Source organism: Lepeophtheirus salmonis, chromosome 5 (assembly GCF_016086655.4).
Source record: "Lepeophtheirus salmonis chromosome 5, UVic_Lsal_1.4, whole genome shotgun sequence".
Taxonomy (NCBI): Eukaryota; Metazoa; Arthropoda; class Copepoda; order Siphonostomatoida; family Caligidae; genus Lepeophtheirus; species Lepeophtheirus salmonis.
The window spans coordinates 36,051,221-36,339,578 of record NC_052135.2 but is presented as its reverse complement, the minus strand read 5'-3'; the positions used below and the strand labels follow the sequence as shown (position 1 = coordinate 36,339,578).

At 28.5% G+C, this 288,358-nt stretch overlaps 1 protein-coding gene across 1 annotated transcript; it reads left to right on the top strand.

Moving 5' to 3' along the window:
* The first annotated feature begins 68,010 nt into the window (after positions 1-68,010).
* LOC121118659 (protein turtle) lies at positions 68,011-280,312 on the top strand. Its single transcript, XM_040713250.2, has 12 exons — positions 68,011-68,388; positions 151,327-151,480; positions 175,062-175,291; positions 196,806-196,922; positions 234,984-235,187; positions 235,344-235,795; positions 235,853-236,012; positions 236,065-236,358; positions 247,465-247,770; positions 250,970-251,278; positions 279,619-279,764; positions 279,829-280,312. Exons 1-12 carry the CDS (start codon positions 68,301-68,303, stop codon positions 280,159-280,161), a joined length of 2,793 nt encoding a protein of 930 aa, XP_040569184.2. The 5' UTR covers positions 68,011-68,300; the 3' UTR covers positions 280,162-280,312.
* The last annotated feature ends 8,046 nt before the right edge of the window (positions 280,313-288,358 follow it).

The window sequence follows — 288,358 nt, the reverse complement described above, 5'->3', positions numbered from 1 at the left end:
GATTCCTTGTCAGGAAATGAGAAATAGGAAAGAATACAATATTTATATAATACTAAATTAAAATGGAGATTGTAATTATTATTTCTGCGTAATATACATCCTGGAAACTGAAGGGTTCTAATAAATGAAATATTTTTTTCGATTCAGAGATGAAGCAGAGTGAGCTGACTTAAAAACAAAAGAACTTCAGAATTTTAATGAAGGAACAGTGGATTAACGATAAAAAATCTTTCTCTTCCTCACTTGGACTTTAAGATGTTAAAAAATATATATAGGGATCCACAGTGATTAAAAGGTTGGGAGACATTGCTCTAGATTATGGTTAACATTCCCGGGTATCACACTCAATTCCAGAAATATGACTATAAAGCTCATAATATTCCGATCTATGTAAATGAAATATTGAGGTCCATATATATGTATGAAGTAAAAAAAATAAAAAAATGGTGAATTTCTTAGTACTTATTTTGGGATTATTTTTCGTGGGCACTCAACAATACAGTAATTAAAAGGATTTATGGAATATTAAATACATTGAAGCGATGAAAATTATATATTGCTTATTCATTTTTCCATATACAGTCAAACCTTGTCAAATAGACTTTTTTTTATACCGTGTCACCGTACATAGCGGCCATATCTAGTTTTCAAATTTAGAATTGTTAAAAAATATTAAGCCTGTTTAAGAGGGCACCTACACTAAGCTGTCATTTTTTCCATTTCTATTGCACGACCGCTTAATTCAGGGTTGACTGCATATACCTCATTAATACTCGTAGGTTTATACATAAATAATATTTTATTTTCAAACCTTATCTTGGTTTTGCAAATATAAAGTTGAGAATACAAAAGCAATGCTCATTTGAATAAAAGACAATTTCTTTTTGAAAGAGATTCCTTCTAATGGTTTGTTTTTGAGAGGGATATTTTTGGTTTTTTTTAAATGTCCGTGTAATAAATATCAAGTTTCACTCTCTTTTACTTGGGTAAAATATCAAAATAATTTTTTATTTCTTATACTTCATGCCCATTTACTAAAGATTACACAACTATGGAGTTGTAAATGTATCTTCTTACTTTTTATCATAGGTCATCAAAGCAGAGTAGATAATGATAATTAATCAATTACTATGAAATTTTAAGGTTGTGTCAAGCTAATTATATCATAAGTATTTATATTTTGTCAGTTATAATTAGGGATGGACATCAAGCGAGTGCGTGTAGAAAGCAGGAGCGAGACCTATGGTACAGTTGATTTAATTACGGGGTTGGAGAATATAATATCACGTGATTCTACTATATTTCAAATTACACTAGAACAGTTAACATAAAAAGTACTCTAAATTTCCAAATTCAAGTAAACTTGACATATTTCGTGAAACTAATAAAATAACTTTCATATTTCTAAATTAATCTATTGACATTGAGATCTCTAAATTTCTTCCCTTAAAGTCATGAATATAACATTTTATACAATGAGTAATCAAAAACTAATTGCTAACTCTTAAAAATAAAATCTGTTTTCATCCTATACGCTAAAAATACTTAAAATTATCTTAAATATATTCCCCATCTACACGTTCGAATCCATGGAGCATACCCAATTGTTTAGCCTAGGAAACGGATGTTAGACAAATATCTTGCCTACCATTTGAAGGTAAGACCTCCTTTGAGACCATTCAGGCAATTATTCTTCCTTGTTCGTAAATCCAAATACACCTTAACTTGCAACTGCGAAAATCAGCGCTTGTATTTTGATGAGACAAAAATACGAAAACTCTTCAAATATGTTCTCCAAGAGATAGGACGAAAGCCAGATAGAGGAAATCGAAAAAGCTACTTCTAACTTGATCATTCATCTCAAAAGAGCATATTCGACTCCTTCTTTGCAAAGATTGCAACATTGAAGGGATCCATTAACGATGAATAGGGGATTTCAATATTTCAGATATAATTATTATTTAATTTATTTGAATAAGTACGCAGTATGGTTTATATAAAAACATTACATTTTACAAAGTATGACGTCTTTATAGTTACATTAAAATAGTAAACATTCTTAAGATAATTTATTAAAGCATTATACGGTATGCTTATAATAGTAGGTTAAATAAGTATGGGTAACTTACATTAATTATAACTAGAAGTCATTAGCAGAGAATCAGACAAATTTAAAAGGACAAATGATGCAATATAGAAGTTATAAAAAAAAATAAAACAAATAGATTAAACAAATTATTAGTGACACTATACATATACAAAAATAAATGAGACATCTTTATACAGAAATAAGTTTACTTATTAGCAGAATAGAATATGCATTAGTAATATCGACAAAACTATCGAGAAGAGAGAGACACATTATCTTTAGGAGTCTAGAATTATCTTCTACTCGTTTTCCAATGACAAAAGAGTCACACATGTATTAAAGAAATCAAGGGTCCAGGTTATATAGGTAATTATATATATATATTATGCATCACACACTCCACCTTATTAATGGAATTGTGATTGAGATAAGTTATTTCTGCGTAATATACATCATGAAAACTGAAGGGCTCTAATAAATGAAATATTTTTTTCGATTCAGAGATGAAGCAGAGTAAGTTGACTTAAGAAAAAAAAGAACTTCAGAATTTCAATGAAGGAACAGTGGATTGACGATAAGAAATCTTTCTTTTCCTCACTTGGACTTTCTGTGGATTTTTCTGTCTTTTTATGGAACTCATTAGTTCTTATACCAGTATACAATTAATATATTGAAGATTTGGAGGAATTTAAGTATTTTGAAAATTTGAAGGACATTATTTACGAGGTCAGAAGTCACTATTACAGACCTTGAAAGGGAAGGGGCATCTGCACAATGAACGATCCTTCCATTAATTAAGATGAGATCTATCGAGCGAGGCACCCAGAGACGAGATCCCTAGAACAGAACATGAAGAGAGGATCAAAAGGCGTATTGGTAAAATATTAAAATGGAAATATATAAACACCAAGGAGAAGTGGATAGATGAAAAATCCAATCAAATGTAATCCAGGGGAAGGGGAACTTTTTTAAGGAATTTGACTAACAAAATTAATTATGTTCAATATCACTACGTGAAGCGGAAAACTATAGTCTTTATGAGAGGGAGATGTTGAACAAGAAATATTAATAAATAATGAAGAAAAAAGAAACGCAGCAAGTGTTTTCTTTTTCTAATCTCAAAACAGTAATTTATTTGACCAAACAGCTCATCTTTAGTTATAATATCAAACTGTAAAAAAGATATATATTAGACATATCTCGTATTCCATATTATACATTATTGGAAACAGTTAAAACCATTATGCGGATTTACCTATATTATGAGTTTAATTATATAAAAAAATATTTTAACAATACAACAATTTAAAAACGATAAAACTGTGTAATTTTTTCTCCGGGGGGGTATTGTCAAAAAAAAAAAGTCAATATAATGCAGAGTTTTAATGTTTTGACTCGTACTGATCCATGTTTTGAGGATTTATAAGATTTTATGAAACAAATATAATTTTTTTATTTAAATGATCACATAAGTGAAAATACAATCATTTTTAGTCAAACTTATATTAAGCAGTCAGTGAACGGAGACTGAAAAAGGGAATGCTTAGTGCCTCTTAAACCAGCTCACTACTTTATAACAATTAAAAAGTTGGAAATAGGGGATAAAATAATACATACAATAGAATTGACGTCTGAGCAATAATGGGAGAACATTTATTTTCTAATAGAGAGGGAGGAATAGACATAAATGTGGGGAAATTATGCGTTGATGTGTATTATACATATTTTATTTATTAACTCGTCGAGAGAGAGCCCATAAGTCTATTGCCGGTCACTCCTTCTTTGTTTTTACTCAAGTATAACATATTTATTTGTAATGTTTACAGTCTATGTAAGGGAAAAAAAGTGAGCATTGTAAGGTGGTTATATTTTATATAGTAATAATTTGTATGGCCACTGTCCCTCTAAGCATTATCCCGCTCAAAGAATCCTAAGTGCGCTCCCGCTCAGTTAATAATTATGTGAGCGCTCTTTCCCTCGTTTTTTTTAATGAAAAAATAAAACTGAAAGATCTAAAATTATATTTAATAAAATGATTAGTCCAATGTTGTAACTATTATATATTTGATTTATTGACAAAAGTATTTTTTTTTCCAAAATATATGAGCTCCAAAAAAATTCATAGGTAAGATGGAGTAATTCTACTACCCTAATGTTTACTTATACTTAATCAATTAAAAGAAGATTAAAAAAATATTTCCTTGATATACGTTTTTTAAAGAAGATGCTTTCTTATATAGAAAACCCTTGAATTTGTTTATCAACAAATTAGAGGTAACGTGGAGATCCAAAGCTTGTAGTAGCATTTAATTAAAATTTTATTCATGTCATTTTTTTTTACGAGTTTCATTTCATCACAAAGGGATACCTGAAACAAAATTAAACAACTTTTGTTTTCTTTTTATGTCTCCAAGTGTAAAATAGTTGGAGCAACAAGAAAGAAAAAAAAAAAAAAGGCAACGAATGAGCAAAGTTCTCAGCTCCGGTATCAGTTCCAAGTGGCTGCAGACACTGTTTTCATGTTTATTCGGACTGTTTCTAATATCAAAACGTCCATTACAGTCCCTTACACTCAAGAAGAAGCAAAACTTCTGCAGCATCAATATGACTGATATCTGGCCTGTATCCATTTAAAAAATTCTCCAACCATATCCTCAAAGCGCTGAAATTTTCATTTTTTGCCGTCTTGGAGCAGAATAACTTCTCATATAAATTTAGATTTGCTCAAAGCAGCCATCATAACAACGCGCTACATCATAAACACACCTATCATAGCCAAGAGCTGCCAATCCGTTCTCCGGCTTATCTAGACTGTTATTGATTGTAAAAGAGGACATAAAAAATATAGCTAAATATATTATTTTAATATATCAAGAAATGGTTTTGAGTGGTCTTTTTGGGATTCTGTAAAAATTACGTTTTTGTAGTCACACTACTTCAAGTTTTGGGTCCCCACTTTGTACACATTTTCACTCCATGAATTTAATGGAACAATGAGTGAGGAAGTCCAATTTAGACTAAGCAAGTACATATAAAGAGGTTGAATTATAAATGTAAACGCGTAGAAATATATAGGCTATTAGTTGTCAAAATTTAAAGGGTTTCTCAAAACTGGTTAGACTTTCTTTTTGTATTCATTAATTATACATGTATCTTCATAGTTATATATCAGTACCATATTAAAGCTTATATAAAATTTATAATTTATATAAAAGTATATCTATTAAAAACTAAAGAATTTCATTTTTTTAAATTAAACCTGACTACTTGAATCATTTCTAAAAAGAAAAAACAAGGTACATAAACAGGACTTTTAAATTTAAAAAATAAATACCATAAATTCTTATTGACTTTAATTAATCAAGTCTTAGTGTACGTAAGGGTATAAAACAAATTATGAATTCGGGTTCTTTTCTATTGTTATTATGAAAGGATGTTTGCTCTTTGTTGGATTTCCCCTCCTTTTTATGGTACATCACAATATATACCTCCCATATAAAAAAAATTAGAAAAAAGCTCAAATTAGTACTTTATTTATAACTTATTAATCAAGATATCACTGCCAAAAAAAAGTTATAAGTATATTGTTTTTTTTCTTTGTACAACAATGAAAAGAGATAAAATATTATTGGTATACCTTTGAATAAGAAAGTTGTTGACATGTTATTGTTCATCACCTAGCAGCTCCGTGAAATACAGGGGTTTTCAAATGGTAGGAGAGCGAGCCCCTTCTCCCCCCAAGATAATAAATATATAGTGGTATCGAGTGTATTATATCGGGCCTTATATAGGACAGACGGCTGCAAGTTCTGTCCTACATATCAGTCCTAAATCTTATAAAGTTTGATGAATGATGACGTCAATCAGCTTTATTTCTTCTTTTTTTGAACGGTTATAGTATTGACAATCCTATGGACCATCAGTCTCCAAGACCAATTTGACCTATCCCAAGACTGGTCCGAATAAATAAGGACCGACAAAACACTAGTTATGACTATCGTCTCGCTTATCAAAAGTTGTAAAATTAATGATTATGCTGTCACTAATATGAAACTGCCCCCTCCCCCCTTGAATTTCATTTGATACCCTTGACCCCCATCTCACAAGCAGCACAACAATGGTGAAATGTTATTCTTCATTTTTTCCTACATTTAGAATTAACCCTTTACTGGTTTTGGGTCCCCTTGAAGAATTAAAACGATCTCCCCCAAAAAAAAAATAAGGAAAAACATAACACAGTTTGAAAATCCCTAATAGAATAACATATATTAATTGAAATTCGAAATTTACATTTTATATTTACATATCTCAAAATTAGCCTAATGACATTTATTAAGAAATGGGTAAATGTTTCAAATGAACACAAAAGTAAGCAAGGATGATTTTTTTCTAAAAAATGATTTCAGATAATTTTTCATTAGTGTTCTTCAACTAATTTGTATCCTTATTAAAAAATATTATCCTGATTATTTTATCAGCGGCACAATAAATTCCTCATAACTGTAATAGCTACTTTGGCTGAAAGGCCATATAAATTGAACTCAAATAAAGTATCACTAAATCAAATGAGGGAGAATGCTGTTGGAACTCCCTCGAGGTGGGAAGTGGAGGTTTGACTAGTAAGGGTAGAAGGAAAACATCCTTCTCTCCAAATTTTGTTTTAAAAGTATGAAATGCGTTTTAAAATATACTTTAAATAATAATTTTAATGTTTTTTAAAGATGACATGTCTTTTATTGAAAAAAAGGTCATCAGAGGTTCATTGGGGGATTTAAGTATAATGGATCATCCCAAAACTTTTTTTTTTTAAGCCCAACATTTTTTTGCATTGTAAACTGTTTTTATAAGCACTACTGGGGGGCGTTGGAAGACACTACAGAGAGACTCGCCAAGAAGGATTGGCTTATTGTCACTTCTCCATCATATGAGTAGTTTCTAAAAATAGTGACCTTAGCTTGTTTTTTTTTGTATTTTGCTTCTTGAAGGAATGGAGTAAAAAAATGACTTCAACTCTTTTTAAACCTTTTCTTCAACCTATAATTTTTTTATATTCTCCTTCTATTTCAATAAAAATTATGCATGATTATTCCAGATCTCTAGATTCCCATGTTTAAGGTAATGATGATAATTGAAACATTTAAAACGAAGTATCACAACAAAGACTATGTGATCATTATTTGAACAAGGTAGTGGTCCTAGATATTCTTTTTTTTGTACGCTAGGAACGTTGAATATTATTCCATAACTAACTACTCAGCCTACATGAATTACTGAGCAAAGTAAATTTTATGAAGGGAAGAAAAAGTTGCATGCAGCATAAGGAAAAATGAAAAAAATAAATCATATAGTGTCATAATATGGGTTATCATAAAAAAACGACATCTTGTGCCTGGAAAATTTTATTAAGGCAAACATGTATGTACTCAAAGTAACAGGCCTTCTTTGTTTTAATGCTTTAAATTTACTAAGATTTCTAAATGTTTATATATATATATTTTTGAGAACCTCTGTTCTAGACTGTTAGTGCCATTCGATCCTCAATTTGTTAGAGAAATTTAACGATAGGGTCCATAATGCACAGATAATAGGTCAATGAAATATTGGGATATTTATAATTATGAAGGGGAAAAGCTCAATTGAGAACTGTTCATTTTTTAAGTTTACTCATTTTTTTCTACCATTAATTTTTTATTGATTTATGGTATATTATAAAACATACATATACCAAAAATTCTGAGCAATTGCGTAATATGTAAATAATTAAACAATATAGTTTATATTGGTTTCTCCGAGATATAATTTCCACTAATTTTCGTAAAATCGCTTTGTAAAAATACAAATAGTAAACAATTACGACAAATATTTATTAAAATGTCTCAAAGCCATTTTTTATTACGTCAAGTCAATAGGAACTACCTGAAGTCCTTCCCTACAAAATTCCGTGACTCACATCCTAATTAAGATAAGATTACGAGATATACATAAATTATTATTTTCTGGTTCCCGTGATAAATTTAATAAATACAATTTTACATCTTTGATTTTAGAGGTGGGAGAAAAAGTCAGTAGCCAGGCCCAAATATGAGAATGCCTTTATTTCTCAATTAGGGAACTCTAACTGTTTTCACTGGCGTAACAGATTTTACATAAAATTTACTTAAGGCAGGGGGTTGGCTGGAAAGGCTGTAGACTTTCCCTAAATTTTATGGAATTTTTACTTTTTACGAGAATTTTTTTTCCAAAAAATTTAAATCTTGAAATTTATTTTCCAAAGATTTAATTTTTGAAATTTTTATCAGAAAAATTTAAATTTCTGTGAGTAGCAATTGTTATTGGATTTATTTTATTTGGTATATATGTATATGTGAACGTATGTAGAAGTGTCTTCTTTTGCTCTGGTGTCAAAATATCTTATCTTTGGACATAAACGGAATTCTGAAGGACTTTTCGTATCGTTGGACACGTGAGATTTTTCTTTCTTCGTCAATTTTATGTAGTGAAACCTCCGAGGACAGAAAATAGGAGCAATACAGTGTCAAAATCCATAATCTTTATTAAGTGATGATGATTTCTACACATTATTTGTAGAGAGTGTTATAGTTTGTAAAATCTTTGTTAAAGAAAATGTACAAACACAAAGCGGTTTTTAAAATTCGACGTTCTGTGTGATAAAAATCAAGGGATGTGATTTTTGTCTGAAATAATCGCATGCGTAAATAAAATACAAATAAATATATGTTATTAGCAAGAATAGTAAATAATTTGCAGCTTAGCAGTCATGACGTTTTATTTATTTAGCTGCATGAAAAATCAAGGAAATAAACACAAATCCCACTCTGCATGAATTACTAGGATGTTAATCCTCAGCTCTACTCTGAGTCAAACAAAGATTTATCCTTTATACTTTATAACTAGAAAGGAATGCGGGAGAACAATAAAAATAATAGGTCCAATATTACTAAAGAGAGTGACAAGATTATTGTTGACAGAGGGAAGGAATCAGAATGTCCAAAGGAGGATACTTACGTCTTTTCCGATTTTGCTAATCCTCCACCTACAGAGAAGCCATGTCAGGATTCAAATATATCCGAGGATGAACACCCGAACATAACTAATGATGTACATGAGACTCTGAGCCTCTTTCCCGATTCAGGAGTGGGTGGAGGGTAAGTAAGAAAATTGCCAGACATTGGAACTCCCAAAAACCCTCTTAGCACTATATCAAAAAGAAACATACTACAGCCCCGATCTAGATCTGGATCAAGCTCAAAAAGAACTGTATCATGTTCCCAACCGTCACCCAGTAAGTCAATTACAAAACAACAAAAGAAAGAATGAATTTATCCTTCTTATCACTGAATGTCAACTCATTACAAAGTCTGAGTCAAAAATACGACTTAGCGAGACTAATAGAGTATGTTCAATTACCAAAGATTGTAATTCTATGTGATACCAGATGTAACTTGGAGAACCACTTCTCTATCCCCCATGGATCTAGGTCCTTTTCGTCCTTCAACAAAAAGAATCCTCATCCAAAGCGTGGAGTAAGTTTGCTCATAAAAGCGCATCTAAATCCCAAAGTCCAGTTCCAGTGTGCTGAAGGTAACATAATAAAAGTAAATTATCTCTACCAAGACTCAACTTTGGATGTAATTGGTTTATGTGGACCAATTACTTATGATCCAAAATTTTTACCAAGGCCAGTTATTACCAATTATTTTCCACAGACCTACAATAATAGGAGGCGATTTCAATGTGAAGCTTAAAATGAGTAGAGAAACAACTAGGAAGTCAGAAAAAACTCCCATCCTCAGTGTACAAAGATATTGTCCTCGATAATATATTCCATTGGTTATACAGACGTTGGCCGAGAAATGAAGAATCATAGACATACCTTATTCTCAATAGGAAAAAACTCTGCTCCAGTGTCATCACAAATCGACTTGTTTTTGATAAAAGGATTGTCGAAGGATTCAATTATCTCATATGACGTATTGGATACTAAATTATTAGACCATAAAACTATCTAGCTGATATTAAATTCCCAGTTGAAAGAGTTAAGGCGTAAGAGTCCGTGGATTCTTAATTCAAGCATAGTAAACGACCCCGAAGTTAATGAAGCGATAGTATATATAATTCTACAAACACATTACATGGTAAAAAATGAAAGATACCCTTTTCTGCAGGTTGAATCAATGCTACAAAAAATCAAAGGAGTTTGTAGGCAATAAGGAGCTATTATGGCAGTTAAGAAGCACGAGTATTTAAACGAATTGGAATCAATCTCAAATACCATATTTTCAGAAGAAGAAAAGAAATCTAAATTAGACAAGATTTATAGAGAAGATAATCTGAAATCCAGAACCAAATTTAAAATTAGTCAAATATACGATTTATCACACTCTAGATTGCAGTGTATGAGACAATACAGATCGAGAAACAAAACAAAAAATTTAAAATTAATTGACGGCAACAGCCTGATATTGGACGACCCAAAATATATATGTGAAGAAATCCAAAAGTTTTACTCTAAACTATACTCTTGTTAAGATTGTCAAAATGATAAAAAGTGCTCAAGATGCGAAACAAATACGGCTTCGTTTTGTGAAAACCTGATGGTTGAACCAAATGATAAGTTCAAGATATCAGAAGTGGACAAAGATAAGACCGAAATGCATCTATCATTTTCGAAAATTGAAGACGCTATTCTTAAAAACGCTAAACAGAATAAATCTCCAGGGCCTTCAGGCATCACCTTTGAGTTTTATAAGAAATAAGTGAAATATCTTCTCACTTTTTATGAAAAAGCTTTAGCCGTTGGTTTCTTTCCTGATTTTGCTTCTGAAGGCAGAATGGTCTTGATCTTAAAAGATAATAAGGATTTTAGATATTTTGAGAACTATAGACTTTTAACCATGCAAAACTGTCTTTATGAATCTATTCATATGTAATTGCAAACAGATTCAATAATATCACTAACACCTACATCCATCCTTTTTCCAATATGGTTTTCGAAAGGGTAAACGGATGACCAACATCCCCTTTCAGTAAAAACGATACTTGAATCACGGAATGACACGACAATAATGGCCATTGATCTTGCCAAAGCTTTTGACTCTCTATCACACGAACACATCGTTCGTTCTCTATATGGGAAAGGATTTGGTGACTTTATGATAAGCATGGTTGGTGCAATTCTAGCAGGTTCCCGTACTATAGTCATATTTGGAAACCAAGAGACATTCTTATAGAACAAAAGGGGAGTCCGACCCCATATCTACAATTCCCTTCAATATCGGCATTGATGGAATTCCACAAGAAATTCATCGACACAGTCAAATTGTTGGTATCTGATCGATTCCTAATAAACCTCGGTTTCTATGTTACGCTATGTATGGGAGTCCCTTCGACGCCATTAACTTAATTAAAATAGCCTTAACTCTTCTCCAAGGATTTGCCATTTCCTCATGATTAAAAATGATTCCAGAGAAAAGAAATATTTTGAGGCTCTACAAAAATCTAATACAAAAAGGCTAGCCATATTTCCGAATCTCTACAGAAATCAAACTCCTAGAGTCTTGGGTTGGGGCAAATGGATGCCATAACAACAACACAGAGATTCTTAAGACTATTGAAAAATCTTGCACCCTCTTCAGGAACTTGAATCTGAACATTTGGGACAACATCATAGCATGGAACACCTATGTTGTTCCTAGAGTGATACATCTGTTAAGAGTAACACCATTCACTGAGAAAACCTTTCAAAAATAACTCTTATTAGAGATTCTTTATGGATAATCCTTGCGCAGGTTAACAAAAGGTATTGCAAACTTTGTAATGCTTCTCTAACTGAATGGGAAATTTATGTAGAGCAAGCACTCATGCAGAAATACATGCTGAATTTTCACTCGGATAGGAAATTCAATTCGTGAGCGACTTAGCTTCCCAGAAGTAAGAACTCTCTCAGCTGAGATTGCCGCGGACGTCGATTTTTTAGCCTCCGCATAGACAAGATGGCTAAGCAATACTTCAAAACTATTCTTGGGCTTTATAAAGTTGTACAAAGACCTTTATACCTTTCACAATGAGAACCTCAAGTGCTACCACTCAAAAAATTCGAAGTTTAAGTACCGACTTCTTTCTAGAACTTTGGAAGTAGGAGGAAAAAATTTTCGCGACCAAAGAAGTCAGTGTATCTTCTGCAAGATGGAAAGTGAAACCACAGAGCATCTTTTTTTTGGAATTGTCCTTATCTAAAGATACTATATAACGGAATCTTTTTTATTAAATTTAATTTTTGAAGTTTTTGTGAATAGATATAGATTTTGGAAATTTATTTCAATTTTTTGTCCAAAAAATTCCAAGAACCAAGCCTGTCCCCACCGCCAAAAAATAAAATAATTATACTATAATAACTATTATTGTAGTACCACATAGGTATAGGTAATTTTCTCTTTTTTATTTTATAGAATGCAATGTTAAATTTAAGCATTATAAATCCCAACGTTTATTCTACTACTACATGTATTTCTTATTTACGTTCTAGATTTGATATTGGGCTTTTCTTTTTAAGTATGTAGATAGGCATTTACCTATCTGCATATATAATATTATAATTTAAGCCGTATATTCAAATTATATTTAAAGTTATTTTTCCAATGTCATATACACATTTTAATTTAATATGATAGTCAGCAAATATGCTAATACATAAATTTAGTTATTATGATCTAAAAGAAATTGGAATTAATGTTGGTAAGATGCAAATAAAACAATAAAAATAATTCATTTTTGATATTTTAAGCCTCTGTTAGTGAATTGGGATATTATACCCCCATTGATAAAAATGTTGGTATATTTAGAATTTTTAATCGAGGTACAGTGAATTCAATTAACTATTTTGCTTAAAAGTCGTTCTTATTATTTTAATTTTGATTCTTCTGATTTTTCTTTTTTCATTGTGAGTAAATGTAAATTGTTGCTATTTTTATGTATACTACACGCAATCTTATCAAAGCTGATGGCTAAATATTTGATTGGCAAAAGTCGCATAAACTAATGAATATTTTATAGAAAGAATAATAATAATGGTATTTGCTGACTTTGTATTTATTGCTGGTTCACGAGACGAATTGAAATCTACTTACGAGAACTGGAAAGGGTGCTACTCCAATTCTGAAAGCAATCTGGATTAAAGATCAACCTTTCAAAGACACAAGTCTTTACATCAATGAAAATGAACTGATTGAGGAGTTTTCCTTTTATTCATAAGTTGACTCTGCATCACTGTTGGGTCTTATATTTCCCACCAAAGTGAAGGAGAAGCATTATACGAAAACGGGGATAAAATGTTAAACATAATTACCAAAGCAGTCAAGGGGGTTTAGTCCATTTAGTATAAACAAACTTGATAAAATATACATATGGAACCAAAAAGTTCTACCAAAAAATGTACATCTTTTGTAATATTCCCCTTTCAATGAAAGCATTTGCAATATAATCACGGCAAATAGAGAGCAGTTTCTACGGGAAGGACGAAGGAAGTATATTTCCAAAACGAAATTTGATTGTTTCAACCTCAAAGGGGGGGGCACTTGTCGACTTTTTTTTTTTTTTTTTTTTTTTTTTTTTTTTTTGGAGAACCTTGAACATAAGCTGGATCAAAAGGATCTGTACAAGTAGATATTTTTGGGCGATATTAATTAAGTCAAAGTACAAAGAAACCAGAAGAAGCTATTTCAAGGAAAACATATTTAAAGGTCCTTTAAATTTTTTTCAAGTGAAGAAAAAGTTTAGTTGGTACTGGAAAAGAATGTTTCAAGAGTAGTAAAAAAGCTTTTTGTGTAAGTTAGCAAGATCATAGGCCATGAAGAACCCCTGAACTATAACTCCAGGCTGGATATAAGGAATGAATACTATTCGCTCCTCAATATTAGGACCCCTGAATAACTCTGGCCTTGGATTTAACGAGAGTTGGCCTTCCAAACTTTATAAATCACAGAAGGACTACTAGGCGTTTTGGACCAACAGTTCCTTTTTTTATAGCTTTTGAGACAATAAAAGATAAACGAATAAGAATGGAACTACTAGGTCGAGGAGAAAGTTCAGCGGAAGAGCAGGTAACCAAAGGGTTGGACATACTATGTCTTCTCAAGATTGATTTGCATACAAGAATACTAAATGAACACCCTTTTACTTGATCAAATCAAAAATGGATCAGTTACAGAATTGCTATCTCATCAATTTATACGAATAAGTGTAATTACAGGGATGAGAGTATGAACTACACATTCTTTAACGAGAAAACAGAAACGTCAGCTCATATTTTCTACGAGTGTAATAGGGTTAGTCCTAGGGTAAGGATGCGTGAGGTAAAACTAGAAGTATCGTTGTCAGAAACTGATTGGGTAGTGGCCACCGATCCTAGTCTTCCCAGGGTTTTTAAGGTGGAGACCATCATCAGTAAAGTGCAGGTTATAATATATATTTGCTGATGTATCAAGAAACCTTTACCAACAAATATGGAAGTTGTAATAGAGAAAGAACTTGACGTTTTAGTTAATTTTTCCGACAATGGTCGTTAATTCAGACTTTTGGGTACTTGTATTAAAGAAAAAAAGTTGGGATTTCTATTTTCGTTTTTCCTATTGTTGTTTTTTCTTTAACCCATATCAGATATGCTTAAGGACTGGGTGATATTCAGTTAGAGTGTTTCTTTATTTTTATTTGTCAGAATTATAAATAAAGGTATGCCTATTGGGATTAAAAAAAGATACAGAAGTTAATATTTAAAACTTTGAACAGCCCCTAAGGAATTCCAGTGTTGAAGATATCGGGGGAGAAAGACAGAAAATTTGCCAAACTCTGCAGTCAGCATCAATAAGTATTTGAAGGTCTTGATGAGAGGACAGGAGAAGGGAACGAGGAGCAAAAAACATGTTAGCACTATAGATGATAACATAATATTCGAAAGGAAGTACACCAATACATACTGGAGAAGATTGAACCCCTACGTCGTTAGAGAAAACAATAGTGAAATAGTAAAAATAAGCCAAATGCACCCCATTTATATAGTTTATATTGCGAGAGAAGGATTTTGAATTGACACGTCCAAATTAATTGACATTGGAGAACATGTACCATTTAGACCCAAATTCACAAGGAAAAATAAAACAGAAAGAGTGTAACGGAAAAACAAACAACGCCATCATAGATTACATAGAGTGTACTATTACAAAAATGAAAAATAATTTAAAATTCAAATAAGAAATATTGTAAACATCCTCGATCCTCAAATATTATAAAAATATCTGGAATAGTTCGTCAAAAAGGTAATCAAAATCGAAGGAGCTCCGAGATCACAATACATACAAAAACTTATATATGAAGATAAAGATCTTCAGAAAATTGCAAACAAAGAATTTCTTACTGGAAAAAGTTAGGATCTTGAAATAATAGCTGAAAGAAAACTTGCAAGCCCTCCAATATACATATGTACCAATAGATAATAGGATATTTAAACTGGAATACTACAACCAAACAAACCATTGTTCAAACTGCTTTTAGTTTGAAAAATATTAAAAGAGATTGCAAGAATCAAAATGTGGCCACAAAATATTAAAGAGGCTGGCATAAATTAAGACAGAAAGATTAAATGAAGATGGAAGCTGACCATTTGTTACAGAGAAAACAGTGAATAAGAAAGATGATATCATAATTTTGGAAGAAAGTAATGCTGTTTGTGCAGAATGCGAAGAAGTAGAAGAAGATATGGATGCTCTGGAAAAGGAAGAATCTGATATTACTGTTGTACAAAAAATCGAAAACAACATTAACAAATTAGAATTAAACAAGTAACAAGCCAAATTATGCCTAGAATACATAAGAGAGTAGAAAATGAAGGAAAAACGGACAAAAAATCGGGATAAAAACATAAAAATGTTAGGAAAACACCAATTCTGAAAACAGACAATCACCTTCCCATGGGAGGTGTGGACTTGATTGAACTTAATCCCTTACTAAACTTAAGGAATGAGATGAAAAGAAATGAGGAAGTAGGAAAACAAATAGTGTATGAGTGAGCAGAAATGAATATAAGTGTTCAGTCTGTGAACAGCTTGGGGAATGTTTACAAATTACAAAATGAATAATTTAAGAATATTGAGTGTAAATATTAATGTCATTTCGGATTTCAGTGAACGAAAAAAGATTTTACGAGTATAGAGAGTATCCTTAACTATACTGACATAGTCGCCTGCTATGATATCAGGATCATGATTAACTCAGACTATGCATATTTTACCAAATATATATTATTTATTTTACTAAAGCATGCAAAGACAAGGGGAATTACCCATATCGAGGGATTACCCTACTCGTACACAAAGGGCTGACTTCAAGGAAGTTGGAGAAACATAGGACGGAAATATGATAGAGGTGAGGATTAATATCTTTGGTTACAGTACTGTTGTAAAATCAGTATGTATATGCACCCTCGGGAAAATCATTTAAAAATATCGTAAAAAAAGTAACACCTAAAGATAACAACTCAAATATATTATTGGGTAATTTAATGTTTCCAGAGTGGGAAAAGAGGAAACACAAAGCTATGCCAAAACCCACGCAAAACGGATGCCTTTGAAGCCTGAATTCAAAACAACAGTATTATAGACATTGGAAAAGTTTGAAGTAATTAAGACCATACCTATATTTAGAACAGAAACTGACAACAACGGAGAAATAGGATGTATGCTAAAAAACTTAAAAGTAATTAAAAGTGGTGGTATACCTGATCACAAATTTCTACTTACAAATATTACAGAAACAAAAAGGAAAACGTATTGACGACACTGGAAAATGAACGACGAATTACTAAAATCATCAGAGGTCTGTTAAAGAATAGAGAAAATGTTGCAATAAATACATGAGGAGATGGATGAAGGCAAGGAAATATCTTAGCAATTAAAAAAATGTACATAAAAAGAAAATATATACTCACAAAGGAAGGGAGAAGAAAGGCGAAAGAAAAAAAGATCATACACAGAAAAAATTATTGAACTACTACAGTCAGGAGATGAGAGCTCAGAAACCTAAATACGAGACAATATGGAGAAAGAAACAATGTCATAATCTTTGTTAACAAGGAAAATTAATCGAAATATTAATAAAAAAACATCAACATAAACTATCTCCATCGAGGCAAAAAACAAAACAAAAAAAACAACAACAACAACTTGTATGTCAATGTATTTATTATCCACAAATAATACCTTAAAATTTCTTAAAAGTTGGTAGTATAAAAGTTTGAAAAGCACTACGTTATAGTCTTAAAAAAATATATTAGAAAAATACTTTTATTTATAATCAATAATATTAATTTTCCTCATACTAACATCAACTTAAGAGTCTTATCGATTTTTTTTTTGTGATTTCTCCTTAATTTGACATTTAATAATTGATTTTTATTAGTTCAATTAGAAAAAAAAGTTGCGTTCGTAAATCGAAGTGGGTTTTTAAATGCTATTTTACAAATTAGTAAATATATTTATTATTATTTTTCCATTAATTGGCCGGATGGAGTTGCACTATTGAAGTATAAGTAAACATAATAATATTGTAATTACTTTATCTGACTTTGGAATAGTCTTATAAGGGATTACAGATAACGTAGATTCCCTTTTCTAGGTGAGACTGTGATTCAAATATACTTACATTGAGTTCAAGAGTGTAATTTCTCGCAAACGCGTTGTCAGATGAATCAAAGGATAGCATAAACAAAATTTGCTTAACATATTCACAGCTTTTTTGTCACATAGTTATATAATAAACCCCTCTTTCATTTTTAATTTTATTAAAAAAATTGCTAATTTGTAAAAAATTGTCAAAAACCAACTTTAGAAGTTCATTACAAAAAAATTGCCATAAACAAGATTACTAATAATACAGTCAATTATTATTTGACAAAATTTCAAATGGGTGTAGTTTGCCCATTTGTGAGTTTACTCCAAAAAACGAAAATGTGATATGCACGTTCACAGTTTTTATTAAAATAGAGATAGATTAAATGCCTAATAAAAACTGAACAACTATTCTAAATAGATTCAGTATAGTTCTTATGATGTATAGTGTCAGGCTTTATGACCAAAGGTTCTACAGACTGCCACAACTTGCCTATTATTGAACTGGATAAATTTATTTGCTATTAACACAACACTACAGTCGTTTTTAATTAGTATTTTAATTATTAATTAAATGTAATGGAATATTTTTCCTTACGTTGCTGGGAAGCTATCACTATCATTCAATAAATAATAAACTAATAGTATAAGTTAATTATAAAAAAAGATTAACAATCATGTAATTTTAGACCTTTTTTCTTTTTGGAGGATAAAAAGTTGAGAGTTGCAATGTATGTGCCATTGTTTCAATTTTATATGATTCTGGTATGAACTATTACAAGCTAGAAAGGTTTTTACAAAATTAACTTTGTATTCTTTGACGAATTATCGTCCTACAATTTCCGAATTATCAGTCACTTATTGGCAGATATTAACAATAAATTTTGGCATTAGACATCTATTTGAAAGATCGGGATCAAATTAATTCTCATGCAACAAATGGAGTGGGGTGGGGGAGGGGGTAAACCATAGTTAATATTCTTGTGGATCTCATCAAATCACATAAATTCGAACACACAGTCGATAACTGCCCCAAATATATAGGTTATCAATAAATAAGAAAAATTGACAAAAACTCATTTCTTGATTTTTTAAGTAACGTTATTAAATGTTGGAATATTTTTTTGTTTCAATAGTTTAACACTCAAACCAAATGAATAATATTCTCTCTATTTTTGACCAAAAAATAATTCTTTTTTATTCCCCCAATTTCTTTTTTTTTTTTTGGGGGGGGGGTCATAATGATTTAATATTTTATGTGAATTGCATTCCCCTCTTAGAAATATAATGATTATTATTGACGTAACATCTGCTTTGTTAGAAGAGCATAAGTAAATAATCTTTCCATGAGTTAAATCATTATCTTTTAATATTAATATATACATAAATGTAAAAATGGGCATTTAATCTCTTTAAACCTCTTTTCATTCTTTTTGTAGGAAAGGAAGAAACAAAGAGTGAGGGAAAAAAATAAAATTGGAATCTTTAAAGATGTAATAAATTCTTTTGATGTTTTATTATTTTCCCTTCTTTTAAAGAATTATTCATGGGTATTATTCTTATTTTTATCATTATTTTATGCTCATGTTGTAGCTTTAGTCTTGCTTACAGCCTCTTATACCTGTGCTATTTATTCGTGTAGAGTGTGGGGAACCAAGACTTGCAAGAGCATTTAATTATTGACATTATTATTAATTACAAGGTTTTATTACAAACCAAACGACAGCTGAAGAAAAATGTTTTTTTGTATCCTATGTCTCTAAGTTTCGAAATGTCGTTGCAACAACAAAAAAGACAATATCGTCGACATGGCGATATCTTCATTGCCAAAAAGGTTACATAAACCATTAGAATCTCCATCAACATCAAGAAGTTCATTGAATACCGTTGTTCTGATGGTAATCTAATCAAGGTCTGATGTAGGGTATCAAGCTTTCTGTTTGATGTAATTGGGGTATACGGGCCAAATTGTGACGATCGTGTTTTTTTTAACGTAAAACTTTCAACTGTTATTTCACCTGTACCAACCATAATGAGTGGAGATTTTAATATAAAACTTAAATATGGTCGAGATTCTATTCAGCGTACAAGGAATCATCATCCTTGAGCTACGGCGTCCCTCTCTTTTATTTTAAAGACCCACGGGTTGTATACCTGTGCTAACTTAGTAAAATATTTTAGTCATACTTTTTTCCTAAGGATAGACTTTCCAGACCTGTCTTCTTGAGAATTTATCTTTTTTTCTTTAACTATTATCCAACAGACAAATGAAAGTCGTACAAAGTGAAAAACACTAAAATATATGATCATAGTGGTTTATTTATTGAAATGAGCCCCATTTCAAAGAAAGTAAGAAGTAGAGGTCTTTGGAAGCTTAATTTTTTACTACTCGATGAGATTGATGGATTGATGTGAATGATAGAATAATTGAGAAAATTGAAAATGCACAATTAAGTGTTGAGAATGGGTGTGACGTTTTCACTGAATTGAAAAAAAAATGTTTATCCAAATAAAAGGTGTTTGTCGACATGCATGTGCAAGACGTGCCGAGAAAAGAAGCAGACAACTGAAATAAATCGAAAATTTATATATAAATAAAATTAGTAACTGAAAATGTTAAAGAATATATGCTGTGCCAACTTCATTGAGAAGCATAACTTTTTCATAGAGTTAAATTGAAAATAACGGGCATCGATGATTTATCAAAATCAAGATTACAATGGTTACAGTTAAAAAAGAAAAATAACCTTTATAAGAACTTATCAATCATACTTAAAAATGGTATGGAATCGAATGATCCTGAATTATTTTGCATGGAGATGTGGTATTTTTACTCCAATATCTATCATTGTATCGACTGCAAACATACATCAAAATGTATGAGATGCAATTTAAGAAATGCTTCTGTCTGTGAAGACCTCAGATGCAGTTATGATAAAGAACTTTCACTAACAAATGAAGATAACAACATAGTTGAGGGTCATCTTTCAATAGTAGAAACTATATATGCTATTAATAAAAATGGAAAATTAAATAAAGTTCCCGGTCCATCGGGTTTTACCTTTGAATATTATAAGAAACATATGTCCTTATATTGGGACTCCGGTCACATTTGACACCTCACGATTAAACATTTCTATGTTGTTCCCGGCGCGACAATGTTCCTCTGCTGTAAATTTAATTTTATTTATATCTTGAGCAGTTGTCGCCATGATGCCCAAAACTTCACGAAAGTTTGTTGATATAACAACCTTTTTACCGGCAAAAAAGAAACGCCGTCAGACAGCTAAATTTTAATACAGAAACACCTATTCGATCTTAACACCCTTTATACTTATATGAATATATTATAATTCAAAATTTAGCTGTTGCAAGTGTCCTCTTAATATAATTGTTGAAAAAATATTGTATCAATAGTTAAATTCATACATAAACGAGACAAAAAGGAGACTTTCCTGGTGAAAGTCGATAAAAAGAGTTGAATAAAGTATGATCGAAAATGCATGCAGATTTTGTATGTGTTGAACAGTCTGAATAGTATTTTTTATATTCCAATGTTGTTATCATTATTCTATAATTATTGAATGAAGGACATTTAACAAGTAGGAAAGGTTACAGTTGCATTATAAATGACATGCCGTTATGTAAAAATAAAGGGAACCAAAAATGAAGGTGGTAATCCCGACAATTTGAAGACCTTTTTTGGAGGAAATGAGCTTATTTGTCATGGTGGTTTATTATATCAGCTGCAAAAGGTCGTAAGAAGGGATTAAATAAACACAAATCCCACTCTTTATATAGCAAGGTTAGAACTACTCCGATATATACTCAATTCTACTCTAAGTACAACATAGACTTAAATACAATTTTAATTCCCAAACAAAATTTCATTGTTACTATCTGTCTTTCATATCCACACGTACTAGTTATTACTTTACACTTAGACTTTCCCTTTACAAAAATTAAAGAAATAAAGATAACAGCTTTATAAAGTAAGAAAATCATGTTTAAGCTGGCAATAGAGTCAATCTTGTACGCGTCGTGGGGCATAATACAGCTCTATGAATGATGCAGAGTAACACTCAGAACATATTGGGAAGTTAAAAGTTTAAATTCGAGCAAGAGACCAATTTTTTTCAATAGGATTTATGTTTATTTTCATATTCTTATAGCTACTTATAACAATATTATATAACGTCATGAAGGCTTAGATACTCATCTCACAAATTATTTTCAAATTGTCAGAGTTACACTATTATTTTTCGGTTTCACTTTTTTAACATGCCAAAAATGCTTTGAATTTATAATTTTATCGATTAATTATACTTACACGCTAAAATGTAGGTTTTCAATGATTGCGTGTTCAAATGTCATGTCAATATAATTTTAAAAGTTAAACTCTCGATATGTTGACTGATGGATGAGACCGGAGGAGATCACATCTTAATATGTAATGCACTACGACTTATTCTTGTAATTACCATGAATCAAGATAGTATTTTTTTTTTGTACCTTCAGATATACTTGTATGATCCAATTGAATGAGAGATACCAAAATATATATACCGGGTCATACAAAATGGATGCACCACTACTATAGATTAATTTTTCGAGATATTGTGATTGTAATTCGTATTCTTTCGATGTTTCACGTGACAGCTTACTTTTTTAAGCTTTCCAATATAGTCAGTGTAAAGTGTTTGTGTACACAAAAATGGAAGAAAAAATATACCAGATTGCTGCTTTGATTTGCACCTGCCACAACACAGCTGAAATTGTCAAGATTGTTGGGATCAAGAGGCACACCGTCTACAGGGTCAGAAAGCTCATGAAAGAGAAAAAAATTCTTAAAATCGTGCCCAGTTGTGGAAGGCCGGCCAAACTGATCCCAGAAGTGGCTAAAAAGGCGTTTAAGTCCAAGCCCACCATCTCCATGGCCAAATTTGCCAGAAAAATGTCAGCGGCTCCTCCACCGTTTACAGGGTGATCAAGGACGCCGGGGGAGAGTCCAAAAGTTACATGGAAAGACCTTTAATGACTCGACAGCAACAAGATGTCAGTTTGGAGTGGACCAAGCGTCTATAAAACAACTTCATGTATCATGGCAACCGTGTGATATTCTTCTTGGATGAAAAGACATTCAATTTCGATCTCGTCTTCAAAAAGCAGAACATTTGCGGTGTTTTCTTAGAAGACACTTCTGAAGACCTCCGCCAAGACCTCTAAGACGGGTGGGTGGATGCCCCATCCTGCTGGAATACGTAGGATGCCTTGTCTTCTACTTGGAGATGTTGAAGACCAAGGTACTCCCGTAATCCTGATGATCACCAAAAAGTTGGGTAAAGTGTTCCACGTCTTCTAGCAAGATGAGGGCACCCGCTAGTCAGCCAATGTTGTGCATGCCTGGATAGAAAAGAACATGGAGTTTACGCCAAGAACTTCAGGCCTCCCTAGAGCACCAACCTGAATCCTTTGGATTACTCTATCTGGTGGAAGTCAAGTCCAAGGCCTGCAGATTACGCCACAGCAATGTCACCGACCTGAAGTCCTCCGTGGAGAAGGAGTGGAAGCCCATGAGAAGGGACTACATTGCCAAAGTGTGCTCCACCTTCCGTGACCGCTTGAAGGTCGTCATTGAGAGCAATGGAGGTAAATCTTATAAATAGTATATGGTCATTGTGTGCTTAATATATGTATTTGAGTAATCGATCACGTCTAACTTGAAGCAAAAGTTTGCTTACGTTGATTAGTGGTACATCTATTTTCCGGGACCTGGTATAGTCAAAGATCCCTTCAAGCCCAATGTGAAACGAGAACACAAATTGAGAGATTCACATCCATATTTCGGAATTGTCGTTGAAAGAGATCAAGTGTAATGGGTTTGTTGAGATACCACCAATTCCATAGACTCGGTTCGTTGATGATTTTGGATATAGTACCTTAATTAATTGATTCAACTCTTTACATATTCTAATTTTCTTGCTCCTAACTGTGTTCTGTAGAAAAGTAGAAGAAAAGTAGGAACAGACTTACGGTACATTCAACTCCCTCACGCATCAAATCAATCTTATCAATAATTAATAAAAGGGATCACGTTTATATCTGTGCATATAACTCTGTCTCGGGAAGGAATACAACGGATCCACCTCTCTTAATGGTGTATTACCCAATCAATGCTATATATTAGAACTAATTAATGAATTAAGAACTCAAAATAATTCGTTTATGAAGGGTTTATTATAATATGTATTAAATTAATTTACTAATAAAACTATAAATTTTTACAATATGAAAACAATCACTAATCATTGTATCAATGAGAAACTGAATGTAGCAATAACGGAGTGGCAAATTTCAATTTATTAGTTCCTTAATCCTGTAGGAGCTCAGCGCCCTTGTTTATTCTTAAAACATTAGAGTCATAGTTATAGATGTAGTCAATTGACTTTCTTGCTTAAATAAGTCGAGCCAAATTGAACATGAATCTTCCAAGTTAGTGAATGAAGCCTTTCTCAACAAAGAGGATAAATTGGATTTTTTAGAACGATAATACAAAGATGTCTAAAGGAGATGGTGTAGTAATTAATAATTAATATTGATAAATGAAACCAAAGAATGTAAAAGGCTATAACATCGACATAACCTATTGGAAAACAAATGATAACTCTTGAATGTTGAAGTATATAACAGATTTAGACTTCGAGACAATTTCGCCTCATAATTAATCCAACTTATAATCAGGATAATATTTTATTATCATAAAAAAGTCTCTGAAATATAGGATCGTTTTAGAAATGAGTATTCTGCTTTCTGGAGTTGACAATAGGAGCAAACAAGACACGACAATTATAGCACATAATTGCAAATTATTGGTCGAGGGTCTATGATTCGAAGTGATGCAACTCAGCCTCTGAAAGACTCCATACATACTTGTCTAGAGCTAGAATCTGAGTATAGATTTAACAGTGAATCAGAAATTGGAGGGATCCATGGAATAAATAGAATCATATCGCAGAACGGAGTCCATTATATTCCTTCCCAAGACGGAGTAGGAAACATAGATCCTTTATAAATTATATTAATATGACAAAAGTAGGAGGGAGTATTTCCTTTTTCTAATTTCTTCTTCTAATTTATGAATCGTGTCTCTGTTCCTCCCTCTATTTGTTGTCATAAAATAATATGAGATCCTTCATTTCAAGGATTACCAAATAATCAGGGATTCCCCTACGTACAAGAGTAGGTACATTGTGTTTTGAATTTTATCTACCTAAGAGATAAATATTCGAACAGCATTTGCACTCCCATGTATATTTTTCACCTATATTTTTGTTATTTCATGGTGTTTGAAACTAAGAACTTGATTCGAATAACGTCCGAAATTAAATTTTTTGATTTGAAACTTGTCTGAATTTATAAATTTTGGGCATTTTTTGATAGTGTTTATAAATCTTTGATAAACTTTTTATTCGATTTTATAATGAAAATATTTTGATTCAGAAATTTCTGTATCAAAATTAATTCAACAAGTTTGCATGTAGGAATCCATAGTGAATTCAATGACTCAACCAACCACCTCAAGTTTCAATCTGGAACTGAACCTGGCACAGGCCTTGATGATGAAATACAGTCCATGTTGGGCACCACCTCGCAAATGGAAGGCTGCAAGGAGTCAATAGTAGTATATGCCCGTTTGTTGAATTATATCTCCAAGACGGCTTACAGATCTGGCGAGCTAGGATGCCTTCTTTTCCTTCGCTCAAAACATAAAGGTTCTAAAAATGAAATAAATCTACTTCGAATATCCTGATTTGGACAAACTGCACCAATTTAAAATTTTAATACGATATCAGATATGTTAACATCAATTTAAGCTCTCTAGTATTATTATCGATGGAGTTATTTGCGTCCTTTGGTTTGCACCTGGTACGGAGACAAAATATTAATGATTTGTATTTTTATTATAATGTTTTATCATAGAAATTTCTTTACAAAGCTTGTCTCTATATTGACTCAATCAGTCATGATGGCAGCATTTGTTTTGTATCAGACTCCTGAAAGCTTCTTCTGAGGTGCCTAAAATATCAATATGCAGGGGGAATCATCGGGCTATGGGGAGGCCATAAGCTATTCTTTTCAAGCTGATTTTTCTCCTGGTAACACGCTTTATTCGCTCCAATGGCATCAAACGCTTAAGATGACTTCTCTTGTAACTATTAAGGTTTAAGTTTTTCTTGACCCAGTGGTATATACTGGTCTGGCTGCTGTCAAATTCATGAGCAAAGCCATTGTTGGTCATTTTGCCTGATCTACCTTCAATGGTGCCTTTAACTTCATCGACCAATTCTTTTGATATGGAAGATTTTGGTGTGCCTTTTGCAGTCACCCGGTACACTGTAGAGTGATTACTGCCCAACATATCTCTAATGGTGATTTTTCATGCAGGGATAGCTTCAGAATTGCAGCTCTGCCTTGCTTCGTATTTTTGGTTATGCCTCTCTTATTTATCGGTTGACTTTGCTAATTTTTGGTTGACATTTTTTTTTTCAACAATTGCTTACAATAAGGTATGGGGTTAAACATCGAAATAAAACAAAGGTGCGCCATTTAAAAAAAGTATTACATTTGGACGAAAGAGCGTATATAACCATTTGATTATTAAAACTTAATCTTTTATTTAAATATTTTGAGAAAATGCAAAAGTATATATAACTCTAATGCCAGGAATAAATTGATTTTTATCTAGCATAATCACTTCTTATCATTGAATTTTAAAAAGAGGGCAAAGGGGAAAAGTCTTTTTTATAATATAAAAAGCAAACTCTTTATATGAATAAATATTTATTATTCATATGAATAAGAGTAAAAATTAAAATAATAATATTTTCTAAACAATGAAAAAATAATGCAAAGAAAAAAAAAGTGAAAAATGATCTTACAAATAGAAAAAGAAAATATTGTACATATTATAATAATTTAAACTTGTTGAACAATAGAAATGAAATATTTATAAACATATATGTCCATTTGTAGGTTTTATCTAGATTTATACATTACCAGCGAAGATTATGTATAATTTTGTGTAAGATATAGGTCTTAATATGTACAGACACCTAATATACATATTAGGTTGGTATATTTTTCTACTTTCTTGGGTATATCAATAACGACTAGTATGGAAAAGTTGGAATGCTGTAAGCTTTAAAAAATGCTTAATTTAATTGTTCTACAATGTATTTTTTGGTAGCACATCTTAGTAATGAAATTTTTAAATTTATTTATATCTTGCCTATCACAAATGGCTAAAAATTATTTATCCTGACAAAAATAATAAAAATATTCTTTTGTTTAATTCAAATTTTCTTAAACTATAAAAGTATTTATGGGTGTATTTTCTAAAATCACACTATGGAGCAAAAATGAGAGATAATAACGAAAGGAAATTTTGATCCATGTATTTCGTGCATCTTTTTTTCTCATAATTTCTAAAATTTATTCTCCCTTTTTTTGTTACATAGTGTTACTTTAGAAAGTAACCAAATACAGAGTGCGACAAGAAAATTTTCTGCGTCATTAAAATTATTTTCTTGTACAAATTAATTCTTCTTGTCACATCTCAAGCAATGTTCCGATACATGTGTTGTTTTTATTGGACATTGTTTTGGTTTGATAAAAATCGGACAAAAAATGAGTGAACAGGAATAAAAAAGGCTAAGGTGTCTTCTCGACAAGGATGTTGATGCAAAAATCATTTCAGAAATTGTTGGTGTGTCCGTGAGGACAGGTTGGAACATCAGGGTGACCAAGGAGAATGGGAAATGAGCTAAAAAGAAGGTAGTAAGTAGAAGAAATGGTTTGAAGCGATATGAAATATTTCTCAAGTCCCCAAAGGCCATGATCAAGGAAGATCCAACAGCATCCATGCACCGCTTGGATGACAAGTTCAACATGGACACGATTACCATCAGGAGGACAGTTCATGATGAGCTCGGCCTTGAAATCTTTGTCAGGACTCCAAGACATCTCCTCACAGAGGCTTGAGAGATGCAAAAAAACCCATAAATTACTTGAAGAGTTATCCGTTGAAGGTGAAGATAAGAAGATATTCTCAGTTGACCAGGTTTTGAACGACAGAAACGACAGATATATAGCAACATCACTTGAGGAAGTCTCGGATGCATCCCACCCAAACAATGACCCCTGATGGGAAGAAAAAGGATCCCTTCTTCTTCAAGTCCAATAAGAAAATCGTGGCTGAGGCCTACTACAGGGCCCTGAGGTTAAAATCTTGCACTGGCTGAAGGGCTATCTATCGAGAGAACAACCATGTGTGGAAACAAGACGGTGCCCCCATCCATACGACCTTGAAGACACAGAAATTCTGGAAGGAACACTTTGCAGACTTCTGGGCAATACCTTCTGGCCCTCTTCCAGTCCTTATCTAAATCCTCTCGAATTCAGAGTGTGGAACGTATTAGAGAGCAAGGTTAACAGGACATCATATAGAAATGTGCAGAAGCTCAAGACCAACATCAAGAAGTAAGGTGCTAATATGTCCGTCGATTATATTGCTGGTACTTATGCCAAGTTCAGACATCGTGTGGTGGGTGTGATAGAGGCTGGATGCGGTCATATTGAATAATTTTGCCAAGATTGATTGATAAAAGTTTTTTAAGAACATGTTTCATTATACTTTTCTGATAAAAAGTTATTGAGGTTTTGAATTTGAAAAGACTAAGGAAATTTTTTTATTACTACTTTACATGTATTTGCCAAGTGCCCTTTAGTGTCTTTTTTAATTGAATTTGTTTCTCTAAATAGTGATGGGAAAGACATTAATACCTTAGAGGCTACAATTTCGTAAGGCTTGCCTACAATGCAAAAACAAAAAATGCGGAAAATCGGGCAATACATTTCACTCTTTTGAATACCAAAGCCCTTATTGGCAATAAATTGGTATGTGAAGAACCAATTATTAGAGAAAACCTAAGACCAATAGTTTTTTCCGCTGTATGAATAATGAAAAACGGAAACTTCTTGATCTTTGAAAATTTCCCTGTCACACTCTGTCAATTAAATAAAAAATATCAATGTTCCAATGCAAAATAAAGAATATTGTTTTATTTTGGCTTTTATTCTTCGTGTCGTCTTACGCACAAAATTAACCCGTTTTCAACATTAACCGACAAAAATTCTCTATAGTGATAATTTTAAGACTAGAAAATTTCTTTACTTTCGTAAAAAGACCTCAACATTAGGAAAAGTAAAAGACTATCATTTTATATCTTTTAATTTTTGCTATAAATGACTTTTGTATAAATATTGTCTTACGAGTCATTTGAACTCAGTTAGTATAAGTGATATTTTATGTTATAGAAAAACTAGATAACAAATAAGCATAATGAAATATTGAATAATAATATTGCTTAAACTAAATATGACTTCTTTATGTATAAATTGGTTTAGAAAAAGTACGCAGTAATTGAAGAAAAAGTAGATTTATGCTAAAAAGATATATAAACGCAATATGTTTGTGCATGAACGTTACCCAAAACGATCCAAAAAATACAAAAATATGCATATATATTAGTGTAATACCACATAGTTTCAAAATAAGTAAGATTTTGAGCGAAGTAATGTTTTTGGTGATGATAAAATACATTTATATTAAGGTTCTTAATCATAAATAATTTATGTAAAGATCAAGAATTCTATATCAAAAATTCGTCCCGGATTTATTTATCTTCCAAGGATGAATAGATTTTTTTCATGAAAGTTGAAAAACCACCGCCCTAATATATATTAATAAATAAATACTATAAATTTAATACACGGAGAATTGAATTTAAAAATATACATATAATCGCATTTAATGGCAATTAATATAAATTAAATGCTATATAATTAAAGTAAATAGTTTCAGTAAGATGTTGTTATACCATACATGGGCATATCAATACTTTCACACTAAGTACGTACATAACAAAGATGTTCATAGGAAGCTATTTCACGCTTTTAGTTCTGAGATTAAATGTATATTTATCATGAGATACATTTAGAAAAAAAACAATAACACTATATTATATACAAATAGTGGGCTGACGTCGCTCTCACAGAAGGCAGGGTTGTTCTAACCATAGCCAAAGGGCCAAAAAATTATTTACATTTACTTCATTTATTGACCATATAAGTTGGATAAATTGATCTCCAGAGATTAAGGAAATAAAGTCGATATCTTTTCTTGGAAAAATATGTGGTACTCGATATTTGTCTCTTTTTAGTTAACTTTCTAAACAAATAACTTATGTTTGCAAGGAAAATACCATTATTTTCTTTAAAATATGTTGATTTTTTAACTTTTTCTTTTTACAAGGTTTTTAAATAAACACTTGTGTCAATAATAAATTTCCACTCTTTCCTTAAAAATATATATAATTTTTTTTAATTCATACTTTTTTCTTTATCAAATATCTTTTTTTAAGCATACTTTAAACTATTATTTTAATTATAATTCTACTCAATAGATCCTGTAGAGGTACCATTGTTATATTTTATATTTATTAAAATGCTACATTTAATTGATAATTTAAAATAAAGGTGGTTTACCACATCTAACACGCGCAGTACAAGTATTGTAATTTTCAAACCTCAACAAATATCCATTTAAAAATGACGAGATTTTGGGATTTAAAGCGTATATTGTCTGTAACTGGGAAAATGCAATATATATATTCCCCTAGAACAAGAAACATTTTATATCAAAAACTTTTATATTTGAAAAATAAAGTTGTTGAGGTTTGAAAATTATAATATGCAAAGTTCTTATATATAAACTGTTTATACATGATAAATGTGGTAACCCACATTCAGACTGTGATTACTAAAAGATTTAGAAAATATGTTTACTCCCCATTGGCAAAATCTCTTTATGAAAAATATATATTGAACAAACTCTTCTTTTTTAATGTTCCTTTAATTGGTTGGATGGAGTTGCACTGATTAAGTATAAATAACCATAATAGTATAAAAATTACTCCATCTAACCTAGGAATCTTTTGGTGAAATCCATATACATATAGCATATTTTTTTCTCTAGTAATCACCATGGGGCAAACGTATACACATCAAGTTCAAGACAATAACTCCCAAGCGTGCTGTCCATGAGCTATGGCGATTTCATATTCTCTTTGTTTTTATTTATGTCCCTCAAAATATCTCTAGAATGCATTTAACTATGGAAAATTATTGTCATTTATTTAATATTTGGGAGAGAGAATGCAGCTTGCTAGTAATCATTCAATTAGTTAATGAGTAACTTCCTTTGTAATGAATTACCTAATTATCCCAAACTATCATTTTCTTCTTTTTACCTTCATACCTACGTATAATTTAATCAAATACCAAATATAAAAGGCCAAAACTACATTGATTATTATTTAAGTCGCAAACGACACACAAAAACTAAATATTTGTACAATGTTAGTATGTATTTTAAAAATAATAATTCAATTTCTGTTGAATTAAGCATTTCTTTATCTTTTTATTGTATGATTCACTTTTTTATTGAGAGAAAGTTTTTCAATAATTTTTTTCTTTTAAAGTTTTGCAAACAACACCTAAATAATGTATTTTTTCCTCTTTATTTTTGCGTTGTACAATCATACATATTCAAGTATAAATATAGCCCATTTATACCCCAAAGACGTATGAAAATTTTAAGAAAAATAATACATAATAAAAGTTTTTGCCATAAATATAGGAAAAGTCCATTATTTTGTTTGTGTTTCTTTTTTCAAAAATTCATTTTTTTCCAAATAAACCCTACAAGTAAAACCCAAAAGGGAAAAGCTCAAATCATTATAGATGATATATTTGGAACTATTAGACCAAATATAGTTAACCAATATTTGGACTAACTTTTGAGCAATGAAGCCTCTCATTAAACTATATTTTGGTTTTTTAATTTCCTTATTAAGTCCAGCGTTTATATATAAAAAGACACCAGTGTTTGCTAAAAAAAATTGCATACTATAACCCAATAGGTAGTATATATTTTCACTGCATTAATCAACCTTTCCTTTATTAAAAACAATGATTTCAAATAGTTGTAAGCATGTCACTTACAAATTTACCTTCAATATTTGGACTATTCCTTATTTGGTATTAAAGGGATTCAAAGCATAGCAACATATAAATATATCTAACTCAGTAAATTAATATTCTAATTAGTGAAACACACCTGATAAAATAATTCAATGTAGTTCTTTTATGGAACTTGGACACAGCTGTGACATGTGTTATCATGTATGTATACTTCAAATCCTTGATGCTCTATTTAAGAGTGTGTCTTAAAGAGATCTATGTAATAAAACTTTTTCCATCAAAAACAATAACCTAAAGAAAGGAGGACAAAAATCTATTTAAAATAGGTCGATGTATTATTCAACATGGGGACATATGTGATTTATTTTTATTTTCATGTTATACACTTAATATTACATGTACATCATGAAATATATTTTCAAAGATACGATGAAATTAATTTTGATGCATTAATAGTAGTGTGAAATTTAAAAAAAATCTATTTTGCTAACAGGTTGGACAAAAAAATAAAGTTCATCAAATAACATTATTTCCTCATAGATTCAGAAATTGATGTTGATTTCATTAGAAAGCATTGTGTAGTGGCTTATCACAAATAGTTAACATATAGGTATTGAGTACACATATACAAATATTTATACTATGCATTCGACGTTTTTCTTAATTATTTATAATAGTCAAAAATATGTTCATATTTTTGATGATAATATTCTACACATTTATTTGTTCACTGATATATATATGAAATATCATAATAAGAAGAAATGGAAGTCTTTTCAGGCAATATATAATTTTCTTGAATTGTAAATTCTAAACAAAACTTTCATAATGTAAAAGAAACAACATAAGAAAACAATCAAAAAATGATATTGTAGCTCTCAAAGTTAGTTTACATGCTGAACAAAGACCGCGTAATTAATATTTGTTCAAGGTAGTGTACTTAGCGACAATTGATTGTTCTCTAGGAGCATTGAATATTACTTCATAGCTAACAACGCGGCTTCCATAAATTCACCATTTAATATAATTAACAAGGTAAATTCTGAAGAAAAGATTGTATACGACATAAGGGGTATGACAAGGCGTCAGAAAAATTCTGACACAGCTTTTTTGAATCGATCGCCACATGTTAAGTCTATCGTAGCATTCATCATATATTAGTAGGTGATAAATTGTAGGTTATCCAGCTTATTTGCTTCCAACTCCTATGTAAGCCATTTCCATCTACCTTTGTAATATAACATGAGCATGATGAAGGAATACATAGATTTAGAGTAGTCTATCACATAGGTAGATGTAGAGTACAAAAGTCTACCTATATCAGAATTAAATATCAAAAAGATAATTGGATCAGTGTATTAACTTATACTATCTATTTTCAAATTTCTGACGTACTAGTTTATAGTTATTTCTGTCGTTTGACAAAATTATGTTACTTTTTATGAGAATATTCATATTTGTCGGTATCATGTCTTGTTAAGCATTAAATGATTATTTGTCTAGTGCAAGGTGACCATTGTTGTTTTGCTTTTTAAAAGAAAAATTCCCGAAGTTGTTATTAATTATCCTTTTATTATTGAAAAGAAAACATGTTAGTAAAATTTATCAGTAGGGCACGAAAGACAAAGAGTAACACTGGGGATTTTTTGCGGAGCTTTAAGTGTAAATATATGAAGTGAAATGTTTGTTTATTCCCTTCTTTTATAGATGTTTGTAGCTAATCTAAGGAAATTTTATAATAGCTGAGCTGCACTCCTCCAAAATAAATTTTCAAATGGTCAAGGTGACCAGATTAATTTTTGATTTTATATTTTAACATACTGGTAGATAGTATTATTTTGATATATGGAAATGTCTGTATACTATAATCCTAAAGATAATATACATAAAGGGTATAATCAGAGCAAAGGCAAGGAAATTTTTTTAAAGCCGAAAGTTACTTCACTAAAACAATGGAAAATATAGTTTTTTATACATCAACCACTCAAGAAGATATTTTATAAAATCCTCCTTTACTCATATGAAAGCTCAAGATCCCTAAATCAAATATAAAATACAGTGAGGAATACAAAAATATTTGATCAACTAAGAGGGTGTCACCTTCTTTTTCACATCATCACATCACATCATGTTTTTTATCTTTTTGCATATAATGCATATGAAAAATTGATCTGTAAGGATCAAAGTGATGGATTGAAAAAAAAAAAAAAAATGTTTCCCTCATTCTAAACCTCTTAACATCTTCATTTTTAAAGATGGAGTAATTGAGATGTGAAGATTATTATACACAAAATTCTTTGAATTAGTCTGTTTTAAAATTATAGATGTTGTAACGTGTCCAATAAATGTAAAAACTCATCCTAAGAATATATATCTACCCCATTTACAAAAAAAAAAAAAAAAAAAAAAAAAAAAAAAAAAAAATACATAACCATGCAAATGTAGATAAATTTGTAATTTGATTCATGATAAGATATAAAGTTTTAATTAAAATTGTCAGCCTTCATCAAATAATTTGGTCCCTTTTTGAAACTCCTTCCTTCCAATTTTCTTTTATGTTAATTAATTCTTCTTGATGGATATTTTCTTCTTCTTCGTTGTCTGCTTTCCTTTACCACGATTATGACAACTTTTTTTTATTCATAGAGCAATTTGAATAGCAGTTCTATTTACGTTACAAAATTAAAATATAAATAAATATGCGCAATGTTTCACACTACCGAAGGGAAAGTTTTTTTAGTTATTTTACCTTTAGGTAGTACATATTATCTGAAAGGGTCAAACAGCTTATACATACAGATGAAAGCAAATTAAATCGCATATATGTAATACATATTTTATATAATGTAAATTTTAGTTTGTTCATATAAGTTTTTTCTATTTTTTTTCTTCCAGTAAGCATTTATAAAATATCAAACATCTACATTCTTTATCCACTGTTGTTATATGTATCTACTCTTTTTTTCTATTTAGTACTTAGTAATTTCTTAATCATTCGTTACTTCCCATTAAATTCAAACGAAAGTTCACTGGGTATTTTACCATCCAACATTTACAACATTAATATGGTCATTATAACAAAATAAAACTTAATTTGCTCTTAGAAGTGGTAACATAAAAGGATACTACGACGACCATCAATGAGCTAACAGTGAATACTTTTTACTACTATAGTTTATACCATGATCTCTTAAACCTTTTAACCCCGAAACAAGGTGGTTCATTTTTTATTGAAAAAGGTTAAATCCCAAAGATTTATATCAACATCCATACCAAAATCTTATCATGGACAAATTTGATACTTTTGACACTTATTTTGATGTTATGTGCATAATAACGATGACCCAGGATTTGTTAATACAACTACTTTACCTTAAATAACTCACAGACCAACAATTATGAGTCGTGACATACGACTTATACCTGGTAAAGATTTTTACAGCCAGACAGAAACCCTCATCCCTCTGCAACTGCATGTTTTTCTTCTTTTGTAAATTCCCTTGTTTTTTATGATACTGCGGACATAACAAATGATTACAGTAACACCTTTTCCTCGACCGATAAGATATCTAGAACTGTGTCCGCTCGAAAAGATATTTTTATATTAAAGGTTTTCCAGAGGGTGTTACTTAAATTATATCAAGTAATTGATACAAAACTCTTTGATCATAGAGCTTTTTATATTCATATGGATATGTTTCTCGGTAAAAAGGTTAAAAATAAAAGTCCATGGGAACTGAATTCAACCTTACTAAATCAATTTGAAATCTACAGTAACATCATTGACATAATCAAATAATCAAAACAGCAAAATGTGGGGACGTTTTCACTAAAGTTCAACATATGCTTGAACAAATAAAAAGAATATTGATGCAAGTTGGAGCCGGACGGGTCGGAGAACGACATAGAAGTATTCATATCCTCGAAATTATTCAAAATGAATATATAACTGAATAAAAAATAAAATATAAACTAAAACAATTGTACCGAAAGGCTGACTTATTCAATAAAGTAAAACTAAAAATGAATAGTTTTGATGATTTTTATAAATCAAGATTTCAATGCTCTATCATTAAAAAGAAAAACAATTTCAATATGTCAATTTAAAAAAAATACGAGAGAGATGACTGAGGACCCTTCCGTTATCAACGAAGAAATAAGTTAATTTTATTTTAATTTTGATTATTGTACATTACTAAACACTTGTGCAAGATATAGTGTTCAAAATGCCAACTTTGTTGTAAACCTAAGTTGCAATAAAGATCAAAACTTGGACAATATTGCAAATGAAACATATGTGACTGAAAAATATAAAGTAATATGAACATAAATGTAATAAAGATATAATAAAAAAATCAGGCACCAGCACCCTTTAGTTTAACCTTTGATAATACATGAATGACTTTGCTCCCATTTTGTTAAGTTTTCTTGAACAGGTATTGCCATCTAGATACTTCCCTAACTTTGCATTCGACAAGAACATTGTTTGAATTCAAAAAATATTATGAAAACCCAAATACCTAATGAATTAACGTCCACTTACAATCTTCTCACTCATTTTTTGTTCCTGACAACATATTAAATTAGGTTTTACTCAAAAAAGTGCTCGGTTCGTCAAAAATAAAACAATAGACAACATTAGTCTTACCATACCAACTCTTTTCGAATTAGACAAAAATATGACATTTTTGGCAATTGACATTACTAAAGCATCATAGAGTTTATAGAAATGGTTTTAGTGATATTGTTATTCGTAAGGTACAAAGTTGAGAGCTTCTTTTTTGAACTAAAGAAAAACCCAAACTTATCCCTAAAAAGACAATATAATTTCAGTAAATATGGAAGACTTTCAGTCATCAATATTTCGTGCGTTTGGAAAACCCTTAATCTTTATTAGATCGGATAAGTTTGGTCCCGTCCTCATTTCAGAAAATTTCTAATAACGCAGAATGTTGATTACTTTACGAATCCTTGTACTGGACTGACAAAAATTTTGAAGAAACTCAACTATGTATTCAATAAGAATAGATTTACTTTGTGAAAGCTCGAAAGAAGTCATCAAAAACTGTGAAAAGTGAGGCTGATCCCGACTTTTACAAATCAAATTGCACAAAGCTATTATTGCTCCATATTGCTCCGTGGGTTAAATAATGTAAAGCGCCCAATTGTTTCCTTCACAATAAGAATTTCAATAGTGTCGGTGTCCTTACTTAGAAAGTGCTCTCTAACTCCAACTCTGACTCTTAATGTATTTATTGTTTAGTCTAATATAATTAAATTAATCCTACAAAAAAAGGACGAGAGAAAAAAAAATCATGTTCAGTTTACCAACTAGAAAAAGCTGCTCCTGATATTCGGGAAAAGTTTTATACATCTTTACTTATACATGTGTTTTCTCTTTGTTTATTTTTTATATCTTTATAATCATTGACATTAAGGATAAATTGAAGGGGAATAAAAGAAAAATGGATATCAGTTTAAATATATTAGGTAGTTCAATTTATAATTCATCTAAAAGGTTATTATATATTGTATAATACCGTCTGCCGGATATCTTATTCATATGAGTAGCTAATGTATGACTACTTATATATTATTATACTTCTACGTAGGACTACGAAGCACTAACTTAAAACTACTCATAAGTAAGAAGTTTTTTTTCCCTCGTTTTCATACTCAGGTTTTTTCTTTTTCTTTTAACGAATAAATTTAGCACCTTTCCACTATATATACTCTTAATATAAATTATGACTTTTCTCTTGGGTTGAAATAAATAAATACGAGGTTACTACAACTTTTTTTTTTTTGTATATAAGCTTGTATTTATATATTAGAAACTACAATATATTGCCTACAAAGCGTAATTATTGTATATTTAATACATATTTATATACACGCAAGTGTATATAGGGACTAAGGTTCACCCACTTCCCAAGAAATTGTTGTTAGTGAGATTTCGAGAAACTAATTTTTAAATTTTGGGATTCCTGGAAATTCCAAGGATGAGATAGTAACTAATAAATATTTTAAAATTGAAATTTTTTTTTAAATTTGGTTTGTAAGAATAAAAATTTTTTTTTGTACTAGTTTGGAAAGATTTAAAATAATATGTCTCTATTTTTCATGAAATACCATTTATTGGTTTGATTTATTTGCTTTTTACTTTGGCATCACTTAATGTTCACTTTATTTCAAGTAAATCTTCAATATACTCTCAATTCTTAATTGAAAGTATATTGATTTCTCCTACTAAAGGTACCTTATACATGGCGCAGTAAGATATCTTGCTTATTTATAATGCATGGCAATTAGTCTGTAGATGTAGTAGTGGGATGGAAGTGATTTCATTCTAGATTCGGGATTCTAAAGTTTTTTTTATGAAATACACTCAGTCATAATTATGTGTTAAAGTAGCCAAAGATAAATATTGCTAAAAAAATGGTTGGAGTTAATATTTTATAAATATAAACTAATAGCAATTTAGCTCGACTTAGCTTTATACAAAAAAGTTAATTGTTTCCATTTAAAATATTAAAAACCAAAACAATTTTTTTCAAATTGAATTTTTTTAAATTCTCTGAAGTCGAATAACTTAACAAATAATAATATTAGATAAATTTTATTGGTTTATTTACATAATCAACTAAAAATCCACAGTTAAAAAAATAGGCTTTTAATTACATTTTTTAATATTTATACCTCTAAAACATCGGTTTAGTCAGTGGATGGGCAATTTGGGACGTCACTTATTTGATGATTTTAAATACTACAATTTTAAATGTGCAATATCATTAAGAAACAAATAAATACTTTTCTGTACTATAGAATATGTTTTTTTACCCTTAAAAAATGTTTAAAATTACTGTATTATAAAGAAGTGTTAAGTCCCAAGAAATTCCGGGAGATAAATTCTAATACCAATATGAATTTGATAATCATATTTGTCTCCAAAAATGCACTTATTAAGTACATAAGTATTACATCAAAATATATTAAATTTTCAACAATATGAATAGATTTTGTTTCAATAATGGTTTTCAATATTTTATGTATAACTATTATACTTATGTAGAACCATGGGACTAACCAAAATATGAAAGCAACACCAAAAATACAAATACACAGACCTATATTAGGCTGGCTCTTATTGTTTACTTAAGGAATCCGTGTTTTTATTTTCCTACTCTAACCCCCTCAATGGGTCCTAATAGTGAATATATGTTCCTCTGCCAATCATTGTAGCAATTGCTCGACATTCAAAAATAAAACTTTGCTTTTAAAATTTTGACTAAAATTGTCAATTTCTCGACATACGCTCATTTTTTTTTTTTTTTTTTTTTTTTTTGAAAACCCAAATGAAACTTATAATGAACTCCATTCAATGTTAATTAGGGTAATTTTTTTTTTTTTTTGCATTGTGCACTTTTATTATGAAGGGCGAACCTAGATAGGAAAACAACATTTTTTTGCCAAAATTTATTTTTATTCATCAATATACTCTCCTTTTAGAACGATACAATCATACTAACGTTTCTCTAGCTTTTTGATACCACGAGTGTAGAACGATTTATCGAGACCTTAAAAATATGATTCAGTTTCGACAATCACTTCATCATCTGAGCCAAATACCTTTTCAAGGAGCATCTCCTTGAGTTCTGCGAAGATTCACTAGTCGCTGGGGGCCAGATTTGGAGAATACGGTGGGTGCAGTAGCAATTCTAAACCAAATTTGACTAATTTGCGGCTGTTTTTATGGACTTGTGAAACAGTGCTTGGTGAAAGAACACCTTTTTTTCTTCAAATGAGGTCTTTTCAGGGTAATATCAGCCTTCAAACGATCGAAAAAACTGATGTAATAGCAAAATCTCACCCTAAAATCAAATTGAGTTCATGATGTATTTTGTACATATTCTGTTACTTTGACCTCTCAAAATTTTACGGTCTCTTACTGTGACCAAATATAATCTTCGTACCAAGTTTAATTACCATCGATTTCTAACTTTTGCCTGGTGACTAACAAACAAACTAACTAGCAAACAAATAGAGTCAAAAACATAAACTTTGTTGCCGAGGTAAAAATAATATTGACATTAGATATTTATTAATGAAAATAACATTATTATTTCTGAATATTTAATATTATTTTGTCAATATTGAAGTTTAAATTATATTTAAAAATACTTGAATTGATTTTATCTAAAACTATTCTAGTCTATTAACAATTTCTGAAATTGAAACGTTCAGGAAGCTACATATGTATATAATTAATTTAGGATTTAGTTTTTTAAGATTTATAGCAATATAATAACTTTTCTAAAAATCAATTTGTTGGAATAAAACAAACAAAGGATAGTAATCCTTTTGCTTCTAGTCTGGCTGAAAGTAACACACAATGTCTTAAATTTAAAAATAAGTATTTAATATTTATTGGCTAAATGCAAATTAGGATAACTTACCTTTGTTTAATTGTAAATTATCAGAAATATTTTATTTCTGAACTCATAAATATTCTTTGGATCTTCATATTATATTATTTTATAGATTTGTTTTTAGCTCCTACTACTTATGAAAAAATTAGGGTATAGGTTAAAATTTTGCACATACGTCATAGTTTATATTTCTATCTCAAAATGGTAGGCTCATCCACTAAAACTATGTAACAGCATTTTCGTCCATCGGGTAAAACCAACTTAGATTATTGTTATTTAAGATATAGAACACCAAATGACCAAAAAAAAATTCAATCGAAGTAAGTTTAACCTTCAAACCTTATGTTTAAAAATCATGTTTTTAGAGCATAATTTTGATTCGGATCCATATTTCGAATTAAAATAACTATATACATAAAAATTAAAGGTACTTTCAATTGATATCTACATTCAAGCATTTGAAATATAAAATACAGTTCTGGCAAAATGTGTCTAATCGCACAAAATAGAATATTTGAAAGTTAATACTTTTTGCATTTTTTTTTCAATTGATTATTAGCATTGACCAACTACAGAAAAACTACACATTGAAAAGAATAACAATAAAAAGTTCGATTTTGAATAATTTAAAAAAAATGTTATTTTGGAAAAAGCTTTAAAGGCTAGAGCCATTAAGGGTTGAAGGATTTCATAGTCACTTTCGTGAAATACGGCATCTAACAACAAAAATAAATGTGTTTTTTAGCCAGTGGTTGTTCTAAGACTTTAATTTTGTTCCATAGTGGATAGTTATACTTAATTTACTCTTAGTGACCTCCTTTTTCTAAAATGTATCAAAAAAAGTCTCAAAAATAGAAAGAAAGTTTCATAATGATTGTACAAATTAAAAGTTTTGAAAATCATAATCGATATAATCATAGTCCATATGCAGAATAAACCAAGTTTAGGTGTTTTAATACCCAGGGAATTTTTCATTTTTGTTTTTCTTTAAACAAATTTTAATTGAGAGGGTCAAGAGAGATTGTACTCTGAATAAAAAGATGGCATATCTAATTGGCATACTATTTTATTTTATACTTGTATATAAGCTGATAAGGTAATTACTCATTGGCGATTCTGCAAAGGTATTAAAAATGTTGGTCTTTTCAAAATAAATCCAGGCCAGTTATTTGAATTGAACAATTTGCATCAATATATATTTTCAATGTATAAAAATCAAATTAAAAAATTCCTTTAGAATATTATAAATAGAAGCGATTAGCTGGTTTCATTAATCCCACTAACAAAACTTTGGTGCTAAATTGAAATTGGTTTAAATATATTAAATATTCTGTTATTTCGTGTTTTGGCACATTTATTTTCGATAGGTAGTCATGTTCCTCACTATTTCAACGCATGATATTAATTGACTGTATTTTTAAGAAAACTTTAAAATCTCACCTGTAGAATCAAACCATTTTCAATTCGCTAATAACTTTTATTGCCACAGATTTAAAAAAAAGACATTATCTTGCTGTTGAATTCAAATATTGATGATAAATACATTTTAGCTGGGAACTCATTTGTATGTACTCAAAAACTTTATTTAGAATCGTAAAAAAGGGAAGTGAACTTCTTTTATTTTATTACTGTGATTTTTTTTGTAAACTTATTCCTCTTAGTTTTTTACTAAAAAACTTTATCAGAGAGAGCTGTTTTACATATCAGGATATCCTCCTCACTTCAAAAAATAAAAAAATCTATATTGACGGACGTCTTATGTTACTGGCTTAAAAATGTTACATACAATATTTTCTTCTTAATATTAATCAAACTAATTAAATTATTATTTTCTAAATGTAAATACCTTTTTTCTGTGTTCAATTCTTATTATTTATATATTATTTTTGAGGTTAACCGTAACGAGTTGATGTTTGAATTGAAAAGTGAGAGAGAGGTAGAAAAAGGTGAAACATTTTTAATATGAGGGTTTGCCATGTATTTAGATAATTTCTTTAACGGAATAATTTAATTTAGAAAGATGGAAATTTATAGGAAGAAAATAACAAGACCTGTTCCTATCAAATTTAGTTCTTTTTCATAAATAATATATTAAATAAAGGCCTAATTTCATATTGAATTATTTTTTATACAATTATCTGTCAAAGAAATCAGTTAAGTAGCTAATGCACTCCATGTTGATGTGCTTACATATAAAAACATGATAAGAATATAGTTATTTCCGGGCTTTAAATGTCAACAATTGATTGTATATCATTTTTCGAAATCTCAATCTCAAATTGTCTCAAAATATCTTTTAATTTCCTTCGAACAATTAAATATAAGATGAATATAACGGGATATTTAAATGGTTAAAAGAGAATAAAACAACAACTAAGAAGTGCATATGTATCATATTTGATATATGCATTTTGGATTTCTCGACTTGTACTATTCAAAAAAATTTTTGACCAAATTACTTCATTAATACAATTGTAAATTTATACACAATTGATCATAAAACCAAAAAAAAGTATGAACTTATTAAAAATTACCTTTCATTGTTACAAACTTGTTACCTCATCAAAGAAACATGTTTTATTTTGGAAAATCACAAATCAAATTTTAGAGGTGTTATATAATTTTTTCTTTATAATTATCTGATAAAAAAGTCTGTTAATTAGTGTGAATTCAAAAATTATAATTTTTTATCTATAACTCAAAATTATCGATTAGTTAAATATCACAATTTGTTGGTTTTAATTGATTTTTGACAGTTTTGTTCTTAAAATTCTAATTTTTTTAAATCCGAAAATTCGGTTCTCACATGAACCAAGTGGGGATTATAGGGTTAATAAAATAACTAAAAGTATTGGTACTTTATGTTTAGGGCTATATCACTCAAGCGGATAAATATCATGAACTACATAATGGTAATTTAGGAAAAACATATCCTGAAAACGCCAATGGGAATGATGATTATCATATGGACTATTGTTCTACGAGTAACTATTTTTTTTAACATATGCAACGAAACGTAATTGTAAATGATAAATGGTCTCAAACGGGAGCTATTTAAAAAAAAAAAAGACATGAATCCCTCATAATTAAACCAATTTATCCAGAAGAAGCTCTAAAGTATGGGTACCAAATAACATCGATGATTTCAGAAGTATGCAAAACATCAATTTAATTTTAAAGTTTGGTCTTGGCAAACAGAATAATATAATTATTAATAAATCAAACCTATAGAAATATTATTTTAATGAATATTGAAGGAATAAAGGAAACAGTATTTCACCAATTGTAGTTGGTAAAAGAAATTGCAAGGACGATAACGTCAAGGTGGAAAAGTGCATGAATTTAAGACGCTATGATGTAAATTCAAAAATAGCAATATTCGATATTGCTATGATCAAATAAATATTGGCCTTTAAAAAAAAAAAAATTCCTACTCGTATCCATCTATTTTAAGCACACTTGCCTCTTTCACTTTAAATTGTAAAATGCTGTTAACCTAAATACATATAATATTATAGAAAAAGCGATAAGTCAATTACTCATTTTGCCTTCCATATTAATATTTTAAAAGTATTTTTTGTCTAAATATATAAAGTTGTTTTTAAAATTCGAAAACTTATTTTAAAAACTATATAGTTTATGAAGCAAACTCTTGAACAATTATAAAATCAAACAATTTAGCTCAGTTTTATTCCATAAGTTTTTTTTACTACATTGAATGCATATACAGAATTATATGTCATACAAATATTAAATATTTAGACTTCTTAGTGATTATAAGATAATTGCAGTTAACATTTATATGACATCTCTATGATTAAAAATATGAAGCAGATCTTTTACCATCTCCAAACTATTTTCTAATATATTTAAATAAAAAATACTACATATTAGATGTAATTCAAACTATAGTACTCAAGGGAACATTAATATCAAAACGATGAGTTATCAGTTTTTTCCTTCTCTCTGATTGACTTAAAACTGTCAACTGCAGATTGTTTACCCTTTTGAGCATATTCAATATATCCAATTCAACTCATTCACCAAATTTGAAAAGTGATAGAAATAAAGATTTTGTAAAATTAAGATTAAATAAGTAATATATGTTTTAATAACTATATCAGACATTTTATGACTCAATATGGAATTTGAGTTTTTTTGCTTTATAATCGATATATCTAGCTAAAAAAAAATCATTTTTATCACGAGTAATTGGGTATTTTTCAGCATTTCATATTCTTATCTTTGATTGCACATTGAATCTTTGTTGTGTAATCTTTTTTTATGGTCTTTTAATTCAAGTAAAAGCTTTAAAACCAATGCTCAACTCAACATAACTTTTTCTTTAGGGTTTGAAATATAGGAATAGTCTTTCCCCTGCATATTAGAAATAACAAAAAGGAAAAATATTTGATGGACTTTATTTAAATATATTTTAGAAACTTTGACTTTTAGACGGGCATTTATATTTCGTTTTTGTTTTAATTATTATCATCATTACCTTTCATTTTATAGTTTTTTATACGTATTACGTATATTGGTAATATATTTTATTCAATTTTTAAATTTTATAATTCAATTTAGCTCACGTAATCTGTACCTCAACATATTCATTATTATACATTTAAATTTGACTCTAAAGTTAAATAGTCTTACTCAGCACTCATTTCCATTTATTACCACAAGTTTTTCTTCCTTTCACAAATTTACTGTGTTAATTAATAAATAGAGGCTGACAGCTATTTATAAAGTAATGTTCAACAAAAATGTGTGGCGAAGAATATTATTTTGTACAAGTACTTATCATATAGTCTTTTCTTTTTACGCTTGGTTTACAGCTTTTGTTCGAACAATCAGCTGTGCTTCATTCTGTTGAGAGGTATTAAACAACTTTCAACTATCAATTTCTACAATTTTATTTAGAGTTGGTCGACATGTTCGATTAATTAATTAGACCATATGTAGATACAATTTTGATTTTGAAGTGAAAGTTTTGCAGCTTGTATGGTGTAATGGCTCTCTTTATAGAAGAATGAACAAAAAATTAACTAGAGGGATAAAAACTAACTAATTGTTTATTCTTTATCATATCGAAATGTGGATTTATTTCAATCACTCAACTTTCTTTAATTATTGAATTAGTAAGTGTTCACATATCAATGGACCACCTGGTTGTACAAACATTTTTATTTCCTTAAAATCCATCATCAGGTTAACATTTGAAGGATATTGTCTCAATTCAAAATATTCGATTAATAATTAAGGTAAAAAAGTGTTTACAATGAATTCTATGATTAATTTATTCATCTATATTTTTTATGATAGCAGCTTAAGTTAACAAAATATTTAAATTATTTGTCTTATAAAATATTTTATTTAGTTGTTTATAGTATGAAAGGAATTTTTTAGTTGTCTGTGGTTGATTTTTTGTTATTTGATATAAATTTATGAGTATTATTTTTTTAATGGAAAAATATAACCCTAAAGAGATTTTGCATAATTATTGCTTATTGATTATTTAATCTATATATATTTAGTTTTTTATCTAAGGTTGGGTAAATTTCAATTATATTATCCATGGACTATCTAATACTCTTTATATTATTATTAGGGGGGGTGATAATTTATGATATTGAACAAATTAAATCTTAGCCCAACTTTTCTTATGATCACATATCTTGGGTATTGTGATAATAATAAAAAAAATCGGTCCACTTACACCTAATATTACTTTTTCAACAATGATTGTGTGTTTTATAACCTATTTTCAAATTAATAAGAATAAACTCGCAAATGTTGTGATCATTAAACCCTTTTTATATTGGAAGCAATAGTTTTATAAATATTTTAATCTAATAAAGTATAGTTTTATGGTCATATGAAAGGGTAACATTTCCCAAATGTTATTTTAAAGCGTTCCATTTATAAAAATATCTATTTATTCGACCTTTTGTTGTGTATTAATGAAGAAGTTATGTTTATAAAGTTTCAGTCTTCAAAGGGATTTTGGGGATTTCAATAGTCATTTGAAAATTACTTTTTTTTTTCAAAATTCTCTATCAGTAAAAGGATTTCGAGGTATCAGTTTTCAAGTTATCATGCTGAATTTCAAAAGTTTCCTCAAAATTCCTTCCCTTAATTCATACAGAATAAATTTATTATAATTTTTCATTTTGAAGAAAAAAAATTGTAGCCCAACGAACTCATTCGGATACTCAAACGATCAGAAACACTTTACCGACCTTTAAATTGAATATTATAAGTATCAGAGCTTATTCTATAATTTTATTGAAAGGGGCTGAAGTAATAGAAATTAATGGTATGTAGAATGTTAAAGTCAAATGAACATATAGTTGGCCAATCAATGATAAAAAAAACTGCTTTTGAAGTAAGAGGATTAATTAATTTTGTATAAAAATTATTAAATATTGCTGAAGGGTATATATGTATTAATTCATTTCTCAAGTTGCATCCATATTAAATTTGGGTTAACATATACAATGCATATAGATAGACGGTGAGAAATTCCCTTCCATAGTATATTACAATGAATTCTGACTTATTTACCCTAATTTAAAAAAAAATAAAAGAATCTTTATTTATCTTTGCAAGAAAATACCTCAAAATTAATAGTTTTGTAAAATATAAACTTGGGGTATGATTTGTCATGTTAATTGTAACTTTTCTTACATCACAATAAAGGAAATTGTATTTAATGATGCTCTCATTATTTTGTCTAAGAAATCATTTAATACATTTTAGAGCTTATTTTGGTTAGATATGATTAAATCCAAAGACATATGTACTCTGTTGATAGAACCCTTCCTTTAGTTTGAGCAGAACAATGAATTTAACTATTCTTTTTGAATTAGATGAAATTCTAGGTGGGAAATATTTAGGATATCTCAAGGATTTATTGTTTCCAAACAGATAACATTCCTTTATTTTCTGTTTAATTTATTACGTCAAACATTTGTGGATGTTGGTAATCGTAGGAAAGATAATAATAAATAGACGTATAACAATATAAGGACCACTATAAGATAAACTTAAAGAAAACCGACACTTTTAAATAATAATGGATACAGGAATTTTTGTGGTATGGCCATAGTTTGAGAGAAATGATGAAATATAAATTAAAGATCCATAATCACGGCAAAATGTTAAATATATACAACAAATTTATTTTTCAAATTCATATGAATTAATTCCATGAATTATAGTTAAATAATTGTAGATACTTTACAAATTGAAAAAAGTGAGAAGTAAAAAAAAGCGAGAAGGAAATTAAAGTAAAATTTTATTAATTGAGGATTTTATAAAGGGGTGTAAATTCAAATTTCTTTTTAATAAAGTTGGCTCTTGCATCCAAAATTTAGAAATAATATTGAATTTATGTACCCCCCTGAAAAAGAAACTACTTATATCCTACTAAATATTATAGAACTAAAAATAATTATTTCATTGGTAGGTAAATATATTTTCATAGTTCATGAGATATAATGTTGTAAATCCAACCTTAAAATTCCAACTAGTTATTTAGTTTTATTTTAGTATTTATTTTTAAGGTTGTGTATAATGTTTCGAAATTTTATTCATTTTAATTAGGTTACGGTGTTATATTTAATAAAAAATGTAGAATTATCTAAACTAAAGGTAAATCATAATCTATTATATATATATATATTTAAATTTTGAAGTATAGCACAATCTATTTCAAATATTTCCCTACTTTCAAGTAAATAGCAAGTCAGGAATTTTGTATAAAAAAAATAGATAAAAATAAGACAATATAATATGTAAAAGAAACACTACTCATTTGTAAAATATAAAAAGACAATTTATTTTCTCCACCCCCAACTTCCTATGAACAGAATTGATACCTGGTTAGTAACTCTATACAAATATATTATCTAATTTCATATATAAAAAAAATGTCATAAATGACTGCAACTAACATGCCTGTCAGATGCAGATGCACAACAGAGACAGTCCTATATATTGAAGGATGGATGGCGCAAGGCACAAATTCCAATTTCCATAGGAATAAGGATAATAACTGAGGCTGGGATGGGTTTTAGGGCGAGTGGGGCCTTGATCTGTGGTTTTTTCTTTTTTTTTTTCTTGGAAATTTTAATTGAATTACAAATTCAACTTTCTAAGAAAGTAAAATCCGTTGGGCATTTGTAAATTCTTTATTTCCTTTGAATGTATAATGTGTAGTCTGTTAAAATTTAGAATTTTTGCAGAAAATATATTTCTCATTTTTTTAAAGATTGATCTTTTTTTTCCAATCAAGCCAGGCCATAATGCAGCTGCATATATGAAGGTTTTCTTGGAGTAGGCTATAAAAATTATGGTGTTACGTCAATAGTAAGTTTAGTGGAGCTTTGTTTGATATTATGCTGTTTTTAAATACGTCAGTAATTCATAGAATATTTCTCTAAGGATACCGTTTACTCCGGAAATCCTACATTTAATCATTTCATAATATAAGTTTTATCTATTATATAATCCAGCAGAAATTAAACTTTTCATTAATAATTTTTTTTGTTTTGGGTTGGATCTGAATTGAAATTTAAAAAACAAACCCTGCACTATTAGTCATTAATATTATTGTTAAAAGAAAGAAAATGAAAACTTAGAACTAAAGGGTATAAAAAGAAGTGCTTAGATTTCACAGTATTTTTTATCTATTATAATACTAAAACATACTCGTATCTTCTACTTAAACTTATACTATTAGTTATATATCAAAAAATGGATAACTTTTTTTAGTTCATTTTAAAACTCCATATAGAGAAGTTTGTTAACAAACTTTTATTTTGTTTTATTCTGCCAGGAGATTCAATATAAGCTATATTTTGTCTTATTTGATCAATCATAATTATTACATTTATATATGATATGATGTGATGTGAATGTAGGCACGGTTATAACACGTACTATCTCAATGTATACTTACTTACATTATATATTAATGTGTTTTTTTAAATATATATATAACATGTAAATCAAATTGCATTTATAAATAAATTAATATCATTTTGATTTAATGCACGTAATATGTATATTAGACTGTACCATATGACATTAATGTGGAGTTCGGTATAGCCAAATATGTGTTATTTTGAATTTCATTTCTTTAAACAATAAATAACCATCAGACGTCCGAAAAAAGGGTCCTTCATGAACGCGTTTTGATTTGAACATCTGTTTTTTTATTATTAATAGATACTACGTATTACGCGCATGTATTTTGATGTTTATCTTCATTTATATTACTCAAATCTCATTTTTTTGAAACCAAATGTGAAATACATTATTAATAAAATTACTTTTGTTATTCATTTATGGCAAATAAATACAAATTCATAATTTTTTTCTACATTAACTGTCAAATAAACTCTTAAAAATTAGACATTTTATTTATTATTCTTTAATTTCTATTGTTAATTTCTTTTTATTTAAGCAAATTTTTCTTTTTATATTCTATAAGTTTGATATTCTTCATTTAATATAAGTGCTTTATTCCTCTTTTTTTTCGATAAACTTTCAAAAAAGAAATTATGAAACTATAATTGCTTTAAACTATTTTTTTGCTTCATTCATACGGATAATTAAACGCAATTTTAATTTTGCTCCAATATTGTCCACAGGTTTCATGGCGATACTTTATACTTTTTTAGACAGTTCATCATTTAATTTTTTCATGTTCTGAATAAATTGTATTTGACGTAATGTACATGACGTTAATATGTGCCATAGCGGTAATTTATAGGTGTAAAGTTCACACACTATTTGAACAAGTATTTGAACCAAACGGTTCTCTGTTACTGGCACTCTGAGTATGTTCTACTATTTTTCCTACCCAGTTATAAGCAAGAAGATAGACAATTTGGGATATCATATGTGTTAAAATCAAATTCAATTTCTTTTTGGATGCAAGAACATATTTCAAGCACTCTAGAAAAAATAATTTTTAATTTTGTGGCCCAACCACCCGTCCCAACACATAAATAAGTTTCATTTTTTAAGTTATTTTGGCAAATTTCAGAGAAGTTTCAATTTTTAAATTACCTTGTTGGGTTTCAAAAGTTTCATAAAAGTTCCTTTCCTCAAATTATCATCAGATTGTAATCCCTATTTTTCATTTTGAAAAAAAAAAAAAAAAAAAAAAAAAAAAATGGGAGCCCTACGAAATACTTCGGATACACCAACGATTAGAACCACTTTAATTTCCCCCGATTAGCAATATCCACAAATGTTTGATATAAAAAATAAGTACTTAATATAAAGAAACCTGGAACTATTTGAATACAATAAATCTATGAGATATACTAGATATTTCTCAACAAGCCAGTCCTTCAATTAATTCAAAAGTAATTGCTCTTCTCAAACTAATCGAATGATTCCATAGACAGAGGACATATGTCTTTGGATTTGAAGATTTTGATATGATTAAAAATTGATGAATATCATATCTAACCTAAAGAGTTCAGATATGATTTCTTTGACAAAGTAATGAGAGCATCAATTAATACAATTTCAAAGATCCATGATGGTGATTGCCATACGAAGTTGAAATTATAATATTTTGTCAACTTTTGTATTGATATTATTATCTTTTTCCTGGCCATTAAAAAATGAATAAAAATCAGCAAGAACCAATTAATCATTCTAAATCATGATCCCATTAATAAAGAAAGTTAACCAATCGATGATTTGGTTTGAAATTTAGGACATCCCTTGATCTTGTTAATGCTGCTATTTTCCTCAAAATGCACGGCTATTTGTATACGGATTCTTTGGATATCGGATGTTTATTTAAATACCCCTTTACCCAAGTGTACAATTTTTCATAATTATATATTTTTTAAATTCCTAAACTATATTTAAATTTATTATTCTATTACCAGGAACAAAACAATCATTAAATAATTGAGAAATGATTATGTACATGTTATAAAATTCTATAACACACTTTAAATGAAAATATACATTACATTTTTCACACAAAAACTAACTTTTTACAGTACAAAATTTACATCTCTTACCATTGTCATCTTTATTTACAAGATCAAGTGGTCAATGGGGTTATTTCTGACAATATTTTTAATTGACATAAGACTTTTTTTTTGTAAGTATATTCCTTGAGAATAGTGTGCGCAAATTTTTTATAGCCAAAACGAATAGGTTTTCTTCGGATCAACTGTTGGGCGTGATGTTTTCTATATATTGAACCATACTTGCGTCTTCTGCTGAATATTTAGGCGTCTAAATCATGAAAGAGTGGCCTCTGTGTTGCTGTAGTGTCGGACTTTTTGGCTTGGTTCCCGGACTTTATGGAGACAGCGGACTATTGGGAGACATCAGATTTTTTAGATAGAACAACTAGTTCAAAATCATCGTCATATCAGCTTGCTCGATGAATTTATTGGTTCCAGTGACGTTTTCTCCTTGTAACTTGTTTGCCCTGATACTATGAGAGTTCTCATCCTCTATCCACAGCTCCTTCTTTGAAATGATTGAAAGTCAACTCTGCTTCATTTCCTACTCGAAGAAAACTAGTCCATTACGAGTCCTTCAGTATCCTTGATGTATATAACGCAGAAATCACTCATCTCTATTATATTTATATCAATTCCATTTATAACTTGGACTTTGTTATATACAGTCTATACGGGTAATTATAAAGCTTGGATACTTCAATCTCACGCCTGATTTCTTTATTACTATTGAGTCTCTTTCGTCATTAGAAAACAAGTGCAAGATAATTCTAGACTCATAATGATAATGTGCTTCTCTTTTTTTGATATTTTTGCATCTTGCATATTTTATTTTGATATGAAATATAAATGGTTATTTTGAACTTGAGAGTTCCACAATAAGAAATAGTTCCCATGTGAAATACCCTGTGAGAAACAAAGAGTTTCCTTTCTCATCCACAGCTCCATCGTTGAAACTCTTGAATCCTGTTCCGTCTAAAGTCGACTTTTTCTTTCATCTCTTATTCTGAGTAAAGTATTTCATTTTTAAGAATCCTTCAATTTTCTTGATTTAGATAATGCAGAAATCCCTTGGAAAAAGTAGAATCTCAGACTCTCAATGAATATGTACTCTTTTTTCTCGATACTTTTGTCTGTAATACATGTTATATTTTGCGCTATCTTCATAAATAGATTTTGCGAATTTTTGAGACCTAAGTGATAACAAATTAATAGTGACCTCTTAACTTATGTTGACTTGCAATTTTGGAACTTAGTTAGTCTTAATCGTTTTTTCAAAAAAAAAAAACTTAATTTGTTATCACTATATTGGATTATTAGATATAGGATCTCGACGCTAATAAAGATTATTAAAAATATTTCCCATAACAGTTCTAATACTTAATTATTTGTTATTTTAAAATGCTCATTAATGAAATTAATACAGATAGTATAATAATCATTAATATAAACGTTCAAAATTAAAAGCTAACTATTTATATTTCATCCTGCTTTTTTCTGATTTATATCTATATTATTAGGAAAATGTATTATTATTTTAAAATATGAGTAAAACAATTTTTATAGATTTAATCCGTTATTTTAACGAAGCAGAATGAAAGCTCAAAATTTAGAAGATAATTTTAATGGAACTTGCACCATGAGAATTCCACTTTTTTTACCAGAGTGTAAAATACTCTACTATTAGCCTCATTTATGAGATTTTTGCTTGATATATTAAAACATTGAAAACCAACATGACCAATATAATTACCAAAATAATATGTTTTTTTTTACTCTTCAGCCCAATAGAATGATAGGAATCTCCCGTTTCTAATAAATTGACAAATAGCTTTGTCTTGGATTTGTCGAGTTTTCTCGCTGAGAATATCCTATTGTAAAGCTGACTAGTATTAAATGTATTAAAATATAATAATAAATCTGAAGCCCTATAACACTATCTTGATAAGTTTCGATGAGATCTCGATCTTTGCCAGAAAATTCAAACACCATGAGTTATTGATTTCTCAGAAATCAAAATGGTTTGCAATCTTTAATTTTAAAAAACTTAATGATGGAAAAGGCTAAATATCCGGATGTATAAAACAATAAATTGGCTTGAGATTTTATTTTTCCATACTAAAATTAGAATTAGAAGAACTGAAAATAAATTCATGAATTTTGAACAATTGGATCAGTACTTTTTCGTTTTTATTTTCACACTCACGTTTATCATTCGATTTTCATTTAATATTCTTAAGTTTCTAATTGTTTAATTTAACGTATGTAATAGGAGGTGACCGTTTTTCGGTAATTTAATTTTCTGTTATGTATTGATGAAAAATATATATTTGAAAAAGTTTAGTCTTCGTTGCCGTTTTTGAACCTCTATTTATTTAAAAATAATATATTTTTAATAGAAACTATATATATTTATAGAAGGATTTAGAACTTTCAATTTTAAAGTTATGTTACTGAATTTCAAAAGTTTCATTAAGATTCCTTTGTAAAATACAATAAATTCTGGCATATTTAAAAGCAACTTCTCTTTTAAAAAAAGTGTTATTTATTATTAGAAGTATATCGCTCAATATTAACTAAAATGTTCAAGGCGAATCCCCGTCACACAGAATTATTTTATGGATACAATATCATCAATTAGTTTAGCTGTTGAAACAACTGTTTCATTATAAGCTATATAACCACTCTTATATAATATATAAAAGTCATAATGTCCTTCCAAGACAATACCCTCAATATAATTGATTTAGTATCTCACACAAATTTTGTGACCCTCTTCTCTTAGAAACACATACAGCTCCTGTTCTACTACACCTATCACGCCTGAGAAGAAAGGATCGATGAACGTAGGAAATATATAAATTTATTTACTTTAGAATTTGTATTGTGTTACTATTTGATTCAATATATATACCTAATTTGTAATAATAAAAAGATACCGCTTAAAAATCCGATACAGCTTAATCAATTATAACAATAACAAAAAAAATCAACAAATTAGGAATATCATAGTCAGAAGTCACCTTGATGGGGAAACTTTGGGAATTTAATCTCATGGGGAAGTTTCAGAAAACTTGTGGACACCTGAGATAGTGTGAAGGTCCTTATGATTAAGTTCCACAGTTCTTATTGCTGGGATTGTTATGGTCAGTTTGACATGAGGGCCTAAAAAAGGTAGAAACAAAACATTATTATATCCACACCAGTTGAAGTTCATTAAAAGAAACTCTGTTTGAGAGCAGTTCATAGCAAGGCATCTTCGGATGGAGACGAATCCTAATGGAATATGAAACACAGGATAGAAATTCACTCGAGGAAAACTTGCTTTTGAACTTTTCAATTTGATCAGAAACTTACTAACATGTTCACAACTCATCTGTTGGCAATGCATGCTACTCGCATAGGTATGCAGTAAACATGATCATTCATCCATCCATCCATCCAAGGAACTCTTGACGAGTTGACCTCGATCTAGGGATTGGTGAGGTGACTAAGCAAAATAAGTGGGCTTCTCTTCTATCCGTGATACCCCTACCACATGACAACTGCTCCGATTTATAAAAATGAATCTGTCAAAATCGTTGATTTGAATTGAACAAAACAATTTCAAATTATTGTATTATTGTTTTGCTTCTTTTATCTTTCTTTCTTCCTGCAGCTAGATTCGCCTAAACGACAACTTTCAAGGATGTATTTAGAGCGTCCTTGCTCCTTTAGATTAGCCTAATTCTTCCTTTAAAAAAAAGTTCCGGTTAGAATACCAATCTTATCAATATTTTTAGGATCAGTATAAAATGATTTGATTGGTTGTACCCATAAATTCCGGCTACCTTCGAATTCTGTATTGTCTATAAAATGAATATATTTAAAATCTTTAAAAATCCATCTCGACCAATATTATTGGCTAAAATATGAAGAACAGCTTCAGATCAATATATTTTCCTATCCGGGGTATAAAAATGGCCACCATGAAAAAACAAATAGCTCATCTTATGTCAAATCCAAGATGGTGTTGTGTTAAATAGCGTAACTATTACTTTCAAGAATGATGAGATCTCTCAGGTTCTGGTCAAAGAAAAACAAAAATACTCTTATGGATTCTCCAATGAGAGGGATGTTTCTTCGATGTTGAAAGATGTAGGGATAAGAAAATATGTTCCTTTTTTTCTTCCAATTTAAATCTCATTCATTTCTTTTGTGTTTTTTTGTATTATTAATCATTCCTCTTCATTGTTATCACTGTGACGAAGAAAATAGGGAGCTGAGAGAATACCCCTTTAGGGACTGTATAAACCCCTATCGTCGTCTTCACAATTGTCAGAGTCCTGATTTGACCCATCATTTTTAAGGAATTCAAAATTTATTTCCTCCACATTGACATCTTATAGAATGTCTAGCAAATCCAACATCTCATCGGCTGTTAAACTTTAATTGAGATGATCAAAGCAAAAATTTAGGTGCTCATTGTTATAAAAAATTATTTGAGTAATATCATTCTTTATGGACTATGGGGTATTACTATATTCATCGTACTTTATTGTACAAAAAAATAAAAATATATATATTATTATGTATTAATGTAATTTTTTTACACTAATTGAGTGATATACATTCTGTCGTTAGGGATGCAGCTTTTTAAAATAGTTACTTATGATATTTATATAAAAAAACCTAAATGACTTACTTTTCACCCTTGACCACGCAATTACAAAAAAAAAACTGACTGATAATTAAAAATCATATTCATCCAATCATGGATTTGCTAAACATATGGAATGCTTACGCAAGGAAAAAAGAAAAAAAAAATGAGTACAGGATGAGTCTATAATATTTTTTATTCTATGATCCCTTCCTTAAAGAAAAAATATGGAAAAATGATTGAGGCGGTTTCGGCTGCTTAGGCATATAGAAGGATAAGGAACTTACTCATCATTGGAAATTTGAGTTTAGTTTGAAAGAAACAGAAAGTTTATAATTATTGATATTGTCACTCTCAATTAGTAACTTAAAAGTTAAAATACTTTAAGTAAAGCCCTTGATTATAAGTATATCAGCTTAGGATCTTGGCAATGTAGTGGAGTAATAATTGTCATTAATTATTATATCATCCCATGCAATCAAGCTAAAGTATTTATTAAATAAATAATTATTACATTGACATTAGCTTTATTAGAGTTTTCTTTTTATTTGGAATTTCAGTCCTTTGTACTGTTATTTTGTTTTCATCACTCATCATGCCCAACCAATGTTGTGTTCCTAAGTGTGGTTCTGGATACCATAGTCCATCCAACTCCTTCATTTTACTCCATATATTCCCTCAAGATGAATTCTCAAAAGGTGCCTGGCTAAGATCAATTCTACAGCAATCTAAAAAAATGCCTAGGCACCTTCTAAGTATTCAAGGGTGTGCTCACTCCACTTTGAAGAGGAGGATTTCGTGAGTGAGAGTGCTGACAAACGGAGAGAGTTTGGGAAACACAAGTTACCAAGCAACCAACTTGGGATGTTTTATTTGAAGCCTTCAGAAGTTCCATGTATATTGCCAAATCTTCCGAAATATCTGTCGACGCACAAGTATAAAAGATCAACCTCCAAAGTCACTTCATCTCCTAGGATATCAAATGAGAAAGTAGTTATCATTCAAGTATAGGAAGGTTTTCTTGAAAGCGATACTATTAAGGACTTAATGAATTTATGCATGAAAATTGATAATGAAACACTTCCAGGTAATGTTTATTACAAAAGTAAGAGACTTTATTCAGTTTTACTGCTTATCTGAACCGTCTGAAGATTTTATTGAGCTCGATTTTACAATTAATGTTAAAGTTGATCTATCGTTCGTCTTGTATCTCAATAATCACAATGTATGTTCCAAGCTTGAACAATTAAAATTGGGAGAATTACCTTGATAAGCAATCTTAGAAATATTCTTACGTATATGAAAAGTATTCATTCTCCCCCTAATCATGATAGTATTAACCACATTCTCAATGGCATTGATAATCTTATTAAAAATGCATCATCCGAGCTTGATTCTTATTAGATGAAAAAGCTAATCTTTATTAGTGAGTAACTTGCCTAAATGAACTCCCCTAAATAACAGAAGTGTTACTCACCTGGATTTTTTGCAACATTTCTTTTATGGCACAACACCAGTCCTGCACTGTAACGTAAAATGTCAGCAGATAGTATAATTCTACCTTCTTCAAGCCATCTTAAAAAATTATCTTCTGCATTCTCAATTAATGTTGGTTTTTCCTCCTCGACCATGGATTATCTGTCTACAAGACTTAAATTATTGACAAAAAGTTAAAAGAAAGTAGTACTCTTGGCAGACAAACTATATACTGCTCAATGAGTAGAGTATTTAGGTGGAAAAATAACTGGGCAAGAAGGGAACAAGGCAACTAAGACTTTACTTGTGTTCACGATCAATAAATTTTTAGTATAATGCAAATTTGTTTACGTTCTTTCGAAGGATGATTTATACAATATTCGCTAATGACTCTTCAACAATAACTTTCATTAGCTCTTTTACCAGAAGATATTCATATGTCTCTAAAATGGGATATTATGAAGTGTATTTAATTATGACCAATGGACTCATGTGGGACAGTAAAAAAACAAAAATGTGAGCATTCTATATGTTTAGAATTCCGTACAACGTACTCAGAAACCACGTGGACACTTATTTTCTATTTAATAAAACAAATTACGAAGTAATGATAAAATATTTCATTGGGTATTTAAATGCCCCTTTGTCATTAATGTGTTAATAATTTAAATATAAAATTTATTCTAAATAAGTCAGAATTCCTTGTATTGCTCTATGAAATGGGGTTTCTGACCACATATATATGTACATTGTACACCTTCCATCATAATTAATCTTGATGCAAATTGGAAAATGATTTTCTTATAGCTACATCAATCCAAAAATATCTAAAATATAAATTACGAATATCAAAAATACTTGTTGGGGTATTTGTATGGAAGTTTGATACTTTTCAGTAAAATTGACTTATTTTTCTACTATATTAATTTTTATTTTTTTCTCTTATTTCATAAACAGTTTCTCTGATTATCCGTTGTCAAACTATGTGTACATTTGTTTTTGGCACTCCACATAAGAGTAATTTCTATTACTTTAGACACTTACAATAAAATTTAGGGTTGATCTTATTTGATTCGATTTGGAGGTTTTGATCTTTGAGTGTACAAAGTATTCTGTTGGCTATATTTTTTTTTTGCAAAATGAAATATAAGAATTTCATTCTTATGTATATAAAAATAGGCCAAATTTATTTTGCAGAGTGCTTAAAAGATGCTTTTGTTATGCTAAAATGTATTACTCTCATTTTTATGAATTAACACCGCCCGTAATATAACAGAGTTTTGTGTTTGTCTTTGAGGTTAAAAATTCCATCACAAACGGAATATTTTTTATTTATTGATTGATATTATTTTTGTTTTTTTATTAATAGATTTAAATAGTGGGGAAAGATTTTAATCCAAAAGCATTCTTCTATATAATAAATAATCTATGTATTTTTTTAAATAAAGAAATGGATATTTACTAACAAATTGATTAACGAAAACCCAGTGGTATAATGGAAGGATAATTTAAATAGATTTCCAATTTTTCCTTGTTAGCTTCACGATACCTCGCAATTACAGGTAGGTATGTATGTATCAAGTAAAATAATTTTTTCAACAGCTGGGGTTACTATGACTTCTATTTGGTCTTATTTATTACCAGAAAATGTAGACAAGCTCATCTTTAAGTAAAAAAATAATAATTTCATGAATGATCTGTATCTATATAATAGAGTTTGTTTGTGTTCTTTATGAGTGCCGACACTGACGGACCAAGGAGGCTGAAATTTTGCAGGAGTGCCTCTTTTGAACTTGGTCAGGATGAAACAGAAGTGCTGATTTGAGCGGGGTAATGCAAGGGGAGCTTATTCCATACCTAAAACACAAAAATTGTTTTTTAGAGCTCAAGGAGACTAACATTGAATTAAAAATCAAAAAATGATCGCCGTCTCAAACAAAAACTATACGAATAAAATCGTTTTCTGAATTTATTCATAATCAAAAAAGTTATGGGTAATTAAGAAATCGGTGAAAATAGTAGTTTCATTTTTTTTTTTTTTTTAATGTGCAGAAAATGAATTTTCAAAGAAATATTGCATTCGTAGATAAAATATATAGTGTCTAGAAACCTATCTCTATATTCGTTTGAATATAAATGTGACAAATAAAAATTGATTTTTAGCTGAAATATCTGTCATTTTCTGAGTAATTTTTCGATTTTTTTCATTACTTTGTTTTTTCACTACGGTCAGTTTTCAATTTTTAAGAAGTAATGCCAAAAAACAATACACTTTGGAAAGAGATTACAAACCGTAGCATTGTACTATTACAATATTTTCAATTTTATGAACATTACATAGTTTTTGCAATATTTGCAAAAATAAATTAATTATCGATGTTTTTGTTTTCATGGGACATTATTCTTTATAACTTTTTGGTTTTGCAAGTACGAACAAAATATTTGCAGGTTTGTGATTCTCTTTACAATGCCAACAAATGCTATTTAATACTTGTTTTGTGTTCTTTTTTTTTAATTTTCGATTTTGCAATTTTTACAAAATAAAAGATGGACTTTTAATTTAAATAATTTTTCATGTATATATATTGTTATGTTATTTGAAGTTTATAGCCAAATTTTTTTCCTAATTAGTAATAATTCATTTCATATAATATACAGGCGCAATATAATAATGCTTGCCCGCATTAAAGGGATCCAAACATGAAGAAGAAATCACATTGACCATTGTCAATATAATTTCCGGCTCCTTTCCTTAGCCGACCCAACTACAAGTAATCCTATGCTATTATTTAATATGGGAAATGTCTAAATAAATATTCCCCCTCCCCCCATCCTCGATGCTTTTAAATTGTGTTTTTATATTCATATTCATATTGTTCATTTCAATTTACTTTGTCACAACAATATTTTCACGACATCAACATTATCATACATTGTGCTATTTTTTGTTTGCTGTTGAGGATTTTATTTTTCATAACGACAAGCTTCTTGAAATGAATAACAATTTACCTTTCAGTTATTTTTCTTCATTTTTATAAGTTAATTCTTTTATGATTAAAAAAAGCTGAGTCTATGTATTATGGAGTCAAAAAAGGTATATTATAGCATTTTGATTTTTATTTTATTTTATTAAATTATATTAATAGTTTATAATTTGTTGTATTTCTTGCTCTGTCATTAATACTAATTTTGATAAAACTATCAATTGAATTAATATAATAATTATTAAATATTTAAAAAAATAATAATTAGCAGTTGGCTACAAGAAATAATACAGAAGACTGGCTACCATATATTTTTTCTTTTTCTGTGGTGGAAGTTGAGGTTGGGAAAAAAACAAAAACAGGTTGTGCTTCAATTCCTTATTAGTTAGCTATCTGAAAGTTGATATAATAAATTTCATCTTGTCCAATAGCGATTCTGTTCCTATAGGTAAAGTGAATATAGTTCTACGTTTGGGAAGGGTAATTTAATTGGCTACCTGCTGTGTTTGTTATGTTACTAATATTTTTTTATACCGTTTTTGGCACTTAAATAAAAATGTCATAAAGCAAAAAGAGCTTTTTTGTCCACTCGAAACTTATACTGTCAAAAAAGGAAATAGCAAATTTAAGAAAAACTTATGGTAGCTATATGAAAGTTTATCATGCCAAAGTATATGATTCTAAGTGAAGATGTATCAATACTTTTATGAGTTCATAAATACATAGAGAGAGCTTCTCTGATTTAGAAAGAGTAAATTGACAAACACAGGTGAAGAGATATAGATTGGATTTTTGGTTGACTGGACCAAATTTGAAAAAAAAAGTATATGGTAGTTTTCAATATTTATTTCTTTTAATTAAGAAAAATTATTAAAATGACGTCTAAGAATTTCTAAGTACTAGTTCTAATACGGATCAAATATTGTATCATTTATCATGAGTCAGAACTCCGATCTAATATAGTACTAGTATACTTGGAAACATACCTATCTAAAATATATTTTTGAGTGGCAAATGCAATAAAGATTTGATTCCTACATTGTATTCATAAACTTACTTGTTGATGATATATTATAGGAAAGGAAAACAATGAGCTGAATAAATATTATTAAAGTTGTTGAAATATTTTAGATGTTAAATAATTCAATCTGAAGGATTTTTTTAAAATTTATAACTACTTTTTTTTGCTAATTATATTCATAAAAGCAAGTTCAAAAATTGCGTGTCTGGTATTTTTAACGTAGTGTAACGACATTTTGTACTTTTTTTTTGACATAATTTCTCTATCTTATACGTTATATTAGAAAAATAAAAAAATGTATCTAGGAGTACTAAAATTATCTCCTAGTTATTCTACAAAATATCATTTCGATAAAATGGCGGCGTTATTAAATTGAATCTTGTTTGGGCAATAATTCTGAGTCTCTTTTTCTAAGGTGTACCTTTTGTAAGATTCATACTTAGTTCTAAAGTAATAATCAAGAAATATTTGTACAAATTTAGAAACTTAAAATTCGTAAAATAATTCAAACTTTCGTTTTTAACGGGTTAAATACGTTTTAGAATACTTAATTTTATTTTACCATTCAATTTGGGTTTGTATTACCATAGTTGTATATTTCATGCATTTGGAATTTTTTAGATGTTAGAAAATTAATTATTTTTTGATATTCAATAGTTTTTTTGTATGCTTAGCAAAAGTTATACCAAAATATGATTGTCTGAAATATAATTACCTCTTCTATTTAATAAGATAACGCCATTGTTGAAAAGTCAAATGATTGGAAATGTCTTCTATAAAGTTTTATACCGGATTCTTCTAGTTACATATATGTTAATATTACAACTAAATTAGGTCTTAGAAACTCCCATCACTACATCCTCTATTTAATTTGATCAATACAAAACAAATAGTAAAAAAACCAATATTATTTATTGACAAAAACTGTCTTGCAGTGACAGTGTAAAAAAATTTAATGGGTAAAAAAGTTGATTTCCCTCCCCCCATACATTTTTCATTTCAGCATTATTAAAAGGGAGTATTAGGAGTAGAGATGAATATTTTATAGTACCTGAAATTAAAATATATATAAAAAAAACCTTATATTGCTTCTTGAAGTATTGGATGATATAATATTTATTCATACCGAGTGGTCCATTAAATCTTATCACTTTGAATTTTAAATTTCAACCAGACATAATTTATTAATTAACAAAATAGAATTTCAACAAAACTAATGGTATAAATAGATTTGTGTCTGAGTTTTCTTAATAATTAATGTAGCTACAATGCTTAGATGTCTTTTGAGCAGCAGGAGAAGGCCTGGCAACCGCATTTGATGTTGTTCTCAGTTATGGGGTCCCAAGGATGGCTAACAGTGGCTTTGAATGCCCTGGTGTTTGGACGAAGGGCACTGTATATATGCATATATGTTGGTATGTTATTTGAAGTTTATATTAAATTAATATATTCATAATAATACTGCTAAGGTTACAAAAGCCAATAATAATATGTTTTTTTTTTGGGGGGCGGGGAGTGATTGGACTTTGTGGATTACCTTACTTAAACGAATTGATATAGTGTGAAGAATCCAAGATAATTAGAATTATCACCATCTTTTTTGACAACAACAAAACATTAATATTATAATTATTAATATATGTAGTATATTCTGAATACTTTTTTAATTTTCTTAATTAATTTTACTATTTTCAATTTGATTTCCCTTTCCCTCCTTGGCCGGGCAACAACAACTAAATCTTTACTAATGATTTATTTTAGATAAAAGAAGACAAACATTCCACCTAGTGAGTTTAAGCCACGGCAAACTCTCCGGAAGACAAATTTTTCCAAAGTGAGCTTCTCTGACACTGGAAAATATTTTGTCAATAATTTTAGTTTTTTTGACGTAAAAGTTGTCTACTAGTGATTTTCCAACTGTCAATATTTGGAAAAAAAACTTAAGATAGATGAGAACAGATTTTGCAAAAAGTATCTTAAACAAAAAAAAAAAAGATAAAAATTCCATTAGTTATTGTTCTTTAATTACATTGATAGTTCCTTTTCTTTTAGAATCAGAAAAGGACTAATCTATAAGCCAAAGAAGCGAAACTATAACAGGGTGATCCTTTTTTCCAAATGTAGTTGGCTACACAGTAATTTCTGTCTACTAACGGAACTGAAGTTGATATAAAAATTACTTTAAAGCTGACTATAAAAATTCATCTTTTTAATTGACATTGTAAATTATGCGAAAGAACGACAAAAATGCATTTGTCACAAAAAAAATGATAAGTTTATATTATCTGTTGATCTTAAAAGCGATCACTGGGAAAGGGAAAAGTTTTTATGTAACTACATAAATATTTTCAAGATAAAAGGCTCGTTTTGCCGCGGAGATACCCAGGTGCTTAATTGCTGCCTGAGGGGAAGAAGTAAAAGTTTAAAAGTTTAAGAAGCACTTCCATAAGTAGTACCCTGGAGTTACTTAAATATATATATTACAGAAATTACGGGGCATTGGATTAGGAGATCTTTCTAATATGAAATAATTACTGAATTGATTTTAGTCATTTCTATCGTGGCTACAATAGGAAATAGTAAATAAATGAATAATTTATACCTTTTAGTGAGACTCAACAATCTACTAAAACTCGATCATTAACCTTTATATTTCTTCAACTGGACATATTTTAAATCATGTACTTATTGCAATTTTTTGTATGAAGAAAAATTTGTGTTATACGTGAACTTTTTCACTACTAAACCACGTAGCATGGGAGAAAGTATTTTTTAATTTCCACTTTTTACTAATTATTTTTAGTAGGGTTAGGACAATAAAAACATTTTATTTATCTTTAATTATTTAAAATAATGTATGTCGGACAAAAACTTTTAAAATTTAATATTAATGGGGTATTTACTTAATTTTAAATTCGGTTATTTCAATATAGTAAAATTTCAATAATCAGACCCTGAACAATATTTATTCAACAAACTTTTTAATCGCATGTTTGTATAATAAGTTGGGCAAAAGTTATAAGTCTAGGTTTCAAATCAAATACTTACGGTCCACTCCCTCCTATGAAACGTTATTTGTCTATATTATGGCAATATATTGGAATAATATGGGCAAACTTATCATCAACTAAAAAATTCTCATTTACTTCAATAGAGAGTTTTTTATAATCTATTATAAAAATATAAATAAAAAAAACGTGAAGAAAATATACTGCACTATATGGGAAGTCAGAATTTTTTTATTTTTGCATTATGCAAAATATGTTTTATGTGGAGACCTCCTGTATTCTATTGATGCTAAATCTTTGCTATGCTATATTCTGAATGAACAATATATACACTTTTTATTCAATGCCATTATAAAAAAACGCCGAATAAAAAGAAAAAAATATTCACTAGGTATCAATGAACACTGAATAGCATAATCAAATAAAACATTTTTTTAATATGGAAGTGTGAACATTACTTTGAACCCGGAAATAATAATAAACATTAAATCATTTCAACTTACAACAAATAACAGAACAAAAATTTTCAAGATTAGAGCAACGTGAATTTAGACAAAGAATAACTAGTAATTAAGATGGAAAAGTTATTAGAACCTTTTAGAATACCATGAAATCAATAACTCCTCTAACGCTTAAACAAACTATCTATAACTTTTCAAGTAATTCAGGAGAATTTTTTTAAGTATATTCACGTGTTTTTTTTTTCAACTTTAATTTTGTTTAAAACATGAGAAAATTATGCAAAGAGATTTATCTTCAAATCAACTGCAAAACATACTTAATAATATTATAAAATTTCAATAGTTGGTTAATTCATTTTTTTGCTAAAAATATTACTAGTTTATGATTGTAATATTAGTTTAAGATTTAAAATAAAATTTTTAGTTTTGAATCCAACTCTAAGCTAATGATTTGCTCACTTCTTGCCTAACTTTTAAAGCTTCAAAAGTGTCTTGTTTAAAAAAATTGTTGACAATTTTGGACTGTTACTTGATTGTAAAATTTTTCGAAATTCAAAATGAGATTTAAGCAGTATATAAACAGCTCTCTTGAAGATAATTTACAAAGTTTCACTTGTAGCATGCAATGGAATGCAATGTTATCATTGAGATCTTTTTTGAGGTACATCGCTTCATTGAAATATTTTTTAAATTCTCTTGATCACTTCATCAAGATGGATTGTAAAATGATCTCATCTTTATGACCTTTTCAGCATTTAATAGCATCTAAAATGTCAGACAAAATGTTTTTAATCTAACCTAGTGCATAAAAATATGTTTCAAAGTGTAGAAATATACTACACATTCAATATAATTACAGGGAATATAAGAGGCAATACATTTGCAGTTTACTGGTGGTTTTAGAATTATTGGCAATTATCAACTCGATAATTGCCTCAAATAAACACTATTACTTATGCATCAAAATTTAAAAGTAATCTTTCGGAGAAATACCTAAAACATGGAATAATTATAGGATCAAATATTTTTGAAAGTGTTAAAACTGGGTGTAGTAGCAAACTTTTCCTTTTTCGCAAATTTTCTCAGAGTAAGTTTAATATAAAAACGTCCAAATTTAATACAACATAAATAAACAAGCTACAAATAATATTAAAAAAAAATACATATAAAATATTTTATAAAAATAAAATTTTATAAATAAAAAAACTATTTTTTAAATATTTTTAAAGATTATCCATTATTTGTAGTTCTTTTTCATCGTACATTTGAAAGCGACTTGTAAAAATTTCAAATTGTATCCTTAGCTAGAGACAGTCACAACACTTAAACAATTGAGTTTGAGTCAGAAATTAAGATAAATTAAGGTATGGCTTATAGATCACTTATTAGGATTAAAAATTATAAATGTAAGCTATAACTCTGTGTTCATGCACTGAAAATTTAGTACCACCTATATTCTAGGCCTTTTATTTTTTTCACTTATTCTGAATTCTAATGAGATGTAATAATTGGTTAAAAAATAGGGAAATTTAAAAAAATTAAAGGAAGTTGCAAGAATTACTGCTGCTGCTTTTTTTCTGCTGAGCGTTACAATAACTCCAATTTCTCCTCAATAAATAAGTTTTAATAAAATTATTCCAACTGATAGTTAAAAAATCAATAAATTAAATGATATAATTACAGAAGTGAGAAAACAAACTTCATTATTACAAAAATATAGTTTCTACAAAAAAAAAAAATACTCTTCAAAATTAGGAAACATGACATAATGATTGAATTTTTTCCACAAAAATTAACATCATATAATACAATTATAATATACAGTACTGGGATGTTTTGCCCCTTGGTTTTTAGCCCTGGGAACTTTTGCCATCATATACATATTGTGGGAAAAATACTTATTATCACTTATAATTATTTATAAATAGGTCTGATACTTTTATGCTATGATTTATAAATTAGGGCAATTGTTCCCATGGTAAAATTCCTAGGTTGAAAATTCATGGGACAAATCTTCTAGCGACCGTAATGTACATTTTGTGATTATAACTTATTTGATGATGCATTGGAATCATCTGTCCTCACTGTCCTCACGCAGCACTTGATTATAAAATAAGGACTCTGCAAGGAGGAGATTTTTCATAACTTAATAAATATTAAAAAATAGATTGTTTGATTTAAATTTTTTTTTTTCTAAAAATACAATAATCAAAAAAAAAAAAAAATAAAGATGGATAAAGACCCTTTGCTGTTAGTGAACTGGAATATTACACACTTCCACATTTATGAAACTACTTCTTATTCCTTTGAATCTACATTTTGTCGACCATACTCTTTGGTATGCTCCAGAAATATTAAATCTGATTATATGCTATTCTTTACTCATCTGGATAGTGCCTTTTTTATGGTTTATTCGAAAACGTAGGAATTTTTGATAGAATGTAAATAAATGTAATCTATTAGTTTGCTTAAAAGTCATTCTTTTGTTTTTCCTTTGATTTTTTTTTTTTCAATACTAAGACTTAGGCGTAAAGTGGTCGCTTCAAATCAATAATATTTGAGCTATTACTTAAAATAATACATGCAAACTCATCAAAAAATGATGGGTACTAGTTTTATTTCCAATATTCTTATACAGTATTGAATATTTATGATAACATTTATCAAAAATATAAATTTAATGTTGTTATAACAAATATTCGGATATCTTTTTAAAACCCAAAATTACGTGCTTTTAAGATAATTTCAAAATAAATATTCTTTCTTACTCAATATTTTTTATAGATACATTTATTTTTGGCATTTTCATAGATATTTACATGAGCAAAACGGAGAGAGTAGTTTTAAATATGATATAATATTTAAATGATGTCATTATTATTTACTGTAGTCTAATTAAATACGTTTTATTTCAAGACTCTCCGGTCTTCTCTATATTTGTACTATTTCCCCCGCTGACTGCTTTTCCTTTTTTCCTCTTCATACCGGATTTTTTAATAACCAAACACGCTTTCTAAAAGGGAGTAAGAAGAGACACTCAGAATTTTTTTTCCGCTTATAGAGGGAGCACGCAGATTCACTATGCATTTTCAAATGTATATTATTATTTGATTCAGTTGATACTTTGACGTTACTTTTATAATACATATCTATGAACAAGTAAAGGGTTCGTTCTTATAAAAAAGTAGTTAGTGATCATATACATATCAGAGAAAAGTACTCATATCAGGCAGGAAGTGATGTGAACACCATACAATTATTGTATTTTTCTGCCAAAAAAGCAGAATAGACAATATTTTTTTGTTAAAAAAATATAAAAAAAAAGAGGTTTTTTTGAAAAACCTTTCTTTCTAATAAATATAAACATATCTTCTACTTAGATATATTTATATATTAAATATATCATGTTTGAACTTTGTTTGACATTTTTATTGCTCTTTTCTTCTCCGACATTTGCTTTTATATCAAATAATAATAATAGTAACAATAAAGGTAAGAACAGAAAAAAATAATTCTGCGATTTATGTTTCTAAATATAATATAAAATCTATTATATATTGCTATTGTAATAATATATTTTTTCATCTATATAACAACTTCTTTATTTATAAATAAATATATATCTTTAACTTTTTTCATTTTTCTATATTATGTTATATGTTTATACTCATGAGTATAAAATCCATATATGAATTTTAGATACAAAAATTCTTTTATTAATGATAGAAAGAAAGAAAATAGATGAAGAAGCCTTAGAATTGATTCGTTATATTAAAAGAAAGGAAAAATAAACCCTTTTTTGACATATTTTATTTCACTTTTCTATTATAAAGTTGAACTCTTTTGTTTCAACGTCGTTGTTATTTTACCTAGAACTTGTTGATTGAATTAGAATTGTATGATATAAAAATGTGTTGTTGTTTTTTTTTGTAAAAATGTTGCATCTCATTTAAGTGCATTAATTCAATTGTCTTCAGATTTTATCTTCTGTTTTACATATTATATATAAATTTTTTCGACACATGCAAACTAACTTTTCTAGGAATTGTAGAACTTGAAATAAACTACTGTTTATTCCATTTGATTCTTCATTTTAAACAGTTTACACTAGCCAAAGGAAAATCTAATGTGCGATAAGTATTGTCGCCAAACGTTTCAGGAAATTCATTGATATAAAATGTTGGAAGGGGTTTGAAGACTTAAGCCTCAATAAAAAAAAGTAATTTTGTGAAATAAATATCATTTTTTTTAAGCATAAAAAATGTTCTTAGTGGACACATATTAAGGAATAGTTTACAGTTATAGCCTCTAATATTTCTGAAGCATCCCAGGATGCAAATTACATCTTATTTCAATGACGAAGACTACTAATTAATTTCATGAAAAATTCATGACAACTTGGAAATTATCTAAATATTTTCATATTTTTTAAATAACCTTACGTTCTTACGTAACTTTGTTTAGAGCGTATAATTTGGCTAGCACAGAAATTTAACTATTTTATATATATATAATAATTATGTAAAACTATATAATTTTTTCATCCAGAAGGAAAGCTCAGAAATTTGGTGGTCAATTTCTTTATGAAGTAACAGTGTAACTAATACTGATTCCAAAATTAATTTTGTGTTGAATTGTTTTACAGTCATCAGTACTTTATTACTGTTGTAGAACCGGGATATTAAACAACATTATAACTATTAATTTATGTTATCCTTTTATTTTGATCTATTAAAATTAGTTATTTATTACGTATTTACGAGTAATATAGTTGTAGGCATTTGAACTTTTTAATGTTATACAGAGTATATTTTATCAAAAGAAACTTTCAATAAAGATTCGGTAGTAACACCATAAATAATATTTCAACCATCCATTATCTTTATTAGAAACGAGTAATGAAGAAATCTTCATCTAAAATACATTATCTCATTGCTTAGTTTGTACAAGTTACAACTTGAAAACAAAGATACGTATGCATATATGTAGGAAGACGATATTTTTAGTGACTTAATACAATACATATAAACATAAATAGGATTAAACTACTTGGCTTCCGCATGCAATGAAATTTCGTTAAATAAAATTTATAACCTTTTTCTACCAATGAATGCAAATATCTCGATTCCAAATCTCTTGCGATTTTTTGTTTTCTTTATAAATAGATAGATATGATTATGATGGAAAATTTCAAACTACAAAAATAATATTTTATATTTATATGATAAAGGATGGCTGTTATTATGTACTATCATGCTCATGACGATTGCAAAAAAAAAAGTATTTTTTTTTTGCAATTAATATAAATAATAGTGGAGTGATTTTTCAAAAAAACAACATATTACTTTTAAAAAAAGTAATTATGATGTAATTTAATATATCTGCTCTATCTTGGATATGAAAAGCAGACATATAAAATTATTAATAAATTACTTAAATTAATTGAGGTTAAGTGAACAGTATGGCAGTACACTGATATCTCCTAAATTACTTCCATCTCTTATTTTTATTATCTTAAAGTATATTTATATATATATTACAAAACGATGAAGTGAAACGCTTTTCACCACATGACCCATATATTGTTAGAATATTTCATTTCGAAACTTTTATGTCTACAAAAAATATTATCAAAATCAATTATATGACACCTAAAAACGGTTTGTCTATGGTTATTCTTTTAAGTATTATTCAGGTATAAATCGTGTATACAGTACCTACATTTTAACAATTTATATAAATGTTTATGCATACAGCAATCCTTCGGGATAGAAACAATTTTGGAGTTCATTTGATATATCATTTTATCATGTATCAACTTTTTATGTCAGCTGAAATTGTATTAGGATTATTTTTAAAAATTAAAAAAATATTTAAAAAGGATTGTTAATAACTTTTATTTTGTATTTATTCTGAAATTTAAAAAAAAAATATAATTCACAAACGGATTTCGGAAATTAGGGAATGAATGTTGAAATGTTATACCTACCTATTAGGGTTTCTCATTTCACAGAAAATTGTGTTCATAGTTGAATCCCAGGAAATATTTTTTTTTTAAATTGCTGGTTCTAGGTAAATATCAAGATCCCGTTAGTAAATAATACTTACAATAAAATAAGTGTTTTTTTACATTTTTTTGTATATCTAGAATGAATACATTTTTGGTTAGTTCTATCTACTTTAATTTTCTTCATTTTATCATTATCAATAGTAATAACTAAATTGATTTTTTTAGAGCCTGTAGGTACCATTTTTATAATTTTTAATTTGATATGACTTGCAACCAGAAATTGGAATAGTAAGCGACGAAAAAAAAAACACTTTTTGGTGAAGTTGTGGGTTTTATAATTGTCAAATATATAGGGTTGAGCAGCAAAACGTGAACTCGAGAGGTTACTCTAGATTTACTTTAATATTTTTGTAAATCTAATAATAAAAAAAAAACATTTAAAGAAGGCCTTAGAAAACTTCACATTTGGTTGTGTAGTTTTGTTGGTTTCCCTCTCAAAAGTATCCCAGAAAGCAAAGCCCAGCGCCTTCAAATCTGGTGATGATCCTCTACAAGCTAGACAGGAACGTCGGATCATTCCTTAAATTGTGCCCTCCACTTCCTGCTTTCCTGGAGATGTTATCTCTATCATTTTCCCTCTTGACCACCTTGAAAACCAGGCTCTTAGAGTACTTCACAATGTTCATAGTACTCGCCACCTTAACTTCAGCATCTAAGACATCTTGAATGTGCAGATTTTTGGTTTCTTGCTCTCTCATGATTACGTAATGATGAAACGCTTATTAAAGTTTGTTTATGTACATAATATAGCAGAACCAGAATGTCAAAATAATCACTAGACCTTCCTATATTAAAGAAAAATTGACATCAATTTTCTGTCACGTTTTTATGTCCAACCCGAACTGTGGACTAAGTCAACTCACTATTCATATATAATTATATAAAACTTATGTTATGAAATGATTAAATTAGAGGCTCCAGGGGTATGGAGAGAACCATACTACATATTATACAAAAAATCTTCCCCCCCTCCTTCCTTCAAGATACCAACAGTATGTGGAATGAATTGTGTTCGTATCTTGAAGGATCACTGTACAAGGAAAATAATTAATTAAATACATAACGTTAGTGTCGAAAAAAAAAATACAAAGTTTGACAATTTATTTTCGTCTACCTACATATTTCGACCAAGTTGAAAAATAATTCTAAATAAAATGTTAGAAAGTTTTTTCCTTGCTCTTTTTATATTCTTAATATTACTTTTTGAAAAAATAGAAAAAATACTCGAGGCTTTTGACCGACACATAAAGTATGTACATATATAAATATTCCATATATATTGAATGTAGGTTTTAATTATATTCGTCAATAAAAAAACATTGACGTTTCTTTATGATGACTTCTCTTCGTCATCTATAAAGGATTACTTTCGTTATCTAATTACATGGCTTCCTTACAAAAATGTAAAAGGATTCATTTTGTGAAGAATAAGTATAAAGTTCAAAGTATCAATGCTTTTATACAAATTTGTAAATTATTTATTGTATACAAAAACTACAACATTCTGTACTCCACCCAAAAAATAATAAGACTACAATAGAAAATTTTTATTCCGAAAGGCAACTTGATACACATTTCCCATTCAATAATTTCAATGATTACCTTTTGTACATAATTTTGCAAAGAGTGGATACATTTATGAATAAATACAATATTATTAATAAGTTTTATTGGTTCCATTATTGGTACGGAATTTTTTGGCACTTAATCTATCAATTTTTAATCTGATTAGCTCAAATTAAATTGCAGCTTAACAACGGCTAAAGTTATAAAGAAGGGGTAACAAACTATTTCAAAAGTCATTAATCATCATAAATCCATTAAGGAAAGCGGTTCAAGCTCTTCACAATGAATTAAATACACAGACGCAAATTAAACGATGTCTTGTTGACTTGATAAGTCGTTGTCGGGAATATAAGATACGGAAGCTTTGTGAGACTAGTAGCTGTGATGACAAGCCAAGGAGAAGTTGTCCATAGTTATAAAAAGTTATAAAATAAAAGACCCGGAAGAACTTCAAGATTTTCCGATTAAGAATCTATGGGAATTTTGCAGCCATCATTGCAAGGATTTGTCTCAAGTTACTTGACAATTAAATCTTTTTAAACTCCGTAACGGTTAAAAACTCACCGACGCAAAAGAATGGAGAGGTCCAAGAAATATTTGGAAATTTGTACGAGGTAGCTCTGCATCGTCTTTAATTGACGAGAAAAAATGGCATATGTTTCATAAATTTAACCACCAAAATGTTTTAATTTCGGTTGAAACTTCTCAAAAAATCACCTTGGACAAATAAGTAATTACATTTCGTATCAACCGCCAATCTTTAATGGTCTGGGCTGGAGTTTCTTTCTCTGGCGATGCACCTATTTTTGGTTTTCTACTGGAAGGTCGTCGTATGAAACAGGAAGACTACATTTCAAAAATTGTGGAAACTGTTACACTTTCATTGTGTAAAAAAATAATCCTCAGATATCAAGAAAAACTGTAGAAACAAAAAATGATGGTAAAAAAAAAAAAGACATAGAAAGAGACAGGCGTAGAAGAAAAGAAGGAAGAAACAGAAAGAAGGGGAGAGATATTGTAAAAGAAACGGAAAATGAGGTTACATTTCAGTCAAAATCAGGCTCTTGATAACCTTAAAAGCCCCCAAAAATGTATCAAAGGAATAGGCTTGGTTAATGTTTATTTTATATGTCGTCTTACTAAATTTGAGACAGCACTGTTCGTCCATTTTGGAATCCATTTGTTATAATACTAAAAAAATACATTTTAACATATATAAAATATTATTTATATTTTGAAGGGGAAGGGGGCTTAAGAAACTTTTATAGGCTCCCCCCCCCCAAAGAGTCTGGCAATGCCACTGTTACCAGCATAAGCTTTATATAAATAATCCATCCATTTTTATAAATGTACATGAAAAGGCCTGATATATTTATGACAAGTGTTTTTTTTTTTTAATTTTTATTCTACCAATACTTATATTAAAGTTAATTAGAGTGATAGAAAAATAAGCCCTTTTAGTAAGGCTAATATAATTTATGATATGACATAAACATATCAGAACACCCTTACTTTCAGTCACCAAAAAAATAACCCAATATATATTTTGGTTATTAGTTATTAACGTAAAAAGTTTCAAAATCCTGGCAAGAGTAAATCAAAAAAAGTACATATACATTTGTAACTTGAATAATATTAGTACTCTTATTAATCATTCATTTTTTTTTCTTTATATATAAACGTTTTAGGAATTACTGATAACTATGTTAAGTTAATATGTTCTTTGTCACCAGATATGTCGTTTGTTAAAATTATTATATTTTTAATACATGATGTAAAGAGCAATTTATAGCCTTATTGAGATTTAGACGTTGTTCACATTTTCCGTAATTATACACCTATTTACATTTTTTTTAATGTTCCCTTAATTGGTCAGATGGAGTTCCACTGATTAAGTATAAGTATCCATTATACCTAGTATAACAATTACTCCATCTTACCTAGGATTTGTGTTTGAAGTCCATATTTAGTATATTTCCTTCTCTAGGAACAGCCCAGAGGCACACCTATGCACATTGAGTTTAAAAGATTAATTGATATTGAACGTGCTGTCCATTGAGCTACGTCGTACCCTTATCTACATTGTTTAAGTATATATTGGAGGTGTCAGAAATCAGGTGCTTTGTAAACTTGGCCTGAATCATAAGAATAATCAATAACCAAAAAACTTAAATATTCTAGCAAGGGAGAAAAAACGGATCACACGCAAGACGTTGTTGATATTGAGCCTAGCTACTTTTTTTATTAGGCTGTATTTGTCTTGGATATGTCATTTCGAATTAGAATGTATATATATAATTTTATAGAAATTCTGGGTGATAATTTTTTCGGTTTTGGAATGGAATTTGCAGCATATTTAACAGATTAATCAAAATAATTTATAAGTAGAGATAGATGCTATTATAACTAGTTGAAAGATACAAATGTAACATATACTCATTTTTAGAGAAACAACTCTAACATGATTTATGTTAACGAGATGACGAATATATTCGTCCACTTGTTAAAAAAATCCAACTTAAATATAAGCTCAAATAGTTTCCATTTCTTTATCAACGCATATAAAAACCCTACATAATTCATTTAATATTATTTTTCATAAAAAAAATTCAATTTTGAGACGAAAATGTTGACTTATACATACACAACAAAAATACATATATGAAATTCTTAAGTAAATAACTAATGCATTACAAATCTTTTTACAAATGGATGAGTCATCAATCTTTATTTTGAGGTTATAAAAAATGGGATTACTTAATATGTTTACTTAAATTTATGAAAATCCCTACATTATTTATGAGTACAAAAACTTCTTTGTTTTATTATTTAATAATAAAAAAACACAAAATATTATTTCTTCAAAATGATTATTTTATCCACCACAAATAAGAGTTGACCACTATTTTTATTTTACACATTAACCAAATACCTTTTTGATTATACATACACCATGATAAACTTAATCATATGTAAATATTTTGCTAGTTTTTTTATGAATTAACTCTTAAGATGTCCCAAAAGTACTCAATTTTATAGATTTTATTACAAAAAATATACGGTTATAAAGGCTGCAACCCTTTGTATCAGGATTAACTAAAAACAAACTTTATGTATCTAAGATCTGAATGATCTTCTTAAAATGTATTTTAAAGGCGATAACATCCTAACAACTTTACTAAGTTAAGTTGTGATAACTTATTTAAAATATTAAAAAATATTTATTTATATTAAACCAATTATTTTGCTGCAATAAAGTGAACATTCTTTGTAATACGTGTTTAGTCAAATGTGTAAAAAATAAACCACGGAAATAAAACATATTTTTGACATGATAATAATTACATCATTTATCTATATATTTTTTTGTTTGTAAATATCATTTTAAATGCTCAAAACATTTGTGAGAAAATAAAACATTGAGAGACAATGAATTCTTATTTTCAAATATTTCTAAGTTTAGAATTTAAACTAGTTATAATTTTTTTTTTTGATATTACTTTTACGAATTTAGGGAATCATGTCAAATCAGTTTTGATGAGAATGTGTCTATTATATAAAATAATAGCTGCAATATTATTATTTTGTAGTTACTGATGTATGCGTCAGTCCTTACATTAAATAAAAGAAGAATTCAAAAAACGACTTTTAAATAAAAAAGTAAATTATATTCACATAACTCCATTTAAAAAATGCTAAATATACTAATAAGTCCTAAACAGGACATTGTCAAGATAAAAAAGTAATTATATAAGACATGATGATTTAGGAACATACTAAAAAGTTTTGGCAATAGAAAGTAGATTAAAAGAAATATCAAGTACTTTCATAAATTTAAGTGTTTAAAATATTTCCGTTTACTACGGAGGGTGAAGGGAAAATTTGGTATTCATAATGTAAGTTTTCCCCCTTTATACGAGTATATATAATGAGTAGTGTATCTTTTATGTAATATATTATTTTATTAAGAAAAAATCTGATTTATTGACTTGCTAAAGTCACATTAACGCTAAATAACGTTGTTTAAAAATGCTAGACTATAGTTTACTATTTGCATATAGCATGCAATATGTCACCAAAATGTTTGTTCAGATTATTAAATTTCATTACTTAGGTATTTAAGGTCAATTTTTGAAATTTTATACCCTTGTATATACAAAATACAGCCGTTGAGTTTTGTAATATTGAGAAGCTTTTATAAGGAGATAAGTATTTTTACCAGCATTAATTTATTCCAGTACTAAAATAATAACCATACATCTACAATAAAAGCATCAAACATATGAAAAAATAATATATGAGATATAACTACAATCAATCAAATGATGAGATGTGTGAAATTTTTTGTTCAAAGTTCAAAAAATGTTCTTGCAATGCTTAAAATATATGCACCAATTAAGCATTTTCTTTGCCTTGATTGCCGGTCCCGATGGGTTTCGGGTACAAGTTGCAACTTAATCACAGATAATTATATTTTCTAACTTTCTCTATTGCATTATAAAAGGGACATCTTGCGCAAAAAAAATAATAAAAATATGACAAAAATCATATAATGAAGTTAACGGGCGTGTTCCGCTACTTTGTTTAATAGCTTTTTTTTTCTTAACTCTATTGCCAGTGCATCATAAATTGTCCGTAGTGTTTTATATTTGTATACAAGATATGGCAATGATTATTTCTTTTCTTACAAAATTAACAAAGCGTATCATTATCTATAAAAAAAAAGATGACACTTTTAGGGTTCTAGTAATTAAACGGTAAGAAATCCATTTATGATAGAGAATTAAGTAACTAGGAATACTCAAAAGAACAAATTACTTTATCGTATGTCAAATATTTAGCTGAAGAACTTATTTAACAATTAGTGACCATATCCAATCAAGAAAGTCGACTTATTAATGATAAGTCTTGTAAATTAATTAGTACACCTTGTAGGGAATTATTGGTTTCCTGATTAAAAATATACGTAGATAAAAATTGTAGTATATGAAGGGATTGAATGATGTTTATAATCCATAATTCATTTATTATATTTTCTGTGATGCAACCAATTATAACCACTAGTGGTTCAATGCTGTTACACAGTCTTTTTGTTTTTACTAACAAACAATAGTAAAATGAAAATTCAATTCATAGCATAATCCCGCTATCTTAAAGATCTTAAAAATGGAAAATATTTTATTTATATTTAGCTTATTCATGTTAAAATTCCAAACTAAAACAATTTTCTATAAACTAAAATAATAGGTAAATTTCCATTGTAAAATCTCCTAATATACAACATTTATGTTGTTTCTGTCCATTTGATGTAAATACAATCAAATTTGCACCCCTTTTGACACTGTTGAAAATGCAACAAATTATTGACCATGCAAAAATACTGATTTTGGTAAATATAAAGTATTTTTTTCAAATTTTTCGACTATGTGGTTTATTTATGGTCATTGTCATTGGCAACTTCTCAAGTTCCTTATTCAACCATAATGACGATTAAACATACATACTAAGATTAATTTGTTCATCCTCTTCCTAATTCCCTTTTCAATTTGTATTTAATACACGTTCTCCATTTTTCTGTTATTACAATATTTTGTTTTTGGATATTTATTATTTTAATGCATTTTCAAACAGATAACTCATACCTTATAAAAAATTTGAGACATGGGAGTCGATCTTGTTCAATAAAAAATCAACTTATTTAAAAAAAATCAAACTTGCCCTCCAGATCCCAGGAATCTGGTCTGATCAAAATTAAACATAGTTTTCGTACGTATATTATATCTAAAGTCTGTATTTGTCTCTGTTTTTGAAATAAATGCACTTTTATCATTTTTTGTCTATGCAAGATATACATCACACACATACACAAATACAGTATCTTAATTATATAAAATAATAAAATATTAAAGTCTAATACTTCCTTAATTTTCTGAATGTACTTAAAACATTGTTTTCAGGAGCAGTGACGGAGGGAGACAACTTTCACAAATGAGGCCATTTATAAATTTTAGCACTACTATTTTGCATATTTAATTTTTTTTAAAACTTCGTTAGGGAATTTTTTGTATTTTCAAGAATATAAATTCCGGATCTTTTTTTCATTTAACGACTGATTTAAAATCTTGGGTTTTCGGAAATTTTATTTTAACTTTTAGTTTAACAAAATATATCCTATCAAAGATGAGGGCATAAGCCTTGTAGACCCCATGATCACTCCACAATCATTTGTATTAAATTGTTTATGGTTTTATATCTCTTTCATAAATTATCTAATTCCACTACTCTATGAAACTGAAAGAAAATAAAATAAAACATATAAATAGGAGTCTAAATATTTGTAAGTTTCCTATTTTATAAGAAACTTTTACAACTTTTTTCCAATTGAAGAAACTTTTGTTTGTAAACAAAAAATAATTTTATGTATTTTTTTTCATAATAAGTCTATTTTATGATAAATTTATTCAAATTGTAAAATTTTACACTCAAAAAAGTTTTGACTAATTATAATAGTTTTATATATATATATATATAGATTTATTTATTGAGAACATAATTTTGAAGAAGACGGACTTGACTCAACTAACACAATAAAATAAAGATGTTTAAAGCATCAGTAACATTAAATCGATTTCTTTCTAATTGGACACCTCTTCAGAAATAATAATTATATAACAAAATTTGTAAATTCCCAAGCTTTAAACTAAAATTTAAAACTAGGAATATATTAAATAATATATAAGAGTACATTAATCATAAAATATCTTAATATTTTCCGTGTGCTGGATTGCAAACTCACATTAATTCATAATTATATTATAAAGGAAGTGGTTTTTTTTTGGAAACTAAACTGTTTTACAGTAAATTTCAATTACTCAAATTTAATGTCCACTCATTCCAGTGGGTGCTTTTGACTGAAATTGCTTGATCCACCATTTTTCTTGAATCAAAAGCATCTGTATCATATCAGCATTGGATAGGATTGGTCAAACTTGTTCTAGCACCTTTACTTTCTTATTGGATTTCTTATGTCCTCCTGAATTGAAGTGTTCTCTATTGGCTTCCAAACATTTATTGATATATTTTATGTGATCACTTAACCGATCTTTCAATCTTCTTTTGGGTTGGCCAAGATATTGCTTTGATCATTTCGTACAACAGATCACATAAACCAAATGTGTGGAAATGCAATTAATTGCAAAAGACAGTTTCTGTGTAAAATCTGATGGCGATGATTTGATAACCGAGCCTAGTTTTATATATGAACCGGTTCTACAACCATTTTCTAGACACTTTTTCATACACACATCATTGAGACTTCGTTTCGACCTATTTGGAGTCTTATGAAAAACTTTTGCATTACAAAGTAGATCCTTGAGCTTTTTCTTTTTGCTTGTAGGCAAACATTGCTGGCCTTATTTCAATTTTGTGATCCAGAGCTATTGCTCTCCAATGACGGTGACGCACTGATTAAATTTTGCTGGCAAGAAATGTTCATTGCAAGATTCAAAATAGTTATGAAAATCAGAGGGGGATATACCTCCACCTTTATCTGCCACTTTGATGATCAATTGTCCGTTCTTTTGAAGTTTTAATTAGTTTGAACAATTATGTTGATCAATTTTATTCGGTCGTACAATTATGAATTATAAGCAAATACTCTGTGTTACTCTTCGTTCTTTATTAACGAATGCACTTTATAACTGTTAGATATTCACATCTCAAGAATGAGGCATTGAATATCATAGCTTTGTAAAATACAAAAAAAAAACAGTTTGACGATACAACTACAAAAAAAACTTGTATAATAGAAATACCTTTGAATTTACAACTTTATCCACTACCATTTAATGAAAAAACCTTTTTCTAATTGTTTCATCTATTGCCATTTAATTTTATTTGAAGTAAAATTAAACTACAGTATTATTCATTAAATGCCAAAATACAAAACTCTATTTAATATGTATGTATACCCATTAGTAAAACAATTTAGTTCTTTCCATGAATTTAAATGAATTTTATGCAAGAAAAAAAAAAAAATGAAAGTATCATTATGTGACTTAACTTAAATTATATGGATAAAAACACGAACAATTAATCCTTGAAAAAAGTACAGAAAAAGTTTTGTAAAATATTTTATCCATAGTAAAGGTTATTCATGAATTGAGAACTTATAAAATACGTGGTGTAAAAATAACAACTTTAGTATAAATATATAATAATATGGAACATGAGATTAAGTTAAGGAAGAAATATTCAATTTGACAGAATTGGTTGACGTTATTTTTTTATTTCTTCCTTCCTTTTGCTCCGAAATGATTTTTTTCACCCGGGGGAATCTTTTAATATATATGTATAAATTATAGCATATTTTTATGTTACTTACATAAAAATATAGAGCTAAAATATCCGTATACATACATGTGTATTATATACTACGTATTTATGTATATACATATATGCTAATATGCTCCTGTAACCTCAATATCCAATTTTATAAAGGTGTAGTACATATTATGTATATAGGGTTTTAAAATAATCATGTCAATTTTAAATTAAACGAAGCTCTAAAGTACGTTGAAGGAATGAGTCTTCTATAAAGAATTGGCCTGTCTTTGATTTCTCCTACATTAACTCATATGGTAAAAAAAATATTTTACGAGCCTGAACTTTTGTTTGACCCAAAATTAATTTCCTTTGAATTACAAAGATGTTATAAAGCTACTCAAATATGAATACCAAAATGGTTGATAGAGGATGATAAATACAACAAAAAATATATAATAATTTGTGAAGGGGTTAACAGACTCTACTTAAACAATCAAGCCGTACAAAAGTAAACAAAAGTTATTAATTTAATGACTCTACGTTTCATTTAAAAAAAAATGTTCAATGAACGGGATACTCTAACCAATTAAATGATGTTCTCAATAATGGATCAACTTTTGCATCCAATTTTGCCGATTCTTTGATTTTTTTTAGGATTGCAGAAATTGTAGAGGTAAAAATTAGGGAGACATTTGAGTTAGCCAGTTCTTCGTGCATAAAGGTTATGATAACTTTTAAGAATGAGAGATATTCTCCGCCCAGGATGTTAAATATTATTTTTGAATTTAAAATTATTACAAAATCATTAGACGTGTTAAACTTCTTTTATTTCCATTTCCAAAACAATGTCGACACAGTCATTTCATTTCCCGAATAAGTAGGAAACTTCAATATAATTATTGTATTATGAGGATAATATAATTTGTTCTCCAGAGGGGTTCTCAATGAACGTCTACTCGAATTTTATTGATGTAGTCATTCCTTATCTTTTAAAGATTTAACGCTCTATGAAATAGTTTGAACAACTAACTTAATCACAGAAGACAAAAGGTAAAATGTATTGATCCAAAAGAAGGCAGATGAGACTAATTATAGCCATTGGAGAGCAATTAAAGATGTCAATTAAATATATAGGAGTCCTTCTACAGTATTGGGGAAACAAATTGAACTTATTATCTACACAAAAATTGGAAATGAACAAACATGATTTTTGTAGCATAGAAAGGCTTTTGATGTCTCGCACAATATTCAAGCTGGAATCGATAAAGTGAAACAGTTGAAGAGGTTTGGAGCGATAATATTTCACATAAACGAACTCTTAGAGCTGTCAAAAAGTGTATCTCTAAAAGTTTTTCAGCCCCATATGTACCTTGTTATACAGCGGCACTTCAACAACTCAATGGATGGGCTAGAGGGAAATTCAACCATCTTTAAAAAAAGGAAATATCGTAAAAGATGCAGATCAGCTTTACTTCTATTTATAACTGCAATACAATAACTCGGTATAGGGATTATAAAGTCGAACATAAGTCTGTGGTCAATTTTTTTTACAATTGGCTTGTTTGACGACTATGTCAATAGAACTGTAGAATTGAATTGTGCGTCTCAGCTAATTGCAAGAATACAAGTATTACTGAATAAATCATTATACGAGGCGTACCTTGCAATTACAAACTTTTACAGACTGTATTAAATATGTCAGGCTTGCAAGGACTATGGAAAACTGTATAATAACGGCTTTCATGTGTTTTCTAGACTGTCATGTTATTTCCTACTGTAAATATTCTTTTTTTATAAGTAGAATAGTTATGATACGAAAGATAAGATTAAATGAACACAATCGTGTGATCAATGCCTTAAGGAGTTAAAATAACCATTTTGATGAATTATTATTATGATGAACTAAATAAAATTAATCCTCAAAAAATAGTTTAACTCTTTAAAGCATCCATTACACGATTCTTTTAATTCAACCCCCTCTTTTAATTCATAACTATTCTAAGCAAAAATTAAATTTTTATTTACCAATTAAGGGTGAAAAAATTTAACTAAAATAAGATTATTCTATATACTGGTACTTATCAAAACACTAAAAAAGGTCGAATTGACGTTCAGGTCAAAATAATTAACAAAATACTTTTGATGAGCTTTAATCTAATTAACAATTAAGATTTAAGTTGTGGTTGTTCTTTTTGATGCATTATTATAACTAATTGATAAGAAAAAAATAATTACTCAAATCAACAAATAAATAAATATGGAATTGAAATGTTTTTATGATGAATTTGGTATATTAGGTTAACAGAAAATTCTGAGGCAGTTTTTAAAATTAATCTAACATTCCCCTAGTGCTTAAATATACATATTTATTGAAACACATTTAATAATAACCTAATTGATTATCATTTTTTAGTTCTATTTAACACACAAAAATCTGCCGCTTTGTGCAAAAATTTACTTTTACTAACCCCCTCTAAAAGTATACCATTCAGCTCTTACTTAGTCAGCTGACATTAAATTTATTTTTGATTAAGTTTCTTTTAAAATATATAAAATTGCCCTGTTAATATGAACAGAGTGTGACTGGCAATTTTTCAGCATGATGATGAAGATTTTTTTTTTTGCACTAATTAAGGCTTCAGGTGAAATATCAAGCAATATTCCGATCCATGTGTGGTTTTTTGTGCGCATTCTTTTGATTGGATCAAAATTGTACGAAAAAAAGTGAATATAAATCACAATAGCAAAGGGTTTCGGATATTCTCGATGCAGATGTTGATCCAAAAGGAATTTCAGACATGGTTGATGGGATTGTAAGGACAGTCTCGAAAATCAGGGTGGCCAAGGAGAATAGGAAATGATTCCAAAGGAATGAAAAAAGTGGAGGAAATAGATTGAAGAGATATTATACATTTTTCAAGTCCCTGGAGGCTAAGATCAAGGAAGATTCTACATCATCAAAGCACAGCTTGGCTGACGAGCTCAACGTGGACGAGATCATCATCAGGAGGGCAGTTCATGATGCCCTCGGCCTTAAGAGCTGTGTGAGTACTCCTACGCATCTCCTTTCCCACATGAAGAAGACCTTAATGCTTGTGAGTTGCAAAAAAGTTCTTAATTACTTTAATAGTTATCCATCGACTTTGAAGATCTTTTCAGACAAGAGGATCTCCAAAGTCTACCAGGTTTTTGAACCTCAGAAACGACAGATTTATAGTAGCATCATCAGAGGAAATCCAGGGCACCTTCAGGACAAAACCTCCTAGCAAAACAATGTGCTTGGAAGTCGTGGCCTCTGATGGTAAAAAAATTGATTCTTTCTTATTCAGGGTACCAATGAGAAAATCGGGGGTGAGTGCTATTATAAGGTCCTCAGGTGGAAAATATTACCTAGCTGAAGGCTATCTATCCTGAGATCAACTATTTGTAGACGCAAGACGATGCCCCCACCCATACGGCCTTGAAGACACATACCTTCTGCAAGGATCACTTTGCTGACTTCTGTGTTAAGACCTTCTTGCCCTCTTCCAGTACTTATCTCAATTCTCTCGACTTCAGTGTGTGGAGCCTCTTAAAGAGCAAGGTTGGGAAGACATCACACAGAAATATGTAGTATCTTAAAGCCAGCAGCAAGAAGCAATAGGCCAACACGTCTACCGATTATATTGTGGCAAACCAGCACATAGTCCCAACCTCGTGTGGAGGGTGTGGCAGACCTTGGAGTCGGCCATATTGAATAATTATTGCCAAGATTGATCACTATAAGTTTTTCAATAAAATTTTTCATTATTCTATTCTAATAAAAAGTTGTTAATGTTTTGTTTTTACTTCTTGATGCAGGAAAATTTCCCTTTTGCACTCTGTAGATAAACTTTTTTAAATAATTATTCACATTTTGTTATCATGAATTAACCTTTGTAAAGTATTTCAAAATTCCTCTCTCACAATATGTGCAAGGAACAAAGAAAATTGCCTTTAAAATTTATTCTTTGATTATATAAATGTAGATAAATATAAATTTTGTAACGACATAAAATTAACTCCGTGAAATGAATATATTTCATTGTAAGACTTATCAATATGAAGCTTTCAAAAGACGTGATCATCATAACCCTTCTTCTTAGACATTCACATATGATTTGAATCTCAATAAGAAAGGGAAATTATTTATTGGAAAATAAAAATATCCTTTTTTTAAGAATTTATTTTTTTTAAATAAAAGAAAAAAAATTTTAACTAGAAAAATTATTCCTAACGTTTGTTAAAATATTATCAACAATATATGTATAAAAAAATGTGTCTCTAATAGTTTTTTCCAAATAACGCAATATCCCTTTGAGTCAAAATTCAATCAGTTCAGGTTTTTTAAATATTGAAACTAGTTCTTATTTTATTAATTTATTTTTTCAATTCAAGGCCCTTATATCTAATAAATCAATTATGTACATTTGATAATAAAAATTTCAAACAGTCCAGATATATTTGTAAAGTCAACTAATCGGACTGTTTGGGATATTACTGTATATGCTAAAGGCAATCGATATATATCTGTAATAGTATACAAAATACTAATTCACTTTCTCTTAAGAACAGTTATGCTACTATAAAATATTATTTGATAGTAATGTCCAAAGGTATCATAAGGATCCAGTTTCAAGCTAAACAAAAGTACAACTCTCACTTAGAACAACACCTCAAGAAGTAATTTAGAAATTTCAGAATAACTTAAAAAGGTGTTTGGTTGCAATAATTTTGTTTTAAATTCACATAGTAGAATCATGTCTAAATATGTAGGCTCAATAATAAAAATAAAATTTTTTTTTTATGACTCGACAGTCAAAGAAGAAATGCTTATGTAAATTTATTATCTCTAAAAATATCAAATACTCAGATAATTTAAGTCAAGAATAATTAAAAAAGAAGTGTTTTTTTTTTAAATTACACATAAAAATATCTACATTTAATATGGATTAGATATGATGATATGGAGATTACTTGTCATTTATTTGATTTATTATATTTTTTAGGTGGAAGTTTTACTTCTCCATAGGTTTCTTGCTCCTGAAATAATATTAGTGGGTTTAACATCATTTATACCATTTTATTCTAAATGAGGTTTCTTAGTACGCTATTTATCATTTGCATTTTCACCGGACTTTTTACACTTTTTAACGAGATTTGATATTTTTGTAGCAGGCGTATCTTTACCAAAATTTGATTGGTTAAAATGGTCTATAACATTTTATCATAGAAAATACAATATTTTAAGTATAAAATATTTTTCAAATAAAAAATATATTTTACAAAATATTTTGATTGGTAAAAACCATGTCAGTTTTTACTTCTTACTCTTATAATTTTTTTAAAGTAGCATAACTTTCTATGTCAGAACATTTTTTGCTGATTGTTTTCGTAGAAAAAAATATCTACTTTATTCATCAAATATTTATATCTGCAAATACATATATAAGATCTCAAATGATTAAATATCTGATAATTAAACAAATCGGCTTAAGCTTACATTTTCATAAATTTATGACAATTAGTTTTTCTATTCCTAAATTATAAAAATTAGTTTTTCAGCTCCAAACTCATAAAAATTTAAAACTAATATTAAAATGTAGGCAAAAAAAAATTATATAGTAATTAAAAATTTCGATCTACCTTGTTTAAATGATCTCCCATTCAAGAGTAGGTGAACAAAAATGACTTTTTCACACTTTATTTTCTTTAACATCATCACACAATGATCTTGAAAGTTCAAATTTTCATATAAGCTTGAATTTGGGGTTGTAATAAATTTTGAAAATACTACATTGACACTTTACATAGAATTAAGCTTCCGGGTTGAATATTTTATTTGTAATTGGTTATGTATATATTTTTATGATCCTTATATAACTTACTGTAACATATTTCCTGTATTTCAAAAATTTTAATGTTAATTTTAATAATGAAAAAAACTAAAAAAAAAAAGGGTTTATAAATTTCTTTCCCACCACTTATTAATTGAAAACGTATTTCTTACTATACTTTTTAAAATTACTTTTTTTAATAAAACCATTCTACAGTTTTTTAATTGGAATGTCAACTTACTACATACTAGTACTACTAATCATTTAATGGGTCATCTATAAAGGAACGAAGATGTCATCAAAATAATTAAAAATAATATAAAACAGAGGATAAAAAGATAAAGAGCGGATGAGTGAGAAAGAATAAAAAATAAAATAAATAAAAAATAGTCAAAATTTAATTAAAATAAAATAAACACATTTTATTTATTATTTCTTTCCTTCACATTTACGTCCGCCCATTTTCCCAATCCAAGCCGTGCTTCTTATTCCATGAATCATCTGAGAACACAGACCGCTATAATTCTTTTTCTCAATACTGTCATGGATACCCTTTCCCCTACATCGAATTGAGAGGATACTCACATTTAATCTGTTTATTTTCTACAATTTCAGTGCAGCCTTGACGTCGATATGAGTCAAAGACGTCTAGCTTCACACCGAACTCTGCACAAATAAATCTCTTTCAAAACCTCCTGAAGAACATGAATCTCTTAAAACTAGTACAATTTGTGTCTATTTGTCTCGATTTATTACCACTAGGAAGAGCTGATTTTTCCATTTTTAAAAAGATGAGAAGGTGGACATCCGATACTGGAATCATTTCTTTCCGAAGTTCATGAATGGATTCAGCATATTTGTTTTGACTACGTATTCTCAAGTTTTCCGTAGAGATCTGTCGAAGTTTTTGGCCTCCTCTGCTGCTATTTTGTAAAAATGCAAAGTTTTTTCACTTGACAAAATTCAACTTTTAATATCAATATTTCTAAAGAATTCCAAGGCAATGGTCGATAGAATGAACGGACCATATGGGAGATCATATTTCGGTTTGGTTCTTTATAATAATCTCTTAAGGGTAAAAAAATATCTCACACGAACTGTCCCACTGAGGTTAATTCTGAAGATTAATAGACTTCTTCAGCATTAACTAAAAAAGCATTATAATTTATGGGTTCGTTTGGACTCCGATGAGGAAGGATTGAAGATATCATAGAGGACCAGGATCTACCTATGTCAGCCAAGAGACATCTAATTTCTTGAATGACGTCAGCTGCATGAAGACTCTTTCACTGAATATGGCAGGTTTTTGTTGAGTGAGTTGGATGTTTATTCTTGACAACCAGAAATCTTTACTTAGTCTGAAATGTCTGTACTGAGAGAAATATATTTTGGGTATTTAAAAAAAGAAACCAAAAATCAACATGGTAATCCAGACATTTGAAAAGGTTTTGAGGAGAACAGCTTAGCTGTCATGTCGTTCCATTAGATCAGTTGCACGCAGCTGTGACGTACGGGAGGAGGAGAAGGAAATAAATAAGGACATAGACAATAATTTCTTCGATGCTCATCTTGATTTCTACTGAGTCCAACAAAGGTTTACAATTATAACTCTACAACATATCTTCAAAGTTACTTTTTGAGCTTTTATGACCACATACAAATGTTCAATTATACTTTGAATATAACTTAATGTAGTGGAAAAGGAAGGTCATTCAAGAGGAGTTGAATAATAATGACATTAGCTCCTTATAAAAATATTTACTCTTCATATTACTAACTCCAATAAAAAAACCGCCGAGCTAAGAAATAATCCCAATTTTCATCCCTTAACATGTCTTATCCCTATTCATTTTGGTCAAGGGTGTGTAAAAGAGTCAACCCATCTAAGGTACAGGCTTTTTGATCAATTATATTTCATAATTGACATGTCACCTATTTTTTTAAAGTTTCTTTAGGTGTACCTATACATAAAGAAATCAATTTTTTAGTGCTCCCATTTTTTTGGAATTGGTCATCTAAAGAATGAAATTTGTACTTTTCCGCTCTTGTCATTATTACTTAACTTCTGAGTAATAAACTTTTTTCCTTCTTCATTCTATTTTATTAAAGACACGATTGAACGCTTGTATGTGCCTATAAAAGACATACTTTACATTAAGGATTTGTTGCGGAGTTATAACTATAAGTCCTTGTTGGACTCAGAGTAGAATAGTCTTATTTATCTTCTTGTCTCTTTCCTCTCTCATGACAGCTGATAGTAGCTGATTTAATGAAACTTCATAATAGCTAAGCTGTTCTCCTTCAAAACATTCTTCAGATTATAAGGCTGTATCCTGTTGATTTTCGGTTTCTTTTTTTTTAATTTACCCAAAATTTACTAGATTTTTATCACTACATATAAATATACATACATTGAAGGCATTGTACCTATTTACTGTGAATATAATTGGCAAAAATCATAAGAGCGAATATACATCATTACTTATGTATATAATAGTATTTCTTATTTTTTTTTGTTCGTTTGAATCAACAAATTCAATATAATATGTACATTTAGTTTTCTTTTAGCGTGATCTATAAATAAGTATATTCCTTATAATATAGTATAAAAAACCGTGGCTTTATCAATAGTATGGCAGATTCTAATTAATTAGAGTATATCATGGCCATTTGGATCGATTATTATGTCACATATAACTGTCAGTTTTTCTCAAAATAAAATGATCTCCAATATACTCGTAACGGAACAAGTCGCGATGACATTTTGTAAATCAACTCACGTCAAAATTCAGTCTCAAAGAAATATTTTATTGCTTTGCTCAATCTTTCTTTCATGCAAGTGAAAGAAAAAAGTCCCAAAATTAACTAATAGTTAGCCAATTAATCCATTCTTCTTAATTGTTGAAGTATATATTTAATCAAATATAATGTATTATCAATATCAAAGACATAAAAAAAATGATTAAGAGTTGTTGATGATGTAACGTGTTGTAAATAGCCAGATTTGCTAATATTGAGAAAGTTTTTACAGCAAACCATTACATTTTTTCTCTAAAAGTAAGTAATTTTTTTTACAACTTCATCATATTTACCCAATAAAAAATATTTGAGAAAGGCTTTCTCAATGTGTGTCTTTAATTTTTGTTTATGGTTTCAATATATAAATAAAGCAAAGTTAATATGGATGTTTGCAGCTGCCTTATTTTTGAGTGTCAGTTCTTGTTCAGTGTGTTCTATTGAAAATAAGTGCAGAAATGGAATAATATATCTAGGGTTGTTAAACATATTTAATTTTTAGCGTGGGAGTTTTGTTGTTTGCGGCAACTTGAACAGAATGACTAATAAGTCTTACGACACCAACTTACCTTAATATTTATTCCAGACAGGGGTATATTTTTTAATCATATTAGTTGCGTATGACTCTTGCAAGCTCCATCTTTGTCTGTTGTTAAACTTTTTTTTTTAAAACGACCCTTTTTTGACCCTCTACCAATGAAAATATGATCCAAAGTGCGTCATCATTTTGCTTCGTTTGGAAGGGAAGTGCTGTAGGACTATTACTAAGAACATAAAGACCTCAATGTGTCCAAGTCATTGGTCAACTACACGATCAAGTAGTACAATGATTAAGGGGGGATGACGAAAATATGCCCTAGATTGGTCACCCGAGGTCCATGAGGATACCCAGGTTGATAGAGGCAACCAGGTTGTAGATAACTGCAAAAAAGTGTTTCACACAAAAGATGGCTCATGAGGCTTGGTGGATCTTGAGAAACCATACGTTGGTTGACAAGGAAGAACTTGAGGATTAAACTTTATCATCTACAAAAGTAGCAGCTTCTCAGCGAGGACAACAAGCAGATCCAACAAAGGTGGTTCTGAAATTTCTCAATTCCTGTACGCACGTTTCAATCATTTGGACTGAGGATTATATCTTCACCAGGAAGATGGCTTATAACAGACACAACGATCGGGTGCTAGATTGGAGCATCGATACATTCCCTTGAACGAGTGCAGCGTGTTAAAGGGCCAAAAACCTACTTCCTTGATGGTCAGGTGGGCGTCACCTCCTACAGGATTAAGCCACCATTGATATTCATTCCTGAGCGTGTGATGATCTAACAATATGTTTATCAAGACATGTTACAGGCCCAAGTACTTCCATGGATCCAGTAATAGTATTAGGAATGGTCTTACTACTTCCAGCAGACAGTGCACTCTTAGATCCTACAAAGTGTGTGAAAGAGTGGTAACAAAACTCTTTCGAGTATTACGGAGCAAAAACATGTGACCCCCAAGTTCCCCAGATCTCAACACTATGGATTTATCCATATATTCCATTCTCAAAAGGGGGTTTGCATGCTTCCTACTGCAGCTCGACGGCTTGAAGGCGCCGTAGTGTCTGCAGGGGACAACATGGCGGAGGAGACCATACCTACAGCGTGTAAAGCAGTGTATGTGTTATAAATTTGGACTCATTTTGAAGGAAATTTTATAATGATTATAAAGATTTAAGAAGATATTTGAAAATATATATTAATGTACCTTCTTGGCTTTTGATGTTTTCTAATGATTTATGGATCACCCTGTATTTTTTTAAGCGGTTAAAAATTATCTTTATTATTTTGATGTTGAGAAGGCAGCCTCTTAGTATTTATAAGTTTGTGTACTCATGAAACAAGAAGAGTGACACTGAGAATTTGTTGGGGCTTTTTCTTTTATATAAATAAAAAAATTTATATCATGAAAGCAAAGCTTCTATTTTTGTAGAGGTTTGATCACTCTGAGCAATGCCGTCTACTACTGTAGATCAATATCGTAAATTAATAAAAACAGAAATTTCCTTTTTGGCCATGATTTGATTTTTTGTTTTAGTACAGTATTTACTGTAGAGATGCCCTAAATATAAGCCACCATTTACAAGGGTTTCAGAAGTCCTAAATACGCTAACTATCAGTCATTAAAAAACGTACAAAATTATACAACGACCTCCAGAAGCTATCATCTTGACAACTATCATTATAAAGTACCTAAATTTACTTATTCAATGAATAACTTTAAGGATCTTTCATGAACGAGAATTGTTTGCTCTTATTCTTATAAAAATTAGATCCTTAAAGTTCGAGATTATGATCATTGCTTGATATTGATAATGCCGTTACATATCAAGAGTCGTTCTATGGAATGACTTTTGGATGATATAATGTTGGTACTTCTGTATCCTTTTTTTAATTCAAGAAAGATAAAACGTTAGTTCGCAGCATTGTCAGTCCCAAACAGTTCCATATATATCCAAGTCAATAATAAGCCAGACTGCATATTTATTATGAATTATTTGATTTATTAGCCATTTGTTCGAAACTATACAATTTACCGAATGAGAGGAAGATTAGCAAGGATGTGGTGGTCAATTGATACGGAGAACATTGTGAACTTTAAGTTCTTTTATTACTTTAAAACGTATAATGTAATAAATAACTCTTTTTTTTTTGTTTTTGATTTAGAATGTTATGTGTGCATGAACTTCCTTTTTTAAGTTCAAATATTTACTTTTTCCCCCTACAAAAATAATAAAAATCGTATAGATGTGTGTGTGTGTGAGCTGAAAGAAGAGGATGTTCCATATATTTTTGTAAAAAATATATTATATTGATGATCTACATTAATATTTAGAATGTAGAATTTTAAATAACATTCAGCAATATGGAATCTAATCAATATATTATGTCTAATATCCTCATATTCACTGGTGATAGAGCTTTTAATCAAGGTTATCCGATAACTTCCAAAGTTTTTCTATTTTTATTGATCAATAGCTCTGATTACCAACTTTTTGTCTCCAACGAAACTTTTTTCTTAATGCAGACAACCGAAGGGGCTATTACCAATGAGTAATACTGCGGCTTTTGTAGAGTAAAAATACAAACAGAGTGGGGACTTAAAACTCGCAGTTTAAACATAATTTTATCCCGTTATTTTTATTTACAATACATAACTAAATGACAGTTTAAACAAGAATAATCAAGTTTTATTTCTTTTCTATATCTGTAATTGAAAAAATGTTGGAGCAACAACAAAAAAGTCTGTTTTTAACCCCTAATAACTATTTTAATATATTAAACTAATTATTTTCATTCATAAATCTTTAATTGCTGTAATTATATCTAAAAATATATTAAAAAACCAAAAAATAAAAACAATTGATGAACATGTTTATAGATATTTGGAAAAGACGTGTAGCCATTGAATTGTAAATGACAAAATTGAACGACTTAGAAATAAATTACTATTGAAAAAAAAAAATCAATTTGAAAACCGCAATAAACAAGAAATTGTTGTAATATACATATATATATATAAATATATTGTACATTTTCTCACATTTATATTAAGTTTTATATGACTCAATCTCTGTTTTTCAGCTCATTTTATTTATTACTTTTTCCCCCAAGTTTTTTATTTATTTATTAACTTTTTTCTCAGAATATATAACCAGAGCTTTTATTTATTTATTTACAACTAATCTCATTTCAAATATAAATAATATATATGTCAAATAAAAAGACAGCATGGATTTTTTTTATCAATTTCGTAAAAAAATTGACATCACAATCTATAAATCATCAAAAGTTCCTTAAGGTATAAATCAAATCCCTACACTAAATTTTTGAATAAGCAATGAGCTACTTCTTTTCCTTTATCTTGAGTATAACTTACAATTTCTTCCTTTTAAAATGGCAAATTTATTTACAATATCCAATTTTCAGAATAATTACCTATTACTTGATGTTATTAATTCATTTTTGATGTGTTTTAACTACGCATTAATCATACATTTACGAGTAATACAACTGTGAGTTTTGAAAAATTTAAAATGTGCCACTGAATACTTTTAGTTAGCAATTGTCAGGAAAGTCTAAAATTATATCATTAATAATAATATATCAACCATTCATTGATCATTGAATTACTGCATTATACTCATCACAACTACTATAAAATTTTCATTTAAAACTATTCATCATATTTCTGGTTTGTAACATGTTCAGTTTGTTTATATCTTTCCATTAACAACTTTTGTATAATATAAATAAATAAATATATATATATGAATATGGCTCATATGGAGTTGCAGTAGCATTTGATTACAATTTAATCCCAGTTATATTTAGTTACGTGGTTTCATTAGGCAACAAAATGGATGCTGAAACAAATATTGTCTGTATGTCTAAAAAATGTGGGAGAAACAACAGAATTTGCAATGTGTATGCTATCTCCTCCGTACCAATGTCAGTACCGACAAGACTGCAGATAACGTTGTTACCTCCATCCAGAATGTCTGCTCCATCAAAAAGACGCTTCAAGCCCCATTCAGCCAAGAAGAAACAAAAATGTTGGACCAACAATGTGGCTGCTTTCGGGTCTGCCTCTACGTGGCTCTCTATCAGACCTGACCTCAGCATCCTAGACCTTGCAGTTTGGTACATTTGTAGACGAATGTCTACTGCATCTTACGTTCAAATTTGAATTTGCTTGAAAAGCTGTCATAATGACAACTTGTATGCCATGAACACGGTCTTCTTCGCCTCTAATCAGTTCGTAAACGTTTTGAGCCTGTAATTACTTGTGAAGTTGGATAAAATATATAGCTATATATGGTATTTCAACATGTGACTAATTGGTTTTGAGTTGTCGTTCCTTCATTCCATAAAAATTACATTTTTGTAAGTTGGTCATGTTACTGCAACTTTTGGATCCACAATCTGCACATGTAGAGTTGTTAAAACTATGCTATAGAACTAGTGCAATACTTTTTATAGTTTCAGATTAAGCTGTCTTTTTTTTTCTAAAGCTGTTATAACTTTTTTTTAATTCTTAAAGGGATTACTTCTGAGATTTAAGTTCCAAGGAAGAGTTACGAAAGAAAGTATCAATCATGATTTGTTTAGGAGTTATTTATTAGGTTATGTCCTAATTGAACATTAGGTAAAATTGAGAATCGACATCGGAGTAAATCATTCATGTATCGTTGCATATGGAGTTTTTGGAGATAATTTAATGAAACGTCATGACAGTTAAGCTGGTCTCCTGGTAAATATTCTTCAAATTTATAGGATAAGCATGTCACTCTTGGGATTTTATATTGGCTGGTCATATTTTATATAACTCCATGCCATTGTCATACTAAATAATAAAAATACTCGTCTCTCAGTAAATAAGTTATTAAATTGTAAATGAATAATAACAAGGGTTTCAGTAAATGAGTCCATTAGAGAGAAAGCAGAAATTTGATTTTATGTATAACAACACTACTACATATGTACATTAAATAAATCTAGAAGGATCAAAGAAGCTAGTCAAAAAATAAAAGTTATATATATAAGCCCTTTTAGGCACTTCTCCATCAAAATAAATAAATAACAATAATCACTCACAAACATACAAAGATGTACATTAGAGTGGTTTGATTTTCAACTTTTTTCGAATATTTATTACGGTCATTGCGGAAAAGTTGTCATATGATATGAAACTTATAATTTTTTTTATAATTTTATACTAAAATTCTTCTATAGCACAATTAGTAGAGAGAAAAAAGTTACAGAAATTAGATGATCCAGGTAAAAATGCATCATTTTTTTTACATTTTCAGAACATATCGATCGAAATAATTTCATGTTATTTTCTCTTTTTGCTCCACAGGGTTGCTTTAAAAACAACAACTTTATAACTTTTTTATACAGGATAGAATAATGTCTATCATAATTGGAGATCCAATGACATCTGAACACATACCATATCAATAATGAATGAACGTTGAATATTTGAAATTCATTAATATTTCGATGCGCTGTATGCATAAACAATTAGTTACATTAAAAAAAACTTAGTTCTCTAGCCTAAATATAAGTCGAGAAAGTAACACTTGAATGTGATCAACGAATTTCCCTTTACGCACTCCAAGCAGTTGCACGTCTCCACGACCACTGTCTACGTCGTCAACAAGTCCAAAACGTTGGAAAGGAAGAAGGGCTCTTTCAAGAAGGCTAAACTGTTAACAAAGGGGATAAAGAAAGCAGCCCAGGCTAATCCTCTCAAGTTTATGAGGCCCCATGCGAGAGATTTCAGGATTTCGTATCAGATTGTTCAGAAAAATATCATAAAAATGTGCAGAAAGAGCATTGCAAGAGTGGAAAGGCCACTTTTCACACTAGCTATGAAAGAAACTCATCTCTTCTAATAAAAGACTATTTTGAATGAGTCTTTTAAACTATTTTTTGTTAAATTTTGACACACTATAGCCCTCATATCAAACCTTCGATCACACCTTTTGGGTGCATGTCCAAGGGAAGGTCTGCAGTGCCCGTTGTACAAATACAAAGGCCCTCAAAGCAGCTTTCAGCCAGTACTGGGACAGCATGACAGAGGACTACATCCACAGTGGATACCAGGACTTCCGTTGCCTGCTGGAAGACATAATTACCACTACATTAATGATGAAGAGAGCCCAGAAACACATCTATTTGTAGTATTAATTTTGTTGAAATTCTTTTGATCATCAATAAATTAAATTTTCTTAAAGTTTAAAATTCAGTGTTTAGTTTTAATGGAACACTTGGGAATTAATTCATGAAAAATAATGATTATTACTGTATTTAATATTTATAGACCGAAAAAATTACTATGGTCTCCTTTCAAACATAAAACTAGATGTGCAACTTAAAGTTGACCCTGTAGAAAATGCAATTTTGCATATATAATTTTCATACGATATGACAACTTTTCCGAACTAGCTGTAAATGAAATGGGAAAAAAAGGAGAAAAACAAATCACCCTAATACACATATTATTATATGATATATTACTGAATACAACAAAAATATGGCAGTGTAAATCTTTAATGCAATCAAATCAACCAACCAACCCACCCATAGAACGATTATTTAATTAACTTTGTCAAGGAATAAAAAAAACTAAAAAACTAATAATAACAACGACAACAATAACAATAACTATAAAGTGATGTTGTATTTATTATTGAAAAACGATATATTGAACTTTTGTAGAGAAACAAAAAGAACACAAATGTTTATATGGGATAAACAATTTCCCATTTATATCTTATACATATTCAAACCTATTTAAAAAAGAAGTAAAAAAAGAATTTTATATGTCCATGTACTATGTAGATATGGAAAAAGTGAATTATACTCTGAGTCCAAGAACGATTTACAATTATTACTCCGCCACATATTCTCAAAAATGTGTTCCATCTTTTATTCATCATATTTCGAATATAATTGAATCTTTGTAGAAATGGATGTTGACTACTCCGGAACGTAAGAATAATGACAACTTCTGAGGAAAAGAAAATTTAACATCACAGAAATTACATCATTAAATATAAGTATTTATTTAAGGTCTCTTGTTCGATGTCCTTGTTTACTATTGGTAGCCAAACACTGACCAAGGTTTAAAAAAAAGAAGGAAATTTGAATTTCGCGCTCTTTTAGTAATTGCTACCTGAAAATAACTTTTGTATTTACAAAAGCTGTCTTTACTATTTTTGAAGAGAGAACAATAAGTTTAAACTAATCACAAGTGTGCGAAAGACGAAGAGTAATTCTAATGATTTGTTCTGGAGTTGCAAAAGTAAAGCCTTATTGGACTCCAATATAAAGTAAAATTGGTGATCGTTAATTTTGTAATTCTTGCAGAGATCATTGCCAGATAGGGAGTAGGGTTTGTTACTATTATCTCATAGTGGCTGACAGCTAATTTAATGAAACCCCATGAGAGCTAAGCTGCTCTCCTCCAAAAAATTCGTAAATTGTTTAGGGGAAAACATTCATTTTTGGTTTCTTCTTTTTTTCTTTTTTCACAGACTGGGGTTTCAAATTATTTGAATCACTGGTAGTGACGCATTTATAACCATACAATACTATATTCATAACAATATTATCTCATAGATTATTGGCCTGCCAATGATCTATCTCTCCTCCAAATTTCATTCTGCCTAATGAAGTATTGTACTCAATTAAAAACCATTATGCTTCTTAAAATTTTTTCAACAAATCCTGGACAAAAATCTGACGAACGCACTTGTAAGTGCGTGTGAATTGACTTGTAGTTTTTATAGTGATCCCTTATCTCTGTCAGCAGATATATCGCCTACAAACTTGCCAACATATACTTTTATTTTTTATTTACACTCACAAGTAAAATAAATAGCCTGAGTTTATGTACAAAAATATAAACCTTTTTCCAATACAAGTTATTTGTTTTTAATTTAAAAGCCATTATTTGATTAATTAAAAAAAAAAAATTGGGAAAATCGGTCGTTTTTGTATTTATATTAGCCTCCTACATATCATGTGAACCGTCAGCATCCAAAAAAGCTAAAATCATTTTAACCTAAATTGTTTCTAGATTATAATTGTATTCTTCAACTAATTATCGACCAATTCTATCAAAAAATAATTCTGATTTATTTTATGGATTAGCACTTAGAGTGTCACAAATTTAACATCGAATGAATTAGAAATGGAAAGGTTATGTGATTGTAAACGAAAATCGGGATCAAATTAAGTCTCATAAATAAATGAAGGCTTTAAAACTATAGGTCAGTTCTTGGTTATCCCAACCCTTCCCAGAAATTCGAATATTTAACAATTATTTGACCATACTATTTTACGTTACACAAATATATGACTGTATTTTATACAATTTCAAATCTGGAATTTGTACTTTTCTTGATTTTTGTACTAGATTTTTTTTGTTAGCCAATCAGATATGTCAACAAATATGCTTCAATATTTAACTCCTTTTAGATTAATAAGCAATCTGCAACGTCTTTGAAAATTATTTATAGTATTCATTATCATTAGAAAACATTTATGTGAAACTAATAGAAATCCTATTAAATATATTTTATAGGAAGTATTAATGAAAGGATTTATACATATATTACACATAAGCAAACATACCCCATGCATATTTTAGTAAACACTGAAAATTGTTTTTCAAACTTTATTACGAATTAGTTCGTGAGGAAAGTGAGGAAAAAATTATATTTATTTCCAGTGAATTTTTTACTAGAATGGGCATTATTTTTCTATTCAATACGGCCTTTTTCAACCTCAATGACGGCATCAACTCTCTTCCTGAAGGACGCACACACTTTATAAACAATAGGTCACCCCATGTGTCCTTCATAGCAGATTCCAAAGTTCTTACAGACCCCTTGATCTTTGACTAGATGGAATAATCCATAGGATTAAAATCAGGGGTAGCTGGGAGGCCGGATGTTCCTGGACATATTCAAAAGAAGCTTGGCTCTATAAAACCTTTTCTCCTTTGGGGCCGTCGTAATAAGATGTTTCTTCCTCATTCCTCTTAATTATTTAAAGATTCTTCATAGCATAAAATCGCTCACATTCTTCTGGATATTGTTCCTTGCGTTTCAAATTTGCTTTTTAATACCATACACGGCCGTCCAGATGATCTTGAGGTCAATGACAATCTTGGTTGGGTCTTGCCGCACGAGCATTTCCAGAACAAGAATTCTTTTGGTTTCCATTTTGTCATATGTGAAGATAAAGTCAATATTTAAAAATAAAAACAATGGCAAATGATTATTAGAATAGAACCCAATATCATTTTTCTAAAAATTGCTATAAAAGAACAATATGTGAGCATTTCATTAAGTGTAAACTGAAATATGACGCATGGGATAAATGTATATAGTTTACTAAGAGACAAAAAAAGAATAATAAAGAAACCCAATTTTTTATGGAAGGGATTCAACTTGTTAAAAATAAGAAGTACTAATTACCTTCTAGGAATATAAAAATTCCTTTTTGAAGTCAACACTATACAAATACGTTTGTATTTATTTTAAAACAATTCTTATAATAAATATAAAATATCGATTTTTTGTGAAGTAGAAACTTACTTTCGTTTTCTAAAAGAGGCTTAATTAGAGTATGGTTTATGGTTGTAATTAGTATACTTATATGTGCATATACTTACATAATACATATATTATGTAAGTGTATATTGAAACAAATGACTTGATACTTGCTTTTATATAAAGCGTAGAATTGATCCTGCATTCCTGATTAACCAAGACATAAATTAATGGTTTTTCAACAAGAACTATCTAATTACTTATGTTTGTAAGGCTTTCTCAGAAATCCAAACTATAAGTAATCAGAATCTGAGGTTAATTTCTTTTGATATTTGGTATACATATCTCATATTCATTTGGAAAAATCAAAATTTGAATTCAGTCACTATTAAACTTCATATGAACAATAATTTTATGCCAAACAAATTATGGAACAACGGAGGTGAATGGACACGCGATATAGAGATGATTATTGTCTTGAACTCTATGTGCGTACGTGCACATCCCGTCGTTCCTAGAGAAGAAAACATGCATTATTTACTGGGTCGTTAAGGCAAATCCGGAATATCTTTAGCTGCATCCTCAACAATAAGGCAAGCATGTATAGGTTGGAAATTTTATTTTTAAGTTCTAATAATACAAAAAAAATAAAAATAATTGTATTTGTATACCATTTTTGCCAATCGTTGACTCGATACGATGCCTTTACCATGTCCATGGGGGACACTTAGTCCAGTACTTGATGATGGATGCCTTCAAGGAGTCAATGCTGTTGTGTAAATTGGATCAGACCTTCCTCCTTAACTCCCCCTAAAATAAGTAATTTATGGAATTTATATAGGGGCAGTAGAAGCGACAGGTGTTGGGGTGTCATAATGACACCTTCCCTTCTTTAAACTTGTTTTGGGTCATGCAGGCCTAGTAGAAGGCCTGAGTCTAGTAGAAACAGGAACTCGACACCATTGACCTCATATATCATCCAAGGTATCACTTGGTCAGACAGGAGTTCATAGTACCTGTTGGAACCCACCTCTGATGTTGTTCCTCCAGGTCTCCTACATCGCAAATACTTGTTTGAATTAAAAGTTAAACGACTAAATTAAAATTAAGGCCTTACCTCTCACTTTAAAATAGAAATAACCAAGTTAAAGCCTTTCCTTATTGTTCAAGATATAGCTCAAGATAGTCTAGATTTAACTGAACAATATGGACTTCAAATAAGATTCTTAGTTCAGATGTAGAAAATTTGATACTTTAATGTTAACTTATTCTTAATCCATGCAACTTTATCTGACCAATAAAGGAACAAAAAACAAAAAGACAAGTTTCATTGGTTATATCGGTCAAACTAACCACTGTATTCAATTGATAGACATTACATGAACAGAGGTTAGAAATCATATTCACAAACTGAGTCTGACCAAAAAATCGAGTTCAGCTCAATTTCCATGATTTTGTTATTAACCAAACCCTATTGGTCAAATGAAATTGCATCAATTACGTATAAGAGACCATTTTTATACCTTAAATAATTCATCCCACATAAAAAATTAAAGTCAATATAAATAATATGGACAGTAAAAAGAAATTTATTATTTTTAATGGATCTTTTTTTCCTATAATGTATTTTTTTAATGTTCCGTTAAAAGGTATAATAGAGTTTTCACTAATTAAGTAAATTTAAGTATTATTGTATTACAATTACTCCATCTGATCTATCTAGGAATCTTCTTTGAAGTCAGTATACACAATGTATATTTTCTTTTCTAGGAACGACCGGGTCGCAAACCTACTCATATTCAGTTCAAGAGGCCATTTAGCTACAGCATTCCTTTTTCTCCAATATTGTTTATCTCCTTGGAAAACAAAAAAGTTCTTAAATAATGTCAGCCTTGACGATTTCTATTTTTTTATTCACATTTTTGACGATTTGCCTCGCATCATTAACATCTTAATTAACGAAACAAAATCGACAGAACCAAACTAACTCATAAATTGGTTGTATCGGGACCATAAACACTAATCATATTTCTAGCTACTTCCTTGTGTTTTCTTTTTTATCGAAGAAAAACTGTAAAATATGGTGTATACGCACTAAAACAATACTGCATCAAATAAATCAAAAATTACCAGACCATTTTTTTAAGGATATACTTTCTTTGTTACACCATCTAGGTTAAACCAATCACACTTATTTAACGCAGGATACACAATATAGTCATCCATCAGGAAAATTAAATTTACTACACTGATTATTTATTATATGTATATTTCTTATTTTCTTCTTCTATTCGCGATACCGTGTATCGAATTCAAACACATTGATTTCAGGAGAATAATATATCCCATGTGTATTGTCTACTGAGCTACACCACTCCATCAAGCTTTTATTTTCTAAAACTCGAATATTTAAAATAACACCAAATGTATATTATTATTCAAATATTAAAATTAATATCTATTTATAGTTCTTATTATTTCCTAAAAAGATATAGGGACATTTTTTTTCTTGGGCTTTATAGCATATATGCAATAGTAAAACCTTACAATTACTGTGTGTTCTTCATTCTTTTGGCAGAACGATGACAAATAACTTATTAATTTTCATCTTTGTTACGTAGGCTCTTCTTATCATTCTAGTCAAATATATCTCTGCCACTATTCGTTGTAATAAAAACAATTATGCGAGAAGCTGTGTAAAAATGTTTTAAAAATGATTGAGTGAACAATAACAAATGGATTAGTAACCTACGACTCCATTTATAACACTTTCGTTCAACAAGGTATTTCTGCTTATATCCACATTTGTTTGGAATGAAACATACAGGTTCCAATGGTACTTTTAGAGTTAAGTAGTATAATTTGACTTTTATAAAAATAAAAGGTAATAATATTCATCAAAAATATATACTTTTGTTTCAAAATAATATATGTGAAAAAACAACAAAGTATATACGTATCTCAGTTTTTCTTAAATAAAATGACTGCATTAGGAAGATACCAGTAACGCAGACATACGTAAATAAAAACGAATCATTAAGTATCTGACTAACGGGACCTCAATTAACTTTTATTAATAATACAAAACCGAAAGAAGGACATACAATTAAAATTTAAATGATTCATTATAAAACATAGCAATATAAGTCCAAATCCCTGATTGGGACTCAACGTTCTCAGGCTCAGACTGCTTTTGAACTTTGGTGCTCCATTAAAACCCTAGTACAAGTGATAAAAAATATGAGTTCATTTTGCCAATAATACATTTTGTTCAACAATATCCAAATTAGCGTCAAAATATGATTCGTGACTTGAAAGCAAACTGATATTTTTACTGAACTTGCTCACATCCTAAGTTCAAATTGAATTATCTATTTTGTATACTTTAGAATAGAACGAACCAATTATATATACAAAAAAATTCTTACTATAAGGATATCGATAAATGACTGGGAAAACAATGTGTACAATTTATTTAGAAACTGGACAGATACAATTTTCCTAAAGATATTATAACAAAAATTGAACTCATTCAACAACAAAAAAAAGGTTACCCCTTACAAAAATTTATTTTCATTAAAAGAAATATAGAATTTCAATAGTTTCAACAAAATTTATCTTTTTATAATAGGTAAAGAAGAAGGAATAAAAAAAACTAGCAAAAAAATAAATAAACAGTTTCTAAATTATTACTTTAAAGAAAAATAAAATAAAATAAAGAACCCTCATATTAAGATTTAAGGTATTAAAAACTTTAATATTTAAAAAAAAGTTAGATGTAGAAAATGTAGTTAAAGGGTAAGATTTATTAAAATATATTTTGAAAAAAAACTTTCATTTACTTACAATGGTACAAAAAAGCAAAGAAATAAATTTAAGCTGACGCTAAGCACTTACTTATGGGTCTTATATTTATGAGCAAATATAGGGCAAATTTATAATTATATTCTATATCAAAGGCTATGATCACGAGTCAAAGCATCTCAAAAATGATAGTTGAACAGATTGATAATAATTTAAGATCCAACCTGCTCTAATATCCACCTGTTTTAAGCATGTTAGCGTACTAAACGACCATTTCCAGTTGTCAATTTTAGAATTTTTACAAAATAAGAAACCTGGTTTAAGCGTTCACCTGCACTAAGTAGCCAATTTTCAGCTCCCTGATGCCTGACAGCTTAATACAAGTTTGTCTGTATTTCAGAAATAGTGTAATATTGGTAAACATTAGTGTTGCAATTCAGTCCAAGATGGCTATAATATTTTGTGGATCGATCTTATGATGTCTTTAGACCGACATTTAGAACGATATCGTTTTAATTAAAAAAGATCTTCATCATTCTCAAATAAAGGTTTGGGCGAGAAAGATATTGTTTTCAACTACTATTGATGACATCGATACTGTGAACTGTTTTAAGCCTATTTTCGAATAAAATATTCTTCGAAATTGATGTAAAAAGAATTCCTTCATAGCCAAATTATACAAAATCGATTTCAAATCGATTCTCAAGACAGGAATATACGGTGCAACTTGGTGTAATGACTACCTGCTTTGAGCGTGTCACCGCACTATATAAGTATCCATATTCCATTTTCAAATTTAAAATTGTTAAAATATCGAAAACTTGTATGAAGAAGTTATAAGCATAAAGGGGTTACTTTTTCATTTTCTCTTGTCTGAGGTTTGAAATAGCTAATATTGGTGAATATTATTATGCCAATTGAGTCAAAGATGTTTATATCACATTGTCGATCATTATTACGTCTTTAGACAAATATTTTGAAGAAAATTAATTTTAATCGGTTGTATTAAAAAAATTGTCTCGATCATTCTCATATGAAGCTCTGGTCGAGACAGATGTTGTTTTAATAAACTACTGATGACATCAACTATTTATTTGAATGATAAACATTGCTTCAATGACAGCATACAAAATGTTGCAGTGAGTCATTACAATGTGAAATTTATAAAAGCTGTTTGTGAACCATGACATTACTGTCCATTTTCGACCAAAATATTGGTCAAAATTGATTTTAAAGGAATTAATTACATTACTGAATGATAACATTTAACAATGTAAGCTCAGCGACGCTCTTCAGAGGTGTTTGCCCTTCACCAAGAATAGAGGAGGTGGCTCTCGACGAGCTTAAATTATCACAAATAAAGATTCAATTCCTTTAATTCAATGACAATATTGTGGACGCGATTTGTTTGATTTTTTATTTCTTAATGTTTGTCTATTCAGTTTTTGTGTTTCTTAGAATTATCATTAGCAGTTAGTTGTGTTCCTTTTTCTTTTTCTTTTTCTTCTTATCCTTCCAAATACAATTATTACATACGTACGTACGTGCACGCATACATGTGGGAGGAGGGGGAAGATGGAAAGGGAAAAACAGGGGAAACCAATCGTGCGTACATAAAAAGTCAGAAAAAGTTAACGTAGGCCAGTAATATACTTAAATCTTAGATGAATTTATTTCTATTTAAAAAATTGTTTCATAACTTCAAATGTTGATTAGTTCGTAATAATAAAAAAATGTGATAAGTTAAAAAAAAAAAAAAAAAAAATACAAATGTCAAATATATCCGAATTCAATATAAAAAACAAAAAAAAAATACAACATTTAACAATGTTATCATTAATTTTTTTTCTATTGTATATATATTATAAACAGACAATACAAATGTATAATTAGGAACAATTAAAGGTAAAAATGCATTTCAAAAGAGTTTATAGTCAGCATATATGATATTAAAATAAGAGTTAAATACAAAAGAGTAAATTAGTAAAAACTTATTCTTGTAAATAATGAGTTAATATTATTAATTTTATGATTGCCTTGATATATTAAAATTATTTTATACTAATGAGAAACTAATTAAATGAAATTATGTTTAAATTCTTTGATTCATTACCATCTTCTGTTTGCAAAGAATTAAACATTTTTGTTTTACAATAATTATATTACAAATAGAAAATCAGTCGAAGTTATATATAAAAGAAGTTTTTGATTTTTAGCCAAATTATAATTATGATAGTAAATTTCCTTGCAAACTCATAACGATTTGGCCTTTTTATTAAAAACGTGCAATGAAAAATGTTATTACGATTCACATAGTTTTAAACAAAAAGTTAAGAATCACTTCCACACCCTGAATACTTATAAAGGCTACTTTTACCACGAAACAAAACAATCTGAACGACACAAAATATACAGTCTCTCTTGTCAAAATAAAGTAATTTTTCAAATTAGCGTTAGTCATGTTTTTTCAGCAATTATATTGGTTAAAACTTTTGTCTGGGCAGTAAGGATGAACTCAAACGATTTTTATACAATTCTTTTTTTTTGTCTGATAAAAATTAAAATCTTATTTTCTCAATCCAATCTTTTTTATTATGTCGGTACATATATCCGTAGGGTTTGCATTATTAGTTGTTTGTTTTTTTACAGAAAAAAATGTTAAGCTTCTTTCGGTGTGATTTGCGATTTTCTACGGGAAAAAAAATGAAAAGAAAAAATGAAAATGAATTAAAATCTTCCCCTATGACTTAATTTATTGCATGTTTTGTGATACTAATAATGAAGCAATTAAAAAACTCTGCAAAGTTTGATTTGTTTTCAAAATGTAGTAATTTTTTGAAATAAATGAAATAAATTTTAGAAAAATAAACAAATAATCAAAAATTTATATAGAATTTTCCTTAAATCGTAGTTTTCTTTCAATGGTAGAAAATCAAAACTGGAAAATAATGGTTTCCTTTTTATCAAACCTATTTGATAAACATTTTACATCTTTAAATTCATTTCGATAATATTACTCAAAAAGTTTAGTTAAAAAACAAACTAAATTTTTTAAAATGGTGATAATCTATAAAATATGAAAGAGAGATTGTGGGGCGTCAATTTTCAATATTTTTAAAAAAAGAAATGCCACAAAACGGTACATTTTAGACATAAAATAGGAGATATTTTGTAACATAATTTTTGCTATATTTGCAAAAATTAATCCGTTATCGAGGTTTATTTTTTCAACAACTTTATTCTTCATAACTTTTTTGTTTTTGCAAGTACGAAAAAAATATTTGTAGGTTTGTGTTTCTTTTACAATTCCAATAAATTCTATACACTTTTTTTTGCAAAGTTAGTGCAGAAAGCTATTTGCTATTTACTTTGCGAATTTCGATTTCGATTTTTTTTTTTTTGGAAGTAAATGGAAAAAGGACTTCTCATCTAGACAATTTTTTAGATGCAAATATGTTGGTATGTTATTTGAAATTTATAATACCTTATTTAAAAAAAAAATCATAATACTAATACTAAGGTTACAAGAGTCAATAATAAGAGTATTTTTTTTTTTTTTTTTTTTTTGGGGGGTTGCTATGATGAGACGTTGTAAATTATCTTACTCAACCGGATAGATATTGGCTGAAGAATTCAAGAGAATTATAATTATTATCAGGATTTTTTTAAGACAACGACGAAACATTCATGACTATGATTATTAGTATATTGAAGTATTTTCTGAATATTTTTTTAATTTTCTTAATTAATTTGACCATTTTCAATGATATTTCCCTCTCCCTCCTTAGCCTGAGCAACGCCGGGTAATCCTTAGCTAGTGTAACATAAATGAAAGTATCGAAATTTGTATTGTTAACGTTGTATATAAAACGTGCACTCTTTATGCCTTTCCTTTTTTGATCAATCATTTCTTCTGTTTTTCTATTAGTGGAGCAGTTAGGAAATGAAAGATATAATTTAATTCATAAAATCCTTTAATGAATCTCTTAAGGGATTTTTTAATAATTAATAAGGAAAAATAAATAAAGCAACACAAAAAATGACATTAAAAAGCTCTTAGTTGGTCAATATAAAGAAAGGGAAGATTTCGTGCTCCATTTACAGTGTATTTCTAGGTTTGATTTGTTAATTAGGACATTAGGTAAAGAAAGACAAGTGATTGCTGACATTATCCCTTGGTAAAAATGTTACAAATTGAAAACTTTTAATAACATATGCTAGTTTAACTCAGATATGGATAAAATTTTTATACAAATCAAAAGCCTCTGCTGAGAAACTGATTGAATTTGAAAAACAAGTGACAAAGTTCACTCAATTTCTTTTTTTTTTTAAATATCCAGATTTAACTTGTATCATTAAGTTCAAACTTGTCTGAAATACTGTCAATCCTATTATGTTTAATTGTTTGGATGTAAGATTCATTTGCGATGATTGTAGAGGAATTTGGTTTTAGCCCTTTTTTATAGTACATTTTAGTCAGTTGTCTGAAGAGCTTAGACGAGTTTTTTTGTTGAAAATTTCTAGTAAAAATATTAACATACCCTTTTATTCTTAAAATACACTCGTGTTAAATATAAACGTTATCTGACGGTTTGTGTGAATTCAAAAACTTTGACAACTTTTAAAAAATTGTTGAAAGAAAACTATTTATGGTACACAAAAATATATCTTTTGTGTAAATGTAACTAAAAAGCTCTTCTTTTATGTTGATATAATTTCTAAAATTTAGCTCGTAAAGGAGTTTTCTATGATCCAAAGAATATGCAAGTTCACGAATTCTCACATTATTTTATTTTATGAATATATATATATAACATATAATGTTTGAAATCATGGTTAAAAAGCCTCAAGATTTGTATTTATTTAATGTATTCATCATTCAAATTTTGTGCAACGCACGTTAATAACAAATAAATCAACTCTGCTCTCCCAAAAAACTATAGTTTTTTAGTAAGAATTGAATTCATTTATCAAAATACATTTATTTATAGATAAACAAATAAATGATAATAAAACAAAATAAGCAAAGCAAATCATCAGGCTTCTAATGTTATTAACTCACATCTGGAAAGATTCCAAAAGAAAAAGTAAAGGAGAAAGAACAAAAATGTCAGAGACAACAGTTAATTTACATATTTATTCACTTAATATAATACTATATATAAAATATAAAAAGTATTCTACCAACTACACAACCTGATTTAATCAAGTTTATTCACATACTTTTTCTTGACACACATATTTATTAGAGTTACTAATTTCCTGATGGATTCTCTTTGAGCAAGATCCCTTTAATACTGTGAAGTTGTAGGTTTTTTTTTTTAAATAGCCTGCCCTACCCATATATTCTTTTTATTTTATTTTTATAATTACCATTAAACTGTGTTATTTTTTTTTACTCTGCTTCTCTAGTTTTTTTGAATTTTGTAAATTTATCTGACGTGCAAAAAAAAATTATTTATTAGTAAGTGATAAAAAATCTTAATTTTGGACGATTACCCTATTTTTCATAATAGGGTAATCGTCCATTATTTCTTAATGGTACGCATTATTTATAAATGAATAGGAAGTGTCCTGTTTTTCTCCTATCAAGGATCTCTGAACTAAGTTGAAAAATATACGCGCAGATTTGCACTGAACACACATTTGTTGACATAGCCAAGATCTTTGGAGCTCATATGAACACTGCCAAACACATTAAACAAAATTTTAAGGCACTTGGACCTTTCAAACAGACAGGAGCATTGAAAAATCCCGAACGACCTATACCGAGGGCAAGACCAAGGAGATAAAATTCATTGTTCAATTTATTCCTTCGACTAATATAATGAAATTTGGATTAAAAAATAAACTTGCATAGAAAACTTTGAGGGACTTAGTAAAAAAAAATTAAGATGTACGGAATCAAATTGTTGACTACCTTTTAATAACAGAAACAAGTTGTAAGACGCCAGTGGATTTTAAACTTTCTCAAGAATCAGTAAGCTTCGAAGATAATTGTATTTAGTGATGAGAAGAGGTTTGTCGTTGATAGTGTCTTCAATTCTCATACGGACTAGTAACTATATGCACGGGCCAAGGGTATTCCTCCATTATTAGGGTATATAGCAAAGGCGAAACAACATACCAGAGTCATGATGTTAGGTTATGTTGCCTCTTATTGAAAAAATTTCCTTCTCATATTAATTGAAAAAATTGTAAATGCATTCACATAAAAAAATCTATTCATCCAAAAGTAATTCTACTCCAAAGTCCTACCTCTGACGAAAGCAACTTTCAACACGGTTCAACCCAACTAGATGAAGAAACTGAATTTCAAGAGCCCGAAGTCCTTCATTGCAAAGGAACGGAACAGCATTCTGAAGAGTATATACGAAAAGTATGCAAGGCATTTAGGCCGAGATTGGAGCCTTTTATTGCTGCAACAAGAAGTTTGAACTTTTTTTTTTTTGATATTAAATCAATAAATAAAAAACATCAAAAAAATATTCCCTTAATTTGGCAAATCTTTTTTCAAGAGCTTGAAATTTGAATCCTATTTATCACTCACAAACATTATAACTCAAACGTTTTATGTTTAAATGAATTAAACTTATATTATTAAATATTTAAATGAGAGATTTCTTTGAAATACTCGTAGGTGTAAAACTAAAAAAAAGATAATTCACTTGCACTTCCAGAGGAGTCTATAAGATTTTGTTTAAGGAAGTAGCACCCCTCCCGACTACTAATTCATCGATGTTAATGATTTTGTCTCATAAAATAAAATTTGTTAGGATCTATTTTTCACGAGAAATTGTTTTTAAATGGGATCCCATTATTGAATGATAAATAATGTGTATTTTAAGTAGGTACTTTTAAATTTTAAGAAACATAACTTAATTTTTAGTCATATTTTATTATTTTTTATCTAAATTTTTAATAATAATTAGGAATAGTGTGTGGGTTGCTTAATAGAGCCTGCCAGACCAGATTTTTTGAATTCCGTAACGTATTTCGACCTGCACAGAAATTAATTAATAGTAATTGATGAAAAAGCTAATTTTTATTTAAATACATTTAACTTAATGAAACTTATACCCTGAAATTGTTTCTAAGTGAGAGATTTCCCAAGAATTTCTTGTAGGTGTAAAACTTTAGAGAACTTGGAAAATGAGGTCACATAGTTTTCATCTTAATTATAAAAGGAAAGAAAAAGAAAAATACTAACATGACTTTTTTTTTTCAAATAAAATATTTATTTTAAATAATTTTTAATAAGGTTTTATGTACATAAATCGAAATCGCATTTATTAAGGTAATGCATAATAAAAAATAAATATTTAAATAAAAATGACCAAAAATAAATTTAAAAAAATAATTTTATATAAGCTAAATCCATTTTTATAAATATAATGACAATACTGAAATATACTTCATGACATGTATAATAAGTACACCAGAGTGGACTTTAAATATTTTACTTTTATTTGTCTGACCTTTCATTTTGTTTTGTTTTTCATAATAAGACTTTGTTGAGCATAATATCTTTGATTTAAATGGTCACCCTTGCTTCTTACTGTTTTATCCTATATTGAAATTAGTATAAAAGTATAAGAACCAATATATTTGGGTATTTAAAACCTATTGGGAGGTTGAGAGAATGAAAATAAAGTATTGCTGTTTTTAACTATACAATAAGAATCAGTCTCATATTCAATGTTGGCATGCATACATCTCAAACCCCCCCCCTAAAAAATCAATAAGAGTTTAAGAACGACATTCACAATGCAACTGGAATAATTAAAAAAACAAAAAAAACCTCAAACTAGCTAATATTTAAAATTTCGATTACCTTAAAAATGTGTTTTCTAAGTCTTTCAATGATGTTTTTAAGTTGAGTGTTCTATGTAATAAGTTTCTGGTCCCTTTCACACATCATTCCACAAATATGATACTTTCATAGAGAGTACTGCATATTTTGCTACAACATCAATAAAAATCACTCTCAACCCTGGAAGATTAATACAAAATTCGTTTCAAACAAATGCTGATATGTCAATAAATTAGAGTTAACCCAGGTGGAGATTAATATAAAATTCACGTATTTTAGTCAAAATTGAATTATTTCTATATTTCACAAGGTTGCATAACAAAATTTAATCATTCTATTTTTTATCATTTTGATATTTATATGTTTATTTCTAATATTACATAAGATAATTAGTATTAAGAACATAATTATGGTTATCAAGCAAATATATACTTACTACCATGCAATAATTACAAGGAATATACTCTAATTGAATATTTGCAAAAAACATCAAATAAGCTTCAATTTTTAATTTTTTCTATAATTTTTCTATTCGTTTTGTTAGATTTCGCTAATTTGGTAAAAGATCTGACAAAACTAACGCTGGTATAAGTTGTGCTAAATTCTACCATTCCGTAATTCATACATTTATTACCTACTTTTAGTTATATATCCTGAGATATTTCGTCTTCTTGAACCTCAGAAGCCTAAATAATATTAATTCCAAATACATCAAAACAGGAATTATTTTTAGATCATCATTTGATTGATATATAATATGACCTGCCTGTAAGTAAAAATAAAAGAAACCAAAAAATGAACGTGGTAATCCTCACTATTGAAAAACGGCTTGAAAGAAGAATAGTTTGGTTGTCATGAAGTTTTATTAGATTAACTGCAAGTAGCCGTGAGATAAAGGAAATAAACAAAAATTTCACTCCGTTTATATCAAGGAAATATGCAAGAATTATGTCAATGTAGATCTTCAATTTTACTCTGAACCCAAGAAGCTCTTACACTTAATGCTCGCCAACTAATCCTCATTATTACTCTTCGTATTTCCTGATCACATTTACACGTGGTTGATTTTGATTTAATTTCTTCAATAATTAAAAAATAAAGATAACAACAATGGAAAATATAAAAAAACACTGCAAACAAGGTCATATTTTGAACAACTCAAAACATCATCTTGTAAGAAGAGTGCTTCTTCCAAAGTAGAAGCCTTAAGCTTTTTAAAACTATGTGCAATGCCTAATATAGGAAAGATGCTTACTGATAAGGAAGAAATATATTCAAGAGATCTCAAAGAGATATTTATTATAACAGCTGTTTAACATTAATGATCTGAATATCAATGTCATAATTATATTTACACTTGACATACAGTTTCCTTACAACTAAAATAAAATACATAATCTAACAAAATTATGGAGAAGGTATAATTTGGTTGACTTATGCGTCAAAAGTTTTATAGCCAATAATACTATTTCATCACTTGAAACGCATGTCCTTTCCTGAATTATATTATTATGAAATCGTGATAATTTAAATTTTTAGATTGCAAGTTACGTAAAGATATTTATGAATACACTATACTTAAATGTGATAACTATATTTTTTATTTGTAAAGAAGAATAAAGTAATGAAGTTCACGGGAGTTTCATAATGAAAACACTTTTAAAAAGCTGTTGTAAATTTAGCTTAAATCTACTTATTTACATAGGAATGCAAAATGTACACATAATTTTTTTATTGAAGGCCTATCAATTGCAAATGAATTGATTTATGTTTACATTAAAGTGGCATTTTTTTTTCTACTCAAATTTTGGAAATGGTTACTTATCAAATGCTGTTGCTAAGTATAAAATATAACCTACAAAGTTTTGGTTCAATAATAAAATACTTGTAAATTCCACAAAATAATTGAAATTGTGAGCTTTTATATTCTGTCTTATGCGTCTCTTATTATCTCTTATCTCTAACTTTTTAGCTTTAACTTCAAATACTACCATTCTTGTATAAAAAACCCAAAGTAAAGCACATTCTTGAACTAATACTTTACAGTAAGAAAAAATTAATGCAAAAATCTTCTTGTAGTAAAAAGAAATTCAATATTTTTAATTGATTTTTCGTTTTTCCTATTAATTTTTATATCCTTGGCAATCAAATCAGTGCTCTCACGACGATTTGACTCAACAACTCCCACTTTATTATTCAAATTTTCTATAATTGCCCTTCCTGAGCGATGTGCATCTTTTAAATCAAAATTACAGGAACGAATTGACGAAACCAAAACTGAGCGTGATTGACTGTTACAGTATCAGGATCATTCATAGTTTCAGCTGGTTGACTAGCGTTTTGCCTTTATCCAAGACAAAAACAGACAAACATGGCATATCTCAGTGCTGATGTCCATTTTTGACGTGTGTTAAAACAATAACGAGTCAAATAATAAAAAAAATGTTGGAGAAATTTTTTATACGCAGTCTTATCTCTTCAACAACCCTTAGAATAAAGTTATTTCACTAATATAACACAAAATACACAATATTGAAGCTATCGAACTGAAAAATAATGGATTTTTTATAATAACCCTTTTTTTAATGAGGAAGATCTTACAGAAAATTTGAAACAAAAATGAAATAATTGGGTATAAATGTAAAAATAATTATTTTAACTTTTAAGCATTCCATTCAATTATAGAACATCTTAAATTTGTTTGAAATATACTAAATTTATTATATAATCATATTTTATTACGTAACAAGTATTCTAACCTATACAATATTCATTTTCAACTGTACTTTTAAAATAAAACCCCTAAAAAGCCGCCCTAGTGTAAATGTCAAAAGCTACATCCTTAAAGTTTTTCCTCTCGTTAATGATTAAATTTCAATATGTAGAAATGAGGCAGCCTAATAAATATGTAAACATGTTTACCATAGCAATATTTTTTTAATTTACATTTGGTATATATGAATAAATAATATTCTCTGAAAATTAATTATAATTTTCCTCATTAAAATACATTACAATATTTAAATAAATAAAAAAAGTTAAAAGAAACTTTTACTCTGCCATCGGCAAATCAAATTTTATGTACTTTATAATTCAACTCTTTTCTTCACTGAATCATCTCTTATCAAAAAGTTTTTACAATTTTTTTTTTTGCAGATAAATATAAAAAAAAAATACAAAAAAATCATTTTAGAGAAGAAAAAATAATAAACTATTGACGTTGTGTTTCAGTTTGCTATAATATAAAGTATTCAGAATGTATATTACTTTAATGGAGCTGTTCAAATGATAAACTATTGCACTTTTTCTACTTTTTTCAATTTGCATTAATGAAATAATGTTGTTTCAAATTAGCAATTTTTTTATTGGTATAATTAATGTATGTACACTATTTATTTAAAAAAAAATTATATTATATTGTGAGTACGAAAACCCCATTATTTTTAAAAAACAAACAAATAAGCAAACATAAATAATCATTTTGAAATTTTTATCAATCAATTTTAAACTTACCTTGACAAAAAAAAGTATTAGAATATGACATAAATGATTGATGTACAAGGAAACTTGATAGCCTTTTCTTATATGATTGATTTACTCAGATGAGGACAAAACACGGATTATTATTTTGTTAGATTTTAACGCCCTTTATGTGATTAATTTGGACTGAATATGATTTGCTGTACTATAAAATTATTCATTTTAAATTTAGATTTTTATATTCATATTAAAGCATTTAAGTAAATTTGAAAGAAACAAATAAAAATAATGTGTTTTCGAGTAATATAGTTAATATATTTTTGATGGAGTACAATTTGGTCTATATTTTCTTATTTTTTAAAGTGTTTTACAGTTTAAAAACCTTATATAATTAATTGAGAACTCTTTTATTAATACAAATCATTTCCAAGGAAGCTATCTTCACACAAGAATAAAAATAAACTTTATTTTAGAAAGTTCCAAATTAACATTATTTATTTTATCAGATGAAATAATTAAATATATATTCATCTTATTAAAAAAAAAGCCTGCGTATTTTAAATTTAACTCAATGAAATTAATCTAAAATTAATATATAATTGGCAATTGCTTTTAATTTTATTTTTTTGGTTTAGCTAATATTGGCTTATAGTAAGGATAACAGCTTTGAATTACTGAAAAGACTACCTAAAAAGAAAAAAAACTTTTCAAAATTTCAAAATTTAATTATAACTCTAGTTCTTAGTCATCAAATAATAAAACTCATATTTATTCAAAAAACATATAAATAGCATTTAACCAAAATAATTATGTTTCTTAGATTTGGGTGTTTTTTTAGTATTAATGATGTATTATATTTGAGTATTTCAAATTCTTGTGTGTGTAACTACATATAAGTTAATTATTAAGTGACATTTTAAAAACTCCAATTAAAAAGCACAAAACTATTAGGGTTTTCTATGAAGAAAAAATTAATCATATAAAATAAGTGTTTTAACTAATATTTCAATAAATCATGTACGAAAAATAATTTTCAGCTCTCTTTGTACAATATCTTTGTTACAGTGTACATAATGTATGTATGAAATCTTTCTCTGTAAATAACAGGGGTATCATATATTATTTTCTTTGCATTCAACATAGAATTATTAATTATGATCCCATAGCTAATAGCTGATTAACATGCAACATGATACAAAAGAAGTAAGATAAATAAGTAATTTATATAACATCATTACTTATTTTTTCGTTTCCCTTTTCACGCTAAAAGTAAGAAGAAAACAATTTCTTTGATTATCACTAAAAAAAAAGTATCAAACATTATGGAGAAAAAGAACATAATAATACAACATATTCACAGTTGCTAAACTTTGTATTTGGTAATGTTCATGTTAGTAATACCAAACATGACTCTGACTATAATAAAAAATGTACAGGCCATTAAATAATTTTTTGCTTTTCTTTTTTTTCACTCTACAAAAATATATGTAAATATTGATATAAGGATTAAATCTTATAGTTTTTCCAGAGCGAATATTTGAAAGATAAAGTAAATAATATATGTTACACGAAGAGTACTTTTACTATCTTATAATATACAAATATCTACTTTGAAGACTTATAACATTGTGTATTCAACAATGATTTGAATTGTTTTTGTCAATCTCTTCACATTAGGATATCTAAAGTGATTAGAGTAAAGTCATTTTGATAATATGTCTTCCCATTCGATTTTCTAATATTTTTAAATGAAGAATTGATGAATGATGTTAAATATACAAGTATTATAGTTGTACTTGGATATATACACATTTGAAGCGGTCAACTATACAGTAAAACCTGTATTAAGGGGTCATTCAAGGGTATTTGAAAAATACATGAAATGCTCAAAAAAGATGATTGTTAGACCTAGTTTTGACTGTATACTAATTGTTTTTTTCAAACTAGTACTGGCAGTTCTACTACCTTATCAAAAAATTGGCCTGCAGATGCTATTTTCTTTCAAATTTCGGAACACATATCCCACTTTCAATAAATTTGTGCTTTATAAAAATAAATGTAAAAAAAAATTATTCCTTATTTTTGTTTTATGTTGTAAAGTTTTATTGTTAACTTCTCCTATTAAATTTCATAGAAACTTTTTGGTACGTCATATTAAAAATAGATGGATAAAATTATTTAGGGTAAATGTTCGCCCTTGAAGAGATACTATGAAACAAATGGGAAAACATTACTAATGAGTGTAATTACAATAAGTACAAATATGAAATTCTTAATAATCTAAAAAATATGACTTAACTGCGCATGAGATTTTTTTAAAGTCGGTAATCTATTATTTTGCCGAAAGCTGTTATCTGTATGCTTTAATTCTTGACGAGAGAAGATTTATACATAATGTATTCATGAAATACGGAGGGTAATACTTTTTATTTGATGTGAACTGATAGATATAAGTCTTTCTTGGACTGTGAGTAGGATTGAGGGACAAAATCAGTGTAATTCTTATTCTTGCTAATTATGGAGATTGATTTATATGTATTGTTTATTTCTGTGCCTTCTTATAGCTGCTTCAAACTAATTTAATAACACGGATGCTCTATAACTTACAACTCTATTGGAGGTGATATACCATAAAACTTACACTTCCAAGAAGATAACTATAAAGAAATTGAGATTTCCTATCAAGTAGAAATCAATACACACAAAACTTTCTATTGTTTTAAACAATGTATGTAGATACGTATCTGCATTACTAAATATATTTAAATCCACAATAATTATCGATGAGTGAAGTATCTAATAAATTGATCAAAATTTTGTCAATAATTCGGGGCTCAATATGAAAACCCCAAGATTGGATAATTACTTCATTTGTTTTTAAAAATTAGTATTGGATTCGAGTAAAAAAAATGAGTTCAAATTTTTGAATTATTGTTTATATCGAATTTGTATTAGGACAATATATCAATTTTCGAGTTAAGTCAAGTTTTAATTTTTAAGAAATTTCAATTTCTTATGTTATTCTTTATTTTTATACACTAACTCTCCTTTTAATAAATAAAGCGTCTGAAGATTTTTACTATCTATAGAGTGATCCTAATTAGAAACTTGTGTAAAATATATTTTTTATCTTGAAATACTTCTTGTACCCATGTGAAAAATGCAGATTCTAAATTCAGATGCTGTTATATCTCTTGATTGAGTTTGATCCTTTGTTGAATGAAAATAAGTTGAAACTTTAGATCCTCACATTCAGTAGCCTAAACCATAATTTTTGTGGGTTTCTGGCGCTGATGGCGGGTCCTTCCTGCTGTGGGTATTAAATTTATGTACTTTTCAATTAAACGGTCATTTTAAGAATTACACGTAGATTGGACGGTGGAATATTTCTTATCACTGATTAGGAGATTTGTGAGCGTACCATTTTAATGCAGTTCTGTAGAATCTTTGTTTTTTTTCATGCTATTTTGTTGTGTATTTGGTGCTATGAGAGGACGCTTCCACAAACGATACACATACATTTTAAAGTCATTAATGGTAATTTTGGATACCCTGGTCAATAAATACTAAATATTTTCCCGATTCTCATTGACGTTGTATCTGTTTTCTTAGAATTGACTGCCAGACGGTGTCAATCACTTTGAAAGTATATTTTTGAACTTTGGTGGTCCAGATCAAGGTCTATCACCACTTCCATTTATTTCTTTATGACATTTAATTATTCTCAGAACAAAACACGCCTTATATCTAAATTTGTGAGAGATTTCACAATTTCATAATTTGGCATACCTGTGTCGTGTAAATATATTGACACGTGGTTTCCATTTTTCAGAAAAAAATTATACGTGGAATGACAACTTATTAGTTTTTTATGTTTTTTTTCACAATAGGTTTCTAAAAGTTAACAGAAGTTAAATATCATCCGTTTCTGATTACCAAATAGAAAAAGCTGTTCCTGCAATCTAAGATATGTTTTATACATTTTTAGTTATAAGAAAATACATTTATATACATGGATTGGAATTTGTGACCATTTACCTTCTTTGATAGCTGGTTGTAGCTAATGTAATAAAGTTAAATTATCATGACACCTAAGCTGCTCTCCTTTCAGACATTCATTAAATTTGCAGCATTACGATGTCATTTATTTTACAAACCGAAAATGCTGGAATTTACATTTCTATATAAGATGTCACATAATAAAACAATATAATTTATTTTTAGTGCATCGGCCCATGCTTAAGATGTGTACTTTAAAAAATCAAATAAAAGAGACATATTTAACAGTACAATAATTATTTTCGTATTAATGTATAACTCAAATATTTAATACTATTTAAATAGATATTTCCTGCCACGATATTTGCATTGAGGTTTTATAGTAATTTTTTAGTTACTTAATTATTATTTGTCATTGAAACTTATACAAGTATGTACAAATGATCCAATCAACTTCTTCTTATTCATTGCATAAATAAAAATATGTAGTTCTTTCGAAGAAAAAAGCTTCTTGCTAATAAGTTTACTTTTCTTTTTTGAAACAGATAGACTAAATTTTTTTTTATCTGCAGGAATCTAATTATTGCAAATTATATGTACATATGTATGCACTAGAAGGAGTAGCGTATTATTAGATATGTGTATGTAATACTGGGTAATTGAGTTTTCTTTCCTTTTAGAGAGGAGAAAAAATACTTAGACTTTATTCAATATGCACTATTAAACACATACGTTTGGTCATAAGTGCCTTTTCGAATATTTTATATATTAAAAAACTTTTTGCTCCCTAATGATGCAAATAATAATTAATTAATTTAAGAAGAGTTTTATAGTTTTTAGTGTGGAAAAGATGGGAAAATTTATTTTTTCTTTCTTATCCAATGAATAATTTTTTCTATTAAATATATACTGAAAGAGGTGTGCCCTGGACATTATGACATTAAAATTTATTCTGAACTCTTCTGCGCCATAAAAAAGAAAAATTAAGATTGTAAATTGTTAAGAATTACTCTTGTTGTATTTTTATTTATCTTTGCACACTTTTTTTTAAAGAATATCAGGTTTAGAGAAGATAAAATATTGAAGTGCCAATTATTGAACTGTCGTTCACTCCATTGTCATATTATGATCCAAAATCCTTTGTCTCTTTTATTTCATTTTTTACTAAAGCTTATAATCTATAAAGTAAACGCGAATGTTTGTGTAGGTGTGTGTATTTGTCAGGGAATCACGTCCAACCCAAAGAAAGTTTTTCAGGTTCAAAAAATGGTTTGCCTAAATTATTTTTTATCCTTTTCAAAAAACTATTTCATATAAAGCAAAGCAAAAAGAATGTAAAATTTATGAAGGATTCCTACTGTATCTATGTTGTTATGTAGCCTTTCATACTTTTTTTTAAAACGGGATTTTAAAATTTAGAGAAGAAAAAAAAAAGAAAGAACCTAGAACAAAGGGGTTTGACAAAAATATGAAAGATGAGTGAACGAGAGTTCAACTTGAATATATTTTCTTCTCTAAATGTATAATGAATCTATTATAAAAAAAGTGTGCTAATTATTTTTTTACTTTCATATAAAGCAGAAAAGTTCAAAATTAAATTTTAATTTCTTATTGTCCGGGTAACGAAGAGCAAACCTATTTTAGTTTCATTAAAAAAAATGTAAAAAAATACATACTTACATTCAGCAAGAATAATTATAAGAGTTTTACGGTCATTATTTTTTTGTTAAATATGAAGTAGTCATTTCTTTGTCAAATGATTATTTCTAGAAAATATATATTTTAAGGCTGCCATGGCCTTTAAGATCTATAAAGGTCTGTCTCTGGATCCTTAAGAAGCTAAATTTAAATTTCAACCCTTAGAAATTAGAAACCCTTTTGGGGTTGTCCGTGATTCCATGACACCCAGACATTGCATTTAATATTGAAGATCAATTGAGATTTGGTTCTCGGCTGTTTTTTATTCAGCTCGGTCGTAACTTTGTCCTTGTAAACATACTTAGGTTAGAGAACTGGGTAAAAAATAAACCCTGTGAATAAAATGTATTTAGTTAGATGATAAACTGCTGAACGAATACAAATTACGTCATTTAAATTTTGTATGTTTTTATAAACTAATCCATCCTTTTTACATTTTTTCACATAAATTAAATGCTAAAAATACTTATATGAATATAGGACATTGGGAAAAAATCAATCCTTATATTTAAATAATATTAACAATATAAGTTTGGGGTTTCAACAAAACATAATTTGTTATTCTTTGTATGAAAAACACGAACTCTTAATTTTAATAAAAAAATATGTAATGTATTTTTACGAGGTGCTTTTTTTGGTATTCTGACCCATCTCTTTTCCATGAGGTTGCTTGTATTATATAGAATAAAAGCTAAAATAATACATTTTTGTTGCTACTGTTGTACGCATCAGGTATTCGATATAAAAAAAGAGTCCAAGAAATCAAAAGGGAAAACAAAGGTTCCACTTTCAAGTAAAATGGTTAGTTAAACGCACTAAACCTCGATTACAAATGATTAAATATATTAATATATCCTATACAAGTATATTATCAAGATAAACAATGAGTTGCATATAATCAGTTTTAATGTTTATGTGAGTCAACACACATACAAAACACTTGATCCTATGGTATGACGTCATTGCTGGTAATGTTTTGAATTTGGAAATGCACATGGCGTCATTAAAACCACATCAATAGAAATGTGTTGTATTTTACATTAGAAAGATCAAGACTAAGTTTTCCTTTGATCCTATTTAGATCATTTTATCAAATGGAAAAAATTTAGATTGATTTTTTTCAAAAATTTATATTTCATTATTAACAGTTCACATAATTATTTTAAAAATAGTCTAACTACAACATAAAGATTTAGAAATTTAAATATATGACAGAGGATTATTAAAAAATAATTCAACCATCTGATTAAAAAAAAAAAAAAAAAAAAAAAAAAAAAACTGGTATAAAAAAACGGCGCATGTAAAGAATGTTTTCTTTAAATGCATTCAGTTTGGTCAAAAAAAGTTATAACAGTTACGGACCGGTTTTTGATTTTCCAACCAAACCTCTACACGGATAAGTTTATTCTATACAAACAAGGAAAATCAAATAGTTAAAAAAATCTTACATCTAAATTATTTAAAATCTGTAAAAAGATCCTCTAAATAAATAATGAAAATCAAATTTCATTCTTTGATTTGTTTCACTTTGTATTTATGGAAATGTCTATAAATTACTTAACAAAAACACAATTGGGCCGATTAAAGTGTCACAACTTAGAAAAAAAATATTCCTTACATTTTGGTATTTCATTCCTCAATTAAATTTGCAATTACAGCAAAAACTATATCAGTAAATATGTCCTTTTATTTGTAAGATATGATCTAGTATATACATACAAGGCTAAATTTTGTTATTATTATTTTTTATTTGACCATACAATAAAATTCAATAACGTATTAGGACCCCCACCTAAAAAATATTTTTTATTCATTTTCTGCTATAATAATTTTATGAGTCTTATATATGTACCATTTGATACCCTTAGTATGTACTAAGGGGGTAACTTAATACTATTTTATGAGTTATTCTTCTTATGTATATAAATATATGTTCTAGTATTAATAATACAGTTGGATGAATGTTGAATTATTTATTAGTTATCTATTTTCTTTCAAAACAAACATATTTTCTTATGCAAAAAACCGTGATTATTTATTTTCCACAATAATATATATACATATATAATTTTATAAATAAGTTTTTCGTTAATATTATACCTATACCGTTTATTATCGGGGTAACAGTTATTATTTACCCATTTTAACACACAAAGTATTGAAGTCCAGGAACCTGGGTAAATAAGAAAACAAGTTAATTAACTATTAATTATTTATTTAAGACCAAAGAACACTTTTTAGTAATATATCCTTCCTCAGAATTGATGGCGAGCTCTTGGTAGTGGCGGAAGCTACTGCAGATCCTCTTGATGTACTCGACCTCGTGGAGATCCAGGCCTTATTGATGGAGGTCTTCATGGTGGATTTACTGTTGTGGTTTACTGCCTTCACCTGGAGAGTGTCTGAGATCCTCTCCGACCTTCAAAGGCATACATACAATTTCTATTGTCTTTCTTCGGGTTCAATTGTGCTCCCAGATAGTCTTCTAGGGATATCCTTCACGGAGGGACGCTGCGATTTCAATCCTCTTCTCGTACTGTTTGCTCATGGTGGTGACTAGGACAACGTTTTTCTTAGCAATTGACACCTATATCTAATACCTATCTAATAATGGTTAGCCCAATATCATTATTAGTAGTACTATTAAGCAGTCTTTTTTATTACAGAATTCTACCCAAAAAGACAAAATAAATTCCTTTTTACTCAAATTAGTATTTTGTACAGTATAATTATTGATTATTCAATTAGTTTTGTAAGATCAAAGTAAATACAACGGATTTTTTCAATAACCCTACGTCTTCAACCCCTAACATGAATACTGTTCTTTAATTTTTCTAAACTTCAACACTAAAAAAAAATAATACCTATTGGTATAAGATTCGTAATGGGTCTACAGAAAATATTCCGTAGTTTTGAGATATGGACTATTTTAAAAACATATAGTGTTACGGCACTACAAGGATTTTTTGCCCTCAAAGCTCTTTACGGTTCTTAAGGGAATATTTGTAAGCTCATATATCTCACTGTGGGGTATTTTGTCTTTCTTGATTACCAAAATGATTATGATGGTAAATCTGCGTTCAATGAATTAAAATAAAATCTAGTCCTTTATATACCCGTGCCATCATGACAAACTATGTATTCTGATATGGTTAAAACCCTTCGCTTTTTTAACGATATTGTTTGCAAATCGATCTCAATCCAATTCTTTTGCAATCGAAGATAAATCCTTTTAATTAATCTCAAATAAATTGTCACTCCAAAAAAGTCTTATAATTAACATAATCATAATAAGATTAATAAGTTTCATCTTTCATTTTGAAAAATTAGATTTATTGCTATCTCTCCAAAGGATTAATTCTTACCTTAAGTTGTTGAATGTGTTTATAAATATTAGTAAATAGAAAGATTAATTCCATTTATTTTAATAAATTGATATCAGAATCCTTAATGTGTAATTAATAGACATCAAGTTAGTGTGATAATATCCCCTTCTCATTGTAAAAATTAACTGCTTGAGAAAAACTAAGCCTAAAAACGAATCTACGATAAAGAAGTATGAAAATAAAAAATTACAATTGATAAGATAAAGCATTTATCTATGTTGTGTTCTGTTCAAAATCAAAAACCGCAAGTATTGAGAATAAGACAAGAACAAGAATTTAAGAAATCAAGAAAAAGATATAGCCAAATAAAGTCCAATATCTTTGATTTTCAAAAAAAGAATAGGACTGTAACAGGTGGTCCATTGACATTTGAACTCTTAATAATTCCATAATTAATTAAGGTTGAGTGATTGAAATTATTGCATATTTCAACATATTAAAGCACAAACAATTAGTTAAGAAACTAAAAAAAAACAAAAAAACTGAGTTCTCTAGATTCCGTACAAGTAAATAAAATGACACTTGAACGTGATGCACCAATTTCTATTTGCACATTCCAAGTAGTTGTCCGTCTTCAGTAGCACTGTCTTCTCCATCAGCAAGTCTGAAACGTTGGAAAGGCAGTAGGGCTCTATCAAACTTAATACAGAAGAGTTAAAGGAAACAACCTAGGCCAATCCTCTCAAGTAAAGGAGGGCCAATTCAAGATATCTTGGAATTTCACACCAGACTGTGCTGAGAGCTATCAAAAAAGTGTTTGGAAGGAGTCTTGATAATGTGGGGAGACCACTTTTTGACACCAGTAATAAAAGAAAACCATCTTATTCGTTGCAAAATAAATCTAAATTAATCTTTTGAGTTCTTTATTGACCCTTTTGACCCTCCTACATCCTTGATGCCAACTCCCCTAATAACATGTCAAGAGGTAGGCCTGTAGTATCCTTCATCCTAGCAGCAAGACCCTCTTGGCCACTTTCAGCCAAAAATGCCAAAAAGAGGAGTACATCTGCAAAGGGTGCCTGGCATTCTTCCGCTGCCTGGAAGCCATCATAGCTGCAAAGGGTGGCTACATAAATGATTAAGAGAGCTCAGACACACATCTATTTATAATATTAATTTTCTTGAAATTCTACTGTTAATGAATAAATAATAACTTGTTGAAGTTTAAAATTCAAAGTGTTTAGATTTTAATGAACAACGGGTTATTACATTCATAGGTATGTGCAATTGAAAACTAAAGATTTTGAATCTATAATTTCTCAATAAGTTTAATTTAGGAAAGTAGGGGAGCTATATTAATTAAACTTTGTACAACTTTTGACACATATGTTAGTATTTCTAATCTTCAATGTAGCTTTTAGTTTAGTTTGCCTAATTGCCTCAGTCAAGTTCTGGATCTCTGTTGGTGTATGTTTCACTCGAAGTTTTGCATTAATTTCGATAATTTTGTCTCAATGAGAGGCTATTTTTTGATTTATTGTGATAACTCCTTAGGAGGGGTGTGTCAATACACAAAGTTTGTGATATGATGGGAGGAATTATACATTCATTTCATATGATGTTTTTTATTTTACCTTTCATAAGAGTCCAGATTTCAATTACAGACACGATATAACCTTGTCGAGTACAGATGGGAATCACTGTTTAAAGTTAAAAAAAATATATATATGACTACATTTTAATAAAATCCTAATTATTATTGATAAAATATGTTGTTTGCTAAGTAACATAAGAAATTAGAAAATGTGTAGAAGTAGCTTTCAAAATAGTTATTTTTAGTTAAATTGCGGTCTTTGCTATATTATTTCATATTTTTTACTTTCTCAACTCACAAAACAAATAACGAACAATTTCTACAAAATAAGCTGTGAAGTACATATATCCATTTTCAAAATAAATCAAGGGAAACCCGCATATTATGTGGGTATATACATAATAAAGAACTAAGAACTGTATAATGTCTATTTCATGCTCAATAACTTTTTCTCCTTTATTTAAAAAAAAAAATGACTACTCAGAGTATCGACGACCATAATATAATCTCCTTTATCAATTTTATGTGTATAGATATATAATATAAAAAAAGTTATTGTATATAATTAAATGTTTTTTATTTTATATATATGCAAAATAATAAAACATAGATAACATATAAATAAAAATATTTTAAAACTTAAATTTTTTATAACCATGTACGTACCCTGATCAAATCAATCAATTTTTCAAAATATTTAATTTAATTTTGTCAACAAATTTCAATAATAAAGAAAAAAAGTATGTATAAATATTTAATTTAGATATATAAAGTTTTTTTTGTATAACTTTATCTATACTTAGATGTTTTACTTTTATAGATATATACTGTACTTTATAGTTTATGCATATTTATGTAAAGATATTTTCTATTCCATGTCATGAATTAAAAAAGTTTATGAGTGTTTCTCAATATAATTTAAGTTATCTATGTATATGAATGTGTACAAATTTATGTTATAGGTTTTTTCTGCATTTGAATGTGTTGCAACTGTTATATCCATGCAGATATGTATGTTAGATTTTAAAAGTTGGTTTCTTTAATATCCTGAATCTAATTAAATGCTTTATCATATACATACCTCTCCTTCTAAAATGTAACACAATTTGGAAAATGTAATTCATAAATAGAATTAAAAGACACCTTATTTAGACATTTAATCAAGAACGCCGCTTTTGTACTTAATAATAAGTTCAATCCTGGTACATTACTATGTACATACAATAATTATTTTCAAAGCTCAGCTCCAGGTTGGGTCAAGCAGTGATGGCCACGGCTTTCAGTTGGTCCTTTGTTGTATTTGGACTCCTGAGTACTTCCCCTTCAAGTCCCCAAAAATACTAAATTCTTATTATATTTTTTTTTGTTTCAATTTTCTTTAGACAATTGTTTGCAAAAATTTAGATAGGGCTAAACATCGAAATATAACAAATATGAACAAAGGATAACCATTTAAATTTTTTTTGCATTTTAGACAGTATTATAACGTCCCACTATGAAAAAACCCTTGAAACAATTTTCAATCGCATTTTTGATAAACTTAGTTTGTTAAATTAGGATGATATAGTAACTAACTGAAATCATTAATTATCAGGTTTTATTTGATATATACAACATAAATAAAGCAAGCAAGATAATCACAAGGAATGAAAAAATAACTGACATTAGTGTTCTAGTATGCACCAGCAAAAACGAAATTTTATCTTCCAATGACACTCTAATCCCAAACATAACCCCAGAGGATGAGTGCTTGGTCTAGATGTCAGTTCTAATGTTGCTGCTGGTATTGTCTAAGCAAACCACCAGGTAATTTTCATCATCTTTTCATCAGAAACAAAAATTCTGACTTACAAGGTCTTTAAAGTCATTCAGAAGTATTTAACCAAGCTCTTTATGTAGTTTTCCTGTTCCTATAAATAGAGATTTCTCTCAAACCTCTTGACTAATTTTTCTCTATCCCTTTTTACCGCCCTTACCAAATGTGAAAAGGTCCCTACCTTCTTCCTCTAGGTTTACTTGTTAAACTTCATACCCGGGTTCTTATCAATAAGCTTCTTTACCTCCTTGGGACTTAAGTTGGTTCATCACTGCAGTAAGTCTTCTCTAAAGGTTATTTTTAAATTACTAAATTTTTATCTACTCGACACATAGTGGCTTTACTAACTTTTAGGTGTTCTGGATAACAGAGGTAGTTTTGCTAGTACGCACTGAAACAGAAATTGAAGTTGTTTTTTTTTTCCATCAGTTAGTATGTGGAACTTTTTAATTTAACTCACTAAAATGATCAAAAATGAGATTGAAATCTTTAAAAAAAAATTGGCTTTCCGTATGTCGATGGTTAACACAAAAACGAGTATAAAAAAATTCTTCAATGTTTGTTTACTTCATATATACAGCCAAATACTTCATGGACATATTTGGTCAATAAAGGGTTATATTTTCAAACTTTTAGGAACAGTTGTGATACTCAAGATGGCGAACTATTCGATTTATGAGACTTAATTAGACAATTTTTTTAATTTTAAAATGAATCCTTTCAAATAAATTATATCATGTTTTTATATCCAAATATTCAATTTTACATTTGCATGTTTAAATTAATAAAAAGTAGCTAAAACCCATTATATTGAACTAAGAACAAGTAAAACAAAACAAATGAACTTGTAATATAAGAGGCGTTTTTATTTCCTAAAAGGAATTATGTTGAGTCTTTTTAAAAACTTTCCTTTTCCAATCCATATTAGGAAAGTTTGATCCAGTAAAGTCCATAACTTTATGTATATTTTTCATTTTATTCATCATAAGGTATGCGGTAAAATGATATGTCAACACTTTTATATTTTTCATTAGCCCAATCTTCTTAGTTACCTTTATCAGCTTCCCATGCTGGTTCCATCCCCTCGATCATTTTTCTTCATTTGGGGTTGGGCTACAGCCCCTCCAACTGTCCACTTCCTGTGGATACCCTTGCATTGTAACAATTCATTTGTGTTACTCTTATTGGAATTTGTAGCAAGCTTAATTTATTAATAGAAATTGAGAATAATTCGTCAAAAATACGAATGTAATTTAGACTCAATTTAATTATATCTTGCCTATATGATTAGGTGTGATTTTTTTATAACTTAATGAACTAAATGAGTTGAATTTGTATTTATGCCCATATTTAAGCAACCCCAGCAATCATTTCGTTTGTATATAGGAAGGTATCTGCAAGTAGAAAGCAAAGTTTTTTTGGCTACACAATAGAATATTAGTACAGCGTTTTAATAGCAATATGATATTAATTTTTAGCAATTAATTAAAAAATAAATGCTATAAATATCTACTATATTTTAGTATTTGAAGGTTTAGTATCATATGACATTACATTTGTTGCACAAATAACTAGGTTTCTTTACAATAAAAAAACTTTCTAAATTTAATCATTTTTCAAGCATCGTTTTAACAATTTATTAGTAGATACTAATAAACAACCATTTAAAAACTCGGAATATATATTTTTTCAGTATTGATAAATTGAATATTTGTTAAAATAATTATAATTAAAAACATTCATAAGGTTGTTTACTTACTTTGCATACAATATGATCAATAGTTGTATGTATTACACCAAATTATTAGTAACATTTATAGCAAAAATCTAAAGAAATAGATGCCTGAAATCGTCAAATAGTTGTTTCCGTTTTGTCAATAAAGTAACTATTCTTCATTTAATGGTAAATAATTATTATCATTTGTAATTATTTCCTTTCTCCCCACTAATACAATAAAACTTTCTGACAGGATTACTATATCATTTTACATTTCTATTAATTTTACAAACTGGCTTGTCGTATTTTTTACATGTCTTTATAGAGTTATTGTAAATATGACATTAGACAAATGGATATAGCGCCAAGTCATATTTTAACAACTCGAATAATATGTATGTTGTCTTCCATTTGGTTGGACATAAGGATTAAATGTATTAATTATTGTCAATTTATACATAATTGGTCCCCTTCCATCTGAACAATTCTGTAAAGATAAACAAAGAATACCTAAATTCATTGTACAAATTGAAAAAAAGTGTGGAAAAAAGAAAGAAAATATTATTATATATTGTTGTAAAGTAAATTTCATTATAAATCTACAATTTTATAATGTAAATTATTAAAAATTCTATGGATTTTTACAAATTTTGAACAAAGATGACTTAATTTTGAGTAACCTGTTTTCCAACATAGTTCGTACAGTTATTGGTATATGTTGTACCAACTGTGCAATTATGTATAGCGAGGAAGAATATAACCCTTTTTATATTTTAATAATGGGCAGTTAACTCCTTGCACAAAGTAACACATTAGCTAAAAGTTTTCTTTAATAAACTAAATGAACCTTCAATCTTTTTTTTCTTGTTTTACAGGATACGCATATATAAAGGTTTTTATATTTATATAACCAATAAGAGTATTAAATCATTAATAAAAAATGTTATAAATGAAATCCTTCATATAATGAATCCTTTAAAGGCAATCAAGAACTTTTTGTTTCCTTACACAAGGTTTATTAAAGAATTTTAACTTTTCTTTATCCCCACATTATGATAAACCATGCAGTAAAATTACGATGAAAAATCCTAAACAAAGTTTGTAAAGTTAAATTAATGTCTTTAAGTTTTTTCCTCTCTTCTTTCTTATTTTCTTATATTTTGTACGTATAATATATATACATGTAATGTATAACATTTCCTTAAAAAGTTTAATTTTTTTAAATAAAACTTCAAACAGTGGAGAATTGCAAATTAAATAATTATGAAAAAAATGATGGTTTTTGTATCTCAATGTGGTATTGACTTTTTGAAACTTACAAACGATATAAAAAACTCTTCATTATATTTCCTATAGTTAAATGGAAACTGTTGATTTCAACTTTTTTTTTTATTAAGTTGGTACCAATGTCTACAACAATATCAGCCATTTTACACTTTTAGGTTGTTTTTTACAGATGAAAAAGTTAAACACCTTTTGCCAAGTTCACCAATTTTGTATTACAGAAAAAATAAATTGAAAATAAATAAAATTTTAGTAAAGATTCTATAAATACTTATAAGAGTGGTAATTCTGTAGATTTTATTATTATTTTTTGAAGAATCAGCACAATTTCAAAGATTATAAACATCGATTGAATATTTTTTTCTTCTATATTTTTTCAACAGCAGAAACTGTCTGATTAAAATTTAAGCAAATGTATTATTAGGTGGCCCACGAGATGATCTCTTCACCTTTTTTTGGTTAAACCCCAAAAACTATAGAAGCCCCCTGTTGTAGATTAATGATGTTTCGTTTTTTTGTTGATATCCAACAATTAATTCTAGACTATTGGAGTAACCGTGCATTCTGCTTAGCTTGTTAAATATAATTATTTTTATAAATAAACGTACTATCTATTGGAGTTGGAGTGTTTATTAAACCACAGGAGAAGATTCACGTTAAGATTTGAAGAGACAATAACGAAGGATTAATAATGAAAAATAAATAAATAAAAACTGAGAAGAATTGATTTTCTCATATTTTAGCATTTGAATTATTTATTCATAAATTATTAGTACTATTGAAAATAGTGAAATAAACACTTAATAATAGTAACACTTTTTTGTGGAATTTAAGAAGTTGAATAAAATAAAAATTGAGTATTTTAAAATACAAATTCATTTGTAATAGTTGAAATTACATATATAGATGTAATGCATTTTACTCTATATCTACCTACTTTGAGAATTTGTTTTCGTCTAAGGCAATATATATGCACATATTGCTCGGTTTTTGTGCACTTTTTTTTTTTCTTCATTTCAAATAAGTTTATAGTTATTGCTTATACATCTAATGATTGATATATGCAGTACATAAATGTATGTCCTTTTGATCACTGTACTGATAACAACCTTTCCAATTTACACCAAACAGCTACAGTAAAATACATATGTACATAGAGTTGTACCAAATATGACTTAAACACTTGTGATATTGTTTAGTCGTGGTAATCTAAAGAGTGTTTTATGCTACAAAACAGTTAAAATTATAATTTCATTCTCGAAGTCAGAACAAGTGAGTGTCCTCATGAAAGATGGAAAATAACCATGATGATTTGTTGGGCGTTCAAGTGTAAGTCCTTATTGTTCTTCGAAGTTGAATTAAGGACCAAATCCGTACTAACTGATGCCAATCTACATTGTCCTTGCTGGATACAGAGTGGGAATATAACAAATATATTTCCTCTTATAGCTTCTTGCAGCAAATTTAAGAAAACTTAATGCCAGCTGAACTGTTCTTCTCTCAAACATTCTTCAAATGATTGAGGGTTACCTTATCATTATAATGTTTCTTGTTTTACATACCTGAAATGCTAAGAATATACAATTCCACATATAAACCTAAAAGTAATAATCATACAGATGCATAAGACGAAAAAATGGGATGTGTTCGCATATATTCATATATCGTTCTTAGATAGAAAAAAATCGATATCATATTGGAAGAAAAAAATATAATATATAAAAGTGCATGTATATTGATATAATTTTTCTTAATCACAATTGAAAATGGTTTGCAGTGTTTTGAACCATTTGTTCATAATTAATTTTTATAACATATATTGAAAATTTCCAATATAATATATATTAGTATTACACATTCCATTCTAAAAAAGTTCTTATTTTATAATGAGAGACAAAAAAATTCTAATTTACTTAAAGATTTTATTTTCTTTTTTAGTTAAAAACTATTATTTTTTTATTATATAATTTATTTATTCAAATTACAATTTACTCCTACCCAGACAACAAGAAGTTTCATATCTGCTGACCGAGATCATTATCAACTAATTTCCTCCTTAGTCGCAGCAATGTGTGTTTTTTAGAGTGTGAACAAAAAGTTATAGGCGGCCTTATGGCAATATTGAATTAAGACTTTTGTTAGCATCAGCTGTTTTTAAATGATTTTGAACGGGAGAAAATAATTTATTACCTAACACCTTCTACTTTTTAAGCATAATTAAAAAAAGGCAAAATATTACAATTATATTTGAACATATGTATTAGTATTTTATTACTCAATTTAAAAAAAATAACACCATGAGTCGGGAAGGGGGGGGGCGATAAATTTATCGGAGAGAAATCATGGTGATACTTCGCTAGCATAGAAATGTTTTATGTATTTTGTAGTCTGCTATTTGTCCCCTTGTCTGACTTTTGATAAATAAACGGAGTAAAAAGTTTATCTATTTATTATTGTTCCTTTAATTGGTCAGATGGAGTTACATTGATTAAGTATGAGTTAACATTATAGTATTATATTTACTCCAACTGAACTAGGACTTTTGTGTGAAATATATTTCTTTCTCTAGGAATGACTGGGACGTAAACCTACGCACATTGAGTTCAAGAGAATTAGTTCTTCCGACCGCGTTCTCCTTAAGCTACGTTGATTGCAGTAATAAGTAATACACATTCGTGGTTCATTTCTAAGGAGACAGATAAACAACTTCTTCATGATCCTTCGTCATATATATATATTGGCAAACTTATTATTTATATGAATAAATTTTGTCTATCTTAAACAAATGCTTAGCTATGCTTTCAATGAAATATTAATAAGCAATATTATAATATAGTATTGATTAAAATAAGGATTTTAATAATATGAATATATCTTTCCCAGTTATTTGAAAAATTGTAGAGAAACAATATAACAATGAGTGTCTAGGAGTACCTAAGAGATGAATAGCACTTGGTGTGGTTGACTTATTTGGCTAACTACTAGAGGATTTTGGGCCTTTTTTCGGTTTCTTTTTGAATGAAAGGTTGTATGATACAATACAGTTTGCAACCCAAAAGATGTCAACAGAACGACAATCTATTCAAGAATAAACAAATTGTTCTTTTTTTTTTCAAAAAATCTTATTTTTTCCTACCTTTCCACTATCCTAACTAATATGATAGTGTTTTATAAATAGAGAGTAATAAAAAAAAAGTTCATATTTTGCTCCTACTAAAACGTACACAATTACAATTTCATGTGAATAAAAACTTGCCCTCTCAGTTTTTCTTGCTAGGAAATCAAGTCTTAATGAATTTGATGTAATGACTTCAAAGTCAAGAATTATCTCTAAGAATATAAGAAAAGAAAATTAAAGCAAAATTATAGTCTAGTTAACAGTATTAATGACTTTTAATATCTAAAAAACGTATCCCTTGTAGTAGTGTTAAATGCATTCTTTCCTCACAAAAAAAATGTAATCGATCTACAAATGAAATGTTGTAATATCTCTATTATAATTAAATCATTGTTTATAAACATAATGAAATATAAATAAATAGTTCAACTCTTCTGATAGGTGAAAGGATTTTATGTAAGGTAGTCCTTTATTCTTTGTTAAGTGAAAAATCCAAAAATTGGGGTTTGAAATGAATTTTGTTTCTCTTAAATAACGAATAATCACTTATTCTTGGCAAAAGTGGTTGATGTATAGAGTGGCCACATCTTCACTCTATAACAAATAAATCCCTTCCTTCTATTGTTGTATAGGGGAGAGGTAGAATTTCTTCAAAAGATAATCCTTATAATTGTTGTGGTAGTGACAGAAAGACAGTGCATATTTAGATCTACTTTAGGTTTGTCTAATTGTCTCATCGCTACCGAACCATTGTATCATCTTTCTTTCCATATAAAACATGTCTGGTTATCGTCCAAGGGATCATATATGCCTCTAGAGTAAATGGAGCCCCTTTATGGTAGAGATTGAAAGCGTTGTCTCTCGCGTTATACTCGAGTCAGTTGTCGACCAAGGCACTCGCTTTGATTCTTTTTCAGTTTATCTAAAGTAGTGGTAATGGAAGAGCTTCGATTTCAACTATATTCCAATTGAAATCACCTCTTTTTCATTTTATTATATATGTATTTATTCGGCTACTGTTGTTTTAAGTATTTTTATAGTGTCAGTTTAATTTTGAGTATTAATCATAAAAAAACTCTTATACTAATGAAAAAAAAATTACAATATACAATTGATGTAAATGCATTAAATTCTTAGTATTTATGTTATTATTAAATATGATTCTATAAGAGCAACTATTGTCTAACTGAATGACATCAATAGTATTGAATGTATTTATGTACATATACTAAGTTTTCCGAGAATAAGAAACTCTCAAGTTATCCTACAGAGAGTTTTATATTTCATTTATATTACTTACAATTTACATATCTATAATATACCTAACCCATTAAATAGTTGTAAATATAATGAAAATCATGTTTAAGTGCTCTTTTATAATCCACAGATCCTCTAAGGTATGTTGAATGCAACATATACCTACGCTTAAATACAGAGGAAGTAATACAGTTGAAACATGATTGCTCTTTTTCAACCACTTGTTAATAGTCATTATCTCTGATACAGCTGTTTTAATGGGATTGTTCTGAATCTTCTCCCTGTAGAAGGAGTATAGTTTTAAATTCACTCTAAAGTCTTAATTTTTTTTAAATATGAGACTAAACCTGTATTTTTTTTGTCTCACTTAAGTTTATAATAGTATTATTTTTTCTACACTATGTTCTTATTTTTTTTTAGTGGAGGGGGAGAGAAGATAAGGTATTAGTATTTTATTTACTTTAACTCTTTCTAATGTGTAACGAATAATTGAGAATATGGGACATCCTTAATTACTAGAACATTGATAATTATATAAATACATTTTCTTTTTTTCAAATTCTTTTAAAAGTATGTCCAACAAATTTAGATCTCAAAATTATTTTTTTGAAGTGTGAACAATTATTGTTCAACTTTGTTATATTGATTGGTTTTTGTGACAAAATATATTACATGATAATTAGCAACTAATATTTAAAGACCAGGAATAATCACGTAGAATATTTATTTCTTCATGAGGGGAATATAAATACAGTGATTTATAGAATAAAGGGGGAAAGTCTGCGTTATGTGTTACTTCATTCCTTCAAGCTGCATGCCTGAATATTCCAAGTGTCTAAAATTTCATGTATTTTATAAAGGCTACTAAGAAAAATTCCCTCTTATTTACTATAAGCCTTTATTACTTTTATTCAAATCCTAATACCCGATACTTCCCTCGGATGCTTAGCCGCCAAAACATTCAAGTTGACATTTTAACCCTATAACTTTATTTGCCTTTTATAGGTTTATATATGATACTTGAAAGGGTAACCCAGCATTGCTCGGCTCAAGGAGAGAGTAGGGAATCAAATTTTCAATATTATTTATTGTTATTGTTTAGACCCATTCTGTGTGTGCGAGTATTATAATAATATGATGTATATATATCTGTAAATAAATAATACAGTTTTTTTTGTGTGTCCTTTATGGATGCTCACACTGTTGGACCATCTAATATGCTGAAATTTTTTCATCTTTTGAACCTGGTCAGGCTAAATCGAGAGTTCCGATTTTTTTTTTTTTTTTTTTTTTTTTTGGGGGGGTCATTTAAGGAGGCTTATTCTATACCCAAACATTTTTTGGAGCTCAAGAAGACTAGATAGGGAGTTGAGTTATAAAAAAATAGTGACTGGCATTTTAAAAAACAACCATACGAATAAAAACGTTTTCTACATTTATTCAAAATCCAAATCTGAACGGCATCGTTTTGTAGGATTTCTTCTTCAAAATTGAAAATGGACTTTTGATGAAAAAACTGAGAAAAAAATCAAAATTATGCAAAAAATGACATATACTTTTTAATTAAATATCAATTTTTATACGTCAAGTTTATATGCAAACAAATTTATAGCACATTCCTCAAAACTTTATAATATCTTCGAATAGAATATTCCATTGAAGATCCTTTTTTTGCAACTCCAAGAAAAAAAGAACGTTCATCTTTGTATTGTTTTTGTTAATAACTTTTTTTATTTTAAATTACTTTTTGAAAATATTTTTCTTCTTATAGTTGTCTTTTGAGACACTAATTGTGTGGACACTCATAAAGGGCACTCACAAACACAAAATCTACGATGTATATACAGATTATAGGCAAATTAAAAAACTTTTTACCACTATATTTAATATCTTTGAATTAATAATCTAAAATTGTGGTTTGAAAAAATAAATCCTTTATTTTATAGATTGTAAAGAATATATTACATAAAAATTATTTTTTATACACAAAATATGGCATGTCATAAATAATCTTCCATCTGCATTTCTTACATTCATCCCTGGATTTTACTAAATTTATAAGAATACATATTAAAATTATTCCAAACCCGCTTAATTAATTCCAGAACTAGTTTATAACTCAAAAACCAATAAAGTACCGTCCCCCAAAAAATTGATAGAAATTTATCATAAATTAGGAATTTACTAAAAAGGTGGACCCTAAATATGAAACCATAGAAGTAAAATAGATCAAGTCCGTACGCTGAGCAAAATACAATAACATTGTGGAAGCCGAAAGTAAGATGACAAAATAGAGGAAAATATACTTATTTTTATATCAATCACTTCTAATCTTCTAGGGAATCAACATACACCTATATAAAAACTGAAATGCTCCTAAAAAGATAAAATCAAATGTAAAATATATTGAGGATCGACACAAAAATATTTGAAGGGTACTCTATGTTGCTAATATATCTATTGAGTAATACTATAATTTGAATTTGATGGTCAACTTTTTCTTCACATTATCACTGCATAATTTGTATCCTATGTATTAAACACACAAGATTTTAGGAGGTATGTGCAAAGTACGCATGCAAGTAGGATGAGGGGGGAAATTTTGAAAATAATCATTAATAAAATACGCACTTTATTAATTACCAAATGAAAAATAGATGAAGTGTGGCTCAAAAAATGTAACAAACTTGTGTAAATACTTGCAAACATGACCCTTTCAAAGAATATTTCAGTGTTATGTGATGAATAAACGCCCAAGGAAGTAATAAGGGTTAAATTACTCAGAATAAAATTTATTTTGTTAATACATTAGTTTATATGTACCTTATGTATTAGAAAATAAAACTTTAATCATACCTTTAATGTATTATGCAAATTTTTCTCAAAAAAAAGTCAAAAAAATCTAGTAGTTAGCCAAATAAGTCAATCAAACCAATTGCTATTTTATATGTTATTTATTCTCAGACTATTACTGTCATATTTTTTCTTCACAATCTTAAAAATGAAATACATAGTATTTTATTCGATACTGTGTTATAATATTGCTTAGTAATATTTTATCAAAAGAGAAGTCATACATTTATACATATGTGTATGATACCCAAAAATTATTCATAGAAACAATCAAAAGAACAATATATATGTATATTATAAAAACGACGAGAGATCAACATGAATTTGTATTCCTGTTGATCGGAAACGGTTCATAATTATAGAATAATTTTTTACTTATTGTATTTATGAAAAAGAATAAATTATGAAATAGCCATGAGGTATAAAGGGAGAAGATGGAATCGACAGTTGACAGAAAAACACATATGCTATTTTTATGTTAACGCGGTAATGCCTTGTTATTTTTTAATAAATTTTGAAATTGTTTGTTAAAGGAATAATTACATAATTGCTATTATGTATTTTTTATATGATCATGGCAAAAAATTGTAATCCATAAATATATAATAGATTGACTTTATCCGTGGTTTCATAAAAAATGACATCTTGTGTACCAAAAAAGACACAAGGAGTTTACATAGCTAATCAAAAGTGTTATGCAGTTTCTTTTATAGCTTTGGATAAATGAGTTTGATAACTTTAATATCCTCTTCTTTTCAAAAAAAATAAACTTTCTTTCAACTTTATTGTAAAAATGTTTCTGTGCCCACGAATAAATTATGAAATTTTGTTAGCAATTTATATTAAATCTTCGTAAAAGGTTAAATAAGTGTTATTAATTCTAAAAAAGTAAAATTTAGTTTAATTTATATTATAGTTACGTTAATACAAAATTTTGCTTATTAAAGTAATTGTTTTTGTAAGTAAAATTTAGGTTTTTTAATATTGCCCTTAATTCGGTTTTGTATCTGAGAGTTCGTTAATACTTTATTTAATATGTTAAAATTATGCTTCATGGAATACACCTTATGAATTGAGTAAAGAGGAGTTTATATGTATTATTAATATATTATTTTTATTTTTTTTTTGGGGGAATAAATTTTAAAGAAAACAAAAACAAACATGAAACACATATACTATATGATTTAAACTAATAGTAAGAATCTGTATTAGGATCAAAAACAGGTTAAGCCTTAAAAATACTATAGTTTTTAATTATGTTCAAAATACAAAACACTGCTTATATGTAAAGTTTCAAATCCTTCCAACCACTTGTGTATAGTATTTTCCACCTTTAAGATGATAGTATGGCACCTTTTGAATACAATATTGTAATTTGCAAAAGTATTGTACTATCAACACTTTAAAATAATGGCTAAAATATTTCATTAATAACTTTTCTTTCGTATCCTATATATGGATCACGTATATCCATACCGTATCAAATTAATTATTAAGATATTCAAGTCATAAATATTCAAAAAGACCTCAAGTTGGGGGGGTATAATATACATATATATTTTCAATATTCTTTATGTTTAAATAGCTTTCATTGTAGAAATAGATTCAAATGATGCAACGCTAAATATGATAATTTTTGCTGTTTTTCTCCTATAAAAAAATTAGATATTTATCCATCAATCTATAGGGGTTTTACTTCAAACGAAAAAAGAGAGACACTGTCCTGGTCGAACCCTACTCATGAGTCATGGATTTTTGATAATAAGGTATACTAATTTTAGAGTAAAAAATTCTTAGCATTTTCTTGTGTGAAGGATTTTTTCGAGTTGTCAATCTGAGCATGCGTTTTTTAGGTGTTATTCTTCAATTCTTGAGAAGAGAACACCCAAGTATAATGTTACCATGAGTATGAATGTATATAAATGATAGAAGGTGACACCTATAATTTCTTTAAGTATTACCAGTCCTTGTAGGACCTTGAGTATAATCAATGATCATCTTTGGAGTGACTACAGTATATGTCTTTACTAGATACAAGTGGTACTTTTGTTTATTTTTTTCCCATATGCCAGCTTATCTGCTTTCATCAATTTTTTTTCAAATTTACAGGGTTACTATGTAAATTTTTAGGATTTACCCTTAATTTTACAATAGAGAATTGTATTACCCATGAATTAATATTTACATACAAAAGACAAATACATTTTAATTGGCTCTTTAGAATTTTCAGTCTGTAGTAGGTTGAAATATTTAATCTGCAGAAATGAATATCAGCTAAGGCAAGTGAAAAAAATAAAGATACTGTCATACCTTGAGACTGGGTGGTCAATTGAAGTCTAAATACATACTAATTCAGTAATTAATAAAGGGTGGGGGATTAAAATTAATTAATATTTCAATATATTAAAGGATAAATAATTAGTTATATAAAAAGATAAATTTAAGCTCTCTATCTTAAGCATAAGTCGAGAAAATGGAACTTGAACTTGATCGACGAATTTCCATTTGTGCAATCCAACCAGTTGGTCGTCTCATAGAACACCGTCTACACCATCAACAAGTATGTTACGTACGAGAGGTAGAAAGGGTCTGTTAAAAAGGACAACATCCACCTGAAGGAGCTAAAAAAATCCAGCCCAGGTCAATCCCCACATGTCCTTGAGGGCCTATGCAAGAGATTTCGGATTTCAAACATGACTGTCGAAATATCAATAAAAAGTGAGTGGAAATAACCTTATGAGGACGGAGAGGCCACTTTTGGCACCAGCATTAAGAGAAACACAATTTCTCCGTTGCAAGACTCTTTTGAATTCTTTTTTGTCAATTTTGTTCACCTACAGACCTTACACCGACCCACTTGACTACTCCATGGGATGCATGTCGAGGGGAAGGCGTGCAGTATCCGTGATCCAAACACCGAATCCCTTAATTCCCTGTCATCCAACACTTGGGCGCAATGACAGACGACTACATGTCCAGCAGGTGCCAGGCCTTCTGCCACCACCTGGAAGCTATCATTACCGCTAAGGAGGGCTACATTAATGATTGAGAGAGCGCAGACACACATCTAATAATATTTATAATTTTGTTGAAATTCTATTGTTAATTAATAAATTATATCTTGTTGAAAGTTAAAATTCAAAGTATTTAGATTTTAATGAACCACTCTATATAGGAGTACACAACTAGTAAATTTTTATTAAGATACAGACTGTTCAATAGTTGGCGATGGAACACAATATTTAGTGTTCAATTTAAATTTTAAATTTTTTCGAAAATGAAGAATAGTAGACCACAAATTATAATACATCTATTTGACCCCACCTTATCTTGACATACGTAGGGAGTTTAACAATATTTTATTTCAGACCAATCATAGAGTCTACCTATTCAATTTATGGTAATAAAAAATAAAATAACTGCAAAGTATTTTTAGTTTATATAATACAAATTCAATTTTGAAATATAATAATTTGCACCTAATACTTTTATTTAAACTATTTATCCATTGCATTTGTCACCCCCTATAAGCAATTGCAAGCGATTTCATAAAATTATTTTCTCCTAATTTGCTATAAGTGTTCAATATTTAGGCTCATAAAACTGTCATCCAACTTCGCTAATAAAATTTAGCTTATACACTTATCCTCTTTAATTTCTACAATAATCATTATAAGATGCAGCGTTATTAAATGTTTATTAGAGTAGGTATTTTTGAGGGGTTTGATCATTTTTTTTCGATTTTTGTTAAAGTATTATCGGAAAAAGCTGTATATAGATATAAAAATTATATTGTGTAAAATATTAGCTGGAGAGAGTGGGTTTTAGAGGTTTGCCTTTATATATACGTTTTTATAATGTCAATTTTTACATATCATTCACTTTTTTTTTTGAGAATGACAAACTATGATAAAAACAAGATTAACTACATTATTTTTATGAAGAATAATTATTTTTGAAAAGTTTCCAACCTCAAAATTAGGATAAAAGCACCCGTAAATAAAAGCTAGACAAATCTATGTAGCATCTGTTGAAAGTTACTCACCAAAGTGTAAGTAATTTCGGACGCACAGTCGTTTGAGACAGTTGACGTAATGGACAAAATCGATCATCAAGCTGTCATTATTTTTGTTTTTCAAATTGTAACCTTTAAATAGATGAAAAAAGAGCATACATATAAAAGTATTTTGTAGTAAAATTTGACTCGTCTAAGCCAATCCAACTCAGAGTAATTGAGCAAAAACCAAAATTGTCTCGTGAATATTATATTACAAAGAAAAATGCCAAGTACTATTTGGACAGCTTACACTTTACAGGGGTAAGAGCATTGCTAGGAGAAGTGTGTAAATTTACAAAGATACTGTTTAAAAAAAAAGTATTTTATATTTTGTTAGGATGGTAATTTTTTAGAACACACTTATAATTAATTATAAGTTATTGATGATAATGAGTAGCTATTATTTGGGAAAAAATTGGAATATTATTGTTTGGCTCTTGATGCATAAAGATGAAAATAACAAAAAAGTTTACTTAAATAGAACGAAAACTTGACTATTTAATCGAAATAAATAAAAAGTACTATCAATTTTAAAAACTTTGATTTTCGACTCACACTAATGTACATTTACACTGCAAAATACATCTATTATCTTATATTATAGAAAGAAAGAAAGAATAAGTATAAAATCCCATTACATCATTCAATAACATATATATTTTTGGATGGTAATGTACGGAATATCAGCAAAGTTTTATCTAACTATCTTCATACGTATAACCTAAATGTGCACATAAGTTGCATTGCTTAATCCATCATCTATTCGTTTACTTTTTAATTTTGGCAATATAAAAAAAACAACATATGTTTAAACATTAAGTGTATTTATATTTTTTTTAAAGATTGTTTTATAGCAGACTTTGAATTATTTTAATATTATCATATTTAATTCAGACTATTGCCAATCAAAAATCTACAGTACTTTTCAGCTATAACTGGTTGTTCGGTGCTTTAAGTGTTCATTTTGGCTTGTCAAAATTCACACAAAAAAACTCTTATTGATGAAAATGTATTTTTGACTATGATGCATTCCTACTTCAGACTGCAACACACTTTAAACTAGCCCTTTTATTTAAAGGAAAATATTTTTTTTTTATTTACATAGGTTTTAAAAACTATGGTACCATAAAATAACAACTCAACCTTTGCCAAAAATTAAGTATTAAAAAATATAATATTTTATATTTAAAAATTTATAAATTATTCTAACCATCTATGTTTAATTTCTATTCTCTGGCTGACAAAGAAATAGTTATTTAAAACAACAAGATCGATTTGATCCTCCTTTAATAAACTGTAATAATATACAAATTAATAAAAATGTTTGATGTTTCTTTTAATCTACATTCTATCGACAATACATATAATTATACTCCTGGAAAATTAAATTACATTATATGCTATTCTTAATTTACCCTTAAATGCCTCGTATAAGATTAAATTGTATATTTAGTAGTTTGATTTGGTGAATTTAATTAACTGTTTTACTCAAAATTCCTTCTTTGTATTTGCTTTTTGATTTCTTGGATTCTTCGTTTTTCAATATAAGGACTGATGAAAACAACGAGAGCTTCAAAATTATAATATTGAAGCTATTGTTTTGAGTAACAGTACTCACCTCATCAAAAAAAAAAGTTATATTTTGTTAAAACACCAAACTTGTGTTGCTAAGATTGTTTTTAAATAATAATTTATTATTTGTCGATGCCTTATATTCATACAAGTATGTTTAGAATTTAAAGGATATTTACAATTGCAAAATGTATGGAATAGTTAAGAAAATGACCCAAAAATTAAATAACAATCAACTTATTATCATATCATTAAGTTTTTTGTTTCTTTTTAATTAGCTCACTAACTACGTTATAGAAAAGTTGTTTACAACAGAATGCTTATGGGAATAGAGGTTCCCAAAATTGATTCCTTAGCTATTTGATGGGGAAAAAATCCAATCAATTTTCCTTCTTTTCCAATTAATTAGGGGATAATGAGTGAATAAATATAATGAGATATGCAATTTTGTAATAATATCTTAAAAAATAAAGTTATTTTCATGTACAATGTTTAGGTATATAAAATGTAGCTATACGCTTCATTAAAAAAATACATTGCGTTTATTTATGTTTTTATCATATAATTTGGGATAATTTTAATATATATTTTTAGAAAAAGAATGAGAAATACAAAAAATGACCTTTTTTTTAATTAAAAAATCAACAATTTATTGTATGTGAATATTTTACTATATATGTATTTCTTGTCGATAAATGTACATTTCATTTAGTAAGGATGGTGCAAAATGTTATTTAACCAAACATTTTTTTAGTATGACACATAGAATCGTTTCAAATGTGTAGATATTTAATAATATATACAGCCCGAAAATATACACGCTTTTTGATGATTAAATTATATAATTTGAACATATAATATTTCTCCGTTTTCTACTACTTAAGCTTAATTTTGAATTATGATGTAATAATTTGCTATTTTAATATTATATAGATATACATATATGTATCTGCTATTCATTTTTAAAGACTTTATTAAATCTGAAGTTTGTAAATAACATATGTGTACAAAATTATTATTCATTTTTACGATAATTTATTTTGTTTTTTTTAAGAACATTAAACTATAAACAGTGTAGATACTTTCAAGTGTTACAAATTTTATTTATTTCAATTTTTCAAGAGTAAAATATAAACAAGAGGTTTTGTGAAGAGATTTATTTAACAAAATTAATTAAAAATAGTGCTTGACAAAACTTTTATTTTATTTTTGAGCAATAAGAGGCCTAAATCTTTTGCAGAACTTGACTATATTGTCAGACTTGAGCTTTGCCCATTCTTTCTTGATGGAAGCCTCTATATACTGGACACTCCTATGAAGAGTTGTTCATACCTTCTCCTCTATACGCACATGGATAGAGTAGCCAAAAATCATCTGAAGAGAAGGGTGTCCAAATTTTGAAACCCCAAAAGTCTTGAATATTATCTTTCAGGATTGCCTGGTTTTAGTGGCGCAATTATATGGAGCTCTGTCTTGAGGGAAACTAAAGTTGTCCCTCAAGTTTTTTCTTGCACAAGATGAAACTTTTTTTTAGAAGTTTGATGTAAGAATTAAGCACTCACTTTTTCCACAAACATGGGAGGGCAGACTCCGCTAGTCTCAAGAAAATGATTCCAGCTCGATTTTCTGTTCTAAAGACATGTCTCACTATAGCAAAGATATTGTCTGAATGTTGGCTGTGATGTAACGGGTTTTCTGCTTATTCAAAGTGGAGTCCACGGTGAAATATTTTGCATCCAAAATAGCAAATCTTTGCATGACTTTTTGTTGGCTTTGAGTAAATTTAGAATCTTCTTTTCTCGTTCCAACCGTCTCAGCTTCCTCTGATCAGAGATAATAAGTCTTGTTGTCCTCCTTCGTGATTTTGTATCAATGTCATTCTGGATTGAAAATTATAAAATTTGTACCTATAGATAAGATCACCCCTGTTTATATATGTTGAAATTTGATTTGATCAAGTTGATCAATTCTCCTTTTTCTTATTATTATAATTAATTTAGAATATAATCAGTAGATATTTGAACATTAAATACTTTACATTGGTAGCCCCGACTTGATTCGAAAAATGCCCTGAAAGCAAACTTCACCACCTGTGTCTCCCCAAAAACAAGCATGGTCAATTTAAATGGAAAAGGTGAATTAAGCAATGAACGTTAAGAACTCCGCCTTCCTATGTTCTGTTCTTCGGATATTGAGAACGGGGTTCGGAAAATTGAACTTAATTTTGCGTTGAGGGGGATTTGTTATAACAAAGTAAAATACAGTCTTATGGTGTCAGCATTGCCGGGTGAGGTTTTCAATATTATTCCTATTAGTAAGGAAAATCTCACTGATGAGGGAGCCAAGAAATCCATATTAGTCCGATATGGGCTACCATCTTCTGCAAGAATAAAAAGAATAGTCGACATGATCTTCTCGAGCATGGGGGTCAAAGATGAGGTTGAATGTCTTCTGGATAAGGAATACCAAAAGGAATCACGTGAAAGTTTGATTAAAGAAGCACGAATAAGGAATGCTCCGAGGGAATAACATAGATATTTGAGAGCACAATCAACACTTACAACTAAGAATTTAGCAGATATGAGTACGGCTACGAAGGAAGTCACTCACACTTCCATTTCTACTTAGGATCCATCTTTTTCTCCAAATATCGCACATTTGATTAAGGGGAGACCTACTGGAGCTTTTTCGAAGTCCTCATCATCTGAAAAAATTGAAAAAAGTCTGTATTATCATTCAAAATTTGGATTGAATGCAACTGCATGCTCTGGTCCTGATTGTAATTTTAATTCATTGATTCATAAAAACTAAACTGTCCTCGGGTGCACGGGACCGTGGCATTAAATAAACCTTCAAATTTCTTATTAATGAAAGACAATAGAAATGAAATTAATTTTCTTGTTGATACAGATGCCCACGTATCCGTCATATCCCCGACAAATTGTAAAGATTTCATTCGTCTAAAAATGCCACTTATATTCGATTATGGAGGAAATTTAGTAGAAGTTCCAGGTACTAAAACTCTAAGGGTACAAATAAAAAAATCTAGGAACTTTCCAACGGAAATTTATTGTTGTATCAAGAGGCTGTCCCATTTTAGGGGCAGTTTTTCTTCATTTTTACCAGATTAATATTGACCTATTAAACTAGAAAATGTATCTTAATGATCCATGGGTGATTTCAGAATTATCAGTTATCAGAAGCCCAATGGGTTCAATCTCAATACCCTGAAGTTTTCGATGAGAATTTTTTTTCTAAATCTTACACATCCCATGGAGTTGAGCATACATCGTAACTTAAGGCCCTCCCTGCATTGGAAGCTGGATGGTGTGAAACTCAACTTTGTTAAAAACGAAATTGATGGACTTCTGGAGAAGGGAATAATTCGTCCATCTTCTTCAAACTTTTCATCAGCGATTCATGTAGTACATAAACCCAAATGAGGCTGGTGAATGTGTGGTTATTATTGTCAATAAAATAATATGACATATCTAGATCGATATCCTCTTTCAAATTTAAATAATTTTTTGGACAACCTATAAGGGATGAAATTTTGTAGTAAAATGGACTTGCACAAAGCTTTCTATCAAATACCCATGAGTGAATACTCCATCAGTAAAACAGCTATCAAAGGCCATTTGGGATGTATGAGTACATTATAATGTCGTTTAGTGGTAAAAACGCTGCCCAGACATTCCAAACAACTCATCAATTCTGTTTCGAGGGGAATTAAAAATATCTTCGTGTATCTTGATGATATATTGATTGCTTTTCGGACAAGGGATGCACATTGGCAGTCCATAAATTTTGTTTAGTTGCAGCTTAAAACTTCCAGCTGAGTACTTGGTAGGGATGTTTTTTCCAGTTTTAGAGAAAAAATTTAAATTCATATGAAATAATGAATGTAAAAGAGCTTTTCAAGGTATAAAACACAGATTATCCTCAAGGACTTAAATTTCATTCCGGGACAACTACTAACCTTTATCCCTTACAATAAATGTGTCTGATATTGGAATGGGAGCCGTTCTGGAACAGAAAGTGAATGGGTGCTGGCACCACTAGCATTTTGGTCTAGACTATTATCTGAAACGCAAAAGAAATATTTAACTTTTCATAGGGAATTATTTAGTATTATGGAAAGCATTAATTATTTTCTGTGGGCATTGAATGGACAAAATTTTAGAGTATTCACAGATCATAAGCCTTTACTCTCGGCAATAGACATTCCAAATACCTCCATGAATCCATGGCAATTTCATACATTTGCATATGTAGCAGAGATTAATTGCAAGATTGAACATTTTTCAGGAAAATTAAACCACACCGCAGATATTCTTTGGAGAAATGTCAACAACATCAAATTAAGTCCCATTTTTCTTCAAGATCTCAATGACGATCAAAGACTCCATGAACCTCAATTGTTAAGTTTTAAAGTTAAACCTTATAATAAGTGTGTTTCAGAAAATTAACTTGCAGGCTTCGGCAACAAAGACTTATTTCGCGTCGTAGTGTTCTTTCCAGAACTTCACCGACGAATTATTAATTCAAGCCACATGGATAATCATCCAGGATTCAAAGATACTTTAAGAAGGGTAACACTTTTCTACACTTTGCCTAAATTACGTTCTGATATTAAAAAAATTACTGAAGAATACATCCCATGTCAACAAACACAGCCTTTTAGAACATCCAAGCCCAATTCCTCTTTCGATCCACCATCAGCAAAACTTGCCTTCATCCACATTGAAATAACTGGCCCGTTTACACCCGTCAAATGACAGTGATATGCCCTGATTATAATGAATCGGTATACGAGGTGGCCGGAAGTGATCCCAAATCCAAATATCACCTCTAGTACAGTGGATGGAGCTTTCTTGGAGTGTTGGATGTCAAGATTTTGAGTACATGCCATCATTGTGTCAGACAGGGGGACGGAATTCGCAAGGCTATTTGGACGTGTTTTTGCAGGTAACTTAGAAATGCGAATAGAACGACCACATCATATCATCCTGAATCAAACAGGCTGATTGAACAGTTCCACAGATCCCTAAAAACAGGGCTATTTGTACGGATATTAGAAGAGAAAGAAAATTAGATGAATGCTCTGCCTGTTGTTTTGTGGAAACTGAGAAATTCAGTAAATTTGGATCAAGGATCTAAATATTTGCCTTTCCAGTTACTTACTTGTAGCTCGGAATCTTTGGCTTCAGGCTTCTATTTAAAATTCGATTGCTATTCAGAAGATGCAGATGTCGATGTGGGACGATGGAGAAAGTAGTTCACGTTCCCCGACGATTAACCGATAGAGAAACGTTCGACAATCGTCTTAGCATGGCTAACTTAGTTTTTGTTAAAACTAAGCCAATCAGAAAATTTCTCTCTCCAACCTTTTTGGGTCCTTTTCAAATCCTTGGAAAATACAATCGTTATTTTAAATTGTACTTGGGTACCAAAGTGGACAATGTCTCTAAATATGAACTCCGTTCTGCTTTTGGAATCGCCAGGATGCTACCAAAATCTCCAAATGTGACGTATACAAGAGTAGAATAGATCCGTGGATTAAGGGATTGCGGTTTGAGGAGATCACATCTCATTATGTAAGCCACAAAAACTTTTTATGTCTCTCGGCTTTTGTCCACAGATTGACTCCAAGCTCCCCCCGGAATGCTTTATAAAAGATTAACTCAAAATCTACTCCAGTTTGTTTCCTTATTATTAAAAGAGAATGTATTACTTTGAAGGAAACCATATAGTGTACTCCACATTCTTAGGTTCTCAACTCACATACTCAACTTATCCAAAAAAAAATGAATAAAACCTCTAAAATTGACTGAAATATTTTAATAAAAAAAATGGGTTTTATATATATAGTATTAATATTTTGAAACATTTCTTGATTTTTGAAAGATTGAAAACGTTTTAATTCACCAGATATCCTTTGTTTTAAATTTTCATAGACAATTTTTGCTACTTTTAAGTGCAATTTACAGGAGATTATATGGTTTAATAAGAACAATTGCATGAATATAAATTGGAAAAATATTTATTGCAAGAATATTCGCTTACTTTTGTGTTAACAGCCCATAGATCAAAGTTTAATTTTTAATGTTTCTTTATTGATCAGATGGAGTTTCACTGATTAAGTATAAGTAAATATTACAGTATTACATTTGCTCCATTTTCCTAGGAATCATCTTTTAAGTCTATATACATTCACATTATGTATATTTCCTTCTCTAGGAATGACCGGGGCACAAGCCGAGCTTGTTGACCCTTGAGCAACGTCGTTTCATTTCTCAAATTTTATATTAGCTAGTTTTTTGTAGGATTTATTTTCATACTTCAACTATTTTTCTGAATGTTGATAGGTTCAACTCTAATGATTGCCTTGTAAATAGAGAATATTACATGGTATTAAATTAGGTGTATATAATATGAAGTAGTGCATATTCTAACTGTGGAACGTAATTGGCTAGGTACCAATTAATTTCGAATCTTTTTTCATCTTATTATTGGAGAAAAAGTTGAGAAATACATTAAATATTGCTATTTGATAAATTTACATAACATATGAGAAGAATGAATATACTTCATTGTAAATTGAATAGAAATTATGAACTCAATTAATAGGGGCAAAGCAAATAAGGAATAAGAAAAATTAATTTATTCTTAAATGCAGTCCAAACATACAACTATTGTCTACAAATTTTTGGCTTCCTTTCAATGATGCATACTTTTTTTTTTAAAAAAGGTACATAAATCTTCTTTTTTATACAACTTTAATGAACAAATTTTAGTATATTCATTTATAAATATTATTTTAAATACCATTCATTATGATGAGACCATTTACATTATATGTACATATAATATTTCCATACCTGTATGAAATTTGTTAAAAATTAATATTGTTTTATTCATCAAAAAAGTCTTTTTTTAAACTCCATAACACGGAATGTATCTAAGGTCACCATGGGTTTAACAAAAGAAAACCGTTTTTCTTTATTTATTTGAAGAAATTTAGCCTCCATAACACTGCTGAAGCAAATATTTACTTTGAATGGAATTTTTTTCCTTCAAAAAAGCAATATAAAATTAATATACGAAATTGTTTTTGATCCATTGATTTAGGAATATCAAAAGTAGTGTCACATTTAACACATTAACTCACATACTAAATTACAGATTGTAATGAAATTTTGACAGCTGTTTTTTAAAGTTTGGTGCTTACTGAAAATTGGGTAAATTAAAAAAAGTACTATTTTTATGTGAAGCCCTGGAATTTTCAGCTCATGTGTTATTTAATATTTTTAGTAGTTTTAGAATTCTCGATTTGACATCTTTATGGCTTCAATATTTTAAAGATGCAATTTTAAATATATAATAAATTGATAGTATAGCAGAAAATAGTTTAGCTATTGCTTATTTATGAACACATTTTAGTGTTGCACACCGTTTTCTTTATCAAAAAAGTGTTACAACCACCCGGTTTAAAAAAATATAAATATAACTTTAGAGGTGTTAAATGGAAAAATTCATTATTTTTTGTAGTCATTACCAAGAGTATTCCTTTGAATAAATCTAAATTATCCAAAAAAAAGAAAAGTTTTGATAATTTAAAAGTATTAAACACTCACATTTTCGTTTTTAATTAATTCGAATAAAAAAGTTATTAATTTTGAACTGAAAATATTCAATTGTAATCAATTATTTAATACAGGGATATATTTTTGTTCTTACTTATTCACAAGGATTCTAATTTTAAAGGGTTTGAAGATTTAAACCACGTATTAATCTTGGTAATATTAGAGTAATTAAAAGTGATTTAAATTCTTTCTTTTTTTCTGTAGTTTTAAGCTTCTTAGTATGTTTTTTATCATGCATATTATTTTAATCACTTGTAACCTTTCAAAAAAAGATTAAAATGTTAAACTATGCAGCAATACTGTTCATTTACATTCGTATTTATATGAAAAAAATTAAATGTTGTGTTTGATGTAACTTCTCTTCTTCATTTAAACTACTATTTGTTTATTTAACACCAAATTAGCCATTATTTACTCTTAGTTTTTAAAAAATATTTAAATTGGTATGTATGTTATTCAGAATTTATACCAAAAAAAAATAATAAATCAAACACAAGAGCAACAATAACGCCACAAAAAAAAAAAAAAATAACATTGAAAAAAAGAAATATAAAGGTTCATTTATTTGATTATGATCTACACGCACTTTAAATAAATAAACAACAATCCTTTTTTAAACAAAACAAAGCAAAAAATTGTGCAATCTATAAAATTTTAATAAATTATTTTTCAGGTAAAATAAAAGAAGATATGGATAAAATAAAACGCGTCACAACTGTGGAAGGAGGTCGTGTCGATTTACCCTGTGATATAACAACTCCTGCTATAGGTGATAGTGTTTATTTAGTCCTTTGGTATAGAAAAGACTCTGGGACACCTATTTATAGGTAAGGAAATAAATTAACCTGATGTAGTTATGTTATAAATTGGCCAATGGTACACAGTCAAAGGCATGCTCTGAGTGTAAAATAAAACATGTAAAAAAATCAAACTGTACTAATATATTTTATTAAAGTGGTGAAAAATTTTATAATCTTCGTAATGATCAGTTTATTAAAATGTACAATAGGATTTACGAGACAAATTTTATAATGCTGCATAACAAATACTCAATACAGTCAAGTGTGCTCCAAAGCTTTAAACCAAGACAGCGTGATTAATAATTGTCCAAATAAATTTGACTACACGACAACTCTTCTATGTGTCTAGGACATTCAAAATATTTGTATATTACTTAAAAGGATTGATTTTATCAAGTGGTACACATTTTGTAATTTTCAATTTTTCAGGAGTAAAATTTAAACGAAAAATTTTGTGAGGACATTTTTTTTTACAAATTCTTCGGAAAATAAAGCTTGGCACAACTTTTATTCAATATATAAGATCTTACCTCTAACAATTGCCTCAATGCGAGGCCGAAATCCTTTGCAGACCATGACTATGTAATAGGACTCGATCCTGGTCCACTTCTTCTTGATGGAAGCCTTTAGTGATTGGACACTCTTGTGAGGAGTAACTCACCCCCTCTCCTCCAGACTCATCTAGGTAGGGTAGTCCAAAGGGCTCACATTTGGAGAGGAGAGTGACCAATTGTTGAGGGCCAAAAGTCGGGAAAATTTTTCCCCAAATTTTTGTTGGCCTTGAGAAAATTTCGAAACTTCTTTCCTCTTTCCAACAGTCTCAGTTTGCTTTCTTCAAAAGGAAGATGTCTATTTGTCCTATCTGCGATTTTGCACAAATGTTATTCTTGACTGTAAATAATAAAATGTGTACCACTAGATAAGATCAACTCTGTATATTTAAGTATGTAACAGGGATTGGCTGTCATTATACGAGTATGCCATTTACTTCAGTTATACAAGCATTTGGTAAAATTTGCAAATTTAATCCCTTTTTTTGCAAAAATACAATATTATAAAATTTAAAACATTTTCTGTTCGAAAAACATTTAAAATTTTCAAAAATATGTTTTCATAGTCAATTTAATGTTGTTAAGCCACATATGTGTATAAATATTCAATTGGCCTTTCCATAGAATACAACATGTCCAAAAATTGATGGTGGTATTAAAAATATCCGTTTCATAGTAAAAAAAAATTTTTTTGTTGGAATAAAATTTAATTTGCCTGATAGGCAGCATTTTATTTTGCTGATGCAATAATTTTCGATAATTGCATCATACATCAGTATAAAAGTGATCAGAAAACACCACAGGATGTTAGTTGAAATTCAATATCCGAAATGGGGAGAGAGCACTCTTTGGAGACCAGGGGCTAGGCATTTAGCATAATAAAGGGCGGATCAAGCTAGAGAGACGTTACTTAAAGGTTACAAATTCATCTCAGGACCATGAGAATTGGTGTAAGGAAAGGAAGGATGGAAAAATCCTTGCAAATCAAAAGGGTCGTGGAAGGAAGAAAAAAATTAGTACAGTTCCCAAAAGGGTGATTTCAAAATCTTTCACTAAAGGAAGGCAATCCACAAGGAAACTTAGAGTAAGATTGCCTTTAAAGAGCTATCCAATATCCAAGTAATCTATCCATAACAACCTGAGGGACTCCTTGTACTTTGCCATACAAACCTCGTTTGCACTCCAAACTTTCAAAAGCCTAAAGGAAGGCCTGGCTTCAATTCTGTCGTGAGCGGAAACACTGGACTGCAGATGACTGGAAATGTATCTTCTTCAGTGATGCAAGTCTATTTGAGCATGCCTAAAATCTTCCAAACGGATCGGGTTTGGGCAAGAGATAAGGAGATGTGTAACCCACTCCAACTAAGAAATTTCCTCTGAAAACTCAGGCTTTGGCCGTTAATAGCCACCAGGTAGTGTCAGATCTTCACCTGGTTCCACAAAACTGAACTGTGACGACATAGTAACCCGTAACGAAGATCCTCAGCAAGTCTCTGATATCAACTTTGTCTCGTACTGAAAAAAAATAAATCTCCTTTGAAGAGGAAAATGTTGTCCGACACATCAAGAGCCATTTTCCAGCAGGATGGTGCCCTTGCTCATCACTCCAAAAAGGCAAAAAAAAGTGGTGTTTAGACAACTTGGATTCTTTCTGGGGCAAAGGCACATGGCCTGCCCATAGTCCTGATTTGTCTACCATTGAAAATTTGTGAGGCTTGGTCCAGAGGGAACTCAATGAAAATGCGCTTGCAACTTCAGAGGATGAATTAAGAAAAAAACAAAAAAAAACAGACAAAATATTGGGAAATTTTTTTTCCAGATACTTTGAATAATCTGTAAGAAGGGATGCCAAAACGCATAAAAAATATATTAAGCTTAAAGGTCGTCATATTGGGAAGTAAATAAAGTTTTTCTCCGCAAAAAAAATCACTTGTTGAGGTTATTTCATGTTTGTTTTTTTTAAACCACCATCAATTTTTGGACATACTGTATACCTATGTTTTTTGTTAAAGTGGAATTGATAGACCATCTCCCTCTCTATGAGTATGAACGCACATGCGTAGAACAATTGTTATTATAAATTCATAACTTTCTGAATAATCATACATAATGGGCATTTAATATTTATGCATGCACGTATACAAAGATTTTTTTATGATTAGAGATCTGGTTTTGGAAATATAGTCATACATAGAAATGTATGTACAATGTAGATTACTGTGGCTCTAAAAGGCTTCTTTTTATTTTAACAAAAAGTAGTGATTTCATATTCCCAAAACGTTTCTTTTTGACATAAAAAAAATATTAGAAATATCTAATACAAAATTTAGACACAGCCTCAATTAGTTAATATTATTATTCATAGAAACATATTAATAAGATATAGGTAAAAATTGCTTACTTCTTAATAGCTTAGGATTACTCTAAAATTACTCCACTTAACTGAAGTCAACAATTTTCAGAATAATACTCCACATATAGTTTTTGAAAAACTAACTTGAATAATCAAAACTCTAAATATTCTATAATAGACTAATGACGTCTCTAGTTGTTTTTATATTTGTATGACATAATTTCATTCAAATTTATCTTTCATATATTTGTCAAAATATTTAAAAATAAGTTTAATACAAGTGTTTTTTGACTGATTGGTTGAGAAACATGACCTAAGTGGTAGGTATTTCGAGTAATGACTGATAAATAATGATAAATGTGACATACTAATCATGTATAACCAAAATTATTTCAGCCTCAACAGTTAGAGTAAAGTTCAGTTCTATCAGATATAATAATATATTATAACTTTAGACGTTAAGCAGTCAAGTGTGAAACCACGTAACCCATTGTGTTATAGAAGAAAGACATATTTATATGACGGCTCTCTATATCAGTGACTACCATATTATGAGTAATTTAAATAAACTACTTTAGGAGAAATGGTGTGTTCATTACTCATTAGCAGAGGTGTATAAAATATGTCCTAAAAATTAGGAGCAGTCTTTACGATACGGCTATCTAAACAAACTTTTTATTTTCAAAAGCTGTCATCATTATTATTTAGTTATTGAGAATGACACATCCAAGAATAAAGAAATAAGTAGTACTTGTAAAAGACAGAGAGTAACATTAAGGCCACCACATTAATTTTTCGTTTTTATAACTTTAAACCACATTTATGCTTTATTAACTCAAAACATACTCATAAAAAGTTTAAGATCGCAAGCAATATTAATAAATATTAACTCATGAAAATATTCAATTGGTACTTTTAATGAGGAGTGATACAAAAAATATGTCCAGCCGGTATGTAAAAATAAAAGCAAACAAGAATTAAGGAGGTAATATTGACAATTTAAAGAATGTTTGAAAGGAGAGAAACTTAGATGCCTCAACTGTAAAAAAACCCTTAGAGCAATTAAAGTGTCATAAATCCTACTTTGTAAATATTATGGGCAAATTAGGCGGAATTACTGCAATGTCGATCCTCAGTTGTACTCCGAGTTGAGCAAGAGCTTACACTTATAACTCCCAAGCAACCCTTCATTGTTACTGTATGTCGTCAGCACACGGACTAGTTCTATTTTTATACTTGCTTGTTCTGTTTTTAAAAATTGAATAATTACGATGGCAGCTTTAGAAATTACAATAGACTGTTCCGATTGACAAACTTAAAAAGGCCCTTCCCTATATGGAATAAATTTTATACAAATTTTACTTGTAATGTACGTACCAATCAATAGAGGGTGTAGCAAATGCGAGTGTGCAAGCAAAAAATACTTAATGGAAATGTACATTCTGTTGCCTTTACCATTTAATAAAAAAATACGAAAAATCGATCTTCATTCGTGATTGTTCTTTGTAGCATTCAACATCCATGTATTGATATACTTATACAAAAATGTGTGTTGGAAAACATATTTTTTTAATCAAATTTGTATACAAATATGAATAATCTACTTTATTGTCCTTACATTTTTTTGGTATAAATCCATTCTTATTATGTTATTATTTTAATTTTTTACTCAACAAACATGTAAAAACTCTCATATGTAATTATTTACTCTCAAAAGCGAAAAAAAAGAAGTTTTTAGAGTCCTACTTACATGGCATTTATATTCATTTCATTATGATTAATAACTTTGAAAAATACAGTCATGTTGTTATTTTTTACTACATTGTACAAACAAAAAGATCAAATAAATGACAAAAATGCTTTTCAATCGTTAATAATGTACAAGCCACTTGAACATACAATTATTTTCATAATATCTCTGTTGTGCATATTTTTAAAAGTAATATAAATAGGTACGAAAAAATTAGGGAAATTAGGGAAAATAAACCTAATTTGTAAGAAAATGAGAAAGTTTTAATTTTGTATACTTTATTTATACATACAACACACAATTTAAAATACATATTTGAGTAAACTAGAGGCTTTTTATTCAAATTTGTTGGACAAGTTAAGATAAGCCTGTCGGAGGAAGAAGAGCACTGCTCAATGAGTTACCATTCATTTTATTGAAGCCCCACTTATTGAGCTCTATATAACTCCATAATACTCATATTTAAAAAAAATATGTTTATGGAAGGGTTATATACAATATCATTGGCTTTTTGTTGTTACTACTGAAAAAGATAATACTTATTTTTGAAAAAAGAACATATAGGTATAAAGTGGTTACTGGTGGGTGGAAGACGAAAATTAACTTTGATGATTTTTTGAAAAGTTAAAATTGAAAGTCCTTGTCGGACTCGGAGTAAAATTGAGGATTGCCATCGGAGTAATTCCTACATATTCCATTCCTCAATATCTATAGAGATTAGTGTTAATTTTCTTTCATCAATAGCTCAGAGCAGGATAGAGGATATTACTCATCACCGATAGCAATCAAATCGGTGGCCATTAATTCACACCTTTCTGAAATATTTGGGTATTGTCATAAAACACAATTTATGCAAATTATCTTAACATCATACATATATTTCAATTTAAGCAAGTAGTGCTTATTTTTGCCCATTTTTTTATTATTACTAAATAATTTTAACGTCCCGGATGAATGCACTCATAGCCAGAACTTCGTCTGCGACTCACTTGTTGAGTATATTTGGCTTGTAACCGGGTATTTGATATGAGAAACTTACATTGGTCCCAATATGTCTAATATATCAATTTCTCATTCTTTTGTATGTTATGACTATCAATTGTAGCTACTTTAAATGCTATTTGTGGCGTCTCCAAACGGGCCATCACAATAATTTGCTATTATAAATGCATGATAAATCGTCGAAGTATAGGGGTGTTATCCAAATTCAATCGTAAGATAAATCATTTCAGCTGGCTTTTATTTTAATAGGTCACCTTGTTCATTTGTATATCAATACCTGTGTGACCCACAATTAGAGTCCTTTAAAAAGAAATTAATTACTCATAGATTATATTTTAGGAAAGATTTTTAATCATTAATATTTATTGACTGATTTAATATTGTCCTACAACTCAACAACATCTCATTTAAAGTACTTGCCTTTCTTCTTAACAACTAGGTGTAAACACATCGTCACTGACATGCACCTGGTACGCTCAAAAACCTTTCGGAATTTTTGCCTCTGCGGCTACTATTATATAGTATTTGCTCAACTTGTATACTACAATGGCTTTTCCCTCGGCCATACCCTACTTACAAGCCAAGAGGGTACAAATTGGGCGAAGAGGGAGGATAAAAGTACTCTAAATTATATTTTATAACTCCTGTACTAATATTTTTATGACAAGTCCTTGTCGCTACATATATGATTTTGGGAACGAAACCTCTAGACACAGTACTAATAATTTAATAACTTTAAAGTCAATAAGGCTAGAATTCTGAGTCACCCTGTCATTGTAACTTTATTCTTTTTGAATAAAAAAAGTAAATTAAATAGTTTTGTCTGTATGTATATACAGATATTTACATTAAATTAAGTCCTGAATAATATTAATAATAGTTAATGATGATACTAGCAACAATTAAGTGAAAATATGTTTGCTCAATTCTTTCAAAGTTTGTTCATCAAAAATTTCTTCAAGCGGTTTTGCTTTTTCTTCTTCTTCCTTATGAAATATGGAACTATTAATTACTTCTTTTTTTAGCACTGGATAAAAACGTTATTGAGGAGGTATGGTATGATTCCCCTCAACGAGTAGTATACATCATACACACATAAAAAACATGATTACATAAAGTAGAAATAATTTTCGTGTAGTAAAGAAAGGGGAAAATAACTTGGGAGAATATGAAGAAGAAAGTTTAAAAAAATAGTAAAACTTAAAGAAAAGTTTTTTTTTTTGCTTCCTTTCTTATTCTTCAGAGAAAGATAAAAAACGTTAGGTGAAAACAAAAAAAAATTAAATACACAGTGTTATCTGCCGTTTCTGAAGAGTTTTATACAAAGATTTTTATCTGTCCGTTAATTGAATATTAATTTTTTTTATTTTTATTTGCAAATAAAGGAGCATTAAATATAATATTTGCAAATAATGAATGAATGAACAACTGTTTATAAATAAAATCCAAGTACTGTATATCAAGACTACAGTTTAATCAATTTTCTCTTGTGATTTAGTTTCTCAGAGAATACAGTAACTTTCAATTTTCGTATTATTGTGTGTTAATTCTTTATAACTATTCGCTATATAATAACTTGAGTCATGATACACAATTTGTATTTTGTCAACAACTATAAAATATAATATAATTATTGTTGTAGAAAATTTACTGAAACTAGAAACCTAAAAATGACATAATAATTAAGGATGAAAATTGTCTGTATTTTGAAGATGTTAAAAAAGGAAAAAAAAAACAATAAGATGATAGTCCTGACTATTTGAAGAATGTTTTGGATGTTTTAGATCAACTAAAATCAGCTTTTACAAGAATATTGATAAGAAATACTGTGATGTCGATCCTCAATTCCACTCTGAGTCCAACAGTATTTTACAATTATAACTCTGCAACAAGTCCTCAAGGTTACTTTCCGTCTTCTATGAGCACAAAGGAATATTCAATTAGTTTTTTTTTAATATAATTTAATGTAGTAGGAAAAGAAGATCACTACTCAGGAGAGAAACTCTAATGACAATAGTTAGGCCAGTCTAAAAATACATACAATTTACATCAGCAATGATAATCATGACAATTTGAAAAATACTTTAAAAGAGAGCAGCTTAGGTGTCATGGCGTTTCATTAGACTAGCTACATATCAGAGAAAGAAGATGAATACAAATTCAACTCCGTACCTAAGAAAAGAATATGCGAACTTACACTTATAAATCCATAAAAAATCCTAAGCATTACCCCACATGATCACACACTCTATTGACTACTTCATACATATATTTTGCTTCTTCAATAATTAAACAGCTTAGGACAAAGTGTTTGGATTAATAACAGCAAAAAAATAATGCAAGTGTTTTAAGTCATATTTTCGAGAGCTATAAATATAATAATCTCCATACTTTTGGCTATCACAACAATTTAAATCAATTCAAAAACACAAATATGCACAATGAGCATACTAGGAATCAATACAAAAGCTAGCTTCGTTGATTTCTTCCAAGACTCTGTTTGGATATATAATATATATTATTTTTCTGTTATATCTATTCACAAACGTGCAAATGGATCATCTCTTCAATGTAGCAAAAATTCCTAGTCACAATTATAGAATAATAATATAATACAATATATGCTTAAAAGGCCATTTTGGTGACAAATCAAGAATAATTATGAATAAATAAAGACTCTTATAAGGGCATTCATATTTAGGCAGTCCGTAAATAAAATTGAATTTTTCTTTGTTTCAGATAGTTTTTGGTTTGACAAACCCGTATAGGAAATTTCTATCTTTTTAGTGCTATAGTATTTCTACCTTCATAGGTATAACATATTTTCATAATTTGCTTCATTATTGAAGTAGTCTTACTGATAAAATCTTTGTATGAAAAAAAAGTTGTTTGTCTGAGGAATTTCATTCTATTTGTAGCACGTGAATTTCATAATAAGCTCGTAGCTAAAAAGTTATTTTCCTTTTAATTGTTCACACAAAAACATGAAATATGACTTACACTGAAGTCTAAAAATAATATACATGCCTCTATATGTAAGAGAGGATCCATTTGCACATTTTTTGGCAGAAAAAAACATTGAAGCTTATGCATATTTATGTGTACTATACAAATGTTGATTATATTTACTTGACCATGTGATGTTTCACATAAAATATTTAAATTATGATCAGATTACACTTTTCAAAGTGCTCTTATGAAATGAATACATGGTTTTATGTTTTAGAAGTAGGCAATTTTCAATGAGGTAAAAATAACCCAAGTTTACAAAAATACACTTTTATACGTACAAAAGTTTTGCTTTTTAAGTGGTAGGGCGCAATTTTATTAAGATTTTAATTCACCGTCTGCCACTTTCTTGGGGTTTTTATGTATTTTACCCTACTTTTTAGTTAAATATTTAATAATATATTTATTTTTAAATTCAACTTTTTAATAAAAGATTATTTAAGAAATAAAATGTTCTAACAATCAAGCAAATCAATACAATTAAATATTAGGATATTACACATAAGGAGAGAACACGACATTCGTGTATTAATATACATAAATAAGGAGGGTACTAACGCATCGATTCTTTGTAAAAATGGAGCCATTTGTCTCAGAGATTATAGAATGAATTTCTAAAAATCACGTCATTCACCTAAAATTAAATCTCTACTATAACATTTTTTGGAATTAAAAAAACAAACCAAACCATAGCCCCTCCAGCCCTCTCTTTAAAGTCGCCCCTGATTTTTTTTATTATATAAGAAACGAAAAAAAACAAAAAACGACTCTTAACAAAAATAAAAGTTTGGACATTCTTTTATTTGCTCTTTTTCTTGAAGTTTGATCATTATTGAATATATAGGTATAGCTTTTATATATAAAAATTAAATTCTCTTCTATTCTTGTAGTGTTTTATCAAACAGTAATAACAAAAATGGTATTACTAAGTAAAGAAAAGTTTTTTGAAAAAAGAATAAAGGAAAGTTAGTCTGTTATTTTCTTTGTTTGTGTTTGTCCTATAATTAATTAATTAGTTAATAAGATTCTATTATTAAAATTATATTGTTATAATAAAGTTGAAGAGGAAGCACTATTAATCTTCTGTTTCTGATTATTTAAAATATACAAACAAAACATTGAAAACAAAAAAGGAAAATTGTTATAATTAAAAGGCTTTCACTAGGTGACATATTTTTTTTTTTCCTCTTCCCTCCCCCCTTCATAGATTAGGACATTCATTCACATATCATGTTATCCATGTTGGGAAAAAGTCTTGCAAATTTTTCGTTATAAATACATGTGTGATTTTCTCTCATTCCCTTATATGTATATAAGTAACTAGGGGAGCTGATCGCATATTTGCTCAAAAATAATTTCACTCGAGAACGACAAATTTAATACAACATTCTGAAATGTGCTTGCTATTTTTTTAATACAGTGTGTGTAACCGAAATCTGAAAAAAGTTAGTACAAAAATATTTGATCATATATTTCAAGAACAATAAGAGAAAGAAACTTTAAATTTTATTTGACAAATCATCATATAATTAAGATATAATTTATTTTATATGATTCCGATTAGCTACTTCAGCATATTCTTAATGGGACCTAAAGACAGAGCAGTACCTTTTCATGGTCGGCCTCATCCATTTTGTCCCAGACTGCAATGATTGAAGCCACATTCTTGCAAGAAAATCGACAGGTTTCCTTCTCCACAATGCTTCATATGGTGGAATCCGATGGATCCAGATCTAATGATAATATGAACCACATGGATGGATCCCAAAAATCTTTTTAAGCCAAGCTTTAGACTTTAAGGATTCAAGTTGATCACCCCAGTTGGTTGACAATTTTCTTGTCCTTTATTTTCCAGTGGGGAAATATATAAACATTGTTTCGTTTTGCTTTACTCATGATGCACAGTGTGCAATTTTACTATTGATATTTGGAATCGGTTTTTTCTTGGGAACCCTAAGTCATACAGCTTTAAAAACCAGTTTATCGGATTTATTAGACAATTTTGTATAAGTTATATTTAAAAAGCGTTGAAAATGTCTTCTGAGTACGAACGTTGTGGAGCGATCATTGTCGTCCTCCATGCAGGCCGTACTCTCAGAGAGATTATTGACTTTCTCAAGTTGTCCTCTGCCACCGTGTACAGAGTTGCAAAGGAGCGGGGGCGTCTTGGGATGGAATTAACAAGTGGGCTTACAACAATTTGGCTTCACTGAGAGCCTCAATTATTGAGACTGTGAACAATACGAATAAAATTCACCTGATCAAGGCGTGCAGCAGGTTCCGCAACAGGTTGGAGGGCGTGGTTGAGGCTGAGGGTGGTTGGATTGAATCATTAGGATCATGGAGGGGCCTTAAGTTTGTATAAATGTATTCGTAAATATCTCCATAAATTTAAGAAATAAAAAGGTTTATGTCTTGGTCTCTAAAGTTCTTAATTGTAAAACTGCCCAATGTTAATTAAAACAGTGTATTTAAAAAGGTGATCGCCTTTTTTTTCTTCATAAAATCTTAAGCCTTGGAAGAAACTTCAAATTTGTAGCTCTACTCCTTACTGTCCATTTTAGACTTTAATATTTCTTCAGAAATACTTTTGATTAAAAACCTATTTTAGAAATGAGATTTGCAACTTGTAAATGTTGTAAATGTCACGGACGGTTGCAACTTTAAAAAAAAATTAAGCTTGAGTTAGAAATTAAGAAAATACGATTACATAACATTTTTTATAGAATAAAAGACTATATTTTTCAAGGGTGTTAAGTTAATAATATTCATTGTATTACAATAGATTATAATATATACTATATGTAGATCACTGATCAGTTTTAGGGATCTGAAATATTATGTGTTTGTGCGCTTGTACTCTCATATAGTCGCCTTCAAGACCTTGCCCTGGTTAAATAAATGATATGTTGTAATAAAGTGAAAATACAGGATGCGATAACATAACTTTATTATTTATTGTGCGTGGTAATGATACTTTTGAAGTAGTAGCGAGATGACGTTGTTATTATGTGGATAAAATTCTAATTTTTTCTTTCAAATACAATTAGTTGGCATTCTACCTTAGAATAAGGTCCCCTTGCCGTCTAAATAAATATAACCAAAAAAGAGTTTAACATAATATGTTAGCAGATTTTTCTAATAGCAATTTAGCTCTATTTTTTTTTTTTTTTGTGCCATATACTATAATCAGTCAATTACTTCGATTTCTAAAATACCTTAAAGACAATTTTTCAATTCATTTTCAAAATTTGATATATGCAAAATTCTTTGAACGCAATTAACTCTACAAATAATTAAGTTGGAATACTTAAATTGAAGTTATCCGATCCATGGTCATACAAATGATTTTTGTAAAGTTATATCAACTAATAGCAAAGTATTCAATAACTCAAACGATACCGCATACATTAAAAAAAGAAAACTGCTACATTTGTATATAAGTATTGCTCCTCCCAAAAAATAAATTTTATTAAAAATCGCCTAAAAAATATATAAAATTATTTATTTCTTAGTAATCTCTAGTAATAAATACGATTACCGTATATATTTTGCAGCTACAGCTTTTTGGATGCTACAGAAAAAGAGTATTTTGTAACTGTCCCTGATCTACCCTATATCGTCCATAGAAGGCTGAATAAGAAAGAGAGATATATAGCGGGGGGAATCATAATAATAAATTCAAGGAGATGTGTCAAAAACAGTCAAAACTTACTTTATTCTTTCTTTCTTTGCCTCCTCATTTCCACACGGCGAGGACAAGAAATTATCATTTAAACCATTCACTCTCACCACGCACACAATAGATGGAACATGACATTCTAAAGGGAAGGGGGGAGGGAGGGAATATTATTATTTAGATATAGAAATGCTTTCTCTCCAGAATTTACTCTGTAAGTACATAGTTATCCATTCGTAATTCATAATTGATATAAATATAACATTGTTAAGGGGCATTATTCCATGTTGCTGCAATGATATAAATGGTTCTCTGACAAAGACATCCCATAGGACACAAATCCTTTTTAAAAACTTTAGTAAACTTTTTAAGTGTTTCTTTTAGGTCGTGTACACTCTAAATTCCCCGTGGCCCATTCAGAGTTGGGCAACAATACGTGGACTGTAAATTAATGTTTATTTTATCATTAATATAGGAAGGCTTAGTTTTTTTTTTTGACATTCTGGTTTACCTATCTTTTATGCATAAAAAACTATAATAAACATTTTATCATGTCGTCATCATGAGTGAGCAAAAAGCCAAAAAGTAACGTATTTCAGATTCTTGAGGTGGCAAGAATTATGATATATTAAGTATTCCAGGAGCCTAGTTTTCAAGGCGGCCAAGATAATAATGGAGAAGATTTTTCCAGGAAAGTAAGAAGTAGAAGTCGCAATTTCAAGAGAGATTTAGAGTTCCTTCCCATCATAGAGAAGAAGATCAAGGCAAATAAAGTTATAGATTTTTTTTTTAAGTATTTATAAAGCAACATCTCCAGTCGAAGTTTCGCTGCCAAACCCTGTATTTCATTCCTAAACATTTATTAAGAAATTATAAATTCATTAAGTTAGTAACTAAACTCAATTTTGCAATCTTTTATGTTTAACTAATGAGTCTACTATGTAGAAATATGTCTCGACTAGATTTCAACAAAAATAAGAGCACTTTTTTAAATTAACTGAATAAAAAATATGGTAAATTAAATATTAAAAAATCTTACTCCAATTTTAATTTGAATGTTAACTAATTAAGTTTGAAGGGGGGGGGAGTTCACACAACGACGGGAACCGAATATAAACACAAAACCTTTATCAAAATATGAATTATTCTTTTTTCAAATAAGGCAAAACGATGACAATGACTTTATAAAAGAAATGTTTTCTTATAAGATTAGCGATTTCTAAGATGATGAGTAAGTATCGGGGGAGAGGGAAAAAAATAAATTGAGCTTTAGTAAATACGACCTTCTGGTATGTTTAAAAAACCCATAAATAATTATGGTAGTCATAGCAAAAATTACTCCCCTACAAATTTTATGTGTCAACTTTGTTACTACAAAAAATATGGCGATAATTTAACCCTACACTCATCGTTATGGGAACTCACCTTAAAAATAAATAAATAAATAGATCTTTTTTTTCAAATTCCAATTAGGTGAAACTAGTGAATATTTTTTCAAAAATCTTGTATTTAGTTAATTCATAATTTGAGCTTCATGTAGTTATATAATTCATTAAATTAAACGTTAAATACATACTGAATAATTGCATGGTTTAAAGTTTTAACGATTTATAATTTACTAATGCATTAGTAACGAATGATTGTTAAATGTTTCGATCATATAACATTCATTCACAAACGTGGGAGGGAGATGGAGATCGCCCTATGCACTATTAAATACAAATTATTGTCATTCACTAAGTGTAATCTTATCAAATTAGACTTAAATTAGGAAAAAATTGATTGCCACAATGAAAAGATAGATTTAATTCGTAAGACTATAATGGGATTCGATTAATTCTAAAATTCTAATAAATTGAATATCTTTGGAAATGGGAACTTATCTCACAAATGTATAACCAAAGCTTAAAAATGTTCGAAAAATTTGAATGTCTGTTAAATTTGATTGTTTTTTACTCATTAAATGAAACTTTTCTGATAAAGCCATCAAAATCTGTGAGGATTGAGTGATGTACATTTTCGAAGTTTACATAAAAAAGTTAAATGAAATGTTATAGAAGTATAGTATATATTGAAGTATCTTATTGTATAGTTACATGTGTACAAAATGATCAGAGTTTACCAATTATGAAATCCCATTTGATAAGCGCATATTCATATTTACAAATACTAACATTGAAATCTATGTTAATAAATGAAAATAATTATATGATTGCGTTTACAATAGAACAATCCCAACTTCTAAAATATATATAACTGGTAGTGATCGATAAAATGCATGGATTTATAAAGATTCTGCATTCAAGAAGTACAAATGCTTTTTTTAAGTGCAATCCGCAATTTGCATGAAAGGAGCATCATTCATAGTTTTTTAAACAAAAAATGCAGATTATGATTAAATAGGTACATATTGCATTAGTATACATTTCATTACTCTATAAATATATATAAAGTAACAGATGCAACAAAAAATAGAAGGGAAACACATTGTTCATTTATAATTTTTATATTCCTTTACAAAAGCTGTTCAATTTCATCTAAGGACAAAATTAATTTACAGTAAAGGCTCTAATAAAACAAATTTCTTGAGACAATAGAAATAGGAAAAAGCCCTCGTCATAAAAAAATAGTCAGCATACAAGGGCTTAAGTACATATATGGCGAATTAACAAAGAAAAAAAATTTCAATAAAAATATTTACCAATTGTTTTTTAAATCAAAAACTCTCTGGTCCTAATTTTCTCATTAACATTATTTAATCTGTCAGGTTTATGGCTTCCTTTATCTTTGGTTTATTTAGAAAACAACTAGGCTATATTTTTTACAAATCTAACAAGAATTATTCTAATATTTTGTATGTATATAACTATAAATTTCACTTGGATACAAAACTCTGCCTTTTCTTATAAAAATTATTAATTCTTCCCTTAAAAGTGTCTAATTTTTGTTTTCTTACTCCCTCCATTTTTAAAAGACTTCCATTGCACCTGCTATTTATTAAAAATATGTATATTAAGCTAATAACCAAAATATATCCAACGAACCCTTTCAACATTTTTAAGCAAAATTAGTAGTTTAAAATTTTTAAGATTAATACATTTTGATTAAACCAAAATAATAAATCAGGAAGATAAAGAACTAAAGAATATTAATCAATATAAATTAAAGTTAAATTAATTTGGTGATGCAGTTGCCAAGTTTTTGAGGCCTTTCCAACTTTCCGAAAAAACCTTTTTTGTTTTTCTTCTTTGATGAATATGTACCTACTACATTATATTATTATCTTACACTTCTACCGTATGTATGCTCAGTACATAATAAATATTTTTAACTCGTCTTCTTTGTAAAATATTTGCATAATTTTGTCGTTATAGTTTCTTTGTTCTTTAGTTGTTTCATCTTTTTTTTAGATTAAAACATTACTAAAAATTTGTAAAAAAATCAATGAGGAAAAAATTCTACTGAATTTATATTTTTACTTTCTTTAAAGTGATTAATAAATTTAAATTTACTTTCAAAGAATGATATTGATAGATATACGCTATTTTCGTATTCTTTTTATAACTTTGGTATATCACTTAAATCTCCTATAAGTTTTTTGGGGAAATTAGAGTATTGTTAGCAAATATTTAAAACATTCATATTATTGGAAGCAATATTTATTAAGTCAATCCATAAAGAAATGAATATGAAGTATATTGTTTATTTAATTTACTTTTTTTTCAAGGCTTGTTTAAAGTCACTTAGTAACATTTATATCGTAAAAATATTTTTGTTATATTTAAAATTGACTTAAATGAAAAAAGATATGAAATTATTGTACCACTGTGTACGTTAGAACCATCCCACAATGTTCCTGGTTTTCTTTTTTTCTTGAATTAGCATCATCATGATTTTGGAAATGGCTTCTGTAAGGGACATATTTCTATATCCAGAATAGGAATCGATCTCATAAAGGTTCAAAGATTCTAATCAGTAAGATAGATTTTCTTTATTAATTAGAAAGAAACCGTCGTTCTTTGAACCAAGTATTTTTGAACATTGTATCATTTTTTAATAAATCCCATAACCAACTTGATTTTGGCCTGTTTGAAGATGCCATGATAATGGTAAATAAATCTGCAAGACAATTTTCCTTGTCTTTCATACCCTCTATGAGGGGTATCTTCTCTTAACTGTCCTACTACATATCTTCACCCCAATTAAAAATAAGTAGAGGAGGTGAGATATCATTTTATTGCATGTCCAAGTGGAGTCTCAAGCCTTTACTAACAATTCCAAATTTTTAGAAAGGCCAGTTCGAATCCTTTGTATATTTTTATCGATTCCAGTTAGTGTCCTCAAATTTATTTTGAGCACATTTCAAAACTATAATTATAATTCAAATAAATCCCTTCTTTAGTTAATTACAAAATAGCTTTTGAATCACGAATCTTAGCTATCGAGTAAAAGTCCAATCTCATTTCTTTGATTGCAAGAAAATATGAACTTAAAAGTCAGAGTCGAGTAACAAGTCATGAGTCAAAGTCTGCACCTTTGTCTATAAGGAGAAATATCACGATATGAAATTACAAATTTCTACGACCTTCTTTCTCTATTTTTCATTCGGTGAAAGTGTAGAAGTAAGAGCCTAGTTTAGCAGCGTCATAAATAAGAAAACAAATTATAATTCATTTATAAGAACTTTTACACAAAACTTTCATGTTTTGAACTAGCATATTATATAGAAAAATGTGTCATAAAAACGATAGTAAAATACTTTTACAGCATTTTTTTTAAAATTCTCTTTGTAAAACATTTTCAAATGTTTTTTAACATGAAACAACCCATTTTGGGTACTTGTATTATTATGATTAAAAACTAATAGTTTATGTTTTTACCAGTTGTATTGTTTCTATAGAATGACTTAAATATAAAACTCACTGGGATGAAGTGTGCTTTAAAGTTTCTATTTAAAAATAATATAATCCATTTCTACGAACAAAAACTAAATTTTATTTTTTTGAAAATCTGTAAAATAAATCAGTAAAATAATACATAATAAAATATGAAAAATAAAAAAAATGATAATAAACAGCTTAAAATTACAAAGGTTTGAATTGTAATAACAACTAATGTAAAAAAATCACTAAATAAATACGTGAATTTTGTATAAAAAATAGAATAGAATTAGTGACCATATCTAAATATAAAGATAAATGTATTTTAAACATTTGAAATGGAAGAAACATAGTTCTTGTAAACTTTTTTCAATTTCGGAGGAATTTTCTAAAGGGTTCATCCATCCGCAACGAAGAATTGTATAACAGCATGATATTCAATTTTTTCAATTTAAACAGAAATTGAAAGGAGTTGTTCACGAAAAACGTTCGTGTAAACAACTTAATTGAACAAAATTGTTGAATATAGGCACAAAAAAATATGAACATTGTTCCATTAGGAAAAAAATGACGAACTCAGCACCATCTCTATGTCAGGTGGATAAATTTTTACCTCACTCTAGTAAATATATACTAATAGATCCCTACATACAATAAACTAACAATATCATTCCGTAAATTTATATTGTTTTATTTTACACCTCCTTTTTACGACTTTACATAATCTATGAACAAGTGTACACGCATGTAACATATATTCCTTAATAATATAAGTCTAAAAACGCGATATGTTGATGTATTATTTGTATAAACAGAAGGTCATACGATTTGTAGAGTTAAGTTTAGTTTCACCATAGTAATTTCTAATTATTATTAATGAGTCAAATCTGTACTTCTACATTACCTTAATTAAACATTACATGTAAGATACACTGTGAAAGTTAAAAAAAAATATGAATAAATATATTTTGTTCACAGATTAGTTTTTTGCTTGTATGTTTTCTTTATATAGTATAATATAAGTTGGTGAGAGTTTTTAGCTATCGATGCATAGACAAGCTTTTTTTTATGAATAATAAAAAAATGCTTTATTTATTTAACAACTCCTTAAGGTTACTCTCCTTTTTTTGTAAGCCAACTTCCATGGGGTTATTTAATATGTTGATATTTTCTTTTCAATAATGATAACAGCTTGGGTAAAAAAATAAACAGGATACATACAACAATAACAAGATTTACAAACTTAAATATATGTGTTTCCATGTTCATTTATAATACGGCGTGCTGAGCTATAAATACTTGCTCTCTTTGTGAAAAACGAGTCCTCCACCGACATACAAAAAATAGACATATATATAGAAGAACCTAGTTTTTTAATACAGATGTAGGCGTGTCGCTCAATATCAAATCGCACCTCAAATGACAATTTCTAACCCATTCACAACAGATATTGAAAAGATTGAACATATATATATATATATATATACTACAAGGATTTTACTACCGGCTGCAAGATTCAAATCTAATTTCTTTTTTAGCAATTAGATGATTAGTTCCCAATGTATAAAGGCTTTTTATCGAAATTATATAAAAACTTTGGTTTATACAAAGTTTTAATTGTCATATCTTCTGACCCTACAATTCAATTTCAACAAACAAAGTGTTTCCCAAAAGTAAAAAAAAAAAAAACTGATAAAAAAAAAACGTGAATCAAATTATATATTTTTGAAATCGGGTTCATTTCTTAGCTTTGAATGTTTTTTACAATATATGTAAATGTGAAAAGTATTTTTGGTTAAGAGATACCTTGATATAGAAATTAATGAATCTTGATATGGCCTTTCAATAAAATGTGTCAATTTCTCGTTATTTTATCGTGACGATCGATCTTGGCTACTTTAAGTCAAATTAAAAGGTAATAATAATTATTTCCTTATAAAAATTGACAATAAATTGCCGAATATACAAATCTTATCTAAATTGAAGATTTTTTTTTGAGTAAGATAACCAACAATTATCCTGGTTGAGCTAGAGAGAAAAAAACATTTTTTGTGACTATACAAAAATATATTTCATTCTTTCTTGGGAGCTTGATTATAATAATTACATATAAAAACAACATACCATCATACAAAAAATACAAATTGATGAACCCCATGATTTCCTATCCAGTCCTGCTTTCTTTGTGATGAATCTGATTCCAATTCCCCTCTCTGATGAATCTCATCAATTATGTATTTGGGGTCACTTTTTCGATTATTATTATTATGTAATCCTTATTATATTTTGTGAAAAATTATTTTAGCTTGTTATTTTTTTGTTGAAATTTAATATATATTCAACTCTAATTCATTTGTAATTCAAATATCTCTAAATAATTTAAAATATCCTCTTAATATAAAACTTTATTGTATATTGACATTTATAAAATAAAATGAGCCTGAGTTGTTTCTGGTTGATACTCTTGGTTGATTTGATATAGAGTAACCCAGGTATATAATTATGGAATGAACGACATGTTTTTATAATAAAAAGAGGCAAAATATTTGTTTTTTTAGTAGATAGTAACAGAAAATTACATACTATGAATTATACCTACATTTATAGAAAAGAAAACTTACTTTAAGAAAAAAGTTATCTGTAAATAAGCAAATGGAAAGTATTTCCATTTATTCTATTTAATAGAGTTTTTTTAGAATTTTTATTTTTTATTGATTGATTGAATAAATACATTTGTTTTAATATGTATTGAATTTGAGATCAATCTATAAAATATTGTTTTTATAAAATAAAAAAATTATATATACCAGAGAAGAATGAGACAGTTGCAACAGCCCCTTGTTCTCCAACTTTAGAAATCTACATTCCTAAATTAAATCAACAGCATGACTAAAACATCTATAAAATACGAGGATAATGAAGCTCTAATGTTATTCTACAAAAATCATTTCCCTAACAATAAATCAAGTCAAAAATAATCATAGAGAAGTAGACAATATTAAATCTATATTAATATTGGCTTAGTTTATTTGTTTCTAAGTATATGATGAATCCTTTTTTACAGCAAGGGTCTGTAGCTATAGCTCAAAAAGAAAGAAAAAGGGGGCTACTTATCTACTTACATTCGGTATTAAAGCAAATTTCATTGATGCCTAATTTCTCCGAGTCATGCCGTGCACTCATGCCAGTCTATCATAACTCAAAGTGATTTTTTTTTGCAGTGATATGTTTGCTGTAGCTTTTTATCTTTAGTCGCCATTGTAATTGATGAAAATAGTGTTAGTTTACACAGGTTAAAAAAACCAAAAATCAAACTGGTACCTCTAACAATTTAAAGCATTTTTCGGAGAAGAGCAGCTTAGCTGTCATGACATTTCATTATATCAGCTACAAGCAGCTGCGTCGAGGGATGAAGGGAGAAGGAAGTACATAGTGATATTGGCAATAATATTAAATAATACTGTCAGCACCTTATGGCAAGAAAATTCATTCCTTAGAGTACCAACTTTAAAAAAAGGGGATAGCTATGTAATACACCCAATTTTCATCACTAACCATTATCTTCAACAATTTGAATGTTTTTATTTAGTTGTACAAACATTAATAGCTTTAAAGATTCATTTTCAATTCAAAAAATTATAAGAGGTAAGAGTTGTAGTCAGATACACTGATAGAAAAATGTTACTGTCTATGTTTTCGTGTTAGTATAAAAGCTATGAAACAAATATTTTTTCTATCATTGTACTTGTTGTGCATTCTTAATCAAGAATAATGGCATTTCTAATTATATTGAGCCTATATATCCAAGTAAACAAGATATCAAACAAGAGAGAGAGAAACATCATTAAGTTTTCATAATCATATATGATTTTGTTTTTCCTGCTCTATATGTAGCAGTACTATCATTGAATATTATTTATTATCCCTAAATTTATATTACGGAGTAATAATTAATTAATAATAATAACATATCATGAATGATTTAAAAGACTATAACCTATTATTTCATGCTCTATCTACTTACTTTTAATAAATACTGTTGAATAAAACATAACTTAGAGCACGTGACAGATTTTTCAAAGAAGAAATCATAATTATTTTATGTTTGAAGAGAGAAGATCTTAGTATAAAGTATACATAAGTACGTGTGCTCATAAATGATGAGGAGTAACACTAAGGATTTATGGGGAAGTTATAAGTAGTAGTGTAAATCGTTTGTATTTTTTATTTGGTCTGTTTTTTTTGGGAATTGATAATCTGAAAATGAATTTTCTTTTTTAAACTATTGTCTTTATTTTTTAAAGCCTGAGTATTGAACTTCCTTTTCTAATACATTCCATTATAGTCCAAAATTGATTGAATATTTATGTGAGCTCATATAGGACAGAGAACAACCTTGGTTTATTATTGCAAGCTCTTGTTGGACTGAAAGTAAAATTGAGGATCGACGTCAGAGTAATAATTTCTGCCTATGTCCTTCTATATTTCCTCCTCAACCTTCCTCCTCCTCATAACTTCTGGTAGCTTATTTATTGAAACGTCAAAAACATTTTCCAAATTGTCAGGTTTACTATGTTTATTTTTGGTTTCTTTTTTAACATGCAAAAATATATACGATTTTCATAACTAGTTATACGGTTAAATCCTTTTTTGGAATCAGGGTAGAGTTGAGGATTGACAATAGAACAATTTCTGTCCATGTCCTTGCTAGAAACAGAGTAAATTTCAAGGATTTTTTCCTCTCATAGTGGCTTGTAGATGACTTAATAAAAAGATCGTGAGAGCTAAACTTTTCTTCTTGCAAATATTCTTCAGATTGTCAGAATTTAATTAATTATAGGTTTCTTTTTTTTAGAATACCCGTCGATCCTACTTTATAGAACTCTACTTGTAAGCATGGAACACAGATTAAATAATTAAAATGTTTGTATATACCTTCATTGTACCCGTGTACAATATTATAGCACTTCCATCAAGTAATTTTAAAGGGTACAATATTATTTTGAAGTATGTGTGTATGTTTTGAAAATAAACTAAACTTGGAAAAAAAAAAACTCCATAAGTTTTCGATATTTTACATCATTTTTAATTCTTTTTCGTTTTTTAGAATATTTTCTTACCTAGACTTATACAACTTTGTTTGCATATATGTACATTGTACATAAATGAAAATTATCCAAAATAGCTCAGAGTTCATTTCGACATATGTATTATTTCATTTCATTGTTTTTTTCTAACTTGCTTATATCTAATTGTTTTGTATTCAAACTATTATCCCAAGGAATCATATATATTATTTTGCTACGCAAAAGTATATTCGATATATATGTAGATATAACTTAGAACAACATTAAAGAATTAAATTAAATATTTTATTTTTTATTTTATCCTGAAAATTATACCAAAACAGTCGAAAAATGCATACAAACTGCTCATCGCTTCAATGCTAGATATTGTGAAAGAATTTGCAGACAGTATCTGAGTGCAATAATTATAGATACCTTTGCTTGACATGTCACTTTTTCTCTCAAAATCCCCAAGACAGGTAGATCCTAATACTGTGTACTTAATGTCATAAGGTATAGGACATCTGATTCTCTTTGATACCAATCTATGTTGAAGAGGATATTTCTGTAAAATGAGGTATTGTTAAAGCGATTGAATGCCTTAATTGAAGAGTTTTACACAAGTGTTACGTTATTTTATACTTCTTGTGTTTTAACTATTTATAATTTTATTGTTGTTAGGCCTTTGTTTGGTGCTATATTTTTAAACTACAGTATTTATTCATGTTTTTTGTTACGCAATTCTTTCAAACTTTTTGTGTCATTTTAATTTTATGTTGATAGCACGACAAATATTAAATAATATAAAGGGGTAAAATGGCATAAGTTTCTTACATTATAGTTGCCCGATAAATAAATAAAACATGAGCAAAGAAATCAAATCTTAACAAAATCTTTTTTCGTTAATTTGAATAATAACATTTTTAGTTCACCAAATTTAACTGCGAATAATTATGACAAGGGCATCTTGTTATTTTGACTTTTTTATTCATTTCGTTATGTATTTCATGTTATTTTTATTTATGATGTTACCACTTTAAAAATCAACCATAAATGAGTAATTACTTTTTTAAAGAATGTGTCCATAAACTTCAAATATATTATCATTGAATAAATTTACTAATGTGCTTTACAAGTAAATATTTTACCTAAAAGATAGAAACTAGATAGTTTTGACAAATGATCAAAAAAAATGTATTTTATTAAAAAAATATCCCGATTTAGGTAAGGTCGAGGATATAATCTGAAAATACCATGATTTTATAATACTGCTGTAAAAACGACTAAATTAGTGAAAATGATCTTTTATTTCCTTTAGCTATGACTCTCGACAAACAACAGAAAAGATAATCCAGGATGTACCAGAGAGACCGGATCTATGGTCAGAGCCCTCTGCTTTTGGAGATCGAGCACACTTTAGAGTAAGCAGTAATCCTGCTACACTCTCTGTTACAGATGTGCATCGTTTAGATGCTGGAACCTATACTTGTCGTGTGGATTTTCGCCAGTCTCCCACCATTTATCACCACATCACTCTAGATATTATTGGTAAGTAGTATTCTATGCCCCTTTTAAAGACACAAAATATTTAGAGATTTTAAATAACACTTCTTAATAATTCTATATATAACATGGGATTTTTATTCTATCTCATAATCGTTCAATCAAATTTGGAAATAAATTATTGTCATTTTATCAAACATAGAACAAATATAATTGTTCTTTATTTAGTAGTATCCCAACAATATTGATACTGCTTAACAAGATTAAATTTGAGTTTAACAAATCAACATTTAAAATACTAATTAGTACAACAGTGTCTCTAAAACATCAATAAATCCTATGTATTAGCTGTTGATCAGTATGTTCCTCCCCTTTTTTAGTATATTAAACACTGATTTCTATAATTCTGATTGAGTCTTGTTAAACAGTAAGGATTTTATTATATTTTTTGATAATAATCTAACAGTGGAAAAGTAATAAATTTGTCTTGCTGTTATACCAATTAATATCAGACCTTTAAAGTTATGTTTTTAAAGAAAGATTGAGAGGTGAATACACTTTAAAAGTATAAAGTGCATAAAAAATGTCTACAGTACACAAAAAAATGCAGTGTAATAGTTCATGTTTTGGAATAACAACGTTTTCTTTCTAATTGATTGATATGAAGTATAATTTTACAAGTTTTTGAAATAAATAATCGCTTCATAATTAATTATTTAACATTGCAAAGGGGAATTTTTTAAACTTTTTTGATTGGCGGATGATTTTATATGCTACATAGTTATATGCACAGACATGTATTTAGTATGTGTTGATAATTTTATGCTCTTCTTTATGCTTTAATAAAATTTGTATGCATATTTAAATTACCTGTTTAAACAAAGATAAAAGGAATCTTATAAGTTTGATATGAAAGATTTACTTAACTCCTTTAGTATTTATGTATACACTTATATGTAAAAAGAAATAAATAAATAAAGTGGAAGAGTAAAGAAACGTGAATAAAAAACAGGATTAGGCTATAAATTGAATTTCAATAAAGTGTGCAGAAGAATATAGCAAAATATTATTTTGTTTATATAAATATGTAGGATTATGTACATGACTATGTACGCTTAGATACGTGTTTGGCAAATTAGTGAATATTAAAAGATAATGTAAATTAATAGGTTACTTTGTAGTCTTTTTGATGAGTTTGTAATAAATAAGGATTGTTGGAGAGAGTTTGTCTAAGTTCTCACTTTTAGCCACATTGCTCAGACTGTAGAAGTTATATTAACATCTAAGTTTTTTTGTTTTTTGTTGTGGAAAGTTCAAACAATACAAGGGTGGTCTAAAAAGCTTACAACGTCAACATGAAGATTGCAGTACTCTAAAATAAAAGCTAGTCATATCTATCTAGCATCTTTTGACAGTTACGCATCAAAGTGTCAGCTATTTTGGACTTATATTTATTACGTAATAGTTGTTTATGTGTGTTGATGTGAGTGTTTTTGTGAAAATGGACAGAATAGAGTACCGCGCTGTCATTAAACATGAAATAGTAACCTTCAAATAGATTCAAACAATAGCAGACATATAAATAATTGTTGTGTTATAATTTGGCACGTCTAAGTCAATCCAACTCGGAGTAATTAAGCCTAAAACAATCGTGAACATTTACTTTGAAGAGAAAAACGCCAAGTACTATTTGAACGGGTTACATAAATGGAAGCAACACTGGGAGAAGTTTTAAGAGTTACAAAGAGATTATGTAATATTATAAAAAATTCGAGAAAAAAGTCTTGTTTCTTTATTTCATCGGAAACTTTTCATACCACCTTCGTATCTATCTGACTGCTTAACATATTAACTATAAATTAACAACAAATAGTTATATTTTTATATAAAAAAAAGCTTACAAATTTAAAACAACATTTGAGTTTCAAATGTGAATTAACTGAAAATGAAAAAGTATATTCTGATGATGTAAAATCACAAATATGTCACAGCTCAGAATTCAATGCAATCAATACTCTTAAATAATGCTGTTGTAGTCTTCCTAAAATTGATAAAAAACAATCTCTTTGAAGGATTTAGTTTCACACGAACAGAGTTCGATAAATCTATCTCATGGTTCTGCAGAAAAATTGCGTGTAGAAATTGATGAAATATGAACGTAAGATATTGTAAGATCTCGAGAAAAAGTATAAGCCTTTAGTACGTAATCTGAGTCAATATAACTCAGGTGAAAATATATCTCCAGATTATTTAATATATTAACTAGGAGGAAGTGAATGTGATAAATATTGAAATTGTTCTGGTGTTTATTATTTATATGATACGTTAATAATATATAACCTAGATAAACTCAAGCGTCATTAACATTGGGGAATCATGGACTATTAATAAAATAAAAGCTGCACATATTTATAATTATTATTATCGTTCTAATTACTTTGTTATAATTATATTTTTATTATTAAATCATTACATATTAAGTTAAATAAAGCTAATAAATTACTAATATCTTGCAGACTACCAACGTATACTTTTTCAGAATTTCGACGATTTTTACCTCCCTATGGACATTGTGTCCCTGCAAATCGGGAACGAATATTCCCAAACTCAATTTATCAAGATTTTCAAAGGTACATGATGTACTTTTTATATTTATTTGTATTCTATCAACAATTTGATCTCAAAGTGGCCACCCTTGGTCTCGATATAGAGCCTAAAGAAGACAAGTGTACCTGCTCCTTCTCCACGATAGCCTTTAGGGCATCCACATTCACTTGCAAAGTGGTATAGGTTTTCTTGTCGATATTGTCAAAAAGTTGTAATCTGGTAGGAGAGATTCAACATTGTCTCTTGCCGATTCTGATGTATAGGCCAATTCTGATGCAATAAGCAATTCCCCAATTTTTCTTCACACCACTTTTTGAGGTTTTTTGGGCTGGTAGCTGGGGACTTCCTCTCAAAGTCTAGTTTTCGTTCTTCAGCTTATTAATCTTAACCTAATCTGGTAGCAAGAATCTATGTAGGCGATATGGGCATAGCTATTTCCGCTACAAGAAGCACTGATTCACTATTTCTTTCGGCTTCCGTCTTGTTTGTCTATGGTTTGATGAATATATTTGTTAAAAATAAATGCTGATATTACTGAAGAACATTGATAAATTATTCTGTAAGTGAATGAAACATTTCTTACGATTCCCTAGGATACGCTGTGAAGAATTAGTAATATATTATTAGCTAAATAGCAATTAAAATTAATTGTAAATTTTTAATTTTAATTGTTTTTATTTTACAACAAGATTATGATCACATAATTATCAAATTTATTATTTTTGATTAGGTGAAATATCTATATTTATGAAAACATACTCCTTAATTTATTATATTATATATTGTAGAACATATTTTATAAGTAGTTATACATTGAGAAATCTTAAAGGAGATTTTATTCCACAACCTTTAAATGGAAAGGTTGATTCAAGAAAATTTTAAATATTTATGTACAAAATATATCTTATCCTAAAAAAGATTTATAACAAAATAAGATGTTGAGTTCAGAACTCAATCACACTGTGCATTGCCATGTTAGATCATTAAAAGTTATTTAGCATGTCTATAACAGACTTTCTCTATGTAGATATATATATATATATAAGGTAAACTAATTATTCAATTATATTAACTGATCATAAATCAAATAATTTTTTGTTAAAGATTTAAAAAAATATTCATTTGACTATATTATTTCAATTATTATTTTTTTCCCATTCAACTAACTTAACTTTTATTACTTTTTCAGCCAAAAAATATTCTGCACATGATAGAATTGAAAGTAATTTTTTTTTAAGTTTAATATAAAATGTAAGTACATATACTTTTGACTCATTTATTAAAAATATAATATGTCAAGAACTATTCTAGAAAAATAACTATCCTTCTAATATTTCTATTATAGAAATGAGGAAGGCAGGGACATTATTGATTTAAAAAAATATATAATTGATTTTTAACATAGATGGAACAATTTCATAACGAATAAAATATATTTATCTTAAATGGGAGTACTTTACCCAATTTTGAAATGATATTTTTACAATATAAAACGTTAGTTGGTGTTATATGATACTATAAGGAGGATCAATGAATAAACTAAAGTCTTTTTTAACACTATATTTAAGATGTACAAGTTCATAATCTAGTATAGTTCAGTGCCTTTTTTGATAATCAAATTTATCAAGAACAACTTGCACGTACATACTATCAGGAGGCTTTTTTTTAAATTTTACCTTATAAAATCAATAATTGTGATGCCCTCTTTCTGTAGCAACCATAGCCTCCAGTTTAACCTGATAACATAGTTGTTAGGCATGTCATGCCCTCAACAAAGGCATTTATGGAATGGAGAGTCTCTTGTCTGCTGATGACGTAGTCATTAGAAATATTATCCTTCTCTTTCTCAACAAAGACCTTCAAGGAATTAAAATTGATGTGAGGGACTTAATAGCTTTGTTTTCAACGAGGCTCCATATTCCATAGTCCATTGGCGCACAGCCTAGTGCCAAGGGGGTGCCACAAGTCTGGAGGCTGAAAATTTGTGAGTTGTTCCTTGCACCAAGATCGAGTTGTTGTGGCTTCATGGCCAGGTTCTAGGTATTACTGACTACAGAAATCCCTTTTGGTGACGCTAGCATACAACCAGGACTTGACAACCTCTTCATCACGTCATGCCAGAGGATGGGCGCTGCAATCCCTTTCCTTTTTACCTCCATTATCATTGTTTGTTGACGTTTTGCAACTAATGATAATATGTTTGAAATCTGATATATTTCAAAACAATTTTTTTAAAACCTCAACATCGAACAAACAATAATATCTCTATGAAGCACTAATTGGTGCGGTACGCTTTGCTTATATACATTGTAATTGCGGAAACTAATATCAAATTTTGTAAACTGTAAACAATAGCTTATTTGTTAATTAACATCAAACAAGAAGATCTATTCTTTACAGAATAAAATATCTTTTACTTAGCTTCCATCTCCTTTTTCATATTCATCGTTGCTGTAGAAAATGCTAAGACTGCAATTTTTTTTATTTTTTTTCAAAACCGGAATTGCTTAATATCTCCAAACAAATGAAGTTTCATCCCCAAAAATGGGACACAGCAGGGATATGATAACTTGAGAATTCCCATAGACAGTGGAGGAAAAATATGATATACATGAGATATTACTAGGATATTTCAGTCTTTGGAGTGATAAACACCCCAGGGAGTACACAGAGAGTTAATGATTATTATAAAAATTACTTCCCTTATTCTCAAAAATGTATTCGACCAACTGAATATACAATGGATACTTATAATTAATAACTAAAAAACTAATAAAGCACCATTCCCTAAAAAAATGAATACCAGGAAGTACATAACTACGTTAATAATTGACGTAGAAGGTGAAGTCAAAATAGCTTACACAAAAGATATTTCTGCCTATGGGGTGTATAAAAACTCCATGAAAATAACAGAAAATAAAGAAATGAACATTTTCTATTGACGAAAAAAGTGAACAACATGCAATCAAAATATTCAAGCATAAATAAGCATTGAAAGGTATTCCTATATCATACTTTGATTACTACTTATAACATAAAAATATATTTTTAATAAAAATTTCTATTAATATTTCAAAACTTTTTTATATTTATAGATATAAATTTGTTTCAAAGACAAAATGGATACATATTTAGGTATTTATTTATCTGAGAGGTAAATTCCAATTATTTACATAACTAATAATTATTAATATATATTGTACAAACATAGATCCGATAAAAACGACTTGGTCATATTTAGATAAAATCTTTATATGTGCTAACCTACAAACTTCGTTAAAATTACAAACGCTTTAGAATTTTCATACTGAAATCCAACACCAATAGTTATGATTTTCTATCGGTGTTCTATTATGTGTTAAACGTAGGTAAATGCTCTACTCATAATGGCTACACATTCCTGATCTCTTTTAAAACCAGTTTATAGGGATAATCAAAAACAGGTCCCTCGATCATATATTTATACCAGACAGTCCATTGAACTCTGAATACTAGCTCTCTAGCTTACGTACATGTAAAACAAAAACCACTTGAACGTGATATATCCATTTGCGCACTCCAAGCAGGACAGGACCAACGTATACGCCGTCAACAAGTATGAAACGTTGGAGAGGAAGAAAGGCTCTGAAAAAAAGGCTAAACTAGACCAAGAAGAGGTAAAGGAAACAGTCCAGGTGAATCCTATCTAGTCCCTGAGGGCCCATGCAAGAGAATTTGGGGCTTCACGTCATTCACGTCAGACTAGCATGATAAATCTTTGATATTTTGGAGATACCACATTTGACACCTGCAATGATATAAAACCATCTTTTTCTGTTGAAAGGCTTTTTTGAATTCTTTTGAACTTTTTTCTGACACTTTTGGACCCTCCTAAAGCCAGGATGCCAACACCTTTTTAGTGGATATCGAGAGGAAGGCCTGTAGTGTATATCATCCAAAGACCGAGGCTCACAAGGATACTGTCAGTTAGCTGTGGGACACGATGACAAAGGACTACATTCGTAGCAGATTCCAGGCCTTCCACCGCCTCTTGGAAACCATCATTGGTACTAAGGGCGGCTACATTAATGATTAAGAGAGCTCAGACACATACATATTTATGATACTATTTTTTTTGGAATTATATTTTTTATTTATAAATTATATCTTGATAAATTTAAAAGCTCAAATTGATTATACTTTAATAGACCACTTGGTGTAAGTATATTTACACATTTAAAACGGGTTTCTTACTGTGGCGTTACTCCTTATCTCCTAGAAAGTCCCGCCAAAAGTCGCTCCTAAAGAAATAAAAAATACAAAACATATATTGCATTAGATGTTTCCTAGTTCAGATGATTAAACCGTTGAAATAAAATGTCAATGCTCTCATACTCAATCAGTGCAACTCTATTTCACTAATAAAGAAAAAAGAAAATACATAAAATAGGCTTTATAAAAACCTGCATGTACCTCTGCAAGTCAATTCTTTTTTATACAAATTTCTTCATTATACCAAGGAGAACTGAGATAGAGGTCAAAAGAAATGGTTTTTCAATGTTTTTTGACACATAAATTAATTATGACGATTTTTTTTGGAATTGTTCCTGCTCCAACGGTCAAATTACCTAGATTAATAAGCAAAAAAAACAAAAAAAAAAACAGCATGGAAGAGAAGCCTTGAAGCCACAAAGTCAAAAACCCCACAAAAGTTAGTTTAAGACAGCTTGGAGAATTTATGACACTGGTAAACGTGGCCTATGTCCTTACAATACTGCAACCGTCTTGACTGTTATGTATGTGAATATGCTAAAGAAGTGGCATTACATGTCAGAGTAATCTGTGAAAAAACCCTGCAAGACTGTTAGGTCTAGGGTTGAGGCCATGGTGGGGGGGAAGAGTTTTAATTGCTTATAGTTTTACTACTTTTACTTTTTGAGAATCTTCATAAAGTTGAGATGGGAAAATTCGTTTGCGATTTGCAAGGACACCCTGTACAATGTACATAAAACCATTAACACACAAGAAATTATAAGCTTTTTCGTTTAAATCTCCATTTGATATGAGCTCAAAATAAATACAACTATTTGTTTTAAGTAGGATTTAGGTAAATAGTACACCTTGCTACAATGTACTTACAGTCAAATCTATATTATGCAGTCAGGTCAGAATCTGAAAAAGTGACCGATTTGTGCAGGTGACTTCTTCAAAGAAATTTCCCATCTAAATTTGATAACTAGATATAGACACTTGAAAACAAGTGACTATTAGACAAGGTTTGACTGTAGTTTGTTCTATAGTTTATTGCATGATTGTTGATTTTGGGAAAGTACTTACATTGTTCAATATTTACTCTCTTTTTTCAAATAACAAATATAGTTCTCCTCGTGTTTTTTTTTTTTTTTTTTTTTTTTTGTATATATCTTGCAACTGAAGTTGAAAATCGAAATATAAAAATTGCATTACTTTAATGAAGAAAAAAAAGTGAAGTAAAAAAATAAGTATAAGGAATTTTAAATGCATTGCATTGAATTGTCTTTGCTGCTCAATGATTCAATGCAAATTCAAAATATCGATTATATTCTAAAATTGTGAGGTGCAGTTCTTAGGCGATGAAAATATTTTGACCATGTATGTTTACTATAAAAATGAATTTTTGAATTTAAAGATTTTATAAGCTAAATCCATTCGATAATTGAATATTATAAAGTACTCACTGCAGTGATGTTGATTTTTTACTTGATCCAAAATATCTTAATTGCCAAGTTTTTATCAATAAGTAAAAAATTTAAAAATTATATTATTTTAAACTAAGATAAACATTTTTTCATGACGGAAAATAAGTGATCAAGTTCAAGGCATGTGCTTTGACGCAACAAATTCAAATACGGATTGGACTGCCAGAGCTTGTTTTCTTCTTAAGAAAAAGAAATAGAAAAACATCTTTTACCTCTCCCATGTAAATACCATATTATGGAATTAATCTTAAGAACAGCGTTCCAGTTATGATTTGGACCTATGTTTTTTCCTAATGTTCAAAAGAGTTTAAGAAAAATGGTCATTTATTAATACAGCTAATTGGAATTGAAGATTGTGAAATATTTAGTCTTGTGGAAGATGTGCGACAAGCAAACTCAATTATACGAAGAAATTTATGGAAACCAACCTTTTTCGACACAACCATAAATAATTCCGTAACTGGGTAATTATATTCCTTGGTGATGTGCAACCACGAGGTGAAAAAATTTATGTCAACTGGATATTATACGCCACAGCTGATAGCTATTAAAAGCTTTATACTGCCTCAAAATTAGGAAGATTCGATCTCAATTCAAATTGATCGTCATAGAGGAACAAGGATTGCACAATATTTGTGTGTAAATAGTGAAAGTTTATCTTTTAGTCTGGATATTTTCTCCACAAGTTTTAAGTGCACCTAATAATCCCCTAATTTAATTAAATATCTCCATAAATATTCTTCCATTAATTCAGACATATCGAATAAAAATATTTAAGCATTTATTCTTCTTCTCCAAAGAACTTGTTGGATTAGCTCTATTTCACAGTGCATTATGTTCAGAATCAAAAAGACGTATAATAAGATCCATGGAAAATTTGAATACTAAAACCCAAGAAGCACCATTTTTTACTCACAAATGAATTAAAATGTAAAAACTTTAATTTCAAAGTTGTAATTATCTTGCTAAGCATAAAGTCGTTTTCATTAAAGCCTATAGTGGTCTACTAACATTTTATGAATCACAGCTCCAAGTGGTTGAGGATAAACGAAGCATGTATGTCCTTGATTCAAGAAAAAAACTCGCTAATAATGTTAATTTAAAAACTTAAATATATGCAATAGAATCAAGATATATATATATATATTCAAAATTTAGATCAAACTTTTGGGATTGAAAAGAAAATCAAAGATATATAAGATTTTTGATTTTTTTGATGATATTTGAACTAATTTTTTTTAAAACAAATTCAATAGGTTCGCCAAAATTTGAAGTAATACTTTTATCCATCTGGAGTGAATGGTAAATTTTTATTATGTTATTGAAAAAAAGTTACGCTATGGAGTCGAATTCTTTTTATTTCTAATTCAAACAATTAATAATTCGACCTTTGCCAACTAATTAATATTAACATAATAAATGATTTACATGTAAACATAACAAACCAATTCTTCTATTTTACTAAGCATAAAGCGAGATTACAAGCTATATAAATGGCCAAAGTTCGATTTTCTATATTTTTACTTTCACAATAGGCACATATTTTTCTCATTAAACTCTGGTAAATGTCCAACATGATGATAGTCCATTATAAGATATAAGTTTATTGATTTATCTAGGCCTCGATAATTTATTGCACTTTGACGCCTTCCATAAAACTTCCAATCATACTCTTGATAATTATAACTTTGTATTCAACAAGCTATAATTTATTTGAATATTTAAGTGATAAACGATAAAGCTATTTACATATGTATTACCTAGAAGGTATAGCTTCTTTGATCTATGACCTTTATTGTAAAATTTTTACAATTTTAGTACAATAATTTTTTGAGCCTTTTGTTCTGATAGACTATCAGTGATCTTACAATTATACTCTCAGTCATTTTTATCATCATCTTGGAAATTATTATGACAGTGAAGATTTTGAATTATTATTAATAACGACGTGAATTTTGGCTTCAAGAATCTATAAAACATATCTATTAAGTATTCGTTTCTGTTGTTAACTCTTCATTACCTTTAACTAATTATTTCATAGTCATTTGATAAATTGTCAATGTTTTCTTTATCAGCACTCTCTACTTTATCTAAAATGCTATATATTTGATCATTTATAGTCCTGCTAAAAATATTAAATATCTTGATCTTTGTTTTCTTTCCATAGCTTAGTTTATTAACAACTTTAAATTTAATAATTATGTATTTATGAAAGATATAGATATTAATAATTGTTGTAGTTTTTCAATGTTTGTTCCTTTTTTGGCTGGTAATCTGTCGATTAATAAAGTGTACTTTAATATAAATACTCTAAAAGGATAAAAACCCAGTTATATGTCTAATTCTGAACAAATTTATAAATCCGATAAAAAAGGAAAACATATATTTTTCAAGCATACTTGTGCCCCAACGATTTTTTTTTCAAAACAAACCAAACAAATGCAATACTATGGTATGTTAGACTTATTCAAAAATATACTTTTTTCAATTGTAGTATGTTTCCACATTTTTTCATCTACTTTCAGATATAAAAAGCTCGAAAATCATTTTTTCAGGATCTAAGTATGTCCTTTACCCTATGTCATCGACCTTTAAGTTTTTCCAAAATACCTTTTTTAATGATGTTGCGTAGTTCTTGGACAAAAAGTATATATAAAACACACCATTGAATGCCAAATAAGGCATACAACTAAAAAAAAACATTTTTGAATATTTAATTCTATATATTTAAAAATAACTAAAATTGTAAACTCCCAACTATCAATCTTTATGTATTCTTATATATATCATTTTTAGAGAAAAAATATAATTTTTTTCGAAAGATTACACACTTATCTCAATTTCTTATTTAAGAATAATTTTTTAATACCAATTGGACATTCAGAATGATAAAAATTATATATTATTTGTATATATTTTCTTAGACTTCTATAAATAAACATGTATAAATCACAAAAAAGAGATTTTTTTGTTATTCATTTCGAATGCTGAAACATATCACAATTCAAAAAAGTATATTTTAAAAAGGTCTAATTATGTATCATAATTTATAAAAATGAATTACCAATCTATTATACAATACGTTATAAATCAGCAACTTTTCAACCATAACTTGCAAGAATATAATTCCATCATTATATATATAACGTACATACTTATATTCTTTGACAAAAAAAATCCTTGCAATGAAAAAAGTACACAATAATAACCTTATATTATTATATGTATATATTACTATATGAAATATATACTATGTACATATCAGATTCTTATAAAATTCCTTGTAATTTGTAAAACCAATATTTTTATAATTAGTATAAATCAATCAATTTTGAGATATATAATTTTTTTTTTAAATAGTTCAAAGTAATCTAACGATGGTTGTCTTTGAAAAAATTGAATACTTCTCAATCAATAATAAATTTTCAATTTTTAAAAGTAACTTTTTCAATAACCTCATTGTTTTAGGAATTTTAAAGTGATGTAATAAGCATGAAACACTTAAATATTTATTTCCAATCAAATTACTTTTTTCTTTATGACTCTACTAACTCACGCATTAGATTAGAAATCAATTATTTGTGCATTTTAACAACTTTTAGCTACAACACTTTATGGATGTTATTGCAAAAATATAATCAATTAATCATAAAGAAAAAATATGCAAATGTTTTAATTTATGAGCTTCCAGTGTTATTAAACGTATTGCTTTATTTATTTATTTATTTTTTTTTTTGAAAAATTACAAATTTAATTTTAAAGGAGATAGATCATAAAAACAAAAAATTTATGTCAGTTACTTTGGGAAAAAATTCAATTTTTAACCAATTTCTCAAATTTAGGTTTTTAAAAATAAAAAAAATGGGGTATCACTGATTTGTAGAAGTATAATATTTTTGTTTTTATAGAAATGGACAAGAATTATAATTTTTGAAAAATTGTAAATTTTGACTATGGATTAACTTAGTTGCCGTTGTACATGTTAATTTATAATAATACTGGCATTCATGTAATTTCAAGGTTTTCAAACTAATTTAATAATCAAATATGATACGTTTGGTGTGGAAAAGAATGACGTACATGATTCATTTAAGTAAATTGAACAGAAAACCATTAGAGATTTAAGAAAAGTGTTCAATTATACTCAGATTAATCTTTTTTTCTTCTCTTTCTATATATATCGTTTAATAGAAAATTCCAACAATAAATAGAATTGAATGCGTACTAATGAACAAGTTGATGATTACCTTTCTTTTTTTATTTCTATTTTTCTTCTTCGTTTTGATTTTCTCATAGAAAATAAAGAAATATAATCATTTTCTTTGAAAAAAACTTCACCCTCTATTTGAACTCAATTCTCAAATTCTTATTCCTTTCTTATTCTTGTTGAGAAAGAAACTCCATGGATGTGTCATCTTAGATTAAGATAAAAAAAGACATACATCACTTGTTCTTTTAACGTTTTATTTCAGGAAAAAGTTGAGCGCATATTTTTATACTATTACTCTGAGACTTTCATGACATTTTTTAATGTTGCATAATTTATTTTTATAAAATATATTATTATCAGCACTAAATCTCCAGGATAATTTACACCAAAATATATAAAAGTCCGAGGATACTTATAAAATGTTAGATTGTTTGAGTATGACATTAGCTAATTCTACTTCTACCTAATTTTGTTCAACTAAATTTCCGTGGACCTCCCATTAAAGTACGAGCCCGAGTACTTCTCAGGGATAGATTGGCCACTCTAATAAAAAATGAATATTTTAGGAATGTTAAATTTTATTTTGGACCTTTTCTATTATTGCACATGATAATGAAATGGATTATAGAATAATGTAAAGTAGTAATTGGAGTAAATAATATTATATTTTGTAGACTCTAAAGCATAGACTATTTATAAATTGATAAACCATTATCAAACAACATATGTTTTATATTATATTATATACTTCACTTCCCTTTTAGCACCGTCTCTTAAATTTATATCACATAAAAACATTCTTTAAAACCTTGATAATTCATTCAAAAGTTAGTCAACAGTCTGTTAGTAAACATAATTTTTTTAATTCGTTTAATGAACTGGGAAATAAAAGAAACCCATAAAATAAAATGTAATAAATTACATAATAAATCATTGATACATTATAAAAATTACGTCATTTAAATTTTGTATCATTTTTGTAAATATATTTTCTATTTTTCACTCGTAAATGTCAAAAAAATTGGTAAAAATATTTGTATGAATATAAAACAAGGAGTTAAAATCAATTCATATTTTTAAAATAATCTTACCAGAATAGGTTTGGTGATTAAACAAGTTATAGTTCAATCGTTCCGATTGTAAAAATATTATATTTTCATTTTTGATACAAATTTATATTAAATAGTTATTACTTTTTGCAAATTTGGAGAGTTAAATTAGTCCCTATCAGTTTTGATGAAATTGTGTGTATTGTATAAAATAATAACTAGAATATTACAATTTTGCACATCTCAATCCCCACATTCACAAATAAAATCTTAAATATACGAATAACCCCTAAATAAGTTATTATGAAGATAAATAAAGAATTGCTTAAAATCACATTTAATCTTTCAAGAGCTTCCCTTTTCTCATGCATTAATATATTTTATTATTTAAAAGTAGTGGATATATTCAAAGGTAACTTATTGTATAATTACCACTTGAAATAAAATTATATTTTTAATACTCAAATAAATTTGTCTTTTATCTAATTTTAAGTCTTTAAATATCCATAAGACAACAAATGTCCTTAGTTATTTATATCGACAACTTCCTAAAAAGTTAGAATATATAAAATCTGCTCCCAGCTTTTTTTTCTGGCCTTAATATGATTTCAATCTAACTTTGAAGAAAAAGTTTACTCACTATATAAATAAAAAGTTCGTTTTTTATAGTGGTGTTATAAAGTTATTTAGACAACGTTTTTATTCCAGATTCTCATTTCTTTAATTTTGTACATTTTAAACTGTGAAGCACATATCATACAAGAAGCATCGAACTACTTTAGGGAAGCGCAGGAAAACATTTTTAACAATTAGATTTATTAAAATTTTTATATACCAAAAATGTGAAAATTGTCAAAATCCTGGTCAGAATAAATTTAAAAAAATTGTTTTGTGATGATTTGCAAGATATAACTTTTTTTACTAACTATTCTTCACAATTTTTTAAAATTACAATAGAGTCTCATAATTTTTATAGTAATGTGTGTCAGAAAATATGTCCTTTCTTAAACAAATTGAGAGATTTTATTTAGTATCAACCTCAACTGTCAAAAGGGGACAAAATATATGTTAGAAGCCTTACGTATTTTTTTTTTTTTTGGTGCAACTATTATTAAAGTGATATTTATTAATTAATACATTATTACATTAAACTGTTAATCTTATAAATAGCTGATTATGAAACGACACAATTTCTATAAGAAGGTCTTTGATTTGTATAAATTAATGTGAAAATAAAAATTATATATTCTATCCTTTTTTAGTTCATAATACGTAAATTAAGCTATTTTAAATCGTACAAGCTTCAATTAATGAAAATTAAATAAAACCACTGAAAAAATATACTGCATCATTGTATATTTCAAAAAGCTGATTGTGAAAGTTACCAACTTATAAGTACTTTTTTTTTTTACACTTGGGATGAACTTGGAATTTTTTATATCCACCCTATTGTGGCAATACGTCAAGAGTTCTTTTCATTCAATATGAATATGAAAGAGTACAACATTAGCGAAATCAAAGATCCAATTTTATTTCATTTGTATCTTAAAATCATCCCAAGATACTGGAGCCATATATTTTGCTTTGTCAAGTTCCAAAGGTATCATCGCTTTAAAGCTAGTTACAATTTGAAAACAAGATCTGAGGGCAATTTTTATTTTTGCTTGTCGAGGTACGCTGTTTTTTTTTTCTAAAACTTGGTAGATAGCTCTTGGGACTATTCCCTTGATTTGATTACCTATGTATCGGGTATATGATTTCCTTTGATACTATAGTAAGTTGAAGAGGATTGTCCAGCAGTATCAATTTTTTTTAATATAGATTAAGATTTATACTCCAGTATTAAATTATTCTATATTTGTTGAATTTTAATTGGTTCATTATTTTTGATACTTTTATTGTTGTTAACTCTGGGTTAAGTGGTCTAATTTTGAACTATGTTTAAGAAATTAAAAATAATTTTTTTATAAATTTATATATTTTTTAAAAAGATCAAAAATGTATCTTTTATAATAAGATGTCCGTGTACTTTATGTTGGTGACCCAGCTTCAAAAGTTTATAGAAATCTGAATACATAACTGAACAGTAAAGGTTTTTTACTTTTAGCTCTAATTTATAATGTAATATTTATTTCCGTCAACAATAAAGTCAAAACTAGCTTTTTGAAATAAATTTATATTGACTGACTTTGTAATAAAAAAAGATAACTGAGTTATAAAGACACTTTAGGATTAGTATTATGTTTCAGCATTTTTGTTTGTTTGATGCTATAATGGAAACTCAAAATATGTTCAATATAGGTATATCAACACTCCCCACAAAACTAAATATAGACATATTTATATATATATTGAGATTATTAAGTATATACATACTTAGTATCAAATATCAGTTAGTATAAAGTGAGGAATAAGAAATGTAAGACAGCTTCTCTTATGCTTAAAAAGGAGAAGAAATAATATAACTTGAAATGTATTTTTGTATTTATTTTTTCGACCAAGGGCGATAATCAAAGCCTTGAACGGTTGATTTGTAGTTAATATTTATAAAGTATCGTTGTTAGTAAAAGTAATACATTTAATCTAAGAATATAAGAGTTTTAAAAGAAATGTAATAGTTCAAAAAAAGAATTAATATAACAAAATAATTGCAGAATGTAAATAGTAAATTTACAAATTTGTCACACAAAAAAAAACCCTTAAAATCGCTTTAAGTAAGCATAACTTCATTGACAAAAGCATAGACGTATAGAATATTAAAAACGATCTATAATAGAAAATATGCTTGGAAGACCTATATTTAATTTAAAGGGGTAGATGGTGTTGTGAGCAGGGAGTCTCATTTTATGTTTAAATCTGGATCAAAGATCAACTGTTTCCTAAGTAAACATTTTTTTTTTACTTTATAAAAGACTTTGCTTGACATCAACATTCATTCATGTACGTGGCCCGTCAATATAAAGTTAAACTATTACGATTTTTCTCCAAATTGAGCCTAGAAATAATTTGTATTCTTAGCCAAAAAATTTATATGTCAATCACAATTATTTATACCCAAAAATTAAAAAATATAAGCCGGATTTTAAATTTATGAGGCCCATTAAGCAAGGTTTCCAAATATCTTTCCTCAAACAAAAATTTACTTTTAAATTCCCAATTTTCAACAAAGTGATATACGATTGATAAAATATCAATCGATATAGAATTGATTTTTTTAAATCGGTGTCATGTTAACATATTTTTTAGCGTATACATTTTTAGATGTACTTTATACAAGAACAGCATTTTTGTGTAAAAACTACAAACTAAGTGACAAAATATCAACCATGAAGTAGGTGTTTGTTCAAATATACGACAGCTTTTTTGTCTACTAGAAGCATTACGGGTGCCAGGAATATTCTTATTTAACTACTCGTAAATACACAATCTCCATGAATTTACCCTATAAACTGAATTAAAACGTTAAATTCTGCGTATGGGAAGACATATTTACATAAGTAACGAGAGAATAATTTTTTTGTCAATAAATTTTCCTATCCTTAGGTTTTACCATTATTATTTAAATTCTAAAAAAATGAATTTCCTGTTCTACTAAATTCAATTTTATTCATCATCTAATTGAACATTTGTGTGTGCTCATAAAAGACAGATATTTACCTTGAGGATGTTTTGTGGAGTTATAATTAAAAGCCCTTGTTAGACTCATAGTAAAATTGTGGATTGATATTGGAGTAGTTCTTGTTTTTTTTTTATTTTTCCCCTCCCCTTCATCACAGTTGATTCCAGCTAATTTGATGAAATGTCATGACATATAAGCAGCTCTTCTCCAAAACAGTCTTCACATTGTAAGGGTTACACTATTGATTTTCGGTTTCTTTTTTTTTAAATGCCCAAAATACAGCAGTATTGCTCTTATTTGAATATGTTCGCACTTGAAAAAAAATAACTAATCAAAAGAGTTTACGTACAAGGACTGGTACTCATTCCCTTAAAAATTCATTTCCTGGCATTTTATTCCCGTTTGAAGAGGAATATTTGGTAACGTCGGCCTTTTGATGAAGAAATGGACATCGTATGAATCTCCATTATTCTTCTCAACATACCATAGCAGTGGTACTCCGTAATTCCTTCCAAATGCCTTTAAACCTCCGTATTAAAGTTTGAATAATAGTGGTTGGATATGAATGTGATAAATGATATACTCTAAATATCTATTATATGGCCCAAAATGATCCTCTAAATGATGATGATCCTCGACTCCATTGTTATAGGAATCAACCCAAAAGTGAACTTGAAGCATGATACAGTAAGTGATCCTGAAAAAGGGAGTGAGGGCCCAAGCAAACTGTCCTATAGTTTAATTAGATTTCAATTGTAAAAAGAAGAAGGAGTTATAAAAGAGGATGATAAAATTGATGATTGTGGAATGATGAGAAGAAGACGGAGTGATAGATGGTGAAGAATAACAAGAGTAATGACAAGATTTACTTCTTTTTCCAAGGTATGAATAATATCCACAGATTGGGATTCTATTCCTACTCACTATTAACGATTTATCATGACGTAGTTTCTACTTCATAAACACCATAAATCATGCACATCCGTCTTCAATCCATCACTTGTCATCACTCATCTCCAGTAGCAACTGCCGACTGCAATGTCCTCCCTCTCAAAAACCCTACATAAAAACTACGAACTAGTTTATAAACATAAGCCGTTTAAAAATAAACCTATTTAATAATATGTGGAATTATAAAAGAGAGAGAGAAGAAATCATAATAAACAAATTATATTTATGATTTATTTATTCGAAAAAGGTGCTGGATTTTTCTTTTCTTAAAACAGCAGCAACAAGAGCAATATAACCTCTAACAAATTAAATGCAGATATTTTTTAAATAAGTTTTTTTTTCTTTTTTCTAAGTAATTTTTACTAATTAACGGGTTGCATTTCTTCATACACTATAGTATTAAAGGGCAGAATAGATATAAACTTGAAGTATTTATTTATTGCTTAAACACATGAAATGAACTTTTTTATAGATGTGCAACATTTATATCAATATTTTTTTCCCCGTTTACAGATATTCACATAAGTCAATTTGTTATATAAAACTCAAGTTAGTTAAGTTAAAAAATTAGCATATACTATTCATTATAAGATATGTGTTCCGTAGTTGTTTATATCATAAAACATGTTTTCAAAAAAAAAAAAAAAAAAAAAAAAAAAAAATTCACAATATAATTTAAGCACAATTGGATGGTGTCATTCCATTGTACTTCTTTTGTCAACTATCAATTTTGTAATTGTATTAGTTTATATCGTTCATTAATATGATACCTAAAATCGGTCCTAAAAAACTTCCTAAACTTTCAAACGTCCTCTACAAGTATCATTTTCTTAAATAATTTGGTAAAATGCCTGAGTTTTGTTATTGAATTAATTTAGTAAAAGTCGTAGTTTATTTTTTGGGCACGAGAATGGTAAAATATTATCCATCATTTAGGTCTAATTGTAAGATATATTTTATATAAAAATTTCTTGGACATTGATTGATGATGACGTCATTGAGGAAAATTGTTATATGGGACAGCTTATGCGCCCGATTTGTACTTGTTCTTCAGATTTAGAAATTCAAATTTTCGGGACAAATATATGAGGCCTTTACATTTTTTTTTCTAACCTGCTCTGTCGGGCAGCTTAATCTTTTTATTTGTCCTGCAGTTTGTAAAGTTTGATGTACTGAGTGGTCTAATAATATCTGAATATCTACTAATTTAAGAATTGAAGATGGTTCAGTAATTAAAATTAATACATATGTATTTGGAAATATTAAAGCATAAACAATTACTTACAATACGAAACAAACCTGATCTCACTAGCCTGCGTAAAAATCGAGAAAATGATACTTGAACATGAACAAAAAATTTCAATTCGCACCCTTTAAGAAGTTGGACGTCTCCAAAACAACTGTCTACACGGTCAGCAAGACTGAAATGTTGAATAGGAAGAAGGGCTGTCTTAAAAAGCCAAATTGGACCCGTAGGAGTTGAAACAAACAGTCTAGGGAGTCCTTGTGAGGAGGAGGGGGAGGCCAATTTTAACACCAGCAATGACAGAAACACATCTCCTCTATTACTAGACTCCTTTAAATTAGTCTTTTCAGTTATTTTGAACTCTTTTTTTGACACTTTTATCCCTCTCCCACAGCCCTGATGCCAACATCCTCAACTAGACCTTTTGGTTGCTTGTCGAGTGGAAGGCCTACAGTGTCCGTCATCCAAACACTGAGCCCTCAAAGCCACTGTCAACTAGCACTGGGACGCCATTAGACGGGACTATATCCGCAGTAGGCCGCTATGGGCGGATTAATTAAGAGAGCTCAGACACACATGTATTTATATTAAACTATTTGTGGAAATTCTACTGTCAATTAATAAATCATATCTTGCTAAAGTTTAAAATTCAAAGTATTCAGACTTTAATTGACCACTCGGTGTATGTCTAAGTATTTGGTTCTTCAACCCGTAGATCCATGGTTATTTAATAGTCATGTTTTGAAAATGAATGGGATCAAGAACGACCCCTTTAAAAAACTATTGTTATTACTAACAATTGTAGTAAGATACAGGTTAAGGACCATCTTTATATCATACACTTTCAATCAATGTTTTATAAGATGTTACAAATGTCACAATTTCTTCATCATGTTAAAAAATTGATATCTTGAATAATATTTGCTGTAGGACAAACTTTATTTAAAAATGTATTTTTTTAAATAAAGAGTATATTGACATCATTAAAAATGTCAATAAGTACTTTGAATTAAGACACAAGTGCAGTTAAATAAACCTATGTTGTTGTTAATAATACGTAAAAGTATGTATGTAAAGTTTCAAATTGACAGCAAACAAATAAATAATCATAAGTGTAAGATAAATTGTGAACTAAAATATTTACTTCAATATTTTAAATACAAAATGTACTTTTCCAGAACAAAACCTTTTATATTGTCATTAATTATAAATTAATCTTCAGTTCAATATTATAATTTAATGAATTCAATACATATACATATATATATGTTCAATTAAATATCGATTTACTTAACATTTATTCACCTAAAACCTAAAAAACCTAAAAATTTACTTGGTATTTTGGTCAGCTATTTATCTCTCTCTTTTTATTAAATGTAAATGTAAAGTTATGAAATAAAATGACATACAGCACATATTAGCTTAAAATATTTCCCAAACTTCAAAAAAGTTTTCTTTCTAGAAGTTGTCATATTTGAGATACCCCACTTTATCATTTTTTGTCATGACGTATCCAATTTATCTGCTTTTGTAGAATTAACCTTTTGAATTCAATTAAAACAATGAATTCAGTGATGTTTTGTAGCTACTTCAAATTAAAATTCATGACTACCTTATCGTCCTATGTTAAAATAATAAGTATTTCTGAACATTTAAATTTTTCTTACTGAATTTTTTTCTCTTGTTATTTTATTAAAAATATGTCCAATTTTCTTATTTTACTAGTGTTGTCTTATTTGAGTAATTTGCTTTTTGCAAAAAAAAATTCAGTGTGATTCCACCCATAGGTTAAGAAATAGCTGAAAACAACAATAGACACCAAATACATACAAAAAAAATTAATTACAACTGACATTTATTCATAAATTCAAAGATATCTCTTTGATTCAGAAAAAAATATATTTTTATAAGAAACATATGATGTAATTATATCATGGCGTTGTTGATTTCTTCTTATTTATTATGCTATACATTTTAAAGCTAATAAACACACAAGAAGTAGTTACACAACTGAATTAACATTAATTACACCATCATTATTACTTTTCCTTATAATAAAAAAAAATCATTAAGAAAGTATTATTTGATCAATGTTTGTATTTTTATTGTTATGTGTCTTTGTGGGTTTAATCAATAATATTCTTTTATCTGAATATATAGTTCCACCACAACAACCTCTCATATTGGATGATCGAGGGCGTGAAGTGAAAGGTACAATGGGAATAGGACCATTTCGAGAAGGGGATAGTTTGACTCTGGAATGTCATGTGCCTGGAGGTAAGTCATTTACAATAGGACCAAAGTAAAAACATAAACTATTTATCCACAATATATCTAATAATAATTGTTCAAGCTGTGATTTCTGTACATGCTGTAACATGTATGAGGATGTACAATATACAATTTATATGTCTCATAACATTCTATTTAACTAAAAGAGTCATTTTATTTATCAACTATTAATCTTATTACACCTATTTGATTCATACATGGTCTGAATTTTCTGATTTTTTTGAATAAGAATCTTTTTCCTTTTCTAAAAACAAAAAGGTTTTTGTTTTTTAAATCAGCTATACAAGAAGATTTTTGAGTTTTCGTTAAAAAATCAGATTCTTTAAATACTAAGTAAAGGATAGACTGTTCATGCTTTTTTTTTATCAAAAAGTGAATGATAATATTAATGTGAACAAGTAGCGACTTCTGTAGAAGAGATACAATCTGCTCGAAAAAGTTACAATTGTGAAATCTCATTACGTATTATTCAATTAAAAGCTTGGTTGTTAAAATAGTTGATATTATCATTTCGTCATGAACCATCAAAATTACGAGTTTATTATTTACTAGCAGTAGTACTCGGTATTGACCGGAGTAATTAGGGGTCAGTTAAAAGGCAAAAAAAAATATTGTTCGCTGTATGTTAGATACAAAAAGCCAGTGATAGTTTTTTCATATTTACTTAACAGTGTTTATATTTTATTGAAATTTTAACATATACACAACAGGCATAAATATTATGATATTCATGTTCAGATTTACGAAAAATAAGAATGCTGGCATATATGAATTGTATATGTAATTTTTCATATATAGTAGAGTCAATTTATTTGTAGTTTTCAATAAAAAAGATAAAACTTACATATTTAATATATCAGACACTTATGAAATATTCATTTATTGCATTATTCTAATCATTATTACTTTTAATTCTTCATTTATCATTTTTTATTATAACTTGTACAATATGCTGATTTTCACGACATATATTTATAAATTATTTATATATATTATTTACTTATCTTAAGCAAGCCATATAGAAATAGTTTCTAAGAAAATGAATTGAGGAAAGAAAGTAGTAGAAATATATAAAAAATCAAGGATTTTGATTATGAATCAAATATTGATTGTGTGTTTATATAAATATTTTTTCCTCTATAAAGAAAAAGTGGGTTAGAGGAAGAACTATGTTTGTATATAAGGTATGCAATATCCTCTTAAGTGAATAATCAAGTCAAATAAATATAAATTGGTAAAAGTTATTTTTATGGTATACATGTGTAGTAGCAGGTACTATATAAAAAAATCGTTTTTATTGACTGATTCGATCCATAGCTTTTATATTTACTCTCATGCCTATAAAAATATGTTGGCCCTACCACATTTATGTTTGTATATTTCTAAATATATCAGGAAGAATTGGGACTGCTGTAAGAAGGACTCTAAATCGGAAGTATTTGGGCTAAGTAAAATAAAAGAACAGAAAATGAAAATGGTGACCCTGACAATATGAAAAATGTTTGAGAGTAGAGAAGCTTAGTTATCTTAATGTTACATTGAATTAGGTGCGACTGCCAGTGATATGAAGGAAATAAACACATGTCCCACTCCGTATCAAGCAAAGATCATTGCAACTATGCTGCTCTCATCCAGAGCATTCTTCAAATTATCAGGGTTACCATGTTTACTTTTTTTTAATATTATTCACAAATACCATCGATTTTCATCATTATTTATGAGTACATATACTCGTAATTCCACTTTATACTTAAATATTATATACTAAGAATAAAATAGATAATGAGAAAACCTTTATAAAATAATAAACAATATTCAGACTGCAAATAACAACCAAAACATTAGTTGTAACAATTATTGAAAGAAATATGAAAAGGTTCTAAATCCTAATGAGTTTAAATCCAAAAGAAAAGTATCCGTTTGCAACTTTGATAGACAATTATACAAGCCATAGTACTCTTTTCTCGTTAATACGTGGGAATTTTTAAAATAGATAATAAAATTTCTAATATAGGTATTACAGGTGCTATTATGGTACTTTTACTTTTTGTTAAACTTATTTTCACGAGGATTTTGACAATTTTCAATTTTAGGAGTTAATTTTTATACACCGAATAGGCTCATTTTCTCTTCTCTAATGAATAATAATAATTCAATTAACATTATTAGCCAGATTGGATTAATCGTAAGGGTGCAACACTTTTTCAATCCGAATAAAAGAAATACTGCATTCTTTTGAAAACGTAGCAGTGTCGACAGGATCGATTAATCGTCGAGGTAAAGCACATATATTTGCTTTTGTTTGAAAATATTTATAGATTATACAAGTCAGTGCTTGTTTCATAAATTGTATTTGAATGTGATTTGCTAAATCGAGCAACAGTTTCAATTACTTTAAAGATGTCGGATTATTAAAAGATGATAGCAATTTTGGATTTAATAATATTTTCATATTTAATATTTGTATCTTGTAAATAAGATAAACTCAATCTCATGGCTTAATTTAAACAAACATATTTTGTAATGAAGTGTAAATATAGAAAGTAATTTATAATATTAAACATTACTAGGAAAAAGGCAACATTTGTTATAACTGACCTCTATTAATTGAGCGTTATCAAATATAGTCATGAAAAAATTATATCAATTGATTAACAATTTAAACTTTATACATTAAAGAATTAAAAAATTGGCACCATCATTACAAAAACATTGTTTCTTCAATAAATTACTTTCATCGCTCAAAGTCAGTCTTTCTATTATCTCAAAAAAACAATCAATTCTTTTTCTCGAAAATTTGCATTATATTTTTGTAACTGCAGCTGTTTGATGTTTAAAAAAATGAGTTTATTGCAACTGTATTTAGCTTCTAAAAGGGGGGGGGGGAAGCCAAAAAATAAACAATGTATATAATATTTAGGCCATATAAGACAAAATAGTAAACAAATTTTGCTTCTTTTTTTAAACTGTTTATTAATGCTAATAATATTGATGCATGAACCAGAAAAAAGTGTATTAATTTCTTTATAGACCTTGACCCTTTTTTAATTTACATATTGATTATTTGATATTAAATAAAAAATATGTTTAGAAAGACTTAAGTAAAGTATAATGTGTTTGAAACTGATACAAACATAGAGATGGTACATTTGTGGACTGCGAGAAGAAAAAGGGATCAAAACTTATGGAATTCCTGAATTAAGATAATTGTTCACATCAAATGCATTTTATTTGATTTTGGAGGGAGAAAATGAATTACTTCCATAAAGAAAATACCCTCCTACATTAAAAATAGTACCAGAGAAGGGAAAAAATAATAGTTATAGATCAAAATATACATATGTTTGTTTTTTAAATATATCAAAGATTACCAGGAACTAATCCTTCAATGACTTGCAGTTAACACCACGAGGATCTATTTAGGAATGATAAAAAAGAGGAAAGAGTACATGCACCAACAGTTTTTCCTTTTTTAATCAACAAACTATGTTTTTTCTTTATAAAAGTTATAAAAATTTAAAATTTGACATATAACCGATGGGTCAATTAAAATCTGAACACTTTGAATTTGAAACCTTAACAAGATATAATTTATTAATTAACGATAGAATTTTAACAAAATTATTACTATAAATATATGTGATTATAAGTTTTCTTAATCATTAATGTAGCCGCTCTTAGCGGCAATGATGGCTTCCAAGAGGCGATGGAAGGCCCGGCACCCGCTGTGAATATAGTCCTCTAACATCGCTGCGGATATAGTCCTCTCATATAGCTTCCCATTACTGGTTGAAAGTCGCTTTGAAGGCATCTTTGTTTGAATGAGGTACACTGGAGGCCTTCCCCTGGACATGCACTCAAAAGGTGTACTCGAGGATGTTTGTATCAGAGCTGTAGGGGACACAAAATGTCAAAAAGAGTTTAAAAGAACTCAAAAGAGTCTTGCATCGTAATGCATTTCATTACAGGCGTCACGTGTGGTCTCTCCACCCTCACAAATTGCTATGATAATTATCTTTAATCTTCTCTGAGTCTAACAAGGACTTACACTTATAGCTCCCTAACAAATCCTCGGTGTTGCTCTACGTCATTCATGAACAATGCACGCTCTTGTGATTTCTTTGAGCTTAAAATTTCTCTCATAAAGAGAAGAAACACGATACAGATTACCTAAAAAAAATAATCTTGCACGTGCTTAAATATTATTGTACATAACTCTAGCAAATACTCATACCTATACATGTTTCTATTTTCAATTACTAACATCTTTTCAACAATGATATTATCCAAATAACAGGAAAATTTACAGGGTGCGTGGACAAACTCTGCTGCTTCAAAAAAACAACAACTACAAGTTTATTTTATAATATTTATTGATAAAATAAAAACGAATATCTTTATTAGGATATAGAGCAGTTATCTATTTAATGTATCCCCCTTCTGCAGCCAAACCCCGCTCAATGCGGTTACAAAAACGAGAACGGGCATTTCGGATCTGCACTGCTTCTATCTCACTGAATTTCTCCTTGATGCAGGTGATGAGAGACTGCTTGGTGTTATGGGAGGAGTGGATGGTCATGTTCTCCACGTAAGACCCGACAAAGTAGACCAACGGGTTCAAATCCGGTGATGAGGGAGGCCAAGAGGAGAAGAGTACGAACGCAAAAGCATTGCTTTTCAGCTATTCTATGGCCTAACACTGACAACAGACTTGCCATGGCTCTCATGGAACGCTGGGGCTCCTTGTCGATGATTTTCCTGACCTTGTAGATGGAGGTGACGTCCCGGACAATACTGGTCCTCTTTTCCTCCTTCTTCTTCCTGCCAACAACGTCCATCGGGTCCGATGACTCCTCCATCTGCTTCCTGAGACTTCTGACCGTTCTAACTAGCATTGACAGAAGGCCAGAGATGTCAGCATTGCTTAATTTTATGTGATCACAAAGCATAATCTGAATAGCAGCGTACCTACGATCTCTCTCATTGAACATAATGCCTTTTCTTGGGCACTTAAAATAATTCTATTGCTACAAGTAACTGAACTACAATATCTGAAACCTATGACCGGGGAAAAATTTTAACACCAAAAAAAGACGGATCAGACATCAGCTGATGGAGTAATGTTGTCTTTAAAATGCGGCAGATTTTGTCCACGCATCCTGTACAATCTATTTTTAGTCAGCTGGCTGTTACAAATGCTTAAAACGTCAATGTACCCAGGTCAAACGACATTTTGTGCAACTTAGAACATATTCCTATTACAAAATTTTCACAAGTCTAAAAGTTCGAGAAAATGTTACATTTTGCTAACTAACAAAAATGATTTCTTGATCATTTTCCGTTCTTCCTCGTTTTTGGAGGAAAGGTTGATTGACACAATAAATAAATCATATATATATAAATTCTCGTTAAAATTAATATTCAATAGACTGAAGTTGTTATTGCTAAAATTATATTTTCCCAAAAAAATCAACAATTATTTTCACAGAAAAATAAGATTAAAAGTATTTAATTATTCAACCATTGAAAACTAAAATTTGTCCAGGGAACACCCCTTTATACAGTTATTTACTAATAACTCAATTAGAGTTTTGAACCTTACAGTCAATTTAATTTTAAAGTATGTAAATTCACTTTTAATTGTCATGTATTGAAAAAAAAAGAATAGCTTAAATAAAATCTTTTGCCCTGTCAAAAAGCTATCAACTAAATAAAACGAATCATAAGTTAAAAAAAATTCTTAAGGAAAGTTATATGATGTAATTTCTCAAAATCTTTTCAAAATGGTATTATGTTTTCCTATGGTAATGAGGAACGTTAAAAATAAAGTTATTGTAACGATAATACTTGAGCTTTTCTTTTTGATAAATTGTTTTGGGATATTCTGATAAATCAGGTTTTACACCCTAAATAATTGGTATTGTTTTAGCAAAAATCACTTTTTGTGAATCCATAATCCCTGAATACTTATACGGAATTTGAATCCGTATCCTAATAAATTGATAATAGGTCTAGAACTTGTTGTAACTTCATTAAGCTAAAAAAAAATTGTGTGATAATTACGTGATACCTCATATTTTAGAACTAATCCCTTCTCCTTATCAACAATTAATGAAAATTGCATTTTATATTTTTTTATAGTCATCAAAGTTAAAAAAAAACCAAAAAAAAATAATTACATCGGCTACCTTTTCCCAGTTCAAACAAAAACCCTGTGGACAGTTTGTAACAAAAATTTTGTTATATGTTATGATTAAATATATATATATTTTAAAATACCAGTACGAAGATGTTGGTATTTGCCGGGACGTTGCTAGTCTTCAACTCCGTCAAATAATTACTTATATAAATCGGTTTATTACATATATATATATAGTAGCGGAGGATGCCCATATTGAAGTAGTGAACAGAGGGGAATAGAAACAAAGAATGAAGGTAGGAAAAAAAGGTGAGAAAAGGGTGTTTAGAAAGATACAGAGGGAGAAGAATAGAAAAAAAAGACGGAAAAGGAAGTTTTATTTCGGTCAAAAAAAATCCTTTTAATAACCTTAGAGTACCAAAAAAAATATTTTTACTTTTTCTTGCATAAAGTTAGACTGATCTGTTCGAAAATTTTGGATTCCATATGTGATAACACTAAAAACAGACTTATGTACAAATATATTAATATATGATTATAATTTGGGGGGGGGGCTTCAGAATCTTTAAGGGGGGATCAAGCCTCCCTCCCTTAAAAAAAGGCTAGCAACGCCACTTGTATCATGGCAAACCTTGTTCAATAATAGAAATAACTATCGAAAAGTATTTTAGAGCCCTTTTCCTTTCTCTTTCTTTTTTTTTTTTTTTTTTTTTGAAGAATAGTTGAGAGATACAACCCTGTGATAATGAGACCATCATCATCTCTGAGTTTCTCTATATCAATCGTTCCTTTCTTTATTTTCTGGAAGGGAGAGAAAGAGAGGTTTTGATGTATTAAGTACTTGTTTTATGACTATCGGTAAATGGCATTTTCCATCCATATTTTATATACTCATATAATAGTATAATGTGTATGTAATATATTTTTTTACACTTATGGACTAGGTATGTATACATAAGGGGACGAATATATGTATACCTATGTAGATATGTACATTATATGGTATATATTTCGAGTAAAACAATATTTTCTGTAGTTAATGACGCGGTAAGGATATTTTTTTAATCCTCTCTTTGTCCATATTTGAGTATATAAAGTAGACGCCATTAGATAAGTGCATATGCACATATACATAGCTATATTATGTGAAATTATTTCATTTTTTAAATATTAATTAATCTATTATATATACATATACAGGTTACAAGAACAAAACTTCCTCTTTTCAAAAGGCAACAAAACAAGTTTTATGCATTAAAAACGTTTTATTTTTGTTTCATACAATAAACTTTGGTATCTTAATACCCCATGATTTTTCATTTATCTATTAATAACTTTTCATTAAAAGGTTTCAGAGGGATAAATATTATTTACAAAAAGATGAAAAATTAAATTAACATCATTTCATATGTTGTACTTGTGGATTATTAGTCAGTAAGATAATTAGTTTTTGGCAATTTAGCAAAAAACTTAAAAATGTTGGTTTTTTAAAATAAATCCGATTCCGACTATTTTATTTAAAGAAACTGCCTTCATTATATCTCCTCTATAGCACGGGATCTAATAGTGTTGATTTTTATGGCTTAAATAATATTTTTATTGAAAAACTTGGACTCGTTAAATTTGAGTTTATTTTACATAACGCTATCAGATTTCAATTAAACTTGTTGATATATGACATCGGAGCTGGGGGGAGGGGGATGTTAATGTTTCATTTTTTAATTATTATACAACCCATTTTTCTCATATTGGAAATTCAGGGTGTTTGTTATATACTTTTAATATAGCATAGTTCGTTACGGTGTATGTGAAGAATTGGTTTATATTTATGTATATATATAAAGGGTTTTTTTCCAAAAAAAATGTGTTATTTTGATATTCAAATAAATATTTCATTTTTTGAGATAAATGATTGGATGATTATTTCAATGGAAAGAAAAAGGTATGCCATTAACAATGGAAAGCAATATAAGCCAAATGACCGCCGCAGGACGCTTACAGGACCGTAGCCTTTTATTTAAAATTTTCTTTTACCAAATCGGAAAGTGAATATTCCATGCCCTCAATGGCTTCACGAATTCTATCTTGTAGGTTTGAAATCGACGTTGGGCTATAGGCTTTTCATGTGGCTCCAATGGAAGAAGTCGTAAGTCTTAAATCATGAAATATCGGGGGGGCAATTGCTATCACAACTATCCGACAACACGCTTCACGACGACTCAAAAAAAAATTTGTTTTACAAACAGTCTTTGCCAGATTTTCCCAATTACAATCATTTCAATAGGTTGTTGAAACGTGTATCACTCCATTTTTATTAATGAAGTAGTTTGTATCTGTCAAATGTAAACAAATTAGCGCTTTAAAAGTGACATCTACCGAAATAGTGGACTATTCAAAATAACATCACTTATTGGAAAGTAGTGCTATATGTATATAAAAAAACATTATTAAGTTAACAAGAATCATTATTATTATAAAAATATGAAAAAAGTTACTAAAAATGTCTGCAATAAAGGAGAAAAATGATAAAATAATAATTCAATGATTATTTTCTTAAATAAATACAAAGTTTAAATATAAATGCATACTTCCAAAATTACAAGAATAAGAAGTTATTATATGTACCAAACAATTACATCACTTGAAATTGGAAAAGGCAAGTCATATGCATATATTTATATACTTAAATATGTACGAATGTATTTTGTATGTTATTTGTTTTCCAAAAAAGCAAGCCCATTTACTCGTAGGCGGAAGTTCAATGAATGAAGTAATATCTTTACATTAAGCACATGAGGGAAGAATAAAATACAAAAAAAACAACTTAGATTATAGAAACAATCTAAATATTAAACGTTCAAATGGGGTTGAATAAACACTTATTCTTGGGTGTTCTGGAGCAGTGTCAATCATAAAATATGTAAAGCAAATCATTGACAGATTTGTGTATTTCTGCAAGTAGGTTAGAAAGGAATTGTCATGTGGGTGTTTTTTTAAAATTAATTATTAAGCAAAATTTTAACTTGGATTTTGCATAAAAATACAATTTTTTTTCAAGTAATAATTTGATTTGTAGAGCCGTATACTTACATTGTAAGTATATAAGGCTTAGGCACCTGCCCAACACTAAAAACTAGCACTGGCCATGGGTTCAATCCATTTTGCGAATTGAGAAAATGTGAATCACCTACAATCCAATTTCTACCCTTATCATATAAAAAATGACCACATTTTCAGTGAGTCTAAAAATTTATATGAAGTTTTGGTGACACTTAGACTGTTTCAAAAGATGCCCATTTGTTCATTATTAATCATAGGCATCTGTTGTTGTTTTTTTCTTCAACAGATGCAAAAAAAAAAAAAAAAAAAAAATTAGTACTGTTTCTTCCTTTTTTTTATAATATATTAAACACTTAATATTTTTAATTAATCTAAAAAAAAATAGTACTTTGACGTATTTTTAAGGTCCATAAATCAGAGTTCACACAAGCTCTTCCAGATTGTACAGAATGAAAGAAAAAACTCTGAAATCATTCCAACAATATTGATTAATTTGACAAATCAAGCAGTCACATTCAATCTATGTTATGAAACTGGTTGAACTATTAGTTAAAATAATTGGGTGGCTCATTGTATGGCTAAATACTTTAGGAAATTTATTTTCTTGGTGTAGTTAATAATTGAATAATGTAATCTTTCCATAATTGTTGATTTTACCTATACACAATGAACAAATAAATTCAATTTTGTGGTTCTTAGAATGAAAGAGATTTGAAAGGATGAGGTATTATCCATTGAAAAATTTTCTTTGAGATTCCAAACAAACTTCCCCTGTATACTAAATCCATCCATATCAAAGTTTGTTTAAAGCTCTCTGTAAAGGAATATGTCCAACTTAATCATTATGGAGGAAAAAAAGTATTTTTCGACAAGGTAAGCCAATCAACAGAAGGATTAGTCGCAAGACCAGTCGATCCTAAGTAGAATTCATATCTCACCTCGTAAATTCCCATATTTTTCTATATGACAATCTTATCCAATATGTCCGAGACGTCACACTATCTTTCTGTTGTAAAAACTCTATTCTGAGTAATTCCTGCTCATGTCCTTAATATTACTGAAATATACTTTTGTAACTATTTCATTCCTCTCATAGCTACCTTTAGGTAATCTAATGAAACGTCACGACAGCTAAGATGTTCTCCTCTAAAATATTATTTACATAAATTGTCAGGGTTACTATACAAAAATTTGGTTTCTTTTTTTAAATACCAGTGCTTGGAATTCACAACTCTAACCAATACCCTAGAAGTGATCAACACAGATCTTTACTTTATATGTATATATCCTTACTCCATATCCATATGTAAAAGGAAAATACGGATATGATTATGCCCAATCTTCACTTATTATTACATTTAACTACGAGAAAGGGGCAAAAACCACACTTAATATCAATTTATTTAATTATCTTGGCTTACCTCAAGGACGTTGAAATAAATAACAAAATTATATTAATTATTGTGGGTGGAGTACATTCTTTTATGTATAATATTTATTAAATATTATACATAGTACATATATATATATAGATAAATAATTCACCGCCCTAATTTTATTAGGCCATTTTATTATATTGAATATCATGTTAGTTATTTTCATTGTGGATACACATATTCAAATATGATTAAAATGTATTAGATTTTCGTTGGCGCTAGTAACAATGAAATTTTAAAAACATTCAAAGCTTAAAGAAGCTTATATCCAATATGTAATGAATGACTTTAGTAAAGACGTTATTTTATATTTAATTCTTTCAAATTACCGTTTTACCATGACTTAAGTTTTTCCGTTTAATTTTTTCAAAAATTCTAATTTTAAGACCTCTCAAAAATTATTGTATATATTTTTATCAATGTTAAAAAGATATTTGACGCAAATTTTATCAAAATATGATTTAATTTTAAAAATCATTACATTTTTTCTAAATATGTAACCTAAAGAAAAGGAGGCCCCATTTCAACAATTAAGATTAATTAAATAAATTAGAACAAAATACCCAAACAAATTTGGTAGTTATAAAGAACTTGGAACTGTAACTAAATACAATTCAACACATAAATAAAAACTTACATATACTTTAGCTGCTTTCTAATCATAATTACAAGCCAAAGTTGATTTAAGTTTGTATTTATAGTTAAAATGTAAAATGAATAAACCAAAGTCTTAACTACATTTTCTTCAAAATTGAAAGTGTCGGACTTAAGTTAAACTCAAACAGTTTCCTTCTTGGTTCCTAATAGGTCGAAGGAAATAAGCTGCAATTTAATTAACTTAAAAAAAAGAGAAAAAAAGTTATTTAAAATAGTTTAGTAAATGTTATTTAAAGAAAGGCATACATTAAAAAAAATTTAGGTATCTATACTTAATTCTCATAGTAATGGTGAAAATAATTCTTGTTTTTGGTAGATTTAGAATAAATTCAAAAAAATATTAATCACATTCTAGGAGAATATAAACGCATTAAAGCACCCTTCACTTTACTTAAGAAGAGCGCAGAGGCATTTATTGGGGAAAAACTATCAGACTCTCAGATTAAGTATGAGCTAATTGTTGATACTAAGGGGTATGCATTCGCCAATAATTTTATTTTTAAACTCCATATGATGGTAGTTCCAGCATTGCGAAGTGAATGAATATAAACAAAGGAGTTGTGACGGCGTTGACGAGGAAACTCCAAGAGATTGCCTCAAATGATTCTATTTTGACTTGATTTAATACCATGATGGTATGAGCTCACATCACCATGATCTAGTTTTATTCAACAAAAACAAAATATTTTAGTTTTAAGAACGATACTCACCCGTTTAAAACCTAATAATTAAATAATCGTCACTGATGCACCATCGCTTCAATTGGTGTTTTTAGTTTTTATAAGTACTATTATTGAGAGGTATTGTTTGTTGCCTTTTTTTTACATTGTACGTTAATGATATTTCTATTCATGGATAGTATTTACTTGTACTTGAAGGAAAAGAAAAGAAATAAGATATGGCACTCGTATTGGTCTTTTTTGTTTTTGTATTCCTTGTGATAGTAAATATTTATTTGATGGGCCAAATTATAACAATATAATTATGGATACGGTTTAATATGTGAAATAAAGATATGACAATAAAAATATTTGCTTTAAAAGGAATTCGATGCAAAACGACTGACAAGATCCAATTTTACTCCTAAAACTACACTATTCTTTTCTTTAAAGTGGACCATTCCAAAAATGCCATAATGGTGGTACATGGACACCAAAATATTTATCAAATGGACACATCTGTAAATATTTGAAAAAAAATATCCCCCTTCCTTCAAAGTAATTTAGTCAAGTAAGTGATCTTATCCAAAGGTGGTTGTCCTCGAAGGATTTTTTTCTATGGTGCTTTTTTCTTGGGGCTTAGGGGGGAGATATTTTCTTTTTGGTTGTTTTTGTCTGTATGGGGTTTTGTCCTAGAACCAGATGTGGAGACATGGAATCACGACTAGAGACTCAAATTGGAAATGAGTCATTTTTGAATATTTGCAGCTCCATTCATAGGGATTTTTCCATCTCTGCGAGGAACAATATCTATGTAATAAAATAAATACAAATCCGTCATGCTTTCAATATCTGGTTTAATATTTTAAATCTGATAACTGGTTGGGGAGAAAATTAAATTTGAGAAATTATAATTTGGGGCACAGATAGTTTGCGCACCCTGCATGTACCCATTATTATCTTGAGTTTTACACAGAGTTATTGTTTTTTTTAACTTGAATATGTACGTATAATTATAACTGATCATTCCAATGTGTAGTTTATTAGTCAATTACATCTAATATACAATATTGGGGATAATTAGTAGTTGTAAGTCTTGCAATTAGAGGAGTAATTTGTTTTTTTATTATCGTTGATGTTAATCTTACAAACACTAACTCTACCCATAGCTTTAAAAAAAAAAGAATAATAATAACAGATATACATTCTCCTTCTTCATTTGCTCTTATACTCGCACACAAAGAGTGACTTTACTGAGATGTATACTGGATACAAATATTTTCAATCAATAAATAAGTCAGTAGATGTCTATTTTTTTTTATTTTTCACGTTCATGTGTGTACGTTCGCGCCCCAGTGATTCCTAGAGAATGATATATACTATATGTATATGGATTACACCAAAATATTCCTAGGTTAGATGGAATAATTATCATACTATAATGTATACTTTTACTTAATCAGTGCAACTCCATTTAACAAAATAAAGGAACATTAAAAAAAAAGCAATACTTAACAAACTTGGTAATGCAACCGCTAATTGATTTTAATACCCTTTCGATGACGTAACGCCTATATCCCAATAAAATATTATTATAAGTAATATTAATATAAGTAAACATTTTGCCAATGCCAAATTCATCTAACCTAGGAACTGAATTCTTTTCAGTCAATTCACAAGGAGAACGCAAAAAAACAGATAGAAGGAGACGTATGGTATCAGTTTAATTTATATAATTATAATTTGATTTTGGGGAGAAAAATAAATTACTGCTACTAACAAGAGAACCTTACATATTTAAATTTGTATTAGTACAGAAAAAATATTATAAATATTTTATATATTTATTTCATTATTATTTTATAATATAATTCACATTAAAGATAAGCGACAATTCATTTTTCAGAGGGAAACGTTAACACTACGACGACCTGTTAAATAAAAATATTAAAAAAATACGCACAAATGGTTTTTTTTATATCACTAAACTGAATTGTTTTTTTTTATTCAAAAACCAAATTTCCATACATAACACATAATTCTATCCATATGAGCGATCGTGAATCAAACCTACATAAGAATTTTATTTATCAAAGTACTGATTTCTCAATCAGTTTTTTATAGCCTTAGCATATACAGTTGATTTGGGTAGCTTCTTAAACTCAATAATCTCCTTGTGCATACACCTGGCACGGAGGCACACAACAATGGGTGTATGGCGTTAGTATTTCTAGAACATCTTAAAGATTTCTTAATTTTTCTGATATAGTTGTATCAGTTAACATTTTATGAGATCAGCTACAAGCAGCCGTAAGAGGAAGGAAATTAACTCAAATCCTATTTTGTATATTGCATAGGACATATAGACTGGAGTTACTTCGATGTCAATCCTCAATTCTATTCATAATCCAACAAAGACTTACACTTAAAACATCCAAGCAATATTTCATTGTTTCTCTTCGTCTTTTATGAGCAAGCACACTAGTTATTACTTTATACTTAGATAGTCATAGCTAAAGAATTGAATAATAATGACTATATGTTAGGAAAAATCATGTTCATATTATAAACTAGAAAAAGCCACTCCCACTTTTTAGGACATGCTGTATACACCTTTACATATATATTGAATATAATGGAATAATTTATCATTAAGGGTATTGCCCAATGAGTTACGTTACTCCATCCTACAAAGTTTCCTTGTTAAAGTTGTCCCATCCCGCAAGTAAAACTTTAAGTCCATGTGAATTGACTTATAAAACATTTGTGATTTTTTATAAAATTATTAATTCTCGAATAAGTAACTTAATAACAAATAATGATACAGGAATTTCTGCAAAAATGTTCCTACCCTAACAACATAAGTAGTTATGTATATTTCATACATAATATATTATGAGGTTGTTCTTTTTTTTTAATGAAAATTTTTGTATTTTAAAAACACATGAAGGTAAAACTTTTTTGTGTTCAATTATCTTCAAAAGAAGATTCATACATTTATATGTGTCAAACAAAAAGATTTAGTTGACACTTTTTGTTTTTTATTGTTCTGTTTTAAAAGCTTATTATTATTGTTTTTTCGATTATCAAATTGCAATTTTTCATTTTACTTTTAAAAAAATGCTAAAGATCAAAATCATTTACATAGAGTGCCTACAACTTTTGTCATGTTTTTGCATAAAATATATGTACTTAATAATGGTCCCATATGTTAAGACATGTAAGGAGTAAGTAGATACTTTATTTCATAAATTATAATATACTCACACATGCTTACCATTTTTTTAAGGTGTTAAAAGTATTAAATAGTAGGGTCAAATTAAAGAGCCTTCAAGGATAGAGTCGATAGACATATCAATGAGGGGAAACAATGATTATCTCATACCTGAAAGGCAGTAATGCTAATCGGTAAACGGACCATTTGAAGAATGTTTTGGAGGAGAGTAGTTTAGATGTCATGAGGTTTCATTAAATAGACTACAAGCAGCTTTGACGAGGGGGGAGATGAAAAATAATATGAAAATAGGTAAAAATTACTCCGATAGATATCGACCATTAATTTTAAGTCCAACAAGGACTTACAATTATAACTTAGAAACAAATCTTTAAGGCTAATCATTGTCTTTTATGAGCACAAACAAATGTGGAATCCAGTTTTGTATATACTAATTACTAGAGGTAGTACCTTGTATTGCTTGGAGGAATTATGCATTGTCTTAAATACAAATGTTGCTTCAATAATACAGAAAATTCTTAGTTGTACATTGTGTTTTTCATAAGGACATTCAAACATAACTATTCAATACTTGTAACAATGTATATTTGTTCTCTCCTCAAGAATGGAATACTAATAATAATATTTTGAGATACTCTTAGCTAAAGATAATGGTTTGACTGGTGAGTACTTGAGTCTCTCGAGGGCTCAATAACAAAAACAAATAACCCAGTGTTCCCTGAATCCTACATAAAATCCCTATGAAAGTTATCTCATTTTTTCTTACCAGCGTTTAATTTCATTCAATTTTAAAATATTCTGTAAATGTATATGAATGAATATATATATCAAAGAACAATAACCAAATGAACAGAAACAAATCTATTTGTTTATGTGTATACCCCTGTAATATTTCACTAATACGACTACATTGATATTTTTAAAGATCAAAATATGTTTACATATGTTATACATCAGAGATCACTTTATGCAGTGTACCCTGTCACTGTTTTTCAGACATTTATACATACATACAGATAACCTTTGGTTTATTAAAAAATATGTAGCGGAATATGAATTTCACTCCTCAGGAATTAAATAATAATGCCAATAGCTAAGGACAAGAAAATTTATTCTAAGTTAGCCAACTCCAAGAAAAAGGTGAGCTACAAAATTTCTCCGATTTTTATCACTTATGGTAAATATAAAAATATTATCTACTAGCGTAATGTACATTTTTTGATTTACAAAATTGTTAGGGATTGGATGATTGTGGACAAATATTACAGTTTCATTCATTTCGCATTCTAAAAATATGTTCCATGCCTCGTAAGTTTTTGATCAAAGGTGTATGAATGAAAAAAATATAGATGTTTATTGTTTAATTATTATTTAAACTGGTTTGTCGCCTCTTTTTTAAAGGTTTAAAGAATCTTTAAACTCAATGATGTAAAATCATGTTTTACCTATAGGTATGAAAATTACTAAAAACTATTTTTGAGTAAATTGTATTTTATGTAGTCAAAATTATAGAAAACACCGAATTAAAACAAACAAAATATATTTTTTATATAATTAAAGAGTTATAGAGTTAAAGATTGATTTTATAATCAATGAATAAAATAATTCATTTGTGAAATAAATGAATCAAAATGTAACTTGCTAAAACATTCTTAATACGTAAAAATTCTAAATAAATCATTCGACAAACTTGTATTTGGAAAAATTATATTTGAAGACTACATACCAAGAATTGATTCATCTTCAAACGAAAAATAAGTTTATATTCCTAAAATTTACAAACAATAAAACCAAAATTAACTGCCTCTCCGCACTAAAAATGATTAGTCATGATCCCACAAAGTATGTCATAGTCCATTCGGACTTCTATGATTGAAAATGCACATTTGTAAGGTTTTTGCAGATATGCCTAATATTTGAAACCCATTACATGACTTACCATTAAGCTGGATTAAGTTTTGATATTGAATGGCGTTCATATACCTCGTGATAAGGCAACATTTAGTTATCTTAGAGTAGTTTCATAATATTCATCGAATTTACCATAACTTATTAGATTTTTATTTTTTTCAAAATCTGATATTTTTATTATATATAAGCAAGTAAAATTACTTAATATTTAAATGAAAAACTTGTTATTATTTTGTTTATAATATAATATATCTAAAGTTTCATATGTACAAGCCGTTTTTAGGGGTTCCATTTTGACCCTTAAGAAAATGGGTGTGCATAAAAGTGAAAAAGAGTATAATTTTTTTATCATAGGTATTATTAAATTGTATAAATGGATAAATTGTATCATGAGATTAAAATCAAAATCCGATGTCGAAGCAAATATGAGACCATGAGTTAGTTTTATTTACAAAAAAAATACATACAATATGATAAGATATTTTTTGTTTTTGTACTTATAAAAGCATTGGTTTGAAGGTTTTATGTTAAAATTATTTAAGAGATAAAGGAGATTTTTGTGGTTATCTATTATCCAATTGATTAACGTAATAAATTTAGAGCTGCAAAATTTAGGAGTATATTAAATTTTACAAAAAGTATTAATTAGCATTGGACAATTCTTGAAGTTTCATCAAAAAAAAATCTTTAGAAATCTTCAAAAATGAAAAATATATTTTAAATTGTGTATTTTATAAGATTAATTTTAATCGTCTTTGGAAAATGAGCTTGATGATCAATTAGGTCAAATATTAAGCACAAAGTGGGTTCGTTTTCCAAAACTACTTATACATTTTTTAATAAATTGATTGAAATCTTGTTACTATGTTATTTATTAAATATATAGTCGAATGTGGTACACAGATGTCGGAAATAATGTTTCATTTAATTGATGTAGCATTTAAAAGATGAAATCAGTGAGATTTTGGACAAGCGCTTGGAGAAATTATTCTCTTGAGCTCACTGTGCATAGGTTTGCGCCCGGTTGTTCCTAGAGAAGGAAATATACTTTATGTATATGGACATCATGGACGATTTCTTGGTCAGATAGAGCAAATTTAATACTATAATGTTAACTTATACTTATTCAGTGTAACTCCATCTGATTTTTTTTAATTTGGCAAGTAGTTGATAAAACTTTATTTTTACCCACACATTGGCGTTTAACTTTTACCAGCACCTTTATCCTTATGTATCAAAAATAAATTAAAGATTAATAAAAAATACTGAAAAAACTAAGCCCTTCTTTCCTTTTGCTTTTTGTTCGTAATTTTTGGAGCCATGTAAACCTTGAAGGGCGTTCAATGTTTAGATTTATATATTATGACAGTCCTTCCAATCAAAAGTTGGAAATATTGTGAAAGCATAAGTTAATTGCTTTTTTTCCAAAAAATATGAAATGTAGGAAGATATTTTGAAAATATAAGACGTTTTTCAATGTTTGTATATAGTCTATAAATATTACATGGGGGTTATTTTTTCCTTTTGAAGGTGGTTGGGAGATGTGCTTAGGATAACCACCCAAGGAATACTCTGTACATGCTACACGCACATTTTTTTTTCTTGCGTTGTCTATTTTTTACATATTAGCTGAAGGACGGTCATGAACTCGAGACTTGTGACTCGACTTAATCATGCAATCAATGACTCGAGAGTCGATTTGGACTTGTAGTATCTAGACTTTTTCTCACTTCTGCATATAAATAAAAAAGATATTAAATAAAAGAGAAAATTGTATTTAAACAATTGTGTAATAAATGTATTAAGAAATTAAAATAATTTTATTCACAGACTATTATTCTGAGAATGTGATATAAACAGATAAATAATTATTTTAAGTCGTTCAGGAATTCATTAAAAGATTGTTATAACTCAATTATTTCTTTCATTTTATAACTATTCATCTTTTTGAATAAATATTCTATAGTTGGTCAAAAATCTAAAGAAAAGAAAAATTTAAAGATTAATATTTGACTGCCATTTGGCAGATAGTACAGTTATAGACCTGAATTTACCCCATGCGTCATATTAAAGTTTATACGGATGATAATTTTTTTGAAAAATTAGTTAGTAAAGACAGTGAGAAAAAAATTAAGTATATTTCCAGTGAATTATAACTGAAATATACATTTTGTTATTCAATATGACCTCCCACAGCCTCAATAACGGCCTCCATCCTTTCCTCAAAACCACACACACCTTAAAGTTATAGTTTTCTGACTAGTCAGCCCACTCGACCTTGATGGTGGACTCTAAAGATATAACAGATCCGTGCGGCTTGTTGCAGGCAGCTCCTCGACCTTTGCCTAAATAGAATAATCCAAAGGATTAAGATCAGGAGTAGCTGGGAGACCACATGTTCTTGAGCACATTGAAAAGAAGCTTCGCTCTAGACAACCTGTTTTCTTTTGTGTGCGTATTAATGGAATTTTTCTTCATCTTTGTTCCTAATTTTGCTACAAGTCATATTTAACAGTGTAACACTGAACACATTCATCTTCTTGGCCATACTGCGTATCGTCCCCAGTGGATTTCTACCAAGGTGGTTTTTTACACGCATATTTATGGTGTTTGTTTTTACTGTTATTTGTCTTTTCAAACTTTCTGGTTAATTTTTCTTGGGTTTCATCACTTTTGTAAACCATACACAGCTGTCAAGCGAATCCTGGGGTAATTTTCGATCTCGGTTGGAATGTTCTGGAATAATAATTTTTTTGGCTTCCATTTTCTTTTTTTTGAAGATGCATACAATAAATATAAACAATTATAATTGATTATTAGAATATATCACAACGTCAATTTTTTTTTTTTTTTCAAAACTGGATCTGAGAGCATTTATTGAAGAATAATTTAAAGTATGACGCAAGGGGTTAAGTTACTACTTGAAATATCATTTATGGAAAGATTACTATTTATTGGGAATTTTAAACATGTTGTGACTTTTAATATCCTGATTAATTATCCTTTATGAAATATGCCATAAATAAATACGTGTTTCATGTATGTATGGACATTGAGCAATTTCATCGCACCCATTTACGTAGATTTCGGTAATAAAAAGCAAAAACTTTAATCCGATAGAGGTTTACGAACCAATTACCCACATATTTGTTTTATCTGTCCTTCCAACCAATCAACTAACCAACATTGTTTTACTACTACTCCTTAATATATAGGGATAAAGCCTTGTTAATCTAGCTATTAAAAAATAAATTATTTTGTAGGGATTAGTGAGAGTTTTTAATGACCTGCCTTAGTTGTTCCCCCTTTCTTCATCTTATTATTATTGTATGTACAAAGTTAGATAAATCCTTTTGTCTTACAAAAAACTATATAAAATAATACATACATATCTGTGTATTACAGGACTACAGTGAACCCTCGTTATTTGCAGTTGATACAGAAAACCTCGTGCCAGAAACATTTAAAACCTCCACAATAATTACTAATATGTAAGCATTAATGTTGTTTGAATGCAACATGTATATTTTTGTGATTAATATATTATGACTATATCTTCTCAACTATCACGGACAGTTGATGAAATAATTGTATTATTGTTTGCCTTTTCCTGAAGTGTTATAATCTTCTTTTGTCGCTGTGTTAGAGGTAGAGCATATCTTAATGAATTGTAAATGAACGGTTGGAAATATTTTATTGACTAACTAAATCATTTAAAAGGGGTTTTTCAGTTATATTAATTGATAGAACATTAGATATACAGAATTGTGAAACAAATTCGAGACCAAAAGAAACAATGTATCAAAGTTTTTTGAAACAGGTATTAATTTTATGAATGTATCATGCATTGTTCTGTGCTCCAAGGGTATCATTATCAAGACTAAAAAGCTAAAAGACGACAACAAGAGCCTTGAGAGAAGCGTAAAATAAACAAGGACAAAAAAATAATAAGTGGATTGAAGACAACTTTTCAAATTTCTGGCCCTGTTCAATGTAGACTCCGTTCTTACCAAAATTATAAGTCATTAATTTGCAAAGATATACCATTTGCAATTGATAATTTATAGAGAGTGTGACCGAAAACATTTATTAGGGCGTTTCCCACACTTTCTTAAAAATTAAGAGGTGACATGACGCAATCAAACGTCAGTTAAATCCAAAAAAAAAACGAGTTTTGTTTTTATCCCATGTCCCCAAGTATAAAAATGTCCTAGCAACAATAAAAAGGCAACGTATGAGAGACCCTCTCCGCGCCTGTGAAGCCGACAAGGCTGCTGAAACTGTTGGCATCTCTATGACGACTTCCTAAAACATCAAAGCGACGCTTTAATTACATCCCCTCCCATAGAGAAAAGGATAACTAAAACTTCTGAAACAGAAATATGGCTGACGTTTGGCCTGCACCCATGTGACCCTAATATATCCATGACGTATACCCTCTGGATTCTGTAGTTTGGTATGTCTATGAAAAGAATTTTTATTTATTTAAATTCCCACCGAGTTGCCGTCATAACAGTGTGGTAAGTAAAAATCTGCCGGCGTGTCGAAGTTGTTATTGCTTGTGAAAGAGGGCATACCTGATAAACTGAGACCTAAATACGGTATTTTAGCATATCTCAAATTAGTTTTGAGTTGTCTTTTCTTTATTCCATCAAAATTACGTTTGTCACAATTAATTTACGCTATTTTGGTTTACCAAGCAGTATGCAATGAAGAAAAAACCCACAAATATTGGATATTTATATTCAAAAATAAAACCATCAATAAGTGAGTCGTCACTGTATTTGGAGATGATTCTCTAACAAAATCACCTTTTCTATAAGATATATGTCGATAATTAAGAGGGAAATAGTTCAGAAAAAAAGGCAAAATATATAAATATATAACACACCGTCTTAAATTATACAGAAAAAAATCTTGCCTTTCTAAATCCTTGAAAAATGTCCTCTTTTAATTCATGCAATTAAATTAAATTATCATCGTATGTTTCACACATGTACAAGTATATATATATATTTTTTTATAGCGTCTTGAATGATGAGTTTTTTATACATAACAAATTGAATATACACATCCAACAACTATGTTTTTGTATTTTAAAATTGTTTTCCTAAGTATTCTTAAGAGTTGAAATGACTTTGTTTATTCGATGCAATTACTTTTTGCTACAAAAACAAAAAAAAAGTTTAGAACAATCAAAAATAAATATATGTACATACACAAACATTAATGTTTATGAAATGAAAATGTAGAAAACAAAAATTTGTTTTGGTGATTCAAAAATGCAGTCATTTCTAAAAAGAAAAAATATAAGGAATATTTAGATTTATGTAAAAAAAAAAGATTAAGTAATTTTTGACAGGGTTTGAATTCTTTATTAAATTAAATATGTATATAAAGTTGTGTTTAAGGCTCTTCATACTTACGAGTCGTACGACTTTTTAGGTTTTAGAAATTATCGGATTAAATGCCTGTATATTTATTAATGTATATTAACTTGATTTTCTTATAATATAATCTTCTTATGAAAAAGGTTATTTTATATAAACTCATATAAAAATGTACTTTATTATTTTAAGCTGACTTTTTATGAAATCGTACATAAATTTTAACCCTATGATTGAAGTATAAAACACATGTTTTCTAATTTAGTTACGTTGTGTTTATATATATATACATATGTATGGGGCTTTTCAGTATATTAAAATACGTAAATATACAATGTATATTTATGTGTGAGTTATATATTATGTAGTAATATTAAAAGGCAAGTATTCTAGCGTCAATGCAATATGTGGCATGGAAAATATGAACAGATTTTCTGATAATATAGACTTTTTTATAAGCAATATTTCATTAAGCTAAGTGTGCCATACGAATTTCTATATTCTTTGGTTTCTATTGTATGTACAATGTACATAATAAATGCAGGTATATTGTGTTAAATACTTTTAGACATTATAGCTATAAGTACAAACGTACTTTTTATATATTTATAAAATGAAGCAATGGTATTACAAGTGTGTTGGGGTTATATTTGTACAATGTGTATAATTGAAATCTGAACAGGCATAAAATGTTTAAAATTGAGGGTAAGGAGTAGAGATACAATTTTGAAGTTACAACCGAGGTTAGAGATTTTATAAAGAAAATTTGCAAGTAACTTTTTTAATATTTTGTTTTGATTTAAATCATGGAACAAAACAAAACGAAATCACACTTCACGCGAATGAAAATGCCAGGAATATTGCCTAGGAGTAGGGTGCTCTTGCACCATTGTGTATACAGTTAGGGATAGATTTGAGGCATCTGTGTGAAAATGAAGGTTTAAAATCCGAATTTTGGCTTTAGTCCAATTTATTGGATTTCAGGACTACATTCATGTATCCCCATTTCTCAAGATCTGAATCCATTGGATTACAGCATATACACTAAAGCGTAGTGCGGAAAAAAGCCTGATGAACCTCCAATAGGAATTTAAATTACCTATAGGCTTCCATCCTGTTAAAAAATAGACAAAATGGATGATACCTACATCAAAAAGAATTGCTTCGTCGTTAGAACCCGTTCGGAGGCTGATATGACAAAAAATTAAATAATATAAAATAAATCATCATATAGTCAAGTTATAATTTATTCAATATAATTCCATTAGCTATTTGTTATTGTTCTTGAGATCTATTATCAAAAATTGTAGTACTAACATTTGCTTAGATTTTTGTTACGCACACTGTATATCATTTCAGAAGAAAAATAGTAGAAAAGTAAGAGAGAGTGAGATTATTTGCTAATACTTTCACTTTTTGGGATTGCATATGCAATTTTGAGATCGGAGGACTGGCTTTGGAAAGTTCAAAACAATTCTTGTCTCTGATTGAAATATTAAATTTCATGGTTTTAATCAAACTTTTTTTATCGCCTTTGCAGGACTTTTTTTTTTACCTTTCTTGCATTTAAAGAAATTGTGTTTTACGCATTCGCAAAAGTTATAAGAAGAAACTAATGCCTGTCGATTTAAATTTGTTAAAATAGAGCTGAATAAAATGATTATATTAGATAATACATTTGTGTAACATGTCAAAATAAACTTAGCTGGGATTAATGGGAACCATCTGTCCTTTTGAACAACACTATATTAACCTCCCTAAAAGAAGAATTTGTCTATCTTGGATGGACGCAAAAGCAAATCTGTAAAGCTCAGATTTGGGGCATTTAAAGGCTCACAGATATCACGACAAAAACGATAGTGCTCCTTGATCCCTAATACGTTCCAATAAATATGTACTCATAATTGAAATTGAATATTAGGGTAGGTGTTATTTTTAATTAAATATTCATACTTTGAGGAATGTAGAAAATGTAATACTTAATGATTTTATCAATTAAGTATTAGTACTAACGTAGTTCACATTTGATTGCTTACAGTAGGGGTTTTCATAAAGTACAGAACCGTTAGCAGGTTTTGTTTAGATGTTGACTCAGTTTTTTTTAAAGTTCGGTTGTAAAAATTTCGGAACAGCCACAAAAAAGACAATACGTGTGCAATCTTCTATGCACCGGTGTCAGTGCCGAGAAGGCTGCAGAGATTATTGGCATCTCCATCTGGGCTTCCCTGAATATCAAAAAGCCAACAACAGTCCCATACAACCAAGAAGAACCAAAGCCTCTGCATAAACAATATGATTAACTTTTGGTTGCCTTAATATGGCCATCTCCTGCTAATACCTAAACACACTGGACTTCGGAGTTTAGGACGCCTTAGAGAATAATATTGGATACTTTCTCATCCACATTTGGATTAGCTAAATTATTTTAGCGTTGAACATTGAAATATTTATACTGAAAAATGTTTTAATATCTTTATGTTACTGATTCAATTATTATTGAACAGTTATACATAATAGACATCAAAGTAAAAAACTTTTTTTTGTGTGTGCAATTTGTTAATTTAATGTCTCATAACGCCTTACTTAATTACAAAACCACAATCATTTCATTTTGATCTATGAATATTTCTCTAGCATTACTTATTTACAAGTAAAAGAATATGAATGTTTAGATAAATCAAGGAATACTCTTTACATGAAAGAAACACTCTTTTTTTCTATTAATTTTTGACGAACTACTTGTTATTTTTCTTTTTTTACTATTATGATGTAAAATATATAATTGAATTAAGAAAGTGCTGTATTTAATGTCTTTATAAATTAAAATAACTAATTTATTAATTATTGTTTGGATTGCATTAAATAAATAGATCAATTAAAAAATATCTTAATTCCTTTAGACATTCATAACCTGATAGATTTAATTCAATTTTCTCTTTCATTTCATATTAAGGGGTGGGCAGTAGTATCCAGACATATTTTTAATTGTTTTGTATTTTTTCAATGTATTGCTTTGAGCTTGTTAAGCTCTAACTTCACGTGAAATTAAAATCCACAGACAACAAATTTTGTTTTTACACTTAATCTGTTCAGTTTCATAATGAAGAAGTAAGATGAAAAAGGTAAAGTCATTTCAGAATTGTTTGAGGCCGGCAACAATGCTAAGGCAATCATTAAAGTCACAATATATGCCAGACGACAGAGTTGTATACCCTCAAGATACAAGGTTAATGTGGTTTCAAGACTCATCTCCTTGTCATGCTGCCAAAAATGTATGCCATACATTACGTCAACCGCCAGTCCCACGTTGTTATAAAAGCTGATGAGTAACTTTCAACTGCCCAAACTTTAACCTGTGTGAGTTTTAGTTGCGGTCAGAGATAAGAAGGAAGGTAAACGAACATTTTCATAGTTCCTTGAAATTTCTGTAGCTATCTTTGAAGAGGAATAGGTACTGCTTCAAAAGAAAGATGTAATAATTGCCTGCTCAGTTTTTATGTCCCGTTTACAGTAGTTTATCAATGCTGAGGTTGATCAAATTGAATGATACTAAAGCTAGTTGGTCAATTTAGATTTCATAGTTAATATATTTGTCTTAAAATGCCATCTCCTATTTTATAAACTTACAACTTACTTGACAATATTGTCCAGATACTTCAGCCATCCCTCTGTATTCTACTCCAAAAAAACATTCATGAAAACTTTGTGTAGGTTTAAAAATAAGTACTTAGGCATTTGTAGGTGAAATAGGTTTAAATGTACTTTAGTCAAGTACAATTAATTCATTGAAATTTTAAGTAAAAGTATAAGGGTTATTTTTTTTACATATTTTAGTAATTTACAGGTACTTAAAATATATTTAAATGTAAATACTATGAAGAGTATCTTTAATTATTGTTTTTTTCATTCCCATTTTATAATTTAGTCTATTGTTGTTAGAAGTAAATAACTAGATTTTAGCTGTGAAATTTTTTGCACAGAAGAGAATAAATATCTAAAGCTGAGAATTCAAACTTGCTCTATTTTCAGATTGAAGTAACTTTTCATCTTTCAACAAATCAGTAGCAATTGAAAATTTACTAATTAGCTCAACTAGGTAATGCATTCAAAGTCAAATACTCCCCATATCAACATGTATTACTCACAAATACTTATTACAATTGATAAAAATATTTATTGTTGTAAAACATTTTTTAACGAAATAAGTGAAGTGTTATTCATAACATTCTATCAAAAGTACTTCAAATTATTTATGTTTTCTTAAGTACTAATTTTGAAACCATGTAATAATACTCGTGTTTCATGAATACTTCAGTACAAGTGCATAATTATAGGACTTAATGCCACTTAAGTAAAAGTACAAATGCACATAACTCCATCCCTTATTCGTAGATTTTGTATAATATATCTTCTCTATATTTCAAATAAACAAACCGAGAACAAACACGGGATAGCCTATGAAAGCCAATGAAGCTATCAAACCTTTATTGACTTCATAGTTGTAATGACCAACTAAGAGAGAAAAAGGAAAATAAAAAAAGTGCAAGTTTAATATATACAAATTTGTTAATTTACAATTTGTATCAAATAGATCAAAAAATATAAGAGAATTAAAATTATTGTATTATCTTTTCCACAAATACTTTTGTAAATTCTTCATGAATAATTTTTCATATCTCTTTTTGATTGTAATTTGTCTACAACATATGTATATAAAGATATAATACTTTCAAATTCCTTGTCAAAAAATTTAAGGCAACTCCTTTTTTAATAAACAGCTTTTTCAAAAAAAAAAAAAAATGGACATACATTTCTGTTTGACAATAAAAACTGAACTGAATCAACTTCTAAACAGTTTTAACTCAATACAAAAAAATGTTTCTCTGTATATAGCAAACGATTTTCATATACCTTTAAGTAACAAAAAAAAAATTTGAAAACAAAAACTATTCATACAAAAAACAACTTTACACAATTAATCTTAGATTCTTTTTTTTTTAATTTCTTTAATGAAAAAAGGTATTTAAAAAAAAGAATAGAAAGGAAAAAAGGAACATTTTTCAATTATTTTTTTTGCTTAACATCATTAATTTAAGTTGATATATGTATTAAAAATATTTTTCTTTTCTTTTGTTCAAAATTGACTCTCTGAGCATGGACAAAAACACAAATAATTTTACTAATAATATCTAAAAAAGTAAATAAGAATCAATGTATTGTATTTTATCCATCTTATACCCATAAGCATTTATACAACAATATTTAATGGGAACTAGAGAGTAGGATAAGAACCTTTGTTTGAAAATTTAAAAATTGGTTATAACTTTCACATTATAGTTTTTACAGAATTACTATTCCTTGTTAAATAACATTAGTCAAAAAAACACTTTTTGTAGCCCTGGATAGAATATGGGTTTATTTTGTTTGCTTAATGTTCCTTTAATTTGTTTGATGGAGTTCCACTGATTAAGTATAAGTGAATATCAAAGTATTCAAATTACTCCAACTAAACTAGGAATCTTTTGTGAAGTCCATATGTATAAAGTATATTTCTTTCTTCATGAAACACCTGGGCCGAACCTATGCATATTAAATTCAAGAAAATATTTATTCTCGAGCGTGTTGTCCATCAGCTACGGTGATTCAATTATATTTCTAATTGCTTTTACCTCAACAAATATAGAAATGACCCAATGTAACTCAAAAGTCCTGCCATTATGGCCTTTTTTAAACATTTTCAGGATTTTTATGTCATTAGCGAAAATGAAATGCAGGGATTACCTCGGACCCCACACTAAAGAAACAATTGCATTCATCTTAGTTGTACAGTAAATAATATAAACATGATTAAAGTAATTGATATTAGAATATTTTTATTTATAAATATAATTGGACCATAAATTCTAAACTATTCTTTTAAAATTTTGATCCAAGCTGGTTATAGCATCCTCACAATCTGATATAAGTGTTCCAGAGTGATTTTACGATGATATTTATTTTCTAAACATTCATTTCAGGAAAAAGACAGACTTTCATCTATATTAAATATTTATTAAGGGAATTATGAAATTGGTCATTGGATCACTTTTACTTGTGAATAATTTATTATGGAGATAATATTGGGGGATATAAAGGAAGAGATGAAAAAAAGGAAGTTATTAACAAGCACCGTAGCAACAATTGGTAGAAGTGAACTCCAGAGATTATACGGTAGTCAATGTCATTCTTGCCAAAAAATCATAATTTTGGCTAATCATAGTACCCTTTTTTACAATATTATTGTAATTAAATCATTTCAATCAGTCGTATAAATGCACTTGTACCTCGCAACTTGGTTCATGGACTGCTAGTTAAGAATCCTTACTACAAACTGATATATCAGTCAGTCAGAGTTGCACTTATGAGTTATAACTAGATAATTAGTCCATTTGATCCAGCAAACATTTGATGTAGTAAAAATAAATCAATTATTATTCCAATATATAGTTTTAGTTATGTGTTAGTTTATACTGGGCGGTGTTAGAAATATAATATTTTTTACTAAATAAACTTATTTCATAGCTTTGTGATTGTTTGATTCAGAATTGTATAAGCGTGCGTCAAAGATGGACTTTGGTAAAGAGACAAAACGGTATATGTTACAGATTTTTAAAAAAGGTAAAAACGTAACCAGGTGACTCAAAATCTTATTACTGTTTAAGTTCCTCCTATTGTAACAGCATAATACGAGAAATATTGGTCTCGTCCATTTCGTTACAGTCATTTTGATATCAAAGATGCACCTCGCTCTGCTAAAGCCAGCTGTGAGAAATGTCGATAAATTAATGGAAATCGGTGATCCCGACCGTCATGTAGCCACTTTTTTGATTACCAAGGGAAAAAACATAAAATTAGAAAAAAAAGGATTTTTCATGGATTTCTTTTTACTATACTTATTCCTATCTTAAAGTACATAAATGTATTAAATGTACATTTCTTTCTTTACGTAGAAGTGACTGAATATTGAACTTATGCAATTGATTTCACGAGAATATTTTTTTCTGTGCTCGTTGTCCACTGAGCTAAGTCATTCCATTTTTTCATCATTTGCACCCAAGAGAATTAAAGGAGATTACTTATACTGAATCACCACAATTCCAGAGCTTATTTAGGTTTATAAGTACATCATATTTGTACATATCTATTACAAAGTATTAAAAAGACTAAATGTACTAATGTAAATATAAATAGATCCCTCCCCTAATCAATAATCATGAATTGCCTCTAAAGATGAAAGAACCAAGTTAAATTTTATCATTATAAGAAATGAATATTAATCTCAATATTTTTTAATGAAATTACTATTATTTATACTTTATGTATGTTCTTACCCCTTTTTATTAACAAGAAGATCAAAAGTAGTAAAATTGAATAAAATACCAAGAACATTGACAATCTTTCCTTTTAATTTTTTTGTTGAAAAAATAGTTGGATTATTTTTAAATAATATTAATTTATTTCATAAATTATTATTTGGATAACTGTTAGTAAATTTATCAAGCGTAAAAGAATTTTTTCTTATTTTCATGACATTTTGGTAACCTATCCTTTAAGTGGTCACAAGTTTTATGAATAGTTAACTGATGAATAAAAAATAACATTTTTTATGTATTTTTTCCAACTTGAAGTAATTTTTTATTTATTATCCTTCTCACACAAATGTGAATTAGACCAAGAAATAAATAAATGCAAAACTTTTTTTTTCTATACTTTTGTAATCCTTAAAATTGTGTTTCTTTTTGAGCATACAAGTCTTATATTTAATTTAAATCATGGGATTATTTTAAAACGATTAATACTCGTGTGATAAATAGGACGAATATAAGGAATATGATGAGATTTGAATCCTTTCTGATACCTTTTTTCTCTTATTTCACTTTTTAATATCCTCCATTCTTATTATTAGTCTTTAAAATAAAGTTTAATTAAGTGTGATTACCTTTTTAGTCAAATGATTTGTACTGTATATATATATATTTTAATGGGAATGTTAAGAAATAAAAAAATCAAAATCATAATAAACTTTAATTTTAGTGTTTAAAGCCTAAATTGGAGTTCGTGAATGATTTTTTTTCATTTCAGTGTATGGTATAGGTACTTGTAATGCAGCATATTAAAAATTGTCACCAAGTAGCCATAAAAGATAAATAATTAGAGCATTTACAGATTGAGCAATCCAAAACTTGCAGAAGCATGATTAAATTACAAAAAATGTGAAGAATAGACAGCTCAAAATCAATCTGTGATATCTTTACACACAATATTTAGCTTTCATTATTCCCTTCCTCACCATTAATAACAGTGGTGTATCACGCTATCATGATGACAACTCGGAGGTAATCTAAATTTAATTGAGAGGTGTGGTAAACATTCTTCTCTAAGACGTCCCAAACTGCAACGTCCTGGGAGTTGAGGCAAGGGATGGAGGAGGGCCATATGGAGACAGGCAAAAAAATAGACACATGTTCGCTGCAAAAATGTTGGGTTTTCTTGTCTGTATTCCCATCATTATTGGATTTATTGATATTGTAAGGAGTCCAGATATAGAAGCCAACTGTCTTTACAGACTTATCGGCGAGGAGGAGATCACATACATGTTCCCTTTTTTGTTGTTGCTCCCAAAAATTTACAAATAGAGAACTGGAATAAAAACAAAACTTCTTTATTTTTGTTCATTTGTTGTTTGATTGCATAATAAAGCCTTATTATAAGAAATACGCGGGATAAAATTGTTATGAACTGATTCTGTAAGTTTTGCATTTGTGTGTGCTCATAAAGACGGAGAGTAACCTTGAAGATTTGTTGCAATTACAGTTGTAAGTCTTTCTTGGATTCAGAGTAGAATTCTGGATGATTATCAGAGTAATTTTTGTCTATTTTCCAATTATTTTTTTTTTCCTTCCTCCTTTGTCACTGCACATTCAGCAAAGGCTTTGGTCTGAATGGAGAGCCATATGTTGTAATCATAGGATTAAGATTAGGCAATAATGGATACCAAAAGTGCTTCGGCCAATAAAAAGGATTTTCCTTAATTTTTTTAGATAATTTTAGCAGCCTATACAGCTTAACTAATGAAACTTCATGAAGGCTAAGCTGCTCTCATCTAAATCATTATTTAAATTGTCTGGGTCACCATGTTAATTTTCAGTTTCTTTTTTTTTAAAATACAAAATAAACAACATTTTTATCACTACTAATACCCAAGAGAAAGTTATTTGGTTCGTTAAAAATGTTATCTGACAACCATTTAGCTCATATTATATGTGCACATTAAAGTTGTAACATGTCACTCTGTGTCAAAGATGATATTTGTTGCCCACATTAGTCTACTGTTATTTTTAATTATCCTTATTTTACAAATATTGTTAGGAAAAGTTAAGTATCTGTTTTAATATGTTGTCCAACTTTTAAAACTTTTGCAATGTAAGATTTACGTTGGATGGAATTGAGATCTTCTTCATTAAAAAATGAGTATTCTTATTTTTTAAACTAATACAAACAACTTTTGTTGTAGCATGTAGTTCGACATCTTTAATATTTGAAATAACAAACAGGTAAGATGATCTATTTATAAACTATGATCGCCTATACATAATGTAATAGCCCTTTGAACATGTATATAAATGTCCATAAATAGTGATGATTTTATTTATGAAGGATATAAAATATATATACCATGATATTTTTATGATGGAAAAAAAATGTATGAAATTTAAAAAAAAAATCAAAAGTTAGTGTTTTTGGGTAGGATAAACAGTATTGACAATAAAGCAGAAGTTACTGCGAAAAATATCTGATGAAAAGACAACAATGCATGCAAAAAGACACTATTTTACTTTAATAATTAATTATATGAGTAATTTGGAATCGACTTGTCTGCAAATTTTTCTTTTAAAAATAATGTTATTTATTAATATCTATGGAATACATAAACAATCTTAATGATAATGCCGACGAGAGTGATTGTGTGCATTACACACTAACTAAGAATTTATGTTTTCTTTTTCGGAAAATTATTTTGCCATTCAATTTCATAAGTCAGCTCATTCAATAGTTTACGTAGTAGTATCATTTTTGCCCAAATGCCCACCAGGATTAACAACATATCTCAAACTATTGCAACGACGTATAACTATTTTTGACGTAATGTAGATCCTACTAATATTCAGAATATCTGAGATAACTTAGCTTATTAATTAAAGAAATATGGAAGGGCTTTAGATTAATACTTTTACGACCGTCCAGGATTGGCAAATTGTTTGTACAGGTTAATACAGTGTATATGCTGTCCAAACTGCCAAGTAGTCCCAATTCATGCAAACTAAGTTTTTTTACGCGTTCCACAATTGTATTATCGTATAGTCATTGGTATCTTTTTTATTTGAAAAAAAAAAAAAAAAAAAAACTCATTGTGCCCTACCACGACTTAAGGACCATAATTACATTTTTGAAGGTGAATTTGTATAAGCATTTTAATGCGTTTAAACATTTCATATAATCCTTGACATGTGTAAAGTTGATCAATAAAACGATTTTTGCAATTGAACCCTTTTGTTATGGTTTTTTGCCATTGCCATGGAGTTGGTTCCTACTCAATAATTAGAAGTTTTTTAACATTATTTTTTTTTTTAATATTTTTAACAAGGTGCACTTCATTGGCATCGCTATATAACTCAATTTCACCAAAAATGTTACTTAAGTATTTTTGTCGAGTAGGGCAGCATTATTTTTAGCTTATAATACTGAATGTATGATGAAAGCACAACTTTTCAAACTTTAGAACAGGTTAGGAAAAAAATTTATTTAAAACCCTGAATGGGTGTCTAAATTTGACAAAATTAAATATACATTTACCTAAAAAATAGAGTAAATTTGCACATAAAAACTAATTTAATTATTATGCTATTATTTTCCAATTCATGTCTTAATTAAATAAAGCACGTTGATTCGATATATCTAGTTATCTATCAAATGTATTAATTTAGAGATACAACCACTCAAAAAAGACTCTTCAGTAATTTCGTACATCAATTTTTAAAGGCAATTTTAGACATTTGGTAGATCAGAGCGGAAATTACATTTTCTTAAAATTTATATATTGAGCTTCACATTTAAAAAAAAATAGCTAAGGAATCTAAAGGGTTGGACATTTATTTAATACTTCAAATGAACAAAATAATTTGTTTATATTTTTTGAAATGTTTGAACGATTGTGCATGGAATGAAACTCATTTCAGTTGTTAAGTGTTTTAAAGAAAGAAAAAAATAACTATCTTTAGATATGTATAGTCATTGATATTCACCTGGATCAAATAATTTTTTTCTGACAATTTCAAGAAGTGCTAATCTCGATTATTAAATAATAAATTTATATCCATTTGCGTATTTATTCATTCACTACAAAATATGTAGCTAGAATGGAGATGTTCTCATCTTTTTTTTTTCATTTTCGTTCTATATTATATTGATATAAATATAAATCAAAAACTTTTATTCAAATGTCCAAAAGTAAAACTTTTTTTTGTCAAGGTAGAAAGATTTTTTTTTAGAAAAATATGGTCAAATCCTTTCTTCTTATTTCTCTTTATATTCTATGTTGGTACTATTTTGCGTTCAAAAATCCAATGATATAATCAAAAGATACTTTTTGATCAATGTAATATGTAGATTGTAAAAACTATGATCTTAAAAGACTTTTTTTAAATGTAACATAAATAGTGTTCATTATTTTCAAAAGATGTTAACATTATTTTTTTAGCGTTGAGGTGGGAACAACTTACAATCTCTAACCTTATTATCAGAAAAACTAAAACTGTATATTGTTGTCAGTTGTCAATGTATCCCCTTTACTCCTCCCGAATCAGTCCTCTGTACATTGATTGGTTAAATTATAAGGTGTAAACAATTTCCAACTATTATAGAAAAATAATATCATAATCGGAACTACTAACTGTTTTTGAGCATTTTTCTGTTTCTTTTCGGATGAAAGTTTGATAACGTTGTGATCTAAGAGAGTAATACTGAGGATTTGTTGGGGAGTTAGAAGTGTAACAAGTCTAGAATTGAGGATTGAAATTGGAATAATTATGATCCATGTGTTTACTAGATACAAAGTGATATTTGTGTCTAATTCCTTTCTTTCATAGCTATTTATAACTAATTTAATATAACGTCATGTGAGCTGAAGTGATATCTTCCAAAACCTTATAAACACCATGATATTATTTGGTTTCATTTATTTTTGAAACATTGGCAAGTCATATTTATAAGGAAATAAATATATCCAGACGACAAAAGGATTTTGAATGACACTACGGCATAGAAAGGCCAACTAGAATCAAACCGAAAGTATCCAGCAGTGAAAATCAGCATTGGCATTGGGTAAAACCAAAAGTACATTAAGGCTTAAAGATCCGAGTACTGCAACATATGCCTTTTAATAAAAATACGACCGAAAATTATCAACAAAAAGCAAGAGAAGCTTAAATTTAAAAGTTTTTTTTTTCTTGGGGGGGGTTGACTTACAAATCCCTCAAGGAATGAATTAAACTCGTATATCAAGTTATTACTCTATATGATTTTTTATATCTCGTGTATTATAATTTCAACGTCATTTAAAGAAAATAAGTTATCTTTTTTATAACTGCATCAGAGTAGTCATAGTTAAAGGTCAATTATCTAGTTGGAACTGCTGATGATTATTTTGAGAAAAATAAACATTTATGACATCATAGCAGTGGTGCAAGACCCATGGGAGCCAAGGGGCCATTTGATCCCGCTTAAGCAACAAAATTATAGTTATCACACAATAATAAAATTTCATTTAGGTCTAAAAAATTTTAAATGACATACTTTTTGAGAAAAAAAAAATCTTTTTTTTACAAAATTGATGTTTGTTCAAATTTAGTTTCTTCTGAAAAATTTTTAATTTAAATTTTGAAAAACAAAAACTTTTTTAAGAATTAATAAAATGGATAAAAAACTTTTCAGTCAAATTGTCAATAAAGGCTCAGCTCCCCCACAATAAAAGAAATCTCAAGATGCCCCTGATAACCTCATCATTATATAATTTGCCCCCCCCCACTTCAAAAGTTTCAGTTAGCTGATATCTTTAATTAATTATTTGTGCATTTTGCCACCTTTATGGTCATATTTTTTACAATTTTGTTACGAACGGCTCTAATCTTGAAAACCCTCTAACATTTTTTTTTTTTTTGTGCACATTAAATTATGTCTTATTATTTATACACATAAAAAATTCTCAGTTATTTTATTTTATCAAACTTCAATATGTTATGTGCATTCACAAGCCACATCAACAACACTTCAAGCAGCATATATCAACCAAATAATATATATATATATAACAGTTTTCTTATAAGTAGAATAAGAAGCAAACATATATGTACATAGATCATAAAAAGAAATATACTCCATTATGGAGGAATATTAATAGAAAACAAACAAAATATATTGTCTATAAAAGCACATTTTGTATGTGTTTTTGTGTTCTTTTCCAAATAAAGATTTTTTTTTTACTTTCTTGCAGCAAAAACTTTCTCTTGTAAGTAGATAGCATGGACATAATATGTAGAATTGACCCCTAGATATAAAAATACTCAAAATATTACAATAAAGTTATGTATGTCTGAAAATATATACTGTATTTTATTGTCATCCGTCAATGTGTCTGCTTCTTATCTCCTAATCAGGGTTCTGAACATTGATTGGTTGAATTGAAATTTGTATCTGTTAAGATAATTGCAATGACTAGCTTTTTTAACCACTCTCTTAACCTCGAATGTCAGAAGGGAAAATAAATATTAGAAAAGTGTTCAGAATTCTTTTTTCCAATTGTTGATTATTATTTAAAGCATATTATTATCCATTAAAAACAATTAATTGATAATCTTACAATGACTGTATTTGAAAGTACAAAAATTATGAACAAAAGCTCTTGATTGATAAAGTAAATATAACAATCAAAGTCTTATGTAATACATTTTATGAGCAAAATTATTATGTTTAAGTTCATAATACGTAGAATCAGCTTCCTTGAATCATACTTGAGTTAAACACTCCATCTGTGTATATTTAATAAAGCGAGCCGTGAGCACGGTGATAATTAACAAAAGCAAACTTATTTAATGTATTTTGTTTTCAGCTGTCAATTCCCTCGTCTTTTCCATCGTTACATTTTGGTTTTTTTTATATTTTATTCTTTTTGATAAATAAACGAAGTAATCGTTACAATACTATACTTATGCTCGGTTTTCCAAAAGGACTTAAATACAATTTCTCCTCGTTGATCCCTCGTCGTATATATATATATATAAGTATATTCTAGGTAATTGACAAAAGTTTTCTCGTCAGTCGAGAAAAAGTGTATTACCACTAAAGTAGATTACTTAACCTTCTTTACTGATCTAGGAAATTTACACCCCAAACTTTTTTTAAAATACTTCTTATTTTTTATAAATCTACATTTGATACATATCAGTATTAAATCAAATTATATATATTTCTTTATTTATTGTCATAGTACATTGTTCAGGACTAATTCGTAATTCGATGTTTAATTAATTTAATTAACTGGTTTTTTTTAAACCCGTTCCTTCGTTTTTTGTTAAACAAGGGTAGCTACAAACATCTAATGCAGTTTAAAAAAAGGAAACATAATTGAAATGACATCATTATTTTAATCATTCAACTGCTTATCATATCATGAAATAAGTTTAATTGATGGGGGTTCTTTTTTACTCTATTCACTAGCCGTGTTTAATAAAAAGAAAGTTCACTAACAAAGGTTAAAAAACAATTATTGCTTATTAAAAATAAGATGAGAGACGGTCATATAAACCAATATTTCTTTACATATTCTAAAATTTAATAAAAGCAAACATATGTTCAAAAAATGAATTATGATCCTATATTTTTTTCGTACACAAATTCCTTTTGATACCCCCAACAAATTCATCTTCATATTTTGATAAAATATATAGTAATAATGATATTATTGTATGTACATAGAGAGGGTCATTTGAACAAAAACAAATATGTCATGCCTTTGAAAAAATAATATCATGTACATGACTGTATTGTGTTGTTCACTCCCTTCTTATCTTATTAAAGTATAGATGTAAGAATTTTCAATATCATAGCATATAATATACATATATTATAATGAATTCTTCTTTGAAGATATATTTTCTTCCTCAGTCCTTATTCGTTTTCTTTCTTGATTGTCACATAAAATATACCTCTTTGAGAGGCCTTGATCTGATGAAATTTTAATAAAAATCCACAAGTACCTAGAAAAGTGGTTTGAAAGTATTTAGTAGGGAAGAATACCTTCGTCTAACCCTATTGATTTTCCTTAACTTCCTTTCTATAATATTATGTATAAAAATAAATATGTATGCACGGATAACTTATGAGATGATAATGTATATAACGTTGTTCCTCATGACAATAGAAACACTTTAATATTTAAAAATATTTATAATATATTTTCCATTTACAGGAGAACCTCTACCTAGTGTTTTATGGTACATGGATGACGTTCTAATGGATGATACTTTTCAACAAACTTATGAAGGCACTGTTAAAAATGGCTTAACGATACGAAAGTTAGAAAGAAAGCACACAGAGAGCTTACTTCGATGCCTAGCCTCGAATAATAACATTACTCGTCCTAAAGAGAGTCATGTCCAGCTCAAAATGTTTTGTAAGCTATATACAAAATACATATATACTTAAAATAAAGTCGAAGTAATTGATTTAAGCAGCTTTTAACTTATGATGTTATCATTGACAAAAAAGCAACGGTTTGTTTTTAATACTGATCGTCTTCTTTTTCTTTTTTATATATATTTAATAATAGTTCCTCCACAAGGAGTAAAGATACAAGGACCTCTTCAACCTTATACATCAGGTCGAGTTTACTACATATCATGTGTTGTATGGGGATCAAATCCTCCAGCAAATATTAAATGGTATCGAGGTATTAAAGGACTCTCTGACTTAGTACCTTTGAGCTCGTACAATCAAACAGTAACACATTCTGGAAATGTTTCTCTCAGTTGGATTAAGTATTTACCTCTACCGTCACATCAAAGGGATCTTCTTATATGTCGTGGATCTAATCAGGAGCTAATGGGTCATCAACAATTTGTTGAAGACTTTCATCGATTAGAAATTTTTTATGCTCCAAATGTTATGTTAACATTGGGTCGGATGGTAAACCCAAAGGATCTGGAAGAGGGAGATGACGTTTACTTTAGTTGTAATATCGATGCTAATCCTGCAGCATACAAGCTCACTTGGAGACATAATGTAAGTACATATATGACCCCAAAAGTAATGAAAAAGACCAACAAGGAAGTATTTTAGGGCGAAGAAGTGACTCAGGACATTAACAAAGGGATCATCATAGCTAATCAGAGTCTTGTTCTACAACGAATTAGAAGGGACCAAGCAGGGAGCTACTCCTGCGAAGCAAGTAACGTTGAAGGAGATGAAGTCTCGAGTCCAGTGGCGATTTCAATAATGTGTATGTCATATTGAACTCAATTGACTTCTCTTTTCATACATTTCTTTTGTAGATCGCCCAGTTTGTGTCAAGGATCAAAAAACAATTTATGGTGTATCAGAGCACGAAACAGCTCACATATCTTGCAAAGTTGATGCTCACCCACAAGCCGAATCTTTTTCTTGGAGTTTCAATACATCCAGTGGAGGCATGAATCTTCCACGAAACTCATTTACAAATAAAGGCTCTGGAAGCCTTTTAAGCTATACACCTCAAACACAAATGGATTATGGAACAGTGCTTTGTTGGGCTGAAAATATGGTTGGAATGCAGCTTCTTCCCTGTATTTATCACGTGATTCCAGCAAGTAAGGACATTGTCTTTTTTATACATCATTTTTTAACATATAATACGGGGAAATATTTCGACGAGGAAAAAAGCAAACGCTTTCTTTCCTGAATAAATTAGGTCTCATGCAAAAAATATATGTAGTAAGACACATTTTGTTTTATAAGAAATAGTAAACGGTATAAATAAATAGATATTTTGATATTATACCTAAATAAATAAATAAACTTTTATTAAAAATATATGTAGATACAATTTATAACAGGCCAGAAACATCCCTTAGAAACAATTGATATAAAGGGAGCAACAAAAACAAACATAACTTTCAATTCATTAATAAAATTTACAAATAATATAATGTTATATTATACACATTAGTTACAATATTTATAGAGAATATGTTTAAGAGTAGCCAATAACTAAAAGAATATTAATAATAAAAAATATGCATGTACATAATAGGGTTTTAGTAATGTTTTGCCACTTATACATGGACTCACTGTACAATAATAAACAAAGTTTTTTCTCGCAATTTAGATACATAAACTATTTTCATCCTTGAATCAAAAAGGATTTAAATACAAAAAAAAACAAAAAAAAAAACTCAATTTATAAAATGTGATTACGTCTATTATATTCCCATTTGCACAAATAAATCATTGTATGACAGTCTGTACTATGTATTATATATAAATGACCTTGAAAAAAGATGATTTAAATGTCCTTGTCAATAATGTAGATATATATATATACTTACATTTATATAATGAATATTTAATTATGACAAATTGACTGAATTTTACAGTTGGAATGTATTTATGTCAGACCATTAATAAATTTGACAAATATATTATCACAATACTATGTATATTCAATATTGACAATCAATTTATTCACAAAAACAAAAGTAAAGGAGAAGGTATAAAACTGAATTTTCAAATTATACTTGAGATACGCATATGATGTATTTTTTTCTGACATTATCCTTCTGGAAATCTGTCATAAACAAACAAAACTTATATTAATAAAACATGCGTAGCATCTGCTCTTAATATATGAGTCAAAATCGATCCGTTCTCCATTATTGCTCTTAAAATCGTTTCAAATTTTGAAAGCGTCATCTATACTTCATTTTTTACTTACGTAATCACAATAAAGTAGGAATTGAATTTGTTCAGAAAAAAACTTAAAGTATCTTTCATTGGAATACATTTTTTGATGAGTTCAACTGGTGCATAAGAGCATTTGCATGATATTGATGTGACCAAGGCAGACTACAGCAGTAACTTTTTATTGATATTTTACACTTAAGAGTATGTAATCTCACCTAACTTCTAAAACTACCACGACAAAAATTTTGAACACCTTGAAGCACATGGAAAAAGAGTTTTTATATTCTGAAATTACTAGAAAATTGTTGAGAATAGCATTTGGAAAAAGCTAGTTAATTATCATCAAGGACAAATTTGAATATTATAAATTAACTTATAAAGTTTAAACATGAGAACAGAGCCTCTAACCCCCCCAAAGTTGAGTTGAAGGAAGTTTGAGTATCTAGTTATCTCAGTAGAAATGGAGCATGATTCAAACAACTCATTTTTTTGGAGACTTAGATTTTTTGTTATAGTCATTTTGAATAAATCTTCTACAATTCATTGTTAGTTATGGAGCACTTTTCTGAACTTTTCTTTCTATGTGTTCCCACAATGACTCTATTGGGTTCAAATCAAAAAATTGAGCTGGTCATTGCATAATAGGTGAGATGCGAAATATAAATCAAAAATCAATCTTTTATTTTGTAAAACGCAATCTGTGTAACTACTTACATAACTTTTTATGCGCTAAAAAAATATTAACGAAAAGGAATAAAGTTAAATAATCACCCATTTAGGTTTTTATTAATATTTTAGCAATTTTTACTTCAATGGATAGTTTTTATCCCTTCTATCCACATGAGTAAGGTAGGTCTCTTTGAAAGGGTTTTGTAGATATTTAGAAAAAATATCAGTACATAATATTTAATAAAGAATCCTTATTATTGAAGTCAAGTTTACCTCATAGTTAATTATTTTCTTGTTTATAATGAAGGGTATAAATTCTTATCGCGCTAAAATAGAATGGTGGTTATTCCTATCATTTTAAAGAAAAAAAATTAAACATTAAAATAGATCAATAAAAAAATTTCCTTTCATAATATAATAAAAAAAAGATTTTTACTTTATACAGAAGCCTTTTGGCCTAGCGGCAGGGGCTAGTGTGAAGTTCCAAACAAATTTAAATTTGAAAAATGTTTCATTTATTGAAGAATTTTTTTGAAATAATCAAACCCGTTCATTCTCTAAATTTGTGAATTCACATGTATTTATTTATGTGGGTACCTACTAAGGCTCTTTATTAGCGGATATAGTGGTAATTAAGTCGTACCAGGTATTGGCGAATTTAAAACGGTCATATAGTATAATTTTTTAAGAATTGTGTAGTAATAAAATTGTGTTGCTAATGACGAAACACCTAAAATTTCTGAGCTATTTCCCTTCCACGCCTTAACCCTCTAAAACATGAAAGAAATAACTGATGCCCACATATAAACATAACGATTGTGTACTAAAGTTTTTAACAAATTATTTTTTAATAAAATTAGATATTAAATTTATAAAATTTTTGCAGTTGTAATTATATGATCTTGGCATGCATAATTTGGTACCTCTTATAGGCAATTCCACTTTCCTTCTTGTTTTTCTCCAGACTAATATTACACCTTCAATATGTGATTATTAGCTTTTTTTATTTAGGATTCACATAATTGACATAATTTAAATCACTAATTGACCAACCATTCATTTTTAAACACACAAAAGTGGAAACGTTGACAATTATTGGAATATCAACAAATTCATATTCATATTATTAAACAAAAATATATCACCGAAAGAAATGACCATTTTTGTGTAAATCATGTGAATAAGTAGTTTTTTTTAATAATAACCCCATATATATAGGTAATTGGTGGAATTATCATAAATTTTATCGGATATATATGTACTCTAAATTAGAGAGCAATTGATTTTTTTCTTGATTAAGTACAAAAATTAATTAAATAAAATATGTCAGTACTAATTTGGTAATCTCCATGTTTTAGAGGCTATCTTATTTGCCTTAAATACTTTTTTTAATTGAATTCTTAGTAAATAAACAAAAAAAACTTGAAATGCCAATACTAATCTTCATAACAGAACCAGTACAAAAATATTGGTATCATGACAACATTATTGCCTACTAAATAAAATTTTGTGTAATTTATAATAATATTATTTACAATTCTTTCATAATAATAGTGATGATACGAGAATAAGTACTTGATATTTTTTTTAACCATTTATTATTGATGAAATACTTTTACCGATTTGAAGAAAGTATCACTAAGTGAATTGGTTACATAATTTTTCCTGTGTTAAGTATTGGTGCATTTTATACCTATACATATACGAGTATGTACTTACATATTTAAGTAATGAAAATGCACCTCTTTTATTTTCTTTGCATCAATTTATTTTAATGCAAGGCTCTAAGTAATTATTTAATAGAGGTATAAATAATATAACTTGTTTCTTTATTTATACTATTTTAAACTATTACTTTTTTAAATTTGTTAACACGTCAAAAAAATAAAAAAAATAAATAAACAAAACATTATTATAATTATGCCAATTTATGCAGGCACATTTATATCAATACTTTTTCAATTTATTAATGTCTCATAAATCATTATTAACGATGTGTCTCTGATGATTAAACTTATCAATTAAGTGATGTATTTTATTTTTTATTAATTATATATTTTTCATACTACCGTTTTTGAACTTTAAGTTTGTTTGTTTTAATAATTCGTTTTATATTATATGTAAAAAATTATATCCGATTTGATAAAAGCAACGCTTAAAAGTGAAATAATATTAAAGAGAGAGGGAAAATATGTCAATTTTTGAAAAACTATCCAATAAATAAATTTAAACAATGTTGAATGTGTAAACAATATGTTACACAATTTTTTTTTAATTAAAATATACGCTTGATATTAGCCACACTTTCGTGACAAAAGCATGGAGGACATAGAATTTCAGAGACTTACCGATCTGTAGTTAAAACTTTGCTTGAAAATGTTTATATTTGCTTTAAAGAGGTAGATAGTTTTGTGGTCAGAGAGTCTTGTTTTGTAAAAGAGGTAGCCTTTGTCTAGTATTCTTTGGGAGATATAGGTGATTATTTTTTTGTTTAATTACGTGGAAAGTAATAATATTCTTCATGGCACGTCTATGATACAGAGGAATGAGGACAAGTCTTTAGATTTTGCATAGATACTTGCTGTTATTTTCGAATGAAGGAAAAATAAACAGAAACCTAAATTGTACCTTTTCTAGGGACTTAATCAAATAATTTCTGAAAGGATTCTAGAGATTAGATCTGTTTATGAAGGTTGGAAGTAGATAAAGTTTTATCATAAAACAAGGATTACGTGTTTAGAAAATTCTTTTAATAACTCAGTTTATGTTGGCCTTTTTTATAATGAATGTAGTGTATATGGTTCTCTAATATCAGATCACGTGGGATGTAAATTTCTAAGTCTAAGTAATCATCTACCACCTTATTACATCAGGAATAAGAAAAAGTTCCTATACGACATTTAAAAGTCAAGCCCCAAGTACTTGAATATTTTTACATAGTCCAATTCGAGTCCTGAAATTGATTTTGTACTAATTTCAAATGAACACTTGTAATATATGAACCATAGTATTGCAAAATTTCTTGAGTTCAGTATGAAATAGCTTTCGAATCCCATTCGAGTCGCAATTCTTAGCTATCGAGTCCAACCCCAGTCTTTAATCTATGATAGTTAGATTAAGTCGACTTAAAAATCTTCAAAATATGGGGTCAAGCCCATATTAAAGACCCAAGGTCTGGTACTAGTACCCACTACAGTTACTAATACGTTTGAATTTCAGAGAAAAACGTACAATCCACAAAATAAGATTTCATGAAATTTGAACAAACCCCATATGCGAATAATTTAGATTTATCTGGTCTACTCCGTCTGTTGTAGATGTTACGTATTAATCTTCTTTTGTCATTTGTATTTCTTGAACGTATTTACCATATATATTTGTTAAATAAAATTTGCATTGAAGGCCCATGTATTTCAGTGGACAATCTTTCGAGATAAATTATTATCCTGAACTCACTGTACGTAGGTTCGATCGACAGTCGCTTCCAGAAAAGAAAATATCATAATGTATATGGACTTCAATAACTTTTAGGTCATAAATAATAATTGTAATACTATAATGTTTCCTAATACTTTATTGGTGCAACCGTATCTGGCTAAGGAAAAATTTAAAAAATGCTTTACAGTTTTGAGAAGAGACTCTGTAGACTGAAAACTCCAATAGCATCGTCCCAGATTGTTTTTTATGATAAGTACTGTTGGAATACTACATTTGGAATCTGATGTCAAAACCTTAGTTGAAAATTAAATCAATTTGTTTGAACACTGATCTAGCATTAAGAAGATAAGTTTTTTGTTCTTTATAGTCTTCAAATAAATAAAAAGTTTTTCTCGAGCATATAGCATCAGGCTTATAGTGTTTGTTTATGTGTTGGGACAATGGTTCTATATTTACTTCATAGTTGGTATTTATGTAGATACATTTGTTTTACAAATGTAGTTATACGTCTGTATATAGACATATATTTGTAATAACCTTAATGTGATGACTTAAAAATAAAGATTTAAAATATTATGTAGAAAACCAAGATATACTATACAAAATTAAACTTATGGTAGGGAGAAATAAGTCTAAAAATTTGTTTCTAAACATTAACTAATTGAAAAACAAAGTGCATCACAAAATAATGTTTCCTAAAGTGAAAACAATAATGAAAACAGGGAATTTGCATCTTAGTTAATTGTTGTTATAGTTAGTCTTTAGTTATATTTTTTAAATATTAATAACTCAAATTACTCTAGTTTCTTTTGGTATAGGATTTCAATGTGTTATGTTAATTTTGAGTAATTTTCAGTAATTTGTGCATTTTACAGATGCTCTTAATATGTATGTATAACATAGTTATAACTTTGCTAAAGTGATATAGGATAGTTTTAATGCTATGTACAATCCAACATTAGTGTGAAACGGTTTGTATCAACATAAAGTTGTACATATTACTCCTCATGAGTCCATCATTAATTTAAATGCTTTTAATGTATCAAAAATATAATCTCAATCATCCATTTTAGTTATTAAGTAGTTATCAGTGACTCTTTACAGATGATTTTAACCAAAATTGACAAATTAAATCAAAGGAATATATTTCACTGATTATTCCTAACTGAATAATTATTTTTGTGATAATTAATGGCAAAACTATTAGTCTGGGTCGAAACACATGTAATAACAAGCTTTTTTTGTACTTTGGTACAACTATATTTTCATTTATTATTTTATAAAAAACATTAGTTTTATTTTTTTTAAATATTAAATACAATATTAATCAATAATAAAGTAAAATCCTTAGAAAATGATGTTCTTGCACACCTAAATTTATATAACAGAACTTGTACTTTTGCAGTTATGTAACTAATTTTCGCTTGATATGGGCTGGTATAAAAATAAGAAAAGTCATTATGCACAAGATGCAACTTAAAATAAAAAAAATAAAAACTGAATCACTTGGTATTTTATATTAATTATAATAATATGCTTTTACACTGTCTTTTTTTTTAGCTGATTTGTTGGAATTTTAGGACTTCACTTCTATGAATATATGTATTATCTAAATAACTAATGACATTATCTGTTAAAAGTTATATTAACTGTTTAAATTATGAATGGAAGTCGATGTAATTAGCCATAAAGATTAATAATAAATATTCATTTGATAATGGCGTATGACATATTTTATAGCTTATGTGTAAGCAATATCTGATTGAGTACTTTTCAATTTGTAAAACAATTATGTCAAGTTGAGGTTGAAAAAAATGTGAGATAATTTTTTAATCCATTAACAGCATATCTTTTGACTTCAACAATAAATGTTTACATTGTTAGATAACTTGGTTTAGTACCAAACATTGCCTAGAGTAATTAGGCATCGGCTAAAAAAAAAAATTTCCTTTAATACTTACCCCCAATCAATCCTTAGAATTATTTGCCGTTTTTCATGAGTACAATCAAACCTAACTAATCAATACTCATATATTTTATGTGCTCGAGATTGAAAAATAAAAAAGATTATATGTGGATGACTGAAGAGTAATTTAGTCTTAAGATCGCTCCCTCATAAAAAAAAACAAAAGTTCAATTAAGATACCAACGTTTATATATCAAATCTTAAGATATATTGAAAATACACATTAATTATGATATGATATACATATGTACATAAGAGACCAATCACAAAAATTAACAGAATCAGTGCTCTTATTGTATATACTTGCTGTATTTCATTAATAAAACCAATTGTTATTTTTATATGAAAAATACTCTTATGATTTACATTAAGGAGCACTATATATAGAGCAATATATGACTACATTGTTATTTTTTAGATCAAAATATGTTTATGATATACATCATCGAACACTATATAGAGTCTATTTGGTGACTCGTTTTCATATATTCATACAGACAGACAAACTTGGTTTTACTAATATTGATAAGCATAGTAAATTATTTTTTTTGTAAATTACATTAAATTTAATATTTGAACAAAACTATAACATAATACCTCGTGATATACATGTGTATACACATAATTAAAATACATTCAGATTTACTTTGTTTAATTAATCTATATATTAATTTTTTATTTTTTTTTATTTTCTCTTTATATAAATCAATAATGCAAGCTTGATATGGACAACTTCATATCATAATTTAAGTTATTTCAACATGAGAGAAAAAGACAATTTAAAAGAATGAAAAAGTTTAATAAACAATTGATCAAAGTGATAAACAAAACTGCTTCATGTTAATTTATGTATAAAGATTTGGCAACCTAATATAAATATCAGAGTAGAATTAGTTAAAAATCTTTTGATCTTCAATGTAACAATATACGTAGTTTAGCAATATATCAATTTGACGTGGCAGAACCGTTAAGAAACACATAAGACTACTCAAATTTACTAATTAATTGCATGACAACATAGCTACAACTAGAAAAAGGATTTGTGTATGTCTGTGAGACAAAAACCGAGGATAGACTTATGGTAAAACTCTATTAGTACCATTTTTATATCAGATGCCTCTTAAATGATTTTTGCTTGAGAAAATAAAATACGGCTATAAAGAGGAGAACATTCTACATTTAAAATAGCATTAGTGCAGAGAAAATATGATCATTTTATTTAGATTTAGATATATTTATTTTAATATATATTATCATAAAAACATATACTCAAGATTGGCGAGAATTCTTCTTTTGAAGAGAAATGTAAACAGATCCACGATTTAATTAATAATAACAAAAAAAGGGAAATAACATACACATTAAGTGTTTTTATTTTTATAATTGCTTAATTTTAGTTTTTTCTTTACAGAGATCCCTTCTTTATATTTAAAACTATGCAACATCAAAGCCCAAATATATAATTGTTATTTAATCCATCAAACAAGACAATTATTATTAAAACCTTTAACTACAACAGTTTTGGCCTTTAAAGTATTTTTTTTTTTAAAGCCACGTTTATAAGAATAATTTCGATTCAGAGTCATATTTTAAGTTGAAATAACTATTTAGAAGAAAATTAAAGGTAATAACAGTGGATAGAAATATTACACCATTCAAAAGATAAATTATTCATTATGTTATCTTGAATAAAGATCCTACAAAATGTGTCTAATCATACAAAAATCAAGTAAAATGAAAGATCGTCTTTAGCAGCTAATATGTTTTGTATTCATTCTTCATAAGTTTTATATTATAGATAAAACTAAATAATAAATGTGATAACAGCTTAAAAAGATTAGCTCAAAAAAAAAAGTCAACTTTGATCATCTTTTCCGTTTAATTTCTAATTTCCTCATAGAATATTTAATAAATAAGCAATGTAAGGATGCGTTAACAAAATTCCAATTTAAAAATAGGTTAGTAGATGACACTATACTACAAAACCACACTGTTTTTATATGCCCAAGAACAGTATATGCTCCACTTAGTAGAGTTTGATCCCCTGATTTTCCTTCATAAAAAAGCCATACCATTTTTTTTGTTATTATTGGCTATTTTTAAAGTTCAAAGCTGTTTTAAACCCTGGTGTTGACGATAGGAAGAAATTATGTTAATATATATTTGAAAGCCGAATGTTAAGAAATTCTAAAAACAATTTGAAAAAGTATGTGGCCTGCTTATAACTCGAGTTATCTTTGTTTAAAGTGGAAAATATGTGTTTTTTATTCAGAGACTCATAGCATAGGACGAATTGATTTAAAATGTTTAAAAGTATATTAATGGTAAGCTGAATATATAAGCTTCAAATTAAAAAAAAAGAGCCTCCCCAAAAACGCTGTATATTGTTTTCAATTTGACACAAAGCCACAACTATATTTATAGGATAAAACTTATTCTTGAATGAATCTCAAAATAATAGTCCATATATAGCGGAATGTCCCAGCTAGAAGAAATGGAAATATAGAAAGAGAAAAAGAAAAATTAGGGCGAAGAAATTTAAAAAATATGAGATGCAATCCATCCTGAGAGTATAATCCCGAATTCGGTATTGTTGTTCATCAATGGAGAAGAGTGCATTTGCAGGAAGGAATCACTGGCAACGAAATCCCTGCTGAGCTGTCCCTGGCCAGTAAGATTTGGTCTGAGGACTCCCTTGAATGTCTGTCTTTTGGAATCACTCACTCACCACGGGTATGCAATAAGTAATGTTGTATCTATGAGGCTTGAAATAAGGATGCATGTGCGGTATAACTCTTACTAGGGAATTTTAGAGTCAATGTAAAATGATCAATCTCTTTTTTGAGTTTAATCTTGGATATGTGTTGATGGATGGTGGTGTTCTGCTGAAGGTCTAGCTAACTAACAATTGTTATTTATCTGATCAACGTGGAGGCATCTTAGTATCATGGGAATATGAACCCTTGATATACGATACCAACATTTCTGGATAACGCCTCTTACTTAAAGAAATTAAAAAATGTAATATTCACTTTGATTTCAACATCTACAGATCCTTTTCACTAACGTCATGAATGGCATTTAAATTGTATAGCCTTTTTTTAAAGGCCACGAGCCTCTGTGAGAAAAAATAAGACCATATTTGGAATCAGGGCATCAAATTCTATTAGATTGAGCATATACTGTTTTTGTAGCATTTTTGCTTTTAGAAAGTATTATTTGAGTAAATGTAATAAGAAACTAATATTTTATAGGTTAAGAGAATAATTACAAGTTACATGTCTTTGATATCCAATGTAAATATTTGATAAAGATCTATTCATTTAATCACTCATAAAATCAACTTATTTCTATTTAACTTCGGATCTGTTCACGCAGAAATTTTAATGCTAATTTGTTAACTATACCATGCTAAAGTTAAAAGTGAGAAGGAAATAATAAATCAATATTGACCTTTGTTTTTTTCGGCAGCAAATCTTTAGTAGTTGTGTTATTAAGCTTATTATTTTGTTATAGCTATAACATATTGCATTCAAAATAACTTATCTTTCAAATGATAGAATGTTTCTTATCAATTTTTATTACTTTTAATTTAGGTGTATGGGATCTTAAAAATGATATTAAAATCATTTGAAGAGGTCAAATAGTTTCTTTACTTTTTTCTCTTTGTTCTTTAATTAAAATATTATATTATAAGGATACTTACTTATTTCAAGTTCATTCCATCAAAAAGAAATTTATGTGTAGATATACCTACATAAACTTTTATGATTTTATATTCTCAAGTGATGTTTACAATATTATAGTATCATTATTTACCTACTTCAAAAATATATGTATTTATATAAAGGTTTTAATAAATTATTTTTTGCTTCTCTACAATAGAAGATGAGAGGAAAGAGTTTCTAATTTAATTTTACTCATTTCAAATAACTTACAGGTCAACCAGATCCACCTCGAAATTGTTCCGTTGTCAATCAAACCCACGATAGTCTTGAAGTGGATTGCGAAGCAGGTTTTAGTTCTGGCCTCAAACAAGAGTTCCACATGGAGGTGTTTCGTGCAAAGTCCAGACCTGAGCATCAGCTCTTAATTAACATCACGGCAAAAACACCTAAACTTGTTGCTCGAGGACTTCCACAAGGGCAAGCCCTATTTCTTCGGGTTTATGCTTCCAATGCGAAAGGGCGAAGTCGTTCTTCTACTTTTGACGGGTATACACTCAAAATGGCGGATAAACATCCAGGTAAGTCAATTGAGAGGAAGTTAAATTAATTCAATTAATTATATCCTTCCTTTTTTTTGCATAATAATTTTTGGGTTATAATTAATATTAGCTTAATACGATTATATATATATATACCGGGTGGCCCATTGAAATCTAAGCACTTACTAATTCAATTATAAATGAAGATTGAGTGATAGAAATGAATTCTTATTTCGATATATTAATGCATCAACAATTATTTACAAAACAGAACAAATATAAGTTCTCTAACTTACGTAAAAGTAGAGAAAATGACACTTGAACGTGATCAACGAATTTCCATTTGCACATTCCAGGCAGTTGAGCATCTCTAAGACCACCGTTTAATAAGTTAGCAAGTCCAAAACGACGCAGAGGTAAAAGGGCTCTATCAAAATGGCAAATTGGACCCAGAGATGTTAAATAAAATAACCCGGGCCAATTCCCTCGGTGTTTAACACCAGACTATCCAAATATGGGTTTGAAAGATCCTTGTCAGGGTGGAGAGGCCACTTTTGGCAACAGTAATCAAAGAAACCTATCTGCTTCGTAACATTTCTCTTTTGAAAGAGTTTTTAATCAGTCTGTTGGACTCTTTTTTTGACACTTTTGGCCACCTGAGCCCTGTCACCAACCCCCCTCGACAATTCTTTTTGGATGCATGTCGAGGAGAAGGCTCGTAATAACCTTCATCCAAACACAGATACCCTCTAAACCACTGTCAGTCACTACTGGGAAACCTAGAAATAGGACTACATCCACTGCAGGTGCCAGGCCTTCGGCCGCCGTCTGTAATGCCATCATTGTCGCAAATGACAGATACATTCATGATTAAGAGAGTTCAGACACACATCTATTTATAGTATTCATTTTGTTAAAATTTTATGGATTACCAATAAATTATATCTTATTTAAGATTCAGATATAAAGTGTTCCGATTTTAATCGACCACTCGGTATATATATGTATATCCTACATACATAACAATATGTCCCTATTCGTTTGTATTTATAAAATCCAATTAAACTAGACTATTTACTGATAAAACTATATTCATTATATTATATTTTCCTCTTTCTCTATGATTATTTTAATTAAACAATATATTTTAGAGATACAAAATCAATTTGACATTATTATTATTGGAGCAAAGATATAAATAGAAAACATTCATCATATAACACCCATTATTAATCTATCTGGCATCTTTATATTCAACAACCAAATATCAATATTTATCATTTGTATCATACTATCTACATATATAATATATTCGTTTTTATTTCCCATTAAAATCCTGCCCCCCCCACCCCTCATACAAATGAAAAAAATTCAATTTAAAATAAAGGAAGAAGAAAAAACTTGTAGTCTATTGTAGATCAAAATTATAATTTAATTTACTATATTCTTTTATTAAAAAACATAAAGTTTTTATTCAAAATTAAATAATTTCATTTAATAAATTTTTATGCAATGGCAATTGAATCGGTTTTTTTATTTATTTTGTTACAAGAAACTGTCTAAAAAATAAGTATCATATATTGTTTTTATAGGATGAAAGTGATGTACTTAATGTTGTAAATAGAGTTGTAACTTCTCAGCACTTTTCGTGAGTTAAAAAAAGAAATTGAAAGAAAGGCAAAGTAGCCTTGACAATTGTAAGATGGTTTAGGAGGAAAACAGTTTAGCTGTTACGATGTTTCATTAGATCAGCTAAAAGAAGCTATTACTATGGGGGGAGGGGGAAGAAATAAATAGATAAAGACATTGCCAGGAATTTTTGCGTTGTCAATTCTCAATTATAATATAAGTCCAACAAGGACTTGCCCTTATAATTATTGTTGTGTCGGCTATTATTTGGGAAAACGACCATGGTCTAGTCGAAATAATTTTGTCGGTCCTAAAAAAGGTAAAATTGATTCCTAGTGACGTCATTGAGGGTGTTTTTATTCTGTTATATAATCGTGATATAATTAGTTATATAACAAAGTTAAAATATAATGTAATGGTACTATATTACATTATTATAAAAATGCTAAAAGGTACTAGGAGCGTCCACAAGATTATATTTTGGGGAGCATGGCTTTAGGATTAAAGAAAAAAAAAATAAAGTTTCAAAGATCTGTAACTATTCACCAAAAATTTATTTAAAATATTTAATTTCTTGTAACAAACTTTCAAATATTCATAGCTATTCACATACAAATTTAATTTTTTTTGGGAAAAAATACTAAAAATCACTAGTTGTTCACATACAAAACTAAAAAATCTACAGATATTAAAAAAAACTATATTTTTTGAGAATTTTTTTAAAAAATTCCCAGTTGTGTACAAAAGTTTCAAAAATTATATTTCTAATATTAAGTTGTTTGAAAAAAATTTCGGAAATGCATAGTTATTTAATAAAAAATTCATAATTCCACAGCTGTTCACCAAAAAAAAATTTGAAGAATATTTGATAAATTAAATTTTTTGGAATTTTTTTTTATCAAAAAAAATGACAAATCTACATTTTTACTCAATTTTTTTTTTTTTTTTTTTGGAAATTTGGGGAGTGGGCAAGGAGCGATCCCAAGGACCAACAATCCTAAAGATCCTGTCTTATCGGTCCTAAAACTTGACTGGACAGGTTAGTTTTGGATCAATACGACATTACTAAAAACTTTCTACTCACCCTCCCTCCCCCCTTAAAGCTTTTCAATGTTACTTCCCGTCTTTCATAAATACACGTCCTCGTGGTTACTTTATATGTATCTTTTCTCGATTCAAGAACTAAAAAATAATGATAAAAGCTTAGGAAAAAACATAAAATACTGTTTATGTAGCCCTCAACTGAAAATCTGGTGTAGAAGAAAATGCTTATTATTTAAAGCTTTAATTATAAATCATACGTAGAATGTAAATGTCGAAAATAGAGTGGATCTATTAAAGAATATATATAATATAAAATATGATTTACACCTATTTCCGCTAAAATGGAAGAAAGGAAATTATTTATCATAAGAAAATATAACATGTAAAAAAAGATTTGAAACTTTCATTATGTCAAGTTTCTAGTTGTACTTACAAACTTCACAAAAGAAAAGGACAAGAGTAAGGCTAACACTAAAAGAGACATCCTTGATTGAGTGATTGATGAACTACCTATAAAATACTGAGTAAAAAATTACAAAATAATATTTTCTTCTACCCTTTCCAGTTGTTGACTCCCACCACACTCATTATCCTGGGAAGTATGAGGAAGGCGAACAGTGGTCAATGTTCCTTGTTATTGTTCTATCAGCAGCCCTAACACTTCTCATAATTGGGATTGCCATCGCCTTACTTGCCAAAATAGGAAGAAGAAATGAAGGTGAAGGTGCTCCAGTAGGTCCTGGAGGATTCATTCGTGACACAGGGCATCATTATAGAACAGAGCATCCTCGCCTGGACAAATCGTTTGGCGATACTCCCTCACTTATGGAACCAGATAAAAGTCCGGATATCATACCCCATTTTAACGCTTCAGGTAAGATAATTTTAAAAGTTATATTTTACAATATTAATTTTATCAATAAAACCTTTCTTTAATATAAAGAAGAAGTATAAAGGAACGGCATTATAGTGCTGTGGTCAGGAACCTTTTTGGCTTAGTGAGCCATGAATGCCAAATATTTTTTAAATGTAATTCTGTTAAATATACAATATGTTTAAAACTAAATGCAAGCTTATTCATCCATTTGATGTAAGAACAACACTTTTAAAGTACAATAGTCTCTGAGTTCTTTTTAATAAAGTTCTTTGTACCATTAACGCAACTTCTGGTGCAGTATGGTTTTGCAGATGGTTTTTTAGTCTAGTTGATACCTAAGAGGGTTAAGCATCATGCAGGTCTTGAGACTTCCATCGGTTAAATGTGATCGTAGGTTGGTCTTAATGTTTTTTAGATGTGAAAAAGACTGCTCAAATACATACGTAGAGCCAACATTGTCCGTACAGCTATAATCGTACGCTGCAGTCTATTAATAATAAGTAAAAGTTGAATTAGTTGAGACAGATGAATGCTTAGATAAAGTCCTTATATCTCATGAACAAATAATATATTAACTATCTACAAAAATGCTATACGAATATTTTTTTAAACCAAAACAATGAAAGACAAATTTACCCATAAAAAACTTCTGCTAATTTATTCCTTTTTTATTTTTAAAATATACTAGATATACTTGGTGTAGAACTTACCCATTGCTCAGAGTTATTAAGTTTTGTTAGATAAGTCAATTTTGCCTAAAACATATAGAAGATAATTAATAAAGGAATCCTCAATATCACTCACCTTTTTCATGAGCACACTTACAAGTGAATACAAAATACATAAAGGATCTATGTTACTTTCCTCGAAAATGAATGAATCCTTATAGTAGCTTGAGAAAAGAAAATTAATATGGCATTATGACTATTGAGACAGGGAGAACTAAGGTCTCTATAGCTCTACCTTAAAGGCACACAATCAATGCTTTCCGAAAAATGTCTGCAATGTTTCATCAACATGAATATATTATTATTTCTTAGATAAATACTAAAATTGATATACATCAAGGAGAACCATAGACAGTAAGTACACCCAGGAGTAAATATTTGTTTTATAAATATATATTATAGTACTGTTATCTCATACTACATTCGACAAAGTTTTTTAGTAAATCGGCAACAACAACAAAATATTTTCACTATTTCCTCCATGATTAAAAATTTTTATATCCTGGTCCTCCTCTGTGAATTCAATCTTCTTTATATCTGAAGCATCTGTCGCCATGATCTCCAAAACTTCAATAAAGTTTGTTGATACAACAACGTTTCAGCCGTCAAAAAAAGAAACCCACTCAGACAGCTGCATATTAACAAAATTGACTGTACACACAAGTGCTGATTTGATCTTAACGCCCTGTAAAGTAAAATCAAAAAACCAGTATTTTTTTACTAGTCAATATACCAAAATAGGTATTAGTATTTCAAGACTTTTTCTGTATAAATATCTAGTAAATATTTTGCATATTTTATAACATGCCAAATTTGTATAGATAACATTGTCCATGAGTCAATGTTTTTATGACAAAATGACAATACAAATAATGGTTCCAATAACAATATGATATAATACCCATTAAAACACCTAAGTACCGCTATAGTACCAATATGCCAAACAAAACTAGTGTAATACATCAAAATGAATTTTACTACCGAAACTGGTGCAAAAATATTGGTGCCGTCACGAAGCCTTCATTTGATTTTGCAAATAAAAAAGATCTAAGTTTATTTTTGTAGTTTGAGCGTTTCAAAAGTAATTTGGTATAAATTTTTATTTTTTCTATTATTATAATAAATTTTTTTATTGGTCTCTGGCAAACCTTGAATATTTCAACTTTTTATGATCATTACAAAAAATAAAAAAGTAATAATACTCCTAAACATAGTAGAATGATGTTTCAAATATAAATATAAATAAACATTTCTCACTCTTTATTATAGCACTATTTCATATATATCTTTTTATACTCTTATTATTTTGTTAAATTGTATAGTTTATAACGTTTCTAAATTTATATCGAGTAATATGTTATTTAGTATACAAAAAAAAAAAAAAAATTAACATATATGTATATACTGAAAGTAATTGTTCTTACAGCTTCTCCACTTTCAGTATTATTCCTATTGTACAAACATATTACTATTGTTTTTCCCATAAATTTAGGATATTAGTTTCCCGTAAGAATATTCTTCTTCTTTTTTTTCTAAATATACAGACACTGTTGGGCATTCATTTATTGAAAGATGCATTGTTACGTTAATACATCCATTTTATATAATATTATAAGTAACTGTTTCATATACTTATGAATGCCCATCTGAAAATCTGATAAACGACTATTCTGTTCAAAAAGTTGGTAAGCCATTTTTTTAATTCAACAATAAATATAAAATTATTCATAAAAATACACAAAAATTTGTATAAATGATTGGCGAAGTAGAAATAGTAGATTAATTTATTATTATAGAATTTCTAAGAAACTAAGCATATATTAAAGGAAAATGAGGATTCCAAATTTACTCTGAATACAAAAAAACATATTTCGGGTTTTAAGGTCAAGGCCGAACTACATATAAAACATTTAATGGACAAATTTTCCTTGATATAAGGGCTGTTTAATCATGCATTATTTTGATTTACTCCGCTTGATCATGGTATTCTAAATACGTGGGAGATTATCGACATCTTATGTTTCTTTTTTTTCCCCACTTGAGTGATAGATAATTCTTCTTATAGATACTTTATATACTCACAGTTCTTAGTGCATATTTGTTGATAATTCTGCAAAAATAAATTTATTAAAAGATATTATGATAACGATTGAATTTTCTTTTTATTATTTTTGTAAATTTGAAAAAAAAATGCAAAAATAATTGTTGAAATTGAAATGGGATATTATAAATATCCAACTCTTTTGCCCTTAGTTGGTCCAAAAAAAATACGGGATCTATACATAGAGTATCTTTGCTCTATCTAAAATGTCATTACCTTTTTTGCAAAAAACAATATAGAAAAAAGGACAAAATCATCTATTAGTTAGCCATAGCAACTACTATTCATCTCTTAAATACTCCAAACTATCATTGCCATATTATTTAAAAAAAAATTTAAATGAATAACATATTGATCAGAATATTAAATATTCCATTGTATTTTATTCTATACCGTATTATCATATTGCTTAGTAATATTTAATTAAAAGCGAAGCAATAAAGTATTTCTATATGATAGCCAAAATTTCTTCATAGAAATAATAAAATGGCCAATATATTTACAAAAAGGGATCAACAATAAATTGTATTCTAATCCTTTTGAAAACGAAGCATAAGTGTAATATAATTTATTACTTCTTTTCATTTATCCAAAAAAAAAAATTATTATGAAATAACGTAGTAACGTATCAAGTCAGACGAGTGAATCAACAGCCGACAACAAAATACAAGAGGTATTTTTGTATAAGCTAGGTAATATAATGTCATCTGACTTTTGCTTTTCATTCATATACCTAGTATTGAAATTCATTTATACATTTTTTGACCTTTATACATAAAAGCTCGAAATTTGATTGCCATTTAAAAAAATCAATTTGATCTAATGTAATACAATCTACATCGTATAGATAATTATACTTTCATTAATTTACTCCATAAATAAATATTTTTAAGTCAACTTTTATACAACAACTATCGTAAATAATATACACTTTTATTATAAATATAGTATACACGTATTTTAGGGACTACTGTATAACATTAAGTATTAAAAAAATGCTACAATTATGTTTAAAATTCTATAACGAATTTATTGTGCGTTAATACAAAAATCAAGAAAAGGAAACATTCCCAATTTAAACCTTTTGAAATTATGCATTTGTACAATTTAATGTTTCTAGAGCATTTTTCACCTAACTATAGGTATTGTATTCACATTTCTGGGTGGTACTGAAATACACAATAACGTTAGTATAATATAAAGCCTTCATTTGATTCATGTCACTTAATTTCAATCCAATATGGTTTTCCAAATAAAATCAATCAATTCTAACATTTGTTACTTGCGACAACTCCAAAGTATTAATTGGAATTATTTGTTAATATATATGGACGATAATTTATGTAACCCAGAAAATAAAAATATATATTCTTTGAGTTATTATTACATCCCTCTTATTGAAATTGAGTAAAATCTCTAATTCTGCTCTCATGTTTTTTTTTTAATGTTTCATTAATTGGTCAGATGGAGTTGCACTGATTAAGTATAAGTTAACATTAAAGTATTACATTTACTCCGTCTGATATAAGAATCTTCTTTGAAGTCCATATACTGGGTGGAAACTTGTCATTTACACACTTGGAAATAAAATATCCTGCCATCTTTAATTACATAAATAACAAAAATCTTTATTATTTTTTCTCATACATAACAAATTTCAAATTGAGTGCATCTATTCAGGCCCCATTGGCCTCACAGATGGCGACAAGCCTCTTTCAAAAAGAGTTGCAAATATGGCAAATGAATTTCGGTCCATGGAAGCCAACTCCCAAAGGCCTTCATGGCTTCAAAGTTTTGGGGACGAATACTACAGCCCCTCCTCTCGATATGCAGCTAAAAGGAAAAGGCGAAGGGTGTACAGAAGCATACATACTATTTGATGGTCTCATTTTCTTGTCCCAGAAAACGATGTTATTAATAAAAATGTTTTAGTAATTTGCGGAGTGTGAGCAGGATCCCATCTCGCTTCAAGACAACTTTGCCGTCGGAGAACTTTTCTTGGACCCAAGGAAGCCGGGTTGCCTTTAAAACGTCGATTATATGGCTAACGTGAGCCTGGGTGCGCAGAGACTTGTTAGGTTCTTCTTGATAGTGTCCTTGAGGATTTCCGCAATCATGAAGGGTGTTTTCCCGCAATGTGTTCCTTCCTCGTTATTGTCTTATTGTGGTCTAGCCTCTTTTGAACATTTTAAATCGTCTTACTAGCCATTCTTATAAGCCTGTTCACCTCTGTTGGAGTCAAGAGAAGAGTTGATGTCATAAACCTGAAAATCTTGCTGTAATGACATTTTTTGTCCGATTTAAAAGATTCAAAAAGTAGCAAGTGAATGAGATGAATGGATACCAATCAAATTACAGAAAATTATAATTTCATTAAGCAGAGCCTCTTAAATATATATAATAAAAGTGTGTAATTTTCAAGTTTCCACTCGTTGCTTAAAGTATATTTCCTTTTTCTAGTAACGATTGAGTTGCACACCTAGGCATATTGAGTCCTGGAGAATAATTTATCCCGATTGCGTTGTCCATTGAGCGTCTTTCTCTCGCCTCTATGACAGCCCTAAAATTCATCTTCTTAATAAGAAAGATTAACAATGTTGACTCGTTTAGTAAGATAAAAGAATTTATTACAACTGCAAACCCGTACCTAGCAGTACATAACCTAAAAATAATCACAGCCCTCAAATATTTTTATTTTAAATTTGTTTTAACATTAGTCACAACACTCTAAGATTTTTATTATCCACTTATATTAAAGCCCAACCACCAATATTAATATGAACAAGGTACAGTCGACGTAACTCTCCACCCTGTTATCTTATCCGTCAATCCTAAAAAAAGGGAATAAAATAACTAATTGCAGTGATATTGACAATATAAGTCGTAGACACAATTTCAAATAGTAATTTTATTGTTTGAGGGCCTCTTGCATTTTGCAGACATAGAAAAAATCAAACGATCACAATGATAGAGGCAATTGTAAGTATATCTTTGTTTTTAAGAATGTCATAAGTACTGGAAAAAGAGTATATAGTCCTTGCAATGAAAATAATACAGATGATGTAAATCTCTGGCCAACAAAGCCAATTATATAACTTGCAACTCCTACCGAAGATAGCGATAACATACTAGCATACGGTATAGATATGTGCCCAAACGGGGAATTGGCAGTAATAATCTTTATGTCAACTTGAGTAACACAGAATGTTATGACTAAGGCCACTCCTGTGGCTGAAAGGCTACTATAAACTTAATAAACCCTCTTATGAATGAGGATCTTATATAAAAAAAATCCATAGATGCCTCTGATAAATATCTTTCTAGCTTGCTTTTGTGTCTACATGACTCATTTTTATAACGTGGTTAGTGAACTAGGTGAAAAAGAAACTCAAAACCATAACGTTCATTATTCATGACTTACTCTTGAAAAAATATATAAATTATATTATTCAAATATTGTTTCATTTTTCTTACTATTTCATCCGTTTTATAGACGTAAACATCAATGAAAAAGCTACAAATACTTCTATCGATATAAAACATCGACATTAAAAAAGATTATTTTAAAATAATCTTCAACAACAAACTTAATAATGTATTAAAGTAAATTTTTATTTTTAGCAAAAACTATGAATATTTCATGGAAATATTCAGTTTTTGCGAATGTTGGAAATCCAATTTGTACTTATCAGTTTGGATAAAATTACGTCCATTAATACAATATTACAATTTCTTACTTTAAAAAAAATCCAAAATTTAAAACGAAGGAACGACGTATAAGCAAAACAGTTAGTTCAATAAACAAAACCTCAATATAAAATTTATAAATGTACTAACAAATCCTAAACAAGGTATTATGACGATAAATTAATAATTGCATATTATCAAAAAAATTATTGGATAAATTGGCGAGCAAATGTAGATTCAAATCAAAAATAAGCATTTTTATAGATCTCAGGCTGTGTAATATCCTGGTTCACTAACAAAAGCTTAAGAATTTAAAAAAAAAAATAGCTTAAGAATTAAAAAAAAAAAAATAACTTAAAAAAATAAACTTTAAATGTACATCCACAAATTAATAATTCTCAAGAATGCACTTTCAAGATAATTACCAAAAAAAAAAAAATAATAACAGACTCGATTCACAAAAACCAATCATTAAATAATATTCTTACTCTTATACATATATGAGTAACAAAGTTTTGATAAACTGCTAATTGAAGTTTTGGTAATTTACATAGCAGTTTGTTTCTTTTCAGATTATTTTTTTTTTTCTATAGAAAAAAAAATATTCATAGCAGCAACAAATAAGTATATTTTTCTGTTCAAAAAATAACAATATTAAGTACGACTTTTTTTCTAAATAGAAGCACATATCATAGGAAGAGTATACTTTTAATTATATCACTTTGTTTTTGGCTTTAATAATCTATTGTGAAGCAAATTAATATATTTTTGTAACCTTAGAGTAACCACTAGATTAATACATTGTCAGAATTTCCATATTGTTTGAAATTATAATCCTTTTCTTTTTTGTTCTTGGACAACAAGGATGATCTATATTTCAACTTAATAATAAAATGAAAATAAAGTTAGTGAAATCAATCATATATATATATATATATAATCAAAGGGATAAAAAAAATGATAGGCAAAAATAATAGTAAAAACTTGTCAAAAATACTGAATTGAAGAGTTTGTTTTTTTAAAAGGACTATCCGTTTTAAATATGAAGGTGAAGATTCAGAACGGAAAAAACTCTTGAGATATCTTAGTCCGAGGAAGCACATTTCTTTGTTGTAGCTGCGTTAATAATCTTAACCACTTTCCCAAAGTGAAAGGCTAAAAAACCATTTATCCCAAAGTTACCACAAAACAAAATGTTCCTTTAAAAGTTCGCCGATGGTGTTACATATTGACAAAGCGGCTCGCAGATCAAAGGAAAATGAATGGTTGTCTTGTCCTTTGTCTAACAAAAGCCACGTTTGCGTTTATCTCCTTAAAAAATTTCACCTATACTTCTAGAGTGAATAAAAGTATTCTATACTGTAGCTATTTTTCTGATGCAGATAATAATGAATTTCTCAGAACCCTCAAACTCTTTGTAAGAGGGTTATTTATTGTCCTTCTCTCCAGGTATTTAAGTAAAGGGTACCATGTCGGAGTTTGACTGAATTTTCTAAGATCTGACGTACTTAGTAAATACAATCGAAGAAGTATTGTCAATGCAGGTCTTGGAACAGGTACGTAACTCCAAAAAGTTAATTTGAATCGTTCGAAGCCCCTTATATCTATGAGCTCATTTGAATTTGCTGTTTCACTTACAAAATCAACTACACATGCCGGGGACTCATATCAGAGAGAAATAATATCCGGTAAGAAAGTCCCAAGAAGCTACTTCTCGAAAGAGCAAAAGACGCCATACTCTAATGAGAAAATCAACAAAACTGGATGAATTAGTCCATAAAATAAAGAAGAGGTTTAAAATGGAGAGTGTACCTATATTTAAGTCTTATATTTGAAGAGAGTCCCGTGGATTCAACTGATCGATGGCTTCAAGCTTATTTTTAAGTACATTGTTCTAGAAACCTGTTATGTTTTCTATTTTTCTTACCGTGGACTGAACCAATAGAATTGAGCTACTTTTGAATAACGTCGAAAGAAATGTATCGTTAAATTGTTATTAAGTAAAGGTATGAAAAACTTGTATACCTTTTTTGTTTTCTATTAATTTGTGACACACGGGAAACCATTTTTTTAATAAAAAGGATCACCCTTTTTGTTTTTCACGCATTATTCCAGTTATGAGGTTTTTTTTTAAAATTTTATCCCTTAAGTGATTTTACAACAAAACTTATATTTTTCTATTTTTTTGCTAGTCATTGTCCTCAATTTAAAGACAAAAAATAAAAATTGGTCGAAATCGAAAATTATGAGGTTTTTTGTTAAAAGTTGAGAATTTTTTTAATAACTGTTTTTTTGTTGATTTTAATACAAAAATGGATTTTCTCAATAAACACCTCCAAAATTAGATTTAAAACTTTTAAAAAACATAGACATTTGTATTTTTTATAGAGGCATAATAATTTACAAGTTAGTTGGTTATAACTAAGAAAATAGCGTATGTTTCTCTTTAATTATAGATTTGCATTTATATTTATGATTTATTTACCCAAAAAAATGTTAAACTGCTTCCATGGAGTATTCCAAAATTAATATATCAAATATGATACGTGTGACGTGATTGAGTTAAATATCATATTCATTTCCAAAACATTTATTGACTACAATTTTTTCTATTTAATACAATGTAATAGAGATTAAACAATTGAAAAATAATGCAGTATTGAATGAAACATACGTATGATATGAGTGACAGAGTGGTTATTACATATATACAAAATTAAGTTGGATTAAGCGCAATATTTTGCTTGTTCATTGACTTATTTTTTATTATAAAAATAACAACTTCGTAGTTTATAGGAAAGTTATAATGAACTAACCGTCAATTCACATATATATTGTAAGTAAAAGTATCCTTTGTTATTTTTCTCTCTTTACATTCAAAAGACATATATATATTTATATGATTATAAAAATCAATCATTTGAACGTCTGTTGTTATATTTATGGGCTTTTGAATGTATGTAAAATGTACAAATTCCTTCAGAGCATAAACACAAATCAAAAACTTTTCCATGATTCGTTTTCATTGTTCTTTTAGGGTTCTGATTACCTTTAAGTACCATATACTCTTAAACAAATGCAGAGTTGTCATTTCATATCGCTAGAGGGGTTCTCTGTGGATTCAACTGCTCTTCCCACATGAATCACATTTTCTATTTGAATCACTCTCTTGTCGAATACCAGTTGGGGTAGTTTAGTTGACCATGTATTTTTAAGGATAGTGGTCACAATCATTTCGTCCTCATACGAACAACCACACTCCTGAAAATTAAATTTGCACAACCTTGTTTGTGACCTAAGAGGCATTAAGAAATCATCTATCGGCTCTTCACGAATTTAAATGAGTTCGATATCCCATATTGCTAAAAAAACAATAACTCTGTCGATCGATGTGAAGGCTTGATTCGTGGTACGTAAAAGTGCAGTATATGTGTTTTCTTCTCCCCTCCCCCCGGAACGATATTTAAATTATTCCTCCACTGTTGTACTTCAGGCCCTGCACAATGAAGCAATAATGCAGAACGGCGATCGGGGTTCACGGTGCCAAATAACTTATCAATTCGTCGCTCCAGTACGCCCAACGATGGCCCCTACGAGGTTCAGACAGATCAAATGACGGATATGTAATCATGTAATGTACCCAGAACATTTGGTGTGCCCTTTATAACAGCCGTATTTTTTTTATGTCCCTTTAATTTGTAAGAAGGAGTTCCACTGATTAAGTATAAGTAAACATTATAGTATTACATCCTAACCTAGAAATGTTTTTGTTGAAATCTATATACATAACGTACCTTTATTTCTCTAGGAATCGCCTGGGCGCGAATGCAAATTGAATTCCAGAGAATAACTTATCCCGAGCGCATCGTCCATGAGCTATGGCGATTCCATTCAGCTATATCTTGACAACCAAAATCAAATGTGCTCGGGTCACAACTAAATGAGATAACGTGGTCATTTAAAATAGAACTTAGCTTTTTTTTCATTCCCGAAGTTCCTAGTCGCGGACATGCTTCATTCTTGAGTATTCCTTAAGATTCAGCCTTGGGAGTAATTTTGCAATCTTAGTCGCCCAGATAAAGTGTTTTTACCTAACAATATAATCAATACATTAATATTCAGTCTCGTTACCAACCCAATGGTTAAAAGGAATATAAAGAGAGGTGACTCCAGACGAGGTATAGTTGAAAAAGAGTATATTATATGGCTGGACTTACATACACGGACTAAAATATATGAGAGCTCTAATGTTAGAGGGAAGTGACCCGACCCACGGGAAAAAAAGGAGTGACTATGTAAAATATAAACTAAATTTTATAAAATCTTAAAAAAAGTACACATGCTAAAACTAATGTATCAAAAAGGACAAGACACTTCATATTTATATATTAATTAGTTTTCATATATTTATCTTTGTTAATTGTTAGAAACTGTAATAGTTACTTTATTTAAATATTAAAACTTAAATTAAAATATTAAAATTCTTACAAAATTTGCATATTTATACTTATCCCTTATCTATTTTTTTCTCTTTGTTCAAGAAAAAAAAATGATAATTTGCAAGGGGAAATAAAGATAAAGAGACAAAGAAGTTTTATTTTATATTTCGATGGCAGGTTTTGCAGAAATATTTTCTTCAAATAAAATATTTGCATAGGAACATTAGAAATACTAGACTAGAATTGTTTGTAAATTATATGTAACTTTCAAAATGTTGGTAGCCGATCTATGCAAAAACTATGCTTGAAAATTGATATATTTTGTTTTTGTATGTAGATGGTTTTGTGGCAGTCTTATTTAAAATTGAAGACTGCAGTCCTGTCCAGTTCCGTCAATAAACTTATAGTGATGGCGTCACTTAACTTTATTTATTCTTTTTTTAATCTGTTCTAGTGCAGACAGTTCTAAAGACTTACTGTCGTAAGGACTGATAGGACCAACAAAAAACTAGCCGTGATCAGAGAGTCTTGTTTCGTGAAAGAGGTATCCTTTGTTAAGTATCTAGGGTGGGGAAGATAAGTTATCTTTTTTTAAATAGCAGAGCGTAATAGGATCTTAATGGTACGTCTCTGATAGAAAGCGATGAGACGAAGTGTTTGGATTTTGCCGTTATCTACTTATATAGGAAAAAATAACACAAAATTTATTTGTAGAATTCACAAGTACTTAATCAAATAGTTGTTGGAAGGATTCCAGATCTCATATCTGAAAATAAATATCAGAAGGATATGAAGTGTTTAAAGTTTCACAATGAACGAAGGATTTCGTGTTTTGAAACTTCTTTTAACTATTCCCAAGTTTCAATTACCCTTGTTTATAATTAAGTGTATATGCTTCTTAAATCTCAGATCACGGGGGATGTAAATTCCTATGTCTAAGTAATCATCTATCACCTAAAGACTTGGGTTTATATCTTATGGGTGTGGGATAAAATGCAAAGTTTTTTAGACTTAAATCAGCACATTTAATATTTGCTAGGGAACCAATCCAAATTACAACTCAGGAGCTTCAAAGTTGACGCACAGGTACGTCCTAAAAAATATCCTTCATTGTTGGTATAAATAAACCATGTATTACTCTAGTATAATTTTGTAAAAAAAAATTAGATTCTGAAATTTTTTATGCTATATATCAAACTAAAAAAACGTTTAATGTTGGATTTTTTCTCTCCCACTCAATACATATAAAGCAAAAAAGTGTGTGCTGCACAACCGTACTTTATTATTTGATTGTTCATAAGAAATAATATTTTTTGGGAGAATAAAAAAGACTCAAAGAAAAAAGGCTACAAACATATCCATGGGGGAAAAAATGATAGCCTTAAATTTTGGTAGGTTTAAAATTGTCAAATACGTTATGTCTATTGTTTTATTTACGTCATTATAAGGTGGGGGATTTTTGTAAAGACATTTTTCAGTATTGTTCTCCTTGTGCTCAATAACATACCCTTTTTATATTATGCTTTTGATCGGGGATATATGATAGAATGAATATTATAAAAGTAAATGTTTTTATGTTTAATATTTCTATGACCATCTTGTCTCTTCCTTGCTTAAAGTATCTTTAGGGAAAAATATTTTTATTAATTGCTCTATTTTTAAGTAGGAAATCTAATTTTTCCATAAAAATGAGAAACTTAGAGACTTCAAGGCAATGCACAATCTTTAAGCAATCGATCAATATAGTTCAAACTAAATATTTTTTCATCTTTTACATTGTGGGCTTTAATGAACGATGTTTTTAACCAAGTTTTTGAAAAATAACATTAATTGATTGCATGTGGCTTTCTTAATCTTGAGAAATTTTCTTAATACAGCATTATTAGTGATTCTTTGGAGTTTTAACTCAAAGGGTTTGTTTTTTGGTCAAATATAATATATAAAAAGAGTTTCTCATAAATATAAAGAAACTTCATCCTTTGAATTTATGAAAATTGGTTTAAGTGTGTACATTTTTAAAGATAATCTTATTAATTGATTAAAAAATATATTGTTCATTTGCGAGTTTCTTATTATATTAAACACATGGATAAAAAGAGAGTCTCTAAGTTTATGTGTTACATTAAGGCATTTATTAAGAAGGTTAAATATTATGTTAGTATGTGCATATGCTAATAATGCAATTAATAATAACATGTAAGATGATAACTTTTTTCTTTTTGAAAGTCATGAAGATAAAAATAAGTTTTTACATTGTGTATCTATTGGGATAATGATAATATTATTATTAGATCGGAATATCTTATTTTGGTTGAGGAAAAAACTTATGGTAGGTGTAAACTAAATTAATACACGGTTTGCGTATTATTCTGGAATGTTTTATTCATTTCTTAAGAGATATGTTACAAGTAAATATTTTCCTATTTAATTATATCACCATCAACTGGGATATTGTATTAATTCTCCTAAGGAAAGGCACGCATGACTTACGGATGTCGACTGGATCCATGTCAATCCAGGGCTGGTCTACAACTGCCATAATTGACTCCAAACTTCCATTGTGTTCGGTTCTTGATTTCATCTCAATTTGCAATGAAACTGCAGACTCACAAAGGTTTATTGGGCTTGTGTCAATGGCATCAAGTCACACAGAAAAGCTCAAAATATAAGCCTTGATAGAAAAAATACAGTCTCTCATGTACATGGTAAGAGCTAATTAAAAAGCAATACCTTGAGGGATGTAGAAGAGGGCTTAGAGATTAATATCAATGATGGAGAGTTTTAATGAGAATGGAGTATTTATTAAATCTATAAGAAGGGCAATCCGTCTGCCGAATAAAATAGGGAGTAACATAAAATTATTATTAATGACGTATCGAAATTCGTAAATTAAACTTTTGTTTTATTTCGTTATAATTGCTTGAACAGTGATCTTATAAGAAAAATATTAGTTGAAATGTAAATTATTTTTTAATTATCTATAATATTATTGTTGGATGAATAATAAGTACTGCTTTTTATTTTTATAATGTTTATTATACGTCAATAAATTTAGGTTTTTTTAATATTATAAAAATATATGATTTGCATCTTGGCTATAGGTTGGCCCTTTAACTTTGTTCACTAATTGATATTTTAACTCATAATGACTGAGTGATTTTGGCCGTCTGTACAGGAACTTCGTCCTCCTTGGAGACTATGCTGTCGTAAAAAAGTTGTAAATACATCAGGAACAGTCTTCCTGTCCCTTCCGATTACCTGTACAATAATGTATATAACCTGTATACCTGTATATAATATGACCTATCTTAACTTAGTTACGACTGATATTTTTATAAATATTATTTAGAATGTTAATTTTGAAAATCAGTCACCTATAACCTCATAGTTTTAAAGTTTTAAATGTTTAGTTTACACCCAGTATATATGAAGTAGAAAAAATAAAACAGAAAGTACAAGAAGTGTCTTTCTTCATATCCCCATGGGACTTATAAAAAAATAAAATTACTTCTTACAATTTTTATTAATCTCTGCACTATAAGTTATTGTTCTTTTTCAAAAAAAATAAAAAATAGATTTATGATCGTTGTAGAGTTAAATAAAAGAAAAACAAGAAACATAAAGTTGGTAAATGGTCAAAAAAACACTGGAGTCATTTTTTCTTTTAAAATAAAATATATTCATTGCAATGACACAAGACTCCATAAAAATAAAGCTCTAGAATACGGGATCAATACCCCAATTTATGTCTAATTCCTAGTATAAAGGTAAATTAATACTAAATGTATCTTGCATGAAGATAAATTAACCCATTGAAACTTGAAACATTGGATGAATTAATATATAAGTAAAATTACTGCATGCCATGGTATTACACAATAAGACTGCTAAAACTCTTCCTTTCTTATTAGAATGAGAGAGGTTGTGTTAAAAAAACACCACGTTATGTGTGGTATTTATCATCGCTCTCAATACAGAGCTATACGCCAATGACTATGTTTGCTACTTTTGTTGAAGTGAGTGAACACACATGTAATGACTAACTGATTTCTCTGTTTGATCTATTTTCTATTGAAAATAAATAATGGACACTACTTATAGAACTGATATATGTACTCGTACCAACTGTTCTTTTTTTTCTTCCATTAAATTCAACTTTTATCGACAAAATTAGCATTTTCTACTAATGGCATTCTTAAGTCCTTGTTTAATTTACCTAGATGCTCAATATCACAACAAATGATAGGATCATAGGGTTTCTTTAAATTTTTAATTATGATTCCAGAATATTGAGGGGTGTAGCGATACATTGGAATAAGAAAAAAATAATATTTTTTGAAGTAACGGAATTGGTTTTGATTCCCCGGTGCCTATGCAAACTTATTTTTTATATATTATTAAGCTTAAACAAATATTTTTCTAATTTTTTATATTTTATTCTTTCAAATGGTTGGCCAATAAAAGGAGGATAATATAAACTATCCCAAGCTTAAGGCTATGGCTTCCTACCTTTAAAAGCCTTGGATAAAATTATTATTGTTCCATTTATATTTTGAATTATAAGAAGATCAATAATAATAGACCTGGATTAAAAAATTCAGGTCATGAGATGTCATTGGTCTGAAATTTCGGTTTTTAATGCTATTGTTAGTCCTAATATACAAAAAATGACTATTAAAATTTTCAACAGAACCTTTTTAAAAAATGCAGGTTTTTAGGATATTTTTACAAATTCCGAGCCATATTATGCCGTGAAAGAAATATATTAGCAAAAATTAAAGTTAATTTCGATTGATCAATAATATGACAGTATCTCAAAAATGTAAAATTGTAATCAAACAAAAATGATAATCTTTTGAATGCACAAATGGCATGCAAAGATAAATTAACGCTAGAGAACCCTGTAAATATATCTCTCAATTACTTGATTTGGCTCTTTAAGACTGACTGCCTAAGGAGCTCAGAGTTATCATATTAAAAAAACGCCAAAAAAACCCACACGAATTTTCCTTTCTAAAAACGATTTTTTTAATGTTTTTATTAACTTAGTTGACACAAAACCTCTAATTCGCACACAAGTTCAAAATTTAATAACTCTGAATCATGAACTGCCTTAACACAGTTTGAGTAAGAACAATTCGTCACTTTTTTATATCCTTACAGAAAAATAACATATCCTGTAATATATTTAAAGCAGCAAATAGTAAATGAATTCACAAATTCTTGCATACAGTTAAATTTATTTTAAATTGATATATATTAGTTTTCACGATTCAGTAAACTTTGAATATATAATTTTGATTTATATATGCTAAGAAATTGAGTAGAAATACTTAAGAGTATTCAGTAGAGCGGACAATATATATAGCCAATAAATTGACTCTGGACTTTTATAAGTACAAAGTAATCACTAGTGTGTGAAAGACGAAAGTTACAATAATAATTTGTTTTGTAGTTCAAATTGTAAGTCCTTCTTGAAATCGGAATATAATGGAAGATCGATAATACGAAGTTGGGAGTGGGGGGTTGTGTTCATTTCCTTCATCTTAACGCTCGTTGCCTCTAATTTAATGAAAATTAATCATGCCTATGCTGTTTTTCTCCCCAGCAAGCTTCAAATTATCATTGCTACCACGTTAATTTGTTGATGTTTTGTTCTTTATCATATTATAAAAATCCGTGTCCAAAGTGAATTTGTAAGAGTTATATTTGAAACCCTGAGAGTCATACTCTAAGAAGTAGTTGGAGAAAATAACATTAATATTTATATACTCTAAAAGATAAACTATTTTTTATGTTCATACCTTATTATTAAACAATATGCAAGAAGACAACTACCACTCCTCTCCTCCCCTTCTTTATCCTAGTCATCGTTGGATTAGATCAATAATTTGGAAACATAAAGAAAAACCCTTTTAGAAACCACAATTGTGAATTCCAAAATTTGTTAATAACTCAAAAAGCAATAAAGTACCATCCAAAAAAAAATTAATTCAGGAAGTATATAATAAAAGAAGAATTTGAATAAAAGGTGAGAAAACAAGATAATTCAGTACCTGAAGGGTAAAAAGTTTTGATTCCATAAAATTTATGTAAATGTTGATTAAATAAAAGAGCAATAAGTTTTTTATGTTTCCAATCTTTTTTGATAAAAGTTATTTGTTAAATAAATTTACTTTTTATCTCTACAATTTCACTTTTTTCGCTGCCATCAAATAAATAGTCTGTCGCTCGTTTGTACAATGCAATTTTTATATTAGGTATTATAAATAAATAAAAATACTTGCAAAAGTGGTTTTTGGGCTCTCTTTGAAAAATTGTTCCTTTTATTGTCCTAGAATTTATTGTTATACATGTATGTTGAGACAAGAAATAACTTCTAAATGAAACGCTTACTCTTTTTTTTTTTTTTTTTTTTTTTTTTTTGACCAAATAAAATCTATGTCTTAGAATACCATAGTAATGAAGTAAATAAGGAAATGGAATTAGAACAATCGTCGAATTAATGTCATAAGGAATTATTATAGGTATATTGAAACGTTGATCTAAATAAAAATTAATATAAAAAGTTATAATAATTCCTATGCAATTCACTCTTTTATTTCAAACTATTTTTCTAATAAAAATATAATTTAGTTGGTCTCAAAAAGTAAGTTACAAAAGTGTACTTGTTCAATCTACTGGGTCAACTGTTATTATTTACTCATCTCTATTATGCAAATTTTGAAAGATTAAGAGTAATTTTGTTACAATGTTCCCAAAATCAATAATTACCTGTTGATTGTTAAACAAAACATTGTCCTCCTTTCTTCCATGAACACACAGTAGGAAGAAAATGGAAATCGCAGCTCTCTTCTGCGCTATATTATCCCAGAAGGCCATCTGGAAGCAAACTGGGGCTTTGAGGAAGACAATTTACAATGTATCCATCTGGTTGAAGGTCGGGAAGGAACTCAGATACTCTCTAGGAGCAGGCAGAAACCCCTCCGTGTCTGTCAACCACCTGAAGTCGACCTTCAAGAAAAAGCTAAATTCCTCAATTGTTGACATAAATAAATTATTTATGAAAAATACAACCCACTTTACGCATTCCAAATATTTGTTTTTTTAAATTATAAAATATATTTGTGATACACAGCTTGGATTTTTAGAGTCTGAGGATCTCTCTGTTTTGGACTATTAATCCAACTTACATTATATTATCTAACTTGGATACTTCACTTGATAAAAATGACTTATTGAAACCATTGTTAAAACATAAATATAGAGTTTTAACAATACATCTCATTTGCTCATATAAGTTATAATTCACATTATTTGGATTTTTATCACTACTGCTTACTAATTTTCATTCATCAGTTCTATTAATGTTTCTACTCTCTCAATTTCACAAACAAAAACAATATTTTTTAAAAGATGGAATAAATTTTACTAATATATTAGATAACTACTAAATTACTCAGTTATAAACGAGTTGATTTTCGTAGGAACAACTGGTCGAATAAAAGGTATTTAAAATACACAGCCCAATCTACAGGTAACCTGTGTATCACTAACAAGTACATTTATAGAAAAAATTTTAAAAATCTTATATTTCTATATACCAGAAAACACTCCCTTTCAATTTTTCTTTCTCCAAGAAGAGTAGAATCGAGTAAAATCCAACTTACAAAATGTGAATCAAATGTTTGGAAATCAAATGTTTTTAAATATCACTACTCTACACATACTTTCTTTTATTTGGAACATTTATTTTATACCATTTTAATGGTTGATGTCCTTAATTTATTTCAACAAAATAAAAAATAACATTAGTATGATTTTCACACTTATTTTGATGACACTATTAACTTCTTTTGTAATGGCTTCATGTAGAGAGAAACCATCTTTATGATGAACAGAACCAATACTTTCAAGTGGTAAACACGTTTTTTATGCAATAATGTGAATATCATTGGTACTTGTCAATTGTCTTTTTTAAGATATCTAAAAATATAAATCGTCATTTATTCTATTAATACCTCGACAACTTCTTATTTGAAATAAAAACCATTGCAGATACTTAATTTATATATGTATGAGAGATTTTTTTCTAAAATATTTTAATAAAAAGTATATTTTTACTTCTCATGTTTTTCATTATCATAAATTATCATCTTCATCTTATGAAAAGAGGCAGAGTAAAATAAAAATATAACGAATAATAATGTTTGAGGCATCATCATAACTAAATTTATGAGAATAGCAAGAATATTAAGTTATATTTGTGTATTAGTTTTGATGCAATTTCGTGTTGGGAGACTGAACCAATTTTGGAGCTTTTGTCGAGTTGTATTAGGTATTAGTGTTGTGTAGTGTTGCGTATTAGTGTTTTGTGCGGTCTGAATACCAGTCCTATTAGTTTTTAGGATTGATTCTTAAGGATATCGAGAGTAGAACTCATAAAAATAAAATAACTAAACTTGAGTAACGTCATCAAGGACCAAACTTTATTTGTATTAGGACTCAACTGTACCAGACAGAGACTGATATGGATGGCCAGTCTTCAGTCAAAAATATGGATCGATCTATTATAGATTATCTAGAATTATTCATAATTACGCAAAGACATCGTTTACTTCAGCCGGAGGGTACTTCAGTAGTTAGAGAACTACAATTAAAGAGTGCGATAATGAATTCTATTAATCTAGGATTATGCAAGAAAATAAATCAATATATCAAATAATTATGATTATAGATAGTTGTAAATAATTTTAAATTAAAATTTGAAAAAATATATAATTAATACAATTATACAAAACTGGACTGAGCATTTGTGCGGGCTTATAAAAATAGAGAGTAATTTTTAGGCCTTGCTGCAGACTTCCTCTTAATTTAATTCCTCGTTGGACAAAGTGTAGACTTTTTGCATTTGGTCTTGTTTATTACCTTCTTCCCCTCTCCTCTCGTAAAAGCTGCTTGTAGAAGATCTAAAAAGACATAACTACAGTTACGCTGCTCCCTTTCAAAACGTTCTTTAAATTGTCAGGGTGATGATCGCTGAAGATTCGTAACAATATACACCTTTAGAAAAATTATATATGTATTGTTATGTTTCCTTATGTTTTGGTGGTCAATTGTATAAATATTTGTGGTTTTTTTTTCAATATTAGAAACAGTGGCTCATGAGCCCGAAAAAAAAAACATTTTTTATGTGTTTTCAAAGTTTCGAAACAAAATAATTGTTGACTAACAGAATTATGTAACAAATTTAAGCTAAAATTAAGTTAAGTTAATTTTTCTTTAATTTTCGTACTCTAAAGCTATTTTTAAAGCAAATACAAATAACTTATTTATCTAAAATGTGTCATGTATTAATAATAAATTTAAGACCCATGAATATTTTTTTATAGCAAAAAATGGGCTTAAACTTAGTTTTGTTACTTTTAATGACCAAATTTTGTTTTAAAAAAAAATAAGACTCCTTGTTATACTTTTGATAGATATAACATATATTTTACTATAACATAAAATAAAATCCTCATTTCTTCATTATCTTATCTTACATATATTTACCTTTGAAGGGATTTTTAAAAGGGTTCGTAAAGGAATGAAGTCAATGAAGAAAGGACTTCTACTTTTATAAATATAAGAAACAGAGGAACAGAAGAAAAAACATATAAACTTTATATATATTTTATTATACAAAAAAAAAAACATGATTTCATCCGGTTGATTTCCTATGACTTACATATATCAAAAGATAGAACCAATCAATATAATATGTATGTATTATACATGTATATAAACATATGTATGTCTGTAGTCTATTTTAATATTGGTGATAATAAAAAAAAGGGGGATTTATTTTCCAAAAGAATTATATTGCATTATTTCTTCTTTTTTGAATATTTTTAAAAAGTAATTTAAAGAAAAATATTTTTTTAATATAAATACTTTCTTTATGATAATTAAACCATTAGCCAAGTTTCATTATTTATGCATTTATATATTTTGAAGAAAGAATATATATTGGGAATACGGATTACAGTTGTAACACGGTACAATTACAACAATAATATTTTTTCTCAAATATCAAAACACTACATCCATAAAATGTACATAACAAAAGTTTAGTATAATGCAAACTACAGGAGATCCCTACATAGTACGAGTTCAACCACTGCAGATTTTACATAACATGGTGTTTGAAATTATTCAGATATATTCTAATATATTCCTTCATATCTTGTTTTTTTATTATATAAAAATAAATTATAGTAAAACTATATAATTTTTTTTGTAGTTCTGAATTAGTTTGTACTACGCTTAACTATACATATAATATAGTTTTGCCTAGGGGAAGGGGGGTCTTGTAAGTATTTCATTTGTTAACTGGACTTAAAACTTTTGGTTATTACCTATTTTAAAAACTTACAATTAAAAAAGTTGTAAAATAAATACTGGTTCAGTGAAATGACCTGATTAAAAATCAAGTAAATATCCGATTAAGATTAATTTTTATAATTATTTTACAAGTATCTTGTTAGGATACGTTATTTTAAATAATTTATGAGGAATAAACTGTTTTTATTTTCCAAACCCCACTAAAAAATAGTAAAGATAGTAGAAAGTGGATTTTGAAAATAAAAATCTCACATATTAAATGGTGTTAGAACTAAAAAGTCCACGTAGAACGTGGATCCCCCCCCCCCTAAAAACTATAAAAAACCTCTTATAATTGTAAGTTTTCTTCTATATATTGGATAAAAACTGAGGCGTAAATCTAATTTTTTTAATAGACCAGTATTTTCTTAAGAGTGCAGTTTATTTTTCATTGTCTTTTAGGGAAATTAATATCATTTGAATTATTGTTTATTTTTTTATCACTTGATATAATGTATTCAATATTCAAAACAACCACATTCAGGTAAAATTTTTGCCATTGTATTATTTAGTACAAAAGGAACAGTTGCATCAAGTGCTGCAAATTCCCTGGTATTGTTTATTCTTTTTTATTATTTTTAACTGAAGGAGATCCCTAAATAGTTTTTTGATGGTAAATTTATCCAATGTATAATCGTGTATAAATCTTAGTTTATCTTAATCTACTATAATAGATTGAAATTTAATCAATCAACATTATAAAAATTATATATTTTTTTTGATGTATGAAAAAGTATTAATTTTTTTAAATTTGTAAATCAAACTCAATATTATGAATCATGCCTAGCTAAGGGGGCAGGTGCTACATTTGGTGAGGAGCTTTACAGTGCAGTTTGTAGAAAAACTAAGTATAAATATAACGTTAATAATGTAAGTAAATACAATACCAAAAATATGTTAGTATTATTACAAAAGTGACGTAAATTACAAAAACCATATTTTTGTATGTTTTTAAGTATTATCTGACTTTATAAGCAATACAGAACCTTTATTATATATCCAATTTGATGAACGGTAAGATTTGGGCTGGTTTTAGGTGCGTAAAGTGACGTAACTGCCGAGGTGTCAAAAAACTACCAACATAAACCCTGTCAAATCCGATTCAATATAGATAAAAAAACTTATAAGTAACATATTTGAGATTGAGAAAATGTTCAGTTAGATGACTTTTGCTCTACCCCAACAATTTGAAGGTATGTTCTGTTAAAATTAATTGGGCAAAAAAAAAAAATGTTACAACTCTCCCCAGTCTCCCGAATATATAAAAAAACACTCTAAAAATATGAATATTGACTATCCACTAAATATGGTACGCAAAATATAAATGTATATTATGATAGTTATTGTAACATATATATGAGACATTCCAATTTGTTTTGCATGCTAATTTTTAAACTATACCAAAACCCAAATTTTTTTTAAAGATTTGTTTGTACTTGGCATAAAGTGTTAAAGTCATTTTGAAGTAGTACAAATGCAATCTTTCGTTGGTATTTATATATATTTTAGATAATATATAATTTGCTTTAAATAAACAATCAATCTTGGTTCTTTTTATTTCATACAAAATGATTTTCTTTATTGAGAGTAATTGTATAATATTTGAATAATTATTTTTTATTCATACATATATATAAATAAATAAGTATGGAATCGACATTTTTATCAATTATACATTATTTTTAGTCGATTTATAGTAAGAGATAAACATCAAAATATATTTACTTTTCGTGAAATATTTACTTAGATAAATGTCTATTATATACCAAGTTTAAGTAGGGCATCATTTTTAATATTGGGTTCATATAAACATAGTTGATCAAAACTTTAAAAAAATAAACATTTTGTTCATCAATATTTAGATCGGTGATAACATCTATCTTTCTCTCCAAGATGAACTCTCGCGGCTATCTTTGGTGTATTTAAACAAAAGGTATACATTAATTAGTATATTCCTTTGCTTAAGCGCTTAATACAGGTTTCACTGTAAATTATTTATAATCATAATATTATGACTTCTCTAATGTTATTTTAAATATGTAAGGTTTTAATTTGTATAGTAGAAATTTTTTTCTCTGCCTAAAATCATACTACAAACAGCTGAAATAATCAAAAGTTTTTAATTCGGGAATAACATACCTATCACCTTATTCTTTTCCTCGTTTCTCCAAAATAAACATGTCTACACTCTACATACATAAAGCACCGAATAGAGGTTTTCCATGACGTCACATACTTTATAATTTACTGAAAGTTGTCACAATACATAGATACCAAATACACTTCTATTCTTAGGAAACAAAATGTAAAAAAACTCGTATCCAATTACATTCATAATGTTTTTGAGTTTCATAATAAAAAACCCAAAAATTTAAACTATTATAATGTAATTTAATCACTTTCAAAACTAAGTATATCAATTTAATTATTACTCTTTCACGTAACCTTAATCAAAGGATTGCAATATAAGTCTAAAGCTTTTATCTCACCCAATAATAATTTTATGTTATTAATTTTTTTTAAATTAATTTTATTTTGAGGAGGAAGAGGGGTTCGGAAAGGAGAATACGAAATGATGAATCAAAATTTGTATTCATCAAGATACAATTTTTTGCCTTTTATCTATTAATAAATATATGTAATTGAGTATGACAGTAAGATGTTTCTTTTTTTTCACTTAGATATTCTTAAATTGCCTAATTAAATTAGTACTTCAAAAGATTTTGATTTATTTAGAGTGTCGTTGAATATATTATAAGAGGTAGCTTTCTTTTTCTTAGGAACAAATTAGAAAGCCCTAATAATTTTGCAGCTTATTAATTTAGAAAATTAAAATACTAATTCATCCAATAAATAAGATGTTATTACAAATATTTTATTTATTATAATAAGTATCATAATAAATATTCTTAATGAGGAGGATAAGGATTAGATTGATGGTCGTCAGTGTTATAGACACATACATGTATTTCTCTTAAGTTTTTCGTATCAAGGGGTTGAGAAACTATAATAATAATGTAATTCAACTTGAACATTGTTTTTCTTATCATTAAATAAAGATTAAATATATCATAGAAGGAAGCATGGGACTTTAGTCTGATAGGATGGTAACAACATTGTAAAAATTGATATGATTAGATAAATAACTCTACAACTTTAACATAATTATTAGACTACTGCCGCTTTTTTCAACATATATAAATGAGTTAAATTTCATTTCTTTTCATGAGATTCAATTGTTTCAGGTTAGACATACAAGTACGTATGGTTTAATTTTGAGAGATTTTTATGATTGTAGGTTTTGTTATAGTTTTCTTGGAATTTGAATTTTTATTCCCAAAAACTTTGCCTTATTTAATCATGATTTATGCGAGGTTCACATGATTTAAAAAAAAGATAAGAAACTTCTTTAAAATTACTTGAAAGTGAGACATATAAGCAAGTATTTTGAAATACTTAGTGAAACATTTCTCTGATTCCGCTGAGGAACAACCATAGCAACTGTTGAAAATATCAGAAATAGACTAGAAGCTAAAGAAGGCATGGATAAACAGTCTAAATTGTATCAAAATACTGTAAAAAGAGGCCACCAATTTAATATAAAATTGGTTTTTACTTGATCAGAACTAAATAGATCAATACCCTGAGATAGCACTTAATCCTATTGGCGCTCAAAGCATTCCCAGATAGGAACTATGTCTCGCAGAGGAATAGTGTCTCGACTCAACCTCAAAAATTGCCCAATTTTTTTAAGGATAACTTATCTTTTTGAAACAATTTGAAATGCCCCCCACCCCCCTACAGCCTAGTTATCAACCCTATGAGTTATATCTTCTGGCAAAAAACTTTTTGAATTCGCAAGGTCAAAAGTGTATGCTCAAAAGATTACAGTAAATGCCAATCGGCGATAATGTCCAAGGTTTATTTCAAGGGTGTAAGAAAGGGCTTCCTAAATAGTTTTGAAGCTGTCTGTTTAGTGAATGGGGGAAAATATCGAAGGAAAATATTCTGCTTTATATTATATTTAACTAAAAAAAGTTATTTTTTTTTAAATTGCAGTCGGTATAGAACAATTACTTAAATACCTATAATGTTAAGCATAAAATAATTATGCTATCTTATGTAGAAATGTTAGCATTGACAAGGTGAATACAAGTATTTTTAATTGTTTATAACAACATGCTTTATTATAGTTTATTTTAACTATATGTGTGTACTAATTTTATGCTCTTATATTTTCCCGAGTTTTTTTTTATTTATAATTTTATTGAATGTATAAATATTGGAGAGCACTCTAAGACAATTATGTAATGGTGATGGGAAAGTTATGAAAAAAAAAATTTTTTAAACCATTATGTAGTCTGTAAAAAGGGAAAGAATGAAAATAATAAGTAAAGTCGTTGATAAAGCAGTAGATTGGTGCCATATATTAGTAGTTTTACCTAAACTTAGTGGAAAAGTGAGAATATGGGTGGATCTTAATAAATTGAATGATCAAGTTAAGAGGCCAATCTATCCCATGAGAACACCTTGGGACATAATATCAAGTATTCCAACAATCGTTGAGTTTTTTTACAATATTGACTGCAAAACAGGGATATTAGTAGATGGAACTGGAAGAAAAATCAAGAGAAATGACGTGTTTTATGATTCCTCGGGGTAGATATTTTTTAATAGAGCTCCGATGCTATTCAAAGCAACGGGGGCGCATATTGTCTTGATTGAGATGAGGCATTGGAAGGCTTATCAAACACTTACAAAGTCGTGACATTTTTACTGTATCAACACAATTTCGAAGACCACATTAAGAATGTCCGTAGAATCCTACAAAGATTTAGAGAAAACAAAATAATAGTAAATCCATCTAAATATGTATTTGCACGACCTAAATTAAAATATTGTGATTATATTTTATCCACAAAGATTATTGAAGCAGATCCAAGTAAATTGAATGCTATTAAAGATTTTGGAGAGCCATAATTTACAAAAACATTGAGAAGTTTTTTGGGATTAGTGAATCAATTGGGACAGTTCTCATCAAGAATTAGTGAAGTTGTAGGTGCACTGGGAGATCTTTTATCGTCAAAAGTAGAGCATGTGTGGACCAAAAATCATTCATTATCAATCAAAGAAATTAAAGAAGTTTTAACTTGACCACCAACATTATTACCGTTCGATCTAAGGTTAGAAACCAAACTTGAAACTGATACATCGAGAATAAATGGATTGGGATATGTATTATGTCAGAAGCACAAAGAAGAATGGAAATTAATTCAATGTGCTGAAACAAGATACTCCATGATAGAATTATAATGTTTGGGTGTAGTGTAGGCTATAAAAAAATGTCACATATATCTAGCAGGCTGGCCTACATTTAGTGTAATTACTGATCATAAACCACTTGTTCTTATTCTTAATAATTACACAATAGATAAGCCAGATAATGCTAGACTTATTAGATTTAAATTGAAAATATCAATGTATCAATTTGAAACGAAATGGATAAAGGGGAAATATCATGAAGCACCAGATACATTATCGAGATCACCGGTGTCTCATCCCGAGGAAGATTAAGAGTTGGATAGATATGTTGAATATCTCAGAGGACAAGTTATAAAAGTTCCTGTCATTAGAGCTTACTCATTTAGAAAATGAAGAAAGATTCGTTGATCCATTAATTGAAGATATTAGAAAAGAGGCAATGAAAGATCCAACATATAAAGATTTAATCAATACAGTTGAAGACAATTGTATAAACGATTCAGTACAACCATTTTCAAAAATTTTAAATGATTTAAGAACTGAAAATGGTCTAGTTTTATATGGTAATAGCGTTGTAGTTCCAAAAGAGAGGCAAGTTCAAGTTCTTCAGGGATTGCACAGTTCACATCAAGGTATCGAGAAGACAAAAAGAAGAGCTAGGCAGACGACTTATTGGCCTGGAATTAACTCAGGTATTGAAGAAATTATAAAAACATCTAGAAAATCTATAGTAAGATTACCTAGTTTATCAGAAGAAACGATGATGAGGGACCCGATACCAATGAGTCCATTTAGGAGCACGTCTGCAGATTTGTTTGAGTATGGAGGAAACCATTACTTGGAATATGGAGATCGTCTTTCAGGATATTCATATGAAGAGGAATTCAAAAGTGTTCCATCGCGGGATAAGTAATAGTGATATTAAGATAAATATTTTCTGAAACCGGGATTCCAATGAAAATAAGAACAAATCAAGGCCCTCAGTTTAGTTCCAGGGAGTTTTATTTTTGAAGATGTGGAGAGTAACATGGGGACCTTCTTCGCCCCATTTTCCAAAAAGTAATGGACATGCTGAGAGTTTGGTGAAATATATGAAGAATCTATTATTGAAAGCAGGAGATAAATGTAGTTCTGATGAATTCTTACATGGAATTCATGGGTTTCCAATTTCGAAACACTCCAAAGGCACATGCAAGATCATCTAATGAGATCTTATTTGGTCATCAAGTAAGATATTGTTTACCTTTTCATTGGAAGAGCTATGGTCCAAGAACCGAAGAAAAAAAATACTGTTTGAGGAGAATTTTCCACTTATGTTATAGTTTTTGTAGGTTCTAGACATGCCAAACAGACTACTATTAAACTGTTAAAACCATATTAATTTGACTAATTTATAAATGTATTGTTTAAGTTAAGTTAAATAATATTTCATTTTTTGAGATTTTCACTCGGTATGCCATTTTTATTCTAAATAAACAATAAATTAAGGAATTATATAAGTGAAATATTATTGTGTTTTAACAAAAAATATTTAATATTGGAACTCAAAAAAGTTATAAAAGAAAAAAAGGTAATTGTTTTAAATGTAACTTTTCAAAAACTTCTGAGCATCATTTTACCTTTCCTAATTATTCAATCCAAAAAATATTTAGAAAAGCAAATCCATTAATTTTGATAATTTATTTCATTTTTCAGGTTTTGCAAACGAGTCTTCAGAATATATTTATGGTCCATCATCAGGGAATGAAACATCATTAATAGGGAGTCCATCAAGCAAAAAACAACACGTAGACACTAATTCAACCCTTGAAGTTCCTTCAAATAGTTCGGTGCTTCTTTTAGTAAGTTTTATAGACCTATATGAATTAATAGATTTTTGTATGAATTCCTTATTTCCATTGACAGAAAGAAACCCCGAACTACTCAAGAATGGGCCTTTCACGAGAAAATCCCCTAGGTATCCAAAGTCCTGCTGGTACTTCTGACTCTTCTGGATTTTCAGAAAGAGGCGGCGGTGTTGAAGGGATCTTTGCTCCAGCTTATCTAAGTGGAGGAACCCCTGCGTCTCTTCTCTACGGAAGAGCTGCTGAAATTGGACAATATTCCACTGGACCCAATACTCCTTTTACCAATTCTCCATACTTGAGTCTTTCAAGAAGAGGAGAAAAAGTTCCAAACTCGAGGAATGTGAATGCTCGAACACCTCTACTGGACGATGATCGGGAGAGTTGTGTTTAAATGTGTTATTATTCTTCATTCACATATGAAGAGATAAAAAACAAATTGTACCTGGCTGTTTTATTTTGTTACATATCATAAATATTATCTACATAATTGAAAAATCAAATCATCAATAAAGTTGATCGATTACCTTTTACTCCTTGTTCAAGCACGTTGTTATCTTTATTATATCTCGCAACTTTTCTCCCTCAAAAAAGTAACAATGATTGTGTATAGAAAAAAACATAAACTACCACTATGTAAAACAACAACAAAAATTATTTTACATATTTAAGGCATTTTATACTTGTTCATATTTTTATTTTTTTGTTTAACTACCGACAGTGCTAATAATTTAAAACTAGATCAAAAGAAAAGTACATGTTTTTTATAAATGTATACTTACAAGGATTTGAACAACTTTAACATCCCTAGTTGTACGATACACAGATAACTAACTGATATTATTTTTATACACGCACTGGTATAAAAAAATTTCTTACAACTCTACTTCTATTAACTTCAGAATATTTTCGAAATCACATAGTTTAATTATATATTAGGTCAGTCAAACAATAACGGTATCATAAGGTATTGGGATGCAACATTAATAAATTGTATACTAATTGATACTAATAGAAATTATAGATACGGATTAAAACTGCTCGTTATAAGGCTTCATATAAGAGCGTGACGTTGGTTTTTTTAAACATGCAGTTCTACAAATTAATTAAAGTAAATAATTTTAGAACGCTGACCCTACTCATTTTCTCTTCTATATACAAGACATTAATCTTATGTATAGAAGTGAAAATGTGTGCATTTTAACGCGTCCGAGAATAAAATTGAATAAGTTATTTTGTCGTAGTTCTAACACATACAATCATATTCTAACACGATTAAAAATGCATACATTTTGACATTTCTAGTCCTATATCGGATAATTTTATTATTCAAGAAAAAAAAATGAGCGCATTGGGCCTGTAAAAAATAAAGTTTTCCCATTTACTGGTACAAGTTGTCACTTTTATAAGTAATTTTATTGATTCAATATCATAAAGATAATTGGCCAGCGTATTATAAGATACTTTGTTACATATTGATATATCGGTACTAGGAAAATTGCCTGAGGCGGAATAAATAAAATATTATCCAACGAGGGCTATGAAACAAAAGAACAACTGATACAAAGGTTATTTTGTTTTATTCCTCCCATTTTTTTTTTTTTTTTTTTTTGAGAATCCAAAATAAAGTGATGTAATTTGTTTTCTTTATAAATGAAATGTGAATAAAAATAAAGATGAAATGTTTTTTATCAAAGGTTAAATAAATATAGATTTTAATCAGTCTTCTTTGTTTTTAATCAAACACTAATCCACGAGTCAAAAAAATTATGCAATTACAAGCCAAATATTGTAAATCATCGCTTTCTTTGATAAAAATAAATAAAACAGATACCTTTTCAAAAACTAAATGGAGACAATACTTTGTTGATTTTAGGCAATTTTAGAGTTTTATAGATTTATTCACTTTTTTATGTTCAATTCTAACTTAAAAGTAGAGGTTTCGGTGACAACATTCCGCTATGGTCAATTTTCTTTTTACTATTTATATCATAATAATAATTATTCGAAACCTTTTGATCATTAAACAATAGAGATACTGTGACATCCCAAGAGTAGATACCTTGTCTACTTATGCAGGATTAGTGCTACTCCATCTGACTAATAAGAGGAAAACAATACTGTGAGATTTTTTATATTAGTGAGATGAGCCCGTGTTTAGAAGAACAAAAAGAGTAATTGTGTGAAGGAAAAAAAATGTGCTAAAAGAAACTATTATTGATTTAATTATATAATACATACATAATCGTTATTTACTTGTGCTCAAATTTTATTCATAACAAAAAAAATTCTTTATACCCTTTGATATTGATTCACTCATTTTATTTTCCATGATTTTACATCTATTTTCTGATAGTAATATATATATATATATATGTATACAAAAGGATGAAGAAAAAACTTTTAAAGATAAGATATTATACATTTCTCTCGTTTTGGGTCAAGAATATGCAGCATCTTATTTTATTTCTTTTCATTGTTGTTGTTTTTTTTCGTTCCTTCAAAAAGTACATAAATTTAAAAATTTAAGAATGGAATGAACCTACTTATAAAGTGTATATATATGCATACAATGTATATACAGACATAATATTTAAATACACTCGGTCAATTTAACAACCTACTGCATAATATATATTACCATTTTTTTTTTTTTTGAAGGAAACAAATATTTTATATTTTCTTAACCTTTAAATTATATGTGAACCCCCCCCTCTCTCTCTCAATAATAATACTGCTGCATATTAGGGCCCCTTTTTTTATTTATAATTTTATTTTTATTTTTTCCCTACCTGCTGCTTTGATGTTCCATATATTATAATAATAATAATATTTCATATTCTATGTCATGTTGCTTTTCCTGGAAAGTTAAATACATGTATTCAATAATTTTAAAATATTATAGGTACACTTATTATTTGTCTGTTTTTTTCTTTTTCTTCTTCTTTCTTATAACAATGTGTATAATCTGCCAAAACTTCATACATAATATAACAACAGTTATTAAAGTCTTTTTTTTAATAAATATTATTATTTATTTTTTATAAAAAGCCTTACCTTATTTTGTACAGACAAAATCGATTAATTTAATGCAGTAATGAAATTTTCTATAAATTTATATACTTTTAATAGTACAAAGGGTAATTAGGTGTCGGCTAAGAGACAATTTTTGCTTTAATAACATAAAAGATAATTATAAATATAATAAAATTACATAAAAAAGTCCATTATTTTTCCAATAAATGGCTTTAGTAATGGGGATCTTGCGTTGTATAAGTGGGATTGGTTTAAACTATGTGGCGTTAGAAAGATAAGATTTCTTAATAATAATTTTTTTTACCAGTTTTGTGATGTTTGACTTAAGCTTTTTTTGAGCGTGCGACAAAAATGGGCACCAGTAAAGAGAAAGTACACCATACTTACAGTTTTTCTTTTATAAAGACGAAAATACGTCCATGCAGCTGAAAATGTGAAAAACGTGTATGGTTTTGATACTGTAACAGCCAATTAGAAATTATGGTGTCCAACAGTCACATTAGCAATGTTTTGATTGCCAAGGAAATAAACAATATTGGAATTTTTTTTTTTTTTATTCCATTAAAAATAATAGATTTATTTTACAAAGCCTAATATATAAATAGTATGTAAATATAGTCAATATATCAATGGTTGATATGAATATAAAAATTATAGCTTTTAGCTACTAAAAATTTATAGTTTATTGCCTACCAGAATATCTAAAATGCTGTATGAGAAGCTGATCAAGAAGTTTCAGAAAGAACGTACTTTTTAAATGTTGGAATATAAAGAATACATTAATTTACCAAGAGCCCTTGGTAGAAGTTTTCTGGATATGAATGTGCCTGTTTTGTCTTTTAACAGTCAGTAAAAAAAAAGACCTGATGTTTTAATACTGAGAAAACTTTTTATTGACTTAAAAGTTATAGGGAATTATTTATAAGTAGGAAGCCAAGAAATGTCGGCTTTGTAAAGTGCTAGTACACCTATATGACAATTTTGGAATCTTAATAAAACTATCCCTGTTTTATTTTTTTATGTTCAGAAATTAACTGACTATTGCATTCAAGATATAAAATCTGGAGTTTATTTATACTTAACTGATATTTTTTTTTATAAAATTCTTATCTACTCTTTTTTAAAAGGAAGTTTTTTTAAACAGATGATGCTATCAAAAAAAAATTAAATTCCTTCCGAGAGGGGACCATTTCCCAGTTAAGAACCACCATATAAGATCAGCCAATGTATGTATATATCTACTTCAATTTGGTATATTATTAAATATTTGATGTGAGTGAAGCGCTTTATTGGTATTCTGCCTTGTGCAAACAAGCTAAACAAACCGGGTTTTTGATTTAAACATGTTAATTTTCATGTTTATGTGACTCCCTGATATTCAAAATCTATTTTGTAAATCTTCAACTAAATTAACCTATCAGCAGATAATTTTTTAGTTCGGTAGAACACAAAAACTCCCTTATTGTCTTAAATATCCAATCTACACACAACTAAAGTTAGCTTTCTCATAATTTATGAAATTAAAGATAAAAGTGTTTTGCCTGAAAAGGGCCCTCTTAGGGTATCTCTCATCCCCCTTCTGATAGTAAACATCCTTTTTATAGTCAAATTTTCTTTCATTTATAGAACCATTCCATTCATTTTGCCATCGTCGTTTTACGCATTCAAAAGGTATTTGTATAAAATAAGACATCTATAAAAAAGAAATCCGTGAATAAAAATAATTTTAAAAGCATAAATTCGGGGTTCAATAAAATTTAATTTGTTATTCTTATAGTAAAAATATTAAATTTTTATTTTTTGTATGAATATTTCCATATTTTTTCATTAGCTTATGGAAACTTTATAAATCAAAGTAGAACAAATCAGTTTTAATGAAGTTGCATGTATTGTATAAAAAAATTGCTACTATATCCTTATATTAAAAAAAAATCTTTTGACTTCCAGAAAACAACTTTTAACTGAAACATTAAATTAAACTAACTAAACCTCAATTAAACTAACTAAACCTCAATTAAACTAACTAAACCTCAATTAAAATACCTAAATATATTAATAAATCCTAAGCTAGGCATTACTAAGAGAAATAAAGAATTATGTACAATCTGATTGAATGTTTTATGAATACTTTTAAGAGTATTAGCGATGAAATGTTAATTCATAGGAAAAGGAAGCATTTTTACAAATCTCAAGTGGTATAATGCAAGTTTCTCAGTTCACAAGAGAATATCTACATCTACAGCTACTTAAACAACAATTTATTAAAATACATTCAGTAGAAAAAAATTAAAAACAAAAAACAGACAGTATATCTAAATAACAGGAATGTTTGCAAATATGTCTTAAAAAATAAAACATTTATTCCCATTCTTTGTTGCTGTGGCTTTTTCTAACTTGCTAAATATTTTTTCTTCTTCTATGTCTCAATAAATATTTAGTAAATAAAAATAATAAGGAATATATCTCAAAGTAGAACAAGGGTGAGACTCGGAGATTCAATGTATAATAATATAATTGAATATTCTTCTCACATAAAAATGTGTTAGGAACGAAAAAAAAATGCCTTTTTTATACATTCTTCTTCTTATAACCACAGAAATGTGAAAGTCAGTGATTTAGGTTTCATTATTGTTTTTTCTTACTTTTATAGTTACTTGACTTGACTAAAGATCTCTATATATGCCATATTTATGGTTAAAGAAACATAAATAACGTTTATTCTAATTTAATAATTCTACTAAATCTCTTTGGTGCTAAAAAAAAAAAGGAAAATAAAGGGAGATATTTGTATTTCTATACCATTTACCTACGTGTTGTTTATATGATGTGTTTTTCCTTCTCTTAGATGGAAATACCATGAGAGTATATTATTTTCTTTTTTATAAATGTAGATATATATGGTAGCTAGATATAATAATAACGCATTAAATACATAATATATATTCTGTTTATTTAGGCGTTAGATCCCTCTACTAAGAAATATCAAAATAATAAGAAAAATGATTTGATATTTATCCAAAATATAGTAACGCTACTAGGTAGTATTGTAGATTTATGTACTTTTTTGACTAAAAATTATAAACAACAATTTCTTTTGGGAAGTTCACATGCACTTTCAGAAACGTCCGCACTACTTTTATTTGGAATGGTGGGAGATGGTTAGCTAAGATATTTGATGACGTTATAACATACAATTCCCATTCTCTCTTTGTTTTAAAAATAACAGCTTTTTAGTTCATAAATTTATCAGACAACTTTATTGGTGTGATGATTTAAGTATGATATTATGAGCCTGCAAGTACCGTTTCCAATATCAATATGTATATCAAGAACCGATTAAAATACATCAGTACCCAAATAACAAAAGAGACCTTGTATATCGAACAACAATAATGCGTACAAAGTTGTGAACCAAAACTTGCAAGACCATCAAAATACGATTCTATAAACTTTAATTTTAGTTACGAGGTTACATTACGCAACTAAACGACTGCTGAAACAAAAATTAACAAGTTTTGTATTTATCTCGGGCCTGTAAGTATAAAAATGTCAGAACGAAAATATAAAAGATCGCTTCTACACAGTACTGAGATTGATGAAGAGACCGTTGACGTCCCAATTTGCACTATTTGTAATATCCAAAAATCCATTACAGCCCATTATAGACAAGAATAATTAAAACTTCTGCAGTAAAAATATGGTTGTATCCATAACATACTCCGAGCTTACAGCCGTCCCTGGTATCAAAGTCCGTTGCAACATTTGACGAATTGTTTTCAAATTTATATTTACAGGTATAATCTTTTAATTGATGCGAAAAACAGGAAAAATATGTAGATTGGGTGAGTTAAAATATAATCAGCTATGAGTAATTGAGACAAAAGCAAAAAAGGGACCCCCTGTCTACCCTCCAACCTCTTTAATTAACCATTTGTTGTTTGATATAATCTGTTGTGACACTGGCTACATGTATGAATAATTATTTATTAATTATTTTTTATGTATGAAATTATTTCAAACATCATATCCTTACACCTATATACACCCCCCTCACACACAAACTTATGAAAATAATGTTAAAATGATAAATAATTAAATAAGTTTGTTGCAAAATAGAACCATTAATTATATATGTCCTTCTTTAATACAAAAAGCAAGTTAGAATTATTTTTCATTACATAAATTTGTACTCTTCTACTAAATATTGTTTATTTCTAACAATAAATTATTCAGATTAATCCTTTGGAAGCGTCGCAAATTGCATTTAAAAGTTTATTGTCACAATTAAAAAAATACATATTGATAGATTTTATAGTTAAAATTTCATATATGGGTAAAATTAAGCCACATTAATTAAATGAAGATTCTGAAGTCTACTTGCCATTTTTGAGTATATCAGCTTTGAATATACAAAAAATACAATCGCTTCAAATATATCAATTAAGCATATTGGATGGCATATTTTTATTCCTTTTTTTTTATAGTAAATTTACAAAAAAATATTACATAAATAGAGTAATGATTTGTATAAATCACACCATTTCGTTAAACACTCACATTACAAGATAGTATTTGTGTTTAAGCACCACCTGTATTTATTTTTACTAATTATTTTGTATTTTTACCAATAAATTATTCTGATTAATACTTTGAAGGTACTCCAAATTGCACTTAAAGTAGCAAAAGTTCTTCGTTACAATGAAAGATTTACAAATTAATTGATTATATTATATGTTGCAAAGGGGTCAAATTAAGTTTGATGAACAAAATAAAAAGTTTGCTCTCTAAAATCTATCATCTTATCTCCAAAAATATAATGAACAGAAATAAGTTTATAATTATTGGGCTTTATGTTCTGGGTGGTACATTGAAATCTGAACACTTATTAAATCAATAATTATTTAAGGTTCAGTCATTGAGATTAATTTATATTTCGATAAAATAAAGTATAAGCAATTAGTTACAAAATTATCAAATCTCAAGTTTACGTACAAAATGAGAAAAATTAAAAACTAAATGTGATCGATGAATTTCCACACACTCAACACAATTGGGTGTCTCCAGGACCACTGTTTAGGCAAGAAGAACGATATATTTATAGCAAGAAAATGTTGTTTTTTACCTCTTGCATGTTTGGACCAATATCATACGTAATAAAGTTGTGTTATTTACATGAAATAACTCAAAAAAATAGTAGTAGGTCATATTATACTTTATTGAAAAATTTTCTTCAAATCATTTAAATAACTATTATTTTAATTGAATTTTGTTATTTTTTGTGTTGCACAATATGTGTTTTTTTTCAAAGGTTTATGAATTACTCTATTATATTCATTTTTAAAGTTTTTCATAAAATATTAAACATAGTGCCAGAAATTTTGAAATATAGCAGTATAAATTATTGTCGTAAATATTAAAAATAAATGTAATATTATCAAAAAACTCACAGTTTTCATTATAAATAATTTATATCATGGGTAAAAATATGTCTTCTTGACAATTTAAAATAATTGCTCTGGTGTCTGTATTTTGTCTAATTAATTCATATAGATTCC

Bases quoted from the DNA above. Each gene is read 5' to 3' on its own strand.
- LOC121118659 (XM_040713250.2), top strand. From the start codon at position 68,301: ATGTTTGAACTTTGTTTGACATTTTTATTGCTCTTTTCTTCTCCGACA. The intron at 236,013-236,064 runs GTATGTCATATT...TTTCTTTTGTAG, and splicing joins AGTGGCGATTTCAATAATGT to ATCGCCCAGTTTGTGTCAAG. The intron at 236,359-247,464 runs GTAAGGACATTG...AATAACTTACAG, and splicing joins TTATCACGTGATTCCAGCAA to GTCAACCAGATCCACCTCGA.